This window comes from Larus michahellis, chromosome 2, assembly GCF_964199755.1.
Source record: "Larus michahellis chromosome 2, bLarMic1.1, whole genome shotgun sequence".
Lineage (NCBI taxonomy): Eukaryota > Metazoa > Chordata > Aves > Charadriiformes > Laridae > Larus > Larus michahellis.
This window is the reverse complement of record NC_133897.1, coordinates 74,116,096-74,364,926: the sequence shown is the minus strand read 5'-3', so window position 1 is coordinate 74,364,926 and position 248,831 is coordinate 74,116,096. Positions and strand designations below refer to the sequence as shown.

General features: G+C 44.3%; 2 protein-coding genes across 12 annotated transcripts; both read left to right on the top strand.

Annotated features, from left to right (window-relative positions):
- The first annotated feature begins 63,830 nt into the window (after positions 1 to 63,830).
- On the top strand, positions 63,831 to 198,290 carry HIVEP1 (HIVEP zinc finger 1). Of its 10 annotated transcripts, XR_012585601.1 has the most exons (11): positions 68,816 to 68,937; positions 86,267 to 86,648; positions 137,145 to 137,198; positions 156,850 to 162,797; positions 170,288 to 170,421; positions 171,792 to 171,967; positions 173,996 to 174,100; positions 183,473 to 183,978; positions 186,826 to 187,902; positions 190,798 to 190,905; positions 195,098 to 198,290. XR_012585601.1 is itself a non-coding variant. In XM_074575941.1 (10 exons), exons 2-10 carry the CDS (start codon positions 86,495 to 86,497, stop codon positions 190,804 to 190,806), a joined length of 8,163 nt encoding a protein of 2,720 aa, XP_074432042.1. In that variant the 5' UTR covers positions 68,816 to 68,937; positions 86,267 to 86,494; the 3' UTR covers positions 190,807 to 191,458. The 10 variants fall into 10 exon arrangements, 9 of the variants coding, with proteins under 9 accessions (XP_074432044.1, XP_074432046.1, XP_074432045.1 ...); XM_074575941.1 differs by lacking the exon at positions 195,098 to 198,290 and having other exon boundaries at positions 190,798 to 191,458; XM_074575942.1 differs by lacking the exons at positions 190,798 to 190,905; positions 195,098 to 198,290 and adding an exon at positions 188,624 to 189,875.
- Positions 198,291 to 225,254: 26,964 nt separating this feature from the next.
- EDN1 (endothelin 1) lies at positions 225,255 to 230,169 on the top strand. Of its 2 annotated transcripts, XM_074575939.1 has the most exons (5): positions 225,255 to 225,623; positions 225,798 to 225,945; positions 226,973 to 227,131; positions 227,400 to 227,507; positions 228,883 to 230,169. In XM_074575939.1, the coding sequence occupies exons 1-5, from the start codon at positions 225,560 to 225,562 to the stop codon at positions 229,019 to 229,021; spliced, it is 618 nt and encodes a 205-aa protein (XP_074432040.1). In that variant the 5' UTR covers positions 225,255 to 225,559; the 3' UTR covers positions 229,022 to 230,169. The 2 variants fall into 2 exon arrangements, with proteins under 2 accessions (XP_074432040.1, XP_074432038.1); XM_074575937.1 differs by having other exon boundaries at positions 225,367 to 225,945.
- The last annotated feature ends 18,662 nt before the right edge of the window (positions 230,170 to 248,831 follow it).

The following is a 248,831-nucleotide window of genomic DNA, read 5'->3' as shown; positions in this document are numbered from 1 at the left end:
GAGACTCTTAAAAATTTATTTGACTTGTATTTCTGCAGTAGAGAAAAAAGCCTTTGGTTCTGTGTAATTGGTCTCACTGAGCGCGCTTTCTCTCTCAGTGAGCCTCAATGGTTAGCTTTGCATTTAGGCCACGGAGAGAACTTTGGCAGGCAAAAAAGATGAAGTCAAGGAATGAAAAATATTCTGAGAACTGCAGGAAGAAATTAGGAGGGCAAGGGGGAAAGTGACATAAAGGTATGGGAAGAGGAAACAGCAAACAATTTCCAGGAAGCTGGAGTATAATTTTCTTCAAACTGTTTTGTGTTTCAAATGTAGACGATCACCTGTGCAAGTATGTGGCTGGGGTAGGAGCTGCAGTTCAGAGTGACCTTGTTACCTTTTGGGTATTCTTTCCTTAAAGAAGGACATACTGCTAAGTCTGTTGCTTTAAAATCAAAAAAGTGGTGCGGTGAAGCAGGGAGGGGGATTCTCTCTTCTGGATTCCCTTTATTAATTTATATATATGCGTGTGTATGTATAAAATGAATGTGACAACATGCTGAATGACCTTACATGGGTTCCTTCATTTCTATCAGAACAGTGCTATGATGGAAGGAGGTGCCTCTCTGGGTTGGACTTCTGTATCAGACCATGGTGTTAACCACTCTTCAGTCAGAAGTCACGTTTAATGTGTAACATTGCTTATTCTGTGATTAAGCCTCTGCCCTAAAGCAGGGTGAATTGGAAGCTGAAGTCATTATATTTCCAGTGTGCTGCTTAGTATCTGTAGCTGTAACTGGTAGCTATTAGACATTAATGAAAATGATGAAGCATATACCTATCAGCCTCATCCCCAAACCCAAGGCGACTTCAGCAACTGGTTTACACTAAGATGAAGGCACACAGAATAAGCAGGGAAGCAATGCCCATGGCCTGGGGTTGCAGCTGCCCCCATCGAGTTTCTGCTGCCCCTGGCAGATTCAAACAGAACCAGCTGAAAGTCCCTGCAGAGGCCATATGGCTCTTCTAGTTGGGAAGATGCATTGACTGAACGTGCTCTTGTACGCACAAAGTTGTGTCCTTCTCCAGGGGCAATACACTAGCCTCATGGAAAATCGGTCTTTGTCACCTGGCCCTCACCTCGTTCTTCCACCACCCCCCCCCGACCTGAGCCGCCATGGGCTCTGCACCCAGCCAAGCGCAGTCATTTCTGTGCATTTTATCCCCTTCCCTGGGGATGCTTTTGGTTGCACCTCAGCTGTGGCCTGGAGAGGACCATCCCCAGAAGATGCTAGGCTGGGGCTGGGCTTGGGCTGAGATCTCCAGTTCACCTCCAGCACCCTCTGACCCGTTGCTGACACCTGTTAGAGGAAACTCCTGGGGCTGCCCCAGGGGGTAGAACAGGTCTGTACAGCCCTGTGGGTTGGCATCGTGGGCGTTGAGATCATGCGGCAGCAGCAGAGCTACTTAAAAAGGAGGTTTCTTGTGTTTTTGTTTTTTGCTTCCCACCCCCTGGCCCCTAAATGACTCTTTTTCTTTTCCCGTTTTTGACGTTTCAGCAGCCAGAGCTCATCTAACCATCTGCATGTGTGGTCAGCAAACACAGTTTTATCCGAAGGGGGTAACTGTTGGGTTTGACAGCTCTTAACAAATGCACTTGCGTTATGCTCGTTAAAGTGGAAGCGATGCGATGCCTTGCCCTTTCTCTGGTGGTTCAGCTTTTCGGCGTTACGCAATTCTTGTGGAAACGGCACGCTTCAAGGAAACCGGTGGAGGGGACTGACTTCACACAGCCTTCCTCCACTGGTGCGCAGCGCGTCCTCGGCAGCTGGCTGTCTGCCCGCTGACGGTGGGGGCTGTTTCGTCAAAAGGTCATGGGAGATCATTAGCTGACCTTCTCCTTCTTCTTGCCTTGTTCATTTTCCACCCTATTAGCTTTTTGGGGTAGGAGGGAAAAGTTTCCAATGCTGGTAGTCTCCTGTGAAGGAACAGAGGTATAGCCCAGCAACTTTAAATTCAAGTAAAACACTGGAGAGAAGGGATCCCGGCTCCTTAGGGATGCCATATGCTGTAAAGGACTGCCATGCAAGCCATTAAATTGTCCTGTCACCTCCCGACCTGTCCCCCAAAATCAGGCAATCCTAGAAGTTGCCTGTGTGGGTGCTTGCTCTGCATTAAGGTGTTAATTCCTTCTCCCTCGCTCATGGTGGTTTTGTCCCAGGCACATCGTGGGAAGCTCTCCTGATGCTATTCCCTGGGACCTGCTGAGGTCTGTGTGCCCTCAACGGCAAAACTGACTCATTTCCCTCCTTCTTGTCGCTCAGCTGTCGAGGTGAAATAGCAGCTAATGGTAATCAAACTCTTCTTCTCTCTTAATAGAAATATTTTTTTTTTCCCCCTCCCCTAATGAAGGAGGCTTTGTTCTCTCCATGTAATCCTATCTCTCTTCCACTTCTGGTGGAATCTTCCACTGGGGACAAACCTGTTTTATTTCTGTAGTGCGGAGGGGTGGGGGGAGGGAGTGAAAAGTAGGCCTGCTTTTTCACATTTGTTTTATTTCTGTTTTGGTAAGCCTTGTTTGAAAGTCACTTGAAGCTCACTGGCCCAACATGTTTATTTTGGGAAGAATATGTTCCCTATTAAGCTGCAGTGGTAATTGTATGTGATATGTATTTTTTGAAGTGGGTAAGTCATCCACAAGTCCCAGATAATGATATGTCTTGCAAAGATGATGCTGGAGTGGACCAAGATTGCCTTACAAAGTGAGAAAGTGTCATCGGAGAGTGAACAAAATGGAAACACTTGCTTGGGGGGAAAAACCAACCACCTGACCTTGCATTCGTGCACCTCTTCTTACTGTCGCTCTGAGCCCTTCTGGAGTGCTCATCGCAGGCTGCCCTCTGAGACTTGAATGCATTTATTTCCTCCACGTTTGTGGTGGGGAGAGCGAGGACAGGTGAAGTGACATGACCTGCATTCAGCAGAGCTGTTGCCTCACCCATGACCTCCGTCTGCCCACGTCCCACCTGTGTCACAGGGTGATGCTGCCCCGTCCTGAGCCTCCCACCCCAGGTACCGCTGAGGTGCCATCCCACCTCTCCGGCCCTTCTGGGATGGTTGAATTTAGGTGGCTCAAAGGATGGTGCCAGATCGAAAAGCGTGGGGAAAGGAGCTGTGTTGGGATATGTTGCTGGGGGATGGGGTCAAGTGCCCGCTGCATGGGGCTGTGCGGCCAGCAAAGGCAATGACTGCTGCTGCCACGTTGGGAAAGTGGTCTTTAAAATGGAGCTGGCTAGGGCAGGGCTTCTCCTGGTTTGTGGCTTGGGTTTGTTGGGTTTTGTTTTTTGTTGGTTGTGGGGTTTTTTATGTTTTTTTTTTTTTTTTTAAATAAAGAATTACAAAGTTTTAAGAGTCTGCATTTGCCTGGAGTCTTTCCAAGCCATCATTTCTTGGGAGTTACCATCTTTATTCTGGGAATGATTGTTGCTGTTTTAATCCTGCTTCTTGTCCCTCCCAGCCTCCTTGATTTTTTGGGCTCCGTTGCATCCTTCCACACTGCTTTCTCTTTACCCCTTTTGGACAAGCTGCGGCACGGCTTTCCTCGGTTAAGAAAAATCGGGCTAGGCAGGGTTGGGCAAGGCTCCCCACTTGTCACATAAAGGGCAGTGAGGAGGAAACACGGCTGCAGCTGAGTCTATTTTGGAGACAGCCCACTGGTGCCCTGCCCTTTGCCCAGGCCTTGCCACGGGCTCCAGCTGTGCCGGGGGACCGGCAGCGTCGAGGGGCTGGTCCCCGCGGAGGAAGGGAGAGCCTGGAAATCCCCAGTGTGAGAGAGCAAAAGCATTATTTTATTTCAACCTGGGAAATGCAAGCTGTGTGCTTTTTCTTTTTTGCTTTTGCTTCTCTATTTTTTTTTTTTATTTAGAGCAGAAGAGAATCTCCAGACCCAATTTAAAAAAAAAAAAAAGGCAAAACAAAATGAAAACATTTGCATTCCTTTCATTTTCACACATATGTCATGATTTGGATATTCCTGCCATTCTAAAATAGCGGTTTTAAATGAGCATGAGCTGAGGAAAGCCAGTAACAACTGGGACGGCTCAGCGGGAGGACTGGGTTTCCCAGAGCTGCGCCCCCCCCTCGGGGCTTTGCTTTTTCCCTTGCCCTCCCTTCCCCTCAGTGCTGTGAAGGGGATGAAGCCTCCGGAGGCGGAAGGTCTTGTGCAACAGCTGCAAATCATCTCGTAAATCCATCCTTGGGACAGCAGACCCTGGGACGGAGAGGAGGGGAGTGCGTGGCTTGGGTGTTTTTTTGTTTTGATTTTCCCCAAGCCTTACGTACGCAGGCTGCGGTCTGCCGGCCGAGGGGACGAGCCCCAGCAGCTTGTGACTCATGGGGCTGGTGATGCTGGCTCCAAGGCAGGAGGAGGGCTGCCCGCCGTCCAGCCCGGCCGGGGAACCACGCTCCTACGTAGGCACCGAGCTCAGGGCTGGGGATGTTCCTCCTCCCGCCGCCATGGAGGAGCCGGGAAGCTCCCTGTCACCACTGACAGTGGTTAGGCATGAGACATACGTATTTATGAGGTCTTTGGGAATACAGCTGAAAAACAAACTGCCTTCCCTTCCTCCCCCCCCCAACTCCTCCAACATTTAGAAGTCCCCTGCTGCTTCGCCCTCCCTCGTAACACTCCCACAGCTCCTCTGCCAGCATCTCCCTTAAAACCACAGCCGAGCAATTACCGCCGTGGCTCCCAGGGAGCTGGGTCCCAGAGGATGGTCCCAGTGAGGGGTCCCGGAGAGACCTTCCCGCTTGCCTGCTGGTTAGGTTTAGCGAGGATGCTATGCCGGGGAAACCCCACGTGGCTCCTCTACAGGGGAAAATCAGCCAGGCGCTCCATCAGCCTTCTCCTGAAAGGCGCTATACGCTCTCTGTGTGTGGGTATATATATATGTGTGCATGTATGGAAAAGATACTATTATTTAGCAGCGTAAGCCCTCATTAACGGCAACGGGATTTGCACGGCCTACAGCCCCCAGGAAGCTATTTGATAGCTTACTCCTAATTTGCAAATCTTTGAAGCCAATCACCGTACCTGGTGATTAAGGGTTTTTTAGCAATAATCCGGTGTGGCGAAAACAGAGGCCTCTCGACCGTTTGCATGAAAGGGCTCCCGAGTGAGTCCTGTGATTCACAGGCCAAAAATAATGTGCTCTGTTTAAACAACGTTAGCTCTGTGATACAAACTGACAAAATCCAGGGAAATTTAAAGGGACCCTGTCAAAGCGGGTCTAAAAATAACTCCAGCCAGCTGTGTTTTGGTGAGTGGGCGCATGTGCTCACGTGGTGCTTCCCTCCGCTCCGATGGTTTTATCTTGGGTTGTTTTTTTTCTGAAACAGACTAGGACAGCACTTGAGCTTTGCCATCTGTTCACTTGGTGTATGAAATGAGCCTGTCCTGGGAGAGAAGGTCCGGTTTTGGCATGGGAGAGAGACCCTTGTCCCCATCCCTGCCACAGCATAGCCGCCTCCCTCCTCTCTGAGGCAGGTGAAAAGACACTGGTTTGGGATTTGTGCATCCCAAGCACAAATACAGGCTGGGTGGAGAATGGATTGAGAGAAGCCCTGAGGAGAAGGACTTGGGGGTGCTGGTGGACGAGAAGCTCAACATGAGCTGACAATGTGCGCTCACAGCCCAGAAAGCCAACCACATCCTGGGCTGCACCAAAAGCAGCGTGGCCAGCAGGTCAAGGGAGGTTGTTCTGCCCCTCTGCTCTGCTCTGGTGAGACCCCAGCTGGAGTACTGCGTCCAGCTCTGGAGTCCTCAGCACAGGAAAGACATGGACCTGTTGGAGCGAGTCCAGAGGAGGGCCACAAAGAAGATGAGAGGGCTGGAGCACCTCTCCTGTGAAGACAGGCTGAGAGAGTTGGGGTTGTTCAGCCTGGAGAAGGGAAAACTCCAGGGACACCTTATAGCAGCCTTCCAGTACTTAAAGGGGGCCTACAGAAAGATGGGGAGAGACTCCTTATCAGGGAGTATAGTCATGGGACAAGGGGTAATGGTATTAAACTGTTTTAGATTTAGATTGGGTATAAGGAAGAAATTCTTTATTCTGAAGGTGGTGGGGCACTGGAACAGGTTGCCCAGAGAACTTGTGGATGCCCCATCCCTGGAAGTGTTCAAGGCCAGGCTGGATGGGGCTTTGAGCAACCTGGTCTAGTGGGAGGTGTCCCTGCCCATGGCAGGGGGGTTGGAACTAGATGATCTTTGAGGTCCCTTCCAACCCAAACCATTCTGTGATTCTGTGATCCTAAAAGGGTGTTGCAGCAGTACTGCTGGGCACCATCCTTTAAAGCAGTGTGACGGTGGCAGTGCAGGGTCCTGCCCATGCTCAGCAGGTTGTCCTTGTCATGCTGGTGTGTTTCTAGCTAAGGGATGGCTCCCACGACTGGAGTGTGTTGGGTGGTTTCTATGAGGCTGGGAGAACACTGGATTTGGGGCTGCTTGGCACGCTGTACCCTGTCACTAGGGACTCCCAGGTGGCCGTCCTCTGTGGTAGACCACAGCCCATGTGCCTGCAAGCATGCTGTGGGAGTGCAGTGGTTTTTAGGAAGCCTCAAGATGGAGCAGACCTCCCCCCCCCTTGTCCTCCCACCTCTCTGGGTTTTGGAGGCATCTCTCTTTCCTGGGGAGTGCTATGACTCCCCTTTCCCTGCAGACATCTGTCAGATGGGCTCCTTGTCATAAGACAGCTCCTGTTTGTAGGATGAGGCTCACTTTGAAACTGGGGTTCCCCCTTGGAGGTGCCAAAAATACCTTACAGCGTAAACAGGGACAGCTCTGCCAACCTGGACCTTGTCTGACCTTGCCTTGCTCTCCTTGGGAAACAAATCTAGGTTTTACATCTCTGTAAATGGAAGGATCCCCTCACCCTGTCCTCCTCCTGGGCACACAAAAAGATGCATAAAAGATGCCTATAAAGCATGTGTGTTGTGTGATGCAGCTGCTTTGAAGAGCAGAAGCAGGCTTCAGTTAGTTTCCTCATCTGAAGCAGAAATGGGAGATGGAGAGTTGGGTATTTCTCTGTGCTGAATTTCCCCAGGTCCTGGGTTGGGTTTTTTTTTTGTCAGAAATGGCAATAAATAGCTGCTGGGGAATTCCCTCCTACAGAAACCTTGGTAGAACTGCTTTGCCCTAGCCCCAGAGGCAGCTGCCCTGTTCACCCTTCCCTCTCCCACGTAGTCACCAACTTTCCTGCTACCCTTTCTGCCCTCTTGAGGTTTCTACCATGGAAGCCCCTGCCCCAAGGTTGCTCTGCTGCAGGCAGTAGGAGGTTAAGCATCTCCTTCCCTCATGGGCAGAAGCTGCAAGAACCAAAGGATCCTTAGATCTTCCCTGCCAGGCAAAGGAAAGAGCTTGAACTTGAGCAGCATCCGAACAACTCTCCCTTTGCTGTCGCACCAGGAGCTGGGTGCAGGGTAGAGGTGCTCTCTCACCATCACTTCTGAAGTTTTTTTCCAAGTGTGGTTTCATACCGATTCAGAATAACAGCCCCAAATTGCACTGTTCTTGACCAAAGTAATTACTAAAATAAAAATGACTGCAAATCCTCCTCCCAGCATGCTTCAGAGTAACCGAAGCATTTCCATCCCACTCTTTTTCTTGAGGGTATAGGTAGGGATTGTACCTATTGACTGATTGTACTTGATTGACTGAAAACTGAAGCAAAGGTGGTTTTGAAATTAAGTTAAACAACCTAATTTTTAGCGTACTGAAACTGTAAACACTGCTATCAGATTGCTTTTTGGTATTGACAACACTTAATTTTTGATGTTATTTCCAAAACAAAATGTCAGTGAAACTTGATGTCTTGGCGTGACTTTGTGCTGCTCTGATTTTGCTGGAAGGCCGTTTTCCAAGGGAACTCGTGCTCTTCCCATGGTGGTTTTCTTTTACTGGATACTTACCGCTTCAGTTGCCTCTCATGGGTAGGTGATTTGTGTATATTGCTGTAACAAGATAATACAGTTGATTACAAACCCTGCTAGTAATAGGATACTTATACTGATGTTTGCATTCTAGTAGTTGATTTCTTTGTTTGTTCTAGAGCGTTCTTCCTTGGCGCTGGGTTTATAAGCACACTAAAGGGCAGCAGTGTCCAGGGATGATGAGAACATCTGCCACAAGAGGAAACGTGGCAGATATTCAGAATATCAGATAGCCTCTGATGTTCTTCCAGGTGTAGGCTGGGGGGGGGGCAGTAAGAAACCCTTCATTTTGACCTCGTTACTGACACTGAAGTGACAATGGAGTTCAAAAGGACTTTTCATCTTAAGAAGGAGAAAGGAAACTTACAAGACGTTCCTCTGAAAATAGTTAAATGGAAGACCCCCAGTCTGCGGTCTTTCACATCCATTGATCTGATCCTAGGCAAGAAAGACAAAGCAGGAGGAAGAAAATCATTCTAAAGCACTTTGACTTGGTGTCAGCAAATTGTCCACTGTTCATCAGCATGAATTCATTATTTGTCTGAAAAATCGGGGGTCAGAGCAAGTGTTGCAGAAAACTTTTGTAAAAATAAATTCCAAATTTCTACAAGAATCTCCTGGAATATACCCACCTTTTCTATTTATTTTCTGCAAATGGGTTTACCAGCAAGAGTGCTGTGGAATTAAAAAAAAATAAAAGAATAAAAGGGTGCATGCAAAAAACCAATCAAATATCAGAGTAGTCCCAAAAAAGCAGATTCTGAGTTCATCATAAAGATGTGGGGTTTTTCCTCCCCCCCAAAAATGGAGTTAATCATTCAAATATAGCAAGGCACTGGCTTATTTGTGTGTTCAATCAAGACTAATCACCACAGCTTGAATTTTGAATACTAAATGCCTGTGGAGTCTGCTCACAAATAATCTACATAATTTTTGTCATGTAGATTAAGTTATTTGATGAATTATGTCAGACAACACATACGTCTAAAAGTTGGGATATGCTGGTGGACAATCTGCAAACAGAGGAAGAGGCGGGTGTGAAGGATATAATTTCCTATGAATAGTTCATTCATTTCCGAGTTTGATTCCAAGATCTACAGGTTTTAATTTTTCAGCAGTATCCATTGATGTACGACTGAGTTTTTACTGGGTAATGTTTATGGGGGAGCCATCTGCCTTGGAAGCTATGGCATCAGAAGCTGATATCTGCTGCAACGTTGCAGAGCTTCTTCCGAGGAGCTGCAAACCGTCGGCCTATTTGGTCTGCTCGTGTCTTGCATCTCCTCCTGGTGTTGCTGCCGACTGCACTCTGGTGAGGCAGGCAGAGCTAGCGCAAATGTCGTCGGCATCCTGAACCTACAGGAAGAGAACAAACAGCCTTAACTCTATAAAACTGGTGGTTAATCAAGTGGAACTAGGAATTAGAAGCCAGCTCACTGAATCAGAGAGAAGCGATGGCCTGATTAAAGAAATCAGAGTGAGTCGGTAGGTGAGAGCCAGTAAAATGCAGGATTTCATCAGCATGCAAAGCCAAATCAATTAAGTAGTGAATGACGGACAGGGCTAGTGTGAACATGGAAGCACTACACAAGTAAGTCCCCAGGAAAAAGAAGCAAACGCTATGGTGCTGCACCCAGGGCATGGGTGGGTTAAAAGGTGGATTTTTTTTAAAGTGTGTCTGAGGTGCTGTCACTGCATTGTGAAGCTGGGGCGAGCCGTGTTTTCGTGGAGTCCGGGTGACTGGTGCCCTTCCCTGGGATGTCCTGGCCTTTCCTTGGAGCGAAGCATTTTAGCACCCCTGAGATTTGCTTGTAGATAGTGTTTGTTCCCAGTAGAGGCAGGCAAAAACTGTGATTTCCTTCTTGTGTACCGCACCCGCATGGCTGTTCTCTTGGTCGCTTGTGCCCCTCGGCTGGGTGGCATCACTCAAGAGGGGTATTTCGTATGCAATACCAAGGTATCACAGCCCAAGCCCATCTAGGGTGTGAGCTAATTTGAAACATGTGAATTTGGACTTTCTAATGCGTTTTATAAGGTTAAGGACAAGAGTAATGCTGTGTTTTGGACTTGCATTGCTTACACAATAGGGTCTACAGTTAATCGAGAATTTAATATTTTGGCACAATTTGTGTTTGTGGAAAAAGCCTGCAAACAAGCTGACAGAGCAATCAAGTGTATATGGTAGGAATGATAACATACATGGTATTTTTGCCAAAATATTCATTTGAAGTGGTTTTCTCAAATTAAATTTCACCCTAATTTCTGTTAAGGACAAATCCTGAAAAACACTAGAAACCTCTTTGCAAGGGGACCCCAGGTCCTCCCATTGCCATCGACTTCCCATGACCTCCAGAACAATGAGAGTCTTCTGACACGATCATCATCTTCATCCATAGGAATGTGTTTGTGATTTGCCACAAATTAGGCAATGATAGGCAAAGAAATGCAGAAAATGTCTCTCATTTTTTAAAAAATTCCAGTGTCAACAGCTGGTTTTCATACAGCACTCTGTCCCCTCCCTGCTTCAGCCTTTGCAATTGAATCCACAAGTGAAACTTAACTGTAAATAAAAATGAAATCAACTTGATTATCCAATCTGAGATTTAAAAAAAAAAAAAAAGTATAAGCTGACAGAAGCACAGAAGCCAAATGGATCATGTGGTGGGGTGTTTTGTTTTTTTTCTTTATTAATAGGATTTTCAACTCTCAACTTGAGCAAGTACATTTATTTTTAGCCCATTTATTTGGGCTGTTAAAGTCACACCATCTTTCTAATGAAGCATTGAGTATGGTAACAATTGGGATAAACAAACCTGTAATACAAGACAAGATTGTTTTAAAAAGTGCAGGCACTGCAGCGCCACAGCACTAGATCTCCCTGCTGCTGGAGGTAAGAGCAGGAGGCTTCAGTCCTGAAAGAGAAACCTGCAGTTTCAGCCTCCTGCTGCCCCAACCACCTTCTGGAATAAGACTCACTCACATCGTGGGGCCACTCGTTGTGGTATGCTTTTACAAAAAGTCTCACACAGCAAATTGGACGAGGGGTAACGGTTTTAAGTTGAAAGAGGGGAAATTTAGATTAGACATCAGGGAGAAATTCCTTACTGTGAGGTGATATTGTGTACGTTATCATTCCTACCATATCCATTTGATTGCTCTGGCAGGTTGTTTTCAGGCTTTTTTCACAAACACAAATTGTGCCAAAATATTAAATTCTCAATTAACTGTACAGTCTTTATTGCGTAAGCAATCCAAGTCCAAACAACCGGAACAGGTTGCCCAGAGAAGTTGTGGATGCCCCTTCCCTGGAGGTGTTCAAGGCCAGGCTGGATGGGGCTTTGAGCAGCCTGGTCTAGCGGGAGGTGTCCCTGCCCATGGCAGGGGCGTTGGAACTAGATGATCTTTGAGGTCGCATCCAAACCAAACCATTCTATGATTCATCCTCAGCCTGTTGAAGCCCAGGGAGATGGCTCCTAATTATTTCAACTGGTGCTGGAGGAGGGATATTACTGCACCTAACAGGAAAATGAGAAATTTCTGAGGAATCCATGCTAGCTTCCAAAAGGTACGTTGTCATGCATATGGTGAAGAAGGTTTCCTACATAAGGGACAATTGTCTGCAAAGCTTGTTACCACAAACCCCACAAACAAAAACCAAACAAAAAAGCCAACAACAAAACAACCACAAACCCCAAAATACCCAAACACCAAAACCCCCACCACCCCCAAAAAGACAACCGCAGAGTAGTTACCCAGGTAAGAATGTGCAGAACTGCACTAGTGTATGTTAGCAAAATTCAGAAATGCCTGCATCAGTAGCTGAAGGAATCCCCAAATATTGGAGATGGGTAAGAGATCAGGTCAGGTAACCCCATATTTAACCACTTCTTGATTTATACATGAGAGTTGTATTTCCCCAGGGGAAGAGCAGCAAGCTAGTTGAACAGAAACTTGCTCAGCTGCTCCTTTGTCCGCAAAGCCACCCATCTGCTCCATGTAAAATTTCCAGGTTTGTTACCCCTACTGCCCCTCGTGATGAGAGAAGATGAGCAGAAAGTTGGCGGTGCAGTTCTTGGTCATCTCGGAAAAAGGATCCTTCAGTCTCAGTAATTGCCTTTGAAGGCCCAAAACAAATTGTGGAGGTGTGAAGGGGCAAAAAGATAAAGGGCAGAGGAAGGAGAAAGTGGGATTTTTTGTTTCTCACATAAGAAGTGAAAGGATTGGTTGGTGTGATGGGACAAATGAATGCCCACCCTGAGCACCCTATACCTGCAGCCTTGCTTGGTCTTCCCTTACGCGGGGACTTATCCATCATCTATGGGATTTATTTCTTGTGGAAGGATGGTTTGGGTAAAATAAGGCACTTCATGCATTTACATGAGGAAAACAAATGCTTTTAAGGGCATAATCTCCATCTTTAGAGATACTCAAAGGTGTTCTGGACGTGGGCAACCACCTCTAGGTGACCCTGCTTGAACAGGGGGGTTTGACCTGATGATCTCCACAGGTCCCTTCCCACTTCAACCGTGCTGATGGGTTTTCACTGAAAGCTTGCAAGGAGTCCATGTCTTCATGAGGAAATGGTGGACGCCAGTTTCCAATGCGAGAAAGAGAAAAATAACAAAGAAAAGAATGGCAGAGTCTTTTCAACGCCGCAGGGTAATGAAAAGTGAACTCCCTTTGTTTTAAACCATGCTGTAGTAATTGTGTGCGCGCTTTCCGTCTTGATGAATGTCTCCCTAGCTCTGTCTGCAGCTTCTCATAACAGGAATATCGGGGAAAAAGATTAAATATGCATCTAGCAGCACAACTAAACTAACAAAAAAACCCACCCTCAATGCAGCCTTTTCCAACCCAAAGCCTGGAACACAAAAGGGGAAAGCATGCCAGAATCCACTCCATTCCTCTAAAAGCTGTCCGTTCTCTACAATTTTACTTGCTCTGGAGGAACTACAGGAAAGATATGACTTTGACATTTTTTTAAAGTTCTTTTTCAATGTTGGGTACTGTCTGCCTAGGTTTTCTTTGAGCCTTGCAATGCACACAGTGTTCGTTAAGTTAGAGAAAGACGTGATCAGTCCCCCTACATCTGACAAGAGCAATGGCTGAAGCAAGTAATTAATGGATACCTGCTGGTATCAACTTTTCCCTCTTTGCTGCTGAACAAATTGCTGAAGGTCCAGGAGACATAAGAGCAGGCTTTGCCAAAGACAATGTAGGGTAGGCACTATATTTTGGAGAGAAGTGGCATGGTAAGCCAAGGACTAGTTGGAAAATATTTGAATCCCGGATGAAAAGTTGAAACCCCACTACAAGCAGAGCATTCTTGGTTCTCGCAGTTTTGCAAAGAAGTTTTTTCGCAGAAGTCTAGAACTGCACCAGCCCAAACTTTTCTGTAACCCTGTATGTGGCCCATTTCCTTCTCCTGCTGGAAAAAGAAAATAAAAAAAAAAAAGAAAAAATTATTTTAATCTGTCACTTAAGGATAGCGGGGAGTTTGGTGGCATCTTTGCTTTCTTGCTGGGGAAGCATGAGATGTGGCAGCAGGGAACAATGTTGTGGAGTGACTAATGGAAAGGGAGGTACTGTGATTTGGCATCTTCCATGGCACACAAGCAGTCCTTTTAGAGATGCTTTTTCCGTAGGGATGAGTGTCAGCATTGCTAGCAGTTTTTTCTTCTCTAGCTGTAATCAGCGCTGTGAACAAGACCCAAAACTGTATTCACAAGTGACTATACATATAAGCATGGCATACAATAGATGTGCAGGCTTGAAAATGAAATTCAAAGAACTGAATCGTCTTTGTGATTGTTCTTGTTATAAAACAATCTTATGATGATTCCAGTATTTTACTGAAGGGATGATGTGTTCTTTCCCAAGGAAAAAAAAAAAAAAAAGCTGCTCTGTCACTGTTTCATTTCCCCGGGAAATGAAATGTAGAGTTTTCCACCTGGCAGATCAATAGCTTTTCAACCTCTTCCTTTTTCTTGCGTTTCCCGAATGCGTGCCTGTTATTTGGAAGCATAACAGAAATAAGACAGAAAATGACTGCAGGAAAATTTGAAGCGAAGTCTTTCATTTAAGCAACGGCACTACAAGAAGCAGCAATGGAATCTGATTTTTTGTTTTGTTTCTTTGTAGTGAAGAATGCTATGTTACGGCACAACATTCTTGGTTTGTGGGTGTTGGGCTGAGCAGGTCCTTTTCTAATGGCAGGCAAATAGCCGGAGTTGGTGTCTTGGCATGCCACGAGTGGCATTTCCAAAACATTTAACAAAGATGTCCCCAGCTTTTGCTAGTTACCTGGTACTGAATGCTCTGGGTAGGTTTTGGTGGTGTTTTTATATGGACAGCTGAGTGGATGCAAAGAAAAAAAAAAATGGTTTTACCCATGGCTGCAGAGAGGTCTCCGGGAAAGTCTGAGTTCTGCTCAGAGGGAGGAGGAGAATCTGGCTGAGTTGTTCAAGCAATAATGCAAGGACATTTGTCATTCTAAAACCTGTCAGTCAACTCGATCCTTTTGGGGGACCAGAGTTGCCTACATGTTTTTCCTTTTCTGGCTTTATACTCATCTGTGGCGCTGCACCTCTAACCTGATACGTTCGTTTGCCTCCTGCAGCCTCCCTGCTCGTGTGCAGCCCTGCTTTGCTGGTGATGCCCATCCACTGGTGTGAGCAGAATAGCCTTGCGCAAAAGTGCGTCTGCCAGGGGTGTTAGAGCGGCATGGTGTTTTCGGGGAGTTAACAAAGCAACGTGGATGTGTGGTATGACCAGCAGCGGTCAGGGAGCACTTAATGGGGCTACACAGAAGTGGAAACTAATTTAAAAGCGTGGCCAAGCCCAGTACTCTTGCCCTACCAGGTCTTTGAGTGGCCATAGTGGGGTGGTTGCTTGGCTGAACAGATGGGTGGGTGGTAGGAGGGTTGTTGGATGCTCTGACAGTAAGATTTGGAGTGAGGGGGTGCCTCACCTGGATGGCTAAGGAGATGCCAGCAAAGAACCTGCAGACCCAATGGCCGCATACGTGCCAGGCCACGCTGCCCTGCTACCCACTGGGCCTTAGGTGGATGAGTGTTTGCAAGGAAGAGGGATCTGGTCACCAAAGTGTACGTGGTGCAAGGGCAGCACCTCAGAACTGCTCATTTCCTGGGGCAAGTAGCTTGTTCTCGTATGGAAGTGGGGACTGGTGTCTAAGACAGGGCTGCAACAAGCTCCCAGCTGCCTGGAAACCCCTGAGATGGTCAGAAAGGCTGGGTCTGACCCTGATGCCACAGCATAGAGACTGGTCATTACATTATTCACTCTCAGTCCTTCTTTTTGGGAGAAGGGAGTTGCTCCCCCATGGTGCCAGGGGCGGCAGATTGCCCAGAAAAGTTGTGGATGCCCCATCCCTGGAGGTGTTCAAGGCCAGGCTGGATGGGGCTTTGAGCAGCCTGGTCTAGTGGGAGGTGTCCCTGCCCATGGCAGGGGGGTTGGAACTACATGATCTTTGAGGTCCCTTCCAACCCAAACCATTCTATGATTTTACGACCCAAAGAGAAGACCTGCACAAGTGACGAAGCAACAGTTGTAGCAGGCAACCACAGCCCATCCTGGACAAATCTGACAGAGCCACCACAGAAAGGTGCTGGTCCTGGAGGGTATCCTTGGTGCAGGAGCAAAAGGAGCCACCCCCCAGGAAGCAGGGCTCCGCAGCCGCAGACAGTTTCCTTAGGGGAAGCGCGTGGGGCTCAGGAATGTCAGGGGTATTTTTATACTGCCTTTCCCCAGCACCTGCTCTCTACTGACCCCACTATCCAGAGGGGGAAGGAAAACAGAAATGCCAAGGGCTGGAGTGGGGAATGCCTGAGGAAGGTGCAGAAATCTGGGAAGGATGAGGAGGAACTTGGGTGAGCACCGTGGAGCACAGATGGGCTGTGGCAGCATCCTCTGGTGGGTGGCGACCTCTTGCAGGGCCAGGTGAGACTGGTCTAAGGGGTGAGCAGGACTGCTTCATGCAGACCCTACCAACCCCTCAGCCTCCTTCCATAAGCTGTTCCCCTTAACCTTCCCACAAGGCCTAGTGGTACCTGCTTGACCCTGAAGCAGAGAAGGGCTCAGATCATCCATCAGTGCACCTGTCCTCAGCTTATGACCACGGTCAGCTAGTATATGTTTGGTATTTGCACCTCCCTCTGATTTCATTTGATTTCATTTTAAAACCTCTGAGCAGCAAAAGGTTTTGCCTGCCTCTGGTGGGTAAGCCACAAAGGAGGGTGAGGAGACTGCTGGAGGGGGAAAAGCAATGAATTTGGGTTTCAAAAACATCTGGTGGGTGGTTTTGAGGACACAAAAGGGAGATGATTTAAGGAGAGATGGTTTTCAGCAGGCTGTGGGCCACTTTGGCTATATAAGGCTTATGAGGCAAGACTTGAAGTCACTAAAGTTTGCATTTCCAATCTTGGCTATGTTTTATACTAGCCATCACCCTGGATGAATGTTGCCTTTTATTCGGGACAAGTTGTCTTTTCAGCAGTGTTTAAATGTATTCTTAATGTGAATTATCATGTTTTATGGTGCAGCCTCTGAAAAAAAGAGAGGGGCTTTAAGAAGGCTTTTTGCTGGCAGTAAATTAGATCCAAGTTTCTGCGATAAGCTGTAATAGTTCTTCAGAGCAGATGTATTTTATCAATTTAAGAACACAGACTGAGAAAACGTGCTACGCTCAGGCTTTTAAAAATGTATTTTCATGTTAGTGTGTACATAGTCAACAATAAATCTATAGAAGCTATTATTGTCTTTCGGTTAAACATGATGCAGCTTGCACTGTGTCCAGTATTTACATATAGAGTGACAGAGGCACTTTTCAAGCCACACGTTGCTGCTTAAGGCAAAGCTGGGTACTGGTGGAAATGATGGGATATTGGCCCAGGTTTGGTCGAGAGAAAATGCACCCTCCAAGGCAGATAACCCACATGCTATTTTTTAGACCGACAGTACATGGGAGACACATCTCATAGAATCATAGAATGTGTTGGGTTGGAAGGGACCTTTCAAGGTCATCTAGTCCAACCCCCCTGCAGTAAGCAGGGACGTCTTTAACTAGACCAGGTTGCTCAGAGCCTCATCAAGCCTGGCCTTAAATGTCTCCAGGGATGGGGCCTCCACCACCTCTCTGGGCAACCTGTGCCAGTGTCTCACCACCCTCACGGTTCTCTGCAATCCAGTTTTCTGGCATGGAAGCAGTCTCAGCTGCTGCGGTTGCTGATACACATGGTGTGAGATGTGCCACTGACACCACCTTCCTCCTCCTACTCTTCCACCTCCACCCAAACATCTGTGCTCCCAGCCCTCAGGAGGGGAGGCTGGCATTAGCTGCCAGTTTGGGTTGTGTGGACCTGAAGCTGCATCCCTCATGCCAGCAACGCGTGTGCATCCCACCTCACTTGGGGACAGCTCTGATGGTGATAAGGCTGTAGGTGGTGTGGGAAATGACAGCTAGGTTGTCCAGCCCTGTACTGCTGGTCCCCTGAAGAGTCGACATAGTCCCAGTCTCCCAGGTGCTTCTCTGGCAGCTCACGTTTGTCTGAGGTTTCTCAGAGGAAGCAGATTCACCTCTTCTGGTGTTATACAGTAGGTGTGGGACATGGCCCTCTCCATTGCCTTGTCATCTTCTTCTCTTTCAGTGTCGGTCTGTAAGCGAAGGTGGTTTTGCTCACCCCAGCTATAAGGGTTGGTGAACACTGCCAACCATCATTTTTCTTGCTTTTAAAATATTTTTTTTCTTGAGAAGAGCGTATTTTCAAGAGAAGGCTGCTCAGTTTTGCAGAAATTTTTATCTGTTTTTCAACCGGGCTGTGAAAATAGTCAACAGAATTTTCATGATGTATTCTCATCAAAAAAAGCAGGCAAATGGGGGAAGGTTTTGCTAAAAGAAGGATTGATTTCAGCATCTCTGTGGAACGCAGAGAACCTGTAAATTGAGACAGAGGCCTTGAATCTCTGGGGTCTTGCCAATACAGCCTGAGTGACTTCTGTGAACTGAACAGTTTTCCAGTTGTAAAGGCAAACTAGTGAGCTAGAATTAGAGAATTAAGAGAACAGAAAAGCAGCTACTTGAATTTTATTATTTTCTAGCATGGTTTTCCTAAGGAAGCATCTCTTATTGAATCATGTTGGCTGCCTGGCTTGGACCTCTCAATGTTTAAATCCTTTGGTCATTTTCAGGCATATTTTTCAGAGGGGAAAAGGTCTGAGACATTAATAAATTCCATCAGTTATATGAAAATTAGAGCCCCTGTAAAATAAAAAGACAAGATGTCCACCCCGGTTCAGGCAGCATCTGCAACATGATCTCATATGGTGTTAACTGCTTGAGCACCCACATGAGAGAGAGACTTTATGAATGTCCCAACCACAGGAAAAGCCTCCCTGGGAGGCTGAAATCAACCACAAGACACAGATCTGCAAGGAGCCAGAGTGACTTCTGTGAACTGAAGTGTTGGATTGGGGTGTATGAGGGAGTAGTTTTCAAATGTCTCCGTTGCCAGTGCTATCCCTGTGTCATTTGATTCACTCTGCCTCCCTGAGAAATTCGCTCGGATCTCGAACATCTAAGAGAGATTTCCCTAAGCAAGATAATAGATGCTGATAGGTGTGCACATTTGGAGCACGCAAGGAATTTTTCAGAAACCCTGCTGAGCTGTGGTCAAGCGGAGTGAGCAGGTATTTTATCTCTTTCTTTGTTCCCTCATTCAGTCTTCTCCATTCTTCCTCCACGGCAGGCAGACCTGGCTTCTAAGGTTTCCAGGCCAGCTCCACTGACGTGACATTACTCTGGCTGTGTCATTTCCTCCCATAATCACATTTGTTTCTGTTTCACTCTGCGGTTGGACAAAGACGGGTTGCCCGGGGTTGGGGCTCTCAGCTTCAGTTCCTCCTTTCAGTGTGGAGGAAACTTGCAACTTCTCCTTATGGCATGACGTGATGTGGATCACGACTATCTCCACGAAAACCCTTTGCTTGTTCTATTCCGCCTTAAGCTTCACGAGAGCGACCAAACCAGATCTGTTCACGCTTCACTATTTGCACAGAGTAGAACAGCTCCAACTAGAAATGCTGAACCTTAAGGCAGAGTAACCAGCAGCCCGGTCGTTCGGGCATCGCTGGGGAAGGCCCATGTTAAAATCCCCTGTCTGGAGCGGTAACTTGAAGTGGGTCTGTCTGCTGGGGAGCCCATCACTGCCGGGGTGAGGGCTGCTGTCCATCGGACAGCCCTTCTTCCTTGAGGATAATAAGCTTTAGACCAGGCTTGGGTCAAGACCACACAAGCCAGTAAACGCCCGTATCGTGCCTAGGAGGAAGAGCCCATGCCAAAGAAAGCCACAGAAAACATAGCTTCACTTCATCCCGCCCCTGCTCCATCCGTGTCTGATCTGGCCACTCAGGCTGCTGGGCTGAGTCATCGTGGGCACGTTTCCTCACCAAACTGGGCTTCTCTTTTCTTCTCTCTACTTAGACTCTGGTGCTCCTCAGGACAAGTGTTGCCTCATATGATGGGTTTCTGTAGGGTCTGTCACTGCAGGCACATTCTAAAATGCAGAATAACAGCCCCCACAGGCTCTGTTAGTTGCCTGTAGAGGCCTGGCGGGTGTCTGAATAGGCTTGGGAGGAGAAAAAACTGCTTGCTTCTTTCTGGGCTGAATAGCCTTCTGGGTGGCCGGGAGCTTTGCTGGCAGTGAAATGTGACATTTGCCTTTTTTTCCTTTACCGCATTTGGCCCCAAGGGGCAGCAGCCGGAGGCTGTGGTTTCTGCAGTTGGTGATTCAGTTTCCTAAATCACTGCTCCTGGCAGACAGGTGTATCTACATATCTACTCTGAAATGTGGTGATGAGGTGCTTCTCCCTCAAGGTGCTCTCTAAGGACTAAAGATTTGCAAAATTCCAGTGCTCGTTTGGCATTAAATTCGGGGCAGGAATTTCATTTTCCTTTAGATGCAACCACCATTTAAAACAAAATCCTGACTTTGGGGTTCCAGAAGGAAAAGAAAAATAAATTAGTCACATAGTCGTAGTTGTACAACACCATTAACTCTATTTTCTGCAACAGCTGAAACTTTCCAAGAGACAGCAGTTGTAGAGCTCAGACAGATAAAGCTTCTTGTTCTCAAGCATTAAGTATCTTCTAGACATGTCAAAGAAAATAGAGTTCAGAGGCATGAATCCTCTGTCATCTGAGAGGGAGAGAGTTAGAAGACTTTCTTACAAGGACTAAACTTCATACATCATAACAAGTCCCCCCCACCAGAGAAGGACGTTTGCTTGTTAAATACCTCCAGCATCGAGGGTGTTACTGCTGCTGCTAAAAGGTTGAGACTTGCGTCAGAGTTTGCATAGGAATCCCTTAACTAGAGCGAGTGAAATGGTAAACTCAAAATGTCCCAAAAAAATTCTTGGCAAAGCTACAGGATATTATTGTGTTTGGGAAAATTCAGGGACACGCAACCTCAGGATGAAGGGAGCCAGAATTCCTCTTAGATTAGGGGCAGACCTCCTCTAAAAGCTCCTGTCACAAATACAAACAGCAGATGACCTAGCATCAGAGAGAGCAGAAATAGTTTTCTGGACATCTTTCTATTCACAGGTTCTCCCAGGATCAATTTTTTTAATTGAAAAAGCCCTTGAAAAACCTGGATTACTTTCTAGTGTTTAGCCTAAAACTGCTCTGCAGGTCTACGTACGACACGTGTGTGTTCTACGTGTCAATCACAGCTTCGCACACACAAGGTCTCTCTCCCACCATTGCTCTGCACAGGAGACGGAGGAGCCCCGGCCGTTGCTGAGTCACCACCGTTGCACAAACAGGTTCTCTGTTCTCACCGGTGGGAAAATATTCGTCCCAGTGGTGTTTGGACTTTCCATAGCTCCAAGGACGCTTGTGGTGTTATAAATAGCAGCGGTGGGGCTACTAAAGAGCGTAGGGCTGTGACTAATGCTCTGTTTGAATAGCGCGCTCTCTGTGGCAGATTTATGTTTTTATTTCCAGTGTACATCCAACATTTATAACCTTCCCTTCCTGGAGTTCATGATGAATTTGGAAGGGAGACTTGACTGCTCATTTCGTGAACTGGAACGATCCTGGTACGTTGGGCCTGTTACAGATCTCTGCCCAAATATAAAGCAGTGTACTTTATCCTCCTCCTTTTTTTTCTTGGTTGCTTTAAAGTGTGCATTTCACCAGACAAGCCTGAGTGCTACTTCTCTGCCGACTGTCTCTGAATCTCACCCTCCCACATGTCATCTCTGACAGCGTATAGAGGAGTCTCCCCCTTCCTGAGGGCTGGGAAAGAGGCATGCTGAAGGGAAGAAAGCCTCTGCCAGAGGCTGTAGTTGAAGCAGGAGGTGTCTGATCTGCAACACATGGCAGGTCACACTCGAGCACGGGAAGGTCTGAACTTGGCGTAGGACGTGGTGAAGCTGCTGGGTGCCTCCACAGCTGGCAGGGTGCAGGCGCAGACGGCATTGCCCATGGCTGGGAGCCCTCCCTGCAGTGGTTTGTGGGGCTGCTGCTGGAGTGGCAGGGGAGGAGAAGGAACTGAAATCCAGGATTTCCCCAGTGCAGCCAGACACGCCAGGGGAGGCTGGGACCCGGCAGCGCGCAACACCAGGACCAGGCTGACATTGAAGAGGTAAAGCACCAGGGACATGCCAGGTCTCTCCCTCTACACACAGCTAGTGCCCAAGGTACCTCTTCTTGTGAGCTCATCTGACAAACAAAATTGGAAAAAACACTACAAAACTCAATGCAGACGAGCTGATGCAGATTAGACTTCAGCATTAGGTAAAATATTCAGCAAGATTCCCTCCTGCTGGGTTAGCTTAAAAAAAAAAAAAAAAAAAAAAAAGAGGAACAAAAATTAAGTGCAAAGGAAGAGTATAGATTTCTAGATACGGATGTGTGGACTTGAAAAGCCTCTTCCTTTAAGTGAGAAGGACTCTAGGGTGATATACAGACTAAAATATAATCTGGAATATTACTCAGAAAGATACGCAGATGTTAAAGTATCTTTCAGGATTGGACTTTCAGTGTTTTTTGTAATTAAGTGGAGCTGAGAAGCCCTACTGGCACAGACCTCATCTAGCAAGAAACAGTCTAATGATTCCTCAAGATTTATGGCTTTTAATGAAGATCTCAAACCTCAGCAACAGGAATGGAAATATCCATCGGAAAACATATTCTTCATCCTCTCAAATGAACATAGAAATCCCCGCTTCTTAGTGGGATCAAGGCTGGCCTTTGAGGGACAACTGCAAGCAAATAGGATTGTTAGAAACACCTTTGAAAAAGCCAACAATGACATCTTCGCCCCAAATTTTCCCATGTGTTTCACATAGGCACCATTTTATTAATGCATACGAGTGTTACCAATTGCACCCTAAGAAAGAATGTCCAGTCAAGCAGAAATCTAGTTTACATACTTTGCTTTCACCTCTCTCTGATTATTTTGCTCTCTATTAAACGGTTAGTTGGATTACTAATTAGAAGGCAAAAAAAGGCTTTCCATTTGCAATCGTTTTGGAGCCTTAATTTCCTCGGGGGTCTAACAGCGTGTACTGTTGACACAGCTCAAACATTCACGTCTTGGTTATCCTGAAAAAGCACTGCAAATACGATAATGAACTTAGCACGTGTATCAACGTGAGAAGTCGGAGAGGTCGACTCCAACCTGTTGCGCTCCTCCAGCAGGAAACGCTGGAGGAACATGCCTGTCACGGGAACATCTGTGAAAACGAACGCCACCACGGCTATCAAGAGACATCCTGCCCCACTTCAGTGCTGCGCTTTGTCACCAGGGGCTGTCACCAGCCTGCATCGTGGCCCACAGCCTTGCGGGATGCTGAGCTCTGGGGACGCGTTGTAGGGTGGCAGCTGTTTTCCCACGGACATGACGGGGTGGGTGAGGAAAGGAAAGCCCTGCAGTTACCCCAGTGAGACCAGCAGAAGATACTGGCAAGGCGTGAGACCATCTGGCGAATGTGGCACAGAGGCTTCCCATTGCATTTCGCAGAATCACAGAATGGTAGGGGTTGGAAGGGACCTCTGGAGATCATCTAGTCCAACCCCCTGCCAGAGCAGGGTCACCTAGAGCAGGTTGCACAGGAACGCGTCCAGGCAGGTTTTGAATGTCTCCAGAGACGGAGACTCCACCACTTCCCTGGGCAGCCTGTTCCAGTGCTCTGCCACCCTCAAAGTAAAGAAGTTCCTCCTCATGTTGAGATGGAATTTCCTGTGTTCTAGCTTACTTGTCTTATTCTGTCTTATTTTAAAGCACGTTAGCAGGTCTGCGTGTGAGCTCATACCTGCTCAGCTCTCTTGTCAGTGAGCAGGCTTTGCCAAAACACACCATTGCTGCTGTGGGACATATTATTTCCTTCTGCAGAGACCATGATCCGGTGGCTGTGACCACTCTTCAGACTGATACGAGTCAAGAGCTTGTAAAGCCTGACAGAACTGAGCTCTCTATGGAGGCGAGAAGTGAAGTTGCAGGGGCAGGAAAGTGGAGCTCCCCAAAGGCAGTTGCTCTCTGGTAAAAAATCAGTGTGCTTAATTGTGCCCTTACTGTAGCTCGGTCCTGGGGGTCTTCTGCCATCACGCAGGAGGCTCCAGGCAAGGTATGCCTGAGCTGGCTGCCCCTGAGCCAGCGGGACACCCCACCGGGGGCGGCTGGGCGGGGAAGAACAGCTGCGATCTGAAGCTCTCGGCTTCTCTGCCAGGTTGCAAGCGCAGGTTGTGGGGAAGTGAGATAGTGACTGGTAACCCTGGTCCCGCAGACTCTGGTGCTGGGGGGTCGCTGACAGGCTCCTGGTGGCCTCTGTACGCCTTGTGTCCCTAAATGTTGTGAAGGGTCCTGAGGGGGATGGCGGGGGGTGTGTGTGTGTCTTTGCCAGTTATTGATCGCAGCCCTCCAGCCTCTTCAGTGCAAGCCATGCGTCTGACCCTGAGGCTGAAGAGCACGGATGTTTGCTCTCGTGATGCAAGACAGGTGAGATCATTGCTCAGGGATTGCCAGACAGTGCTGTAATAGTTTCACATGTTCATCTTCTGCACGTGCTAGTTTTGCTGAAGCTTCAGAAGACAACCTTCTTGTCACCTGCAAGGTGGTTTCTTTCCAGAGAAGCTGATGCAAATGGCAATAAAATTTGCCTTCTGTTCTCTGCTTTCCAGATAAGTGATTCTCAGGTCAGGGTAGCACCCTACGGGCAGCCAAGCACTGCAGCGATTTGTGGCTTGAGGGCTGCCTGACTGCCATTGCCACCAGCTCTGCCCAAGGAGGGCTGTGTAGCTCTTAAATAACACAGCTCTATTCAGAAGACAACCCAAATCCAAGCTGCTCAAGTGCCTTTCACACTGTCCGGCTTGGTAGGAGAAATGGAGGTGGATTATCAGCAGAAAGGGGATGTATTCTGCCTACCAAGCTGCCAGCGCAGTGATCATGGGTCAGGGATCATCATCCCACGCTGCATGGGATAGTTATTCGCTGGCCTAGAGATAACTGTGCAAGTGTATTCACTTTTCCTGGACAAAAACGGGCTTGTAGTCAACATTCCAGTTAATGTCCCAATACCCAGGCTTCAGAGGGGAAGGCAGAAAGACCCCAGTGGTCACGCTGTCACCTCTACGCTGTTGGCTATGGCTTCTGGGTGATGCTCGCTCACGTCCCCAAGGACAGTGTAGATGTCCAAGACGGCGGCCAAATGCTCTAAGCCCCTGTGCAAACGGGGAGGAGCAGTGCTGCCCTGGGCAAGGTTTAAGGCATGAGAAGGAGTAGGAGAGAAGATGGAATCTGCTGAAATGGGATCTGCTGATAGAGAAATGGTCACAAGGGACGACAGTGACAGTGTGGCCAAGCTTAGCTCAGAGTCCAGCCCTGTGGCTGGGCATTACGAGTGACAGGTGCTCATTTGTGAGTCCAGCCTCTACGGTGTGTGTTTTTATAAATGTACGTACTGCCCCCAGGTCACAGTACTGATTTCGGCCAAATTTCTGAGAAAGGAAAAGGTCCTAATCGTGCCCAGTTTACCACACATTGCTCTAGTTCTGTTTATTATTATTATACTGAAGCAATTTCTTTCACTAGGTCACTTCCTCTTTTCCAAAAAAAAAGAGCGTCCTGACCAGATCATACATTATTCAGCAAATATTCTCGGTTTTGTTACATAATTTATTTAGCTTTTTTTTTTTCCTTACTATTCAACTGGCTCCAAAATTTACATTGAGGAAATTAATTTCAAGAGCTGTTTTTCTCCCTACCTTTGAACTATTGAATGCCAATACAGCTGCAGGTTCCTGTTTCATAAAAACGGATTAAAGATAATGTGGAGTGTAACCTCCTTTGTGCCCAAATAGAAGTTAGTGGAATTTCATTGTTTCACTCTCCTATGGTTATAACAGTGCTGCTTTATGTTGAAGTCTGCGAAAGCATAAATAAATCTGTGTATTTATACACATAGCTGGTCACATAACTGGTTCAGAGGAAAGGATCTTCCAAGATTTCTTGTCTGGGTACAGGAAAAAAAATTATGAGTAATGCTCCATGTGATGCAAAGTTAAAGCAGCAGCAAAATAGCAATTCTAAGTACCCTACACTAAAATACCAAATGCATGTAGTAATTGGTATTCGCTCCACTGTCTCGCAGTGGATAATGTTACAATATGCTTTTGTCTCTGTTGGGATACATTTTGCCACGGCACAAGCGTGAGGAAATAGTGCGTTACAGGTAATACCTTACTTTGAATTGTCGATAACCAGCTTTACTTGGACGTATGTGACTTCTGCGGGTCCCCGGTCATGCAAAGGGTAAGCATAAGAATAACAGTGCAGTCCTTCTGTCTGAGCTGATTTACTGCACGAGTAAGTCTATCACTAATAATAGAGCAACTGAAGCCAAGGAGAACTGTAAGGCAAAGTAGGGATTTACAGCAACCAGAAAGCAAGGATTTAAAGCAGCCAGGAAAAGAGATAATTGCAAGTTGTGGCATAATGAAGTCTTAGCGTCAGGTGCAAAGCGTTAAGGAGCTAACCTAATGGCATGTATCCGTGCAGACTCGCACAAAACGCTTGCCTGTTTCTTAAGCGTTTTGTTGGCATCCACCTCAACAATCCCCAAATACAGCCTGAGAAAAGATCTAATCCAGCAAGGCCCCGGACGTCCCCAAGGACATACTTGCAGGTTGAGAGCTCTCGGCATCCTGCAGCGCCAACCTCCCATTTAGGATTGATTTGACTACTCAAACGTTCTGTTAAAATTGCTTTGTTAATAGATCTGTCTGGATAGATGAGCTTTATTTACTAGGCAGACAGTCCTCTTGCCATATGCACTTTCATAGTTGATGCATGTAAGATATCCTACCACTGGAGAAGACCACACTTCATGGCGGATTTTAAAACAGAACAGTTATTAGTAACTTGGAAAAGAAAAAAAAAAGAAGCCATTTCAATAGACATTTGTCTTTCAGGACTCCATTGTCACCACTCCCTGTTACTTAGCATCAGGAAAGGACTCTCTTTGTAATTTTTATTCTGCATTATGAGAGCTGAATGCTGGTTTCTGGTCTCTGGTATGGCACTGCTTGAGGCTGCTGTTTTTTTCTGCTTTGGATGATCTACACTTCAATTTACTGCTGCGCTTGTAGAGAAAGCCTTGGAACATGCCCCTTTTTGTCCACCTATTTTGGGGTTTTCTCTGTTTACTAACTATACACGTATAAAAGCAATGGCTTTTAGCTTAGTTTTCTATTAAGAAACAGAAGTCTTTGAGTTGCTGTTGCTGTACAGGAGCAATCTGGCTACTACAAATTAAGGCAAATTTTACAAATACTCACGGGCAGCCTGCCTTTGAGAAGCGTTCAGACAAAGACTTGGAGAAAAAAAGAATAAAGACGGCAGAATAACAATGCAGGGACTTAAAAGCGCAGGATCTATCTCCTTAAAAATGCTCGCTACTTTTAGCACTAAAAAAATTGTTAAAATAACAGCGCCGCTGCTGTGACATGCCATGCTGTGTTGCACGCTGGCCTCAGAGGATGGTACGGAGGGTGATATATGTCATGGGGAAAGATGGGGCACAGGACCAGGGCTCTCGTCCCCGCTTGAACTCGCCCACTGAACTCGAGTGGGTCAGTCAAGCCTAAATGTACAAACCTGCCTTAGAGTCAAGCCCCCACGGCCACACACGAGAGGCTGACCTCCAGAGGTGCTAGGACTTTGCAGCTCCTCTGGAAATCTGCTTTTTTTTCTGGTGGAAGGCAATCCTGTATTTGCTCAGCGGCGCTGAAGTTACAGATCTTTTTTTTATTTTTATTGCTGCTGTGTGTCAATTCCCTATAAACTATTGAGTAGGACAGAAAAATTTTCTTCTTGGAAAAATGACTCAGTTGCTCATTTAGAGGGATGAGAGCTGTAACCTAATCTCTGATCCAGCATAGTTTTGTTTTCCTAATACCAGGCCTAGTCAGAAAAGCTGCTGAGCTGAAACTCTTTCTTGCTTAGATCTATCAGGCCACGCGTCAGCTGGTGATGCCCTACCCAAAACATATTTAAGCGATTCTCTCCCTGTCTCAGAAATGATTAGTTTTGTCAAATTAACCCCTTGGGCAGTATGCCACGTCAGCGTTTCTGGCCACACAGACTTTATCTAAACACGTTGGCAAACTAGTGCCAACAAATCACTGTTTCTATGCCAAATCTTCACCTGGTTTAAATAGACATGATTTTATCTATTTTAAAGCTATGCTGGTTTACACCAGTCAATATAATAGCTCTTTCTTCCCAGCAAGGCTTCCTGAAAGCTTTATTAGACTGAACTTAACTGAGATGTACCTCCCAGATGATTTTGCAAAATCATCCATGCTATCTTAATCCAGAAAAAAAGGAATTTTACTGTTATTGTATTAAGTTCTTTTGTTTTTATCTTGTCAGGGTAATTATTTCACTTGATTATCATACAAGAATTTCATCTGACATTGAGTTTAGGTGTACCTGAATTCATTATACTGTCTAATTTATATTTGATATAAAATGACAATAGCTTGAAACTGTATTGACAGATCTTTATTGAAGATAATTACTCAACAGGAATCATTTTGAATGAATTAATCAGATTGAAAATTCACTTCAATTTTACAGCACTCCAGCGGTAAGAAATATAACTATACACATTTCCTTTGCTAAATTGTAGCTATAATTTTGTTTAAAACTCTTTGAATTCTTTCAGGTAAATTTGAGCTCCCCAGAGAAGCCTGTAACACCTAAGCTCAACTTCTGAGATTTGATTAATTCACGATTCAAGATGATACTGCTACAGACAGATGTCTCGCTCGTTTCCCTGGGATGGCAGGCTGTCACTTGTTTCAGGGAGATGGTTTAGCAGGAAGGGTGGGAGAAGCGACCACCTTCCCTGCTGTTATCAGGAAGAGGGTTTGTTCCCCGTTTGTGGAGCAGGTGGGAAACCGGCCACCGCCACGTGGGTCTGGCGGTGTCTCTCCCTCCACCCAACCCCAGGGAGGAGCTGGGGGGCCCAGGTTGCACCCCCCAGCCCCTCTCATCTGATGACTTCAGTCACTGACCTCCATGGGACCAGCCATAGGGTCATTTTTAAGCATCTGCATAACTTGCTTCAGGATTTCAGGAGCCTTACGCTCAGCGCTTCCACAGAAATTAGAAATACTGCTTGTAACTTCAGTGGCTGCACACATTGTACCTCAGTAGATTGTAATAGTTCGTTCTCTCTATTTTGATCTATTTCCACTAAAAAGAGTTGCCGTAAGTGAAAACCTAAAAATTATGCCTTCTATTTTCTTAATGTATTAAAATTCATTTGGTAACACAGGTCACATGTGTGATGTAATGGGTGTTCTCCATCTTTTATTCTTTGGCCGGAAACTGGCATGTATGGAACTATATCTCTGATAATTATCTTCTAGAGAAATTTTCTAGAAATGATATTCAGCCAGGATATAAAACAGCATAAAGGAGAAAAAAAATTGAACAGTAAACCATGGTGGGCAGGGAAGAAAGATGAAAATCTGGCAGTGCATCTGAGATACGGCTGTGGTGTGTTCACACAGAGGCGGCATTCAGCGGCCACAATAGCTTATGTATGCTTGACCTAGTAAGTGGTGTAATTGCCACTCAGACACATTGAAATAGTACTTATTTCATGTCATATTTAAAAATGAATTGAGTCACAAAAGTGAGAAATGAAGAATAGTTGAAAACAGGAATATAGAGGTAGAAGACAGACAAAGAGGGAATGATCATGCTGAGAAATCACATTGAGAGTAAGTGTGCTATGGATAAGTTAATTCTTTCATAGGCTATTAATTAAAGGTTTAACTCTTTGTGTTGAAGCCTCATTGTCCTAATGTGCTTAGACAGAGAGGAAGAAAAAGAAAGGATGGGGTGGATGCACCATCAGGAGAAGAAAGCCACTCCGTGTAACGCAGTCCCTCCTTCCACGCATTCTGTCTCTCTCTCCTCTCCCAGTAAAACATTTTTAGATTCTCCTCAGCATCTTGGAAATCATTTATATTACTGTGCTTCAGCTGGTTTATTTGTATTCATTTTCCTCTTAGCCAAATGGGATTGTTTATTGGGAAGCATTACAGCACATCACTGTGTACTTCAGTTATTTTAGTTTGGCTGTGGTTGCTTCCTGCAGGTCTCGAAGGTTGCCAGCTGATTTTTCTAAGGGTCTGAGCCAGCAAATTATCAGTACCCACCTTAACATTGATTGCTGAACTCTATATGGCTCTTCACAGAAATGAGCACGAAAAGCTCCTGTGATTTTTGTGTTGCTATTGCACGTTGTACCAGCCCTGCAAAACCCTTCATGAGGGATCCTACCCGCAAGGCACCATCTTTGTGGGGAAGAGATGAAGGTGATCATTGCCTTAGAGGCTGTGCAAATGCCCTTTCCTTGTTCTTCACCCCCAGAAATGCTCATGGGACAGCTTGTCTGCTCTCCACTCTAGTTTTAGTCTGCTGGCTTAAGTGAAGTTCTCCTGATCTGTACCATTGTGAGCAATGAGAGGAACACTGGTCTTTTAAATACACACTGATACCAGTCCTCCTCTTGCTAACAGCACTTGGACAGCTGTGTAATTCTATTAATTTCAGTTGAATAAGTTGATCGGTGCTGATTTAGGCAAGAAGAGAATCAATCTTGCTACTGCAAAAGTTGCTAACAGATTTGCATTACTTTATATCACATTTACTTTCCTGACTTAATATGGTTTTGCAGAATTTCCAGTAGACCCTGATAAACCAACTGAATATATTGTGTGAATTTGTTCAGTCTTTCCAGGAAAAGAAATAAAAATATTACGTAGGATTATGCAAAGGCATTTTCCATACATTTAGGCTAAGCACAGGTGTAAAACATGGAATCTGATGTGGGAAGCTGGCTCTGTGCTTTCCCTTGCTTTCACAGCCCTAATTACAGACTGGTACAGACGCAGGGGAAGCTAAATTTCTCAACTGCACTGATGAACTCTGCGTCACGTTTTACTGCTAGTCAAGTATTTTCACACATGAGTTATTATATAAAACCTCTAAACCACAGAAGGAGAAAGCAGAAACCTCAATGGAGAAAGGTGCCTGTGTGTTGCCAGCTGTTGTCCCACCAGGAACCAATTTCCTTCCAGTACCAATTTCATTGTAGAAGCTAATTTGGAAGCTGCTAAACTTTTATCCACACAGATATTGGAAATAGAAGGTGAGGACAAATGGCCCACAGTTCATCAGATTAACTTAGTCTGCTCTGTGGAAGACAGGAGCTGGTGGAGAATTCTCAGATGTCTTAAAGAAAAAAAATAGTAGACATAGTCTAGTCAAATATTTGGTATTCCACTGATACAGTGTAAGTCTGGCTTCAGCAGAACTGCTGGTCCGTAAACTGTGTTCTACATCTTTGCACAAGGAAATGTAACCTGGCTTAGCCCAGTAACGCTGTATTTTAGAAGCATGATTTTAAAATGCAAGATAAAAATCAAATAAATTTTAAAATTTTTTAGATCCTACGGAGACACTTCTTACAGGGAGAAAAAAAATCAACCACCACCCCTGAACAGAATCTTAGAGAGCAGGAATATCATTGGGTGAAAAAGGGAGCATGGACTCCAGGATGTCTAGTAGGCGCAAGGGCCAGGAGATTATTTCAATCAAACCATCAGAAAATTAAAATTCTGCTGTATTAAGCCAATAAAAAGAAATTAAACTACAGCAGGAGGTATGGAGGGAGGGAATCAGAAGAGCTAAAACAGAAGGGTCAAGTGTCAGAAATATTTGAGGGGAAGAAGCACAAAACTGAAAAAAGGGTAGCAAGAAATCCTTGAAGTGTATGAGGAGGACAGAGCTTGGAAAAGAGTTGGATTACGGCCAGTTAAAAGGATCGGTTCAGAAACATGGATGTCACTGAGCTTTGAGAAGGCACCTACTCTAGGATGATTTATTTTTCTTTTTTTCTGATGATAGCTAGAGGTACCATTCAAAACTATACAGAAGAAAAGGTGCTGAAAGAAATGGACGAACTAGAAAGCAGAAGACCTCTAGACCTCTTGAGCCTGCTGAAACACAAATATGATGAAAGGGCTGAGTTAATAGTAAAAGCGTTCATCCGTTGTCCAAACAGGCATTATGCTGGGATGCTAGAAGGTGTCAAATGTCCTTGATGTTTGAAAGGCTCTTCTGGGGAGTAACACGACTGCAAAGGACAGTGTCTTATTTGTGAACTTGGCAACTTAAATCACAAAAGATCACAGAACAATTGGAACATATGGTAATCAGATAATTTGACAAGCAAGTAACGAGATGGTATTGTAAGACATGTTCAACAGGAAAATCACAACTGGGAGTAAAAGGTAGACGGAGGAAATGGTGGAGAATAAATGGAGAGAATGAATGTATTTGTTCCTCAAGAAGACCTTGGCAAAACAGTTCTCACTATTAGAATCCAGAAGCTAGGCTTTTCACATTGTCTTTCTTTGTCTCTCTGTGTTTAAACCTTTCCAACCTCAACTGGTCTAGGACAGATAAGTCAAAAAAAAAAAAAAAAAAGAATATGGCACTGTAGTGAGGAGTATTTGCAGAAAGGCTGCAGAAAAGCTGAACAGAGTTAAGCTGGCATTCACAGATGGTGAAATTGCGCTGGTGGCTTCCTTTGGGTTTGGCATTTGGTGAAAAGAAGCTCAAGAGATCCTAGAGTACTTCAAAGGGTGGATGGGAGGGTTTGGGGTTTTTAAACAAATCTGTACTTGGAAGAGAAGACAGTATAGTAGATCCCTGCATTTTCACTTCCGTGTGTCTTGCAGGTTTGTAATAAAGTGTGCTGTATTAAGTGAACAATTTTAAAAATGAAAGTGATTTTAGAACATTGTGAATGATGGATATGCCTTCACCTGGGACATAACATTGAATTTTAGCTAGCCCTTGTTGAAAAAGACAGAGCACGTAGATTTGAGGGAGAGGAGAAGAAAACAGCTGAGTTTTGGCAAGACTATAAATTCTTCTTCCCCAAGATGTGTGGGCACATTTGACTGATGGAGCATTAGAAAGAAATTTTTGTAGGAAGAAGGCATCCCCTAGTTGTCCACCACAGAATTTCTTGTGTCCTGCGACACTACTTGTATCATGGCAATACAACTTCCAGCAAAGGAATTTTGATGGAAACTTTTACGCTGCATGTTCCCACTGAATGGTAGTTTAAGCTGCAAAGCACCATGTGACAAAAAGTAGAGATTCAGATTGTGCCCTTTATTTTTATTACTCAGTCTGTTCTACAGCACTGCCCAAGTCAAATTTGCAAGATTAGGCTCTGAGTTACTCACGCTTTATGATAAATCTGAGACTAGCACTGAGGTTTAAGGTTTTCATCCCTTTGCTAACATTCTTATCTTTCAAGGTCTGTGATAAAGAGTTGGACCTACCCAGGGTCCCCTGCATCGCTATCTGTGTTTGAGGCAAGTCATTCTTGGGAGTGTGGATATAATTCTACTTGATTTCGGTATGAGTTTGCCTCTTGTTTTTATTGGAAAGAGCATTGGAATCAGCTTATGTTCTAAAACATTTTATCTTGTGGTTGAAAACTGGACTTTTGAATTGTATATATGTTTTTGCTTAAACTCGTATCACACCATATGTGGACTTTCTGAACTATTTCTGTGGAGATTTGGTAATTTACTACTCAAAACAACTAACAAGTTAAATCCATGAGATCCAAAATTATTTCAGGTGTTGTCTTACAGATGAGGAATCTCGTACTGAAAGAATTAGAGGTAATTTGTGTGGTTTAACTGGCAACTAAGTCACTGACGTTGATCTTACAATGTGCTGGGCAGGCAGTATTTCTCCAGATTGTTGTGGACATACTTTTTCTTACCTTGACTTGTACAGAGATATTCCAGGAATTGAAGGGCTGAAGGCCAGATGCTGAGATCAGATAACATGAAGGATGTGTAACTACTGCACAATAATGGCTTTAACATAAAATAAATACCTATTAAGAGAGTGAAGAACATCTGTGCTGGAAATGTCCTACGATCTGATCTTGGTTTATGGTAGAGCTTAACTGGTTAACCCCCAGCTCTTTTCAAATGCAATTATGCCAAGCTATCAAACTGAAGTATACTGTTTAGTAGCAGTAGTCAGACAATGCACTAAAGATGTACCAGCACTGAGATGCGCAGTGCGTTTCAGAAAACCAAAAAGCAGAACAGCTTCCCATGGACCATCCCCTCATACTCTTTAAAGAGGTAAAGTCCTTTATTTGCCCTAACTGGAGTAAGGGCAAACTGCCGAAGTAAGAAATATGGGGCTGGGTTATGTATATGTTATCAACCTCCCCCTCACCCTGCCTGAAATGATCCAGCCCAGCTTGCCTGGTAGCAGAAACTTATGAGTCATTTTTGCACTACTTGACCTCAACACCAGCAAATAAATCCCTTGGGCTGGAAGGGACAGTTAGAGTGAGAAGAACGAGAAAACATAGGGCCAGATGAAGAGATGTGTCTGGTGTGTAATCTGAAGAAATAGACCTTCAGATTTTCCCTCTTGCTCTGAAAATGCTACTCTTAATCTTCCTACTGCCACGGAAAAGCTTGGTCACCCTTGGCAGATAAAGCAGTCTACTTATCTCATCAATTCCCACTCACCCATTATTTATTTCACAAGTTAGAAAGCTGTCAGCATTGCGTAAGAACCATCAGCATGAATATTTGATGACCACAACTCCCATAAGCATAACAAATCTGATATACTGCTAGCAGCCATTAAAAATTCTGTTTACTCCATAAATGTACGTTTTTAGAAATCTGTTGAGAGACACTGTCCAAGGAGATTTGAAGCTGGGTATTTATTATGAATCTTAGTTTTGAATATAAATTATACACTTCCCTGGGAGTCTAGTCAACATTTACATCCTCAGTGCATATTTCTACATTTAATGAATGCTTAGAACGCGACATCCCTTTTGCTTCTGGCTATTGTGCGATGAGATGCAATGGCTTTTCAGTTTACGCTCTACTGGGATTCATTGGAAAGCAACATGAATGTACCTGAGTTTTAATAGGCACCGGTATTTTTAAAAGGTGGAATAACTTTAAATTGTATTTTGTGCAATACTTGGTTGTAATTGCATATTTTTGCAATTTTTAATCCTTTTAAAACTTTAGCAGCTTTGCCTTTATGCAAGAAAATCTCTCTGGATTTGTAAGCGGACTTCTTCATGGTTTGCTATCTCTGCTTAATGCAGCAGAGATTTCATTTATCTGCGCTGAAATGTACACCTCCAATGACTGCGTGTGAATAACACCAGCTCTTTTTCTGAAGTTTGGAGTTACTTTTAGATCTAAAAAAATTAAATTTGCAACCTGATTTGGATTATATTTATGATTACATTATTATTATTTATTATGTTATTATTATTTAATATTTTTATTACAGAACTGAAAAATTTGTTAATGGTTCCAACCAGAAAGCCATTCAGGAGCGTTTGTTAGGGACTGGTGCTCAGCTTGTGTTAAGTGATGATGCGAAATGGGGACAACGAGGGGAAGGTTTGTCACTCAGTAATTCCCCCATAGAGAAGCTGTTGAGCTTTTTTGAAAACCCGGCCTTTATTTTAGTAAGGATGTTGGCTACCAAGTATTTCTGAAAATATTTTCATTCTGGCCCAAGAATGAAAATAGTTTGCCCAGGAGCCTGGGAAAACAGGGAATAAAAAAGGACAGTACGTAGCCAGGCAGAGCAGGCAGAGATGGTTTTCCAGGAGGTACCAAAATGAGCACCACACACAAATTGGTGATTTACAATGATGTCCACCATCCCCACGCCCATGGAGAAGGGCAATGGTATTGTCTGAAGCTTTTACATTTTTTTCCCAAAGGCTACAAGACTGAAAGGAAAATCAGTCTGGTGATACTTAGCTTGCAAGTTTTACCATAACCGATGAAAAGTTCTTTCAAACAATATTTTTGTATTGACAGATTCCAAAAATTGCCACATTTTCCAGAAACTTCTGTAAACTTTTTAGCCACACTCACTGCTTTGCATACATCTATAGACTTTTGTGGCAGCATTATGACAGACATTCTGCAGCTAATATCAGATTTTTTTCGTGAATTTTGTGTGAAATCTGGTGTGACTAATGTGCAATTAGGTGTATGCAGTTTAAAAGGCTGGAGCAATGAGCAGAGTTACCTGCACCTTATTCTTAGCACTCATCAAAAGAAAAAAAAATTCTCTGGTTCAACTACATGCGTCAAAAACCAGGGCAACGGTGGCAACCTGGATACATTCCGCCATGTTGCCTCTTAGGAACACAAGCCTTTTCTTCTTTGCAAACAAAGACTATGGAGCTGAATGAGATGGATATTTTAAATCTGCACCTTTTGAAAAAAAAATTGTTGACACCTTTTTAGTAGACAGGGAAAACAATGCAAAACATTCAGAAATGAAAGTGAAGTATCTGTTGTACCTTTTAAAATGTTTTTTTTCTCCTCCTTGCCAGTGTTTCTAGCATCGCTCTAGGAGTCTGAAATTAAACCATTTCCCTGTTGATTTGGGTTGGCTTTTTCCAACTGGAAAGAAAGAAAAGAATATGCTTTCCTCTTTTCTTCTTTTCCTATCATTGCAAAAGCCCCGCAAGGATTCCCTTCAAAGAAATCTGATCAGTGATTTAACACAATATAAAATGTTATGTAAAAGCACTAAGAAATATTCTCATAGAAGCCATTGGGGAACAAAAAGAGACAAAAACAAATGTTTCAGCCACATTTCCAAAGGAAGACCTGTCATTTTTATGATTATTATTTTTAGACTCAATTTTTTTCCTCATTCAAGCACACGAAGAATTGACTTTTCATACGTGTCTCGGGCCAGAACCCAAGCTGGGAACAAGGTGTCTGTCTGGTCTTCAGCATTTGATATGGTGGACCTGAGGATCCTGAGGAGAGGTAACAAGGCTTAGAAGCAAGATTACAACCCTGGACTTCAGGAGAGCAGGCTTGGGCCTCTTCAGGGATCTGCTTGGAAGAATTCTGCAGGAAATGTCCCTGGAAAGATGAAGGGTCCAGGAGAGCTTGTTGATTTTCAAGGATCACTTCCTCCCAGCTCCAGAATGATCCATCCCAATGAGCAGGAAATCAAGCAAAGGTGGCAGGAGGTCTGCATGGATGAACAAGGAGCTCCTGACAAAATTAAAATGTAAAAAGGAAGTGTGAAAGAAGTGGAAGTAGGGCAGATGACCCAGGAGGAATATGGAGACACTGTCTGAGTATGCAAAAATCGGATAAGAAAAATCAAAGCCCACTTGGAGTTGAATCTGGTGAGGGACGTGAAGGGCAACAAGAAGAACTTCTCCAGGCTCATTAGCAGGAAAGGGAAGACGAGGAAAAATATAAGCCTGGTGACAAAGGACATGGTAAAGGTCAAAGTTCCCAATGCGTTCTTCCCCTTGGTTTTTACTGTAAGACTGGCCTTCAGCAATCGTAGTCATATAATTGTTAGGGTTGGAAGGGACCTCAAAGATCATCTCGTTCCAACCCCCCTGCCATGGGCAGGGACACCTCCCACTAGACCAGGCTGCTCAAAGCCCCATCCATCCTGACCTTGAACACTTCCAGGGATGGGGCATTGACAGCTTCCCTGGGCAACCTGTTCCAGTGCCTCACCACCCTTTCAGACCAGAGGGAAAGTCTAAAGCAAAGACTTGCCTTCAGTGGAGAAGGACTGGATGAGGAAGCGCTTACGCAAATTGGAGACACTCAAGTCCATGGGACCTGAAGGGATGCACTCAGGAGCGCTGGGGGAGCTGACTGATAAAATTGCGAAGCCACTCTTGATAACCTTTGAAAAGGCATGGTGTTTGAGACAGGTTCCTTAGGACTGGAAGAAAACAAATGTCACCCCCTGTCTTCAAGAAGGAGGATCTGGGGAACTACAGCCCAGCCAACCTCACTTAGACCCCTGGGAAGATGAGGGAAAAAGTCCTCTTGGAAATAATTTCCAAACATACAAAACGCAAGAAGGTGGCTGGGAGTAGCCAGTATGGACTTAAGAAAGAGAAACTGTGCTCAACCAACCTGATAACCTTCTACAATGAAATAACTGGCTCACTGTGTTAGGTTATGTGATAAAGCTCATCTACACACCCACAAAGGTGCTCAGGGAGACAATGGCAGCGGGGGAGCCTGGATTATATCCTTCTGGGCTACACCCAGAGCCATCAACCCATCAAAGGCCCATCTGCACAAGTCCAGAGGAGCACAGGGGCAAAATGGCAGGTGGGAACCCGGATTGAGGACTCCTGAGGAACCACCATCTTGCCTGGGCCCCTCCCAGGGCTGTCCCAGCAGATTCTCAGCCCCAGTGTCTAGGAGTGAAACCCATCACCATGAGTCATTGGGAGTATCTTTCTTCATGTCTCAGGGGCTCTCTACAGACTCAGGGAGTTGCTATCTATGGGTGGGATATTTTATGAAATACAGGGGAAAAGCAGTTTGTGATCACGCAGGACTTTTTACGGCAAGTTTAGAGGAGGAACTAAAGGCAGGAGAAAGGAGGGTTTTGAATGATTTTGGGAGGAACAAGAGTGGGAAAATAGAGGGGTAAAGGTATAAAAAGAGCTGGTTGCATGTAAACAGTTGACTGGTCGGTACGCTTGTCTGGCCGTGTCCTGCACCTGCAGTCTGTCCTGAGCGTCCTGGGGCTGTTTCATCTATAGAAAAGCAGGCTCTTATTGATCTGTATAAATACCTGAAGGAGAGGTGTAAAGAGACATGCTCTTTTCGGCATTTCCCAGTGACAGGACAAGAGGCAATGAGCACAGATTTAAATAGAGGAAATTCCATTTAAGCCTAAGTAAAAGCTTTTTTTCACTCTGAGGGTGGCTGACTACTGGGACAAGTTCCCAGGGAGGCTGTGGAGTCTCCATCCTTGCAGACATTCAAAACCCAACTGGACATGGCGCTCAGAAACTGGCTGTAGTTGCCCCAGCTTTGAGCAGGGAGATCGAACTGGTTGATCTCCCCAAGTCCCTGCCCACCTCGACAGTTTTACAATTCTGTGACTGTGGGTGTAGCTGGGGTGCAGCACAGCATCAGTTGGGGATGCAAAACATCCCCTCCGGTGCTGTCACCTACCAAAGGAATGGGTGAGGGCGTCGCTTGCCTCTGAAGGAAGGAGCAGAAGAGGTAACAAGGAAGAGCTGCAGCCTGCCCCCCTTCCTGGGGCCACACATGATGGCAGGGATGCTCCGGCTGCGCTCCCGGGGCTGCTGCACACCTCTGCCCCTCACCCTGCCCCAGCCCCGAGGAACAGCTGCCTCTTGGCTTGGGCATGGGCGCAGAGCCTCCTGCTTTTAGATGGGTCAGGGCGTCAAGGAGTGCTGCAACAAAAATAAAATCCAGGCGCGAGCGGCTTCCCGGCTTTGCAGAAGGCGATGCAGCCAGGAGGGTTTCCCAGCCCGGTGGTGTCAGGGCAGCAGCTGCCCTTCCCTGGCCACGCTGCTTGGTCCGGAGGGAGAGGTCAGCCGTGAGGGTCCGGCTGCCCTTCACGCCCCCTTGCCAGCCACAGGCCAGGCTCCTCTCTGGAGACTTCCCGCTTTAGCACAGGGTAAACATTATTTAACCTAGTAAAATTCCCCTAGATAGCTCCAGACTGTTATAAAAATAAAATATATAAAAAAGAAAAAAAAAAGAAAAGAAAAGCTGACAGCTAATTTTGGGCGGTCGTTACTGAGAGAGTTAAAACCATGGGGAATTTTATTGGCCTGCTGTGATACAAGTTAAATATAGGGGCACTAGGAATTTCCCTCTGGGCCAGATAAGTCCCACATAAAATATTTGAACTTTGCAGGCATGCACACCCCATAAGGCAATGCCGAGCATTTCATGTGAGTAATAATATAATGAGGACCTGCTCTCCAGTATTGCAGCAGCCCTGTGTGAGAGGGTGGCAGATTCCTTTTGTCTGCGTTTTATTATGTTGCTATGCATGAGGTCTGTACACCATCCTCCTTACTCCTGCCTGTGCACTCCTCTTCTTTGATCCTTCCCAGCACCCTGGAACCTAATTCACACTTACTCCTTTGTGTGGAATTACTTCAATAATTTCACCTGGGTTACCAGCACACCTGAGAGAGTAATCAGTTTATTTACCTATTCTTTAAAGTTCCAGAGTTCACGCTCTCATTTCTTACAACTCCAGGGGAAGCGTTCATTTTGCTTGGTGTTCAGTGTAAAGTTAAATTATAATAAAACAATAAAAGAGAAAAGATAAGGAATAAAAGAGAATATAAAAGAAGAAAAGAATGGCTAGCTACATTTCCCACTCCTAAATGAAGCAGCTAATTGGTCTGTCCTGGAAGCGTTCCTCTTTGGATAAATCACAGACCTTCACTCCCTGCTCAGATACCTAGAAGTCCCTGGAAAAATGTTACTGTTCCAGTGTAAACTACTACTCATGTGTAAGTACTCACGGACAGCTTACAGCCCGAAGAGGACAGGAACAAAAGATGTCTGGTATGAAAGAGGAGGTCAATGGAATTATTCCTAGAAACTTTTCAGATGTTTTTAAAATGAGCTCACTGTGTTAATTGCTACTGCTTTTTTTTTTTTTTTTTTTTTTTAATGGCTGTGAACTCTGGTAGGGTAGAGGAGGAGTGTGCTACAGCCATGCACTTGGATTTTTTTGTGCCTTACAACCTCGGCCAAAGAGAAATTCCTGACTTTTTTTTTTTATAGGTTATTTAGGGGTTAACTGAGATCTGAGATTCCACTGAAAAGATATGTATTGCTCCAAACAGTACCTGTCTTGGTAGCAAGATACTAAGTGGATTAAACGTATAATGTTTCCCAAAGGAAGGAGTATGTGTGTAACAAATATGACTCTTAAAACCCGATATTTCTGAGGGATAAAGGAAGACAAAACAGTTCCCATTAGCTTTCCTCCCTCCAACATGTACATGTCACTGTGAATGAAAGTTCCCAAGTAATTAGATACCATAAGGATGAGGCGAAGTTCCCAGAGAATATTGATTTTTAAGCAGACAGACTTCCCCTTTTCTGACTGCAGAAAACCTCACTGGAAGCATGTTTTTTTGTTCACCTTGGCCATCTGGATGTGAGCAGGGTGACACAGGAGAGAGGTCTATGCCCAACGCGAGTGCTCGGTTTAAGGGTGGGCTGCAGGGCTGGGGCTCGCACTGTAGAACTGCATCCTGAAAAGGAGCATTTCGGGGGGGCATAGAGAAGAGGGGGGTGCTGTACCGACGAACACCCACAGTTTAACTGATTTTAAACGATTTGGAGCATTTTGTCATTTGGTGTCTCAAGAAGAATCTTAAAAGAATCTAAATCATAGTGGGTTATTTATTTCCTTGACACCTATATGAAATCTGTGCTGCCTGTGCGTGAGTGGCTCGGAGGAACAGATTGTGCCCCAGTTCCCTTAGATGGGGAATTTCTTCAAGGGGGACCCATTTCTGCTCTTCTTTTAGGGGAACGTTGTCCACTTTGTTGTCGCTGCTGGAGCTAAATGGATTAATAAGGGGAACAAATGTGGAAAATCATAGCAAGCTAGCAACGCCTACGACAAAACTGACAATGTCTACATGTAATTAAACTCAGGATTTCTTCCAGAGGTGAATATCTCGAGGAAAAAAAAAAAGAAAACATACAAGCCTGATTCTTTGTTTTGTAAGCTGTATTTTTTCGAAACACATCATTTAAAGTTTATGCTTATTCTCTTTTAATCTTCTTCCAGCAAAATAAAAGGTAAAAATTAAATATTCTTAACCTCTCCTTGTGCCTCCAGCTCTTGGTACTTAAAGGGAAGTGAGTTTAAATTAATCATCTTGTACAGCATGGGAAAAGTTGTATTGTCTCAATCATGTCTGCAGGTTTTCCGTTTCAAAAATATTACTCTGCAGCATTCTCCTGAGCCTGCAGATAGTAATAACACTGTGTCGTTCAGACCGGACTATCAAATGAATTTACCAATCTAACTGCAGAGTAGAATTAATTGAACCTTCCTCAGAGTCGAGTATCTTATCATCCCTACACAGGAGGTAAGCTGGGCAACTGCTGGAAAAACTGAAGCCACGTGCATGTGTTTAACGGTGATAAACGGAAGTAATTAGTGTGCAAAAACACTTGGTGCAACATTCCTTCGTCTACAGAATTCCTCCACCCTTGGTTCACATATTCGCTCTCCGCCTTCAATCAGATACTTTTACCGGTGAAAATAGGATGACCAAAATGAAGGAGCAGACAAGGAACAACCTGCTCGCTGCCGCGCCGCCACCTTGCCCACCTGCTCCCTGATCAAGTGCACGGGGACGCGTTGCAAAACTTCTTGCAGACAACGCACAAAGCAGCCGACTGCTCTGACCTCAGCCGCACCACATACTCACCGAAATTGTGGTAGTATTACTGCCGGTGGCATGAAAACAGTGGCACCGAAAGAACCAGGTTGTAGAGCAGAGGGAAAGAGACTCTCACTGTGGTTTCCTCAGACCAGGTGCCCCAAGAAGCAATGAGCCAGCAATGTGCCCTTGTGGCCAAGAAGGCCAATGGCATCCTGGGGTGCATCAAGAAGAGTGTGGCCAGCAGGTCGAGGGAGGTCATCCTCTCCCTCTACGCTGCCTTGGTGAGGCCGCACCTGGAGTACTGTGTCCAGTTCTGGGCTCCCCGGTTCAAGAGGGACAGGGAACTGCTGGAAAGGGTGCAGCAGAGAGCTACCAAGATGATTAGGGGACTGGAACACCTCTCTTATGAAGAAAGACTGAGGGATTTGGGTCACTTCAGTCTGGAAAAAAGATGGCTGAGGGGGGATCTTATCAACACTTATAAATACTTAAAGAGTGGGTGTCAGGAGGATGGGGTCAGGCTCTTTTCAGTGGTGCCCGGGGACAGGACAAGAGGTAACGGGCACAAACTTGAGCATCGGAAGTTCCACCTAAACATGAGGAGGAACTTCTTTACTTTGAGGGTGGCAGAGCACTGGAACAGGCTGCCCAGGGAGGTGGTGGAGTCTCCGTCTCCAGAGACATTCAAAACCCACCTGGATGCGTTCCTGTGCAACCTGCTCTAGGTGACCCTGCTGTGGCAGGGGGGTTGGACTAGATGATCTCCAGAGGTCCCTTCTAACCCCTACCATTCTGTGAGAAGGGAAGGTGCAGCGTGTGAACCCGACCTCCCCAGAGAACGTGTCAGACCAGCGGCAGCGCCCACCGCAAAACATATGACATTTTGCTGATGCTCTGCCCCATTTCGTTTGCTCGCCGCCTTCCTGCAAAACTGCAGATGTCAGTTTTGCAGTTAATGGTGCTCTTGAAAGTGACAGACCAGGAAATTCTGATTGAAACGCCCGCTTAGGAGGTTCTTCTCAGTTACACGCAGTCTGCATCAATCAGCAAAGCTGTGCCATGAAAAGTCATTTCATTTTGTGGAGGATTTCGATATAGCAAAATCTGGTTTCATTCCAATTTGGAATGAGACCTAAATTTCAACATTTTCCATGAAAGGGAAAACCCTTGGGGTCACTGAATTTCTGGCAGGCTGCTGGAAAAGGGAGGGTGCTGGAAACCCTGGGTCTCCCATCTCGGGGCTTACTATCTGACTGGCAGGACTGGGACCAGTGAGCCTGAAAACGGGGTCTCTCACTTTCCTGGGAAGCTGCAAGGCTGCGAGCAGGTGATTCAGCTCATGGTTCCCCAGCAGTCTGCATGGTGAGCTCTGGAGAGCTTGGTGCTGTAGCCCTAGCTCTTCTCTCCCTCCTCTGTGTGTGAGTTGGTCCAGCCTGATGCATCTGTTTGCTTCATGGCTTTGGATTTCTAGACGCGTTCCCAAAGTGCTGACCCTCTCTGAGCAACCCCTTCTGAGAACTGAGACCTTCATATGCAGCTCCGTAGGGGTTTTGGAGTCGAGTGCCAAGTTCATGTGCAAAAAACATTGCAGCTGATTTGTCTTTGGTGCCAGCTCAAATCTTTGTCAGGGCTGAACTTGACCTCCATGTAATGGGTTCCTGTCACTGATGCAGGGCCTGAGACTAGTGTCAGGTCTCAGAGACTCCCTGATGGCTTAATCAACCCCTTTCCCAGAGCACCAGTTCTGTGGGTTTTCTGGCAGATTGCCTCTTCAGGGACACATGATAGCTGAAGTGTATACTGCAGCCTTTGCATGAGGTTTCCAACCACATCCCAGTCTTCCCCCTTATCGCCCCCTCCACACTATTTATTTTAGGCAGCGCAAGAGAGACACAGATCTAGGCAAAACAATAACATATCTGTGTGCCATATCCATGCCTCAGTTTTCTCATCATACTAGGACATTCTTGAGTGCTTTCAGGGGCCGTGCTCTTGGGAACACAGAGCCTCTTCTCTCTGGACCTGACTCTACAACATGGTCCACAGCAGTTTTCCTCTGCCTTTGGTGAGTTCTAACCCCTTCTTTCTTCCAGCATTAACATCAGTCAGTCAAAATGATGCTACTTGGCACTATTTTCTTTAGCACATCTATCGCACTGTCTAAACCTATTGAAAGTGTCAGTGACCCATCCAGTCCCTTACGTAAGATAGACCTTCACCTCTCTTTCACATTTATACTTCATCCATCCACCCATCTCCTAAACACTAGCCCCAGGAACAACCTCTGAAAGCAAGAGGTCACGTAGCAAACAAGAACTAGACATTTTCTGTAGTAAGAGTCTCTTCAGTGGATTTGGTGTAGGTGAGTCAACGTTCTCCAATGGGCAGAAAATACTTCCTTCAGACAGTTTCTGACCGCAGAGAACTATTAAGTGCTGTACTTGTGATTCACGCTGAGAATGAGCATGCCACGTTGAAGTGACTGGAAGAGGGAAAAAGGTTTCTGAAGATGTGAAACGTTGCCACCATTTTTAATTTTAAATGTCCCTGAGGGCATGAGGTGTCCTGTTAGAATCTCGCGTCAACGTAGACAGACTCTACATCTACCTCAAGAGACAAATCATGCTTTTAAGGGCCCTGTCTGAGCATCTTCAGCTCCACCTGAAGTCAATGAGGGTTGATGCTGCTTAAAATTTCTGAAAAATAGGCCTAACATGCGCTGGGTTGTGTTGGTGTTTAGCCAAGAGCTTAGGAAGCACAGTCGTCTCCCTCCCTCTGCAGCTCTGGGGCAATCTGTTTTCCCGCAACAGTACAGAACAGAAGAGTACTAAGAATTTATATGTTTTTTGAATGGTGGCAGACATTTGATGGAAACCTCCATATGTAGGTCTGGATACAGGTCTGTGTTTTGGTATTGTTTTTTTTTCTTTTCATTTGACCATCTAGAAACTTTCAATGGGAGGACACCAGAAGAGTTTATCTTGTTTACCTTGTCAAAACCCAGGCTGCAAGAGGTTATGGGAGTGGTGTATAAATACTGGGTAAACAGTGGAAAGATCATTGGCGCTAAAGGACGATGTTTGCTAAGAAAAGCTCAAGCTGGAAACTAGGTGTTTCTAAATGGACAGTATCTTTCAAAGGGAAATAATAGAGTTTTCCACCCCCTTCATTTTAAAGACAGAGCTTTATAATTTTTTCAGATTCAGATACAGTATGCCTGGCAGCCACAGCAGGGAACAAAAATCAGACACCCAGAAAATCTTCCCAGCTTTAAGGTCCTCTAAGTATCTTTTCTGCAAAAGCCTGTGCTATTCAACTGATAGAAAGCTGCCAGAAAAGGAACGCTATTTGAGCCTAAGCCTGCTCATGGTGAATTCATTTGAAAATTCAAGCAGATGATTTCAGGGTAATTATTATTATGTTGCTTGCTTAGCTGCAGCTGTGAATTGCTTTTTGCATAGTGTAGACAGAGCTTTACAGAATGTTTCCCAGCACCTTCTGTGGTAATTGACAGCTATATGTAAACCCTGCCTATTGTTTCAGATAGCACAACATGTTCTTAATTGCATGTTTCAGATTAGAAACGGATTGAAAAATGAAACGACAAATAACGCAATAAAATCTTCAGAATTTGTTTCACTCTTTCACTTTTTATATATACTCCTGGGTATACTCTCGTCCTGTCACATGCATGTGAACTCAACTGGTGTTTAACAGAAGCCTTGTGAAAGAGCTGAGAAAAGACCATACTTCCCCAAAATTCAAGCGGTACTTTTATATCGGGTTGTACGTGAGTATATGAGAGAATTTTTCTATCCAAAGGAATACTCTTGGTGTTATTTCCTTTGCCCTATTATCTTTGGAGATTATTGATGTTTAATAAAGTGATGACATCAAAAAAATGCAGAGCTAGATTGTGCCACCTACGCAGAATGGTGTGTAGGAGTCTAATGATGTTTTTTTCTCAAAAGAAGGTCCCACAAGCGTGCAACCTGCCCCTTCGATGACCCTTGCTAGGATGAAGGCTAAAGACACACAAGCCCCCTGCAGAAGGTTTGCCGTAGTTGTTTAAGACATTAATCTGTAGGAGATAACGAAATCATGGCCTCTAGTGAGAGAGAGAGAGACGTGCAAGCATTGGTCAAGGCTCCGTGTCCAAGCTACACCACCTCAGGAGCAACTGCCTAAGCTTACGTCACTGCCATGGCTAATCCCCACCCCAATTAGCTAAAACGGAGACTTTGCTGAAGCATGTTTGAGGAGAACTGTGTAAATGCGTGAAAGTAATGCAGTGAGGAGACATGAGGAGCCGGTGGAGATGACAAAAAGAAAGTTTTGGACGCAGACACCCTCCACCATTAAGAGAATGCTTGCAACACAGGCTTGAATGGAGGAGGGAGGGACTTATTTTTCAAATTGGAAAACAAAAAAAATAAAATTGAAACACCATCACTAACCCAGTAGACCAGCAATAATCAGAAAGCCAGAGAATACTGTATGACACTGGAAAGGATTTTATGCAGATGATGTCATTCTGTCTTTGAATGAATGCTATTAATCTGCATCTGAAGCGTAAAACCATGAGGTAATGGAATACATTAATTGCTGCAAGCTGCCAGTGTCTCTAGGCCTGTAGATACCAACATTTTTGGAGCCAGCCTCTTAGCACTTTTCCTCCCCACCCTCGTCCCCAGCGCATAACTTCCACCTTTGCTCACAGGTTCCCATGTCAGCTTTCCACCAGCCAGAGCCTTTGCTGCTACCTCCTCTCCTGTGTCCTCCCCACGCTCCTGCTGCTTTTTCCTACAGCCAGCTCCAGGGACAAGAGCACAGACCCCCAGCAGAACTTGTCCACTTGGCCCCTGTGCTCTGCTGAGCCGCACCTTCAACATGGGCATTCCCTGCTGCTCAGGAAAGGAAGTCCTAAGTTGCCTGAATCGTCCTTCTAGCTCAACTGCAATGGGGAAAAGGAAGGTGAAAGCAGAGAATCCGAGTGGCATTTTTTTTCCATCGCAAATTGAAGTGTGTGGGAGCTCTTTGGTTCAGGTGGGAGCTCATTATTGCATTTTTTCCAGGTTCTCGGCTTTTGCTCGGGAGGGAACCTCAGGGGATTTTCAAAGCGTTGTGTAAATGACCTTGCAGAGCAAGCTATTAGCATTCACTGAGTATGCCCAATAGTAGTAACTTGCACTAAGGTAATAACACTTCCATTAATGTTTGGATGGTTTGGGGGGTTGGGTTTTTTTTGGGCGGGGGGAATGTCTAATTAGATTGTACATCCTTTGGAGAAGATTCTTCTTTGTCTAATATAAGTACAGGCAGATGACTGATACTCAATACAGGTTTTATAGTAATGTATTAGAAGGACAAAGATAGTCCTGGCTATTTTTACAGTGGTATAGGCGCCAGGTCATACTGACCCCAAGGTCTGGGCTGCCATTCCCTGAGGACCAGAGCTCAGACCAGAGCTCAAACTCTGTATCTCAAGTCGTAAGCAAGCAAGAGAATTTTATTTGTGCAGCTGACATGCTAAGGTACTTAAGGTGTCTGAGACCCAGTTAAGATGTCTGGACACAGCCAGCAGCGGCTCCCACACAGGCCTGGGGTGAAAGGGGCAAAACCAGACTGCTTCTGTAGTTCCTGCTGCAGGCTTTTTTGGACAGAGCTAATTACCAAAATCTTCAGAGCCCCCTTCTCTCCATCCCTGGTAATCCATCTGCATGCTAGCAGCCAAGCAGTCTGGAGAGAGAAGTTGTGGAAGAGGAGGCTGGGATCCAGACTTCAAAGAGTGACCGAGATAGACGAAGCTAAGAGGAAGATAACAAGCTTGATAAGGAGATGGAGCCTAATGAAAACAGAGGAAGAAAATGGGAGCTGGGAGAGGGGAGTCAGAACTGGTTCACCAATGTGAGACTGATTGGAAAATCAGTCTGGCAGTGGGACGGGGTAAGGAGTTAGGATGAGACAAGGTAGAAGCCTGAAGTTGGATGAAGGATCTACAGAGGGATCCTAGTGGGCTGAGAGCTTTGGGGTAGAGCTGGGCAAAGAGGGAGAAGGCAGAGAATCCATCTGGGGCAGGGAGACTGTACAATAAGGGGATGCTGGTGAAGAAGAAGGACTGAAGGGAGGAAGAGACTAAGTGACGGGAAAGCGTAGTTGGGCAAGGAGCCTGGGATGGAGATTTGCAGTCTAAAGGAGGAAGGAAGAGATTCGACTGGTAAGGAGGAACGGATAGGGATGAAGAGTGCATTGACGGAGAAGAATCAAAACAGGAGCATCATAGTGGGGTGGGACAGAGTCAATCAAGCGTGGGAAGGAAAAGCAGAAGAGCATGTGCCTCTTGTAGCGCATCTTTCTTTGGTTCATCCTTTTTGATGTTAGCAAATAGCACTGAAAACCACTGGTGAAGTGTGCATCTGTATGTGTCATACACACACACACACACACACACACGTACGCAGAGAGAGATCCTGTCAGATATATAGGGCAATGGTCAAATTCTGGTGGAAGCTGTCCTTCAGCTCATGTGGCAGATGTCTTCAAGAACATCATTATGCCAGTTCCTGTGTGCTGGATTACTGAGAGACAACAAAAGCATTTTTCTAGGCTTTCAACGTGCCTTTATAAGCCTAGGAAATAATGCTCATGTCATTTTAGTTTTTCTTTTATTAATGTTTAAAAAAAACATGTTCTTAGTCAAGAACTGCTTTGTTTGATATACAAATTGGCAGATGTGTATTGCCTGAGACAAAGGACTGAGGAAGGGGATTGTCAGAGCTGTATCTTGGCCTGGAAAAATAAAAGTCTGTCCTTGGTTCTGCTCTAATTCCTATATGAAGTTAATCAAGTTTTGCCAGTTTGACAGCTTATTTAAGAAAGTGTGTTTCTTACATTCTATATTCCAAACTTCAGGTGCTGATGCTTATGCTTGCAACAAAAGTCAATGTAAGTCATTCCCCGATCAAGTCAAGTGCTGTATAATGCTAAAGCTTCTGAAAAAAATCAAACCGGGCATTTAAAATTAATGAACAAATGGGTATTTGTGATACTACAGTGGTGGGTGTTACAGATATTAGTAATTCTGTCTCCACCACAGGGTTTGAATGGTACCATTACTAAGGCTTTGGTACCATGCCTTGAGCAATATGGTGAAAAAGAAATATTGAACACGAGCTCATTAATGGTGCAATCAGACACAATGTTCTGGCTGCAGTGGATCCTGTCTCATGGGTTGCTGATCCCCCAGATCTGCTGGCAGAATAGCACATCTCGCTGTTCCTCAGCTCTGCAAAAATGATCTGTCTTAGCAGGGGCACTATTATGCCTGCCCTTTAAAAGCATATACACTCTCCCTCCTCTCCTCAAAAACGAGATCATTTGACAGAATTTGAGTTAGGAAATGGCTACAGATGGAGCTGTGCTGGCAGATCGGAAAGTGTGATTATATCCCTGGCAGAGAAGGGGTGATGAGTAGCTGGCAGTAGGGCCAGGGCAGTAGACTCTTACTTGGGATGAGCTGTAATCAAAACACGACTGACCCTGCTCCACTGGAGTCCCACCACCAGTGACAGGCAGGCCTTCACCCAGAGCAAAGGAGCACAACGTTGGTCTCCAGTACTAGTTCTGCATGAGTAACCTTTCTTGTAGTGTTTCCTAACTACTGAGCGGTGAACTTTACAGTTCGAATAGTGTTTTCTGAGCATGCTTTTGTGCGTAAGTACACACAGAGATATGTGATACATAAAATATGTGTACTATGCATTTGTATGACTTTCCACAGAAAACCATATCTTTTGCTACCTTTTCTTTGCCATGCATTAGGAAATACTCGAGGGGCAGATGAATCAGTCCTACGGCACGGCCAAAATCACGATGAGTCTATCAAGTGGACCTCACAGGGAACATTTAAATCCCATAGGTATTTTAGAGACACTTAGTAACTTCTGGTGCTCCTTAAATATTAACAGCTGATCTGGACTGTTGGATGAATGGTAGTTTGGAAAGCTTTATGTGCAGATCCATGACATAACTGTCTCAGCTGAAGAGGAATGCTTCCTTTAATCAAATCATTGTGTAACACGTCTGATTCACCATGGAGTTGCTAAGTACTGTGTCCCAAGTGTCTGCAGCAGATACAAGGCATAATTTGGGGGTGGAAGTGGAAAAGGGAAACGTGGTTTTTTAAGCCATGCTCACACTCTGAATCTTAGGCCGGTGAACAAAAACAGTTTCCTGACTTAAACTGGGGTCTGAAGGCTTCTTTGATTTGTCCCAATTGCTCGTGGCCCCCAAGAATAGTTTGAAAGGAGAAGTAAACACGCTGAGTGCAGCAACCAAGCATTGACTGGCAGGGGGGATGTCCTAGTCTAAATCCTAATGCCATCCTCAGAGAAGGTATGAGGATACATACGGTGCTCTGCTAACTTTGTGATAGCGAGTTAGGGAACTCCCCCAGAGCAAAGCCGGATGTCTTTCAGAACATTTTGAGTTGTCTCTGTTATTTCAAAAGGCTGCAATGCAGATATGTGGGCTAAGCTGGGAAACCTGCCCCTCTGCTGTGGTGTTCCTTGAGTGATATTCGTGTATAAAATGCTTCTGTTTTGATTGAGAAGGCTTTACCAACTGAAAGGAGGTTTAACATTGGCAGAACTATAATCTCCACCAACTGGTATGGCTTTTCTGCACTGAAAGAAGGATTAAAAGGTAGTTACACCTCAAGATCCATTTTATGGAAGTTTAAAGTCATATGAGGAGAGGCTGAGGGAGCTGGGCATGTTTAGCTTGGAGAAGAGGAGGCTGAGGGGAGACCTCATTGCCCTCTACAACTACCTGAAAGGAGGTTGGAGAGAGGTGGGTGTTGGCCTCTTCTCCCAAGTGAATAATGACAGGACCAGAGGAAATGGTCTGAAGCTGCGGCAGGGGAGGTTTAGATTAGATATTAGAAAGAATTACCAAAAGAGTGGTCAGGCACTGGAACAGCCTGCCCAGGGCGGTGGTTGGGTCACCATCCCTAGAGGTGTTTAAGAAACGTCTAGATGTGGCACTTCAGGGCATGCTTTAGTGGCAGAGATTGTAGGGGGTTCTTTTGTGTGCGTGTATGGTTGGACTCGATGATCTCAAAGGTCCCTTCCAGCCATGAAGATTCTATGATTCTATGATTCAAAAAGGCAGCAAGAGCTGTAACTCTAGGCACAGGTGTTGTGTGCAGGTCTTGAAATGGCTTACAAGACCAAGAGGGCTTGGGACACATTACCAGCACTTACACCTCCCCTACACCTAATTTTGCCTGTTGGGAGAAAAATAATCTATTCTCCTTTGAAAGATAAAACTGAGTTTAAAAATGGAAATGGGCTCCTGATAAACAGTACCATAAAGCTGGAGAAAGCTTCCTGGGGCACGCTGGATGTGATAACCTGGAATAAATGTCGGTTGGTTGAAGTGTCTATCCACATGGTAACCATTCAAGCCGTGTACAAGTGGTGCGATTGATTTTTGTAATCCCAGACAAAAGAAGACTCTTCTGAAGCGTTGTCAGCCTGTGAAAAGCTTCCAAAGACCAAAGCCAGTGCTGAAAAGCCAACGGGGTGGCCAGCTTCCAGCTTGGCATCTACTGCTAATGTTCCATCTACCTAAAATTGCGATTATAACATAGTTAGAAAAGGCGTTTTTCATTTCCTGCTCCGCACTGATGTGTAGAGTTACTGTGTGCTGTTAGCAGCTAAGTGCTGGTTTTCACTTCAGAAACAGATGCCTTTATTGAAGGCTGGATCCTGGCAGCCCCTCCATGACTACGGAGATGGAAAAGGGTGCATGTAGCTGCCTGGACACAAATGTGCATGTACGGTTCTCTTTCCATCAAGCTTGGTTTTCTTTTTCCACTCTCCTCAGCTTTAGTTTCTCTGATGTGAGGTCTCTACCCTGGCATGACCACACTCACGCAGTGTGAAGAGGAGCTCTCACTGGATCTCTCTGGCATGTAAAGAGCGCTCCAGGATGCGCTTAGCTGCAGTCCCTGCCCAGACCTTCTTCCTACGTGAAATGGTTGGTGTAAGCGCCGTTGGCTGCTCTGTCATTTCTAAAATATTTCAGACCTCCTCCATTAAGACGTGCTATGCAGCAGCCAGTCTCTACAGGTCAGAGCAGGATGGACACTCGCGGTGGCCGGAGTTCAGTCTGAACCCAATTCGTTTTCTCTGAAGCTGTTTCAGAAGATGAAACTGCCCTTCTCCTCTCCCTGGATAATCCCCTTCTGCCAGTGGTCATGAATCACCCTTGAATAATTCTTCCGTATAGATGGTTTTGAAGTTCTGTCGAGTCATTTGTGCAAGCTGGGAGGGTTTGCTGTACACTGGCTCTACACCTGTGTTTTCCAGAACAACCCAGAGGAAACTGCCCTGCGTGGCTGCTCGTGGTGTCCCACAACACTCCCATGCAGCACCGTGCATCATTCTTCTTTGTCACCCCCACCTCTCTTTTCAAAGCTTAACACAGCTTTTGCAGCAATCTTGCGTTCCAGGTTTTAGTTGAGTTAGGTCATAAGCACGTGTTTACTTCCCGACTATCTCTGCCGGTTGAAGATGTTGCTGCCCCAAGGTTCCCATTCCCACTGATCTGCCATCTGGTGAAAATGTGTTTCCACACACCGTTTGCTTCTCTACAGAATTAACTGGGTTAACTTAAACCACGAAAGAAGGCAGTCTGAGCTAGCCCACATGCAATGGAGCAGCAAGCTCTTCTGCTGGCACAGCAGGAGCTGTGAACTCCACGCGGGATTTAATGCACTCAATCCCAATCCCTAAAAAGTAGAGCTAGTAGAAGACATTTTTCCCTAGCCTTGAAATCCGGCTGCCTTCAACTTGGACCACTGGTGGAGGTGCTGCTAGGGTATGGATGGGATTTTAAATATTAAATAATTCCAACATAAACTAAATTAAAATCTAATTACACAAATTTGCAATGAAGAGGGAAGAATAAATGTAATATCTGAACTCTATTAAAGGATTTGCTTTTGTATAGGAACATTTGCAAAATTAAATGTTTTAAAAATTGTTTCAGATTATTTGACCAGGAATAATTATGACATAAAACCAGACTGTGAATACCGAGAAAACCAAATTAAGCTGGGACATGAGGTAAAGGAAGTTACTTATAACTGTTTTATATTCCATATACCTTTTTTTCAGCAGCCCTGAGATGTCTTACTGCAGGATAATTAGAATATAACCTTGTCCCAGGAAACCAAACAGTTGCGAGCATGGTCCTCTGTGTGTGTGCGCGCATGTCTGCCTGTACACTGCTTGTAACAACCCAACCGATGGCAAGGGTGACTCCTGGGAATGGAAATTTTTCTCAAAATTCAGGCTATTTCAGGATTCACTGTGGAGTCCAACCTGGTCTCCTAGTGAGAGGAGAGAAAAGGCAAACGGCACGTGAATTAATTTTTCAGTTGATTTTTAACTTAGGAAGGACTACTGGTGCCACTGAAGACCACAAATAATAGAGAACAGCTTAGAAAGGTTACACTTGTGGAATGGAAAGATCAAAGGGAGAATCAACTTAGGGAAAATAGTCTAAAAAATGAACATAACAGGTAGTAGTGGGAGTAGAAAGCAGTAATGCAAATAAAAAGCAAGGATGTAGGAAGGATGTAGGAAGTGCAGAAGTATTCTTTCCAGATTTATAATTATTTGTAGCCAGAAAAAGTCCTTGAAGAAATTTTAAAGTAGCCTGGATGTAAATTTGAATGCAGGCCGTATTATCTGCAGCTTGGAGTTTTTGTCTAAAAGTACTTGTGGTCCCTTTATTGCAGCTGCGGCTTTCTTTAACTTCTGAATCTTCTTCTTGCTGTGTGGCATCAGATACATTTTTAGAATTAAGGTCTATTCCAAGCCTTAGAGGATCTAAAATCATAAGCCAGATGCTTGGAAATGAAGAGAGTACACTTAAGAAACAGAATGTTAACATGGTGACATGTATATGCTATATGTACATACATGCATGTGTTATATAAACACAAGTATGTTTTGCAATTTCTTTTGCTCATTCTCTCCCTCCAATCCTTGAAACCACTGAGAGTCCTTAATGGCCCTGACCAGCCTCACCTGGGACCTCCACCCACCCACCTTAAAAGGGCCCAGAAATTCTTTTAAGTTCAGCTGGGGACCATTAGCCACTGCCTGAGCTATTTGGAGAAATGCTGGTCTACAGCTTTGGCTGGTTATGGTAGTTCTTTTCTCTGGAGCTTGACACATAGATTGGTTTCCCAGCCTGAACCCGGCTCTATCTTGTTACCATGGCCCTACCTGAAGATCACTGGACCTGACTTGTGAACTGGCTTCTTGGCTTAAACTTGGGACTGCCCTATCACCGTGCTTTTGCCTCACGGTCTGGACTTTTGGTTGGACCTGGCCACAATCTCTGGGCCTGTCCTGCTTTGCTCACCTGGGGCTATGGGGCAGGCTATGGGATCACCTCAGCTCCTGGCTTGCCGTCCTGTGGGGAACAGACCCGCTTTCTGACATGGTCCTCAAATATGTATGTGAGCGTGTAAGGATGAGCTAGTGTGGCCATCACTACCAAAATGACAGAAGATGGTGACTGTTGTCCCCTCTGCAGAAGTGCTGTAACAAAAGTCACCTTTTTGCCTAATGAAGGAGTTGTCTCTCACTGTCTCCTCTTCCTCTGGAGGCAGGAAAGTGACAAAAGAAGGTAAAAGAACGGAAGTCTCTGGCGGCATTGCTGTAATAACTGCAGCGCAGGAGAAAATCTAGATAAGGCTTTTATTTTCAGATGTGAAGATCTGTGGTTCAGATTTGGCTAGAGGAATTTGCCCACAAATACAGATAATCCTGTTTTCAATGTTTCACATCATTGGCTTGAGCCTGTGAAGCTTGTCTAGGTAAGAAATGTGCACGGATGTGGTTCATGTGAGTGTTTCCAGAGCTTGGCGTTAGGGTTGTACTTGCTGTTTCTTATCAGTCAGACCAGCGCACTTGCGTTTTACAGGTCAAGAGGACTGGGACTCCATAGCTGATGGTATTTCTGCAGTGGAGTTCCAGAATCAGCTTTTGATTACTCCTTGTCACTTCATCCAGCCAACTCCACAATATGAAGGAATGGTTTTGGTCTCAGCAGTAACAGGACTGGGCAGTGGGTCCCAGATTTTAAAACAAGGAAGAGTCATTTTGCACCTCCGTGTCCTTTCTGTGCTCCTGTTGAGAGCTCCTTAAGAGGTATGCGCCAAACGGTCAGCCAAGGGGAAGGATGATAGAGAAGTGAGTGAAGGAAGCTTCTGTCTTTCCTAACCTGCAGCTTCTCAAAAAGACGCATCCAGATTGGGGGAAAATAAGGTGGAACACCTATCTCCCCGTGTAACCTGGATAGGGAAAAGGTGCTGTGGAGTTGGGAGAGAAGTAGTGTGGGGAAGAACTAGATAAAGAGACAAAACACACAACAGCAAGATGGGCCCTGGGAATGGCAGGAGGGAATTAAAGCATAATTTTTAAAAGTGTGTAAAAGGAAAGGGTATTAAAAAAAAAAAAGAAGAAGAAGAAGAAAAAAAACCCAAAACACACAAAAAACCCTTTTGTTTTTATAGGCAGCTTGTTTTATAGGCAGCTTGTAGGGAAAAGGAGAGATGCAAAGGTGGGTACCATGAGCTTGGCCTCCTTAAACCAGGCTGAAATTATCATGCTTACTTCATTCGACAGCCCATAGCAGTGGAGTGAAGTGTTTCTGCATCTCTTGGTTTGTGTGATTAAAATGTTCTTGGCATCAGCTTTGGTTTTAATGTGATTGGTTTTTAAACATAATTAGAAGGGTTTTTACAGCTTTGTGTATTCCTATTTAAGAGACAACAAAAGTAATGCACAGTTGTGTTTTTTTAGCAGAGAAGGATCTCTAAAGCACTACACCAGCACGGCACTGCAGCCTTGATAATGAGATCATGCGTGGAGAAGCATTGCAGAACAGGCCCTGAATGTTTGCAGACAATGCCTCTGACTCAACGAAAAGCGCAACCTGTGGTTTGCTAGCCCCATTGATCTCGGTGCCTCGTTGTGCAAGCTGTTCACAGGATCAGATACACAAAATGGAGCCTTAGATGGGGGGGAGGAGGGGTTCGGTTACGTTTCAGTTCCCTGTGAACCTTGTTTGATTTAGTAACATTCACTTTCTTTTTCCGTTTGAAGTTTACTGCTGAGGCTATGGCAAGATCATCAGGGGCTCGAGGCACGAGGGGTCCCACTAAGCCAAGGGGATAACTCGCGTGCTTAAACAGTGCCTGTAAAACTTGATATGAGAAACCCTCAAGCATATGCTGTGGCTTTCTGCGGGCGCGCTCGCTGGCATTAGCGGGACTTAACAGACACGCAAATTCTTTCCTGAAGATAGACACAGGAAAAATTACTCCATGAGGGAAATACCTCCCTAGAGAGGGATCCACAGCTGTGCTGCATACTCTTCCCCGTCTCCGCACACTGGTGCCTGAAGCCTTTAGGGAGATGAGCTGTTCTTTGCCAGTTCCTCTCCTACCTCCACCCCCAGCGTCTCCCTCCCATGGCTGGGTCTCTATCTCAGCAGGTCTGGCCTCCGAGCTGGATTTCTTCTGGTCCACTATTGACCTGGGCTCCTGTCACCCGTGCCAAACTTGGTATTTTTCAGAGGTGAGCACGTGCCGTGTTTGTGGTTTTATGGGCTGGCCAGCCGCTCCTTCTGTAGGATTTCTATGGCAATGATATAATGTACATATCTTCGAGAAACTAGGCCAATTTAAGCCAGTGGAGGATCTGATGTCTTAACTTTTGCTTTTCCCTGCGTTGCCATGAGCTTACCTGCAAGCTTCATTGTGCATCGGTGTCAGATTCTCCTCCCACAAATGTATGCACATTTGATCCTCCAGTATGGCTGTTCCACAGTTTGACTGAAATAAGATATATGTAATATTTCTGTGATGTAGAAAAGGCCTTAACACTTGCTGTAAAGACAAGGCTGGAGAATGATTCACCTTTGAAGTAAACAAAGTGTACTTTTTCTGTTGTACCATTTCTTAAGCCAACAGACAAACAGCTTTGAGGCCGGCTGTTACACCCTAGACCACACTTTGGTGTTGCCTTTCAAGACATTACAGTGTTTAAACAGAAGACATAGTCAGTTGTGAAATGTCTTATCCCTTGTTGGTGAAAAGGGGCTTCAGCTGGGATGCGATGAGCCCACGGCACAACTTTCTGGAAGAGGTCTGCAACGGGCAACTGGACCTGAAGCCCAAGAGGAGACTTCCAAGCCAGCCTGGAGCAAGAGCCCAGCCAGGTGGGAAAGAGGGCTGGATGTCGGCTCCCTGGGCTACCTAGCAGCCTTCGGCTGATCCATGAAAAAACAAACCCAAAATATTTCTCTCCTTTCTGCAGCGAGAAGCCAGCCTTGAAACAGGTCTCTTTTATTTATATCATCATTGCTCTCCTACGCCTCGTTTTCCTCTGTCTTGTACGCTACGTGGGTAATTGTTTATTGATGTGTGAAAATGGGTATAGGATGCAGTCATGCTGCTGTGATAGGATTTTGGAAAATGAGATCCATGGCTTCTACAGTGGCAGCCTTGTGAAATTTTGGGACAGCTGCAAGACTGCAAGTGCCGTGTTTTCGACTTGCATTCATTCGCTAAAGTGTGTTTTGAAAATTTTCTACAGTCCTCGGCATTGGAGCCTGACACTTGTTAGCCTTAGTTTAAAAAGAATTAACAGAATCGCTGGCCACAGCTAGAGGAAACGATTTTTCAGGGGACTCCACAAAGAGAGGAAATTACATAGCAGGATTATTAAGAGAAAGGCACTGAAATAATTCAAAACAAAACCATACATCTAGTTATTGTTGTAGACATTTGGATTTAAGGAGGACTGAACATCTTTAAATGACAGAAATAGCACAGCTTACAAAAGAGGTGCTATCTGTCTGGCTTTTGAAGCACCACTGCAAATACTCCGTATATGACTTTGTTGCGTGAAAAGGGGCCAAGTGGTTTTGGCAGAAGATAAACCCCCTTGCGTTCTAACACTCCTCACCCAGGCGGGAGGCTAGGTGTGGCTAGGTTTAAATTCTGAGTGATGCCCAATTCAGCACGATCAGTCCAATCGCGTTTAATATGTATTAAACTATTACGATTTGGATACACTAGTAGTGGACTGCACCTTCAGTCTAGTCATGCTCCTGAACTAGCAGCACGGCCTCTCTCGAGTTTTGGTCGCGTTCAGTGAGAAAGCGAAATGACTAGCTACTCAAACAGTGCAGTTTATTTAAGCAACAGATATACAGGTTCTTTAGGATTGCCGGTGATAAATACACTGTCTGCAAAGCACATGCAAATAAAGATATTGTTAAGTATACAAACGCGTGACAAATTATAAACGATACAGCCTGGCTATAAATGTAGGGTAGAGATTCTCTAGAGAAATTTCTAGGTCCCCGAGAAAGCGCTCGGTGTAATCGAAGTCTTACCCAAAGGCGTCCGTATGGGGGGGAAGAAAGGCTCAGCCCGTCGACTGATCCCGGAAATCAGCGACGGAATTCTTCGCGATGGTGTCTTCCCCGGCATCCCCTCTCTCTCGGGCTATTTTATACTATTTTTTATCTTCAAAGTGGAGTTTGAGTGACTTTAGTCATACGTACTTTTATTATGATTAATGTATTCAAGGAGGAGTGTTCACACTTCGGGGGCGGATAGCGTCCGGGATGGAGGTGTGTTTTGGTACATTGTAGTGAGCAAAGTTCACACAAAGGACAGCATTTCATCAACATTTGACGAAATGTTGGCTTGGGTAGTGTGTAGGCCGCTTATCTGTTCCGTAGTACCATCTCGTCCCCATATCTGCTATTCGTCACAAGGGAAGGCCACGGAACAAGCGCGTTCTGTTCCATCCCTCGTGTAGTTTCGCAAACAACCTTGTACAGGGAATCACAGATGTGGCATTCTTCGCGTGCTAGCTGCGGCTGTATTCTACCTCAGAAGCCTCTTGATTTTATGACTTTCCTTAATGTGTGAACGATGCTGTATTTTTGTATTCTTGGCCAATTTAGTAATTATTCCACAGACTTGTATGACACTGCACAGTCAGGGGAACAAGACTAAAGGAACTTGAAGCTTTGTTGTTGATCTGTGCCTAATGATCTGCAATATGCCTAGCAAAGTAAACATACCAGTAATCAAAGAAATTTTAACTTGTGTGAGATTTTTCAATAGAATGGGAAACAGAATAGAATCGAATCCTCTCTGTGGATTTCTGATATTCATGTCTGTACTGGGAGGGAGGCAAGGGAAAGCATTTCCAGAGAAAATAATGATGTTTTGCTTATTTCCTTTTAACCCTGCAACCTTTGAGCTGCTAAGCTAACTTAATGTGCTCAGAAGGTGATATTTAGAAGATCTCTCCCATGCATGTCTGTGGCAAACACCAAACGAGAGTGCCACAGAATGGCAAAAATACTTGTGGAAGAAGGCACGGGATGAAATGCTTTTTAATCATTCAGATATGTTAAAGTGTTTATGGTTGAATCTAAAGAAAAAGCATACCACTGAAAGCATCTTGGCAAGATGCACTTGCGTTAAATGCATGTGTCTTCTGTTTCTTTAACAGATAAAATAAAAGGCTTAGCAAAAAAAAAAAATGCTGGCAAACCACACCGTATTTAAATGAACGGTTCAGAACCTAGAGCTACTGAGAAAGAAAGATCAGAGTGATCTGGCGAGCTGAGGTGAAGGGGAGATGCAGTGGAAAATATGAGCAACTTCATGAAAAAGTTCAGAGATGGCAAGAGGCCTGTCTACCTCAGTTAGGAGTAAAAATAATGGGTGCAAGGGAGTAAAAGGGCTGTAAAAGCACAGAGCCTGCAGAGAAACTGTTCTTTCTGAAAAGACAGAAGCAATTTTCAGTGGAAAGCCAAAAGGTCTGGGACTCGCTTTTCGTGGCTACATCTACGCTAACTTCAGAGCACCGGCCCAAGCTCAAACTTGCCTTGTGTTTGGACACAAGACTGTGCTCAGGGCCTTGGGTGAGCTCCATCTTGGGGAGGAGGAAGGGAGTCTGAGCTGGGCTCAGCCCTTTAATATAACCCCAATGGGATCGTATCCTGCGCTGCTGGTGAGCCTTTGCCTTCTCCCGAATCCTCCACCTCTCACAATTCTGCGTGGCAATCACCTCCCTCCCAGAAGTGCTTGATGTCATGTCCCACAAAGCCCTGCCAGGCGTGTGGTGTGCTGAGTATGAGACATTCATCACATGGCGCCTGCTCCTCATGCTCCTCAGCGCAGGGCAGCAGCAGCGGCATGGGCACAGCATATGCCAGCCACTGGGGCTGCCTCTTGGAGAAAAAGGCAGCACTGGTTTAACCAGTTTGGGTTTAATTTCTTCCCTTTTTTTTTTTCTCCTTAGACTTTGGCATGCCATCATGGGAGGTTTGGACGGGCAGGGAGGGCGGCCAGCCGGCAAAGTGTGCTGAGGATGAGTCTCTTGCTCTTGGCCTCGTCCAGTGTCTCTGCAGGGAGGATGCTGCAGGTGGTGTGGGCACGGCGTTAGTCTCGCCAGAGCTTGTAGAACCAAAGGAGACCTCGAAGGAACTCTGCTAGAAGGCATTCTCCTCAGCAGCTGCTTCGCTCTGCGACTGGTCTCTTGTCTGATCTCTTGTCCTGTGACCAGAGACGTGAGGTCTCGTGTGCTGGGAGGAAAGAAGGCTGAGGTCAGGCTGTGGTGGTGGTTTAGGTAGGGTGAGGATTGCTTCCCCTGCCTGGAGGAGCTGTTGTGGAGAGAGCTCCTCCATCATTACCCCTGGGGGAGCACCACAGCAGTTGGGGCTCTTCCAAGGAGGGAGGAGGACAAATAGTCACCAAAAGAGTTTTTAGCACAGCATCTTAGACACAGGGATTCTTGTCTGAGACACTCTGATATCATTAAGATGAACATGGTGTAAATAACTAGATATGGCATCGGTGATCATGAAGTTCATTGAAATGTCTGGTTGATAATGCCTGGGAAAAAGATGACACTCTGTCAGTAAATTGTGCCCTAGATCACTTGCTTAACCTAAAGCTGGACAGATGTGCACCTTCCCTTGGCCGCTGGGGTCCACGCCAGTGACCACCACACAGAGCTGCGGTGTATATGTGTAAGTAAAACGTAAGGCTGGGCCAAAATTCTTTGGAATAGAACATGTCTCCATTATATAATGCCAGTTTCTCCAAATCCAAAGGAAGAGATTTGATTTAGGGGACTAAGGGATGTCTCCCTTTAGGACATCCTGCCAGGCGAGGAGATACAGGACGCTGCCATACAAAATGTCCCAGCCAGGACCATCTCCTTGCTGGGAGCAGCAGGCTGCGGGGAGCAGGGCACGGCCAGGTCCCTGCTGTCATCTTTGCCTGCCTCCAGGGAAGCGTCTGGCCGCTGCTGACAAGGGAGAGTTGCGAGTATCTGGGGTGACAGCTACGGCTGGAGAAAAGAGGGGAAAAAATGACCTCCCCCGGCAGCAGCGGTTGCTGCCCTATCTCTCCGGCCCTGCTGCAGGGGCGACAAGCTCTGGAAACGCTCTGAGCATCGGCTCCTTATGCCAGGTAAGCCAAGATCCTCTGGCTTTCATCTGAATAGCGCCGAGTGAGGAGCCTCAGAGCACAAGCTAATAGATAGCGTTTCTTTTAGCGAAACCTTTATGTTAATTCAATACAGACTACTTATGGAATTTCCCTTCTCTGAGAAAGTCTCAACATCTATAGAGAAATAGTGCTCAGTCTTGGGTTTTGGGTTTGTTTTTTTTTTTTTCTTTTCAGAACTTCAGAAGTTCCCTCAAAAATTCCCTGAAGCCTTAATAACAAAGATTCTTTGTTGCGTGTCAGGATGTAATGTACAATTTAAAATTTTCACATTTGATGCTCAGCATAGTTGAATTTGCCACAGTGCTTCACATTCAATATATACCAAGAGTTCTAGCAAAATCACATGCTGTTCAACTAGAGATTTATCATGGGGTGCTTAACAATGAATTATTTAAAAGTACCTAATGTATCATGGTTTCTTGAGAGCCTAATGTGTGTATGTGTATATACTTATACATAAAATACCTGTGAGCCATTACAGAATACTAGTTTCTGAGCGTAGGGGTTTTGAGCGTAAATCTAGAGGATGTTTAAAAATAGGTGTCCTCCTGAAAATGCAGTGGAGTTTTAGAAAGAAAAAAAAAGCCTTAATAATCTTCCCCGTTCAGATATAGACACAGTCATTTAAAGGGCTCCTTTTAGGTGAAATTTTAAAAGTATCTAAATTCTGCCACAAAGGATTTTTTTTTTCCAGTGTGCATATTGATGTGGCATTTTAGGTCTTGCTGCGAACTTTTAAAGAATTCCACTCGTTTGCAGGTTTGAGAAGATTACGATGTGCCTCCTACTAGCAATCATCCGCAGTACTTTGGGAAAAGTACTTCCCTGAGTGGGTATGCGCTTCCTTTTTGCTGATGGAAAAACACAGAAAAAGACGAAGCGGTCTGCTCTGCCTGGGATGAACAGCCTGGTATTGCCATCTCTTCCAAGCTTTCCCAAGGCTGCCCTCGGGACTGTATTTTCTACTTGCTGGGGCAGGTAGGGGAGCTGCTGGAGCAACCCGGAGCTGGGCTGGAGGTGGCTCTTCAGCCCTTAGCTCTGCTGGCTGGAGGTGCGCAGGCTGAGCGTCGCCAGCTCACAGCTGCCTCCTCGTCCACTTCTTCCGACGGCCGTGGGAATAACCTCACGGGGCCAGACTTTCAGTTCTGCGTTTTTGTCCTCTGACCCAAACTGACTTTGAGATGGCTGGGTTTAAGTTCAAGGGTGGATCAGCTGGCACCATCTGACGTGCCCCAAGCCTCCCTGGGGACCTGTCTCCTCTGACATCTCATTGAGTCATTCTTGTAACTTGTGCTCGTTTGTGGAGTGAGGGCACCTATTATATTCCTGTGCATATCCACGTGGTGAGAGCAACACGTTTTCACGCTGCTGGGCGGGATGCAGCTTGACTACTTTTAGTAGAAGAACAGTTTCCCGCTGGCTCCAGGGGGTTTGCTGTCGTCCTTCATTTCAACCTGCATGTTGGAGCTCCTACTCCGAACTTATTCAGGTCCGTGGCAAAGAGCTGGGTGACCTAGGACTTCCTTCAGCAGCAGCTGCGGCAAATCCTCTTTTCTGAGGCATCTCGTGAGGAAGGGCCAGCATCTAATGCTTCCTCCCTGATGACAACAACCTGAAGCTTTCAGACAATGAGTAGGAGAAGAAAGAGCCAGATGCCATGTATTGCAAAGGCCAGTGGGACAGGCTCGCTGGGGCAGCTGGCCAGAACAAGTCGAGGTCTAGACATCGTTTCAGAGGTCACTCGACCTCAGGTTTGTGACTGGTCAGCCTTGGTACGCCAATTTAAGCTTAATCACATTCATATCGATGCGTTCAAGCTAACGGCAACTCTGTTCTTCAGCACGTCAGAGCCCTAAGTCTGACAACCAGAAGGGGAGACAAGCACAGTTGCTAACAAAAAAAAAAAAGCCATCGCTTTCTTCTCTAACTGGGGTAGTAGTACAACATTTCTCCTGGAAGATACTCTTTGAGGGTCTGGTTTTTCATAAATCTCTAATTCTGTGATGAATACCGTCTCTGTCCCTAACCGCCAAGTTGCAGAGCAGCCAGGCAGGGTGAAGGCAGGTTGTCCACTGCCTTTTTGCCCTCTGTGTAGTGAATACTTCTGTTGCCTCCAGGCAGGAGGCAGGACAGGTTACCCACAGCAGAGAACCTGCCACCACTGTAAGCCATAAATGTTTTCAAACGGTAATTTAAGTGAAGTCAAGAGGAAAAATAGCCCAGAGACACAGTGCCTGTGGCCAGAAGCGGTCTCGTGTCTGTGTACAGCTCTGCACTGAGCTACTCTGCATCCTCCTGCCTTGGTTTCTCCCATGTGAAATGGGGGTGAAAGTACTTGCCTGTCTTAAGAAAACCTGCCGTGATTAAATGGGGCTTGAAAGAAGGCCCTCGGAAAAACTCAAAGTCTCTGGAAACAGTGGTCACGTTCTCTTAAGGCAGGCGCTGGTCAGGGTCTGGCGTGGACACCAAACTCACAAGGGAAGGCGGTAGGGTGGTCACAGCTGAGGACAACAAGGGCTGCCAGGGGCACGCAGACACGGGAGGCGGAAGGACAGCAATATTTAATTGGGTTTATTTGCTAAACCCATCACGTGCTGCCTCTGAACGCCAAAAAAAAAAAAAAAAAAAAGATGGAAAACCCGAGTGGTCACGAAAAGCTGCCAGCACTTCTTTGTCACGGACTTTGGATTTTTTTTTTAAACAATTAGAATACAAAAGGCCCCCCCCCACTTCCTCCTCAGTGCTAAAAAGCCCAGGCCCCCCCCTTCCCTTTTTTTTTTTTTTTTTGGGGGGGGGGATGTTGGCGCGGACGGACAGAGGGACACAGACCACACACACCCCACGCACAGCTGATGCAGGAGCCCGGCGCCCAGGCCAGGCCACGCCACGGCCGGGCCCCCACCGCCTAAACCCCCGCCGTCCGGGCCAAAAAAGGGGCGCCGCGGCGGAGAGGACGAGGCGCCTCCTCCTCGTATTTCCTCCCCCGCCCACTTCCAGCGGCGGCGGCGGCGGCCGAGGGGCTCTGGCTGCTGCTGCTGCTGCTGCTGCTGCCGCTGCCGCCCGGCATGAAAAGTTACCGCCGCGGCGGGCAGGATGCGCGGCGCCACGGTGAGTGTCCCCGACGGGGCGCGGCGGGGCCGTGCGGCGGGGGCGTGTTGTGGGGGGGAAGCCCGGCCGGGCAGGCGGGGAGGAACCTCCGGGATCTCCGCGTCAGCCCCGGCTCCCTGCGTGTGTGCGTGTCCGGCCGTGCCGGTGCCCCCGGGGGCGGGGGGGTGGTGGTGTGTGGGGGGAACCGGGCGGCGGCAGGGGGGAGCGCGACGCGCACCGGCGCGGCGCTCGCAGCGCCCAGCCGCAACTTTTGCCCGCGGGGGCGGCGGTACCGGGACCCCCGCAAAGAGACACACATACCCACCCCCCCCACCCCCCGGGGCCGCGGCGACGAGGGGCGGCGAGGATCCCCCCCCACCGTCCCGGGGCACCGCACAGCCCCAGTGCTGGTGTTTGTGTGTGTGTGTGTGTGTGACCCGGGATGCCAACCGGGGAAGCGGGGGGGGTGGCGGCGGGGAAGCCTCTGTTGTGCCTCGCGTGGCGCCGCCCGTCCCTCCCCTCCCCCCACCGGGCCGCGAGGAAACCCCCTCGGTGACCCCTCCCCCCGACCCCTCCCCCCACCCCCCCGCCCCGGGGCCGGGGAAGGGTGGGGGCGGGGCCGGGAGACCCGGTGACGTCACTGCTCCCCGGCCCCTGCTTCCTGCAATAGAAAGTGAGAAAAGGGTAAAACACCCTCCCCCCCCTCATCCCCCCCCCCCCCCCCGCCTCCACCTCACCCCGCCCCCGCGGCCCGCGCGCCGCCGCCTCCCGCCCCTCCCCCCACCAGTGACCGGGGCGCCCGGGGATAGGGGGGGGAGGGGCGGGGCGGGGGGGGGAGGGGCAGCGCGTCTCTCCCCGAGGGGAGCCCGGCGGATGCGGCGGGCCCGCCCCGCCCCTCGGGGGAGGCTCCGTGTGTCCCGTGTCCTGTCCGTCTCCCCCCTCCCTCCATCATGTCGTGTGTCCGTCCCCCCCTACCGCCCCGCGGGACGGTGAAGGCGGGGGGGGGTTGCGGGGTCGGTCCGCTCCCGCGCGGGACATGGCGGGGGGGGGGAGGGGTCTGCCCGGGGGCGGGGGGGGCCGTGCCGGGGGGCGGTGCCTTGGCCGGCCCCCGGTGGGGGGGACGGGGACGGTGCATGGAGGAGGGGTGGGTGTCGGTGCCGGGCTCGGTGCGTGCGCGGCGGCGGCGCTGGGTCATGTTTGTGTTTGAGGTTGTCAAGTGAAGGAGGCTCCTGGCCCCCCCCACCCCCCCCCGCTCCGCTCCCCTCCCCTCCTCCCTTCCCAGTCACACCCCCCCCCCCGTTTCTCCCGCCGCCGCCGCCGCGCAGGGGTCGCCGCGCTCCCCGCCGCCGCCATCAACCGCCGCGCCGGCCCCTCCGCCAGGTTTGCAGCGGGCCCCGCCGGGAGCCAGGGGAGGGGGGGTGGTGGGGGGTCGGGGGGGTGCGGTGGGGAGGGGACGACGCGGGGGGTGCGGGGCGGGACGGGCGCTCCCCGCCGCGGCCGGAGCTTCTCTTCCAACCCCCCCCCCCCCCCCCCCCCCATCCCTGCGCGGAGCTGCGGCAGCCACAACACAATGTGTCCTCCGCCGGTGGCGGCGGCGGCGGAGGGGGGCGGGTGGGGATGGGGAGGACCGCAGGCCCCACTTCCCCCCTTTTACACCCCCCCACCCCCCTCCCCAGTCCCTTCCGCCGGGACGCGCGGGGACTCCGCTCTTCCCCCCCGGGGGTGCCCAGGCGGGCAGCGCTCGGGGGGTGGTGTGTGTGTCGAGGGGGGGGGTTATCTGTGTGCCCCCCCTCCAGGATTTGGGGGGAGGCGGGTACCGCGGACCCCCGGCCCCTCTCCTCCCGCCCTCCCCGGCCCTGGCCCCGCTGGGTGCCGGGCTGCGGCCCCCCCCCTCCGCCCCCCCCGGGCTTCTCCCCCCCCCCCGCCGGCATGTGTGCAGCGCTTTGTTCGGTGCGGCGTTGCAGAGGGGTTTTCCCAGGCTCCTCCCTCTTTATTCATTCATGTTTTTTTTTTTTTTTTTCCTCCTTCCCTCTCTCCCTTTCCTTTTGCAGCCGCACATACCGACGGCTCTCGGGGCCCCGGGGGCTGCCTGCCTCCCCTAATCTTCTTTTTTTTTAATTATTTTTTTTTTTTTTGCGGGGCGGGGGTGGGGGGGATGTGACCGCTGCGTTTGCAAAGGCCGGTTTCACCTTCTCCCCCCCCCCTTTTTTTTTTTTTTTTTTTTTTTTTTGTTCAAATTAAGGAGGGAATGACTTCTTCCCTGCGCGGTGTTTCAGCCGTGGCTTTCGCACGGCCATCTCTTTCCCCCCCCCGCCGCGAAAGGATGAGTCCTGCTGATGAACCGGCCGGGGGGGGGTGGTGGGGGTGGAGGAAATTGGGTGGTTTTGGAGCGTAATTAAGATGTCATTTGTGCTGCAGGGGAGCATCGGGAGGTGCTTGTGATTTAGGGGGTACCCGGGGGATTTCAAACTCCTGCTCCAGACAGCTTGCATAAAGAAGCGACGGTGTTTATGATAATCTTTAAAAAAAAAACAAAAAAAAACAAAAACCAAAACCAAACCTCAGCCCGGCAGCACCCAGGGGAAGGGGGGGACTTGGGGTTCAGGGGGTGCTTGTTGCTTCAAGCCTTCCAGCCACTGCTCTGCCTTTCCAGTTGGCGTCCGCGCCCGGGAAAACGGACCTGTTAGCATAAGGTTTTATTTAATTTCTAAATCTTTCTGTTATCCTTGCAGATAAAGTGGTACGAGCGAGTAACTTGACAAGCTGTGTGCTCTGTTTTGGATTTTTCCCTGTTTTTCCTTTACCGTGCAGTAATACCCTTAGTGAAGAACCATTAGTCAGAATAACATTTTCCAGCCTTCCTTTGTGTCAGTTGCAGTCAGTTTCTTCTCCTGTTTGGGTCCTTTTATGCAGCAACAGACAAAAGAAACATTAAAAATTAATGATTGTATTCCTCAACAGTCTGTAGACTGAAGGGGTGGTTGCAAGTAGTCTATTTTAAGTCGGTTTGAATTCCATTTTTACAAAAACTGCTCGTCTTAAAAAAAAAATGTGGAAAAAAAACCCCAAAAAACAAACACCCACCCCCAATTAATACTTACTAAAAATCCTACATACTTCTTCCTTCAAGTAGCTATCCTTAATCAGCTTGTCCATATTAGGGGCCACTCTGAAGTTTATATGTATTTTTAAAATTTCTTCCTAGTGTTTATTAAAAAAAAATAATTAATCTCTTAACATGAGGTGGTATTAGTATTTAAAAAGAAAAAGTGGAAAGTGTTAAATTTTTTATTTTGTTTAGCTAGGAGAGTGGAATTACGCCAGTCATTTTCTTTTTTAAGTTCTTGTGCGTAAGTAGTTTGCCATAGTTCCGTGGGAGATATCGCATCCCATAGGATTTCAGAAACTAAACAAAATGCTCCTTAAACCAGAGGCAAATCCTAAGAGTATTTGAGAAGTGGGGAAGTTTTGTTAATCTTGAAAGAGATGCAGGTTTGGGGATGCAAATGTAGGTTTGTGCCGATTTAGCAGGAAACCTGAGTGTGAGGCTACTAAAGAAGTCCCTGGTCCGTGGGGTTTATCTGTAGCGGGGCTTTCCTGGCTGCGGCCTCCTGTAAATGCAGGAGGCAGGACCACGCCAAGGGCAGAAACTTGCTGCGCAACAGCTTGCAGGTGGGTCAAGAGCCGGTGGGATTCTCTGCTGTAAACTGATTTTTCGGCAGAAATATCCCATGGGGGGGAGGTCTTCTGGACTTCCACGCTCCACGTAAGGCACCCAGAGGCAGCTGATGTTACGAGGAGGGCGGATTATTGCCTTTGCCCTTCGCTCTGCTCTCCCCCCGCTCCGAGATGAAGATCCGTATCTTGAAGCCTGATGTCAAAATTTTGTTTAGTTTTCTGGATTTATTTGCATGGGACGCGAGTTGTTGGAAGACGTTTTCTGGCTAGAAAACAGCTGACAAATGTGGAAAAGTGTCTTGGTTTTCTCATGCTTCCTGAGTAATCCCAAAAGGAGTTTCACCCTCATGTAGTTTTCTTAAGATATTGGAACATTTCACTCTGTAAAAGGATAGGTACAGAAATACTTCTTGCTCATCGCTAATTTCTGTGGCCGTTTGAGGATGGAAGGGAGCAGATAGGTATCTTTGTTTTCCTTATTAATGCATGAGTCTCATAACTTTTCTTTCTCTCTTCTTTTTTAGCATACGGATTAACTGACCCCTTTGACAAGTTTATGGAGCTGCCATCTCTCTGCTTGCTGTACTTTCCATTTCTGAGAGGAGAAAGTGGTGTATGAGATTAGAGGAAAATGCCTCGGACAAAGCAGATACATCCCAGAAATCTGAGAGGTATGTAGCTCTCAGCTGAGAAAGAAAAGCTCTTGGGAAACTCGGTTGCAGTTTCAATTACAAGGTTAAGGGAATACGTATTTAAGAAGTCTGTTTTGATCCAAAAATAGTTTGCAAGCAAGTTTTGGGAGTCGGCCGCGAGACAGCTCTAATTTTGAGAGAAATAAGCGGAATCTGTTCTTATTCTCGCAGTCTGTGTGCTTGACAGCGTTCTTGATATCCTCCAGCTTACAGCAATAACCAGCATGAACGTTGAGAATGCGAAGGAAGACGTAGTTTTCTTACCAGAGAATTTATGGTTGAAATAATAAGGGGAGGTGGGAAACGCATGTAGTGTAGAAGCAGCACGAGCACTGATGGCCGGCAGTTGTTTTTGTTAATAGCAATCAGTTTGGCTTGCTTTTGAGGGCATCAGACTCTCCTCCCGTGCATGCCTCCCCGCTATTTATCATCTGCCACCCACACTAGGTTTGACCTTGGTCTTCTGGGTCTCCTCACTGTCCTTTGCCTTCGCCGTAGCTTGTTGGCTATGGAAAGCAGCAAGCGGGCAAGTGACCCGCTCCACAAACTGGCAAGCTTATGTGTCCGGGCGTTTCCTTGAACAAAAATCCCAGTGCGCTTAACCCGGCGCGGGACTGGCAGATGAATGTGAGGAGTCTGATGCTCCGGTTATTTGTTACTGTCTTGGTAGAAGTGGCCCCGGAGGGTTTAAATGAGGGGGGAAAAAAGACAGGTCATTTGTTGAGCAGATGCGTGTGTCGAGGGAGGACACGCTGCCATCCCCACCCCGGTACGCAGCTTTTGGGAGAACATGCTTCCACCTGCGCCCTCACGTGTAGCTGTCATCAGCTTTTTTTTTTTTTTTTAATGTGCATTTTACAGTTGCAGTATGGAAGCGTCCCTTCGGAGAATAAAAGCAATTACAAAACCACAAACGTCAACATAAAGTTTTAGGGGCAGGAACAGCATTTGATTCCGGTTTCAACTTTTTTTTTTTTTTTAATGCCAAAACCCAACAAACATCCGTGTGTGTTTCAGTCGGTTTATAGTTGAGAGGCTCTCAAGTGCCGGTGCATGCAGCTGTATCCGAGGCCTCGTGGTTGCGGACTGTTATCACTGCTACCACTAACAGCCTCTGCTGGAGAAGACATTTTTGCAGTGTTTTTATTCAGGAAGTGCCTTGTTTCGTGTGATGGATAAGCCTCCATCACAGATCGGGAATTTCACATTTAGGTGATGCCGTTTCCCCTTCTCACTGAACGCGAAGCGATGAATTAGAGCCCAGTTTTTAATATTGCTGCTTACTAAGCTGCTGACATAGCTGAGCTTATGTTTTCTGATCAAATATGAGAGTGATCTAGTTCTAGTACTCTGTCTGATATCTACTCTTGTATTGCTTGAAACTTAATAGGAGTTAAGTCTATTGTAAAGCTTTCTAGTCACTTAAATAAATGCATTTAAAATAAATAATGTAATTAAACTCTTAATTGTGTAAGAAATTAATTGGTTTTTTTTTCTTTGCATAATTTCCCCAGTCATTTAGCTTTTATCGCCCCCTGTAATAGCAGTTTTCATCAGTTCCTATTTTTCCACAACTCACGGAGTTCTTGAATGAATTAAGATGGGTTAAATGTTGAGAAGGGAAACAGAGGTATACAGTGAGACCAAGGTTTGAAATGATGTCCGAATGGTTACGTGATTGTTAAAACTACACAGGTGCTGCAAACTTCATCACGTTGTGAGCATGTATTGCTACTATCAGGGGTTATTAGAGGTGAAGTGATTTGAAAAATCAGTTTATTTCCAATTAGTTATGCCCTATTTCCATTTTTAGTCTAGATAATGAGGAAAACTGGATTTCAGTTTCTTTAGTCATTTTATCAGTCTGAGAATATTGCAGAAAACATTTGCTTAAACCCTCAGTTTTTGCTGGAACTTGAGGAGGCTGAAACATTTCGCAGGTCTGCTTTCTGACAGCTTATGTTTATGTATGCGAAGTTAGACCCATCTTAAGTTGACACTCTTAACCATTAAAACTTTAAAAACTGTGGGGTTTTTTAAATGCTGTGGTTTAATCCACGGCAATTAACATCGATGATAACTGAATCTGCAAAAAGAATAAATGTCTGTGGTCGAAGGTGAAACTCGTCAAACTCTTATGTTTTATAGCTTTTGGAAGACTTAAGATGTACGATTAAGTAACCTGTACTTATTGGTTAAAAGGTGTTTTTTAAGTTGTCTTAACCTGATTGTTACCTTTTGTACTACGTACAAAGAATGCTCCGTGGCCCCACCTGGCTTCTGCCTCCCTTGTCCCAACTCCTCTGGTTGCCCCATGGCCATCAAGTCGCTTTAACAGGACTTGTCCGGAGCCCGTCGATGTTTAACTTCTTTGAGAGATCGCTGTTGACCAGCCCTTGACGCTCTCTATCCTGCTGTGTGTTGGCTGAGTTGCTTGGGTTGCGCTCGCAGTCCGAGTCTGCCTGAGAAAACATCCAAGTCCAAGAAACTGAAGTATTTTCACCTAAAAAAAAACCCCACCCCAACTCAATCCCTCTCTCCTTCCCCCTGCACCTCACCCCCCCCCCCCCCCCCCCCCCCCCCCCCAAAAAAAACCAAACCACACGGAAAAACCCCTACCATAAACATCCCCCATGCAAAAAAAAAAAAAAAAAAAAAAAAAAAAAAAACCAAACAAAACAAAAACACAACACAATTTGAGGTTTGCTGCAGCATAGGAATAAGTTGTGAAGGTTTTAATATTGCCTGTGTTTACCGTAAGCAACCTTATTGTCTGGGGAAAATGAAGTAGCGTTGTTTAATACAGAGAGCTAAATTTAAGATTTTGGCAGGAAACCTTAAGGCTCTTCTTTTTGTGACATGGCTTGATTTTACTCATTTTGTATGCTTCTGAGAGAGCTGACAGCCTTTGGCAGATTAGCAGGTGCCCCTGAAGTATCAGGATCAGTGAAGATCAAATTTATTTCTTATGGGTTTTTTTTTGTATGTGCTGAGGTCCTCTCCCCCTTCTTGGCTTTCACTGTCTTTTTATAGATGAGTCAATATAGTGCTATACTAACTTCATTTTCCTGCTGTAAAAAAAACCCCACACTGTATCAAGAGGGCAGGATATGGGAAGCATTATTTTGCAAATAATAAAAAAATTAAATTAGTTGGCCATTTGTTTTCGTGACTGTGTGCTAATGACATGGTTTTAATGCCTGACGCTGGCAGAATCAGCGTGTTGGGTCTGAAGGGTACCGAAAAGGCATCTGCTGTGCTGCGCTCGTTTCGTGGTGGTTTTGTGTCGCATCAGCCTTCCCTGCTTCTGTGTCCTTGCGTGAAAAGCCTTACCCTCGTCACCAAGTGGTCTGCTTTGGTAAGAGGAGCTGTGCACTGTGTCCGACTCGGTCTCCTGGCCAACTTAATAGTCATGGGCAGCCCTAGCAGAAGGGCTAAAATTGGAGAGAAATTCCAGTTTCGCATGTCTCAGCAGGAGAGAGTTTGGATGCACGCAAGTTCCAAAAAATGCTTAATAGTTGCGAAGGCCAAAGGCACACCTTGGAAGAGCCTGGCGTGGGTTACCTGTCAGCTCTGTGGCTGCGACTGAGTTTCCAAGCAGGTCTTCCTGATGTTGTCTTAGCCTCTTAAATATCAAATAACATGTATCGCGTTGCTAATCAAAAGCGTCATCACTCCAGAAAATCAAGTGTGCTGCAAAAGAGGAAAATATCCGTCTTACTCTGACACCCGGAGGTCGTCTTTTCTTGACGTGTTTTATTTGTTGTATGAAGTTTTATCTCGCTGAGACTAACGAAAAGACTACTTTGCGTGCGGCTGCGCCCTGTGTTTACATGGCCAATTGATACACTGGTGTACCAAAACATTTCATAGGAGCTGTAATGTATTCCCAGAAGTACAGTTACATTAGAGAATCATGCTTTTAGCAGGGCTGAGTGGGCTTGGTTTGCTGTCGGGTGGTTGTGAGGATATAGAAGCAAAAACAGCTCATGTTTTTGTTTACGTAGAGGTACCCAGTTGCAGAGTTTAAAATGAAACCTCATTTGTCATGGTGTATGGTGTTTAGCACAGTGCTCTGATTCACCAATACAAAACTGTAACAGAAATATTTTGAACTTTGTCTCTTCCTAGATAAGCTTTCTGTTATTTTTAAGGAAACAAGTCCTTGCTGTTTCTGTTTTTCCTTCTCAGTCAAACACTCCTATTTGAAACAAATGGCGGATGGGCCCATAAAGTTCAACAGCCGTCTCCAAATCTTTTAACGCTTTGCATTTAATAAGGAAATGCAAGTATACTATGAAGAACTGTGCTCAGTAGCTTGATAGCTTTGCGGTAATCTGAAAAGCGTGCTTAAGTTTGCTGGAAAACTGGATAAGTTCTGGGTCTTACGAAGTCCAGAAGAGCCAGGCACCTGCTATGCCTTAAGTGTGATTTAGCTCTTTGAGTTGGTTTAAAATTCTGCTGTGCTTCCAGTACTGAAACAGGCCTGTCTACACTGAAAGCTGACAGGTTGGTATTTCTTATTACTGTTTGGCCGCGTAGTCTATAAAACTTGGGAATTGATTGGTGTGTTCTGCTTTAGTTCATGATTTATATCAAAAGACTTTAAAAAGCCTCTGAAATTTCTTAAGGCTCACTTCTGTAACTCGTGCTTGCTTGGTTCAAAAGAAACGTGCAAGCACAATGTCTGACTTCTGAGTGTTGGTGGTGTTTCTGACACAAAAATAACGCTCTGCTCCAGGGTATTTCTGAGGGGCAGTTGGTGCACTATAGGTGCATCAGAAGTGCTAGTAGTGTGCGCTCTGTGACATACCTGTGGACATCTGTAAAGGTGTTGCGTATGCGTCTTGCTTAAATTTCCGGAGCATGAGTGAGACACAGGTGGGACAAGAAGTCAGAGTTTTGACTCGGTGACTTTGTTGTAGAAGCATCCCTTCATTTGGCAGCAGTTCTTGTTTCTGTGTATCAAATTGTTTTCTCCTATAATTTCTTCTACAAACCAAATTTGAGCCCGAAGCCTCTCTCATGAAGGTCAAGAGAATGAATGGCTCTGTTGGTGTACCGTCAGCTGGAATACCAGCAGATCCACCTGTAATGCAATGAATAGACCAGATCTCTTGTAGACCGTAGAAGTACTCTCTTGGTGCCTTGTATTTCTCATCTGGGATGTGGAATGATAATGTTTCTCTTCTTCCGTTTGTTTGTTTTTGTTTTACTAGCTTAGAGTGTAAGATCTTTAGGCTGTTTCTTACGGTATGTATGGCCCAACATCTGGCACATTAGAGATCATCTTGACTGCAGCCATTAAATTCTGTTGTAATATGAATAATGTCTATATTTACATGTGAAAAGCTGCCTAAAATATTCTGCAGTGTAAGAAAGGCTGGATTTCAAGTTGTAACTTGCCCCCCTTTCCCATCGCCTGTCCTGTCCCTGTCTCCCTGTTACCTGTCCCTAAACTTGTTGATGTGTTTTCAAAAGGCTCTGGTCCCGCTCACTGCACGGGGCGGTTGGAGCTTAAGTCAGTGGCCACAGGTGATGGACAAAAGCCTGCCGAGAGTGGACTGCAAGAGGGAAAAGAATAGTAGGGTGGGTAACACTGTTCAGTGTTGCCTCGAGACAGCTGCGTTGAATTCCTGCCTCCACCGCTGAGTTTCTTGTGTGAGACGGAGCAATTGTGTTACACCGAAACTTTGCAGCCAGCCACTAATTGTGTATTCTGCGTTTTGCCCAAATTGAGATGCCCAGGCAAAAATTCTGAGTTTTTTTGCAACTGCACAGTCGGTCCGCTATGGATACGATTTGGATGGAAAACACCGCAAAAGGGCTAAGTACCTTTAAAAAAAAAATCAAAAAAAAATAAAATCAAGGTCTAGGTGACTGAAGTTGTAGATCCAAGATTAGCCAACACTTTTGGCAAATCTTTTAGTCTCTCTAGGCCTCTGTTTGCTGCCTGCAAATTGGAGATGCCAGTACCACATCAGCTCCTAAGGGCTCAGAAGATAAAGTTGTTAGTGTTGTGAAGGAGCCGCTCGGTGGATAAATAATGGAAAAGATGATGAAGTAACTGGTAGTCAACAGAGCCAAGCGGTGAGCACAGCCCATTTTGTGCACTGGTTTAGTTTTCGTAAACACCCTTACTTTTGGCATTCTTCAGCTTCTTACTGCTTTGCCTCACAATCTTAACATTTAGAGGGTGTTCTTAAAGGTTACTGCCTAGCTTTTAAAATAGCAGAACTAAAAAACCAAGAAATTCCACCGTATCGAACCACAACGCTTCTCCTGTGAGTCATCGGCGTGTTGGGACCTCAAACTGCAAGGCGGGCTGCTGCCGCCAGAGCCGAGCAGCGTGCTGATGGACCTCGCCTGCACCCAGCGCCGGAGAGGGGAGAAGGAAATCGGTCCCACGGGCGAGCGTTCATCATCGCGTGGCAGAGTTTGGGGCTGGTGCTGAGAAAGCCCCAGCAGCCAGGAGGGAATGCTCGCTGCGGGAGAAGTCTCTAGAGAGGAACGTCGTTAATGTCATCGTTTCCCAGCTGGTTTCGAGCCGGGTTGAAGCCATTGCCCCTGGAGGAGGAGGAGGAATTGAAGAGGTCCTACCTTCCCCCACCCCGACACTCGTTCCCTGCGTCGTGTTGCCCTCCTCGCTCGTGTATTTGCAGTGGAAGAAGCAGCGGTACCCAGAGTGAGTTACGCTGGCATCACGGGCCGGGGGTGATTTTTGCTCTGGGTCGGTGGGTGCCCTGGTGCTGTACACCCACCCCGCTGCTGGTGGCAGCCTGGGACGGGAGGGACGGCACAGAAGCAGGGTTGTCCCGAGCCTCTTGCTTGAACTCATTGTGAAACTATGTTGGAAATCTCTTCATTTGCCATGTGTGAGCAGCAGGCTTTCTGAGCTTCTTTAATTGCCCAGAGACAGGTATAGATTTTCCTATGGATAACAAAAGGTGTGTTCCTCATTTCTGGTTTCTTTGTTTTTCCCTCCAGACCCCTCCCTTCTCCCCTTCTGTTGACAAATTTCAAAACTGGAAAGCGGTGGAGGTTCTTAATGGATGATTTTAAGAATTTTAGCGTACTGGTAAAGCATCAGGAAACTGAACTGGTTATGGTTGACACCTTCATTAAAAATAAAATAAAACACTCCCTCTAAAACCTGGCATTGAACTTTCATTCAGAATGAACAAAATTTGGCTAAGATTTAAGCAATTAAAAAGAGGTCCGGAAAACCGAAATTGATTATAGCTGGCACAGTCAGCTTTGAATATGTATTTATAGATTTCTGCATATGCATGCTAAATAGTAGGAAAAGATAATGGGGCTAGTGCAAAGAGAGTTTGCTGGATACGGTCAGTGGCAAAAATAGGTGCTTTCAGAGGGAGTTAAAATAATGTGAAGGAGAGGGGTAAAAGAATGGTATTCCAGCTAACAGGATTGCAAAGAAATACCTGCAAGAATGAGTGCTGATGAAAGAAAAAGAATGGAGGAAGCAGTTTAGTTCTGTTCTCTTGATAGTAGAAAACAACAAATTCTATTTCTTAGGGAATATAAAATCATTGTAATTGCAGTTAGAATCAGGCTCGAGCTGAAAGAAATTGGTGAAGGGTAAGGTTTAAAAAAAAAAATAGGGAATTCATACAGAAATGAAAAAGCAGCAATCGAACTGGGCTGGAAAGCTATGTATAAGCCAGTTAGATTTCTTTCAGAATACAGTGAAGTGGAAACCGTGCGGATCTGTAATTCCGCCTCACCTTTACATCCTGTATCTTCTTTATTGCTAATTGAGCGTGGAGTAAGAAATGCTACAGAATTTGGCATTTGCTGAAGCATGAACTTCAGTGTGTTAGGAAGGTCATGAAGAAAACCACAGCTGTGAAAAGAGAAACAGTAAGATTTCAGCAGTTGCTCTTTCAAACATTTCTATTAAAGCAGGCAGCTGGCTCTGGGATGAAACTGGGTCCAGTCTTTTGAGCCCAGGAGAAATTGCATTTTGTAAGAGTCCGACTTTCTTATGAGCGTTTAGAAGAATATGACTTTTTGGTTTTCTAAATCTTTGCATCTCAGAACAGATTTTTGGTTTGCTGTGAGTGTATATGCCAGGTAGGTAAGGTACCTGTTTTAATGTGGGAGATGTATGTGTCTGTGTGTGTGAACAAACAAAAAACAAACGAGCGAAATCCCAGCAGCCATTTCTAATATGTAACCATTAGAAATTAAAGCGTAAATAGAAAAATCCTGGATAGGCTGGAGAAGCTTGCTTAAGAGAGCCTCCTTGCAGGTTTGTGGTCATCTTACATGGCTGTTATGAGAAAAGCAAAGGCTTATGATCTCATGTTTTTCTTAATTGACTTTTTCCGGCTTGAAAACTATGCAAGTTTCTCTGTTGGCGCTCCGATCAGCCTTTTCAGACTTTGAAGGCATCAGTCGACTAGGCTTTGCAGTTGTGGGCTGTGTTACTGCGACAGGTCTTATGTGTAGCCCAACAGACTTTCCCAGAGCTTTGTTATCATTCAAAAATCCCTTGTTACAATGAATTCTCTGTAATAAAAAAAGGGACCAAAGGAATTTGCAGCACAGTACTGTTTCTTTCAGACCGTTCACTGTGCCTGTGCTGGGATGCTCAGAAGGGTTTGTGCCGTGAGTGCTTACCTGCTGCTCCAGGCGAGGGTTCCTGGGCTGCGGGAAGAATTCCCGGTCCTTCGCAGGGCAGACAGGCGCAGGGACCTTGCACAGGGCGCTGGGTAACAGCACACAGTTGCCTGCCTGTTAGGGGGTAGTGTGTGTTTCACCTAACGCTTTGCGAAATTGCTGAAGAGGTGAAAGCTATGTTTTTTCCCTAACCACGGTCAGTCATTATCACCAAAACAGTCACCCTGTCGCCCACCTTGGTGTACTTGGGAAGCTTGGGGGGGGGGGGGAAGGCTGTAGTTTGGGGGTAAAGGTATTTTGGTTTGGTTTTTAATCCTGAAATTATTCCCTTTCATGGCATGTATTTTGAGGGTTTTTTCTTAAGATCGGGCAATTTGGTTTCAAATTGAGAACTGCTGTAAATATTTATGCTGGAAAATGTAAAGGAGACTTCCTAGAGCTACGCGTTTTCAAAGAGCTAGTTATACCAGTATGTGTTTACTAGACTTGTTCATTCTTTGGTATGCTGGACTCCTGTAGTAAGCTTTTTAGTTCGATAATGGCTTATGAGATTACGGAGAGAGAAACTCAGGCTCTTACTCAGTTGGAAAAGTAAGATTTTCCTTGCTATGTTAAAACAGACGAATAAACTGGACTTTACGTTTCCAAATTAGATGAGTTGGGCAAAGTGCAGTCTTTCCCTCCGCTTGCTTAAATGTAGCATAACTCAGAGTATTTACAAGAAGAAGAAAGGGGGGAAATCCCCTAGGGCAGGTGTTTGGAGCCTTGGGTGAGGCATTTGTGGGGGAAGTGGGGAAGCTCTGGGTCAGTAGGCGAGGCAGTGCTGTTTGGTTTTTATACAAAAACTTCTTAAATGCCCTTTAAAGCGTCTCTCAGAAAGAGGCTGTTGGGAGAATATGCTGACTTAGCGATTCCCGCGTGGCCTGTGGTGGCAGACTGAAGAAGCAGCGTCTTTGTAACGATCCACGGGTCGTGAAAGGCGGAAGGGGGATTTTGGCGAAGGCAAAGCTGAAAAAGTCCGTGTACTTGAAAACTTCGTCTTTAGATTTTGTTGATACTCATATAATTGAATCCGATTAACGGCCGTACGCTGGTTTTAGCATCTTTGGTTGCCAGCAGGAGCAGCGAGTAGGGCGCGCGTGTTCATCTGTTAAATACCTTGTGAACTTCCCACCCCTCCCTCACCCCCTTGAATTCCCCTGGGTTTAGAAGGTAAGTTCCCACCAAGTCCTCTTGGTAAATCCCGGGGCAGACCTCCCGGGCTGAAATGGCGAAAGGCTTGGGAGGAGCCGCGGGGAGGAAAAGCAGCGGTTCAGCAGGAGCCTGTGGTGCAGCGTCGCTACAAAACAACCCCCTGTGTGTCCCTAGTTACCTATGAAATATGTGGCTTACGCCCTGCCAGCGGTGGTAGTCATGGAATATCCAGAGCACACCGCATGATTTCCTCTCGTTTTTGGCCTAATTTCGGGGGGTGGGAAGTAGGGTAAGTTAATGTTGAACCGTATTGTTTTTAACCACTGAGCTCTGCCGAGTCAGATGGGAGATTGGACGCTTGTTCTTTCCCTAAAGGTTGCAATGCAGACACAATACGGAGCCAGGAAAAGAAAGAAAGTGTTTAGAAATGGCAGTTAAACTGTAATTTCTGTGGTGGTTTTGCTATGCCGTTACCTATAAGGAATCTCTAGCCGCTGTGCTTTTTGAAGAGGAATGCATGTCTCTTGCACAGTAGATGTATGGATTTTACCTTTCTCCCTACTTCAGGATTTCTTACAGAAGGAAGTGTTTCTGTCCCAGATCTGTGGAGGGAACACAAGGGTGTATGTATTAATTTGGTCTGAAATATTTTACTCTAATTTTTATTAGCAAAATACAGAACATTCAAAAATGTTCCTGGAATTCTCAGTTGTCAAGAGGGAGAGCTAAGTATGTATACTGTAATAGTTTAATGCCTCGAATCTTAAAAGAGAATTGCCTTCTTCAGTGCAAGGGCAATGCTTTTGTGGCCAAGAGGCAGTTTAGCAACTATGAAAATAGTAAACTTTACTCCAGGGAAGGTTTAATAATTTTCAAACAAATCTTTATGTAGTGTACACAGAGGGCTTGCAGTATTTGTCTTAAGTATTGCATGCATTTGTTAGGGGCTGGGATTATACCCTTTTTTGTGATGACAATTTATGGTACATTTCATTATGTTTTTCCCTGGTGTTTTTTTTTTTCTTTTAAAAAAAATATATATATTCTTGTGCCAATGAAATCTTACATTTATTTTAGAACGCTGTGTATGTATGTCTAAGTGTATGTGTCTATCAACATGTTTCAAAGTAGCGTTTTCTTTATGTGCTTTTTCCTGTTTTTCTTTGAATTCTAGAACATAACCTGAAATAGCAATGTAACTTCTGGAGGTACCAAAGGAATTTGCTGTTCTGGTACAAGGATGATTTTACTTCTGACCCGTGAAACGCAGTTTGTCTTAAGTACCTCTTCAAGACGGTTTGGTCCACGGGTTGCTGTAGAATCTGGCTGCTCACAATCAAGTCACCCATTGCTGCAGTGGCAGAAAGAAAGAGCCAGTTTTTGTTGTCTGGCTGCTAACCCTGTTGAAATGGTCAGTCTTCTCTCTTTTAGGCTTGTTAATTAGGCTAGTTGTTAGGCTTGCTCAGAAGCCCTGCAGCCTTAACAGTTTATGGTTTTCTGAAGCTTTCAGCTGTCTTGGTGTATTATCTGCGTGTACAAGAGTAGTGTCAAGGCAAACTCTGAAATTCCCTGATGGAGCAGGTTGGGATCTCCTGCTTGGAGCCTTTGCCGGAGGGATCCCAGATCCCAGAGTGAGCGGGCACCGTAAGCAGATCGGGGCACGTCCCAGAGCTCGTGGGAATTCTCACAGACATCTAGGGAGGGGTATGGCCTTGGCACAAAACAGGTTTTAATTATTAATGTTTTTCCAGTATCTTATGGCTGGCTTCTGTCATGCCTTTTCAAAAATAAATGAACGGCACACTCCTCTTAAAGACTACAATTTTAACTTTTTTTGTTCATAACTTTTCTTTTTACCCCCCAGTGGTGTGTCTGTGATCTTTTTTCCCCTCCTCTGTGCTTTTTTTCTTCTCTCGTTCTGTTTCTCCAGAGTGACTTCCAGTTCTCGCTGTCTATGGCCATTGCTTCTCTACCGTTCTGCCTGCTGATGGATGTATAACCAACAGTCTAGTGGGCATCTGGGAAACAGGCAAATTCATAGTGTCGTCTTACTTCTCCCTGGTTTTTCCTCCTGTTCTTAAGCCTCACAAACCTTTGATATTGCTAACACCTTAGATGCTCCGGTTTGCTCCCTGAAGAAAGTTGTAGGTATAAAGACATTTCTGCTGAAGTGACCTTGAGTTTACATGATGAGGCCTTGAAAATACGGTTAACAAAGTGTGTTCCTCTGGAATAACATCTTTACAGTGCTTTGAGAAAACAGAACAAGAAATTTGCTAAAGAGAAGCATGTTGTATTAAGAATACAGGTTCAGAGGGTTGAAGAATGTAGTATCTGTCTGTAAAGTGCTCAGGGAGCACTGCCAAGTAATGGATTTTCAATATATCTGAAAACCCAATTATTTTAGGCAGTATTTCTACAAACAGTGTCTCCAAGATGAAAAAGCAAGTGTGCAAATGGTTGCATTTCTCATAGGTCTGTATAAACACATTTATGACCATTTGGAAGTGTAAAAAATGAGCTAATATTGAAATGTTTTTCCCAACTTTTACAGTTATTTTTGTGCTTTTTTCTTCCTTTTTTTTTTTTTTCTTCTTTTTTTCTGTTTGGTAGACATTCTTGATTTGCCCATCCTGTAGGAGTTTCTCATCCTAGCAGCTTTTCTTTTGAAAGCTCAACCTCCATGCTTTAGTAAAACGCCGTCGAGGTTTGCACAGTAGATCTCTCCTGTTTACCGTCTTGGGACCGTCAAAAGGAACTTTGGCAGGGAAAGAGGGGGGTGTGATGAGGAGGATGGCGTGCCCCACACGCCTCGCAGCATCCTTTCCCCTGCCTCTTTGCAGCATCGAGGGTAAAAGACAGATAGAACCTGTCGAGATCTTTCCTCGTGGACCTTAGTACGTCATCTGCAGTCAGGCATTAAGAGCTTACAAATGGAGCTTGTGAATTTCTTCTGATTTTCCATTTGGCTGGGAAATCACAATTTGCACAGCGTGGCCAGTGACAGTCTTAGCTCACTGAGGTTGGCCTTCTGTAGTTGGGTGTATTAATTATAAAAAGCTCTTTAAAAATACTTAGAAGCAGGGAGGAATCTGAACGTTAATGCCTTATTGTTGGGAAATAATGGCCTGAAAAGGATGTGGTGGTCAGTGTTTTCCAGAGCTGAAAGTTTCTGGTTAACCACGTATTTCTGCAAGGGCGTACAGAAATTTGAAATGCCTAAAAATCTACCTATGGGAGAAAAAGGGGCAGAGGAGACACAGCCCATTTTTAAGCTAACAGAAAGGTTGAACGTAGATGGACAATTATTTACTGGTTACCTGCAAGTTAATTTCAGTCCTGCATTTCTAGTAAACGCTGATGTAAAACATGTCTCTTGAGCCAATGCTATAACTAATCAGCTTTTTCTCTGAGAGGCTTTAAAAACACAGTTTTGGCAACAGTAACTAAGACGATATTTTACAGAAGAACCCCCAGTAAATGGAGAGAAAGCTGGTAATCAGTTTTGATTAACGGATCTGCATTCTGTTATTTGAATGTTTACATCCTGATTAGCATATATGCCGCATTTAAATATGCGATTTTACTTTAGCAAAATTTGAGGCATGGAGAATGGAGATAATCTTTCAGATGCTAAAGGCTGGGGACGTGAGGTAAAAAACACACAGGAGATTGCGCCCACCTCCCTCAGCCTTGCAAAGTGATGCCGATGTGACTGGTATTTTTCACTTAGTTGTGGGATTATGGAGTTTCTTAATCAGATAGGAGTAAAGGAAAAAGTGTGTGGTTGGTTTTATTTTGTTTTGGGGTTTTTGCAAATTCTGCTTAGTCTACAACAGACTTAAATTTTATTAAGGCTTTTGTTCATGGTCTGTCTCCTGCCCCTCGTTTTGTTGAAGACAAGGCGAGTTGGGCGTGTACAAAAATTTGTGAGATTTTTCTGGATTATTTTAAGAATTGCCAATTCATGATAGCATGTGATCAAACGGGTGGCATTTCCATTGTGATATTTGCTTCATATATGTGTGCAGAATAGTTGCTATTTCTTACCTTGTTCATAATGTGTTTTTTTTTTTTTTTTCCCCGTGTAAAAGCGCTGTTTCTGGTAACAGTTGTTCGGTACCAGAATATAGTGGTTTGCTTTGCCGACTCACTTCTGCTGCAAAGTTGAGACTTTTGGCCAAAAGAACATGTACGTCCTTCTGGGTTGCAGATCCTGGCTTTGTGAAAAACTGACTGATTCAACAGAAAGGTTGGCCTGCCACGTAAGCACGCCATAAAAAACGAGCATCTGACAGCTCTGTGGCTTCAAGTAGTGGATCTGACACAGGCATATGGAAAATTCATGCAACGGGGATACTGTATCAAAACAATTGCTGCAGGGAGGCAAAACCGAATCCTTTCCCTCCCTCCTTTGCTTTCCCATGACTCACTGTTTTTACGTTGTTCGCTTCTCACCTTTTGCCGTTTAAATGATTTCTCTTTAAAAATCAGCATCTTACACAAGGATTGAACAGTTCCTCAAAGAATTTTTAGGTAGAAGGAACAAACGAAGTTTGGAGGGGAATATACATATGGAGATAGCATCAGGAAGGTGAGATGCTTTTTAAAAGCCCTGGTTCCTCTTCCACTTAATGTGACTGTCCGAAAGGAGAGATGATGTACTACGCTCATCTATCGGAAAGAGGATTCCTGCATAGAATAATTTGACTTTTGTTTTTCCAAAGGAAACTCTTATTTTCTTTCGGTGCCCTCTGATGACACAGACCTTTTCCCCCCTCCACCCGGTATATTTTTGTTGTATTAGTTTTGCTATCCTCTGCAAGGTTTTCTTTTAGTGTCTTCTACCTGGGCTTGTAGAGCAAAGACTTTGGTGTGCACAGAAGGGCTTCTCTTGTTGTTGTTGGACTGGCAGAGGTTTTGAGAACTGTGGAGGGATGGAAAGTAAACACAGGCAAGCAACAAATAAAACAATCGCCTTTGTCTCATAGCAAGCTAGTCTGTAACTGATCTCGTGGATTTACTTTGGGTGCTCTGTGTTTTTGTTATTGCGTTGGTGTTGGAGTACAGTTCGTGCAGCCTGCTGTCTTCTCTCTCTGACAGAGAAAAATGAAGAGAATAGCTGGAGCTGACTTAGGTGTTCATCCTGTCATTTTTCTCTGTCCTCCTTGACGTGGTCCAAAATCAAAACAATTCAATAGTAAGATTTTTCACCAACTGTCATTGGGGCTTCCGTATTTTTTGTTGCGCTTCTTTCAACGGACCTTTCAAAATAAGGCATTTGTGTTGCAACTATTGCAAAGTCAAGAAGCAGAAGCGCAGGAGGATTAAGAGACCAGCTTAACCGAGGTGTGTAGGCACCTCCTCTCCACCAACGCCTGGGGAGTTCTTGCACCCAAAGCCCTTGCTGGATCAGGCCCTGGAACGGTTGTTGAGGGTCATCCTGTGGGATGAAGCCAAGTCTCTCCTGGCTGCCCTGGGTAGCAGTGGTCTCCGCCGACTTGGGGTTTTCGAACAGAACCCTTCCCTAAGATTTTTTGAGCTGTGTGGCTGTCTTCGCAAGACTCCCCACCCTGGCATGTATTTGTGCCAGCAGGACATGACTCTGAAGAGCATCACCAGTTCCAGGAGCTGCCCGGCCTGCTCTTCCCTCTTAGGAGTTTCATTTGAGGGAAACTCTCTGTGGTGAATGAATTATTGAAACGAAGTGCCTGAAGATACAGTTAGACTTTTGTTCATCCTGAGAAGTAATTAACAGCTGGATGTCTCACCGCTGAGAATTAATTCCCTTTGGTAGTGGCCAAGCCCTCCTCTGTGTCCCTGCCACTGCGCTGGTGTGTCTTCGGTTCAGCTGGGCTGTTGGGGTGGATATGGCAGATCCGTGTCTGTGGCAAGGCCGTGCAGTGGACTAGGGCTCATACTCTTAATTTCTGAAGCCTAGCAGGTTCAGGGGAGCCTGGCTCCAGTTACGTACAGGCTGTGGATTTCTGATCTGGCTGCAGCCTCACAGAAGCAGCCGACTTCATGCCCAGGGAACCGCACGAGCCTGGGAACCACCAAACACGAATCACGGGATTAGAGCCTCATGGCAAGATAAAGGGAACAGACTTCTGGCTGTCCAAAGGTTGGAAAAGTTATTCTCCGTCACTGTTGTTGCCATCTCTATGCCCGGGAGCGCCGAGGAACTTGGCGTGACGCTGTGTGGTGGAAGTTGACGTGGGTTTATCCTTTATATGTTGCCCGCGTGAGAAAAGTGCGTTCAGTAAACAAAGTTTAAGACGCTTGGTTTGCTCCTTCTGCTTCGTATGTAAATCCCAACGTGGGAACTGCATATATGCTTACTTGGCATTTTAGAGCTGTAGAAGGCTAACGATGCTGCAGCATGGGTGCGTGGAGCCAGGCTGTGGCTTTTTGCGTCGTATCAGTGACCAGGGTGTGCAAACCATCCAGGAGTCTGTGGACGCCAGGAGGAAGGGGCTGTACCTCTCCCGGCGCGTTACTCCTTTGCTCCCCTGGTGAAACTCTGCCTGATACACACACTGCTTTGCTTATTTCGGTGCTCTTACAAGCTATACTAAATAAGCATTTTAATAACAACATAGACTTTTTGACTGAAAAAAAAAAAAAAAAAGTCCACTGGAAAAAAAGCTGAATTTTTTCCGGAGACAGAACCAGTCACCCCACCCATTTTCTCACTTCAGAAACTGGAGCTGAGGAATTGCTACAGAGATGCTTTTCGAAGTCACGGTGGTTGCTCCATCCCCTTCCTAATAACTGTGCTCCAGTGGTGGTGAGGAAGTACAGCAATGCTCCCAAGCTGGGTGTATACAAAATCCTCCATACAGTCACAAAAAAAGTTTTAATTTGCAGTTAAGTGGGTAAATTCATTCCCCAAGGAAAACTTTGTCCACACCTGTCTGTAACTGATTAGCACTAATGTCGGAGCATGCAGCTGAGAGGAAGAGGGAGGTAAATATTCTGTCCAAGTCATTTTTCCTTCTTCCTGATTTTCCCTTTCCACTCATGCTTAATGCCCATGGAAATATTTTTTCTTACAGGTTATTTTATTTGCTTTTCTGTTATTTTTCCCCTCAGAAAAATCATATACAGATTATATAAATTGTATACAGAGCGCCTTACCTTAAAAACTAGATTAAAAGAACGTATTTGTGCAACTAAGACAAGAAGTGGGAATTAGAAGAGCAGATTTTTGGCTTTTCATTCAATGTTGATTCATTTTATGTCTATTCCTGTCCTGCATTGAGCTGAGGCCTTTGCTCTGCAGAAAGAGAGAAGCATGTACTCATGTCAAGAGCATAATTCCCAGTTATTTTCAGCAGGTGCTTAAACACATTTGTAAAATTCCAGCTTATAGCTGAGCAATTCACCCTCTACCCCCTGTATGTAAATTCGCAGCGGAGGACACAATGAGGGGTTTGAGTGTATAAATTATAACCTTTTTTTTCAGCCTGGAATTCCCATCGAGAGGCCGGGCCTAAAAATACCAAATGTTTCCACAAACAACCGCCATGCGCTGTGTGTTGAATAATCCAGCTACAACCAAGGAGAGTGCTTCTGCTGACCGTTTCCCAAATGAATGCAGGACTCCAAGCTGAGCTAGTTTATATATAGTTTTTATTATTGGTCATACGCTCTTACCAGAAATCCAGATGTGCTTGAATCATGCAGCAGATTAATGACACAAAATGACTGTGGCTGCAGGAGGAACGTTTCTTTTGTGTACCATAGCGGATACGGTAACTTCCAGTTAATGACTTCCAAAATATTTTACAGAATGCAAATGAGCAAGTTAAGGCACGTAAACAAAAGTTGTCAGACTGCTTTTCAAGGTAAGCGTGTGAATTACGTCCTATTGTAATGTGTGACTTGATTTAAAGAAATAATTTTGTATCAGCGCTGTCCTTCACTGAGGAGTATTTCAATAAATAAATAAAAAATTAAAAAACCCTCCCAACCTCAGAACATTCTCAGTAAATAAAAGGGAAATTCAAAAAGTAGAAGGCAAAAGGGAGTGGGGGAACTTTACAGGGCAAGCAATGATCCTGCTAAAATAGAAAATCTTGTATAATGGAACCTGGAGTGCTTCATTTTAGGAATGTTTCAACATAACAGAAATTTGAGGGGGTACTAATTTGAAGTTCAACATGAAAGTTAGTAAGCTTATGAGTTCAGATATTTCTGAGTGCTCGCATCCAGTAGCCGTATAGACGTGTTTGTGCACCATCAAAAAGCTTAATTTTTCTTTCTCTTGCTGCTGCTGTGCTATACTTTCCTTGGGAAAAATCCTGGTCTCGTGATTGTGGAGTTTCATGTCAAAGTATGCCCTCTCCAAATTAAATCCCTGCAGCAGCAGGCGAGTGGTGTAGGGAACCTGTTTTGTCATGGCTACATCCACCAGCTACAAGTTTTCTTGTTGCTGAGGGTGGTAGAAGCAGGTCTTTTCGCTCACCTGGACCATTTACTCGTTTGTTTGGCAAAGAAATTGATGCAAGTGATGCTGTCACTGAGCTGGTTTCATCAGTATCTTTATTTCTGTCAGAATGGTTTCAAGTACGATATGCAACTGGAAGCAGCATGGAGGGCACCCAGGTCAGTAACTGTGGCTCAGAGTCCATTCAGGTCTGATGTTTCTGCTCAAACAAATCCAGTTTAAAACCAGCATCAGGCACTACTCACACCAGCAGCTGTTGTAGCTCAACGCGTGCCCATGAGTAGCCGTATTTTCCACTCGGTCTAAGCTGTAAATAATGCTCGAACTCTTTCTAAGCTTATTTCCAGCTAATTTTTTTGTGGTGTATTTAGGTTGTTGTCATAGACTGGGATGGGCTGTGTGTGTTTCTGCTGTGTTGTGAAGCTTTCACGTAGCGACTTGCTGCTCACCTCAACTTCTGTAGAAATCCACTTCCCAGAAAAGGCTGGCGTTTGCACCAAACTATCTGCTTCCTTTGGAAACACAGAAAAAGGAGAATGTTTTTCCTGTTAGTGACTGGTCTAATTTGTATTTCTGCTTGCATGAGAATAAATCCCAAATTTAGAGAGAGGGATTTGTTTCGGGGTCCTGTTAACCTGAGAACTCTTGGGTGGTTTTTTTTTGTTCCTGGCAGTAGAATTATATTGACTGTTACTCCTATTTCAAATCTAATTTCTAAACTTTGTGGGAACTGTAATGTAATCGTGTCCATGAAATGTCAGGTTGCCATTTATAAGAGACACTTTGGCGTTTTTTGGGGTTGTTTGCTTAACCAGTGGCTCATCTAGGCTGGGGATGAGTGGGGCTGTTGAGCTGGAGGCACTGGTGGCAGCGCTGGGGATGCTCAGGTATCCTTTAGCCTTTGATCATTGCGCTAGTTAATGCTGTTCTCTTTAGTACTGATAAAGCTTACTGAAAATGGTCAGGTGTTTGTGCATACGAGCATTATATTCTTATCTAAAGGTAATAAGGGTGCTGATAGGCATTTCTTTGTCCCTAAGGCAAGCACGGTATTGATACAGCAGTGTTTTCTCTTGGGGCATCAGAATGAAGGCTGGTTTATGTTTTTTCTGTACGCGTACCTGTCCTTCCAGGCTTGCAATATTCTCTGGAATTCCCACAGTTTTCTGCAAACAGCTTTATTATTAGATGTGTGCTTTCTGAAGTCTCCACTTCGGTTCGCTTCAGTATCATGACAATATTGAGGTCACAGCTAGCAGCCAGACAGCCCAGGTCACATATATGTGGGGAAAAGGGAGAGGCGGGCAGGGAACAGGGGTAGAACAAGGGGTTGTGGAGGGAATCGTGATTGTATAATTTACTTACCTGGACAGGAAATGTCTACATCTAGTTGTAAATGAAGCTTTCTTAGATCTTTCCCCAAAATTGATTTCCTTTTGTGTTTGCCTGAAATAAAGATAGTGGAGAGAGATATGACATTACTAGAGACTGTGGAGCAGATTCTCCTCGGAGTATAGATTATGCCGTTCCGGAGCAGATTATTTTTTAAATTATTGATGTGCTTGAACAGCAGCTCTGAAAGAGAAGAAAAGGTAAGAATGAGGATAGATGGTTGATGGGAAAAAACACCCCAAAAAATTGGATTCAGATGGAGGAAGTGGGATCTACGTTCTTGAGCTGTGGAAAGGCTTTCCCATGTTTATCCCCATTTCCCATTATTTTCAGCACAGTGTGAGGAACTCTCTGCTACGTTTCTGTGTTGGAACCGAGAGTAAGAAAGCAGTAGTGAGCCCGTTGTCGGCGTGTTGTGCTTTCTTTAAATCACGGCATCATCGCTGTGCTGTGCTGCCACAGGGGACAGAATATGGCCTTTGTCCCTGCTGGACGTTAGCGGAACCAAGCGTGATGCACACAGTTGGCAAAGCCTTGGACAACAGAGTCCCCATTCATTGCTGCAGAGTAGTTTGTTTTAGCTGTGTTACAAAAGCCATTTGTGGTATAACTCGGGACGTCACACGGAATAATATTGGGCATGGATATCCATCTGTTGTACGAGGTAGCGAGAAGGGGAAAAAGATACTGTATTGCAGTCGGTTGCTGGGATAGGCCTTCAAAAGCTAGCTGGGTTGAAGTGTGACGACCCATTCCCTTAGCGACATCCTATGGCAAATGCTAGAAGCAGTAATGAGCAACTGTCCTACTTGCACAGAAATATTCAGTTTTACCCTTTATGAACCTAAAGCCAACTTATATGTCTTTTGTGAGTTATACACGGTCTGGGCTGGTAAGAGAAAGCTTTCTCTGAAAATACTACATGAGTTACCAACCTCATGGCATAATGGTGATCTCTTATTGGGGCCGTAGGATCTATAAAGCAAATAAAGGTTGTTGTCATTGAGCTCTGAAAAGTTACTGCCACTAGGTATCGTGTTGCCTGAAAGTAAATCCACCTGCCTTTTGTAATTAACATTCTGCCCAAGAGTGTGCAAAATATTATAAAGTAGAATGTTTTCACTTGCAGCGGAACAAAGGAAAAAGAGCAGCTGAAATACAACAGAAGTTGGTGATGCCACCCTGACTGCTGTCTGACAAAGAAGTATAAAGCTCTCTTCGGTTAAAGTGATGGGTCTCTGCATTTTGTTTTGGAGGATTTTTAAAAAAAATAAAGAAGTGAAGGCAGGCATTTCCCAGAGTCATGGTTTGCCTTTGCCTTTGTTTTGTCTGCCCTTTGCCAGGGAGGCACGAGATACTGCCTGTTTGGCAAAACATCTTGCTTGTGCTTGGCATTTGATACCACTACTCCTCAGCGTGACCTTGCAAAGTGACTAGAGATGCCGGAGAAACTTCAAGCAAAAGCTTGAAGTTTTATTTCAGCCAGGTGGTGGGTTATGTTCTTGATTACTGAGTTAGCACAAACAAAAACTGTAAAGCATGACAGCAGAGTACAGACTCAGATGCTGTTGCTGTATGCTCTGTTCAACCTGTTTCTCTGGGATTTTGTCCAAGGTGGTGTATAGCTACAGAAATCTGAGGATCCAGCTCTGCTTAGGTGCTCTTTGCCTTTATAGTGCTCCCTTTCTAAAGGGGAGCCTGTGCCTAGAATTAAGGGAAGAAAATTTCAGGTCACGTTTCTGTTGATTTTTTTAGAAGCTCCTGTCTTCTGTTTTGTTGTCTTTAGTTATGTGGCAAGCAAGATGTTAATCATATCATATTCTTTAAGCCTACCTGGGAACCAGTCTTGATGAGGAGCAGCCTTAAAATTCCTGTATTTTACCTCTTAATAATTCAGTTACATCCTGTACTGGAAGAGTTTTATTGGATCGTGTAGCACTTTGTCTTCTAGAGCTATAACACTTTATTGTGATTATGTATGACATTAACATGCACTGTTAGTTTTAGTTAGAGACCAAACCTGACTTATTATATCGATGATGGACTTGGCCTTGGAGGGTGATATTTCTCAGTTGTCCTCAACTACTAGCCTCTTCTATAGTTAGTCACTTTTGGGGGCTCTGGCCGTCACAGTGGTGAATTATTGAAAGCAATTTGAGAGTCTGTTGTAACTACAGATTTTGGTATTAATAAATATATATGGGTAGGAAGTGCTGATAAAAATGCTTGGTCATTTTTCACGGCTTCGGGGGCTTCTTTCAGTTGGCTGTAAAATTGAAAATACCCAGTTGAATCGGTTTAGGAGAAGGCAGCATTCATTCCTTATATACGTATAATCAAGTCTTCTGTAGCATCGTCGTTTGGGCCACACAAAAAAAGAAAATGGGTACTTTTTTTGCATTTGGAAACTAATTTGAATTTAAAGGAGGTATAAGTGTAAAATTCAGGGAACGTTCCAGCTCTGTGGACATACTTATTCTGGCTCCCCCCAAAAAAGCACTCTGTGTCTGTTCAGCTTTACCCATTTTTTGAAATAGAATACTTAAGTGAGAATAGCTATTAGCTGTGCATAGCTAGGCTTTCACTGTACGACATTTCTGTGTGTCTTATTTGAGTTCCTAAGGAGGCGTTACCCAAGTATTATTTAAGTATCCGATTTCAGGCTGAATATTTTCAGTCTGCTTGTTTTGCAAGCACCTAAAATTACTGTAACTGAGAGGAAGGAAAAAAGTGTAGTTTGTGCTTTTGATAACAGTATGTATGTAATCAACACCTCCTGGTTAATGAATTAGTTGGCTGTTTCTTTCATACGGCAATAGGAGGGAAAACTGCTGGGATAATCAGCAAGTGTTGGCAGAAGGATTCAGGAACATATATATCAGTTAATATTTCCTTTAAATAGTTTTCAAGTAGACTAGAACAAAATTTTGAATATGTCCCCCTATGTGTCTAATTATTTTCCAGAAGCTGAGGCAAATTAAATGTTATAAACTGTATTTAATTACTTTCTTAAACCTTGAGGAAGCACACTGAATGGTTTTATTTCCCTTTTACAACGCAATCACAGCCTGCAGAATAAACTCTCAATTTTATTTTAAAAAATTGAACATGTTTGAAGGCTTTTTTTTTCCAAAGAGTTCTGTGATGTCAATATAAGTATATTTTTATTACTAAATGCTGATAAGAATATGTTCTTTCTGCAGGTATCTGTTGCAATTGCAACGTAGTGAGTGCTTTGAGCCCAACCATGTGTGCAGAAGCCCTGTTACAATTTAGAGTTCATTGCTTAGAGGCCGTGCAGAATCCAGGTATTAAGAGGTAGATGCATCAGCAGAGAATAAATTTATCTTTGGTGATGGCTACTAAACCTGTGCCCTCAATTGACTGTGTTACGTTCCAGCACCCAGACTTGTCTTTAAACATTGTCTCTTACCAACTGGACTGAAAAATGAGCCAAAGGGGCCACGGGTCTATTCCCTGAGCAACAAAGAGAGGACAGCACGTGGCTGGCCACCAAGTGATGATGGCCACCAAGTGATGGCCGCCCCTTCCACACGGCAAGAGGTGGAGCAGTTTTGAGAGGAAAAGCAGCATACAAAAAGTTGCAGTTTCGGGGAGGTTGTTCTGCTGCCCTGGGTCCGGTGCTTGGCTCCCCAGCCCCACAGTGTTCTTCAACGTGGGTCTGCTCGTGCGCAATACCATATTTTCGCCCGTGCTCCCCAACGCAGGAGAGGGAAGCGCTGGTGAGGAGTGGAACCAGGCAGCTCCGTGGATGGGCTGGGCTTTAGCATCGGGGGGCAGGCAAAGCAGCTTACAGGGGGTGTTTGGTGGGAGCTTCCTCTTGTTATCCACATTTAAATACACACTCCTGCTGATGGCAGGGGGTTTGGGGGGCTTTTCTGTTTGGTTTGGGCATTTGGATTGGTTTGGTAGGTCTTTCTGTTTTGTTTTGTTTTGTTTTTTTTTATTTTGTAGGGGTTGGTGTTTTGTTTTGTTTTGTTTTTTTTAACGGAACCGACAGCACATTTTTGTTTAAAAAACCCCAGTGCTGTAAAGTTAAGCTGTGATTCTTTCATCTTGGCGGTAACAAAACCAATGAGAAAACCATCAAGCCACTCAGCTACCTTGGAGCAGGTGTGTTTTTCCCAGTTAGGAAGCCTCACCGCTAGCGTGATGTCTTTTTGGAGGGTTTGTTATTTGCCGTACATGAATGTGAGGGACAGGTCCCTGGCTCGGTCGTGGCAGCTGTCACACGAGGACGTGGGCGCTGGGGAGCGGAGGCTCTTTGCCGACAGTCGGGGACTTTTCCTGAGCCGGGCTGTCCCCTCAGGAAGCCTATACCTGCCTGAGCCGGGAGAAAGGCTTCATCAAGCGCAGGAGGCGTTGCCGGCTTTTGTTTTGGGAGGATCTGAAATCTCCGTGCCGCTCTGACCTGTGAAGGTAGTTTAAAACATTTCAGTTTTGCCTCGGGGGGGGGATGTCTCTGCCCTGCTTTCTCTTGGGTGGTAGAGACCAGTTCCTGGTGCGTTCTGGTGAGTTGGTGCGACCACTTTTCCCTCTCTACTTTATTGGAAACCCAATGATAACTCATTTATTATTTTCTGTTTACCAACCGTACTTTCCTTCTGCAAGGGTGTGCTAACAACATAGTGAATTATGTCAGTATTTTTATCAACCGTCCAGTAAAAATCAGTTTCTGGAAGCACTCAGAATTGTGGGGATGTGTTTCGCCAGCATCATTTTCTAGTGCAATAATGCTACAGTAGAGCGAACGATGCTATCTATTTTATATTAAAAGTAAGGATGGTTTAAGCTACAAATAACTGTAGAAGTTGGGGTCACCAATACAGAAAAAATGGCCCATGCAAACGACTTAAAATTTTGAGTCTGATGGCATTTGTACTCTTCTCATGTCTGAAGGCTGCCAAATTCGAGATGCCGTCTTTCCTGGGAACTAACCAATGCACTCTGGCATGATTTTTGCTTCCCCTTATGTCTATATTTGAAAAAGCATATGTGTAGTCCCTAAATGAATATAGCGGTTAACAAGCTATGGATTACAACCCACAAAACATATTTGCTAAAGTAAGTTTCATAATGCCTAATGGAAAACAAATACCAGAGCTACTAAAACAGGGATATTGCTAGACATGTATATATTTCATACATGAGAAAAGCTGAAGGAAAAAATCCCCTTCTGAGTTTTTCTTGAGCACGCTTTTTCCTGGTGGAGTTAAGTTACTGGAACTCTGGGGACAGAGTTTGGTTCTTTGGCACATGTTTATATTTTGCCTGGTAGGGCAGGACACCGCTGTATGGCAGGAATGGCTAGTTACTGTCATTATATGAGCAGTGGTTTCATCCTTCATAGCTATATCCTGAGGAAGTAACGCCAGTAGCGTCCCCCTAAAGCAGGGCTGTTGAGAAGTCATTCTGTAGTCAGCAGCATCTCTGTTGTTCCTAAAATAAAAGAGGCCACGCAAAGTTTTCGAGCCCTCTACAATGTGCGTTGGGCACAAGCGACGGGACATGATTGATGCTTGAGCAGCTCAATGAAGGACTGGAGCCTTTGGAGAACAGCCCTGCCTTACAACCAGGGAATCCGTCTCAGGGACAGGTGGGGACCAGACCCTGGCTGGGAAGGAGTGTGCTGGGGTACAGCAAATTTTTCCCCGGTCTTCAACGTCAGATTGCCATCGGTGCATGCAGCCCTTGCTGCCCAACTTGGGTAGCACTGAACTCGGGAGCTAATTCAGCTAGTAACTGCTAGCTTGAACACAGCACAAAATGAGAGGTTTGATTACAAAACACGAATGCTTAGTAGTGTTCTTAACCTCAGGTGCTCAGTCTTGAGCCAGAGCTCCCTGAAGTTGGCTTAAACTATTAGATTTTTTAAAATTAAAAAGGAACTTGAAATCTGTTTACTTGCCTTCTTATATCTGGTACTTTCACATTCACTTCTTCCACATGATTGCACTGCTGTGAAGGTTAGGAACCTAAGAAGAAAAACTGAGATTTATGTAACCTTTTGATTCCTCTATCAAATCCCTTAACAAAGAATCAAACACTGCCAAGGTTTATGATGTAATTAAAGACTTACTAACACCTTTTATAACTGGCTAATGCTCCAAGTAGAAGAAACTCAGTTGCCACATGTTGTGTGACCAAGCTCACTGGCTCGCATCTTCAAAAACAGAATTTGAAGTATGTTTTTTCAAATTAACTTTTAGATGCCTACATAGATACACTTAGTTCTGCTGATGTCAGTGGAAATCGTTAGGTGGGCAGCGCTTCTTCTGATCTGAACTGCACCTTTGTTTTCTTTTTCTTTTCCCCCCTTTAATTGTGGTCATTAGTTTCTCAATAGTTTATTGATATTGTGCACTTTGCATTTAGGAAACGGGAGGCAATTTCCATATTATCCGCCTGGTTTTGGTAGAGCAGCTATTGCAGAACGTCCACCCTTCTGCCAGCGTGCAGCCCATGATGTTCTCTATTTTGTGTTTAAGGAAATAGCTTTGTACATGTATGCGTATCTAAATATATTAATGGGGTTTTTTATTCCCCTAAGAATGTTTGTTACTTAACTGCTGTGGGAACTTTCTGTGGTTTTTCTGATAACCTTTACGCGGAGCAGGAAGAAATGGCCTTTCTCATTGCCAAATGAGTTGAGGCATGGCTGCCAGGTACTTGCCAAGTGAGCGCAGCATGACATCTCGCGCATCCAGCCCGTACCAACCTCGCTCAGTCCAGCTGTTCTTACCTTGCCCAGTATGTCCCATGAAGCCAGAGGCCATTATCTGCCGTGCACTTGCACAAGGTTTTGGGTGCTCCAGAGAAAATTAGGATTGCTGTGGCTAGTGTAAATACAAGTATGACCACAGCTTACCTTTCTGTTTATTTTCCTTGGAGTTTGGAGCTTAGGTGCCTGTGTGGGATACGCATACATATAGAAACTTTCCATCAAGCAAAGCCCAGTATTACAACGATCCTAATGCACCTGCATGGAACAACAAAAGGAAATAAACTTTTCAGTTCAAGCACCCTTGGTCCTGGCTGTACAACAAAAAACTGGGTGTCAGCCCAGGAATGGTTCTGATAAATGGTTTGTCAAAAGCTGCTGCGGTTAAACTCAGCATTTGCTTTCCATGAGATATGACTCCAAAACAAGTTGCTGAAACTTAGTTATGCGTGTGCTGTGGACAGGGGTTTGCTAAGGGAAGAGTACGTTAGTAACGTAATTACCGAGGTGTTCTGCTCTGCCTGAATTGTTTTCTCGGAGAGTTTTGGTTCTTAAACCACTGCCACTTTCTGTGTTGCCGGTAAAAGGAAAAGCCGAAGGAACATGTATGTGCGGTAGCCGAGATCTTCACCAGAACTGCGGTCCTGTCCATTTTCACAAAAAACTTTAGAACAGTTTTAATAGGATCATCGACATCTCCCTGGCTTGGAGAACCTGCTTCAGCCCAGGACTCCTTGCAAGCCGTGCGGTGGAAGGCAGGAGTGTGTCAGGGGCCTCCAGCCATTAGGATACAACAGTTTGTACGCCATGGTCAGCATAAACCAGGCAGGCTGCAGGCATCCAGGTCACGTCAGGGTCCCTCCAACCCCCACAGCAGCCCGGAGGCAGGAGAACACAAAACTTTTTTGAAGTCTCCTGTGTTGTTCAACAAGTTGATTGGGATAAAAATCGCAGTATTTTTTCACATCCTTGCAACAGGGTGGCTGCGTCTATAACTTTTCCATGGGTGCTTCTGTGTTACCCACAAGACTAGCCCAAATTGTGTACCTCTCTGCATCTTCAGTTAGTCCTTCAGGCTTTCTTCTTTTTTTCCACCCTCTGTATGTGAAATATTTCTTGATTTAGTCAACCTTGATATGAGAGCAAAACCTGATGTTGCCCATGGTGTTTCAGTATTAGTCTGTGCTGCTGTTGCTGATGGATCAGTGAAGCTTGGAGACGTTTGCTTTGAAATGTCTGGAGAAGGAGGACACCAGGAGTGTCCCCATTTTACTGGAACTCAGTGTGCTTGTCCCACTGCTTTTCTTCCTCTGCCTTCCACCCTGTGACGTGGTGTAGAGAAATTAGGAGTGGCAGTGGAGAAGAGCAGCTAGTGGAGAACAGAAAAGGTTGGAAGGAAAAAAGAGAGAGGAGGAGAAGAAGGGGAAAAGGTCAGATAAAAAAAAAAAAAAACCAACACCATGGAAACTTAAAAGAAAGTTGTGGGAGAACCGGGGAAAAAAGGTGACTTCTTTAGATTGAACCCAAACTTGGAGTTGTAGCTAAATCACAGTGAGGTGGGAGACGCAACTTGCTTGTTGGCACAGCTGATGAGTGGTCCATGCTTATAATCAACAGAGAGAGATCCCTGTTTTTCAAGGGAAGGTGTAAGTAAGTAAAATAGTTTTTACCCCAAACTGCTAGTAATCTGTGTAGATAAAATACACATAGGAGAGGGAAAAGCCATGTACTTTATTGAGAAGCAGGGTGCACGGAAGCTGATGTCCTCAAATAATACGCATCATGTGCCGGTCCGGTATATAGAAGCGAAAGGTGGCGTTCCAGCAGATTTTTGCCCTTTCCTATTTGCAGACCTCTTAACATCTAGCTGCGAACCCCTGCTTTTATTTTCTCCGTAGCTGATTGCATGGACTTGGGGGTTTTTTTTGGTGCAGTTCAGGTGACTTGCAGTACTCCACACAGCTACGTCATCGTTTATCGCTCTGCCTTAGACTTGGTGTTCAGGGCAGGCTGTACCTGACCTTTGCCCAGGCTTACCAGGGACAGCAGGACCAAAGCTTCTCTTCTGTCTGTGTTGTAAAACAAAGGGACTGCTCCTCTCATAGGCCTCAGCGGGCACTTGGTGCTGGGAAAAGGGTGAGGTGCTTTGCCTGCATGCAGCGTCACAGGGCTCAACCGGGTCCCCAAGACATGATCTAACCCACTTACCCTAATACAGGGTTGGCAAAGCCTTGGTCATTTCTGACGGCAACTGCCATCTTCATATGTAGATAGATGTTCTCATCCTACTAAAAAGATACTGTATATCTATATGATGTATGTGTATATGTGTGTGTATATATATATCTCATATATATTCTATTCAAGCGCTTTTCTTTCTGTCAGAAAGCTTTTTGCACTGTCTTGGTAAAGTCTTTCTTCTTGTAATTTGAAAATAAGTTCCTTTCCTCTTTGCATCCTCCTCCTGAACAACTGAAGATTGTTACCTTGTCTCCCTTCAGTTTCCTTTTGTTTAGATTAGATACGTAATCCATCCTTTTCCTACTCTTCCCTGAACGTCTTCCGACTTGCCCACATGTTTCATGGAGTGCAGCAGTGAAACTTGACCAAAAGGCTCCTGCTGACGTTCCCGGTAATGGTGAGTACAGCAGAAGGCTTTCCTCATGGACCTCCGCTGCTGTCTGTCTGTTCCAGCACGATGTTTGCTTTTTTGCAAGAGTGCGATACTGTTGTCCAGCTTATTGAACGCTGTGACCTCCAGCTCTCTTCCACAGAACTCCTGCTCAGCTGGGAGAGGGAAAGATGGAAAATTGGTTGTGAGGCTAGCATGGGATAACGAAATAGAAGGAGGGATAACAATCACTTAGAGGAAAACTACTAGACTAAAGAAGCTGTAAAAATATTTCTCTGGAAAAAAAAAAAGACAAAACTTGGAATGTTTTATTCCACAGTTGCTAGATCTGGTGCCAAAAGGATTTTGGTGAGAAATGTGCTGAAGTTTAGTTTGGGTGTCAAGGTTATAACTTGATTGAGGCTAGGAGATAGCCAAATGAATCTGGTTTTCTTGCATATATGAGGGAGTATTATTATTAATACAGACATTTGCTTGCTTGCATTGGTGCATGCTGAAATCTGTCACTTGGCAGCCCAAGTTGCTTTTCTGTGTGACTTTTCGTATTCTTTGTGCAAAGTAAAAATCGGTTTAAGTGGTTTTTCTGTAAAGCGTTAGGTGAATTCAGTTGGTTTCGTTTGTGTGTATTTTCTTTTAACACCAGTAATTTTGTAAGTTTCAAGAAGTGGTACTTTAAACTTTTCCGTAGGTTTTTTTATCCCACATTTCGAATGGCAGGGTTACTTGTGCAGTGTCCAGGGTGGGTGTCTGTGCAGAACAACTCCCATGATGCTTTTGGTTATTTAGGATGTGCCACGCGTGCCCGGCCAGTTTTTCGTGTCTGAAAAGAGGGGAAATCCTCACTCATTGAAACAATTTGTCTTACAGATTGGACAAAAAAACTGTGGGTCTTTGTAGTGGGCTAAAATCCTACAAAATTTCACCACTGTATTTTTTCCAGTGATCCCAAGATTGTTTATTCAGCTGCTTTTATTCAGTGTAGCACTTAATGTGAGTATTTGGGGAAAAAAAAAAAAAAAAGAGAGAGGTGGTTAAAGCGTGGAACTTTTTGGTTTTTAAGTTCTTTGACATATACTTGTTGTTTCAAACTCCTTTCCGTGTCCACATGGCTGATTTTGTGTGCGTGTAAAGGAGTTTGCTGGGTACGTGAGCACTCCCAGGAGGGATGTCAGCAGTTTGTGCTCCTGAGTCATCAGAAGACGCTGGAAAAGGGACAGAAGTGTGGTAACGACTGCGGCGAATGCCACAGTTCGCGTTGTGTTGTCTGATCCTGATTATGGACCTTAAGCCCCTACTGACAGCCGCAATCCCCTTGTTTATGAATCTATTCCTTAAATGCTTGCTTTCGGAGAGTCACATGGCTATGATTGCACCCGGGTTCGTTTCAAGATTTCCTCATGATCTTTAAGGCAGCTCTCTCACAACCTGCTTCCATCGTCGGCGTGACAGGGATGTGGTTTGACAGAGCTGCGTGAGGACCAGGGGCTGGGACGGATTGGGGAGCAGGAGGGATGGGGGCTCCTCCCAGCCATACCCAGCGCAAAAGAAAGGTGGAGGCTGAGTCTGACTTATTCACTAATGGACTCCTGCCTTTATTTACGATGGGGGGGGAAAAAAATGAATTTTCTGTTGGCTGGAAGTACGTGTTGTCAAATACAGGCTGTATTGGTTTGTAATATCTGACCCAGCTGTTACTGAATTGGCCGAGGACTGGGTCGAAATCATACAGGAATCTGGGAGCTTTATTTCTCCTTTGGTCTTTTCACTTCGTGCTATTTCAACCCAAAGCTTCAAAAGATGAATAGAAATATCGTGTGTAATTTAACATTTTTTTTTTTCCGCTCCTGCTGTGGTCTGGGTTAGGGGTTTGTTTGCTTTCGGTTTGTTTGTTTTTTAAAGAAACAACCACCTGAATCCGCAAGGCAGTACACTTAGTAACCCTATGATGCTTCTACCCTTGAGCAAGCATCCACCTACGAAGGGACACTGGGCTGTAGAATTGACCCGTGCTTCGTCTTTCAAGGCCTGCACGTCGGTGACTACGTTATTTGTTGTTTAGCGTGTTCTGTGATCGGTGCTAAAATTTGAGTTGCACGCTGTGCAGAAATGCTGAGTAACTGCTGTTTCCCTTTTATTTTGTTTTAAATAATTCAAAAAGATGCTTATACAAAGCTGTGGGTGCCCTGCTGCATAATTAATGCTACAACAAAACCACAGCAGCATTAAAATAATTAGTCAAAAAAGGAGCTCTGCCTGTCTTGCTACCGACAGAGAAGATTCCGTCCTACCTTTTTATCGTTCTGGAAATGTAGATCCAGGTCTCTCCACAAAGGGTTTAAAATAGATGGCTTTTGCTGAAGTCCCTCTGTTGAAATTTAAGGAGGGGTAAAAAGAGCCAGAAGCAAAGAGCTGACGTGCCCCCGGATTGCTCAAAGGAGATCCTCCGAAAGGACCAGTGGGTGCGAGGGGAAATCAAGTCTTCGCTCTCAGGAAGGCGGGATCTCTATCCATCGGTTTTAGTAAAGGTACAGAAGGCTTTGAGCCGCAGGTGGAGCAGGATGCGATAAGGTGGGTGCTGGGGTCACCCCGGCAAGTTACACGGCCACCATCTTTTCCCAAATTGTTTGCAGAAGAACCCGATGCAAAATCCAGATTGCGGCTGAATTGTTAACTTTTTTTGGAGTCCTACGCTGAATACTTTTGATACAGGAGTTGGAAGTTAACAGTGTTTCCTTTGTGTAGCAGCCCCTTTTGAAGTAGAGCGCCCTGTATCCACAAGAAAACATTATGCAGAGGGATAAATTCTGCTTTTAGGTCTGTATGTTATACATAAGTGTCTTATGAATTTTTTTAGCACAATATATGTTAGCATGAATATTTACATATGAAAAGGGAATAGGACTTTAAAACTATTTACTTGAATACGTAAGTATCCCTGTCCTTGTTGGATTTTTTTTTTTCTTTTTCCCCTCCAGATAATCAGCAGAGGACTTCAAGGCTGTGGCATTTCATTCCCTTCTCACAGTAATTTCAGTCCTTATTGAGTGCTGATGCGTGTTTCTGTCTCAGCTATTTGATACTGAAGTTTCTCAGAAAGCTTTTACATCCATATGCACTGGTCAGAAACTGCTTGGCAGCTTTCTTGAAGTCCCCATTCTCAACTTCTGTCACAACATTTCCTAAACCATTTCACATCCTGTGTTTTTGGCTAGGAAAAAAGCTGTGGCTGGAAACCCTGGTGCCATAGCCAGCAGCCCCATGGTGGAGACACAACCCGGTGAGATGCTCTTCCCCAGGCTGGTCCAAGGACATCAGCAGTGGTGATGGTCACCTCTCCTAAACCCAGTTTAGCACCGAGCACAAGGGAACCACCAGGGCCGTGCAACCACAGCTGCCTCCGGCCCGTGTCGGGCTGCATTGTCTTGTGTCATGCAATGCTGCTGTTGGTTATTAAAGGCATCCTCTCATGTTGGCAGCCTACCGGCCTGGCTTCTTCCAGCTGAGCCTCAAGGCTTATTCCACCAGAGCTGGAGAGAGAGAGACGTGCCTGCCTTAGCTGTGTGCTGCTGCTGTCAGTCAGACAGGGGCGATGTGGAAGAACAGGCCGCTCTTTACCATGTATTATGTACCTGACCTAAGGGCACCAGCAGATCCTCATTCAGGAGAGCAATGTGTATGGCAGCCGCTCAGCAACACGGTTGAAACCTCAGCCCTGGTGGTGGTGAGAAGAGGTACTGTTTGCTGGTTGCCTGCAGTTGGACTGACCCATGACAGGGATATACCAAGAACTTGCAATGAATCCTATGAGTCCGGAGGAGGGCAACAAAGCTGGTGAGGGGCCTGGAGAACAAGTCTTATGGGGAGCGGCTGAGGGAGCTGGGGTTGTTTAGCCTGGAGAAAAGGAGGCTGAGGGGAGACCTTATCACTCTCTACAACTACCCAAAAGGAGGTTGTAGAAAGGTGGGGGTCGGTCTCTTCTCCCAAGTAACAGGCCATAGGACAAGAGGAAACGGCCTCAAGTTGCACCAGAGGAGGTTTAGACTGGTGTTTGGAAAAATTTCTTCACTGAAAGGGTTATTAAGCATTGGAACAGGCTGCCCAGGGAAGTGGTTGAGTCAGCATCCATGGAGGTATTTAAAAGACGGGTAGACATAGTGCTTAGAGATGTGGTTTAGCGACAGTTTTTGTCAGAGTTAGGTTGATGGTTGGACTAGATGATCTGAAAGGTCCCTTCCAACGTAGGCGGTTCTATGATTACTTTTTGGCGTATTGGTTTCCTTTAACTTTGCGCTCGGAGGGAGCCCAAGCACAGCCCCGGAGACTCCTACCTTCTTCACCCTCCATGGAAAACACCTCTGTGTGATCTGGGCAGGCAGGACATGATGACTGGACGAGGGGACCTTGGTTGTGACCACCTAAGGAGCAAGCAGTGTAGAAACCTGTCCTGGAGAACGAGCATTAGCGCAGGGTGAGCAGCTGTTCTCTTGTCATCTTCCACGAAGTAACGGGAAAGCTGTGTCATAAATGCTTGTGGCTCCAAACGTCCCTGCAGAATACGCTGTGTGACAGACAGCCTTGCTTAGGGGTCTGTATCTTAGGGATTGTGTTGAGTCATACAGTTGATTATTTAAATGTAAATAATAATTGACACACATTAAAATTTGAATTTCATTAGGTGGAGGATTTTAGACTTAGGCAAATGACTTTTTTTTATATAACACTGTAACATGCTTACTAGCCTTGACAATGAGTTTTTCCCCCCGATACAGATAGCAGATAATAATAAACAAGCAGACAAGGTTACGCAACAAGGGGGTATTTTAATCATTTTTGTTTTGGAGAAGACGGGCCAGCGTGAGGTACCTACCCCTTAGAATCCATCTACTTCACTGATACCTTGCTTCAAGAGATTGACAGCATCTCGGAAAAGAAAATAAGTGTTTGCTATTCCTGTCGTAGACTTCTTTCAATCACTGCGACAGATGTTCCAAGCATGTTGTTCCTCTGTTAGCTTTCTTTAGTAGTAAAAATACTGCGGTCTAAATATGGTTTAAATTGGTTGAGATACCTTGTTTGAATATGATTCAAAATTGCATTATACCCGGTTTAAATCATAGTGTAGCAGGACAAAACCATTGGAAAGACTATTTAAGATTATTTCAAATCAGGTAGGAATTTTTATTCTATCATATTTAAAGTGGTTCCAAAGAAGTGCTATCTTTTTCTAACATACCTTTCAATCTCATTTAGGATGAAAGCTAGATAGCGTTCTTCTCCCCCTATTCATTATTTAGAATTACCTTTGATAAAAATGGAAAAAATACTTAGTTAAATAGTTTTCTTTTCCTGTATCTGCAGTGTTGTCTCTCCTGTGACAGCTGTATGTTATACATAAGGAATACAGAGATTTTGTTTTCCTTGTTTTTTCAATTGAAATGGAGTTTAGCATTCAGGAACAGCTGAAGTGGCTGAGAGTAGAGAGAGAGCCAACACGCATACGCAATGTACCCGTTTTTCCTTTGGGGAATCTGCCAGGTGAGAAGCCTGTAGCCCTTATGACCCCCCCATTTCTCTCTGCCAGCGAGTTCCAGTTCAGAGCTCTTCTCCCTCATCTCTCCTGCTCACTCACTCCTGGGAGAGCTAACAAGATGATGCAGGCTGAGTTCTTCTGAACGTGTTGATGGTAAATAGCCCCTCTTTTTTATTCTCCTTAATATCTGGGTGGCTGCTTGCTGTTCATGGGACCCGCTTTTGGAGGCCACTGGGTTGGCAGCACAGCCGCCTGCTTGGCATCAGGTCGCGGTGGTGTGACAGTAACTGCGGTGGCGTCCCTTACGATTACAGGTGTGATTCCGGTCAGTGGCATTGATCCGGGGGAACACTCTCACTTGGATGCTGGCTGGCTGGAGGCTTTCTGCTCCCTCTCTTTGACATCTGGCATGGGGACACGTATATGGATGAAGTTGCTAAACTGCGGTGTTTGGGACGAGGTGCTCTTTCCAAAAATGATGAGTAGGGCAATGCTAGGACACAGTTCAAGGTTTATTTCGTCACTTGGACTTTTGCTCCCGTGGAAGAGATTGGGATTGCAACTTTAGAAAATGGAGATCATCAGTTTGTAATCTATTTTTGTTTCATTACTAGTTAATTTTTTAATAGACTGTTAAAATACTCCTCCAAGAAGGAGGTGTAGGGAAATACAGGTGCTGTGATCTTCAGTCACTTATGACTGAAAACAGTTAGCGTCCTTCATTTTGTGCCCCTTTTTGGGACAGGAGAGAGAAGCTCACTCGATAATCGCATGCTGCCAGGTCCTTGCTGTGAATCAGGTGGACGCAGAAAACAGTCTCTTGTAGGTCCCGCTTCTGCGGGGAAAACTCGGTGGTAGTTGACTTGAGCATCCAGCTTTGAGCCTTCACAGGAGAGAGCGGTTCACGTACGCTTTGCCTTGAAGCCGTTTGGGCCCTGCTATGATCTCATGTAAGGAGACATTTTCTTCTAGGTTTGTTTTACAAATTTAAAGTTAGGATTGTTCATACCGATCTGTCTTTTTTTTGGTTTGGTTTTTTTTTTTGCTTTCAAGCTTCTCTGCACAGCGGTGATGATTGCAGTTACTTTCTTACTCATTTCTTCATGTTGCTTGTGTTGCTTTAGTGCCCGTAGGTCTTTAAGTGTGGGAACGGTGGGAAAGACTTTGAACATCTTAATTTCTCCCCCTTTTTGCAGCATTGTTCTTCTGATGAAACAAAAGTCCTATAGCATTCACCCCAGGAGGCACTTCATACAGTTCAGGGGTAATTTCATTTTCCATGGGCAGCTGAATGTACTTCCATTTTTTTGCAGCATGATCATGGCCTTCTCTTAATTGTTTTTATGAATGATTGTTTTGTTTTGGTTAGGTTTGGGTTTTTTTAATGAAAGAAGATAATTAATGTACTACTTAGGTTTGCTTTCCTGTTTCAAGAGCTGAGTGGGGCACATCAGGACAGTTGTGGCATTGGGGTTTCAAACTTCCATCTCTTTTTTCTGGCTCCCATGCCAAGGTATAGGAGCATGGCGAGACCTTTATTTTCTGTCAGGTAAATTGGTCATTTAGGGACAGACATCTGAGGTTCTTCTTGATTTCTTTGTTCTTACCCATTTATAGCAATGAGGTTTCCAGCAACACGATGGTGCCTTTAGCTCAGGATTTAGCAAGGCAAATTACAGCAAGTAAGGCGAAGAGGTGAAGTTTCTTGGACCTTCAGGCTCTTTTGGAAAGCGCCACAACCGCTGACTCACTGGTTTCTTCGTGAGGTTTCTTCCTCCAATAGGGCATACGGGTTCTTGGTAAGAAATGGGTGGCGGAGAACTCTGAGGAGGGGCAGTAGGCTGTGGAACAGAAACCCAAGCAGTTGCAGACATGGTACCTCCCTGTTGAACATTAATGAACTGTAGCATTTACACATAAGGTTTGTGGCTTGTTGTGTATGCTTAGCTTGTCAAAAGTTTCTCAGGGCATTAAGGGGCAGGCCGTGTTATTTGTGCAATAGGCAAAGCCCTCTGCCTGTGTATGGAACAGTGACCTTACTTGAACTGATAAATAGCTGTCTTATCCACGACCTTTAATAGCTGAAATACGTTCGCCATCTACAGCGCTTTAAGGTTTGCCTCGAAAGAGACCAGTGGATAAAGCATATGTATGTATGCATTGCTCCCTGTGATCCTTTCTGGCTTGTAACAGCACATCAAGGGAATTCTAGAGCTCGGGGGTAGCAGAGCAATTGGTTTTCCGTGTGCTCGCTTTCTTCCTCACAAAAGGTGCTCGTTGATAGGGATGCATGGTGTTGCGCAGCCTGTTGCTCTTAAAGAAAATAAAAAAAAAAAAAAAAAGAAGAAGAAAAAAGCCCAAACACGATAGAATGTAAAGTTGGGGTTTATGTAAAATAAGACTTATTTTCTGTTCGCATTCTCTTGTTTGATTTGAAAGAAGACAGAGGGCGGTTCATTTTGTTGGTTCACAGCGGCTCGGATTTAGAAGGGGGCGGGGAGGCGGGGGGGGGAACCCCCCCCAGCCCTTAATCAGCACAGGACTTAAGGGCTCCCGCGTAAGAACGTTACGCTTAACCTTCAGCAAACGCTTATGGGCTGCCCTGAATAGTAAATGGGTTTAAGCACATGCTTAAGTGTTTTCCTGAAGGAAGCCCTCAGCGCCTTGGCCGGCGTTGTATTGAGGGCTTCCGTTTAGCTTCGATGGTGCATGCCGGCGCCGGAGGCACGCTTTTCTGTCACCTCTCGGCGGGCACACCTGGGTGCGTGGGTTTTGCCACCTGGGCTGTGACCTCCCGCCGAGCTCCGCACGGGCGGGAAGGATGGGGAAGGATGGGGGGGGGGGAGGGGGGCCGTCCAACTCCGCACCCCCCCTTTTTTCCCCACCCCCTCCGCCAGCAATTACCCGCCTTCCCGGGGTTGTTCGTCGGGAGAAGCGAAAAGGGGCGACCGAATTCCCGGTGGGAATCTTGCGTGGCGGGGGGGGGGAAGGGGGGGACGGACGTCGGCCTGCCTCGTTGCGTAAGAGGCGGCCCCGTCATCCCGGTGGCTGCCGTTGCCATGGCGAAGGTGGCGGCGGGGGAGGGAGGAAGGGAGGGGGGGAGGGAGGATGCCTGGGATCCATCCGTAAGCCGTTGGGGGGGGGGGGGGGTGGGAAGAGAGAGAGAGAGAAAAAAAAAAAAGAAAAAGAGATATTACGTCTTCACCCGGCACTCCGCTGCGCCCAACGTGATGCGGCGGCGGGGTCCCCGGGGGAGGCGGAGGTGGGGGGAACCCGGCGGTGGCCGGTTACGGGAGGCGACCGGCAGCCCCCGAGCGGTGCGGGCGTCGTTTTAAATAAAATAAAGCTCTGCGGGGCCGGGTGGGAAGGAGGCGGGGGGGTGGGGGAGCTGTCGGGGTAAAGAGGATTAGGTGCGTCTGCATGGGGGCTCGGCTGAGAAAAAATATCGCAGGAGTCGAAAATACCGCAGGAGTTTGAGGGGAGGTTGGTTTTGGGGTGCCACAGACCCATAGGTGGGGTTGGAAGGGACCTTCAAGAGGGAGGCAGACGTGGGTTATGAGTATTCCTAGCGACAGCCAAGAACTGGCTGTCATGTGCTGGGAGGGGGTGCTTTTGGTTTTACATCTGCATATTCTGTTATCGCAGTTAGTTGTCGTTTTAATTGTAAACGGTGCTCTATAGACACAACCTGAACATCTCTAAGCAGTTAGCAAGCAGCAAGTCTAAATCTTAGCTCTATGCTGGTATCTAGCCTAGATCAAGTCATTGACACATGTCTTTAACATGAGCGGAAGGAATGACGGAAGAAGACATCACTGTCTGCGTTGGTAAGTTTTCTCTCCGTTATCTTTAATTATTAGTGTTTTACTCCACCTCTTGCTTAGTGTCAGTTGCCACTGATGGGGTCTTTTCGTGGCTTTGAGCTTTTTCCTACTCTTTGCCTGCTTGAGTTCCTAGAAGCAGGTGAGAATTTATCAAGTCCTGTCACTGTGGTCTCTTTTGTCGCCGCAAGGAAATCATTAGTGCAGGCAAAAACTTTATAAATCCTGATGTTTGGTTTCAAGTTTGGAAAAGATGATGTATGGTCTAGAAGAAAGCATGAGAAATGCCATGCTGCAAAAGACTATCTTGTAAACATGTTTCTTACGAGAACAAACCCTGTCTGGGTTAATAATAATACTCATTGCCAGAAAACAAATGCGTATGGGGGAAAAAAAAAAGCCTAAGTAAATTTAACATTCTTAAACTGTTTTACAGCAGTGGGGTAGGAAATGTGTTAGGATGTAAGAGAGCACGCTACTGGGAAATGAGCTTGCATTACACCCACAGAGCATTTACTGTACATTAGTTATAACCCCGTTGTTTTTGTTGTCTGCAATTAATTGAGTAATTTCTTCCATGCCTGAAACTGCAGGTTAAGCATGTTTGCTTTGAAAGACAGTCTTCGGAATCCAGACGGCTTTTGCACTTACCATATTAACAAGCTCTCGCAAAGCACATTTTGTGCACTATGGTTATAAATTCCTGAAAGGTATCGGTGGGGGTTAATTCACTGTTACATAAACAGCCAATAACAGCATTTCATTGTACTGGAATTGCTCTAAAATAGTTATTAGTTTCTAGGCTATTACCGGGAAAAAGGCTCTGTTTGGTCTACGTGAACAAAAGACACTTTGCTTTTGCAAATATTGTTTGTATGAAAAAGACAGAAATGGGCTACAGGAACTTTAAAGCATTAAAGTAAGGATGCTGTATAAATAGGCAAAGCCTGACCTTGGGCTGTAGTGTAGCTTTAGCATTGGGTTTTGAGCTGTGACAAGATCTTAACCTCCAAGTTGTACTGGAGGAAGGCGGGGGGGAGCCCAACAAAATCACAACCAAACCAGTTTTCCAGAAGCCGAGTATTTATTGTATAAAGACATTTAACAGCATCGTTGTTTTAATTAGCAAAGCTTACCTGCTATCTGCGTGTGTGTGCGCATAGCTATTCTAAAAACGCCGAAGTCAGAGCTGGCAACGCATAAAGCCGAATAGTAGAGCCGTCCCAAAGCCTGCAAGCACCGGGGCAGGACGGGGAGCTGGAAGATGGGATTTATTGCAGAAGGGTTATGCAACAGTTCAGCAAGGAAATACCCAAGAGAAGCACTTTCTGAGCGACTGAGAGCCCTGGCCTGGAAACAGGGGCGCCTGCCGGTCACTGCAGGGTGGCAGAGAAGACATCTGCAGCCCTTTCTGATGCCTTCTGGTTCAGGAATTCACTCGATACTTTTGTTGTTGGGAGTCTTTTATGTAGCAAAGCAGGCCTGGTACCTGTTGAAGGAGCCTGCACAGCTGGTGCCGTCGTCTATCAGGTGCGAGCAACCAGGGTTTGCTCAGAGGACTTGAAGCATTTGGGTACGAGAACTTTGCTGGCGTTCGTCCTTTGTTGAGAGACATCCTCGGTTGCCCCCAGACTAGCTTACAGCTGTTCTTTTGGGGAACTGGAAATATTGCTTCTGCTGCATTTCTGTAAGTAAAGAGTACAGCCAAGGGTTTTTCTTTTTTTGTGTGTGCATAGTTCAGCTGGTTTTTGCATATGTCTGACATTCGTTAATATTGACAAGTGCTTTCCAAGGGATAAAGCAACTTTTATTTTGGTTGTTTCAGCTATAGGGATTTGACTCTTGTTCATTTTAAAATGTAGTATTGTTCTGCATCACCAGCAGTTATTTATTGAGACTCGCAAGGCAAACACAGGACTTGGCATTATTAACCTTTCTTTCCCTCCCATCTCATCTCCCCCAACCCCAAAGTAGTTCAGCCTGAAACTTGATAAGTTAATCGCAGTTACCTGGCAAAATCGGAAACAAATGAAGATGGATGAAGCTTGACCTTAAAATTATTTTGGATAGGCCAGGCCTATGCAGCTGAAAGCATTAATTGCTGCTGTTTTGGCAGCTACCTTTGACAGCGTAGGGTTTCAGTAAATGCTTCCTCCTTGAAGCAAGTGAGACGTGCCCCGTCATCTGCTTCACTTCTGGAGCCTTTCTGAAGCTCTCTGGATTTATAAGAAGTCTTAATTAATGTTGTGTAGCTATGCCTTTTGGATATTTTCACTTCCCTGACATGGAACTAGTGTCAGCTTATCTCTGTATCTTTATTTCGGTACGCGTGTGCTTGTCACAGGGAATTAAGTGTTTGTGCACCCTTTAAAAATGGCAGACCTTTATGACAGTCAATATAATTATAATGGAATTAATGACATTTTAAATTAAGAAGAATTTTTGCTCATTTCTCTGTTATGTACCATGATCTGATTATAAATCCCAGCAGCGCTGATGGCCTCGGATATGATAGATGACAGGACGCAGTACATACTGGAGGATCCGCTATTAATTGGTTCCCCCAGTCCTGGTTTATATTGTGAAAAGACATTGAGAAGGCCCGTGTAACTCAACTGGGGAATTTATTTAGAAAGAGACTCCAGAAGAAAACCCAAATGTTCCCTTTAATGTGTTTGGAAAGCTTTTCGCTGTATTAAAACTGATGGTGTAAGTTTGCGTAGCATATTTTACCAAAAGTGATCCTAAACCTTTGCAAGTTGTCTTTCATCTGGAAAGTGGGTAGCACAGGGAGATTGAGAAGCAGGGAAAAGGCTTTTGGATCTTAGGGAAGGTCATTCTACTAGCTCAGCCAGCGAGGAAATGTCAGGTTGGAGGACGAGCTGGTGTTAAAGTAACTCATGGGTTTCTTTTGGTGTGGTCTAAGAGTTCATGTGAGACACTGTACAGGTGTACCAAACTGTTTCCATCTTTACTGTTTGGGTTTCGTATGTTATAAAGTGTATGGTCACAAACCAGTTCATGCTGAGCACAGTAAGATATTATTCTGGTTGAATATCCGTGCTTTATTATAGGTCTTTATTGTCATTGAAAGATAAATATCAGGTTTTTATTACTTAATAATGTCTTATCTTTAAAGATCATTTTCCAAAAGATTGAAACAGGTTGTTACCTCACCTAAGAGTTATGAGTGTGATTGTCAGGAGCACTTGGAAATTGAATTAGATGAACGCTGTTTTAATTGGCAGGAGTTTTATCATCAGCTTCTGTGGGAAAATTAGTTAAAACCCATCACCAACATCATAGTGCCTTTGAAAATTCTCAACTGTATTATGAAGATTTTTGACTTTGGAATTAATTGCTACAAGTTGGAAGAAGAGGCGGTTTTCGAACTACCGTAATTTTGTGTTGTTTGTACAATAGTTAGTTTACGCTGTATTTAGGAGGTGCACACAGAAGTCAGGCGTGTTTTTGCAGAAGGGTTTTCCGCAGCTAGCTTTGTGTGGGCCCCATCTGAAACAATTTAGTCGGAGGGTCTGATTTTCAGAAAGTCCCTTGCTGAAAATCAGGCTGGTTTAAGAGAACTGGGCACTTTGATTCAAGAAAACTTGATTTAAGATTTCTTGATTTAAGAGAACTGGGCACTGCTTTTGAAGTCATTGGTCTAATTATTTAGTATCACCTGTCAGAATGTGTAAGGAGGAGTTCGTGCCCCTGCTTTCGATGTAGTAGTAATGTGTGATGAAATAGCAACAAATCAAGCTGCCTTTAAATTTTTGTGCGCCATGGGACAAGGCACCAGTAAATGAGCAGATAAGCTCAGGAGGGCATCTAAGGGGTTAATTCAAGAAAATGTTCTATGAAAGTAGTTGGCAATAAACTATCTAAATATCTCTGTAGGAATTCATGTGTGCAGCAACTGTATTCCTTAGAAACATAAATTATCTTTCCAATAAATCCTTGGCACATGGAAACATTGTTTTATGGACTGGAGCTAAGGCACGCAGGAAGGTTGTGGTGGGTGCTGGTACCGAACTCGCATATTCCACGATAAGTTCCTTAACCCTGAGACCCAACTTGGCCCCCGCCCATAAGTGGGTGCCCTGTGGCATTTCACCCTCGCCTCTCCAGCATCATCCCACATATTCTCTTCTGCCCTCCCAGCACTGAGCTGTGTGGTCGAAAACAAGTATCACAGAATGGTAAGGGTTGGAAGGGACCTCTGGAGATCATCTAGTCCAACCCCCCTGCCAGAGCAGGGTCACCTAGAGCAGGTTGGACAGGAACGTGTCCAGGCGGGTTTTGAATGTCTCCAGAGACGGAGACTCCACCACCTCCCTGGGCAGCCTGTTCCAGTGCTCTGCCACCCTTGAAGTAAAGAAGTTTTTCTTCATGTTGAGATGGAATTTCCTATGTTCCAGCTTGTGTCCCCTTGTCCTGTCCCCGGGCACCACTGAAAAGAGCCTGGCCCCATCCTCCTGACACCCCCTCTTTAGATATTTATAAGCATTGGTAAGATCCCCTCTCAGTCTTCTCCAGGCTAAACAGATGCAGGTCTCTTAGCCTTTCTTCATAAGAGAGGTGCTCCAGTCCCTTGATCATCTTTGTAGCCCTCCGCTCGACTCTCTCCAGCAGTTCCCTGTCCTTCTTGAACTGGGGGGCCCAGAACTGGACACAGTACTCCAGATGTGGCCTCACCAGGGTTCCCGCTCGCCACAGAAGAGAAAATTTTGTGCTGCTGGTAGGCGTCTTGCTACCTGTTTGGGTTTGGCTTTTTTTCATATTGCTGTGGATTTTTTTTTATTGGATGCTGTCCAAGGCAGCCAGTCCTCGCTTTCATCTACGCCCTGGGATTCCAGAGGAGCGACGAAGAAGCAAACCTTTGTGTGAGATTTGGCTGGTTTGCAGAGTCGCTTGCCACAGGGGAATGGAAGTCATAACAAGGGAGTTCCCACAGATAGGTGGATGTTGTGGGGTTGTGCCAGGAAGTTTTGGTTTCCTAATAAAACTGTGAGATGAAATTCTGGTTCTCTTAAAATCGCTTGGGAGCCTTCTAGTCAGCCTCAGCATGGTCTGAATTTCAGTGAAGTAGTATGGGGTTTTCTGGGTTAACCGTTTTTATATATATATATATATATATATATTTAGGCTTCCCACTGCTCTGGAGATATTTAAATTCGGAGGTTGGGCTCTTTATCTGACATCCTCTGTTGGTAGTGTCTTGGTGGGGGAATCGGACACTCACCCGAGAGTTTGGAGCATGGGGTTGGGGAAGGGATTTCAGCTTCATCTAATTTATCCCATACAACAGAGGACAGGTGTAGACACGACAAAGAGAAAGACCAGCATTCTGAGATCCTTAACCAAGTTTGCAGCTTTACAATGGGTGTCGTGTTGTTTGTGCAAAACGCAAAATGTATCCCTATTGAAGTCACGTAAAGTAAAATACTTTCAGAATGAATCCTCTGAACATTAGTAAATTCATTCATTGATTTGAGTGAACAATGGATGTTAAATCCACGCTTAATAAGCCTGTGCCAAGTCATTCCTTGTGGGTATGTCAGATGATCTTCAGAGTAGGTTTGTACTCTGTTCAAACATCCATAATTAAAACTCACTGAAATTCATAGGTCATCGTTGATGTTATTTTTAGAAGCCTGTCTTTGTTTTCCTTTGTAACTTGTGTTTAATGTGAAAAAGCAAGAAAAACTGTCAGAAAACTCAGAACGTGTCACATTTCTGTATTTTTTTGAAATGAAAATGTGTTAATCAGTTTCATTGTTACAAATTTTAAATACACTCGAATTTGACTTTTCAAAGTCTGAATGGCTTTTTTTTTTAGTGTAAATTAATCAAAAATTTGAAACAAACCTTTGGATAAAATGTTTTTTTTGGTGTGGGGGGTTTTTTGGTTGGTTTTTTTTGGTTTTTCTTTTTGTTTGTTTGTTTTTTTTTTTTAAGAAAGATGAAACTGACCATTCTAGAAAATATTTCTTCATGTAAAACTTGATGAAACTCATCCTTTCCACAAATATCATAGGTTCCGGTAATGAATTTTCTGCCTGGAAAAGTTTCTTGGCAGATTCCCCCTAGCAGCATCCTCTTGTAGGCACAGGAGCCTACAATTTTCCTGGGGAAGCTAAGCCTCAGCCTAACTTAGGCCATTTTAAGCTGTAGAAAATTAATTAACTGGTGCAGCCTAACGATGCTATCTATGCCCTTTGGTAATATTAGAATGGGAGAAATGGCCAGTAGATCATTAAAGAAAATTTAATTTAGGGTTTCAAAACACCGGAATATCTTAATGAGAGTCCCAGCATTGACTCCGGTGTTAATCAGGCTCTGTGTACCTTAACAGTGCATTTCCCAACCATAACGTCTTTCAATTTATTTTGCTCTGATTTTATAGATGTGTGTTACTTGCTTTGGGGATAATTGTGAGGATAATGTGCCGTATAATGCGTTTTACTCTCCAGTACTAACACGTAATGTCAACTTGATTTCTTAAAACCTGTTTTTTATATAGGGAATTTCAAAGGACAGTAGATGGTTTGATATGCTTCATTCAGTTCTTGTTACACAGGATTTGCAGTGTAATGCTTAAAGCCCCTTTGATAATAACAGCACAGAGATTCTTACTGGCCTGTACAAGGTATTCCCGATTTGTTTACTAGTGCGGTTTACTGCAGCCTCCTGGTTTTCCTTGGCATTGTGCCTTAAGGAAGCTTTACTGTTCCACTGTTTGGTTTCAAGTTTTACTTCTTAAATGTAAATTAGACGTGATATATTCATAAAGCAAAAATTTGTAAAATTAATATGGCCAGCCATCTCAAATCTGAACTACAAATGAAATATTGCGATTAAAGTTTCGTTTGCTTTGCCTAAGTCTTATGGAATTGTATGAGAAGGGAGGTATCATTTCCTTCAGCAGTCAACAGTATATCAAGTCTGATCAGTTATTTACTTTTTGTTTTCTCTCCTATACATCTTATGTCAACAGCATTCAAGAGGATTGTAGCATGGTTATTTTTAATGTATCTTTCTTGGTTGCATAGATCAAAACATAAGCGGTTTTATGGAGGTTGCATTTTTACATCCTGACAGCTTCACATTTGTGCTTGTTCCTATTAAAACGTTTAATTTCCCTCAGACGACTTAACCTTTTTCTTCCACTTGAAATAATGACAACGACAATATTTGTCAACATCCCTGCAACCCGATGGTTTCTTTGCTCCTTCAGTATCTTGGAGGTCTGGAAAAGCGTTTCTGCCCCTTCCTGCAGCCGAGGGGGTGGCCGGAGGTGGGAATGCCCCTGTCTGCCTCCGTCTCTGCAGCAGCTCTGGTGGTGATGTGCAACTGCCAGGGTATCACAGAATCATAGAATAGTTTGGGTTGGAAGGGACCTTAAAGATCATCTAGTTCCAACCCCCTGCCATGGGCAGGGACACCTCCCACTAGACCAGGCTGCTCAAAGCCCCATCCAGCCTGGCCTTGAACACCTCCAGGGATGGGGCATCCACAGCTTCCCTGGGCAACCTGTTCCAGTGCCTCACCACCCTCACAGTGAAGGATTTCTTCCTGATAGCTAATCTAAATCTACCCTCTTTCAGTTTAAAACCATTACCCCTTGTCCTGTCACTACACTCCCTGATAAAAGAGTCCCTCCCTATCTTCCCCGTAGGCCCCCTTTAGCTACTGGAAGACTGCCATAAGGTCTCCCACCAGGTCAGAGGGCCAGCAGGAGAGCTTGCCTCACCCACCTTCACAAAGCCCCGGGTGGGGGGCCGTGGCCAAGAGCAGGCTGCAGATTGGTTACCTGTTGCGTCTTCCTTTCTCCCGACATGACCCTGTGTTGTACCAGACCTGTCAGCTGTAACGGGGTGTAACGTAGCCATGAAGTGAGGAAATTTTACAGTGCCTCCAAACACAGGATGGCTGTGAAGTTACTCTACTTTGCTTTTGGATAAAATGATTAAAAATAGTGGTTTGGGTGAAAGAATGAACGATACCTGAACAGCCGCAATGACTTTGCAAGGATGTTTAGGACCTCGAGCAGAGGTGTGGATTTTGGGAAACTGTAATGCCTGTGAATAGAATCAGTATTTTTTAATAGTATATTTAAGTTAAACTTCTTGGGGGAAGGTGACTAACTCCTCCCCCCCTCCTCCCCTTTTATATGTGTGTAGTGGTGTAGCGCACTGCTCAGTAAATAGGGTCCTGATCCTTCACTAGCAGACGGGCATTTCCCAGTGTTGCCTTCAGACCCGTGTGGTTGTAATCCTACATTGTCAGCGTTGGGGTGACTGGGATTCCGTTGTGCTTTTAACTGCCCAGGTTGCCAGTTAAAAAGGCCCATTTCTACTTAAAAGTGATCAAAGATCTCTGTCACAGTCTGCCTGGCTCAGACCTACTGATGATGGATGTCACTGGTACCTTCACAGCATGTTCGTGCTGTGTCTTGCCCAAAGGGAAGGTTTCCACGGTTTTCCAATGGCTTTCAGCCGAAGACCTGTTCAGGAGGGAGAAGGTATTTTAAGGCAACTGTGGCAGGTACAAATCCTTATAATAAGGCTCTTGTGGCCTGTGTCTGTGCTGCCTGACAGATCTGTATTCGACTTCAGTGATGGCTATTCAAACGCAGAGGTCAATTTTCTAGATCTGACTGCAGTTGATCCTGCCTTGATTGCAGGTGTCTCCCCACACAATGTCCCGTTGCCTTTTCATGGGCAAATACTGGCTTAATTGTCGGTGTCCTGCTCTTTGCCACTGTCTTTCTCTTGTAAAATGAGTTGAAGTGTTGCATTTAGGAAGAATACAGTCAAATATTGGGTGCTGTGAAATGGCAGAAAGGGCACTTGTTTCTGGTGGTGGGGCTTGCTGGCGTGGGTAGCTGTCTTGCACGGCTTTGGGAAGAATGCTCAGCAGGAACTTGAGGACCTGCTGTAGGAGGAGAAAGGTGTGCGGGTGAAAACGGAGGAGGTTCTTGGGAACGTCGAGGTCTCTGGCAAGCCTGGAGCTCAGCCTACGTTCCCGTACATAGAGAGAGAGAGAGATGCGCTGCCAAGAAATTAATGTCTACTTTATGGGGATACTGAGGGTCTTGGTTGACCACATTCAGAGCGCTCCTGTGGCTTTGCTTACAGACCTAAGTTTGAAAAAAAAAAAAAAATAAAAAAAATGTTCCAGCTGGAAAGAAAGTAATTTTTCTTTAATAAAAAAAAAAAAAGCTTTGGAGTGCCTTGGGTGTGTTGGGTAATTGCGTACTCAAGAAATGAAGTTACATAAGTGAAGACACTCCTGTAACCCCAGCCTGCCAGGGAGACGGGCGCTGCAGAAAAACCACTCGTCACAGAACAGCCCCAGTAGATGCAAAAGGGAAGAAGCTTTCTCCTTTGTGCTATATTCACAAAGAGAAGTTGTTTTTGGCATGTCTGTCTGGCACCAGAGGAGTCCCCATTTTTATCCTGTGGAGCTGCTTTTTTCTTCTGGGTGTTGTGGGCAGAAGTTTCCTTTTCCGACGTGGAAGGGGAGAGGTCTGGGCATTTTCCATAGTTCATCGCGAGGCTTCGCCGCCGCTGGTTGAAAGAGGCCAGGTAAGCTCCTTCTGGAGGCAGGGTGGGAGTCAGAAGCCAAATCTTGGGCCAGCGGCTCTGGTGGCTTCCATCCTACTGCCGTCTGGGGAGGGGGAGGAAGGAACTGGAGGGACGCAGAGGTGGCACGTAGCAGGGCATGGTGTGTAGGATGCCGGTCTGGGTTTCCCACTTCAGTGAGGAAGACCCACGCAAATCCTAAACAGCAGACGACGATGTCCGCATCTACCTTTCGTGCTTACTGGTGTCTTTTTAGGGGAGGTTTAAAAGAAGGATGCTTTCTGGGCAAAACTGGGCTATACTGCATTTACTAAGTCTGTACGCTTTCAGTTAACATAGTTTATGCAACATATGGGCAGGCCTTTGTGTCGGCTTACATAGTTTGTTGTACAAATGTCAAAGGTAACTGCGTGTGAAACTATTTCATGTATTTATTTCAAATGCAATTTGATTTTTACGGTGCAAACATTTCACGAGTTAAGTTTGGGATGTGCAGCAGAACGACAAAGATATTTAATACTTTGCTTAATTTAGAAAAATGACCTTTCAGAGGAAAAGCACTGTGCTTGTCAAAAATACACTGATGAATTAATTTCTTGTGATGCCAGCGTGTTAGTTGACTTTTGAGAGCAACCTTATAGATAATGAGTTTTATTTTTATCTTAGATCAGTCTGATTGTAGTGCCTCTCGCAAATCAAGTGACTTTACTGACTTTTATGGTTATAAATACATAGCAAAATCTGCAAGAAAAAAAAAAAATAGAAAGGAAAAAACCAAACCGAAACAACCCAAAGCTGTCTGGTCAGCATGGAAGCATGGATACCTGGACTGTTAAACAATATTGCAGTTGTAAGATCAGTACCCCCGTTCTCCACCCCACCCCGACTCCAGCCCTCCCCTTGCAGGATCTGGAAATACCCTGCTTTTGTTCTGATTTTAAATGGCCCCAATAGAAACTACATTACGTGTGACAGCAATGTTGTCTTGCATTAGAAAATACTTTGTTTCCACCGACTAAGTCAACGACTTTCCATTTGTAAAAGTCTGCAAGGCATTTGAAAGCAACTTTAGTACTTCTTGTAGGTTTCTGACTGCTTAAATTGATTTATGTTTAGAAGCTAATCTTGCTCACTTTGACAAAGCTGGCAACTTCAGTGGGTTTATTTGTGCAGATAGAGTGAGAAAGATTCAGCTTTTGATATAAATACTTTAGCTGTCTGGTTTTGGAGAACTATTTTCTTACAGTTAATTATGCATCCTTAAAAAATGTGTACATTCATACACATATGTGGAGGGAGAGATGGCAGTCTAGTTTGCAAACTATTGAGCTTCGCTTTGCCTATCGATGTTTTTAATTTTAGGTTGAGTCAGAACAATCTCCAAAATGTTAAGACAGACTCAGATCAAGAGAGTTACAAGTCGGGTCACGGATATTGTCCCATGTAGCGTTATATATATACTGTCTATAGGTGGCTATTACCAGAACATCGGCGTATTTCAATATATTGCTTTAAAAGTTATTGCCGGGTTGGTTTGAAATGGTCCTTTGAGTGATGTTCGCTTGGGCAGGGACAAATGTCGGAACAGGAGGTTTGTGTTCTTGGGAGCCATCGGCAGCTGCTGGGACTCGGGGCCGGTAACGGGCAGAGGGATGTGGGAGATAGATCGGCATGGATCGGGCTTAGGAACCGGTTTGTGGGAGCTAAAATATTGCCAAAAAAAAAAAAAAAGGAAAAAAAAGAATTCCTTTCCGTGCTTGACTTCTAATGATTAAGATGGTTTTAGGTGGAGGGGTGCCAGCTTCAAAGCAAACAACTTTTACAGGTTTTGAAGTCTGTGTTCAAAAGAAATACTGAAGGGTCAGTAGTCAGGTAGGCTTGTGACCAGGACCGAAGCGTCTGTATGAGCAAAGTGAGTCTGAGTGCAGCAGCCTAAAAGGTTGCAGTGTGAGTGAAACGCTAAAACATTTCAGTGAACATTTGAGTAATGCTTAAAACACATGATAAACCCACATGGTTTTAGCTTAAATCATGAAATTTTAGTAGTATCTTAGTGTTCGTCTATTAAAAATGTCATCTCAATAATTTGGGTTGAGTATTGCATTTGCTGAAAATACAGTTAGCTGCAAATTGCCGTTGAAAGTAGAAAAGCCCGTATTGCTATTTTGACTGCCATGTTTTTGCTGGAGTGGGTGGGCAGTGAGTTACTGTCCTGTTTTGGTGGTTACCGTCAGGTCACTCCAAACTCGGCTTGGCTGAGCATTTTTGGTAATACTGCAAATATACTCCAACTTTGCAACGGCAAACTTACTGTAAATCTGTGGTGATCTCTTTTTGGGTGGTAGTTTCTCAGAATAGCTTTAGTTATTGTTGGAAGAGTGGCAAGTTTAAAGGGTATTGCATGCCTGTAATGGTATTTCATCTCAACCAAAACAAAGGATGTCAGTTTCTAAAGCAACCAGAATTATTTTTAACTCTTTCCTCATTTCTTTAAAACAAACCCAGAGTGATTCATCAGTATCCTGTCTCAAAGTGGCCCCTGCAAAGTGTTTCAGAGGGAGAATAACAAGGGGTTCAGTAGGCAATTTTGCAAGAACTGGCTGTGGACCGCGGTGTTTTGTTTTGTGGGTTTTTTTAACCTTTCTTGCAGTGCAATTAGTAGCTGGGTGGTGTTCTGGAAATCACATTTGATCTCCATCAAGAACGTTATCTGTTTGTCCTTACACCAGGGTGTGTTCTTCTTAATAAAGTGAGTATTGAGATTCCCCGGTACACAGCTTCGGTATTTCGTGACAAAAGCCCCAAGAGCTAATATCTCATTGAAACACAATGGGTTTCTCTTTAGTGTTTTCAAACAGAATTGATCAATGAATTCATTTGCAGTGGGAAAGCTAAATCGCAAATGCATCCATTTTAAATACCTGCCTGAAAGCAGGGAGGAAACGAGAGCCGAGATAAATTGGTAAGACAAAACCGGTGAGAAGTTCAGCTCCTGCGACCCACATCTTGATAGCAGAAGTAAGAGTTAAGAGGTTTCGGTTTGGTCTTTTTTTCCAGTAGTGCTCAGTTTTACCTTCCTTGTTACATTTATTATTCTATATACCCGTATTATGTCAAATATTTTCCACCTCTCTGTAAATTAAACTGCTATAATCTTTTAGACTCTTATACAGAATCATCCGCAGGCTCCTAAGTATTTGTATTGCTCTTTGAACTTTTTCTATTTCTGAAATACTTGTATTATTATTGTCTATATAATTCCTGAAGCAGCCCAACATTTTACCTGCAAATACCGCCTCCTCCCACAAAGAATTAAAAAAATAAATCAGCAAAGTGCCCAGGAATGAACCTTGTGCACTATGTGGTTTTTTTCAGAGAATCATTGAGACCTGCAGGTCAGTTCCTCAGTGCCGCGCACCCAACAGGTCATAAATTGAATGTATGAGTAGTTTAAACAACTGCAGGGATTCGACCTATTTATTTCTTTCTGCATTTCAGCGTTTTGATCGTGGCTTTTTGCCTTAGCAGGCATGTTGTAACACAGCATTCCAGGTCCAAACACTTTGCCACAGCCTGCAGTTTAGGCTGTTAATGTCCTGGTTGGGTTGCATTGCTCTAGCTGTCCTATGAGGAGGTGGCTCCTAAGGTGTCATTGATAGACTGTAGTTAAACCATGAATTAAACCAGGAGCTTAAACTGTTTGCGTGCTCAGAACTGTATCCTGTTAATAATTTAAAAACGGTGTCTGGTTTTCCATATTTCGATCCCAATTTTACAAGGGTTTCTTAATGAGCACCATTGGGTTTGTCCCTGCTGTTGTGCTAGATTTGGAGTAACAATTTCCAAATCTTCTGTTTGCTGTAGCACGTGAGGTAATGAAATTGCAGCCACCAAAATCTTCAAAATTATCTGCTAGGAGTGTGAAAGTGTAAATTTTATCCAGTTGATAATTGGTAATTAAGGTCAGATTCCTGTTACTGTATCCTGGCTTGAGTTGTTAATGAATACTTGGTGAGTATTCAATTTGACTAAAACTTAATTTCTGGAAGTTCTTAAAAATAAAACTGTCACAGTTTAAATCAGTTGAAAGTAATTATTAAATCGCTTAAAACAAATGAGAACTAAGGTGTTAAAACACCTAAATCATAAACTTGACGTGAACGGGGAGTGATGGTTTGGGCTTTTGTGTGTCGGGTTTGCTTATTTCTTTACTTTTAAAGTATTATATGTTTAAAATCTATTCTAAAACATGAAGCCAAAAGCCAAATACCTGACTACCCATAAGAAATTGGTTAATCTTGCCTCAGGATTAACCTGAGGTTATTTGGTTTGTAATTATGAACTGTAGCTACAGAAAATGAGAAGCTGGACAGAAAGACTGCCAAAGACAGGAAAGTGTCAGGTCATCTCCTGTGACAGTGTGTATTTTAATTAAACTTAGTCACCAATGAAATACTATCTAATTTTTATTTACAAGGGAAAAGAAATGGGAAATCATGTGTTTAGTATTTTCCTACTTGCTGTGATTTCTCCTAAGTAGAGTCCTCAAAGTGTGAACTGATCTATCATCTCAGGAAGAAGAAAGCAAAAGGAGAAGAAAATACTTTAAGTGCATCATTTCTGCAGCGTAGACACTGTTTATTGGCTTTGTGTTGTACTTCATCATTTCCTTAGGTTTTTTTCCCCTGTACTATCTTTCATCCTGCCTTTGTTCTCCTGGCTCCTTTCCTTCTCCCTCACCCATTTCAACGTGGAGCAAACTATTTGCCTGTATTTTTGAGAACCACAAAGAGAGAGAAATGCTTTCTGAGCTCTGTGCACAGCCTGAGGTCTTCTCCAGGTCGGAGGCATCGGAAGCCTTTGACCTACTGTGGTTCACACAGCAAGTGCCAGACGTGTGCATTCGGTGGACGCCCACCTTGTACGTACTACCACTCACAGCCTTGAATATCAGCAGCAGGTGAGTTTGGTGGCAGTAGAGGGGAGCGGAAAGGTCTTGCTGATGTGATTCTTGGCATAGGAGGGGTCAGCAAAAGAGGAAACCTGAGAGAGGTTGAGGAGCATCGAGCCCAGCCTTGCTCCTGGAAAATCTAGTCATTCCAGCAGTTTTGCATGGCGGTTTATAACCATGAACAAAGTGAATCTGGAGAAGATAATAAGCATTAGGGAGAAGAATAAGTATTTGGAGAAGAGTAGGTGTTGGGGAAGCAGCACTTGTTCCTTGGCAGGCAGTCACTAATGGTTTGTCAAGGAAGTCCAAGGAAAGAGCCCCCAAAGTGCAGAGGCAGACGGTGTCCACCACCAGTGAGATCTGCCACCGGCTGCTGTCCCGCTCTCCCCGGTACCTGACCGTGGGCCTGGCTCAGCCGTGTGCGTCTGTGCAAAGTGATGCATCCCTTGTCTTCCATTGCAGGGTGCCATCCGGGGAAAGTGTCAGATTGACAGCTGTGGACTGTTTCTTCCTCTCTTCTTCTCTTTTCTCTTCCCTTGGGTAATGCCCCTTCAGTATAATATTAGGTTTGGTTGAAACGTTCTTGGTGTTTAGTAGGGCTCTCCTAAGCTTCAGCGAGAAGTTGGCAGAGCCTTTTCCTTCAACGCAACTCCAGGTGTCTAGGTCAGGGGGACTCGCTTTAGTAGCCACTGTGAACCTCCTCGGAGAAGAGAAATTAAAGAGCGAGAGAGGTTGTCTGGTCGGCCTCATTCTCTCCTCCTTCCCTTCTTTGTGTGTGCAAAGTTTCCAATGTTATTTTTCTTCCTATTAACCATGCACAATTTTTGTCTCTGTTAGCTTTTCTCTGGCTGGAAATGTGGAAACTTTGAGCAGAAATGTATTTTAGCTGAGTTGTTGAAAAAGAAAATTGAGAAAAATACTTCTGTAAATAGGTAAGACACATTTGAAACTGAAATAAACAGTTTAGGGGTATATATGGGGGAAATGCCTCTTAAAATATTAATAGTTTGGGAAATTTGGGGCTGATTCTTAGGTCATTAATTTTAGTGCTACCAAGAAAACGTCCAAACAGGCATGTTAAAAACAAAACTGAAAAGCAGTTCCAGGGCATTATACTGGGTTTGTATTTTCATTGTTTTAGTCAAGGAGCACATTCTAATAATTTCTTCTCCCACTCACCATATTTTCCAGAAGTCATTGTTCCAGCAAAACACACCAAGCCAAAAAAAAAAAATCTTACTGTAAATGAGTTAATAAAGTTGGATGCAAGTCTTTCAACTCTGTTGTGGCACGGGGTTGACTTGTGTAAAATCTTTTTGTCCAAGGCCAAAAAATAAAATCTGTTTGAGGACTTGAAGTCCCTGAATGCTCACTTTCGGCTCATCGCTTCTGAAGCGAGCGAGCTCCAGGCTTAATTGTTGGGTTCCAAGTGCAGGGTGGGATGGTGTGTGCGGCAGCTTGCCGTGGCTTTCTCCCCCACGTTCCTCACCGCCCCCTCATCTTCCATCAGACGATGCAAAATTGAGCGTGAAAAATTCTAAATAAAAAAGGAAAAAACAGCCGGGCGATGTTCAGATTGCAGAGTGCTATCATTTTGTAGGTGTATAAGAAGCAGCTAGTTAATTATCTTCCTAAGCTTGCAAGTAGAGAAAGAAAATTTCGCCAGTGAACCGAGATAAAGGAGGGAAGAGGGCTAGGCTTAGGTTTTGGTTTAATTTTACTTGTGGTTTGTTTTGGGGTTTTTTTTTAAGAAATCATAGTGGTTTGCTGTTCCACAGCAATAGGAACTGTACTTCTTGTGGGATGAGGTGAATGTGAGTGGATCTATATAATTTTTGCTTCATTTTTCAAAACATTGTTTAGCATATTAGTAATACACGTAACTATCTGTATACTACCATGTTTGTTTCCTATTCTTTTTTTGCTAAACAAAACCTTCTCAGCTTCTTGTAATAACTAGCTTTTTGTATCAAAATTAATTGTCAACATTTGTATAAAAATTAAGTGTCAAGGTTCCAGGTGTGGTTTTGTTGGGTTTTTTTTTCCCAAGAGTTTATTTGTTGTCTAAGGGTCTCTTAGGGATAATCAAAAAAGGGATGCCAGGAAGATACCTCAGCCTACTTTCTTTTATGTCTTGGGGAGAGAAAGAGAGAGAGAGAGAGAGAAACAGCGTATTTCGATTTTTTTTTTCTTCACGTTTGATGCTGATTACAATCCAGAGCACATAGCAAATGTTTTAACAACTCCCAGCCCCACAAAAAAAAAAAAAAAGAAGCAAAATCGATTTCGGTCAGAACTCTGCTTTGGAGGAGTCATTAAAGATTTCACCGATTTATTCCTTTTCTCTGTAAATCCAGCCCCGGAAAAGACCTTCTGGGGCTCTGTTGCAACACATTTTTGGTTGTCAGCAGTGCTTATAAATCATGCTGGCTTCTTCCTCTCTGCTCCCTTTTTACCAGGCTTGTGTGACCTGAACAATTTTGACTTTTTGCAGCAGTTGGGGATGGGGCAGTGCTGGCCCTGGCACAGCTGGGGTGGGCAGGGTGCCTGCGGGTGGCAACAGAAACAGGGTACCAGCATTGTCGGTGTCCCCCTGGGACCAGCCTCTGCTCCCGGGAGCAGCCAGAGCAAGCACGGAGGAGGAGGAGGAGAGAAGGCAGGATGGGAGCAGGCTGCGCCGGAGACAGGTTTTAACAAGTGCCTTGGGACCAGCACAGCTCTGCTCCGAGCGGAAATCTTCATTTTATGGGACTTGGGGAAGAAGAGCTTGAAAACGGCTCGTGCGGCTTGCAGGGGAACCAGGTGGGTGCTTAAAGCTGAACATTGCCATAGCAGGCTGGTGTGTGGCTGTGACCATAAAATAATCCCCTCCTAATAACGTGGGCATTTGTCACTTGGCCTCCTGTGAAGAGAAAGCTTCAAGTCCTCTGTTTTTCCTGAAGAAATGGATACCTGTTTAGATGGGAGGTTACCAGCTGGCAGGACACGGGCTGAATCTGGTCCCCAGGATGTTTTCATAGAATCATGGAATGGTCTGGGTAGGAAGGGACCTTAAAGATCATCTGGTTCCAACCCCCCTGCCATGGGCAGGGAGACCTCCCACTAGACCAGGCTGCTCAAAGATTTTCCTACGCTCCGTTCCCTCTCCCTGAAATAAAAAGCGGTTGTTTCGTATGTCCTCATCTTCAAAGGTTTGTCTGCCATTCAGCCCCCTGAATAAGCAACCCAAGTAGCAGGACACCCAGGTTTTTGTGTTGCAGGAGGGATATAGTGTAGGACCCGTTGCTGTGTGCTGTGGGTCGCCCTGCAAGGTCAGCTCGCAATTTCTACCTCAGTTAATGGTTAGCGACTTAGTAACTCATGTATAACAGCTCTTTAAAAGTAGTAAAATAACAAAGCTGCTGCATTGCTTTTCATTTCAGCTCATCCTCATTTTCTGGGAGTGTGTTGGTGAATTACACAGTCCATTTTAATTTCCTTTCGGTACGGAACATCGCCCTTATGTGCCTGATTTCCTCTCGGCGTGCCTGCCGAATGGCCCCCTCCTTCCCAAAGTAGCACCTTGGGAAGTGCCTGGCGAATCTGCATGATTTAGGGTCATCGACCCACAACTTCCCTGCTTAACCCTGTGTAGGGCATGCACAGTTTCTGGAGAGGTTGTTTGTCCTTGCTTCCACCGCCTTGGGTGGGAATGGCTCACAGACTGAAGAACACCACATGTTCAATGGGGTACTTGATTTTCATCTCAGGTCTTGGGGGAGGATGGGAGCAGGTAGAGGAGAACAGTGAAATAAATCACTGCAGTGAGTTATTGGCTCAATATGTATATTTTCCACCCCTGATTTGTGTTTGCCCTGAGAAGGGAACATGAACTGCCTAGGGCTGTTTTGTTCGTAAGCCTCTTAGAGTGGCTAAGCCTCAGTTCATGGCTGGAGCATACTATTAACAATATCATATTTTTGTGCCTTCCCTCAAGTTTTGTCTTTCAGGTTACACCTAGTCCTACATCAGCTTGTATTGACTAGTTTTTCAAAGGCGTTTTTCTTTTCATCGGTCCAATTTCTGTTGCTGTTTTTCACTTTAAAGCTGCAGCTAGTAACGTTTCATTCAGCATATAAAAAAACGAGGGCAAAAACGGAAGATTAGTATGGAAAGATAAACTTGCAGAGTCCACAGAGCAAGGTTTACCGTAACAAGTTAATTATGGATTTTTTTTATTTTGTTTGGTTTTTAACACTAAGACCCAGTGATGCCATTCCGAGTGTTCATATCTTGGACTGTATTCACAGACTTTGGCTTGTAATACTAATTTCTTGGAAAAACAAGCAAGCAAAAAATGAGATACCTTCGTTAAATTAACTAAAAGCTTCAACTTTGCATTTAACGTTTAGGGATGCTAAGGAAGGATTTTGAATTTGAAGGTGAGCATGATTTTTGCAGCCCTGTTCAAAAGGTGGATTTACCAAATAGCGTAAAATTGCAGCTGACTGTTGACCTGGAAGAAGTCCTAAGCTATGTGTTATAAAGAAGGTACACAGAGATGCTTCCAGTGGCGAGGAGGGATGGGCAGGGTGGCTGGAGGTGATGACCCAGAGGCAGGTTCTTTGAGCTGCATGGTGAAGGGAGGATGGTGTCTGGGGAGGCTGGGTTTTACAGACAACCTGGAAATAAGGACGGGATTTTAAAGAGAAAAGACAGAGCATCGAGTGAACTCCCCCTACACACCCCAGAAGAAAAATCTCTTGTGTGTTAAGTTTATTGAGAGGCTGATATTTACCCATTTTGCAGTCGATACTCATTCCACAGCAGACAAACACTGCCTGCCGCTTTACAGTTAATAAAAATGTGTCTCTGTCGATTCTCATTCTTTTGAGTGATGCGGGCAAGAGCACGACGGTGAAGTGGCAGCGTTGCTGATTTGATGGAGTTATCCACGGTGGTAAAGATGAAGATGCAAATGAAAATGCAAAGGATTGCAAAATGACATTAGGTTGCTGTGCAACCGTATTATGAAATGACAAATGAAATTCAGAGTGGATAAATGCAAAGTGATGTCCACAGGAAAAAATATTCTAACTTTTCATGTAAATCGAGTTGCTTGTTAGCACTCTGGCATGAGATCTGGGGGTCATATATTTGTGTGGAGAAGTCAGCTGTATACTCGCTAGCTGTCAAAAAGCAAGTAAAACATTAGGAATGTTTATGGCATAAGTAGAGAAAAACATACCTGTCACGGTATGTGTCTGTGGTGTGCCTTCATCTGGAATAGTGGGATCGATTCTGGCATCTTCCTCCTAACTGTCTCTCCTTTCCTCACTTCCACCTCCAAAGAGGATAAAATAGTACTTGCAAAAGCTGCAAAGGTTCTAAGTCTATTGAATAGCTTTTGTATAAGGAATGGCTAAGTAGACGAGGCCCTGCACTTTGGAGGAGAGTGATGTGAAAAGCTCACACGGATTCAAAGTACACTTGGAGAAACTAATGTAGGAGTAATCGGTGGGACCCATGAGGTTCAAACACAGCTTCTGAGACATGCTTTAGAGCTGCATGGTTTTAGAGTCTGGGCCTTGCCACGTGTCCTCTTCTGCTTCTCCCTCAACTTCTGCTCTTGGCTGCTGCTGGAGGCAAGGCATTGGGCTGGGCTTTTGACTTGAATTGTAGGCTTCTGCTTTGCTTCATTTTTCATTAGTGTCATCAAAAAAGTATTTTTTTTCATAGCCCTCTTGTCCATCTTAATATCAGGTAATTATAAGAACTTGAGTATCTAAAGTCCTACTAAAGGTCTAATTATTTAAGCCACTTCCATCACGATTTCAGGATCTCCGTAGAGAGGTATTTTTTAAGGTATGCTAAGCTTAAGAGAATGAAGCTGGTTTTGAGCGGCGTTGTTGGTACTTTAGGTTCCTCCGTGCTGAATTTATCTACCTACATGATTTCTGCCTTGTAAACTCCGTAGCATTTGAGGAACTCCAGAAATAGAAGAAGAAATTGCAGAGCAGTTTGACCCCTCGGAGAACTTGAAGAAAGCCTCTGCTCTGTTGTCTCAGGTGATGAAACATCAGCCCTTGATGTTGTTCTACCTGTTGAACCAGTTTTGTGCCTTTCCGCACGCAGTTGGGCAAGCCCTCCCTCAGCAGCCTCGCAGTTGAGGACGAGTGCTTTCGGAGTACCGGAAAGATGGATGGAAAGTTTTTTCCCCTGTTTGGCTGGGGAGTGGCTGGCTCGACTGTTTGCTGCTTTGGTATAGGATCTGCATTTGAGAAAATACAGAAATTAAAGAAATCTTTTGGGCCCCACCTGTTGTTATTTTTGCATATGTTTCTGGTGAGTGGAAAAGTTTTGTTTGGTTTTTTAGGGTTTTTTTGGTTTTGTTTTTTTTTTTTTAATGCTTGCGGGGGTTTCACTGGCGTTTATTCCATTTGTGTCAGGCTTTAAAAAAATGGATACATGAAAAACACAGTTTTTCCAGGTTTTGGGACGTAAGATCAAAGGCCAGTAAACCTATCAGGGGGAGGGAACCTGTCCCAGTGTGGAAGGTGTGAGGGTGCTCCTGGCAGCAGCTTGGAGAAGGTGGTGAGCTGGAGGCGACTGGTGGTGGGCTTTGATATTTTGTTTTAGTTTTTAACCCAGATGCTGGTTTAGGTATAGAAAAAAAAAAAAAAAGAAAAATTAAAAGCCAGAAAGCCAAAATTAAGCCTGGAACAGTGAATACCCTAGAGGCTGTTAAATAATTATTAAGCAGCTTTTAGTGATAGTGATCACCCTGTCCTAGGTACACACAGCTGGAATTTGGCAGTCGGGGCAGAACAATGCTCCGGCATCAGCATAGCAATGGGGTAATTACTGTGCTAGGTGGCTGATTAGGAGCTATGCAAATGGCACTGCAATCAGTACCTGTGTTTGTGCTTTGTTGCGGGGAATGAGACAACGTGTAGATGCGTTCTCTCTGGTGGCGCAGCTCCTGCCGCTGGGAAGAACGCACGGGGTCTGAGGGTGGCCCCGCTTTGTGGGGCAGGTGGCAAAGGGGCCGGCTGTGGGAAGTGCCACCCTTGCACGGTGGCTTGACCGGCTGAAAAGGTGGCCAGCAGGAGATGTTGCCGAAGATGCTTCACCTGCACTTCTGATTTTTTTTTTTTTTTTTTGTGCGTGGCAGCTCCTGTGCCTGTCCCCAGCGGTGCGTCCCTCTTCCCTGTATCCCTTCTGCCACCAGTGCTGCAAGGCCACAGCCATCCAAAAACCCCCACCCCACCCCCCAGGTTCAGTTTTTAGAGAGTTTAAAAGCCTCATAATAAAAAATTCAAATCATGTAAACGAACAAACAAACAAAAAGTTGTGAATCGATGACATGGTGACACAGGGACTGAGTTTGGGTTCGTATGCAAAGTGCTTCTGCAACGTATGTGCATATACCTCGTCAGCCCTTCCGTGCTTAAGCAATATGTGTGATGGCAAAGATAAAGCTATTATATATTTAATTTATATACAACCTCTCCATTGACTGTTTTATTATATGTTCAGTGTAGCTTTTCATTGCTGGTACTAATTTAATCTGCAGATTACGGATCGTATTTTCAAATATGCAAGCCTCTTTTTTTCTTAAAATGAAGAAGAAGAGGAGGATGGTTTTTGTCTTCTATTTTCAACGGGGTTATGTAAAGTATCTGTCATGGGTTTTTCATTTTTAAATGCAAATAATTATATATGGCAGGGAGTATGATGAGCATTCAAAGTTGACATTAAAATGAAAATGCATAAAATTTTCCCGAAAAACTGATCAAACAGGTCATTAGTCAAGTTTATAATGACTAGTAGAACATTTAAAGATGGTTTAAATCTCATTTAAGATGTTTAAAAAAGTAGTTGATGGTTTTTAAAATGACAGCTGCTCCTGTATCGTCCTACTAGTTGCTGAGAGTTTTAAATTCACATCATTTTTCAGAGGTCTTTTTCTCCCCCCACCGTCTCTTACAACTGTACAAGCAACCTTCAAGCGCAGTAGCATCTGACAAACTGAGATTTAATCTGTTTTACCTTGCGTTTATGGTTGGCTGGGGACATCCGTGCTATCAGGCTCAGTGTTTGCCAACCCACTAAGCCGTGGTGCTGTGATTCTCTAAGCCCCAAACTGGAAAGGAGAAACCACAAAACAAACCGTACGCCAAAAGGTGTCGAGTTCCCACACTGTAAAATTAGAGGAGAGGTAGGGACGGTTTCTTCCTCATCTGATCTTTTCCTTTTAATCTTGAGGGCTCCTCAGTAAATTAGAAAAGGGAAATATACGGGGACAGAAGAGTGGTTTCTAATTAAAAGTAGATTTAAATTTGAGTGGGAACAGTGCATCGTCCTATGGGTTTCATCGACTGCCTTTTGCTCCTGTTTGCCAGCTCTGTCGGTGTTCATTTTGTGGCAGCGGTGGGACCTCTGGGCCATCAAATGCTTCCTCAGGTGCCCACCTCTGCCAGCTCCTGCACCTCCTGGCCACCGGGTCCCCTCCTTCTGCACCAAGGATGGCCAGTGCTGCCATCCCTCCTTCCCATTGTGAGCCCGGGGTGCATTGCGACCTGCTCCCCCGGCTCTGCCGCCTGGGTTTCAGGTTTGGAGGCTGCTCCGGGAAAGCCTGCGTGCAGGGGCCTGCCGAGCCTCCACTCTTCCCGAGGGACGGGCAGGAGGCAGCATCCCGCTGACTGCCCCACCAGCTGCGCTGCGCTCTCAATTAACCTAATGGGCTCCTTGTACAGACAAGACTCTTGGTTGGGGTTTTTTTGGTCTAGTTTTTTTTTTAAATTAGCTGGTTGAAGGAAGTCTTGGGATTCATCTCAGTTAACCACAACGCATTAGGACTGTGGCGTTCTCGTTTTAGCAGGTTGTAAAGAACCTTTCCTCCTAGTGAAAGGGAGAAACCGAGCATCGCAGCCTCCTCTCAGTGGGGCAAGGCGGCTTCTCCATCCTCCCCAGCCCCTGGTGGGTACCGCAGACAGGCTGCCTTGGGATTAAACGCTGCCTCTGGTGCTGCCATGGTTCCCGCTGGGATGGAGTTAACTTTCTTGCTAGCAGCTGGCGTTGTGCTGTGTTTTGGATTTGGGATGAGAAATTGTGTTGATAGCACGCTGGTGGGTTTAGTTGTTGCTGAGCAGTCAAGGCCTTTTTCACTCCTCACACTGCTCCACCAGTGGGTAGGCTGGGGGTGCACAAAAAGTTGGGAGGAGACGTGGCCAGGACATCTAACCCCAACTGACCAAAGGGATGTTCCATGCCATGTGACATTGTGCTCAGCCTATAAAGGTGGGTGAAGAAGAAGAAAGGAGGAAGATGTTCAGAGTTATGGCATTTTTCTCTTCCCAAGTAACTGTTATGCCTTATCCCAGGTAACCAAAAGCCCTGCTTTCCTGGAGATGTCTGAACACCTGCCTGCTGATGGGAAGCAGTGAAGGAATTCTTTGTTTTGCTTTGCTTGCGTGCACAGCTTTTGCTTTACTTATTAAACTCGCTTTATTTCAACCCGAGGCTTTTCCCACTTTTACTCTTCCAGTTCTCTTCCCCATCCCAACACAGGGCAGTGAGTGAGCAGCTGCATGGTCCTAGTTGCCGGCTGGGGCTAAACCACGACGGGTGCTGAGGGATCCCGCCACCCGGGGAAGCTCTCCAAGCTTGCATCAGCTTGGCGTGGTGCATCATCTTGGCACGGCTGCCCTCCCCGCCCGCCCTGCCGCCTGGACAAGGGTGCTGGAAGCACAAGGCTTTCCTCTGGGAGAGGTGTGACATGGTTCCAGTGGGATGAGGGGGTGGGCTTGCGTCCTTCTGTGTCAAATCTGAGCTCTTCTTCATGCACCGTGCTGGTCTACACCATCCGCCTAGTGCTTAGGGCATTTTTTTTATTATTATTATTATTATCCATTTATTTATTTATTTATATGTGGTGGTCTTCTGATGCTTTTAGAATCACTTCTCATCCAGTGAAATGCAAAGGACTTTGTTTCTGGTGCGTTAGCCTGGTGGGTTTCGGTAGTCAGGAGGCGGAGATTTCCGCACGAGAGTCTCAGCCTCATTTCACTTGCTCTCTGAATTTAAGTAGCGATGGGAAACGCCGTGTTTTGAACTTTTGTCGGTCGTTTTCTCAAGCGGTGCCTCTCCCCCCAAAAAGAAACCCCACTTATGATCTTGTTTTCAGTAATACTTCCCAATGTGCACAGGGTGATTGCATTAATATACTTCAGCTGAAGAATATTTTGTCCCTGCAGTTCTCTTCTCTGCTAGTGATCCAGATGATCAATGCAGGAAAATGTAATGGAAGTGATATCTTTCTTTGTGTCTATTGAGGAACACGCAGAATGATTTTGAAAATTACTTTTCAGATGTCTTCTGATGAAGTAAGGTAAGAGAGAGTGTGATTTTTGAGAAAGCAACAAGAAAAAAAACTGTTGCCATCTGAAGCTGTTTTGCTGGAGGTATTTTTAGGATGACTCAGGCGTAAGGCCCGAGAGTTGTTGTTGCCTTTAACTGAAGGGAAAAAAAAAGATGCTGACATTTTCCTTCCAGCTGTTTTGGTTAAATATTTGAATATAAAACCCTAGCCTTTCAGGCAAGATATAAACTCATATTTTTTAAAGGTTTGATAAAATAGCCTGTTCTTAGCATCCAATATGGTGTAAATCTGCTAATTTCCCACTTACCCATAGAGTACAGGAGATTAAAAAAATAAAAACAAAGCCCCTTGTATTGTTTTAGAGCAGAAGTTTTGCGTCTTCATCAAGATGCCAAAAAAAAGCCTTTTTACAGTGATACAGATACATGCAAATATGGACAATGAAAAATATTCGTGTTTGGGCGTTTTGCTTGTGTTCAATGAACATTTCCCACCCACCACCCCCATGTAAGCGTTCCTGGTGGCTTAAAAATATTCCTCCTCAGTGACCGCCGCTCCATTCCTCTGTGTGTTGTCACTGCACAGGGTGACTTGTTCAGCAGGACAAAGTCATCTCACTACACTGGCATGGAGTCTCTTTCATAAGCAAAAGAGAGGGGAGTTTTCTTACGTCCTTTAAAAGAAAAACACAAAAAAACAAAACCCACAACGGGAAGATTTAGTTTGCTCCAGCTTAAATTGCCGTCAGGAGTTACTGGTATCATATTTTGCAAACCTTACACTTTTCGTTATTTCTGCTTTCCTTGCTGAAATTCCTAAACCTTTATTTTTCTTCCTTAACTGACCATATAAATAAGGCCTTTATACATTTTCTTGAAAATTCCTAATGCATTTCTAATACATGTAAACATGTTCAAGTTTGTATATGTTGATATGCTGATGTCTTTTAAAAAAAAAAAAAAGATCTTTATAAACTGCGTTTTATTTCTGGTATAATTAAAAACTGTGAGGTTATATCTCTCAGTGAAGATAAAAACTAAAGAATGCAAAGCTGGTGAAAAAATCCGGTTTATTTTTTCATTTCAAAACCTACCACAGCACCACCGTATCTCACTCAGACTGTTGGTATCCATTTAATGATCTATCACAGCAGGAGACGTGTAAAACAAGAAGCACATTTTACTGCGTGCCACTCTCTTCCCTTGCATTCCTAAAAAGCACAGTTACATTATATATTTAAAACCCCAAGGAATTTGATGATATTTCCACGCGGCACATACCTGCTGTGAGAGCTGTATTGGACAATAACGTGAAAAGGTTTAATACTGGAGAAAGAAAAGCCATTGCATCCATGTTGTTTCTTTTTATTTTACACATATATATATGTGTGTGTGTGTGTATATATATGCATATAAAAAACCCTATTATATGATGTTACCTGTACTTTGCTTTTTTTGGGATGCCAAGATGCTGGCACCTTGGGTTGTGACACTGCTATCATATGGAATCTCCTCTCTATGCAGCAGCAGCACATATGAAGATTTCCTCTTTTATTATGGCTCTGCTTTTCCCTCCTCTAATAAGCACTTAGTGAGAGGTGTCCCGTCTTAAGTGAGAGCGCGTCTGTCACCGTCATCATTTGCTTTTAGAGGTGTGCTGCTCCAGAAGGCTGTCTGCCAAAGGTTGGGGACAATAGGATAGGTCTTACAAAAATCCAGTTGTCAAGGCCAGGCTGGATGGGGCTTTGAGCAGCCTGGTCTAGTGGGAGGTGTCCCTGCCCATGGCAGGGGGTTGGAACGAGGTGATCTTTAAGGTCCCTTCCAACTCTAGCCATTCTGTGGTTCTATGATTATTCAGTCATTTTATGGGAAATAAAGAGGGTGCCGTGCCTGCCATGTATTAGAAATTTCCAGTAGTTGAATTACTTTCTCTTATCCTAGTAGAAGTAAATAATACTCCAGTGATAAAGAAATACTTCCTTCGTAAAATTTTCAGGTTGGACAGTATGTTCAGGATCACAGGTTTAAATCTGAAATAATACTAAAGCAAGTGAGTATTATCAGATAATCAGGTAATATTATTTACAATTAATAGTGGACTTTGCAGTTTTCAGTTCCTCCTGAGTTTTGCAGATGTAACGTATTTTTGCTTATAAAGAGTTTTCAAAGGTGTGTACTGTTAGAGAATCTATAATATAATTACGAAAGAACACGGTACGTTGTCTGAAATAATTCGCCTCAAAATGTTTCACGTGAGGCTAATTTAATGACACAATGAGTGGATAATACGAATTTGCCGGTAGTTAGGAAGTTATTGTTAGGAGTTGTGAGAGGAGCCAGGGGGGCCGCGTTTCGGTGCTAGGGTTCAGATCACGTTGTGTTACAGATCATGTAGGATCTGTAGGTGTGAAATGCGGCAGGCTGGCAAGCAGCTGCCACCAGTTTTGGTCAACAGTATTAAACCTGCCTTGGTGCCATAAGAAGTGGGGATAGCTGTGAGATACGGGTGGTTACAAGGATGTAGTCCTCAATGGAACCCACGTTAACACCCGTGTGTCTCATCTACAGTCAAAATCGGTGTTTCGCTTTCCAGAACCTACGTTGAATTTTTTGGGGTGTTCGTGGTGCTTGGAAGCGCTCTGCACACACCTCCCTGGGAAGGAAGACGTATCTGCAACAAATATAATTCGTTGGGGAAACTCATTCAGGAGACGCAGGAAGTGCAGGAGACTTTCTGGCTGTGCACCAAGCATATGTTTACCTAGTTATTATTCCTGTTATCTGTGTTTCTTTGTTTGGGCTTACAGTCTGAGAAAGAAGTGGTTGGGAATTTCTGATAGGAGCTCAATTTTATGTATATATATTTTTTTTAAATAAAAGAGAGAGAATTCAGCTAGGGGAGATCAAAGCATTTAATCTTTCTGGCAATCTAATGTAGCGTGCTTCCAAAATCCTTAAGTGATTTTTCTCTATAAAATAGGATGATCGTGAATTTAAATGCATACGTTCATTGTAGCATTTATATGAAATATGAACATAATTCTTTTAATAATGAAACTGCAGTTGTCTGTGTACTTAGGTATACATTTCGGTGACAAATCTTTTGCATCCTCTCAAAAGATAAACACCAAGTCTTGTACCTTAGGTACGTCTCTAAGCAGAGGGGAAATGGGTTTTCTAGCCGATCTATGTTTCTGATTGCATGTCACTTTTTGTCAAATCTTACAACTCCATTTACAGGGTTAATTTATTGATGTTTATTTTTTTCCTGCGTGTTCATGTATGTCATCAGCTGTCACGCAACTTTGTAAGTTGCTTATTCCACCACCTTTCTGTAAAGCAATAATCTGTGGGAAAACAGTATTAAGATCGTTAGATACGCTTTCCTCTAATAGCATTAGTGGCACATGTATCTAAAAGATGCTTTGTTTATGTTTCCTCTTCTTTTTGTTAGAAATGGTTATTTACAGCCTTTTCTGTACAAAAAAAATGTATAGATACATAACAGTATTTCAGCTGTAGCTGAAATCCAGGAAGATGTTAAATATCAATTCTGCATTGTTTAAAGTCAGCCTGCGTAACTGGGTTGGTAAAGAGCTTGCGAAGGGTTGTTCTCTTTGAGTTGCTTGTGTTTGTCTTCAGCAGCTGGTAAGTCAGTACAAAAGAGCCTGTGTATAAAAACTTCACTTTAAATATATACGTATGTCTTGCTAACCTTAGAGGAACAAGGAAGAAGTTTAGCTTTTAAGATTGCGGTGGTGGTCTTTCTCATTAGCAGCTTCATTTGCTTTGGCTCTGGGCGTCTGCCCAGTCAGCATCCTTGTGAGATGTTTTGGTGCATTCTGTGGGACAACGTACTGGAGAGAAATGATGGAGCTTTAGTGAGGAAGGGAACCTGGTACTAGTTTTCAAAGGCAAAAACGCAGAACTGGAGCGAGCCGAACAAAAGTCGTTCGTAAAACCCGTGAGAAGGGTTTGCTTCTGTTATAATTTTTTGCTCCTACTGAGAAAATAATTGGAAAACAATTTCAGGCTTCAAATGTGAACACATGGTTCCAATGTACTTGAGTGGTTCAGCTCATTAATATTAGGGAAGTCATTTAAACCCACTGATTTAAAAGTCCGTTGAAGAAAGGACCCATTTTCCAGAAACCTTGTGTTGTACAGGAACAGTGACTAAAAGTCAGACCGAGTAACAGCCTCCATCCACGCTTGTGAAGAAAGAGGTGAGGACTTTGCAGAGCTGTCCTCCTTCTACATATGGCAGCCGAGGAGTCTGCTATTTCCAGAGTCGTGCCAGCACAATCGGAAAGGTTTAGGGTGAATCCAGTTATGTTCTAAATTGCACTGCGTGGGAATCTCAGGTAGTTTCACAGAGGAATAAGCAGGGGGCTGCTGCTCACCCTCAGCTACTCCCGTGTGAGAGCATCAGCTCTGTTGCTTCACGTTGCAAATCCTGTTTGCTCTTTGTATCCCTGTGTTTAATGCTGCATTGTCTTGTTCTAACAGCATTTTTTCAAAAACGTATTAAAATACTCCGTAATGCACCATAATATCTATTCCAAAGAGTCCCCTGACTGCATAAATTATTGCAGATGGTACAAAACTACGGCGGGATTAGCTGTTGACTGCAGATCCAATGCCAGTGCTTTCCTTTATGCTGTTCCGTGTAATTTAACATGTCAATAGCCTTGCTGGTAAAACATGACAGAATTTTATATGGCCGTTTTACTCATAACGTGCTGCATATTTACGTGTGAATGGCATCGCTCCTAAATATAAATACATACCTCAAGACAGATTTCAGTAAATGACTTTTTAAAATCGTGGGGGTTTTATATATGTATTTTAATCATGACTTCTCTTTCTTGCAGACAAAATTGAAGAAGCACAAAAACAACTTAATGGAACGGAAGACCAACAGAGAGGTAATAAACAACCCCAAAAAATGAAATGGCGGGGGCGGGGGGGAACCAAACCTCTAGGGGCTGATCCGAAGCTTTCCTGCATGAATGAAAAGACTCCGCTGGGCTGGGTGCTGGATGCGGCCCCGGGCGCGTCCATCTGCAGAGCAGGGGCTGTGATCTGTAACGCCCCAATTTTGCTGAGACACGCAGGCTTTGCTTTAACCACTTGAGTAGCTGCGTTGACCTTGACGAGACGGCTGAAGCTGTAGCGTGAGGCATGTGCACAAGTTACCGACTACAGCCTGCGCTAACCGTTTGTTGGTTCATTATGTGATTTGCCTAATCATTAATCACTGCATTTCGTTTATGGCAAGCAATATGTGATGATTTCTAACAGATGCTGAAGGGGGATCGATCATCACAGGTTATTTTAAGAAACAGACGACCTGTGACAGATTCAATCCGTGTGTTAGAGCCCAGAAAGCTGGTGGAGAGTCATTGCGTTTCGAGGCTGGCTGCCTGCAGCGGTACCTGTTTGCTTGTGTGATAAAGCTCATGTGCACACCCGCGGAGGAGCCCAGAGAGACATCGGTGGAGGGAGCCCAAACAACACCATGACGGTGTTCCCATGAAAGGTCCATATCCACAAGCCCAGAGGAGCACAGGGGCAGGTGGAAACACAAATTAAGGACACAGAAGAAGGGAGACCCTGTCCAGTCCCCTCCCAGGGCTGTCCCAGCAGTGTCCAGGTGTGAAATCCGTCACCATGAGCCGTTGGGGGCAGCTCCCCGGGTTGATTTTTAGACTAAGGGCATTGCTAGCTGGGGATGTGGGATATGTCGGGGGATGCAAGGGAAGAGCTTTTGGGGAATTGCACAGGACTTATTACAGGATGCCTAAAGGAGGAACCAAAGGTGGGAAAAGGGAGGAATTTAAGTGATATAGGGAGGAATAAAAGTGGGAAGTAGAGGGATAACAGAATAAAAGCATCTGTTTGCATGTAGCAGGGGCTGGCCAGGATGCTTGTCTGGCGACGCCTTGCTTCCGACCAGCATCACCTGCCCTGTCTCATTAAACTCCACCTTCAGCTGTGTTCCAGTGAGGGTCTTTTTACTCCCTGTGTGTGTATGGGGTCTGTGGTGCAGCAAACTGAGCGAATGCGGGAGCGTGGGTGTTAGCAAGGATCAAGCTGGACGAGACAGCGAGTAGGCGAAGTGGGCCGGGGGCCGGGATGGGTGTGGAGGTCTCTAAAGGTCAGCTCTGGGTGTCTGTAGGGGTGAGAGCGCAGGGGGACCAGCTTTGCGTGTGTGTCGATGTGTCTGCCTGCCCGCAGCCTCGAGGGCTCGTATGTCCAGGTGGCAGCAACTGGGGAGACCGGGATCCAAGCATGGCTACTGGGCAGACTGAGTGTCTGAGCCCAGCTGCTGGAGGGGTCCACCTTGGACGTATAGATATATTCCCACTAGCGGACTTCCATCCTGTTCAGCTGGAGCGGGAAGCAGGATGATGCTGTGAGTGTTGGTGTGAGTGCTCTGAGTGTCTGTCGGGGATCTGTATGGCTGGCCGTATATATATATGTATGGATGTGATGTGCATGTGTGCTCTGTGTGTGTGCGCCTGTTGGAAAAACTTGTTCAGCCTCACTACTGGTCGGACCTGGGGGTGCGGAGTGGCAGCAGCCTCGACTCTCTCAGGTTGCCGGATTCGGCTTGAGATACTTTCCTCTAAGCCTACCCTGAGTCAGTGCTTTCTCTGGTTCTGGGTAGGCATTCACCTCTTGTGGTAGTGAGCTGTCGTCCTGCCCTGTGACACGTCTGGGAACACCTTTGTAGGCTGTTGATGCTCTGTCCTGGAATAAAAGTTTATTATCCTTTGAAACAGTGAAACTTTTTGAAGATTGGAGAGCATAAAAAATGCCCGAGCGGATCTCAGCAGAGTCCATCTGGCCCAGCATTCTGCCTTCAGTGGAGGCAATAGGACATACTGTTTAAGGACGGCACATAAGCCTGGGCGCTTGCTGCAGTCCGTTCCCCTCATGCTGTCCACAGACATTGGGTTAGGGATGTTGTCCTCGTTCCTTTAGTAGCTAGGCATTTTTGGACCTGTTATCCATGAATCTTTTTGATTAAATGCTGTCTGCTTCCAGCATAGTCTAGCAGCAAACTGCAGAAGTTCACGACCAATCATGTTAAAAAGTACATTATTTCACCTTCTTTCTTCTTGATTCCCAACTAGTTTCAACAGGCGTCCCCTGGTTCAAGGATTGTGCGATTCGTTAAATAGCAGCCCTACATTTGCCTTATCCACTGCCTCCGTGATTTTATGAACCTCATCCATGTCCAACTTGGCTTTCTTTTCTCCAGATTCATGACTGGTTTAGTTTTTCAAGGGAAAGTTTGATACAATCTTTCTTGTACGGGCATCGGGACTGTGATGTTGCTCTAGGTATTTGTAAAAGGTGGAAGAGAAAAAAAAAAAGTGGCTAGGTGCTAATAGCAGTCCTTCAAACACTCTACAAAGACTTTTCAACAAACTAGACCTTCTACTAAATAGTCGGGACGTATTTTTGTTCAGCGGATGGTAGATAAGTGGAACTGTCATCCAAACATAAAAAAAACTTGTGTGAAGTATTGCTGTCTGCTCTTGTTGCTGTTGGTCTTGCAGAAGTAATGTTGGTCTGGGTCACTTTTTGTGATGGACATATTCAAAGTAAAGATGAGCTAACCTCTGCTTCCAGGCGTTTGTTCTCACGTATGTCCCAGTGACACCTTTGCACAAAGGAAGACTCCTTCTCTCATGTAAACTTAACGTACTTGGGAAAGGATGGGGTTGCAAAGATTTATGTGATGGTAACACTCACCTTTCAGCGTCTCAGAAGTCAGAGAGATCATTACTTAATTTTTGACTCCTGATCTAAATTCATATAGCTGACAATTGAAAAATAAATTTTTACATAGAAAATTGATATAGAAATAACTGAGATAATAAGACTACTCTTCAAATTAAAAACGTTCACTGACTTTTTTTTTTGTTTCTTAGAGGTCTGGATAGATTTCTTGGTAATATGCAGTAAAGGGAATTATTTCTTTGAAGCTTTAGAGTCTGAAGGCCACTGCAAAAAGAAAATGCATGTTTTGAGCTAAACAAGTAAACAAAAATGTGTCCATAGTCACATAAGCTATTTTAAATCACAATCCAGTGTGTGCAGATTCACGTGAAGTATGGTTATGTATTTTTGTTCTTTGTTCATTTATTTTGTCTTTTAGTTTGTCTAGATCACTTTAGATTTGTTTATTTCCTATCTGAAATGTATAGCGAATGTAATTCTGTGGAATTTATCATAAGTTAACTACTGCTCTGTCAGGACCGGGGCTGTCAGTGGCACAGCATATTTGCAGGGAGGAATTTTTTGTAAGTTTAATCATGCCGGGTTTCTGCTGACTAGCGTTGTGCACTGATCCGTCATAACTTTATACATGTGTGGGATTTAAGTTAAATTTAATTGACTACTAAAAGATATGTATTTAACACCTCATTTTGCCATTAGCTGTAGTAATCCAATTAAGTGCAAGTTGGAATAGGTCTCTGTTTAAGCACGAAGGAGACAGTAAATGAGCAGACGTAGTTTTCAAGTTTGCAGACTTTGGTTATTTAGTATAAAGTTGCAACTGGAAGGCCTACCCTTTTATTTTTTTGGAGTGATAGTCCACAAATACATTCAGATTATGGATATTCACGTGGCCTGCCGCTTGAGACCAGAAACATGTTCATTAGGGGCCATCCTCACCTTCCTGCTCAGTGAGTATGTAAGGTGGATAATTCTTGTGTTGTTTCATTTTCACTCAATTGCCCAATTGCTGCTATGAATTTTCATTTGGAGAAGATGTGCTTCTCTTTAGCTTTGATGGTATCTCCCGTGGCTGTTTTACACCCTGGGTGTACCCCTGCTTTGGGGTTGAATTTCATCTTCTGACACACGTGCAGGGTTTCATTAGTGTGATGGAGAAGGTCTTGCTCCCCACAAGTGCTCCATGTGGCGCTCTTTAAAACCTGATGGTGAGCTTGAACTACAGAAAATTTCTCCTTAAGAAGGCAGGGAAAGCTTTCTCTGTGTGGGATCCAGTGGGTATCATGGGCTGGAAGGCATCCAGCCGAATGTGGCTGCTTTGTCTTTGCTCTGCCGCTGGCTATCATCCTAAGAAAGCCATCCCAAGAAAGTCTCTCTGTCTCTCCCTTCCAGACTGGTAAAGTCAAGTCCTCTTACATCCTTATGGTTACCACAGAGGCTTCTGATTGGGTCATCCCCAGAACCAGTTCAGCCACTGAAGGCCAATATGAAGCGCTGTAAGCATTTGTTTTCTTCTTTATCTGTTGCAGCAGTTCTCTGCCTACCACAGCAATTGGGGTCCAAGGTATATCAGCTCCAACACCACTGTCATTGCATTCTTTAGGACTAGTGGAACTAACTTGGTTATCTCCATACTTGGCACCAGAGATGCTAAGACTGACACCTAAATCTCTACCTCAGCTTCTGAAACTGTTCAGGGAACTAAAGTTGGTGACAAACTCCAGCAACACCAAGATTTGCCATAAAGGGGATGGTAGATCCCCAAAAGAACCACCTCATGGCTTGATGTATACTCTGCATTGCCCACCAATCCTGGGGTCTCTCTGGCTGTTAGGAGCACTATTCTGGACTCAGCTACATTACTTCAGATAGATGCTTCATGCCACGTTACAGCCGAAAGGATCAATGATAGATCAGATGGAAGGTGGATTTCCTCATTCTACTTCTCAGTCATGGCAATTGGTGTGTCCTCAGAGTATAAGGTGGTTTGGGATGGTCTGGGGACACGCATGTGTTCCTCAGCCTCACCGCAGTTTAGACTTGCAAACTGTCATAGTTGTTTGTCGGGTATGAATTCATCCCTCTGAATAAGCTGCTGTTCTTGATTGAATTTATACTCAAGTTTTTGACTTTCTGCAGCGTCGTGGGTTAACCCCAGCTGGCAACTAAGCCCCACGCAGCCGCTCACTCGCTCTCCCACAGTGGGATGGGGAAGAGAATCGGAAGGCTACAAGTAAGAAAAATTGTGGATTGAGATAAAGACCGTTTAATAGGTAAAGCAAAAGCTATGCACGCAAGCAAAGCAAAATAAGGAACTCCTCCACCACTTCCCACTGGCAGGCAGGCGTTCAGACATCTCCAGGAAAGCAGGGCTTTTGGTTACTTGTGTTAAGGTGTAACGGTTACTTGGGAAGACAAAATGCCATCACTCCAAACGTTCCCCTTTCCTCCTTCTTCTCCCAGCTTTTTATTGCTGAGCATGACGTCATATGGCATGGAATATCCCTTTGGTCATCTGGGGGCAGCTGTCCTGGTCGTGTCTCCTCCCAACTCCTTGTGCACCCCCAGCCTACTCGCTGGTGGGGTGGGGTGAGGAGCAGAATAGGCCTTGGCTGTGTGTTAGCACTGCTCAGCAATATGTAAAGCATCCCTGTGTTATCAACACCGTTTTCAGCACAAATCCAAAACGTGGGCCCATTCTAGCTATTATTAAGAAAATTAACTCTATTTCAGCTAAAACCAGCACATGCAGGACAGGGGGAGATGCCTAGACTGTCTTTACCTATTTCTTCAATAGGTAAAATTTTAAATAGTTTACTGTTTGTCTCTGCAACCTGTATGCAATATAACAAATCCATCCTGAACTCAGACTTCTACCAGTCTCCTCGCCTGATCTCTTCTCAGGACTGGCAGGTCCCTCTCTGTCTAGCTTCAAGAAGCAGCCTGTTTTCAACCTATCTTAGTAGGGACCAGAGGCTTTTTATTACCCTGCTGCCTCAACAATTGCAGCTGACTTTACTCAGGCATAGCATGGGAAGATTTACCTGTTCTACACCACCTTTCCTTCAAGGTCTACACTCCCTAGCATGGAACAGTATCCATGTTCTGGTGTCTCTCTTTCTTACAGCGCTTCTGGTCTCACTCCTAGAAGAGACAGTGTCATAAATCACAGAAAGGAATAAGCTGTCAGTTGAGTTTCAGATCAGTGTGTTATGTTGATCACCTCCAACTCTGATAGAGTGAGTAGTCATTTGGGAGTACCCGCTTGAGCTAAAGGGATCGGGTATGTCCTTAAGCTGTGTTAAGGTCTGTTTAGCACCTGTTTGAGTCTGTCATTTGCCTATCAACTAAGTTGCTATACTGTCTCACTCCATCATTTTCACGTTCCTTAAAGAGCATTTTCAGTTTCTTGCCTGCTGCTGGAGATGATGCATGTTGAATTTGAAGACTATGCTATGTATTCTCCTCCGTCCTCCGTTTCAGATCCTCAGCATAGCTGTTCGCTTCTTGGTCTGTGAAGGTGGATTTCTAGGTTGCTCTCACTTCTTCCAGAAGTCTCGAGCTGTTGTGACAGATAGAGTTCCCTTCCAGAGGTACCGCAAGTTTCTCCCTAAGACAGTATCAGAATTTCACCCAGATCGGTTCTCTGTCCATAGTCTCATGCTTCGCTCGTAGTAGTGTCCTCTTCATTTGCATCCTTAGGTACAGAAACATTGTTGGCAGGTCCAAGAGTTTTGTCTGACTTGATCAATGGTTGTTTAAATGGCAGGGGGCTCTGTCAGTATTTGCTGGGCAACCACCAAGACAGAACCATTCAAAGCCCCAGGCTGGACTCCAGCAAGGTCCAAGCAACTTCTGGGGTGCTGTTCAAAAATACCTTTGTTTCCAGCCTCTGTCATGGGGCTACTTAAAGTCTGCACTTTCAGCGGTTGCTAATCTGTCTCTGAAGCCTTACGGTTGACATGGCATTTGGTGGAGTGGCTCTGAAGTCACTGTTTTTGCATGCAGGACTGAGACTGTCCGTTCACTGGTTTACGTCCACGTATAACTGTGCAGAACCACCCATCATGTCAATATGCGTTTGAGCTATCATGGAAAGAAAGAGGAAAGAAAGGAGAGATTACGTTCCAGCAGCAAATATTCTCCAAGATGCACAATCCACATGCACATATGTTCCCCTCCCACACTTGCAGTCCCTTCAAAGTAGCATGTTGGCATGGAGGAGAGGCAACTGAAATTAAATGCCCTTTACCTTGTTTGCCCATCTGCTGTTTTTTTTAACCGGAATGTTATTTTCCTAGTAAATTGAACGGCACTGAGATTTAGGTGAGGAAGTTTGTCATTATAAATGGAAGCATGAGACATTAGTTCAAAAACGTAGATTCTGCTGCAAGATTCGTGGTAGACGTATTTTGTCTCTTCTGAGTTCTTCCGAACCTTCCCTACCTTATCATCCCTCCTGTTACATGAGTGCATGTTGTAGACAAAATTATAGAGGGAGTTTCAAATCCATTATTATAAATATACCAGCATTCTCCCTAGGTAAACAAAACGTTGCCTATGTCTTACCCTAAAGATTGATGCCCTTTTTATGTTGCCACGTCCCAGCGTACAGCCGACTCTCCTCGGCCCACCATCTGGCCTCAAAGGAGCGGCCAGGTCCCTTCCCTCCTCTCCCCTCCCCGCAGGCACTCCCGATCCCGCTTCCTGCCACCGCACCTCTCCCTGCCAAAAAGCAGGGGGAAGCGCTGCGTGCGGGTGATGTACCCTGCTCCCCGGGTCTCGGCTGTGGGCAATACTCTGTTCTTTCCTTCAAGGGAAATAGGAAATAGGATGAGAAGGGGAGAGATCAAACAAAAAAATCTGGAAACGTGGTACTAAACAATTTAAGCATTTTGATTTACCAGCTTAGAGTGACCTCATCCTCCACAGATGTTTCCCTGAATTTTTCCTGTAGGTTTGCAAGCATGCGAGCTTTCTGGATTGTTTGCTGCTGTGGTACCCACGTACTGTCATTAGTCCAAAACAGTTTTTTTCCATTTTGTTATTTGTAGGAAACTCTGCCTTACTTTTTGGGCAAGACTTGTAACCAAGATCCAAAGTTCCGTTTGATTCTTTTCATCTTTCCGTCCTTATCTTCAGCAACCATATGGGCTAGAAATGCCGTCGCTCTAAATGGAAGTATATAATCTTCAAAAGTAGCAAGTTACAGTAGCGTCCTGTTTGCTACTTAACGCCGGTGAGAGGATTAGCTTGCCTTTTTATATTTCTGTTGACTTACACCAGAGCTACCTACCTTTTACTTTCCAAATGTTCAAAAATACAAGCTAGCAGTGGTATCTCATGCAATTCGGTTGTGCATTTTCTTGATGTCTGGTTTCATAAAGTGTTTGTATCTGCATGAAAATACGTCAATACATGTGTCTGAGCGGTAATTTATTTAAATTGTTCCGTGTACGTCAAACTATAAGGCTTTAAATCAAGACTGAATTATCTTCCTAAAATATTTACAGCAGCTCGGGCAGTCGTGATTGCCTTAATGCAGGAACTGTTGGTGTCTGTAGCTCATGTCACTCAAGATCTCGCATTTTCACGAAGTCCCGTCTCTGGTGTTTTCACACGGAGGAAACATTGCATGCTGCTAATAACAACAATGACGACTTGAAAGGTTCTTTCTGTCTTCAGGCACATTCAGTGCAGGGTTTTGTGCCCACGAAGGACAGTGAGAAAACTCTCCTGACTTCCGTGGGAGCAGGAATAGTCTCTGCTATCGTTTAACCTCATTTTTCATTACTTTTGTCTTCAATAGTTAAGTAGATTTTAATGTCCTCATTTTACCAGTGGGGGCAAACTGATAAGAATGGAGGTGTTTACGTGTTCTTTGCTCTGAGAAACAACGTTAGAATATGGGAAGTTTTCTGGCTCCTGTAAACCTCCTGGGTTGTGAGTCAATGTCTCTATCTGTTATTTCTATATTAATTTTCTTTGGTTAGTACATTTAGTTTAGACTACTAGCAGCTGAAATCTGCTTGGTAAATCCACTGCTGGTGCTAGACACAGCAAGAACTGGTATTGTTTTGACAGGCAGACAAACAGATTTACAGTTTTAAATGGAACATTTCATCGTTTGGAGCTATTATGAGAACTTGGTTAAAGCATTAATGGGATGTTAAAGTAATAGTATTTTGACTTTTTCTGACAAGTATAGCAAGTTTTTTGAGTGTCAGTTCAGCAAAAGAGATTCCAACCTGCAAGTATCATTTTCCAAGGGACATTATTCAAATTACCTTTGTAAAACAATTGTTGAAAAAGCTTCTTCCTGATAGTAAATGGAAAGTGGCTATTCCAAATCACGGTACAGTGCGTTGGGGCTGTTTTCAGACGCAGTAACATTTTGAGCTTGACCGTGCTTGAATAGAAGGATTTCTTGCAAGTTTCTAAAATCTGAGGTCAGAACAAGCTTATTTTTGTGGCGGGAGTGTGCTGAGCTAACGAACTAGCTAACTCACGAGGCATACCTACGCGCCTGTAGTAAATGCAGTAGGTGGCTAATTTTAGCTGACGTGAATTGGGACCAAGCCAGTTGTGGAAATGCAAGATTTTTCACTTGTTCGCTTCCTTGTAGTCTGCCTTGCTTATGAGTAATGAGTGGGGTTTTTTTTAACACTTTCCAGATACTCCTTTAGCTCCTTTGGCCTCCTTCTGAAGGGAAAATATAATATATAAATGAATGGTGAGTTAGGTATGGCGTACCACTCTCTGGTAGTTATATGCTACTGGCTGCCCTGGATGGAGTCTTTCACAGGAATCTCCTGAGAAGGTGCCCGGGTGTGTGTGTGGGAGGGAGAAAAGAGAGACTGTGCGCATCTCTGGAAAAGGACAAGCGGGGCTGGGGAAAGAAAAGAGCTCGGAGTAGCTCAGAGGCCTCGGCATTGAGGACCTCCCACTGATGCCGAAGCAAACCTACCCTGGGGGAGATCACCCTTCCCACCTCTAGCACGCCAGACCGAGTGTCCACAGTTAGGACACTCCTCCTGTCTAGATTTCCATCAAATCAACTTCTCCTGCTTTTGTCACATTCACAGCGCCGTTTAGTCCTCAGAGAAAAGACCTGCTGTGTAAGACTTTTCCCGCTCGCCTTGGCAGAGCTCCTATTCCTTTCTCTGTTTTTGAACAGCATGGTTGTTAGGTCTGAGCTCTTTGCTGCTCTTCGTTCCTCTTCGCTTGCTACAGGCAGTATGGAAATTGCTCCATTTGATCCCTGCTTTTCAAATGGAAGATTATATTAAAGAAATGCAGAGAATCTGACTAAGGAGCTTGTTCTGTTTGAACATTGTTATGTGCAAAGAGAGTTTAGTTAACATCTTGTTCCTTTCATTTCTGTTTTTTCCCCTCAGACTCATGTTTGGGGATTTTATATTCAGTATCTCGTCCGACCAGATAGCAGTTGTTCGTCGCTGATAACCCTTAAACTGGTTGCTGTTTCATGAGCCATTCTGTAATTCTGTTTTAATGGCCATTCTTCATCTGTGTTTAAGGCATAGAAGTTGTTCTAATGATTTATTAGCCGAATCCTAACTTCCCAGTAATGAGTGATAATCCTTCACTTGCAAACAGATAATTTAGTCGTGAAACTGTTCACAACATTGCCTGACATTCTAGGAAGATTTCCAGATGTCCCTGAGCTATTTTAGTTAATTTCTGGCAACATACTTTCTCTACCTGGTTATATTTAAAGGGCTTTATTCTTACATGGATAACTGTGTGGAACTGATTTCTGATTAGGCTGTGACTGGGAGCTCGTTAATTTGCCCTTGGGGAGGCATCCTGGCTTTTTTCATGTCTTTAGAGTGTCCAGCAAGGAAGAACTTTTCAGGCTAGCATTGCTGGTGATGTTAGTTACCGTAACGCTGTCTCTCCACCTGCTCATAGTCAACACGCTTTATCTTAACAGCACTTAAGTGGTGATTACTTTTCTTAGTTTAATATTAAAGCTTCTGTGTAGATTAGGAATATAGTGTTGTTAAATGGCTGTAATGCAAAGCCCAACTTCATAGGGCTACTTAATATAGCAAATATTTTTAATTTTTTTCAGTATGTTTAAAATACTGTAGTACATTCCTGTGCTCAATGTTCATATGTTGACATTTTGTGTGGGTAATTAGGCGTTAACTAGAGGTTGTGTGGTAGGTGTTTGCTGTTCTTGTGTTACCTTTTCTCTGTCTTTCAACGGAGTGCTGTGAAACTTTTCAGTGGTTCACCCTCTGCTGGTTTCTTACATACGTAACTGTGGGAAATCTCAATCGGTATCAAATGTCATGTTTCATTTAACGTGCTTCATGCTGGGCTGGAAATTAACTCTTTTTTTGGGAAAAAAAAAATCCATGTCACCTTGGTCAGAGAATTTCAGATGTGCTGAAATGTTGCATTTGATTCCTGTTCACATGTGGATGTTGGCATTTCTCTGCTGAGGCTCTAGTGTTACCTCAGCAGTCCAATGTTTATTGCTGTTCGATCGTCATGGTCTTCCTCATCAAGCATAGTGGTTTTGTGGCTAAAAATCTGCTGGTTGTTACTTTCTTTACTCAAGCCAAGAAGCTAAATGCACAAAACAAGGCCAAACTCTTATAAAGAACGTCTTTCTGGATCTCATTAGCGTAGGGTAGTCATGTCCTTACACTCCATCAGAAGTCTCGCCATCGAGGTTGTCTCGATGTGAGTAGCCACGACTTGAAAAGAAGCCGTCAGAAAGACAGCCCCAGACTGCAAAGCGTCATTTACTCTTTACCTATCCCAAGGCCAGACGAGAGTTGGCAGGCTCTCACGTCTGGCATGAAACTGTATCGCAGGGGAGCTCCCTGATAACGCCAGGCTGCGTGCCTCGGGGCGAAGGTGTCTCGCTTACCTTATGCTAAAGTGTTATTGCACAATTCATAAAGCTAATCCGCTCTGCCCTCGCTAATGGTGCCGCGGTCTTTCGTGAAGTGCGTGAGGAGTAGCCCACAAATGCGTCTTTCTGGGTGGCTGCACCTTTAAACCTATCATTCGCTTTATTTCACTTACTAGGTTGTATGTATTCTTGGTTCTCCGGGAAGAAACTTTTATGTTTTGAATTAATGAGTCCAATATTTCTGTATCTATTTACCCTAGCTTCCGTCAGTCCAGAAGGTTATCCTGCCCTTTCAGCTTTAGAGTATCTTTGCAACTCAAAGACTGGTGAGAGAGGTGCCGAAATGTGGGGTCTGAGTAGCCTCTTCCAAACTCCCTCCCCAGCTCGTCTCTCTCAGGCTAGTTTGAAATACAGGCAGGCCTGTTATTTCAGGAAAATGTTACTCAAAGGCAAGAAATACTTCTTCCTTTTCCCAATGTTACCTTCAAAGTGACAGTTCACTCCTGGTAGTACAGAATTAGTGGAAACAGTGGATTGTACAGTTTAAAAATTACATTTTGTACTGAGCTTGATGAAACAATTTTTGCCTGTTCTTAATTATTACTTACTTTCGGTAGCCAACAATATGGGTATTCCTTAGAACTTATTTCTTTGAAAACCTATCAATTGCATACGAACAGACTTAGATATAAAGCAATGCTGGCCACATCTGTAATTGCTAAAGCATCAGGTGGAACAAAGTGAACGTTTTTGGATTGCATTGCTTTTGTTGAGGTGCCGTTAGTTTTGCCATCACTGAGATGAAGTGTGCGCAGAATTTGCTGATGTGATTTGTTTGGTAGTGGAAGTTGGGAATGGGAAGAGGAATTAAGCAACAAGAAAACCGGAAAACAGAATTCCTGGGGGATGCTATTCTCCATGTAGACAGAGAGTGTATCATTGGTATGTATTCTGATCCAGATGGCTTATTCAGATGAAGATCTATAGAAGCATGCAAACAGTGTATTGGGTATAAATGTGAGCAAAAGTGCTTTGCAGACCTTCAGCATGATGTATTCCAATCTCATAACAATGGAAATGGATGAAAACTGTGATAAAATGACTATGATAAAATGGCTTCTAATATAAAGTGACTAGATATGGGGACAAGGGGAGAGCAGTGGATGTCATTTTTTATCCTGACTTCAACAAGGCCTTTGACACTGTCTCCCGCTACATTCTTGTATCCGAGTTAGGGTGTTAAGGTCTGGATAGGTGGACAACCAGAGGAGTAGTAAGTCTGGTTTCAACAGGTACAAATGCAAATCCCTGCACCTGGGAAGGAGGAGACCCTGCAGTGAGACCAGCTGGGGACTTACTGACCAGGGAGCAGCTCTGTGGAAAGGCCCATGGTGGTGCGGTGGGCAGCGAGCTGGGCGTGAGCCAGCAGCATGGCTGGCAACAAGGGAGGCAACATCCTGGGCTGTATGGATGAAAGTACGACCAGGAGATCAAGGGAAGGGATTATCTTCCCCTACTCAGCAACCCTTAGATGTCATTTAGATACTGTGTCCAGTTTTGGGCCCTCCAGTGGAGGAGGAACATCAGAAACCTGTAGTGAGTTCAGCGTTGGGACACCACAACCATCAGGGCTGTAGCACTTGGCCTGTGAGGAGAAGTTGAGGGACTGGGACTCATTCAGCCTTGAGAAGAGGTGGTTTTTGGGAGGGTTGTCATGAAGGTGGAGTCAGACTCTTCACAGGGGAGCATGGTGGGAGGATGAGAGGCAATAGGAATAAGCTGAAACAAGAGAGGCACGGACTGGCTTGTTCTCCATGAGGACAGTCAAGCAGTGGAAGATGTTGCTCACAGAGGCTGTGTAGACTCTCTCCTTGGGGGTTTCCAAGACCCAACTGGACAAAGCCCTAAGGACCCTGATCTGATCCCATAGCTGGCCCTGATTTGAGCAGGAGGTTGGACTAGAGATTTGCTGAGGTTTTTTCCCACCTGAATTATCTTGTGATGTACGTTATGAAATACTAATTTTTAAATTTGGGAAACTTATTTAGTGGTAGAGGTACTAGGTATAATTTCTTGGTGTATATATCAATATACATTTTCTCTACAATTACCTTTAATATATGAACGTGAGATACAGTGATTTTATGGGCTTGCCAGGGTGTGATGGTAGAGAGCATTAAAATTTAATTTGACTTTACAAAAATGCATGCTGTCATTGAGGTTAATGGCACTATTCAAATGAGTGCTGGTACCACATATTAACACAGGCGCACCTTTCCCGGAGCTTGTGTTAGTAGGACTTCTGCTATTTTGGTTAATAATGAGAAATTATGCTAATACAGTAGTCTTTCCAGTACAAAAACCTGATGTGAAATGACCCTTAAAAGAGGATTGGGGAACCTCTTTCTTGCTGACAGCCCATACAATGCCTTTGGTGGGTCACATATCAACCCGGAGCTTAGCGTTGTCTGTTAAAAACACCAAGAAAAATAATCATGTGTTTGCAGGCAGTATGAAATCATGAAACCACACTTACCTTATCCATGCCTTATGGAATGGTCCGGTATTTTCTGATACGAACAAAAGGACCAGACACTGACAAAGGTGAACACTTGATCCAATCCCTATCAGACTGCTTTAGCCTTTGAAGGTCAAAACTTCTGACACACCCTTTTTTAATGAATTAATGTCACATTGTGCTTGACGTACAGATCAAGTGGTTTTTAAGGATATGTTTGGACTGGTGTTCTCAGCAATAAAAGCTCTTAAGCATAGGTTAAGCCTACTGACAGAGGTTTTCAAATATCACCGCTGACTTGGAGTGCCATTAAGTTCTTAGACTTGCCTCCTGACCTCTGAAAGAGGGAGTGACCACCATGTGGCCAACTCAAGAAGCCTGAAGTTAGGCACCTGAGATAAGGCCATTAAAATTGTTGGTGACTGACTTTCAAATCAGTCACCAACCATCAATAAGCACTATTTGTGCTTGAAATTAGGCACGGCGCTTGGGTTAATCTTGTTCAAATCTTTCTGTTGACTTGTTGACTGCAAACATTTTCATAGTTGTATGTGTGGTTTATGTAATCAAGGGAGGCTTTTTTTGGGTTTGGTTTTTTTTTATTTACAGCTGTACTTAGCATGTAGGAGGCAGTATGAGCTAAAGAGCTAATTTAATAAAAAATGAAACTTTAGTTATTCCCTGCTGCATTTAATGTAAGTTCTGGTGGCCTTATATTTGCTGGCAAGACTTATTTCTTTATCTCATAATCATGTTCTTTACTTATTTGTGGAAACAGACCCAGTGGAGTGATTCACGAGTGCTTTCAATAGTTTCTGTCAAATCAAAATTAAATAAGTATCAGATGAAAAGAATAAGAATATTTTCAGTATCTAAAGACAGTGGGAAGCTTTGCTTTAATCAGAATTAGATCCTGAGTAATGGTCTCTCTTTTTTGAATAGCCTTCCACCTTTGAATCCCTACCATTGATAAGTGTCAGAGTAACCGTTTAGCTTTGCATTTAAGGTATCAATTAGTATTTTAACACTTTCAGAAGAGGCTTGATCTTACTTGCAGTGCCCTGGGAGCGAAGTACAGATTTAGGAGCTGAAGTTTAGGCACTTGGATTTGAAAACCTGGTCTCTGTATGTAAATCTACAGTGATTTTTTTTTTTTTTTTTTTTAAATTCTGCAACATAAAGTAAGGACATGAGATGAAAATTGTGCCTTTCATTGGACTGTAGTAGCAGGTCGTGGTTGCTTGCTCTGCGTTTCACAGGGTAGCCCTGAGGGAGAAGGGAGCTTGGTGCCTTGCTTCAGTTCTCTCTTATTCTCTTCCTTCTTCTTAAGTACAAGCACGTAGCTCTATTAGAAGGGAGAGAAAGAGAGTGGGTGTTATAATAACACGTAGGCTTTGAGACCGGCAGTTCTGAAAGTTACTTAAACAAAACCATTGAGATCATTTTGTCAAGGTACTGTCTAGTTCACCAGTGAGTGCTACGAAAGCAAAAAATCAGATCGCTTATACCTTTTCTTTATTTGCTGCATGAGTTACTCCGCCAGATTGCCGTCTACACCATCACACTTGTGTTCTTTTGCTCTGTTGCCTGCGCAAAGTGCAGCAGAGAAATTACAGGTGAACAAAGTCATGTTTAGAAACATCAGTTTTTCTTGTCGTGTTTTGAGTGCAGAATTCATACTGAGGCAAAAGAATTAAGCAGAGAGTCCTGATGGCAAAGCAGAACAAAGCCAACCAGGGAAAGCATGAAAGAGATGCAGCGGTGTCCCCGGGATGTGAAAAGTGAGGCGCTGAGCACAATGGCATTGTTTCCTCTCCTCTTGGGCTGGGTAACTTAGTCTGATTTGATGTAATACAGCGTATGAAAAAGCTACTTTTTAGGCGTCTGAGGTGACAGCACTTCTCAACAGCACCACTTCACCGCCTGAGAAAAAGGGGAATTACCGCCCAACGATGAGAAGGGCTTTGTGATTGCAGAGGGAGGTGAGCAGAGCACGTGGAGTGGCAGGGAGGGAAAGGAAAGCGGATCAACTTCATATTTTCTTTTCACACGAGGACGTTTTTACGTTCTCTTTGTTCGGTGTCAGCTTGTTGATGTGGGCACAGGACCCCGGCGAGTTATCACGCTCCTGAAAGTTTGTCACTTTGAAAGGCCAGAGGAGTGTTTAGCGTTCTGGGACTGATGCTTTCCATCAGTTTTGTTGTTGCCTCTGGAAATACTGGTGCAGTTATTCTTTGTGCAAGCGCGTAACTGCAGATTAACGAACGTGGAATGGAATATCTTCAGCATGAACTGGGAATTCAAAAAGAAGACTAAAACAAAAGGAACGAAAAGCTAAAAACAAGTGAAACGAAGTTGTCAGGGATTCCTTTTTTCCCCAAATGTGATAGAAATTTGGTTGTTAGCAAACATAAGGTGAATATTTCCGTTAACGGTAAGGGTTTCTGGATTATCCAGGAGTGAAGCAGAGCACAGGACATAAACTATTGTTAAGCCTTGTAAAGCCGTTGTCAAGGAAGTACATTTTACGACATTTTCAAAAAGTAAAGCAGTAAATAGATTATGGAGAATTCTGATCTTGAATTCATAATGAACTCATATTTTTAATTGCATGATTGGTAGATGAGAGATACATTTTTACTTTCTTTAAAGCTTTCTTAAACCTCATTACATCTTTCAGCTGTGTTGGTTTCCAGTTCACTAGCATGGTGTGGGTTGAGTGTGCTTGTTCCTCTGCACTATATGGTAGAAAGCCAGGAATATTAGTTATTTAATATTCTGAGGCATCAGGGAGCGGCACATTATTTGATCGTTCAATTTCTGCAGTATAAAACACCCTGGCTTTTTTGTGTACCTTTGTTTGCTTGGTTGTCCGCAATCCCTGGCGCTCTTTATCTTCCTAGCTCTGTGTAATCTGCCCAGCTCTTCCCGTAGCGCTCCGGTACAAACACCAGCAGTATGATCGGTGTGGAGGCGTGATTGTGATGGGATAAAAGCTGCAGCGTGTGCATAAAAGGAACCAAATTACTTACGCTCAATTAGCGTGGCTGTGCTTCAGAGAGATCACCAAACCATGGCTAAAAGCACCCTTTTATATAATTACCTTGTTATTTTCTCTTTGATTCATGTAAAATTGTTTTTTGTTGTTATTGAAGAAAAAACAGTTGCAGTAGACTATGGATTGTAAAGAAATCACCATTAATAATGCTGACGAAAGCTTACCTAGTGTAAACCACTCGTTTAATTGTGAAGCAACGGAAAGGACAAAACATCGTGGTGGGAGACTGCTCAGCTTTGAATATGTTAAATCCAGTCTAATATGAATAGGTTTTAGTGACAAAGCAATAAATGCAAAGTTCATTTAAAGGCTAAGTGAATGATTACTGCAGAAATGTCTTTCTGGATGCACAAGAGGAGCACGAAGTCCTCATAACCAGGATTCAGAACCAGTGGGTCTGTCAAGGGTTTCTTGTGTCTCTTTTATGGGACTGCAGAATGTGACAAAACAGTCTTAGTCTTCACAGTTAAATTTGCTCTAGTTGGCCTGTGAGAGCAATGGGTCAGGCTCTGCAGAACTTCCACACTTGCAATACATTAGGTGGGATGTGTAGTCTTTAATCTTTCAGTTTGCAAGGAAATCTCCTGAATATCCATTCACCCTAAGTGAATATGTGTGTACATTAAGTTGGCATCAAGTTGGAAATGGGATTTTGAATTTCCAAGTGTCTGGCATTAGCCACACATCCCAGTGGGGTTACGCTCTGGCATGGAGAATGCATAACATCTTCTCGCCTTTCTTTTCCTACTGGTCGCTTTGCATTCTCTTCTGCTAGACAAGCTTTAGGCATTGCCTGGGTTTCCTTGACATGGAGCAGGAATTTCGCCCTGGATTCATCAGCTCCAGTATCTCTTGTCAGATGTATGCTATGCATTGGCTTTCCTCCTAGCGTGGTACAGAAGCCAGCCGGTGTTTCTGCAAGAGGATGCCACTCAAAGGGGGCCGTAGGGTCGATGGGTTCTGGGAAGTCTGAGCTTTCTCCATGTAGCTCTTTGTGAAGTTGCCCATGAGAATTTTGTCCCTTTATACATTGTCTTAAGGCTGTTCTCGACCTAGAAGTGCACAGAAACCTCTCTTCCTGAGTAGCTGTATGTGCAGGTAAACATACTACATGGAGTTACTCCGTACCGTTCCCAAAATGTGTATGCAGCTGCACCTTTTCAGAGGCATCAGCCCTCTAGTCACATCGGATTCTTCCCTTGCTTTGAATATTGGCAATCGGACGAATATGGGTTTGGCTAACAGCCTAATGAACGAGTTGTAAAATTTAAGAAAATGGATTTATGACCATTTAATATTTGGCTTCCTCTGCACTACTGGTGATGGTAGCTGAGGCAGTGGATGTTAGGAAAGAAGTAAAAAAAAATAAATTTAAAAATCAACTAACAGATTAAATATCACACTGTTGAGGTAAACAAAGTACCTTTGTTTACCTGAGTAAAGTACCTGAGTACCTGAGTAAAATCAGGTATCTATAAAAAAAACCAACCTTGTAAGTATCAATGCTGAAATTCACTCTATATGTACTTTTTTCTTATAGAAATTGGACTCTCTACAAATACAAGTACTTGCTACAAAATTATTCTGCTGAATAATATTGCAGTTCATTTGCTCTTCACTACACTCCTGAAACTCTGCGTGCATACCTGCTTAAAATCAGCAACAAGTGTAGCTAGTAATGAAATAATTCAAATTTAGTTTATTTTGTTTCATGATGCACAAATAGAAAATCACTTAAGTGTGGCTGATTTTATTCATCCACAGCAGTTGCTCATCTGAAATGCTATTGAAGTTCAGTAATTGGAGCTCTGAAATACAGTATTTGACAGATGGTGTGGGTGGTTGTGCCATTTCCATGATAAATCTACTTACAAATATAACCATGAGGAAGTTGTCTTCATTCCTTGACTACTGCAACATATAGATGGAAGAAGTGACAAACACGACTTGAAAACAGATTTCTGTCTTGGTTCTTCATTTGCCTGCTATAATGATTTGAATTTTTAAACAAGTGCAAGAGAGAGATTTCTTTTTACTTTATCTCAAAAGAAGTAGCTATAAATGCTGAAATATTCTTTCAGTAGCTTTTCTTTACTTACATTTCCTTTGAGGCTTTTCCTATAGTGAATTAGTTTTGTAATGTCTTGCAGCATGAGTTACAAAGCATTGCTCTTTTAGATGAAAACTAAATAGATCTTCACTACGATAGAATTACTGTTTAAAAGAGGCTGAAGAAATGGACAGTCCTGTTCCCCAGGGCTTGCTGTTTAATCTTAGAGATGGTAACATGGTATAAATAAAAATATACTGCGTTATCCGGTTTTAACATACTTTTTTATTCTCTTTGTGTTTTAACAGAAATCACTGATGCTGGTACTAGAGGAACCCAAGATGCAATTAAGGGTGTGAAAAGAAAAAAGATTGTGACTGAAAACCATCTAAAAAAAATACCAAAATCGCCTTTGAGAAGCCCCGCCGAAACCAAGGTTAAGCAAAATGTAGACCCTCCGCCGCTAAAAGCTCTTCCGGATGCCTCCGAACACACCACAGCACAGGATCACCTACCCGTGCAAAATGGAAATCAGTGTACCAAACAAAACGGGGGAGCACTTAGTAGCGAGATAAGTGCTGAAACAACCAAATCTGAGACATCAATGCAGACAAAGCTCTCGTTGACGCATCAGTCCTTAGATTTGGGTAAACAGGCAGCGGAGGATACTGATGCAAACCAACTGAACTCACCAGAGAAGAAGTCTCTCTCAAACTCCTCATCAAGTAAAACAAAGACTGACAGTAATGAATGTATTAATTTTGTTGATTGCAGTACGTCATCCCCGTGTACACGTACTGCATTCGATGTCTTATTAAAAGCTATGGAGCCTGAACTGAACACCTTAGCACAAGAGTGCCCCCCTTACGGGATGCAGATAGAGAAACTGAGACCAAATAGAACTGTAAGCACCTCTTCTAGTCTCACGTCCAATACAATGAGCGTCCAAAATCAGTCTGCTTTGCCGCAGCGTGAGTTTGCAACTGGACCTCACTATTACCCGTGTGCGTTAAACAATGTGCATGTAGCAACAACAACCAAAACTGGACAAGCACAAGGCCAATCAGTTTCTCATTCACAAGACCTTATTACTAAAACCAGTCAACAAAATCACCAGGTTGTTATGTGTCCAAGTTTCACTAGGTCGCTGGTGCAACAGCAGAGTCAAGAAAACCCCAAGGTCCAGCAGATATACAGCATAGCAGTAACTTCGTCTGTCGTTCACACCTCATCTTCCACTGTAACTCAGGTTTTTCCGCAAAGCCAGTTAGTAGCTAGTTCGTCTACACCTTTGTCAATTAGCACATCGAGTTCAACGCACTTGTCTATAGGTCCCATGTATAATTCAGCCCAGATAGCATCAGTTGTAAACCATGGTGTAGAACAAATATGTAACCTCTTGAAAGACCAGAAGCCTAAAAAGCTAGGGAAATACGTCTGTGAGTATTGCAATCGGGCCTGTGCCAAGCCCAGTGTTCTCCAAAAGCACATCCGATCCCATACTGGAGAGCGACCGTATCCTTGTGTGACATGTGGGTTTTCATTTAAAACCAAAAGCAATCTGTACAAGCACAAAAAATCTCATGCACATGCTATCAAACTTGGACTTGTCCTACAACCAGATTCGGGTGGCCTCTTCTTATCTCATGACTCGGACAAAGCACTTAGCATTCATTCAGATGTGGAAGAAAGCGGTGAAAGCGAAGATGAAGGCACTGCTGATGAAAGGCAAGATGACCAAGAACTGGAACCTGCGCAAATAGTGAAAGTCATTTCGAGTGCAGAAACGTTGCGGAAAGGAAGCCCCATTCCATTAAGTAACCCAGATTGTATACCAGGTGACTCTTCCTTACATGACACAGAACCTCAAGTAAGGGCAGCTTTACCAAAAGTAGTGGTTCATCCTGTAAATGTTTCTCCGTTAAGGGCCGATAGCCCGAAAGTAACAGAACCAGCACCTGAGCTTGCTGCAGCACAGAGAAAAGGAGATTTTAAAGTGACAGCTCTTCCGTCAACACATACAGCCTCATACAAGGAGAATGACATAAAGCAACATCAGAAAGTAGAAATGGGCCTATTAGAGGAACAGCTGGGATCTGCGGTCGGAGCAGTGCACGCTCAGCTCCAGAGACAGCAGGCAACTGATGGTTCCCAAGACCAGCAAGGAAAATGTCTTTTGAGCCCTAGAAGTTTAGGTAGTACTGATTCTGGTTATTTCTCTCGTTCTGAAAGTGCCGAGCAAACAATGAGCCCACCAGCTCCTTTCGTAAGAGGATTGTTGACCTCTGAGAAAGATCCAAATAAAAACCTGCCCTGTGTGCCGCGCGCAAGTGGCGTGGTAGCATCAGTGGTACAGACTGTTTGTGCTGAAAAAAATCTGATTCTCGCTGGCCAAATGCGACCTCCCATGGCAACAAAAACACTTGAGGAGCGTATCTCAAAGTTAATTTCTGATAATGAAGCCGTTGTGGATGACAAACAGTTAGATAGTGTGAAACCAAGAAGAACATCTCTTTCGAGAAGAGGCAGCATAGATTCACCAAAATCCTACATATTTAAGGACTCTTTCCAGTTTGATTTAAAGCCCATGGGAAGAAGAACTAGCTCAAGCTCTGATATACCAAAGTCTCCTTTCACACCCACTGAGAAATCAAAGCAAGTTTTTCTTCTTTCTGTACCATCCCTTGACTGTTTACCTATAACACGAAGTAATTCCATGCCTACTACCAGTTACTCAGCAGTACCTCCAAATGTAATACCTCCCTCTCATCCCCTTCGAGGAAGTCAGTCATTTGATGATAAAATTGGCTCTTTATACGATGATGTTTTTGTATCAGGACCTGCTACTCCACTGAACCAAGGTGGACATCCTCGGACCCTTGTTAGACAGGCAGCAATAGAAGATTCTTCTACTGGCGAAAGCCAAGTTCTTGGACCGGTGCGATCCGTAGAAGAAAGTTATCTGGGGTGTAATGTATCAAGTGAATCTTTACTGCAAAGGAGCAAGTCCCTGGCACAGGGATCAAATTTAGAAAAAACAAAGAAGTCCCCTCAGGTGCGAGGAACAATGTTTGAGTGTGAAACCTGCAGAAACCGATACAGAAAACTGGAAAATTTTGAAAACCACAAGAAATTCTATTGTTCGGAGTTGCATGGACCTAAAACTAAAGCAGCAATCCGAGAGCCTGAGCATAAAACTGTTCCGAACAGTACACAGCCTCAAATTCTACACTACAGAGTCACTACTTCAACTGGCGTCTGGGAGCAGACACCCCAGATAAGAAAAAGAAGGAAAATGAAGAGTGTTGGTGATGATGATGACCCACAGCAAAATGATACCAGCATACCATCAAAGAACACAGAAAGCCAAAGCAAGCCAGTAAATTCTTCCAGTCTGCCAAAACACAGTGCAACAACAGTGGTAGGATCGCAACAGCCAAGCAACCTTCTACTTCAAAGTTCCCAAATTCAGCTTGTGGCTCGAGGCACAGATCAGACTACGGAGCCAAAGATGGCTCCGCTCATTGAAAAGCAGGCAAGTTCAGCTGTGCAAGAAAAGGTGGAGTTGAAAAGACAAGGGACTGGTATTTCAGTAATACAGCACACCAATTCACTGAGCAGAAACAGCTCATTTGAGAAATCAGAGTCGTTTGAAAGAGTATCACCAGTTTCTTCTCAAGAGCCCAACAAGGTTGCAAAGCCCCGCTCTATGAATACAGTTGTCATCCAAGAGGATAGACATTCTCATCTGAATACTCCCCAGCATCATCAACCCCTGTCATCAGAAGCACCTAGAGGGGAAGTTCAGGGAGGCCAAATAGCTTCCAGTGAGAGAAGCGCACCGCTTCAGCCGTCGAGACTTGTTCGCCAGCATAACATCCAGGTTCCTGAAATACTGGTCACAGAAGAACCAGACAGGGACCAAGAAAACCAATGCAGCGATCAGGAAAAGACAGAGAGGTTTAATTGGCCACAGCGCAGTGAAACACTGTCAAAATTGCCAACAGAAAAGCTTCCGCCAAAGAAGAAAAGAATTCGCTTGGCTGAAATGGAGCACTCGTCTGCCGAATCAAGCATTGACTCCACGCTTTCCAGAAGCCTAAGTCGGGAGAGTAGCTTGTCTCATGCCTCCAGTTTCTCAGCTTCACTCGATAAAGATGAAACTTCGAAGGCTGAGAACCCTTCCAAAGCAGAGCTCGTCAGTAAATCGTCAGAGTTCCTCATGATTCCCGCTGGCTCACATGCACTGGCTGTGCCTGGCCCTCATTACCGGGAAATGAGACGTGCCGCATCGGAGCAAATCAGCTGCACGCAGCCGTCGATGGAGGTTGTGGACTACAGGAGTAAGTCTTTCGACTGTGGAAGCATGTCTCCGTCAAAACCTGCCTCGCTCGTAGAGACAGCCGCTCCAAAAGTGTCATCTGCAAATGGAGTTACTGGACATGTGCCTCTGCTAGAAAGGAGGAGGGGACCATTTGTAAGACAGATATCTTTAAATATTGCTCCAGAAAGTCATCAGCCTCAAGCTAAATCGACTTCTTCATTTCAGACAGCTCATGCTACGGATGTGCCCACAGTGCCATTGCACAGGCTGCAGACCTCCGGCAGTTCTTCGGTGGAGTTTCCATCCAGTACTCAGCCTTCACAGACTCACTCCAGGCCTCACTTGGCAATTCCAAATTGTAATCCCGTTAGCCTGTCTTCGGTTCAGCAGCCTCTAGATCACGTGTTGAATAATCAAGGACAGCCATCCTCGACGCATCAGCCTTCCCAGACATCGACTAAAACATCAGCCCATGGGGCACAACTGAGCACATATGCGCTCTCTTGTCATCCCGATGAAAAAAAGGATTGTTTTGCTCCGAAGTATCAACTTCAAGTTAAAACATTACATATAGGTCAGCCATACTCTTCTAAATTGCTAAAAAATACTTTGTCAGCTCAGGCTACTCAAGGTCAAGTTGGGGTGGACCAGAATGCATCCTCCTTTGAATTGCAGACTAAACTGTCTGACATGTCTAATCCGTACTCTGTGCCTCCTCTGAAGCAAATTGTCCCTAATAACTGCAGCAGTCAAATTCATCCGATTCCTCCTTTCGTGGTTCCCGTCCGCATTCACAGCAGCGTGCCATCCTATGGCTTTGCAACTGTTACGCCCCTCCCTCACATTTTGGTGACCCAGGATCAGGTAAATCAATCTGTTTGCAAAACAAATGTTGCGACGGTGCCAACGCTTGAAGGCAAAACTCAGCTGCCAAAATCTCACAAAGATCATCAGAGGACTTTGCCAAATTCATTTGAATTTGAAAATTCACTACCGGAAAGCGGAACCAGAAATTCACCTTTGTCAAGTTCTTTGAATATTATTCAGAAAGTGCCAGTTAGCGGACTCTTCCCTCAACAAGAAGCTACAGCTTCAAGTAAACGAATGCTTTCCCCAGCTAACAGTTTAGATATTGCCATGGAAAAACAGCAAAAACGTGTGAAAGATGAGAGTGGAGCTGCCTGCATGACAGATGCTAGACCATTGCATTCACTGAACGTTAGATCAAATGACCCTACTAGTAAGCAGAAGAAACCAGTTTTGGTAAGACAGGTTTGCACCACAGAGCCCCTTGAAAATCACCTCTTGGATCCTGATGGTGTTGCCCAGCATGAAAAAAGCAGCAAAGCTAGTACTTCAGACCTGGGGCTGCCTGACCGTCATTCATCTGACACTGGGGTTTCAGAAACCCTAAAGGAGTCACCAGAATCTGAAGACCTGAAGTCTTCAGCATCGCCGGTGTTTGTAGTTAGAAAACCGTCTGAATTGTCTCCCGTGAATAATCAGAGTTCTCTTCTCAAGGCTGTAAGTAGCAGCCAAGAAAGAAGGTCCCCAGGTAGCAGTAATGAGAGCAAGCACATCAGTAGCCAGGGCCAAGCAAAGCCTGTGACTACCTTGGCCGCGATGAATGCGGGAGAAATGCAGAGGTTGTCGTTTCCAAGCCTCAAGACCTCAACGAGTTTTACCTGGTGTTACCTCTTGAAGAGAAAACCATTGCATCTGCTGCAAAACGATCAGAAAATCTCAGCCTATTCTACCTGGACCATTAGCCCCAACAATCCCAATCCACTTGGTTTGTCGACAAAGGTGGCTCTCTCCCTCCTCAATTCAAAACAAAAAGTTGAAAAACCACTGTACACTCAAGCCAGAACTACTCATCCCAGATCCGATGTATTGGTGTATTCAAGCAAGTGGAAGAACAGCTTAACCAAGGTACTTAAGCTATGCTTGATGTATACTGGTCGTTTACAGAGGATTTGCTTTGGAAAATGATGCTTATTCATATTTTCGGGAATGTAAAATGCCTGACATGTATAGTCGTATGTGCTTATTTATTTTAGTTATGCTGGATCAAACTGCTAAAAAGATCTTAAGTAATTCCATTAAGAAACCTGTTCATAAGGATTTATCGCTTTTCATGGAAATCAGTTCCTGGGTTTGAATCTGTTTATGAAGTGTTTATCGTGGCAGGAATGTCTCTGGCTATTTTTTAAATGCAAAGGGTAGGACAAAAATAGTTCTGATATAAATATATTTTTAAACACTTTTAACTTACAACAGGTTAATTTAAGATCATAATTGCATATTTTGCCTTAAAAATCGGCTGGTATTTTCTGTTATAAAAGAGTGCTCAGCCTGAACAGGTGTCCATGGATACGCCATGGAAATTTTTTTCACCATCGCTGATCATCTAACTGTGAGAGGAGCGGTGAGCCGCTTCCCTCTCTCCCACCTAGGTTAATCGGTGGTGTGAAATAATGACAAAAATAGCCAAGTTTAAAACAAAATTACAGCTGCCATAAAAACACTGACAACTTCTTGGATCGATACGACTCCAAAGATGACGTTAAATCTTGCGCAGTGGAATATACTCCGGGCAATGTTTGTGACCCACGCAAAACTCTACGTCGTTCCAGAGTCAGACATGGAAGAGCAAAGCAGTTGCTTGTCATTTCCTTGGCTGTCTCGGGGCTGCACGCATCTGTGGTCAGGATCTCACTCACTGGACAGTTTTGTTGTGTACAGGACCAAAGCTGTGCTGGTTTGCACTGGATTTGGTGTTCCTTAGTAACTGGACTGCCTCTGTGAATGGGTGAATGGGGTGGCTGACACACGGGAAGGCTGTGCTGCCGTACAGAGAGACCTGGACAGGCTGGAGAGCTGGGCAAAGAGGAACCTTATGAAATTCAACAAGGGCAAGTGGAGGGTGCTGCACCTGGGGAGGAATAACCCCATGCACCAGTATAGGTTGGGGGCTGACCTGCTGCAGAGCAGCTCGGTGGGAGTCCTGGTGGACAACAGGATGACCATGAGCCAGCAATGTGCCCTTGTGGCCAAGAAGGCCAATGGCATCCTGGGGTGCATCAAGGAGAGTGTGGCCAGCAGGTCGAGGGAGGTCATCCTCTCCCTCTACTCTGCCTTGGTGAGGCCGCACCTGGAGCACTGTGTCCAGTTCTGGGCTCCCCGGTTCAAGTGGGACAGGGAACTGCTGGAGAGGGTGCAGCAGAGAGCTACCAAGATGATTAGGGGACTGGAACACCTCTCTTATGAAGAAAGTCTGAGGGATTTGGGTCTCTTCAGGCTGGAAAAAAGGCGGCTGAGGGGGGATCTTATCAACACTTATAAATACTTAAAGGGTGGGTGTCAGGAGGATGGGGCCAGGCTCTTTTCAGTGGTGCCCGGGGACAGGACAAGAGGTAATGGGCACAAACTTGAGCATAGGAAGTTCCACCTAAACATGAGGAGGAACTCCTTTACTTTGAGGGTGGCAGAGCACTGGAACAGGCTGCCCAGGGAGGTGGTGGAGTCTCCGTCTCTGGAGACATTCAAACCCCACCTGGACGCGTTCCTGTGCAACCTGCTGTAGGTGACCCTGCTCTGGCAGGGGGTTGGACTAGATGATCTCCAGAGGTCCCTTCCAACCCTACCATTCTATGATTCTATGAAGGTGCCTCTCTGCCCTATAGCATGGCAAGAGGTGGACATGTCTATTTAATGGGTCCGGTACCAGCTTTTATTGTCCCATGTAGTGAAGCCATAAAGCTTTCCAAAGAGAGCCTCAGGGTACCGCACGGTTTCATGCTCTTCTTTCCTCTTTGCTGTGTACACTGTGTGTGTGATGCTGAACTTTGGAGCTGGCGAAAATGGCATTAGCCATGGACCTCCCTTTCTCCAGAGTCCTTCAGGACATAGAAATCTTTTTTGGGAGGGAGGGTGGGGGGGTAAAAGCAATTGTAACTTGTCCTAATCCTGCAGCCTGCCATCAGCGAAACTTTCCAGGCATCAGGCTGGGAATCGTGGTCCGTAGAGCCGGCAGTCACTCTAGAGGAGACATACCACAGCCTTGGGAAAAGAGGTGTATTTCTGTGGATGTTGAGTGACAGAGGCTGTTGCTGTCAGCGGTCACCCTGGGGTCTTTCTGTGTTTGCTAAATGTTTTGCTGAGGTATAGGGTCGTCGGTGGGGAAAAGAGCAATAGGATGAGAAACTGTGTAAAAGGAAGAAATAGTTTCAGAATTACAGGAGGGGTCAGGAAAATAGGCTGAAACCCGTCAGGCCAAAAGAGCATTAGAGTTAAACCTGGTCCTCCTGAAATCAGTGGGAGGCTTTGCTAACATTTATATCAGGGGTCAAAACTTTATCTGTAGTGTTTCATGGCAGAAAGTACGTACAGGCTGCTGGCTTTGGGTTAGCGCTAGAACTGATTTGAGTTGTTGGTTCCACGTTAGCATGCTGCCTTTGTTTAAACCCATATTACCTTTTTCAGCCTGCTCCCTCATACGCTTCATGAGATGTTGTCCTTAAATAGAGCTAAATTTAAAAAACGACAAAAAAACCACCAGGATTCGAAGATTTAGCTTGTTTTATTGTACACAGTTGAACAATTCTTTCTAAGGCAAGTCTCACATCAGTCGTGTCATTGACTCATGTTTGTTTTATTTTTAAAGAACAGTGTTTTAGAAGAAATTCTCTGATAACAAAGCTACTGCGTGCCTCTTGAAGAATAAATTTTGTCTACAAACAAATTCTGTTTAGAATATAAATAATGGATAATAATATTTTGAAAAAATATTTTGACAGCACCCTTTTAAACACTCCAGGAGTACTTAAATGCTGTAATAGGCAGCTGTCAGGTACATTTACAGTGCTTCTGCCACAAAAGAACCACAGTTACTAATCTTTCTTCAGTCTTTCTTGCTGATGTTTTGAATGAAGCACACGAGCACGGGGAAAATGAAGAGTTCTTCAGCTCTGCTTGCGGCTGATTTACAGGTTTTACTCCGAGCCATTATGAAGGAAGAAAGTGCAGCGAGAAAGCACCAATTAAAGTTTAATTGGCGTCTCAGATTGTACGAGCAAGGTATAGGATGGCAGAAATTAAAAATTTCAAAGACCTGATGTGACCTAACACCTCCAGAATTTGTCTGCTTTCCCTTTTGATGACTCAGGCAGCAGGGCTTCAGCCACTTTCCAGGATGATGATGATGATACCGTTACAATATACCTCTGTATTACCAGTCTCCAGTTAGAGCTGGTAATGGAATAACCAGTGCCAACTCAGAAACTTCTTCAGAGAAGCCATGTTTAAAGAAAGCAAAATCTCAAATTCCTCATTCGGTTCATGCCCAGTGATTCTACTGTTTTTTCTGGCTGAGACTGAGGATGGAGAACATTGGAGGTCCTTTTGGAAATTAATATTCCATTGGAAAAAAAAAAAAACAAACCAACAAAAAAGCCAACAAACAGATTAGCAAATAATTCTCAAAAAAATATTTATTGATTTCCTGCTTAAAAGCATGGCAGGGTCCTGAGTTCCCTCGGGTACTACAGTTCAGGCGGCAAGTCTCTGGGGATTGTATTTGCTCAAGTGGTTTGCACATTTTCACTCTGACCTGACGGGGAGCTTTGAGTGCTACTGTCACCCAATTTATAAATAATAACAAAAAAGCAGCACTCTTATGCCTCACCTCCTCTCTCGCAGACGTGGCCCTTTCCAGAGTGATTTGGCTGATTCTGCTCGTGGGGCTATAACTGCCGATCTCCTCACCAAAAAATAAAGCCACTTCCTGAACTGTTCCTGGGTTTGCCCCCAGAGCTGAGTCGTGTTTACAGAGATCTCATGCTGCTGCATAACCGCTACTAATCACCGCCACAAAAAAAAAAAAAAAAAGGCAGTTCTTTCAACAATAGACGCCATGGGAAATGAAGAGACATGTGAACAAAGTGCAAACAACAAGGAACCCCGGGACTTTGTTTGCTCTTCACAACTCGCTGCTCAGAGGCAATAGGTTGAAGTTGCCACGTTCCAGTGATTCAGAGAACAAACCACAAAATGTTATTGTGAAAGAAGCTCCTGGAATGAGTATAACACGTTAAAAAGTAACAGGAGGTTCACCTGTATGGAAGGGGCTTATTTTCACAGAATCGCAGAATGGTAGGGGTTGGAAGAGACCTCTGGAGATCATCTAGTCCAACCCCCTGCCAGAGCAGGGTCACCTAGAGCAGGTTGCACAGGAACGTGTCCAGGCGGGTTTTGAATGTCTCCAGAGACGGAGGCTCCACCACCTCCCTGGGCAGCCTGTTCCAGTGCTCTGCCACCCTCAAAGTAAAGAAGTTCCTCCTCATGTTTAGGTGGAACTTCCTATGTTCAAGTTTGTGCCCGTTACCCCTTGTCCTGTCACTAAGCACCACTCAAAAGAGCCTGGCCCCATCCTCCTGACACCCACCCTTTAAGTATTTTATCTCCTTGCTCTTTACATTTTATTGTTTTATTTTATTTATTATTATTTTTCACCAGTTTTCCTAACCTGAAATTACTGGTGGTGTATCAGGAGCCCTTTCATAAGCCCCCGCATTGATCTTGGCTTCCCTCTCTGAAGCGAATCCATAATGTGTGCAGTGTTCCAGATTTTCAGGCAAGAAAAGGCTGAAGAATGGAAAGTTTGTCCTAACTGGAAAGCATTCCTTTCTTGGATGATATGCCACAACAGTCCAGCTCACCACTGGAAAGTAGTTAAATGCAGAAGATTTTTATGTGTAAACTAGTAAAAGTTTAAAGATATTAAAAACATTTTCCTCGAGTGGCTATGTGCCAATGGGAAAAATGTCTAATGAATATTAAAATCTGAAATTTATAACTTTGATGATTCAGGCTGCGAGCATGTTTTTTTTTTTTTTTCCAAGGGATTTTATAAAGTACCAGAAGTATCTGTTGAACTCTGGTCTCTGGGCAGCCCTAAGAGCAGGGTTTTTTCTAGTTTTATACCAGTAATTGAAGACAGTGGAGTTAAATTGGAGCAAAACGAGTAAAGTAGAAATGAATCATGATCCTTGTCTCTATGGGAGAGAGAAGACTGTTAGAAACGGAAGGCATAAGTAATCATGGAGAGGAACCTTTTACAACACTGCCATTTTTCTACCCTTTCCACCAGTATGTGTGGCTTTTGGGGGACTTTGGGTGAAGTACATTAAAGGATTTCCACACAAGAAACCCGTGGCCCTTAGAGCCTGGCTGGTCTTTAAAATTTTCAGAGGATCCAGGATCAATTTGGAATTTTTCATAAAAACTAAAAAGGCTGCTTTTTTTCATTACCGGTGAGCATTTCTGTAGATTTTTGTGACACAAACTCGGTGTTCCTATTAGAGCATCTCTGTGATAGCGGCGTTTTGCATGTTTAAGACTCTGAAACAACTGCTAAAATAGCATATAACTAGTAAATTAAAGTACATCAGTGGGAGGCAGATAGTAATTTGAACACCTATTTTAGACTATCTTATCTCTATACATAAACGTTTGTGTTAAAAATAAGGGGGGGGGTGTAGAATCCAGAGGTATTTGGTCTTATGTTAGTTTTTGCACTCTATGAGCTTTTGTGAATATACAATATATTATAACGCAGTTTCACCATAGCTTGGATAACAACATGAGCCAAATATTTCTGGGATCTTTTGCCTTTGTCTTTTCATTCTTGAATATTAAATCTGGAAAGAATACTTAGTATTTAAGTTTGAAAGATCAGGCACTTAAAGATTGCATTATTCCAGCTTTGGGAATATTTATGTGGTTTTGGACTTATTGCACATATTCAGTATTTTCCACTCCTCTTTCCCTCGTTAAATTATAAATGTCACCTTGTTACTCTTTGTTTGCAGTGGAAACAAAAGCAATTCATGTGCCAGGTGTAATGTACAGGCACTACAACATGGTTGGGTTGCAATTCACGAGAGTAAGTTCCACATCTGATATTTCTCATCCAGCACATCTTCTCCTTTCACCTTGTGTGAATGCTGTTAAAACATGCAGGGTGAAATTTCTTTCTTCCTACACACAGGCAGAGCTGTCATGTATGCTTTGGTAGAACTGCTCAGTTGATTTGGAAATTCAGCCCGAATCAATCAGAGGGCTGCGTGAAAGCGCAGGGATTGGAGTAGTGCTTGCAGGCTGTGTGGATTCCCAGGGCTTTGAATGGAACAGCAAGATGCTTTTCCTCTGGTCTCGGTTAATTCCTCAGCAGCCACGTGGAGGACTCTGGGCAAGGACAGGGTGCCAGAGTGATGTCACCCTTCAACATATGTAATGACCAGTGTAATTTATCAGTCATTTTAAGTCAGCCCATGAAGTCACTCCTCTTGCCAAGAATTCGCAAGTTTACAACATTAAATTTTATAATGAGTAGAAAACACAAGGCCAGACTTTTTTTCTCTCACCATTTTATTCACTTATCAATATGAGCAAATGTGGTAAGTGTGCCAGCTACGTGGGTAGAACAGTTTATAAATACAGCAGCAATAATTGCTGGCTAATTGGATCATTGCTTCATTGTTGCCCATTTTATAAATATCCTAGACTTGGAAGGAGTCGATTTTAATTGGCAAATGTTGGGGGACCTTGTCCTCCTTTAAAATAAAAAAAAAAGGTTCCTTAATTAATAATCAGGGGAAATGGAGAAACATAGTTTTCTTCTGCTAGACAACCGGTACGCTTGTTCATCTAATTTGGTCTGATGGTGGGAATTAAGTGTGGAGCCCTGCCTCGGAAGGGTTCTGGAGCCCCTGTTAAAAACCTCACCACATTGGGAGCAATCAGTTCCCACACCTGCAGCCGTGGGATGGAGAGCACTCAGGGAAGCGCCCCTGCCCTGCTGTGGTAGACACCGGGCAGCTGGAGCTGGGATGGGCTATTGCAACATCAGGACTCGAGCAGTGGGGAAGGAGCATGAATAACTGAGTGTGCACTGAAGTTTTCCCCTTTTTGTCGAATGCGGAGAGGGCAGCATGTCGCACAGCTGCAGAGCCCCATCTGTATGGTCCACGTGTCGCATGGGCGAAACTGGAGCTGTTCAGGAAGCAATTGGGCTTCATTGTAAGCATCTTTTCTCTGTAGAAGGGCTACCTCTGAGCTAAGACATGTCGCCTTCACCTTCCCCGAAGAAGAAGGAGGCATCTCCTACTGTAGAGTCAGAGCACTCCTGGTTTCCTACAGTGCCATAATCTCCATCTCAATTTGCCAGTCCACAAATATTCAATGCGTAGTAGAGAAGTTGTTTAGCAAAAGATATTTAATTTCATGTATCTCAACATTTTTTTTAAATTAGTTATTACAATTGTGACTTTTATGCTGCTTTTATTCATCGTAACTTGCAGGTTTGAATGGTATATGAAAGATACTAACTTTAATGATGTGCGTATCTCATTTTCTTTCAGCGAGCATTAAATAGAAAAAAATTGACTGCAACTGAATTCAGCAATAAGGAAAACTCTGAATCAAGCACTGAGCATGATAAAGAAAACTCCTTTGTCAAAACTGAACCAAGGAGAATTAAAATATTTGATGGAGGGCAAGTATTGTACTTTGTATACTAGATATCGCTCCGAAGATATTTTTTCCTTGATTCTAGACTTTGCAGAGATGTTGCTTCCTGCTTGATTTATTTTAAACAAAAGTTCCCATACTGTGGTCTGTGGATGTTGGTTTATGTTTCCAAGAAAAATGGAAAGTTATCAGAAGCATGGAGCCATGAGGGTTACCCGGGGGGGCAGTGAAATAAAGAACAGTAGGCAGTGCAATTCATTTTTTTTTTTTTTTCCAAAGGACGAACATTAATCAGCAGTAAAGGCAGATAGATACAGACATAGATGTAAATTCTTTTCCTATATTTCTCTTAAGTGATAAATAATACCTATTCTGCAATAAGGTTGTATAATTGTAGCCAGAGAGGATATAGTCCAGGGGCTAAGCAGCAGACTGCGGTACAGTCTCTGGCAGTTCGCTGTGGCATACACAGATTGGAGAACTCCTGATGTGAAAAACGCCATGGAAATATTTACTGAGAGTCCTCGTCCCTGCACTGTAATTCATTAAATCGATTGCCTGATATGAATAACAGTTGCTTTAGCCACAGTGTTGTGCCATGTACAACGTCTTATAAAACAGATTTTTTTTTTTAGTAGAAAAGTGCCAGTGACACTTCTAAAAATTTTGAGCACAAATGGTGCATATTTTATTATTCCTGTAATTGATGGCTGGCTCTAGGGCTTTCCATTTATTGTTTCCCAGTTCGAATCCAGTCTAGGCCAGCAGTTAAGCCATTACCAGCTGCCCAGGTAAAACACTGCTACGTGTCTCTGCTCAGATCCAAACGTTGCAGGGGCCAGGTGACAAAAGCTAAAGCACAACCTTTGGCATCCTCTAGCAGAGATTTGAAGGGTGTAGTTGAATCTGAATGACTTTTTCTATCTAGAGGCAATCCCAGTAGGCTGAGAGTCCAGAGCACATTGATAGGGAATTTTAAAGACTTTCCCATTGTCGTAACGGATGTTGCTCCTTTTCTGCATCCAACGCAGAGCCTCAAAGATGCTCTTTTAAAGCCTCCTCACAGTGCCCAGACCCGCTTCCAAGAACTGATGCTTTTAAAAAGTATGTTCCTGTGTTGTGAAGAGGAAATTTGAAATATGTTTAGTGTCAAATGGTACCTTTATTAAAAAAGATGTACCGTTTTTCTTAAACAGGTCTATGATTACCTACTGAAAAATCTAGATGTGAGATGAACAAATAAATTGCATAAGTTGAGCAGAAAAAGAGCATGATTGGTTTTGTCAGCCATTCGTTTTTAAATATAATTTTAAAAATTCTGGCAGATTATGGTTTCTAACGAGAATCATTTTCCCTTTACAACTAATTGCCTTACTCTTACGGTACTGTTACTAGGTACAAATCAAATGAAGACTATGTGTATGTTCGGGGGAGAGGGAGAGGGAAGTACATCTGTGAAGAATGTGGAATACGTTGCAAGAAGCCCAGCATGCTGAAGAAGCATATTCGCACACACACCGATGTCCGTCCTTACCATTGCAATTACTGCAACTTTTCCTTCAAAACTAAAGGTAGAAGCACATTTCAGTGTGCCTTTTCCCCATTTTTTTCTTTCTACTTTGAAGTATAATTCTTTTCTTTTCACGCTTGGCTGTTCATAAGCTAAAGAAGTTGCCTCTCTGTGGAGTTTTATTGTCTCATGTTTCAAATATTTGTAGTTTCTGATTTCCTTCTTTTTCCTCTGTCTTCTATATGTTTATTCAGATAATCACATCTTTATATGAATGTGGCAACTATGTGGCATGCCACAGTGGGTGAGAAATTGGAGCGGAAGAGGGAAATCATATGGGAGTATGATTAAAGTTAGGTGAGGTGAGCTGGTTAGCTGCTCATCCTAGGTTGGGATGGGAACACAGAATTTTAAGTCCCCAGCAGTGATCTTTTTGAGGTATGACATTGACGTATATATTAATACTCCTATTAGCACTCAACAAATTGCTCTGGGAAAAAAAAATAGGCCTGTATTAAATTACCTTATTAAAATATTTTTTATACCCTTGAAGGACAAGGTTCACTCTCCACTTGACCTTCTGACACCCAAAGATGGACCCCTACTTTTCAAAACCTGTTACACCAGATACTGAAATGCATCCTAGTTTAAGCAGCCAGTATATTAAACAGTGGTAGGTCCAGGATTCAAAATAAGTGAAACAGACAGGAAAAGTTCACAGCCAAAATACTTTCAGCAAGAAAATTATATGCAGTAAAATTTTTCTTGGCTTTGAACATAATTTAGCAATAATCCCCCCAGCTGTAACCTCAGAAACATTTGTATTTTTAGTGGGTTTGAGACTGCTCGACACCAGAAATAACCCAGTGCTGCAGAAAGTGGGATGGGGAGTCTTTAGATGTGTCATAACCTATCGCTGCATCCTGGCACGCCGGGTCGTCATGTTGCCTTTAAGATGAAAGGCCGGAGTGTGAACCCAGTAAATCCCGATTGTGGTTTTTGCAGAGTAGGCGTGCTGGCCAAGTCCAAGGAATTAAGTGCTGCCCGTTTGAAATTCTCCTCGGTTTCAGTTGTGGCAGATGCTTGTATTTGCTTCCTCTTCTGCAGTTGCTATGCCCGACCGCTGCCATTACTGCTGGCAGAGTCAGTCACACAGTTGGGTGCTTGACGTTTGGTAAACCACCCTTCATGAGAGGACAGTGTGGTTTCATGTAGTATGTACAGCTGGGGAATTTGCTATTTGTGAGTCAGTATAGTCATGTAGCTTCATAACAATTATTTCAAAATTTGGGGTGAACTCCTGGCTTTATTTCGAAGCAGGAATGAAGTACTCCATAACTATAGAAAAGTCACCATTTCACCCATTGTAATTTCTTCCATTTGAATGCCTCAAAGAAACAGGTTTTTGAGAGACAATAGGAAATTTAAGTAAGCGAGCAGTTACTTGTAATAATATACATTTCACAAATACCGTCATTCACAGATGTCTGATCTACTCTTAACCTTTTCTTGATTATATTCGTCATAATTTTTTTTCTCAAAGGAGAAGGGGAGAGCAGCCTGTGGGGCCTCTCAGCAGTTATGCATTCGCTTTTGAGATTCAGATAGAATATGTTCTTGCTCTGATTTTGAATAAAATTAATCTGTTTGTTTAGGTTGGCATTGAAAATGATTACACTAAAAATAGAATCCGTTAAATACTAGAAGAGCTGCAAGATAGAAACTTTAGTTTCACGCAGTAGTTTTCTTTCAACCTGACTTTGAAGACTGGATCAGCCTTTTTTATACTTTGCCATAAACAAATAAGGGATCTTTTACGCCAATGCAAAATAGATCATCACCTAGGGTTTCCACCCTATTCTATTTTATCTCAATAAAGAAGTTCATGAAACGTAGCCAGAGAGCTAGTGGCGTTCAGGATGGTGAATCTGCCGCAGCCCTTGACAGCTTGCATTGAGGGGCAAGGTTCTATCAAGCACGAAATCAAATTGTACAGTTGGTTATAAATGTAGCTGAATAAGATATAGACGTGTTGAGTGTGTGTTCATATAGTCACAGAGCAGGTAATTTTTTTTCATTTTTTCTTAAGGAAATTTAACAAAACATATGAAGTCAAAGGCACATAGCAAGAAATGCATGGATTTGGGAGTCTCGGTAGGCTTAATAGATGACCAGGATGGAGAAGAAGAATTCGGTAAGAAATAAAAATCTTCTTTTCTTTACTGCATTTTTGTATTTATTTTGTCATCCCAGTTTCTTACCTTTTCTTTTCCAAAGCTTTTAAATTCTTGTACGGGGAATAGATACAGAGGTAAAAATCTTAGAAGCTAGTCCAAGGGCGTAAGAAATACTGGGAAAACCTTCACCAAAAGAAATGGCAAGCATATGCTAAAGATAAATTGCTGCTGAATTCTTCACAAAGTGTTATGCAGTTTAACTTTATCATTTTCACAGATAAATATAAGAAGACTGAAAATACCAGAAAAACAGCTGTTCGCCTAGGAAAAAATATAGTCAAATGTAGTGTTTCTTTCAAAATAGTTGTGCATGAAATTGTCAAAGTTTTGAGATGCGCATTTCATAAAAATTATATCATTAACATGCCACCCAAATCACAAATACATTGCTGAGTGCTTTGTGAGGAGGCTAATCATCTTCCAGTGTAGAGTTCTGTCCTCCTTCACAAATAATTGGGCATAAATCAGCAGATAGAGCTCATTTAGAAATTATGAACATTTTTCAGCTTGACCTGTTCTCCTTCTCCGTTAGTGATGAGAGTGTTATCAAAATGAATGTATTTGCTAATAATTGGAATTTGGCACTTCCCGCATCCCAAGGTGGCTCCGCTGAAGAGGAGGTGAGATGGAGGACAGTCAAAGAGGGACAAACCGGGTTCACGCGGGTTTGGCTCAGCTTGATAAGAAACATGTAGCTGCCCCAGGCCCAGTGAGATGGAGGACAGGGTTGCGCATTTGGACTCTCTTTCAGATCTCGGCATGTCTCCGAGCAGTGGCGGCATTTTCTCCGTCCTCCCGTTTCTCAGCAGGGAGAAGAGTCCTGTTGCCTTGCCTTGTTGTATTTTTCTTCCTTCAGTGGAATAGTTTATTAGATTGCGGATGAGGTTTTGAGAAAAGAAAGCAGTGGGATCTTTATTTAAACAGTAAAGGGCAAGAAAGATGAATGCACTTGCTCCCATATGACATCCGCTAGCAGAATAAGCGAATCAGCTTGAACCTAATTCTAAATAATGCTGGGAATATGACTCAGCTGGTATGATTCAGTAGTGCGCTAGGTACAAAGAAAACCTGCATTTTCCTTTTTTTTGGCATTCTTCGACAGATTCCTTTTTGGTAAGCTAAAAAACATGTTCCCCTTCGCAATTTGAGGTAGCAAATAAATAACACAGAAGATAAGCGGCAGTACAAATTACTGTCCTATTCTCACAGAGGAACAGTTTTCATTAACATTTTCAGCCTTCACATGACAGAAAAATCGTTGCAACTTTTTAAAGCAACGTTCTATAGCTTTCGGCATTTCATTTCATTTTATAAACTACAGCTGAACAGGTACTTCCCTTTACTAGGAACTGAAAACATTTTATTGATTGATAAATCGATATTCCTGATTGCATACATTAAAATCAGCCTCTGTGGTTATATGTAATGGGAAATGTTTCAGATGTTAACAGAATTATCAGTAACACCCAGTAGAAGTAAACAATTTCAAAAGTTTGTTGAAAGATAGCTTTTTCTTTGGCTTTAAGACTACTTAATTGAGAGAGAGAGACAGACACTGTCTTTTTTACATAACGTGTATGGGTGTGTGTAACCATAGTACAAATATATTATATATTCCCTGAAATAAGTTCTTTGTTTCAGCACAGTAATTACTTAAGAAAATAAATACCCTATTTTGGAAAGAAAGCAAGACAAACATTCAACAGGATCTGCCACATAATCCATGAAACATTTCCAGAAATTTAATTTTAAGACTGCAATGGGTTTTTTTGGGTGGGTCATTTTGGTGGTTTGTTGTTGTTTTTTTTTCAAAATAGAGCAGGTAACACTTCTTTCTTTAACTAAGAACCCCAAAACAAAAAGCAACTTGGTGATAAAATCCGTATCTCCTCTAAATGATCTGGCTCAGGTACCCATAGCAAAACCAGCTGTGAGCACAAAGCTCAGCCCAAAAGTCCCATCCAAGAAGCAGGATAATTAGGCCCATGATAAACACATGCTTGCTGCAGCCAAACCAGTCCAGCCTCTCCCGTTGCTGCCTAACAGAGTGCATTTACAATTATCTATGTAAATTCAATGAGTAACTGTACGCTTTAAAAACGCAATTTCATCTCTCAGCTCACCTAGTTACACTTGGAAGTATTTCTCATCATAATTCAGAAACTTGCTTGTTGGCCCATTTTTAAGGCAAAGAGTCAGGAGGGGGGGAAAAAAAGTGTGAAGTATTTGCATACTTGGTTTTTCAAACGTAGGTGGTTCTGCTGCCCTCTCTGAAATCCTGTACATGCTAATTTTTTGGCTACATTTGAATGTGATTGAATATATTATTTTTTTTTGAGGTGTCTAGGCAGTCTCAGTTACCAAAGTGGCGTCGACCACCTCTTTAGCTGCCCTTTCCCCAGGGCAGCGCAGTGGAGCTCACATTTGGGGCAGCACCTCTAGGGACAGCCCTGCCAGCAGTATGTCACCCACGAAGGAAAACGTGATGGGCTTTGGGTATTGAGCTGCACATCTTCGGCCCTTTCGCCCCTCCTCCCTCTGGCGAGTTTGTGGCGGGTTTCCTTTTGGTGCTTTAAAAAACGACATCTTTAAAACATATGCATTTTTCACTCCAGGACTTGCGTGGTGGTTAAAAATGACCTCTTTCTTAGAGAGTGGTCTGCCCAGTCCCATCTCTTTCCTCAGCTGGAAGGCAATGTGAGATGATGTAGAGGAAGGTGCAGAAAATCTGATAAGAAATAATTACGACCTCAGAAAGAAATTTTCTTCTTCCCGTAGGCCGTGTGAGATTGGCCTGTTTCCTGATCCAGAGAATGTCTGTCTGTCAGTCTGTAACTAATTTGTTATCCAAACGCTTGGAATACTGATCACTCTTACGGCAATAAAAACATCTACACTTTTGCTTAAAGTAACTAAGCTGTTTGTCTTCCACCAGCCTTCGAATTGGAGAATTAGCCAGAAAGTTAACAGCCACCAATCTTTCATTTACTAAGGAATTTGCTGGTTCTGTTTTTATGTATTTTTTTTAAAGCATAGGCAAACACAATTATTTGGATGTATAATTTTTTAGATTCATATGAGAAGTCAGCGTTGACCTGAGAGCAGTACAGACTAATAGTACACAAGGATTGAATAAGGACTGTAAAATTGTGGACAGTCCTGAATGCAGGCCCATGCACACGCAGAGCGTGGTTTTTCAGTAATCTGAGAAGCTGAAATTCTGTTGTGCTGTAGCTCCTAGGAAAAAAAGAAAGAGATGCTCTCTAGCTTGAGACTACATGTGATCAGAGCTTTTAACATAGTATTCTTTGTATTTGGACTTGTCATCATTTGGGTATTAGTAAATACTTTCTGGCATGGCTTTTTGTATTCAAAACCATTGCCTCATCCATTTATCTTTCATCTTCTGCTCTGTGGAATGTTCTTGTCACCAAAATACAGGGTTACAATGTAAGGAATGTTAATATCTGAATTAAATTGTCAGATGAGGTGAACTGTTTAGTGTGACAGACTGCAACTGGGGATATCCTCCTCGGCCATGTTGACCCAACATTTTGCTATGCAGTCTTAAAAACAACAATAATTTGTCTTCAAAGTACAACAGTTATGAACTTTAAACCAGTAATATTTCATATGTAAGCTAATATATGAATGGTATGGTACGCCTGAGTAAACTTGCACAAGATAGTTATTTAATAATGAAATCAGTAGATGGGCAGGACTTATTTAAATGGTCTCTGCAGAGAAATTTTATCTGAAAATATTCATTACTTTACCAGTGAAAAGACCTAATTGTAAGTTTCAGATATGTATTTATATATATATATGCACACACACACATATATATTTAAAAAAAAAAAAAACACACTCTCATTTTCTCCGGTATTAAATAAACCCTTCTGAAGATACAATGGTTCAAAGTTAATTAGCTGTATATTAACTTATAGTAGATCTTAAGTGAGTTTCCATGGCTCTTCATTAGCTTAATCATGACTCAGTCTGTGTGTGTTTTCACTGCACCTACATTTTTGGAGTGAAAATAAATGAAAATCCTTGCAATAATATCCTCCATTTGCAAATAGAATGGAAGACTGCTTCGGTATAACTTATGCAAAATATTTTTTAATTCTTTTCTTTTTTTTTTTTACTGCCAGTGTCTGATCTTCAACTAGATGTACATTAAGCATGCTGGAGCCCTGCACCTACAGCCTGGGAATAAAGTTGCTAATGCTAGTTGCTAATGCTTGATTTACAATGTACAGGTTGTCCAGGAAGGCTTAGGTGTAAAAAAAAAAAAATCTCTTCAAAGAAGCGGCGGTTACTCTTGCTTTTGTTGTTAGTTTTGTTTTGCTACTTACCATACTCTCAGGAATGAAAGTCGAAATCCCACAGTTGTTTTTTCTCGTTTCTGAGGAGCACTGGCTATTACCAGTCTGAATTTAACCCAGTAGAGGTCACTGTGAGTCCTGTTTGATGGTGATGAGCAGTGGACAGTAGCTGAAGCGTGACTGAAATCAGTCAAGTAAAGCCTATGAGCAGACTTAGAAAGACAAGGAGAGGGCACGTTTGGGTATAGATGCTAGTGTTGTTTCACAGTACTATGTTTATCCTTACTTTTTAAAATTTGTTTAAATGGTTGTGGAACGGTCTGTTGTAAGACTAATACAACAGGTAAAAAAGGCAAGTCTAAGTTTGTAATTGTTGAGAAAAATAGTGCATTGATGACTTGATTACTTTCAAGTTTATGCTAACATGATGACAGACTAAAAAATATATTTCTGCCTTTGTTGCTCTGTATGGTTGAGTTTTTTTCTTGAGTTTGATGGAGAATAAATAATATAGAACAGACACTTTAGTATTAAATGCTTTTATGTAGATAGTAATCCATAACTGAAGATGCTTCCGCAGTTTGAGGTCATAAACGCTGCTTTCAATTACTCAGGTGCTAAAACCCAATAAATTTAGTAAATAAAAATTTAAATGGGGATAGTGAACAGACCAACAGATACTTAGTAAGCTATGTCTTTAATCTGTATAAGAGCTAATAGTGATACCCATAGTTATCTGTGTAACTGTCCATTTGCTTAGGAACGTGTAAAACTTCAGCAGTCTGGACTTACATTTTCAGTTCTTTCTTATCTTCCTGCCAATGAAAGAATGAAAATTAACATTTTGCTCTTTATGTGAAAATCTACCTACATATGATTCAGTTATAAACAAATATGATTAAGTTTTAAGCCGTTGAACTTGATCCCTGGATGTGGTGCAGAAATTGCTAAGTCTGTAGCGGGGTCTGATAAGTCAGGTCATGTGATGGACTAAGTGGTGATAATATCACAGTTAAAAGTCGTAAGTTGAGATTCTGAAGAACCTTGCTAATGCTAGTGTTGATTTACAATGTACAGGTTACCCAGGAAAGCTTAGGTGTAAATAATTGCTTCAAAGAAGCAGAGGTTACTCTTACTTTCTTGGTTAGTTTTATTTTATTATTTTCCATATCCTTAGGAATGAAAGTCAAAAGCCGACAGTGCTTTGCAGTATGACGATAATTAGATAACCGTTGTTAAAATCATGTACAGTAAGGATTCCTGTAGGAAAAAAGCTTTTAAAATAAAGTACGTAGAGAGACCTATTTCAGTTACCGAGTTCATAGCATCACAACTGGAAAAAGCAGTTTGTGGACTTACAAGCCCCAGGCGCTTCACTCACTAATGGACATATTAGGATGCTGATAAGTCCAGCTAATGCTATTGTGCTAAAGAACTTGAAGCTTTTTCTTTCCCCCGCTTTGAGGTAAAATGTCAGTATAGCAGGGCCTTAGCCAACAAGCTCACCAACACCACAGACACAATACAGAGCTGGTGAACTAACTGAGGACTGGCAACAAAATAAATGACGGACTAAGATGAGTTTTGCCCATGATTTGTATAACACTTACTTCGATACCTAGGATTAAAAACTCAATTTTATTAAATATGATTATAGCTGGCATGTCGTGTCCGCATTTCTATTATACCTTTATTTCCAGCTGTTCCTAATTTTTGCAGAGCTCATGTCTGTAGCCAAAAGTTTCCCTTTCTCCTGTGAAGTCCAGGAAGAAGAAAGAAGGGGTTTAAAAGAACAGATTGCAACAGTTGACAGAGGATGAGAGACATTCCCTACTCTTCCAAAAACACTCTTTATCAAAGAATGAGGCGGTCTTGTAAAATGGTGAAAGTTACAAATTTGAAAGAGAAGTAGCTTTCATAAAGCAGAACAGTCTTCACTTAATAATGTGAAACTGTTTTCCTGTTTCCTTTTTTTTAAAAAAACAACTGTGAACTTTCATGCCAAAAGCCATTTCCCCATATGCCAGCGGCCTTTAAATTTATGACACATCCTTCATTCAAAAATATCCCACACTGCTTTACAACCTCACACAAAGTTAAACACAGAAGTCATTTTGTTCCCCTTGGAAATTGAGTCAGTTGTAGTTATATATATATATGAGCTACATAAGCATATGGTTATAATTGTGCATAGTTTAAGATAGGAAGCGAAGAATTAATTTTTCCCCAATTAAAACTGCAAGGGAACTTTAGTAGGCAGTGTACCATTACTAAAGTGGATGGGGGCCAATACTACTTGGTTAACGAGACAGTGCTTGAAAAAGAGTCTTTCAGCAGAAGGAGTGGCCACAGCCTCAGCTCGATGCCTCATTCGGAGAAGACCCGTAACCTGCCCGGGTCTTCCACCGCTTAAAACTCCAGCATCGGGCCCTCTCGCAACGCCACTGATTTACAGCAGTGCTTAAGCGGAACACTAATTACAAAAGTTTCTGCACCTGTTGTTTCAGCAAACACGCACACAGGTAAAAAAGCCAGAGCAGAGCGTTCCTTCATGCATTGCCAGAGCAAGTGAGTTAGGAATGGGTTTTTTTTTTTAAATCTGATGTTTCGAAGCGGTGTGGGAGTAAGGGAACCACATTCATCGCTGTCACCTCGCCTACGCTGCAGGCTCTGGCTCCAGGTAACCACACTTAAATAGAAGCTGGCAAGTACACAAAGGGTGGAGGTAAACAGGGAAACAATAGAGGGAAATGATATCCCACGGAGTCCTGCATGTAAGGAATCTGTGTCCCGCACACGGTTCCCCTTTCCCTTTCCATGGTTTTATTCTAGAAAGCCGAGATGTATGCAGATTTCTACATAAGCAGCATTTGCTAGTAAATCCTGTAGAGTTTTTAAATGTTCATCTGGAAAAAGATAGTTTCTTATTTTAAACCAGGGCATTGTTTAAGCGTATGTTTTCCTTGCTTTACAAACGTGACGAGTCAGTCTAATCACTTCAGGTAGTTCTCTTGCCAGTGGAGACAGTCATTGGTGATTGGCATCAACTTTCACAGAAAACGTGATTCATGTGGAGAGAGGGAATAAAAAGAAAAGAAACAGTAGGATTTGCCAGAGAATAGTTGTGTGACGTTGGTAAAGACACCAAAGTTAAGAGGAAGTCCGGACCAAAATCCAAGATTTTGCAGTGCCCCCATACATTATTTAGAGAGTTGCAGGAAATGTATGGGTCACCCTTTAGATGTAACGCATAGAGAAGTCTTTGAGATCTGTTAAAGAGGCATTGAGGGAAATTATTTCCATTCAGAAATCAAACATATGTAGAGGTTCTAACATTTTAGATGTGTTTGCTTTGCAAATTAATAATGAAGAAACACCATGTGAAGAAGAGAAATGACTGAAGTATAGAGAAAAAAAATGTTTCATAACTCCATGTGGCTTTGTTAATAATATTTTCAACAATCCTACTTGCCATATTTTTGGAATGGACCATAACAAATTAATTTTTCCACTAAAATGTATTTTCTTTTTTGAACAGCTTTGTCTGTAGATGAGAATTATAAATGAAGACTATTTAAAATTCAAAAAAATATTTTTGTTAGCATCGTTCCAATGACCTGGAGGATCTGGGGTACTTTTAATAACATTTCAGTTTCAGGCCTGCTGTAGTAAATGTAGAAAACGTACAGTTTCCATATTTAGTTAATGTACAAATTACTGTGCAGGCAAAGAGGGGCAAAATCATTATAGAGGGATTTTTTCAAAGAAGCTATTAGTCTTGTTCCTAATTGCATTGCTCATTTGAAACCATAAAGGCTTATAATGGTAAGTTACTTATTGAGAGGTAGCTCAATTAAACCCATTTACTTTACCTGGAGTTCAAGATGTGTATTTTGGTTTTGGTAACGTAGCAGCCTAAGGTATTGATAATACACTCAAATTCTTTTAAGGGTCTGATTTTTTTTCAGAATCGTTCAGTTTGATGGTAAGTTGCTGTGTAGATTTCCCTAGAATAGGATCTCTGAGATTTTAACTAAGCAACCATTATTGCTTTTGCAGAGCCAAATGATTTTTATGGTGATATTTTTTTTGGACAGCTCAGCAGACAGACCTTTAATCGAATATAAAATATTAGTGCATTCAAAGCGTTTTGTCTTTTATAAAATACGATCCCAGACAGTCTGGCTTGGAATCAGATACAGCAGATGGGATTTTCTGTCTCTTTACTAAAGAGGATTCTTTCTTTCCAAGTTATGATATAAAAGAAGGTGAAAAGCTACAGTAGAGCTGTGTTTTGTAGAGAAATTTACCACTAGACAGCAGTTTGGCTTTAAGACTTGAAATCAGGAGGGCTTCGTCATGCGAGCAAAGTTTCACGCATAGGTAAGTTTTGATAGGATTAGGGCTTTCTTGCCTCCTAGGACACCTTTCAAAACAGGAGCAAAGTGAAGAAATCTGCTAAGGTCTAATTTTGGTCTCTTTTGCCTGTTAACGAGACAGATTCCTGACTAACAGCCTCCAGTCTTTCTGTTTGCATCCTTCAAAAACCTTTGCAGCAGTGATTCATATTAGGTACAAGGACACCCACTTATGAGTCAGAACCAGCTAGAGAATATCCCACCGCTCAGGTTGGCAGGCCAGCTTCGTATGTCGTCACTGGGAACTTAATGAACCAGGAATCTGCTCACTTCTCCCCAGGCAAAAGAGTGAAGGGTGACTTTGAGCAAACGGTTATAAATGGATTTAAAGAAAACAGCCAAATCCAGAAGGTTAAAAACAACACGGAAGCAGAAAGTGAACGATTGTGTAGCTGTATAATTAAGTATGTACCCTAGAAAATACAACAAAAAATTAATATCTTCCCTGTTCCTTTAATGCAATCGAATGTGACTGAAAAATGCACATGACGTGGTTTTGGTGTTTCTAATTCCTGCCTCCCACCTCCTCTCCCAATTAGTCCAGGACCTCCATCGGCTTACCTTCTCATTCCCACTTTTGCAGGTGAGAAGCAAAGATTTGGCTATGACCGGTCAGGATATGATGTGGAGGAGTCTGATGGTGCGGATGAAGATGAAAATGACAATGAAGACGATGATGAAGACAGTCAGGCTGAGTCAGTCCTATCCACAACTCCCTCGGTGACGGCCAGCCCCCAGCATCACCCCTCTCGACATGGCCTGCAGGACACCCCTGGTGCTGATGAAGACATCAGGCTTCCAGACTGTTTTTCTGGGGTTCACACGGACTCTATGGATGGTCTGCCAAAAGCGCTGCTGACGAAGATGACCGTCCTTAGCGCAGTCCAGTCGGTTAGCAGGACCTCCAGGTCACCAGCAGAATTCACCCATCAGGAAGCACATGAGGATAAAGCCCAGGAGAGAGGAGCGGGTCCCCACAGTGCTGGGGATGTTGCTCCTACATCTCCAGGTCGCCAGATGTCTGTGGACTACCCCGATCCAGAAGTAGCCTTGGGCCACTCCTTACTATCAACTGCAGCTCTTGCAAAGGTAGGAGTGTCTGACTCCGGGGGAGAGAGCGGGATTTTAAATCCTCCTTCTAAAGATCTTTTTGGAGATTTTTCAAAGATCAAAATGTTTGCCCTTCCCTTCATTCTTAGAGTTGTTGTCTGATCAGTCGTTAAGAGAGTTGACAGTAAACGAAGCACAGATGTGTAGGACTCTAGAAACAACGATGATGTAGGAACACTGTCAAACTCTTAGTTTTGATTGTAGTCTCCCTGAAAGGATTAATTGTAGTATGGTCATTTCAGCTGAAGTTTGGAGCTGGTAGATTGTATTTCAAATAAGAAGGGATATAACAGATATGCTGAATGAACATATGGTGGTGGTTATGAAGTTTTCAGAGGAAAGTGATAGGATTGAGAAGCCATTTTACTCTGAAATATGACGATAGAATCGTTGGTAATTCCCAAGGGAAATTAATCTAGTCCCAAAGGTTTTTGCTTTATCACTATAACAAAATTGTGCAATTGCTTATCTCTCCTCCAAATATGCTTGGTAGTAGAATTAGAAAGAGCACCAGATGTTCAAGGAAACTAGGAGATTGCCCTTGCACAGTAACAAAAGGAGAGACAAGCGCAGAACTGAGACCTGAGTTCTCAGTGCTCTCTTTTTTTTCTCCAACCTGAAAGAACATTTTCATCAGAAAAGGATCAGTTTTGCCCATGTCTGTTCTAGACACATGGCTCTCCAGAGCATGCAGAAAGATGAGGTCAATCTGCATGGAAGGCAGCAGGAGCGTTCAGTAATTTTGACGACTATTGTCTTTAAAACTCCGCTGAGGAAATCACAGAGGGGAACTGGCAGGTGTTAAGCCTTTTACAATTCAGCAATATTTTAATGGACTGTAATGGACATGATACAAGTCACATACATGATTGACCCTAAGGATTTCTCTTAGAAGTTTTGAATTCTTACTGCAGACCGTAAAGGCATTAGAACTTTCCAGAATAATGCTCAGAAAAATGTGATACAAAACGTAGTTTAAATAAAGGAGTAATTACTGCCTTCTCTGTGATGAATGCAATATTTACAAAACTTATATGCATACAGTTATAGAAAAATAAGCAGCAGGAAATTTTCAAAAGCATAAACAGCAAGTAAAGAATTCATTCTAGTTTAAGTACTTAGTGGCTTGTTTTTTCATTGAAAATCTGTACTACAATCTGTATTTTTTACAAAATTTAAGATAGTGAACTATTGATGAGGAAAAACAGTAAAAATTATTGCTGCTTTTCATTGTTTGACACAGGTTAATAATTCCTGCTTTTAAGAAATGGAGTCTGTATGACAAATGTAAATTGGTGCGATTTTGTGGTATGACAGATAATAAAATGTAGTGGTCTCTGATCACTGTATATACCTGCCACAAAAGGGGTAGGATCTTAATATTTGGATTTGGGGTTTCAGTTGTTGCCAATAGATAGCAGAAAGTCAGTTGACTGAGTTTATTCCTTCATTGAACAGAGCCACTGAAGCCTGAAGAAAATATTCACACGATTAAAAATGTTGAAAGGTCTTCATTAATATAGCTCTAATAATTGTCTACATTGATATATTTTCAAAAAAGGCATGTAAGTAATACAAGGCAGTAATTCCTTTCCAGACTGCCTCCTTTCCCAGACCAAAAGAAGTGGCAACCGTGTGCCTGATGGTTAATCTACATTCTTTTCCTATTGTGAGTGGCTGTGGATCCCACTTCTTGCAATCGAGACAAGGGGTCAAGACAGCTCAGGAATGCTGTATGTTCCTTTGAAAGCATTCATACCCGTTATCATTCATACCCGTTATCAGGATTTCTTGTGAGGTGTCAGGCAGGACTTAATTCTGAGAAAGATGTTGTCTTCATTCTCACACCCATCTTCCCATTTAGACTGGTCAGCACTGCAGTGTCAGTAAGTCATATTCTGTTTTAAGCAATACGTTTCCTACCAGCAGTTTTCCAAAGCATTTCTGTTTGGGTTTCGGTTTTGTGCCTGCTCTAGAGATTTCTTGAGAGTTTGGCCAAAACCACAGAATTACCATTTAGGACTATATAAACTAAATAAGGCTCTACCACTCTATGTGTTATGAATATGCCTGAAACTAAAAGATACGACGAGAATGAAATTGCAGTTTAAGACTTCTCCTTTTAGGAGTTTTTAGGAAAGGAGTTGCCAGCCTTGGACAGTAACACAGGCTATATGAGAAGAAAAGGGAGCATATAAATATGATTGTCGGGCCAGGTTTGAGCACTAAATCACAGCGAGCTGAGGCGGCAGCAGAATGTGGGTCCCACATCTCACTCCAGTATCCGCCCATCACCTCTGCTTCTGTGGGCGCCGTAGTTGTCATCCATCTCTTCTAATTGCTTATTGCCCATCTTCCATATAAGAAGCACCTACAGGAAAACATGCTGTGATGCTGCCTCTGTCTGCCGGAGGCTGTAATGGCTCCAGGAGAGGAACCCAGTGCATCAAAAATGCCATCTTATGCTTATTTAACCTTCTTGCCTGAGGTGATTTCCACAGAAAACAGTTCTCCAAAGCCTTCTCGCTCTTTAGAAAACACATACAAAGGATATTCAGCAATGTTTTCGAGTACTAGTGCTCAAGACAAATTAGCCAAGGATAATTAGGAGAGGAAAATTCAATTAGTGGGCGAGGAAAGAGTTGGAAAAAGAAAGGAAGGAAATTAGTTCATTGTTCGAGCTGGGCAGTATATACTGTGAACCAGTTTGATGTTGTTTTTTCTTAAAAGGCGCTGTGGGAAGCACTCCCAGCTACCTTGCGTTTTCATTTCACCCGAGGATAGCGGCGGCCGTCGCACTAACACGCCTGTGTTGTTCTTTCCCAGAGCACGCCCTCCGTCAGCTCCCCCTCCTCGCCGGTGGACCGCAGCATGCCGACGACAGCACCATCCTCCTACACCGAAATCCCAGAGGAGAGGCTGGCCGGCTGCCCGCAGCAGGCCACCGAGCTGAGGGCTCCCCAGACTCACCTCTTCAGCCACCTCCCCCTCCATTCCCAGCGGCAAGCCAAGGCACCCTATGGCACGCCGGCACCGCTCGGGGGGATTCAGGTGGTCCCCGCCGGCCTGGCCACCTACTCCACCTTCGTTCCCATCCAGGCGGGGCCGGTGCAGCTCACTATCCCTGCTGTGAGCGTGATCCACAGAACTACCAGCGCCCTCGGCGAGACGGGCGGCCCGGCCGCCGGCACTGCCGCCGCCCCCAATCCCATGGGAATCGCCGAGGTGAACAGCGTCGTGCCCTGCATTCCCATCGGCCAGGTGAGCGTGCCGGGCATCCAGGGCCTCGGGGCGCCCAGCCTGCATCCTCTGCCGCCGCTGGGCATGGAGACGGTAAACATCTTGGGCCTGGCGAACGCAAACATCGCCCCACAGATGCGGCCTCCGGGAATTACCCTCAACGCCGTGGGCCTCCAGGTTTTGGCGGCTGGCGCAGCCCCGCAGGGCAGCCCCAGCCCACAGGCCCACATTCCCAGCTTGCAGATACTGAACATCGCCCTGCCCACCCTCATCCCCTCCGTCAGCCCCCTGGGCGCCGAGGGGCAAGGAGCCTCCGAGGTGCCCGCCTCAGGCAGCGAGGCCCAGCTGGAGCCGGCACCCGTTGGCTTCCCCACTGCCGAGGTCGGCCAGGCCGGCAGGGCCGCTTCTCCGTCTCCTCCTCCTCCTCCTCCTCCTCAGCGGTACGGTGGGAAGAGCCATCCCGAGCCCGCCCCACCGCTGACCGACAGCCCGGGGAAAGCGGATCCTGAAAAGACTGACCTGGCGAACCCGGCCAAGCCAAAGCGCGATGTCCCTTCCCTCCCGGTGAAGAGGGCCGCCCCGGCAGAGCCCCGCTCCAAGGCGAATCCCGAGGCGTTAACCAAGTCCTCCCCGGTCCACCGAACTGTTTCCCCGGACAGACAGGTACACAGGCCAGCCGCCTTGCCCCGGCGGCAAAACACGGTGCAGTTTAGCGATGGCAGCAGTGACGATGAGGATAGACTTGTAATAGCAACCTAGTTTTTGTTTTTCATTGTGTTTTTATTTTTTGGGTTGTTTTTTTTTGTTTCGTTTTGTTTTGGTTTTTTTATAACACTTACAGGTTTCTTTGCAAACCTCCCTTTCCTTAAAGCACATTTTTCTGACACAAACCCATTACTAATCTTCGTGCAATCATGAACTCTTGACCAATAATTGTTGTTTCTTGTCAGCTCCAGCCATTTTTGTACATGTTGTATAGACGATTGTGCCTTTTTGGAGTTTTATGTTTAGAAACCTGTACAGATTGTTGAATATATATATATAAAATATATATATATAAAATATGTATATTAAAACCAGGTAGTTGCTTGTGTTTAGTAAGTAAACATCCTATGTCAGATAAATAAAGGATTAAATTATATGTTGCACTGTTAAATGTAAATTTTTATGGCTGTGGGACAAAGTTTCTGTGTACAGATCTAGTATGTAAAACTCCATATTTATTGTATCCATATTAGTCTTGGAAAAGGGTCTGTCCATCTTTCTTGTGTAAGACGGTAGCTTTACACTTAAAAGAGAAATACAGTATCTGTGTTATGAAATATTACAGTAAAATTTTGTTTACTGACTTTACCATTGCTTATGTTGTGCCTTCTTGATGCAGCCCCGGTAGTCGGAGAGGCGCTTGACTCCTTCCTTTTAGTACCCTTCCAGCTGCGTTCAGCTTGAAAGGATCCGGTGGTGGTGTATGCCCACGTGGTTTCACCTGCCACGAGAGAAAGCAGATGCTCTTCAGGCTCTCTTGGAGCAAAACCTTCCGTTTCAAAACATCCGGCGATGGCAAAGTGGGGAGGGAGTCCTTCAGCTTTTTGTAGAGCGAGCATCCATCCACCTCGTGTTTCTAACACTTCCTAACTAACATTTGAAGACTTCCCTGAGGGAAAATAGCAAAAGGGTCAAGATGAAATATTTTTTTATTTGTAATCTTGAACTATAAAACCACTTTTTATTGACATTAAAATGTTGTTACGCAAGAAAGGAATAATTCTTTGTGTGTTCTTAATTACAAAATCCGCCATACAGTTGGTGAAAATGGTACTGCTGTAATGAGGATTTGGCATTACCAATTACCATCAACTTCTTATGAGACTGCATTTCACGTGATCTTCATTTACAGGTAGACAAAGCCAATTTCTCCCTAAATACGGCCTTGTCTTATTCATGCAGGGCAAAAAAAGGGACTATAAGTCTTACACATAGAATTAATGTGCCCTTATATCAACAAACTCGTCATTATGGGATACAAGACGTGTATGGATCCCAGAATAATGAAATTTAATAAAATTCTGTTTGCACATAGTGAAAACAATTTAAAGTTACCAATAAATTTTTAAGGTGTTCAACTACTGCAGGAGATAAGTCTTACACATCACAGGGCTACACGTTTCTGAAAGTTTCAAATTGGCCTGGGATTCGTGCTGTAATTTTTAAATAGAGTTGGTTTGCTGCTGTGTCTTTACATCACATTCTTACAGAAGTTTATAAAACCATTTTAACAACCACATTCCAGTAGAAAACTGGAAGATGTAAATTTAAGTCATGATCACCTTTATGGAAATAACAAGGTTGAGACACATATAAAACAACTGGAAGAAACGGGTAGGAAGCGAATCTTGGAGAAAAAAAATCAAGAGTGAACGTGAATGTGAGCTGGGCTGCGTTGTTCACAGATTAACTCCTGTACCCAGCTCAAAGAAGTAATTCATACCTTGTACTGCTCGTATTCAAGAACAGCACTATCCTAGATCCATTTTTAACTTTACTTCGGCTTTTGTACTATACTCACATTGTACTCATTACATTATTCCATTACGGTGTGTTGTAAAACTGTAGGCGATGTCGAGTGAGCTTTATTAACTTTCAGAATGAGCACTTCAGTACTAGAAAATCATTTATATTACTGTGATTATCAGCCAATTGTACTAATCCAGCAATTAGGAACGCACGTACTAGAAAGGAGAAATCACTCTCGGCTCAGACGTGAATGTTGGTATAATTCCTTACTGTGCAGAGCCTCGCTGAGGGCCCGAGCACCTGAACCACGAAGCACTCTCAACTCGCACTGAATTTAATGAGAGTTGAGAGTACTCGGCACCCCACAGCGACGGACTTCAAATTTGTGAGTGTCTTACGTGCAACCGCTGTGTAAAATGTCAGCTGTGCATTTGTATGTTCTTTTTATAAACATGTAGTGATGTCAACGTGTCTTACATCGTTATCATTTATACCAAATGTGAAATTACCTGAACCAGCCAAAGCTAAAAAAACCCAAATCATTGCTGCATTACATACACTTTGAGAGCCCAAAATTTTTGGTAGTATAATCAGGTGAAGGCTTGTAGTTAATGAACTCAAGAAATTTTGCATCAGTTTTAGCATCTTTAAAATGGACGCTTACCAGTAAATTAGAACTATGCTAATTAATTTGAGCATGTTTGTCTACAGCATGACAAAAACCACGACGACTGGATCAAATAGGTTTACAGCAAAGTAAAACTATCTCCAAAATTTTGAATGCCATCACAAGTATTACCATTTCTCTGAGTTTTATAAGGAAGCAGGGAGTAAGAAATTGCTGTTTCACGTGCCCCGAAGTCCTGATTTTAATAACCGTTTAGAAACTCCAGAGATTTACTCTATATACATCTTAAATATTTACTTGACTAGCAATTGGTGGTGTGCTCATATTCTAAGAATTAATTCGAGGAAGTCATTAATTTAACAGAAAATTCAACCTGGTGAATCAGCCAAACTACCTGTGTCTCTTTTCTGTTCTAGGTGTTTTGAAGACATCAGGGTGAAGAGGTGGAAGCAGTATCTTGGAGAATAAGAATGACAAGACAACAGATATGTCATAAAGAGGAATGTTAAGACATGTGTCATTTGGTAAGTTAATAGCAGGGCAATAGAGAGAAAGGACCAAGAGAATGAGTACTGATTGATAGTGAGCAATCTTCACACTGCCAGGCAAAGCACAAGCCGTACTTGAAGGAGGATCTCCACTACCAATGAAAACATTAGCGGGTAGTTGCAGATATATCTAACCTTGCTCAAATGGAATTGGGAGGAAATCACACTTTTCTGGAAGATAGATGTTTGTGGTCCTGAACATTATATTGTTTCCCGTCCCTCTAGCATGTTTCCAAATGGATATTACTTGAGGTGCCTCTACAACTTGTGCAACTGGGAAAAAAAAAAAAAAACCCACAACAAACTAGGAGTGTGACCAGACCTGAGAGAAGGTTAAACTCCATACCTCTCCTCCATTAGGGTCTAGCACTTTCATTTTAATCATGCATGTAACCAACATCTGTACTATGTGTCAGTGTACATGGGTGTCCTGCATCGGCGCAAGCCTGTGACCACTGTGTTAGTGATTTTGCTTTCATTCTGAATTAATTCCTTTTGTTTTAAATTGCGTGGTATCTTTACTGTCTTGTCCTGAGTCATTAGTGGTGGGGAAATTGCGCTCCCCTTGCCAAAGAATCCTTCTGTTTAAGTCAACAGCAAACACCTCAGAGATTTTGCCAGTGCAGGATTAGGCGGCTCTTCAGATGGTGTAAATTATCACAGCTGAATTGGAGTAAATAGCACCGGGCCTGTTTACTCAGGGATCAATTTTTGACAACTCCGTCAGACACCCTCTGGCAAATCCAGCACAGCTGTTTAAACATTAAAAGGCCGGGGCAAGTGTTGCTCCTCAGTGCACCCAGGCAGAGTCTGGCATCTTCCCACAACCTATACTCGTGAAGAGGGTGCAAGCAGGTGCTAGCTAAAGGCTGAGTACAAATACAGCTACAGTAAGGACATGGCATGGTCAGCTTCTGGGAGACCCACGCAGATGCTTCCCTGTTATCTGCCAAAAGCCCTCACTAGAAAAAGAATCAACAAGTAGCCTGTAGCTCTTCTCTTTCAACTCAGATCTCGATTGATTTCTCATTGCAATACGTGCTGTTCGCTGGTGATGTGGGTATCTGATTTTGAAGGCGGCGTGTTCCCCTGCTCTCCATATAACAATATCGGTTTTGGAATGTGGACTCTATTAAATGTGTCTACATTCCCCGTGTGGGCTTTAATAAACTACAGCATGACCTACCTGTCACTTCTTAGGACAAGACCTAAACCAGAGACAGCCACTTTTACTGCACCTGCTCTCAGATTTCTTGATCTGTAGCATTACAACCCCAGACGCGACTCAACTTCTGGGCCATAGCTGAAATAAAACAAACTTACTAGGTTCGGGTATGCCCTGCCCTGCATTGATTACTGCTGCTGTTCACACTTTTGCTCCATAAATTATGCCCTGAGGCTAGAGTAGCCCACAATTGGTCCATATCTGCCAGTCCCCTGCCCAAAAGTCTGACAGCAGTGTTTTGCATACAAGCAAAGTCAAATGCACATCACATGTGTTTCATTTCAGACAACGTACGTACTTAGGCTGAACGCATTCTGGCCCACCCCAAAAAACAAAGAAATACCATAAAACAAAGACATACCATGCTTTACACTTAGCTAAACATTCTGTATGGGTTCTTAATAAACAGATTTATCAGGCCTCGAGTTTACTGACATGTATATTAAACAGAATATAAAATGAATTTGTCACTATACAGCTTATTCCAGAAGTCCTCATTTTTTGCAAGATAATCCTCACTAACAGTTTATAAACACTTTAGTTTAAACCTGTAAACTGCTTTTCAAACATATGTTTAACATGGGGATGGTTTCATCAAATCTGAATAAAAAATGCTGAGTTTTAGCACAAGTGACTTGCCAAAAGCCAGGGAAACCAAACAATGTACAAGTAAAAGTGCTTGCTCAAGGTAGCCTTCCGCTGATTTATCTGACAGGCCACTGCTGCTGTTGCTTTTGAAAGATCCTCTGAGACCAGTTACATCTCATAGCAGGGAGTCCTTACCTTGCTTTCACGGTTTATAATACGAACGATAGGTGTTCATCCATTTTAGGTGATGGTCAGTCTTGTGGTCAGTCTCTAGTTAGGAATGTTAAATTATGAATGTCTTAAAAAAATGTGTCTAGAATTGTCTTTCCATGTCTTAAGGAATTTTGTAAGGAGCACCTTACAAGCAGTCTCGGCACCTACGGATGGCCATTTTTAATGATACATAAAATACCTGAGACTTAAACCACACAGAAACCATTTATGGCTTACATCTTTGAGGATGAGACTGCTGTCTTAGGTCTAGACACTGGATTGCTAACTCTATTACTGGCTTAGGATAAAAACAAGCTACTTTAAAATACTTCAAATTTATTATTAGGTAATTTTATGTGGAATGTCCGTGGGTGGATGAGCAAACAGCAACAAGAATGTAATAGCATATAATTAATTGATTTTGTGTTCGTGTTTCATCCCAGAAATGCTGAATCAAAAAACAACCCCTTATGGCAAAGATGTTGCTGGTGTTATGTTTGTCCCTCCGCATCTGCTCTCTGTACTGGCCAGAGTACTCAAAATGTTGAAAATGTTAGGAGGTGGATGGTGATTTTCAGATATTCCGTGTGAGATCTGAGGAAACCATGCTGGCTGAATGATGGCAAGGCTTTACATTCCTACAGTTCAGTCATGGACACAAGACTTGTCCTAAGATGAGTCAATTAGCTCGGCATGCTTAGTTTTCTCTGGTAATAGTAGGCTTGTTTTCCCCAATAAGGTCAAATGTTAAGGCCTGTTTGGTTTTGTGGCTGTACTCTTTAGTGTATTTGAAATCCATTACCATGCGTGAGGCATTTGTGCTAAAAACAGGCCAACTGCAGGCTGTTTGTAGTCAAATACCCCTAGCATTTCCTCTTTTTGTTGTTATGTGGTTACAACATCCCTCTGGGGCTTTAGAAGTTCCATGGAAACCAGTTGCAGGTCATTCACGTCTAAGGTGCTTTGGTGTTGGTACCTAAATAGGATTCCTCCTTCTGCGAAACAAAACATTATTTGACATAGGTGATACAGGTGCATCTCATATACAGCAGCTCTCTAATAAAATGGTTGGCCGCTAAGAGTCCTTCCCCACCCCATCAGCTCACTGCTCCGTATGCAGCCATGGAAGTGAGTTCTCAGCCCTCTCGTTAGCACAGGGCTTGTGCTTGTGAAAGCACCACTTTCATGATTGGCGTTCCCCCGGATGCCCGTGCGAGGCAGGAGTGATGGCTGGACCTGCACACGCAGTGAGGGACCAGCGCAGAGGCAGCACCACCGCAAACCTCCACCCACACCCAAGGAGCACAGGGCCATGGTGTGCCAGCAGGGATTGTGCTCAGCGCTGGGCCTCGCGCAGGGGCAGATTTCGAAAAAGGAGTTAGGCACCATCAACAGGCCCTACCCAGAACTTAGGTGGTCAAATGGAAAGCCACCGTCTTGAGACTTCCCCCGCTTCCCATCCCTTATGACCAAGGCACATTAAGTTTTGACTTTTCTGTCAAAAGGGAGGATTAAAAGGCACCTTCTGACAGAAATTTTTGACAGATCAATTTTGAATAGAAAATCCCTACAGCTCTCTTCCTGGTAACACTGAAAAACTCCCTGGCCTGAGCTGCTGCCCTTCTGGCAGCCGGCTGTCCACCACAGGACCTAGCAACACTGCAGCTTGGTTCTGCATGGCTCTCCATGCCTCGGGCAGACTTTGCGTGCAGGGAGATCATGTCCTTCATACAAAGCAACCACAAGGGCTTTTCTCTGAAAATGTGAGTGTAAGGAAAAAGAGAGAAACTGGGCTGCAAGGCAGAGCAAGCCAGGGAGAGCACTGCACTGTAACCAGGCTCTTGGGTTTGTCCGGGCGCAGGAAGGCAGCGTCCTGTATTCCAGCCCTGTTACCCAGCATTAGGTGTGTCCCTGGTTTGCAAAAACAACCTAGGAGCCAGAACAGAAGCAAATGTTGAAACAGTGCCTCTTTGCAAAACAGAAGTCATGTTTTCATCTGGACACCGGAGAGTTTTGCTCCACCAACAAGTCAAGTGGGTGATTCAGAAACCGTTTTTGACACTGAGGGGTTTAAATTGTGTTTCTCTCTTTCTTTGTTTATTCCCATACCTATAATCATCTGTGACTCTTTCTTATTTACAGTGTTACAGAGCAAGAGCTCACACACCTAATGCTGATTAATTCTGCTGGACTGGGTAACTGGCTCCCCTGTGGATATCCTGTTTTCCTGTGAATCATCGTTCTTCCTTGAGACATCCTCCAACTCAGATCAAAGATCCAGAATGTATTAGATATGAAGACATCAGACAGCTCAAACATATTAGAAAAGACACACACAAAGAAAAGCATCCCAGTTTCTCCCTCCTGTCCTGCTGAAAATTGGCATGGTGAACACAATCCTAAGCAATAAAAGAAACAGCAGGCAGGAAAAAAAAAGGAGAAAAAAAAAAAAGAGAGGCTTTGGAAATCATTTAGTTTACACAGAATCTCCTACAAATTACCCTTTCGAAGTATTTGCACTTTTGTACTTACTTAGTTCTCCCTTGCAGTTGGAAGCTCTTCAGGCTAGATCCTCATCTGATGGAAGATGACATCCGTAAGCTTCAGCAGAGCTGCACCGACTGCGCAGCGGAGGACTTGGTACTATCCATTTAAGTATTGAGCCTTGCCTACAAACACGCAAATTAAAGGAACATGAAAACACATGATCTGGTTTTTTCACATTTATGCAGTCTGTTGTGTTCTTGATGGTTTTATTCGATTTTCCATTTATCTATACGAACAACTGAAAAGATTCTATACCAGTGAAATGCCAAAACCTAAGGTCGTGAGGTCAAACTAGATTATCTGAGAGTAGTCTCTTCTCCCCTTACAATCTTTGAACGCAGGTTTTATCTGATAAAGCAGTTAAAGCTGAAACCATGACAAGTCTTCATTTCAGCAGCATTTGATCTTGAAGATTGCACAAATAATTAGTCTTTTAAGATTCTGAACTTTTTTTAAAAATAGATTTTTAAACTCTCCTTTTAATGGGTGTTTTTTAATCCTTATGTTTAAGTGTAAGAGCCGTGTTTGATCCAAGACAACGGACAATGTGTTTAAATAGTTGGAGAGACCATTTTTATGGAAGTGTTTGAACAATATATTGTGTTTTTCAAGAAGTTGTTCCTCCAGTCAGTGGAAATAGCTCAATGAAGGACTAAAGGACTGTCCTTTTTCTGTCATTAAGCTCATATAAAAGGAAGATAAAATGTGCTGCTCTTACATCTTAGAGTGGATTGTATTGGGCTTTTAGTCCTACACTTTTCTTGTATTAGCCTCTGTGCTTGGAGGGGAAAAGAAACACTTTTAACCTTATGCACTGTGAACACTCACTGGAAGGCAATGGAGGGAAGAATACCCAGCAGGAATACGCTCTGCAAATACTCAGCAAAATCATTAGATCCGCATATTCTTAATCAATGAGAATTAAGGGTGTTGTTTTTAATCCAGACTATAGTTTGTCCGAGTCCTTAGGTGGGGTTCAGCTGTTGATGTTTTCTTCAAGGAAAAATGTCAGCAAGGTCTGATGCCGAGTTGTTCTCTGCCCCCCAAAAAAACCCCGGTGTAGGAGTATCAGCATGCTGCACGGTTGCGAGAGGCACGTGAACTCAGACCAGAGTTTGCCCCTTGCTGCAATGTCCCTGGTTGGGGCAGCTGTCAGGGCCACTGCAACCATCCGAGGATGGCGGGTCTGGGTTTGAAGGAAGAAGGGCCAAATAACATGAAAAAGATTCTCCTTCTGCATAGAGACAGAAACCTCATTGTCCAGTCCTGAGAAGAAATGGATAATCTTTTCATTTTTCATAATCTATGGTATTTCTGTTGTTTTCGTGACCTTCTGCCTTTAGTTGGACCATGTAATTAGCAATGCATCACAAATGACTGGTAACATCGTTTTCCAACATTCGAGAGAAAGAGGAGCGGGCAGTTGCTGGTCTGTCCAATCTGGAAAGCAGGTTTTAGGTGGCAGGTAAGCATGCCAGAACGAGTGGTTGAAACTCTGCTGGGCATGTAGGATATTATACCTGATCCTCTGCCTCACCTGATGCTGTCACTTCATCCAGGGCAGTGGTGAGGCAGCAGAGGACTCATGGCTTTTTAACCAGGTGCCAGCTAGTGCCTTGAAAGAGTTCAAACTCCTACTTCATCCTATTAGGGACCATTTATTGAGCACATTTTATGTTTTGTGTGTGTACGATAATGCAATTTTTGTCAGCCCCATGTTGGAGTGCTGACCAGACTATAAGCTGTCCGCATAATGATGGTGCCAAACTGGGGGGAAATAGAGCTCAATCTAGGTTTGTGCACGTCTCTCTAGGAATTATCTTGTGACTTTCTGGCACTGGCATAAAAAAGGGAGCCGTCTGGGAAGCGGTTGGACTTTGGTGCTTTGGAGGCTGAGGGAGAATACTTTTAAAATAATTGTTTGGGCCAGAAAATTAAGACAAAGCCTGGCCTCAGTGTTGTCAGGAGCAACCTCCTACTGCCTTCAGGAGGGCCAGGATTTGACTCATGGATTTTTAAGGCATGGGTTTTCCTGGCATGATGGGGCTTGCTGTTAATGACACCGGTAAGTGGTTTTTTGTGGTTTTTTTTTTTTAACCTGGCATTGCTCCTTCAAGCAAATTAAAGTCGATACATTTGCATTTCTACATGTCATTAACCCAGACACCTACTGCAGGGCCTAAAGCTCGTGTCTGCTGGCACGACTAAATCCTACTAATGCGCTTTTCCTAATGCACTGAGGGAATCTGGAGTCTCTCCTTTTGAAGCTGACTTGCTATTTTGACTAATTGCTTCTAGTAACAGTTAATAGCATTTTGCAAAGGCACTTCATCTGCTGACAGCAGATTGATGTAAGGAAGGGACACAGTTCACGTTTCCAAAGGGAGCATCGGGAAACCCATTACCAGCTTCATTAATCTGTTAATAATAAAATTAAAGTACAAATAAAATGTGACAAATTGGGTTCTGTTGTGAAAGTCACTTTAACAGGAGGCTCTGAATAAAGGTCAAAACAGACTCTGATTTCTGCTGTGTTTTAATAGTAGAATAAGAGGAGAGCATTGTAGAAACACTGTAATTAATCTGGCGATACTATAATTGTCCCCAAACGATACAGAAAGAGTTTGACAAGTGATTTTTTTTTTTTTCTTGAGAACATCTACAAAACCTGGAACATAAAGCTTTGTCACACAACATTTAACTGCTAATCCAATTTCACAGGAAGCTTTCGACAATGTAGGAACAGTAGGCAGGCTCACTTGCCCTGCCTGCGTACTTGCGGCTGCCACCCCAGTCAAAACTCAAGTTTACCCAGCACAGGGGCAAATGAGAGGAGAAAAGCCCTGCAGGTGTGGATCTTGTAGCAGCAGTCACTGAAATGACCCTGACGCTGAAAACAGGTTTTATCGCAGAGTTAATAAAGCAGATCAGACATCCCTTTTCTGGCAAGGACAGCATTGGCTTGCCAGGAGCCCTTATTGAAAATGAAAACTGTATAAAATTAGCTTACCGTCCATCCCTTCTTTTAGGGCTATGCCCCGAAACTCTTGGTGCTCCCTGCATCTTTAACATCAGCCTTCCTAGCTACATCCTAGGTTAGCGGGATATCTTAGCCTGGCCTCTACACTTAAGTAATCCTCCTGCTGGGATCTTCAGCTAATACTGCAGAAACAAAACTGCTAAGAATGAGACCGATGCCAGCCTCTCTGAGGCACGGTGTTAAGGGGTTCTGTAGGAAAACATCCGATTTATGCTAAGTTCCTGCTTATTACAGTTGAGCAATTGCCCCAGAAGCAATGAGTCGCAGAACATAATTTGGGGACGCAGCTGCAATGAATGGAGAGCTTCCTGCAGGCTGGCAGAGCAGCGGTCTGCTGGGAGCACCTGAACCAAAGGCACACTTGGTAAAGAACCCAGCCAGGCAAACAAATATATAAACATGTTAATGTGAAGTCTTTGAAGAGAATGGCTCATTAAGTCAGGCAGGATGACTATATGGAAAACTGATAGCTCTATTTTAAAAATCAGCAGGAGGAAAAGGAGAAGGATGTCCTTTCGATTTATACAAGCCTAGAGGAGTCTGTACAGCCTTCCTCTCCTCCAGTCATTTTAGAGATAATCTCAGGCTCCAAAGACACCAGATTTGCAGTTTGAGAAGCACCACATGGAGTTAGTTATGTCAGGAAAGAAGTGAGGGGAGGGGGAGGATAAAGAGGAGGGGAAGGAGGACACGCTTGACACCTGGTCTGCGAGAGAAGTCTGCAGTCACTCGTAGGAGGTGTGAACAGTGTGCTGAGGAATTGCCCCAATGTTGATGGGCTGGGGGCCTGGGAACGGTGAGAAGCCTAGAGCAGATGCCCATCAGCGGGAAAAAGCTGATTGGCTGGAAATCGGATATAAACTGGGCTTAAAGGCCAGGAACTGTGTGGGTTGCGAGATGAGCCGTTAAGCAGAGAGGCAGAGTATGGGAGGGAGAGAGGGGAGCAAGAAGGCAGCCTGCTCTGGATGGAGTAACCTTTCATGAGTGCAGCGCTCTCTCAGAGGAAGGGGTAGGACAGAGGCTCACACAGAGGAGCAGATTTTTTGCCACAACACGTAGCAAGAGTCTTTCTTGTGCTCAGCCTGACTTTAGCTGCTTGCTTTATGCTTAGTTTCATGTTTAAGATCTATTGGCTATTAACGTCAAGTCAGATCTGAAATTCTTGTTCTAGTGATTTGAGCTCTACAAAGGCAGCTATCAATCCAGTTCAGTTTGGGTTCACGGAGAGCTAAGTTGTCCGTGCCTGGGGGAAGATTTTGGGCAAAGCGATGACAGGCAGGTCTAGGATTGCAGATGCCTTGGGAGCTGGCGGTTGCTTGATTTGAATTTAGTTAGTTGAGGACTCTCTGCTGCCTGTCATCTGCTCAGCCAGAGCTCACGGAGCACTGCTGCTGCTAACAGAGTGCTATTTCCTACTCCTTGTTCCCATTTCCTATCGCTATCCCCGTTCCTGTCCTTCTGAAATGGGCCTCTCTCTCGTGCAGTGTTTGTACAAGGAAGGCTGAATAAGAGAGGCAGTCTCCACTTGGTTTCTCTTTTTCCTCCTGCAAGTATCTCTTCTGTCTAGCAGAAATTTGTGCATACTTGGCCCAGTGTGAGCCTGAGGAAGGTGGTCAGAACAATTGTAAAAGATTGTCGCCAGCATCGTTTGATACCTACCAGGTTGCTGAGTCTTCCTTGAAGTCTTTGCTAGCCACATCTGCTGCATCACAAGGAGGGGAGCTGCATACTGCTGTTGCCTATGCGTAGGATCCTGCAGCTGCCTGTTGTAAAGGCAATCGTGCCCCAGGCTTTTCTTCTGTTCCTTTCTATATAGTATATGCCTCGTTCATAATTGCTTCCTCTTTCTCAAAGAGTTCTGCCTTGTAAAATATTAGAGAGAATAATCCTGTGCAGAGAATTAACATCAAATAGGGATGACCACAGGCCTGAATGCCCAAACACGGCTCCTTTAGTCCAGTCAATAGAGTATAACTGCAGGATCAGCACTTGCTTTAAGTAATTCCAGCTCTATATTTTTCTTCTTCAAAGGCAGCAAACTGCAAAAGCAAAATCCTGGCCTTGATTTCTGGGGTGCCTCTAGTCTTTTGAACGTATCTGTCAGAATGTTAAGAACGGACAGGATAAACTATAACCAGCCCAAGAGAAATCTGGCATCTGTTGCTTTAACAGTTTTATTGCCACCTTCTTTTTGTTCCTCTTTGGACTGTAAATGTTGACTAAAAGGCATTTTTAATCAAGGTTTATGTATTCTGTAACCCTCTAAAATACATTTATCCATAAAGGTAAAAGAAGACGCTAGGGAAAAACTCTGCCTTTGTGTTCAAATACTCGTTGCTCGTGGGCAACAGCACTGAACTTCATTTTTTGTTGTCTCTTCAGACAGTGAATAACAGGGCACATGTACCATTCTGCATGGAGGATTGGGATTAGAATAAACAAAGCAAAGAAACATTTATTGCATGTTGAAAAATTAAGGATCAGAATGTTTATTTAGAGAGCTAATTGCTTTTTTGTTTTTCCTTTGTTTTTTAGCAGTGGCAGTGTCTCAGCACGGTGCCCACAATGCACTTACAGTTTTCCTCTGTTCCTCCACACATATGCTCTACATAAACCCAGATGCCTCCTGCTCTACAGACGTTTCTTTCAACTGTGCTGTGGAACACCAACTGACAGCAAAGTGAGCATGGCACCAGGGCCCGTGGGGTTGGGGTTTCATGAATGAGCAAGAGGTGCAGTCCCACAGCCCCGAGCAGGGAGGCAGCCCAGAGTCCAGATCTCTGGGCAAGTCCACTGCAGCCAGACAGGTCCAAGTTGAAACCAAGACATCAGCCCGTGGGTTGGGGTCAGGGTTGAAATGGTCCTTGTCCAGGCAGGAGCGCAGATGAAACCAGTGCAGGTGGGACCAAGGACCAGAGCCTCAGTTGAAGTTCAGTGTTCAAGCTCAGCATCTACATGCATATCTGTTGTGCCAGGTTTATCTATAGGACCAATGTATACCACAAAACTTCCCATACAGTCTAACCGTCTGCTGTCTCTCCTTCGAGATGCTCTTTTTTAGCTTGCCGGGGCTTCTCACAGTAAAACAAAACAGTAGGAAATAGAAAATAAATAAGCTTTTTGCAACAAAATAGTAGCCCGCCCAAGGGAGAGTAGAGAGTAATTTGGAAAACGAAGCTATTATAGGGAGATATGAATTATCCCTCATATTCCAAATGAGGGATTTGGGGGGGCAGGGAGAAAAGGGCTTATTCAATCTGGCAAAGAACAAAGAAGAAGCAAAAAACAAAATCTGGAAGCTTAAGTGAGACATGCATTGTTACAAAGATAGAAGGCAAATGAGGATACATAGCCAATATGAGAACAGTTTAATATGGGCTGTTCCCCATTCCTTTCAGTCTTATGTCAATATTTGGATAACTTTCTCCAGGGCTGAATCAGAACTTCTGCGCTAGATGCAGAATTTGTTGAATGAGACTTTTTGGCCTGTATTAAACAAAAGATAGAGCAGAGAGTCCTAATGCTCCCCGTGGCTGTAAAATTTATGAGCATATGAATTTATGGGACTGAAGTTTACTTTTAAGATCTAAGTCTCTGGCTGGTTGCCTGGCTGGGATGGGGAAAGGACATATCACCTGGAGGCATACGTGTTGGACACCGCGCCGTTACTGCTCTCAAGGCACTCAATCTGTCACCAGTATCCTCAGCTGAGAGCTGGACCCAACTGAGTATTTTCAACCCATTTTCTAAGGGAGAGTTTCTATTTTAAAGTCCAAGCCTGAAACCTTCCATAATTTATGTGTTTGCCGCACTACAAGTAGTGCCACTGAGAGAACTGAGGAACGGTCACCAAGTCAATCGCAAACTGTAACATCAGATGTGTATCAAGTCAAAGGGACAACTCATTGCTGCTAAGACCAAAATTCAGCAAGATGAGTGAGTCTTTGAAGCGTCATTGAAGGATCAGAACAAGTATAGACGAGAAAATGCCATTGAGCCCTGTTTTCCAGACATGGGCACTGCGGTCTCTTAACCAGTTTAAAAACATAGATTACACCTTGATGCTGGAGGCGTAAGGGAAGATCCATTGTGAGAAAAGATACTAATAAATGCTGGATGGGGTTTCCTCTTCACCAGTGGAAGGTAGCATCTCCCAGGCTTGGCAGGATCTCTGGTTGAATTCCCCCAGGCAGCAACACAAGGCTATCAGCTGGGACATGGGGACAGGCCTGCAAGGAGAGGATCACCGGTGGCAGGCCCAGGCCTGAAATGCTGGTGTCCTTGTGCCTAGAAGAAGGAAGGTGTCATCAGAGCCAGGAGTGCGGCCAGAGGATGGGAAGAAAGGAAGGACCGCTAGGGTAAAGAGCTTGGGGGTCAGCAAGCCTGAACATTTCAGAGCAAAGGCGTGGTTCAGGGAAGCAGGACTTTATAACCTGTCTCTTGCTCTGTAAGTAAAGTCACACCAGAGACATATGTGTATTTATATGTACAGGTCTCTGCCTCAGTTGGCTCCCTCTAAGGAGGAAGAAAGGCAGTCAAGCCCCAGATTAGCAAGTGCTTTGGCAGCCCAACATCTGTGAGAAACATACGGCTGGGATCCAACTATTAAGTCTTCATCAGGACCGTGAGACCATCCCTAATGGGATTCTCTTCCCCTTTCCCTCCCCTCTCCTCTTACACTTGCCAGTCTTAATTTCATTTTAGCTGTAAGAGTCTCTTTGCTTCTGACATTTCCTCATGTCTTCCCTAAGTAAACCTATGTTTATGACATTAAATACATTCACCATGTATTGGTATCAAGCAATTGCTTTTAAAAGATAATCTTCCCCTTTCTGTTATTACCCCTTTATTTCCTCTGCTATTTTTCTTGGTGAGTTATATGGGGAAGAAATTACTGCTATTTTGTCTCGAGGTTTCCCTGAGGAACCTTGTCAAAATGAACAGTCCTTTTACTAAGCTTTCCTGTACAGATTGAGCAGAAATAAAACAAAATAATTAAATGGCTCCTGAAAGAATTCAGTGCCTCAAACCCTGGGGGAAAATAATGGTTTCATCTATGCCATTGTGAAAGCCTTTATTGCAGCGCAGCGTTTATGTTCTGCATAGGGTCTTACAGTGTCATCAGCATCACCATCAGATCTGAGTGCTTTCCGGGCGTGCAGCTAAGTGACGCGACTAATAAGTGTCGTCTGTTTGTTCTCACAGCCTCTCCCCACTGGGAGAAACCTGTGTGGTTGAGAGCCTTGTTTTGGAAGTATATTGCTTTTGTTTGAGGCTTATTTTTGTTCTGGGGTTTAGTATACTTGTTATCATCTGTTTCTGTTAAAGAAGTTTAGTGGCACGCAGGGAACGAGCGTGCCTCCTAGCTGCCTGTTCTCCTGAGTGCTTTGTTCTTCAATAGGAGATTGAGAAAAAAATGAGTATTTTGAAAGTTTTTCTCAAGTTAGAAGTTAGAGGCTGAATTTCACACTAGTGATACACATAATCTGTGCCTACAAACTGGCACAATGAATAATGTCTTGGCTTGCTCTGCTGTGCAAAAATATCCTGCATCCTTGCAAAGTTATGGTTACCATAGCCCCAAGCAGAGTTGCAGTATGGAAACCCTGAACTCGCTTTGTCTTTTTTTTTTTTCTTACAAAGCGCACGAGGGTTCCTCGACTTTGGAATTTGCCCTTCTCATTGGATCAAACAGTCCGAAGCTGTTTAGTTTTCTGGTTCATCTGTTCCCCCCCCTGCTTCTCAGAGAAAAAGAATTAATGGGCTCAGTCCTGCAAAGCACTGATCTTTCTGGCACAGGTTCAGCAAACCACTTATACAAGTGTTTAAATTTTAACCACGCATAGGAGCTGAGTCACTGAGGTCAATGGGACTGCAGCAGGGACTGCGGTGGGATCATCTTCCCTGACCCCATGGCCTGACCTGCCGACATCCCTCTGACTCCCACGCTGCCATAACTTGGGGGTGACCTCAGCACACGTTTGTTTATCCTGGAGTTAAAATGAGTATACGGGGACTTTGCTGGATCTGCCTTAGACTGCCCGGCCCTAAAGTTCAGATCTCCATAGAGCAGTCACCATGGAAAAGCAGATGGGTGGAATCGGCCCTATGATTTTGTCCGATGGCAGCCAACTACCTTGGCCATGAACCCCTTCGGGGACTTATGACATGGGCAGCCTCCTGGGACAGTGGGTCTTTCTCACTGACCCCACTACATTTTCTGAAGGGTTTTTTGCCTTCCCAAGGGGTTGTGTGGTGCAGGGAGGTGAGGCTGGCACCGTGGTTTGGGTACTTGCGCTTATGGGGATCTGGACCTCAGTGGTTTCCTCCAGTGCCATGTCGTAATGGCAAAGGGAGAAGCCGCTACCCCGAGCAACGACTGCAGCACAAACAGGAGCTCTCACAAATTCTTTGTTCTGTATAGAAACAACAACAAAATTCATCTTAGGCATGATCACTCACAAAAGTTATAAACCTTCTGAGGCAGCCAAAATTGACCCATCCTTTTTCTTGAGGGGGGTGGGTGAAACAAGCTCCAGTGGTCCCAATTACTCTGTTCGCTAGAAAAAAATATTTTTGTGTAATGACCTCAGTAGGGAGTGAGTGGCTCCTTTTGTGTATTAAATTAAAATCTCTGGGGGAACATTAGGCCCTGTAATTTGTATTTCTCAGATGCAATTTAAGTCTTTCATAAAAAAAAACTCATAATAACTGAGCTTTGTGATACCCAGTAGATTCATTTTCATGTGAAGGATGAAAATAGCCAGCAACATCTTAACAAATTCCACAGGGAGACCAATTGTAATGATAAAAATAATCTGACGTGGGCATGAATTTGCAAATACAGTGCTTTATGGATCACTGGAAAGGAAAAGGCTGTCTTAAACATTTTCCTTATATTAAGATAGAGGTAGGGAAAAACTCCCTAGCCTCCTCATTAAGAATGGAGTACATGGGCAATTTCCAAAGAACAGAGGCCCAAAATGATGCATCTCTATATCTTATTTAGAAAAAATCCCATGTACCAGGAAGACTGCTTGTATAAGTTGTCATCACTTCTACTGTATCAAACTGACTGAGAAAAGGAGATGTCTGCACGAGTAACAACTTTCACGTACTTGTAACTGCAGAGAACATAGTTTCCTGCGCAAGTAACTGATACTGGATCAAACCTCATGTTTTGAGGAGCACATGTATAATTTCCAAGGTTTTGGGGCTTTTCCAAGAGTTGCCTGTGAGTGTAGGAGAGCCCAAGCCTCAAGATGCTTCCTCTGCCTGCGTCCTGGGAGAGTGCTGGTATGTCAGAAAATGTCAGGAGAAATGGACCTTAGCCCCTGGGGTGGGTAGGCATTTTCTGGTGGGAAAAGCAGCATTCCTCCCCCTCCAGCTGGAAACCTTATCTAACACTGTTGCTTACTAAAGCACATTGATGGATGCACGCCTCTGCAGCGGTTCACCTCCTAAGGAGAAGCAGAGCCTTTGGTAGGGCTCTCAGCAGCACCACTCAGAGCAGGGGCTGTTTCTGTGCAACCACGGCCTGAATGTAAAGCTCCCAGACAATAGCCCAGGCCAAGGAGAGGGAGGATACGGCTGGCCGTAAAGAGGGAGATGGGAGAATGGAAGAAAATATAACGAATTATTTATCAAAGTGACAGATACAGTCTGCGCGCTATGTTGCAGATCAAGTGACAGCAAAACATCTGGCAGTCTCAAAGAAGGATAGTGTCTTTGCCAGTATATTAGCAGCTTTGCCTAAAATAATTTTAATTATGATTTTAAGCATAAAAAACTGTTTTAGCAGGATTCATCATCTGCTGTTGAAACATTTTCCACTGGAACCCTTGGTTTTTGCAATCCCTAGATATTTACTGCTATTAAAGTAACTCATGAAAAGATGCTCATTAGTCCCATCCAAAACATATTTTGTTGCATACAAATGCTTTAGTCTATTTTTGTAGTTAATCATCTATAAATAAGCAAACTAAGACCCAGTCCCATAGTATATAGGCAAGCCATGCGTACTTCAGGTACTAATTTTCAGCACACACTTGATTTGTCAAAAAATTGAGCAGGATAAGCTTCCTAAGCCCTGGTTATTAGAAAATTGGACTGAGGTAGAGTACGGTTATAGTGGCCTATGAAAAGTAGAACAGGAGATCAAGCCTGTGTTATATATTTTTCCTCCTGGAGCTATGAAGAAACAAATTTTGCAAGGAGATATGGCTGGTGAATGATGCAGCTACACTAGAAAAATTACCTGGAGCAGACAAAGCTGGAAAGCATGGACCTACAGCTACAGGTTATTCTGCTGCGGTAAGTTATACTGGCAAAAAAAAAAATAATTGTGCCTCTGCTAAAAGTCTTTTCCAGAGATAGTACAGACTGAGAAAGCCTAACACAAACAGATGTGGCCCAAGTTATGCAGTTAACCCTTTAAAGAGCAATCATGACTCACCATCGTTCGCTCCTAAACTTCTTATCTTTCACAAGATTGTGAGTGAAATTATTTGTTTTACCAAATCCTGTCAAATCACTTTATCCCCAGAAAGCTGTCTGGAAAACCGCGGAGGAAGTGTAACAGGCATGCGTGCCCACAGGCAGGGGAGAAGCCAGCTCCCGTTTTCCCAGGCAGAGCCAGCTGAAGCCGCCTGAGAAAGAAGGGGCAGATTGCCGTAGTTTTCCCATAACAAGTTCTTATTTTCATCATTGCAAGGGATATTAGCCATTTCCTTCTGCTTTCTTCTTCTCTCTAACTGTGGATACCTTAATGTTGACTTTATACAACTCGGTTTATGCAGAGCTGATCAACAGGCTGTTCCTGCTGTAATTCCCTCCACCAGCTTGCACTGGGAGAGCACCAAAAAAACAAGCCCAAAGACCCAGGAGGAGGTGAACTGGCAGAGAAAAAGGCCGGTGTGTTATATAGGAGTTTCTTTGTAAGCAAGAATATTAAAAGGACGAAAATCAATTCATAATGAATTCAGGAGGCTCTCTCTACATATTTTAACTGCTTGGTGTTATCTCATTGAGAAGGCACTCCAGGCTCACTAATGTACATTGTTACACAAGCAAAGCACTCCAGCATTGATTTTTCTCATGCAAAGGATTATGAATCAACATGATTTAAGTAACTCTATGGCTGAGTGTAATGACCAGCCCCTGAAAGTTTAGCCAAGTACAGTAACTGGACAGAAGCAGTTTTGCATCAGTACTTTTAATTACGTTTGAAGACATAGGTTGCCCATTAATATTTGACCTCTAATTATGTTTTTAAGAGGTGGCTCTATTGAAAAACAGTTATATCATGAAGATGTGTGCAGAAGCTTAAACCAAAGCAATTTGTTTTTTTTTTTTCCTCTGCAGCCCTTCCGGGAACCTTTGCTTGAATGAGCAGATCTGCTTTTACAGAAGCAGAGGCCAGAGGAGCTAAAACGCATGCACCACCACTCAGGTCCCAGGGGCTTGTGAACCTCATGGGGATGTCGTAGGTATATATGCTACAAGGGTCTAAGCTAAAAAGCAAGTAGCTTTGCTTGCATCTGGAGGCACTGAATGGTAGCTGCGAAGTGCAACAGCCGCAGCAGGCTCCACTCCGCCTGCATGCTGCATCCCATGGATTTCCTATCAGCAGGACAGAGCAGAGGTTGGTCCAAGGCGTCCAGCGCCTGCCTGTTGTGCAATACTTCTTACTTAGGCAAGAGGGGGAACAAACCCTCCCTCCACAGATCCCCGAGAGCATAAATACAAACCGTAGCCATGGAGTAAGCATTTAGTGCTGGAATCACGAACGAATTTGCTTGGCCTTGCGCTTCCCACTGCGGCAATCAGCTGCTATTTGCTGTCCGTGATGGCTGCCAGATTCAGTGACCTTTTGGACAGCAGAGAGCCAGGCAGGGCCCTCCCGGTTCTCTCTCCAGGATCCCACTACCTGCCCTAAGCTGAGAAAACCCCGAGTTTGCCCTTCTGTTTGTCTCCTCTTTCCTCAAAACTCCCCAGTCTCCAAGCTGTCCAGATGTGTTGATATCATCCAGCGGACCTTGCATAACTTCCCTCTTGAAAAAAAAAAAAAAAAGAAAAAAGAAAAGTGCTGCAGTAGCAGTTCCTATGGAAATTTATTATTTTAATAAGATCCTCTGAAGCACTCAAAGCCAAACTAACAGCTGTTCGGAGACCGGTTGTTTCCCCTGAATTCATTGAATTTCTGGGTGAGTATGGACATTTGGGATGTAAATTTGAACACTTCTAAAACTGAAGCTCAAAAAAGCATTCAAACCAGAAACAATATCTTGATGAAGCTGAAAAATGGATTTAGCACTCATGTCCCCATTTTCTTTTCCCTCTGGACAGGGGAGGAAAGATCATTGGTTTATTGCTGTGTTACAAATGTCACCAAACAGATTTAGGTGTAACATAAGGAAATCTCTTGTGTCAGATTCAGGGCCAAATTGCAGGTGTAAGCCAGAGCTTGCATTAAGAAACTGCACAGCCATATTCTCTTCTGTGCTTCCTGTACAGCCTCTGGAGACTACACCATGTTCCTTCTGACTTAGACCAGCACAGAACAAAGGGAAACCAGTCCCAGTATGGCAGGGATGACTGCAGGGCTGCGACAGCAGTCTACAAACCTCCGTGTGTCAGGAAGGAGGTATGTAATGGTCCTCCATGACAGGAACTAAGGATCATAAAGCAATGACCAGGCAGCAGGTTTGAAATGAACTAAAGGATGTACTTTCTTCACACCAAATACAAGTGAGCCATAGAAATTTGCCATAAGATGTTGTGAACACTAAAGCTCATCTCTTTTTCAGAAAACTAGGTAAATCAGTGGAATAGGCATCCATGGAAGGCCATTATATTCAAAAGCATCACCTCTGGCTCAGGAAGCCTTCAAGTCACAGACTCATGGGGATGTCTCAAGCTATTACTTTCCCTGTTCTTATACTGTTTCCTGGGAATCTGCCTTGGGCTGATGCTGGAGGCTTTTGGTCTGATCCAGCAGAGCTGTCCCTGTGTGTGGAAAGGGAGTGTGGCAGCATGACACCCTTCCCTTAACAAAAATTCCAGGCCAGAACAGGATGCACAAGGGATTTTAATGGATGCACAAGGGATTTGAAGGGGATGCAGTGTAGCACCTGGACCCTGGGAAAGGGTGAGCAAGGTGAGATAACCCTCTGGGGGAGGACTCAGCCCAAAATCTCATGTGCCTTTTTTGTTTCCCATCTTCTGGTTGTCACAAACCCTCCAGGATCCCACTGAGGACCCCCATGGCAGCTCAGCCCTTCTTGGATTTTGACTTCAAGGTACAAGCTTCAGAATCACAGAATCACAGAACGGTTTGGGTTGGAAGGGACCTTAAAGATCATCTAGTTCCAACCCCCCTGCCATGGGCAGGGACACCTCCCACTAGACCAGGCTGCTCAAAGCCCCATCCAGCCTGGCCTTGAACACCTCCAGGGATGGGGCATCCACAGCTTCCCTGGGCAACCTGTTCCAGTGTCTCACCACTCTTACAGTAAAGAATTTCTTCCTGATCTCCAATCTAAATCTCCCCTCTTTCAGTTTGAAACCATTGCCCCTCGTCCTGTCACTCCCCTCCCTGATAAAGAGTCTCTCCCCATCCTTCCTGTAGGCCCCCTTTAGGTACTGGAAGGCTGCTATAAGGTCTCCCTGGAGTTTTCCCTTCTCCAGGCTGAACAATCCCAACTCTCTCAGCCTGTCCTCACAGGAGAGGTGCTCCAGCCCTCTGATCATCTTCGTGGCCCTCTGCCGGACCCACTCCAACAGGTCCATGTCCTTCTTGTGCTGAGGACTCCAGAGCTGGATGCAGTACTGCAGGTGGGGTCTCACCAGAGCAGAGTAGAGGGGCAGAAGCTTCAAAGACTTGCCAAAATTTCAGGGTTCTTTTTTCAAATATTAACAATGCTGAGGATGATATTTACCATACTTAATTTAACTGCATTTGGTGCAGAGACTGTAGGAGTTTTTTTCATACCCAGATATCCTTAAGAATTAATCAGGCTATTTCCCCTACTGCCTGGAAAAAGCAAAAAGCATCCTGTCTTAGGATGCTGTCTTTTTGTGAAGATTTTTCCATGTTCTACTTTGTTTTGTTTTTCAATTAGACAAGTCACTGGACAGCATGACAGATGTGAAAAAGCTGTTTCCTTTATATTGTACATTCAGATGGAATTTATTTCCCCATGCATCATGTGTGATTAAGCCCAAAACCTTGGTCTTACAGCAGGTCTGTATAAATGCCATAGATCTGTGACATCTTCCTTCACAGGTATGCAAAGGAGTGTGAGAACTGGCTACTGCCTTCGCTCACACAGAAAGTGACTGCGTGAGAGTGTAATCTGTTCAGAAGCTGTGACCCTGGCAGAGTTTTATTTGTAGAAGGAAATTAGACGAACTTTCTGAGATGTGTAGAAAAATATCCATGCCTTTTCAAGTTTGGCAGTGGTGTCCTTCTGCAGGGGTGTGGGATGAGCTACTGAGATAACTCTGCTCCTCTCTGTCCCCTTAGGTGTCCCTGTTTTGGGTTGGATTGGGCATTGCCTTCCTCCTCCTCCATGTTCAGTTCTTGCACCATCACACAATGAATGTGTGCAGCTGCTGTCCTCGGCATTCCGATGTCCTTTCTGTGTATTCCCTCTCTGACAAACTTTCCCTAGAGGAGAATGGGAGAAAGCTGACAGTCCCCAAAATGGTGCTGGAGAGCTAACCTTTTCTTACCTAGAGCCAAGGAAACACCTCAGCATATTTTGCCATCTAAAGGTCAGCCTACCGTGCAGTCACTCGTTTTCGTATACCGCAATTGTGAGAGATGGGGAAAAAGGATTTTTCCAATTCAAATACGCTTAAACCATCTTTCTTGAGAGAAAAACTTGAGTATATACTTAACTTTAAAGGCAACGTTAATTCACAAGGAACTCAGCTAACTATAAGAATTTAAGCAAGGCACCACACAATGCTCTGCGCAGTCCCTGCATTTCCTCCACACAGGAGTTTGAAGATGAACTGCAGAAGGAAGCATATCGATCTGTCTGCATAAAGACCTAAGCCCAGAAGAATATGTATGGACTAATTATTCCTCTACTGCACCAGTGTGAAATGCTTTCAAAGAGCTACTTACGATCCTCTTATTTCAGCCACCGACGGCAGAGGAAGCCAAGGAGACAGCGGGTTACCCATCTTTGGGAAAAAAACACAGCATGTGCTCACCCTCTGGCTGCAGCTGACTGAACCTCCCTATGGATATGCCATTAGTTCGGTTGCTGCCTACAGGACCTCAAAATTATGTGAGCTGAATCAAGGCCTACAAAAGACATCCTCACGCAGCTTTTGGTGACCATACTTGCAGTGATTTTAGGAGGTTCTGCGTCTCCTCCATACTCCAGGCCCTTAAGATATTTCATAGAATCATAGAATCATTTAGGTTGGAAAAGACCCTTGGGATCATCGAGTCCAACCATTAACTCCACTCTACAAAGTTCTCCCTTACACCATATCCCTTAACACCACATCTAAGTTATGTGATCACCTCCACAGCCATCTCTTCCCCAGGGCCCTCTCCAGCTTTCTCCTTTTCCTCCCTGTCCCATCCACACCACAGCTGTATCTGGCCACAGTTACCAGCTGTAATTTTCTTTTTTTCAGGTTTCTTTTCTTCCTCTTTCAGAACTGCACAACCCTTTGGGTTTGCCAGCTGTGGTGAAGGACGAAGAACCTAAATTAAGGGAAAAGAAGTCAGACGTATTTCTTATTATTTATCATAAAAGCCTAAGTTTGGATTTAGCCCCAAAAATAATTCAAATTGCAAGACTAACACCCTCATGAAGTAGCACCCTGAAATAAGCACAGTCCCAGGTACAGCCCAGTGGAAGGAAGGAGCCAGACCTGACAGCTAATTACCCAGCCCACCAGAAAAGCTGCTGCAGGCTCTTAAAACATGTCCAAGGAGATAAACAACAAAAGGCGATCTGGTGGGACTGGGAGTTTGCAGGGGGGTGGGGTGGTGGAGGGAGTAATAGGTTATTTCAGAAGGATTAAAAGGTCAAAGGACTCGATGTGGAGAAGTCAGCCTAAATCTACCCAAAGCTGTTAGCATGGGATCATCTGAAAAACAAATCCAAGGGCTAATCCTTTAGCCTGTTCAGGAGAGCAGTGCATGTCAGAGATGTTCCCTCTCCTCCCGCTGGCCATGTCCTGCTTCAGGGATGTACTCTCGTGATGACCCTCCTCGGATGTCCCTCCAGCTGTGACACCACCTCCTCCTTTGTCCCAGGCTTGCTCCCTCCTTAAACGTAAGTACATGGAAACCTGTAGGGGCAAGGAGGAAGCCCAAGGGCAAATTCTTCCTCCCTTACCAAATACAGGGCATTGTCATTCCTCTGAAGAGGAGGGTATAGTGGGAAAGAAAATAGCAAGCCTCCCAAGACAGCTCCTGTCTTCCCAAGGAGCCAGGGAGCTGTTATTCCAGTGTGAGGAGGACATATATGAATACAGTGTGAGTAGGTGGGAGTTTGGCAGTCTCAGCCGTGTCAGGGATGATTTGGACTTTGCATGGCTACATGTACCAAACAGTTTGCTTCAAAACAGAGGGTGTGTTCTGCTTCCTAGTTGTGTAGCAGAAAAGGAGAAGACATGATGAAGACCATGTGCTGTGATCATCCCAAGGCTGTGAACCTCCCTGGTGGATGCCCCTCACCTCAAAGATGTAAAGAGAAACGCGAAGAACTGCTTTCTCCACACATAATAAACTCAGTGTACCTTTCCAATTCCAATCCCTAATATTGCCCTTCCTCCTAATGGAGGATAGGGAATAGCTCTATACCAGCTACAGGCATCCTTTGCTCCACAGGTGTTTCCAACAGTTGTTCCTGCTTCACACACAGACTTTTCACACAGCCCAGGTTAGTGAAATAGGCTGCAGAGCATGGAAGAAATAGGCACCCACTCCCACTGATGACCCACGAGTCTGCCCGTTTCATTTATCTCTTCTAACGCTTCAGTTTGAAGGGTACAGACTTGGTTACATCTCCTTACAGACACACCAGTTCTCTAGATGACAGGGCTTTTCAGCAGACTCAAAGCAAAGCAACAGGTGGTTTTCTTCGGGATTAGGGGCCTGAACCGCACTGCCTTTAAATGAAGGTGTCTCGGTCAGCTCTGGATGAAGTCTGTATGTGGGGTTCGGATGAGCTGCAGACATGCCCGTTGCTGGGGGGATCCCTCTAGTTCTAGCTGTGGCTCCTTTGCCTAAAGCAAATCTACTTTTCTAGCAGTATTTCGGTGAAAAGGGCTCAGCAGGACTGCCCGCTTTGCTCCCTCCGCCACCCACGGGAAGGTCACGGTGGCTGATGTGGCTGCTGGCACCACTTGCTGGCCAAAAACCCAGCCAGAGGCTGCTGCTCCCCCAGCTCCTGGCACTAAACTTTAGAGGGAGGCACCACCTAGAGGCCGGCGGGCTGCTGCAAGGCTGGAAGGAGATAAGCACGGCCGGGCTCCAGCTCTTTTCGGCGACAACAATGTCGCTCGGCGCCTATCAGAAACTAAAAGCCTCAGCGTTCCCCTTTTCCTGTTCCGCATTTTATCAAACCAGGTTGATTAGTTTGAACAATAAATGCAAACCTGGAAGCCCGCCGAGAGAGCAAGCCGCGGTCGGAGGGACTGGGAGGGGAAATTCAGCCCAACAGCAAAAAGAGGCCTGTGGGACTCTTTAATTGGGGTATCTCCATAATCCAGGCAAGACGTGCTCAGTTTACTAGTTACTTGTTTTAAGGTTTGGTTGTTTTGTTTGTTTGTTTGTTTTTGCGAAAGTCCCAACCTCAATTTTTAGCTATTAAGCAAACGCAGATTTTTGCAATTGCATATTGTCATCATCCACAACATCACAGCTTTTTAGTCTTGAGTAGCTGAGCAGCCTCTCCCGGCCAGAACAGACCAGGACTATAGCACTACTGAGGAAAAGAGCTATTTCTGTCTTCTCCTCACGCAAGTAATTTCCTTTGGGACTTTGATGGTGAGCCGAGGTATCGATTCCCTGCTCTGAACCCTCTGAGCTCCTCTCCTTGCATTCAGATCCACGCTCCAGAACCTAGTGAACAAGTTCCTTCAGAAAACAGATCCATATGCTTTAACTTTTCTACCTCCTTCTCATTTTCTTCTTTTCAGGTTAGCCTTTTCCTTTCTGCAACCTCTTTTTCCACTATAAACCTGTTGCTGGGCTCTCCCAAATGAGAACTTAAAAAATAATCGCTGGGTCTATGAAGGCAGAGTTGGCTGCGTTTGTTTTGTGCCATAGGGTATGTGTCATGAAGTTTATTGCATCACTGAAGTCTGCTATTATGATGAAGTTGCTCTCCATAATAGTAACTGTAGCACAACTGGAGACGAGCCCTGGATCTATCTGTGCCTCCCAGTTGGTATTTTCCTACATTGTGTCTTCCTCTGCTGGGACAAACTTTCAAAGAAACGCCAAAGACCACTTTTAAGATCCAGAATAGCAGCCTGTGTAATATTTCTAATATCCCCAGACATGTGCAGGACATCACTAAATCCTTGTGGTGAATGAACCACACCTCTGTCAGAGCTGAACGGGGAAAAAAGTAATATTCCCTGAAGCCCCTTAGGCGAAGATTAAACCTCCTAAAAAAAGGATAAATGCCCCCTGCTGAATGAAGCTTCTCAGCTTTGGATTTTATATGCCAGGGGCACACTCCACAACAGGCAGGTGACCACAGCAGGGTGACCATATGCACCCGTGAGCCCAGAAACATGAATTTCCTTTCGTAGTATTCACAAGGATGCAATACTTTTAGAGATGTTTGAAATACTTCTGTCACCTGCACTCTGCCATGTACCGGCACCCCATGAAAGGAGGCACATCCGACCCTCATTCTGCAAGTGCTTGAGCATGTGCTTAAAGATATTCTTGAAGTCAGTGAACTGGTCACGCAGTTAACACCACTGAGCACAGGTTACATGTTCAAATGAGCCCAGCAGCAGGGACCTCGCAATTTTGGCAGCTGAATGGATCTTCTGTTGGAAATGTCCCTTTTGAATGGCCCCCCAAAACGCATATTTCTTCTTTGTGCCCTGTTTTAAGCTTGACCCCCTGGGATTTTCAATTTTTATGCCTCTTTCATAGTTCATGCTGCTCTGGGACTAAGTTAAATGTCCATGTTACATTGTGTAGAGGATACAGCACCTTGTAGTTCCTTCATTGCTTAGCTGTATTTCTCGTGCAGCGGGCCAACACGACTGCTTCAGGACTCTGGGCTCCCAAATAACCTCTGAGAAAACCATGCCCTTGGTGATAAGACCAAAAAGGGGGGAAAAAAAAAAAAAAAAGGCTTTTTATTTTAAGGAACAGCAGTTTAGATTGCAGGCAACTAATCAGCACCTTCCTTTGCTACAGTGTACTTTGCTACAAGGAGAGGGACGGCAGGTTCCCGATCTCGGAGCTGCAGTTTACCGTAACTGTTCTGCAGGAGGAGGACGGGAGAGGGAGCGCTGGCTCCCAGGGTCCCCCTCACCGCTCTGCACCGCTGTCCTCTTTTGGGGAGGCCTCGCAGCGCGGCCCTTCGTGGTAAGGGTGTTCTCTTCCTTCCCAGCAGCAGCTTTGGAGATGGGCAATGCTGGCCCTGGTTGCGTATTTCCCAGAATTTCTCATCGCACGGTGTTATTTGCAAGGTCCGAGAAGCCGGCTGATTTACTCCAGATGAGTTTCCACTGGTTTTATTTTCCATACAGCACACGTGCCTACAGTGGCACACGCACAGCAAATGAGCTCTGAGTTGAGGATGATTGTTTCCAGTAAAAACATCTCTTTCCTACCAGTGTTGGAAATCCCACCTTCTCATTGTACAGAATACCCTACACAAGCCCAAACAAACTTCAAGGAAAACAGGATGCTATTGTCATTCGAGCATCATCACTGATATATATGGGGAGAGAAGAGACAGAACGGAAAACCTGTGAATAGTAACTGCAGCAAAAGGTAGGTGCCCTTTGGTGCCCTGCCTCCTCCTTTTCTTATAACAAGGGCAGTGGAAGAAAATGAAATAGGCATCTTCTAATTAACATCGTGTAATTTCTCTAGAAAAAGGAAGTGGGGATTTCTGGTTTGCCTAATCCTGAACCAGTTTCCTGTGAAGATAAGTGGGCTTTGAGAGGGTCACTTTGCCTTGTTGCTTTTGACTTCCACTTTGCCAGGGAAGCAAGCAAGCTGCAAATAAACAGACAAAGCCTTAAGCTGTGTCATAAGGTCCCATTCAAAGAGCAAGTATCAGCAAAGGAAGCAAGGCGTTTTACTTCTTTTTTCCATTATGCAAAATGAGACATTTTCATATTTAGTGCCAGCTCTTCTTCTGGGAAAAGTTACAGTTCTGGTCACCAGTGGCTGGAGAAAGGTTAAAAAATTTGGTGTCCAGGAGAAAAGCCCCTTGAAAAATCCGGTCTTTGAATCATGTTTCTTGTGTTTGGCTTAGACTTTCTCTCAATTAAGTTTCATTGTTCTCGAGAAAAGTGTGATTTTTGAAGCCATTTTAAAAACTAGGAACAAAACTGTACGGATAACTCACTGCTGAAATGTTCTGAAAACAAAGTGCTAAACTTTGTTTCAGTCAGGTTTGAACCCTCCTTACTATTCTGCCCTCCTAAACTGTTTCTGCTTGGTTTCAGCTGGTGTGGAACTAGCTTAGCTTTTCAGGAAGAGTCTTTTCACTGAAAAAAAAGAAATATATTTGCAAGAATTTGAGAAAAGCTGGTCTGCTCTGTCAGCTGATGGCTAGAACTCTACTGTGTGATATATACAGTTCCTATTTTCACAAGACTCATCCTAAACCCGGTGTAAGAAACAGCTCTTCCTAGCTGTGTCAGTTGAAATTGAAACCAATACTACAGTTTTACAGCATAATCCTGTTAGGAAAGGTGGAATATGTTTGTCTTTAAATAAGAAGAAGATGTCATTAAAAACTGTGAAGCGATGATAAATGTTGGGGGAAATGACACTAGGGAACAATTCTTAAGGCAATAGCTGCTCACTTAAAAGTTACACCAATAGTAACAGGATAGCTACAACTCAGAGTCAGCCAATCTGAACAGGTTTAGTAAAAGGATGAGTGGTTTTCTGCATGTACAGTACTGGTAGTAAAGGTGGAAAAATTCTCTATCACCCATAAACAGGTTTAGTCAAAGCACAGCCCTGCGTTTGCTCTGTACCGCGCCATACCAGCCCATCAGAGCAAAGGTCCCCTGTGATACCTTCCCTACTGAGGCTTCTACCACTTCAGCTGAACACCTGCAACTATAATGCTGAACACATACAGGAAACTGAGGAATTTGCGTTGCCTTTTTTTGCAAGCAAATCTGCTTGGAAGATTTTTGCAAGTACATCTGCTTGGAATAACAAGAACAGAAAGGTCTGGCTGCAGGCAACAAGCCTGCAGAGGGGCTCCCAGTGGTACCAACTTGGGTTCTGCCGAGTAGCCAAAATGGAAACGGCTGGTGAAAAATTCCTTATAGAGACATGCCTCAAGGATGCTTACTGAAAGCAGCCAGAAAAGCTGGCCTCATTCCTACATGCTATATGTCATGTGTGGCAAATGTCGACATACAGCCCTGTTAGGCATCTTGGTTTTCCAGCTGCTCACAGGAACCTGGAGTCATATATAGACCTTTCCCTTTCAGAGGCTTCTCACCCCCTCGTATTTCCCAGGCTTGTTCTTGCAACTGAAGGACATACGGTGATCTTAGCTCAGTGCTGGGGCGTTGGCGATTCTGAAGCTGCTGTTCCTCTTTTTCCTGGTAATGAAATCTCCTTCTTGTAGGTGTCACCAGAGAGTAACTGCCATAACAACCCCTGAATCTGTGTGGTCCACATTTTACCTCAGACACAGAGCAGATATTTTAATGCGTATATGTCGCTTGAAAAATAAGAGGGTGTCCCTCTTATTGTTCCTTTAAAAATAAGGAGAGCTTCTGAATGTTATTTCATTTTTGTTTATTGTAGTTTATCTAAAGCTTCTCTCCTCTGACAGCTTTTGGTGTAACTTGTTCAAGCTGAGACTGGGTGCAAGAAACAGCTGGAGCGTGTTTAATGCAATGTTTCCTCACAAAGCTGCCTTCTCCTGGGAAAAACAAGGGCAGATAAAGACTAGGAACTGCAGCTGGAGAAAGTCCGTCAGCATTTCTTTTACAGGCAAAGTATGCCCCGGTCAAAAAAAAAAATAATAGACAGACACAAGCATGTGCCCAAATGGACAATGAGCAGATCTTCAATGCTACGAGCACTGGTTCATATGAAGCTACATTCCTATCCACCTTCCAGGCAATGATGCACGGAAGCATAGTGGATTTGGGAGCAAAGCAAGTATCTGGAACAAGTAACTAAAGAAAAACAAACCCACCCCTATGGCTCAGGCCGCATCTAAACCCATGGTGTTTGCTAGCACATGCTTGTTTCTCTCACAGAGAAAACAGTGGAACCAGCAAGCCCACTCATCCAACCACAGGCTCAAAATGGAGGTGGCAAAGCAGTCATGGGGGGGCTACATGTGCTAGTGAAAGGGCTGTGCTGTAAGGAAAGTTCAACACCATTCTTGGAACAATGCCTTTGCTAATTACCTTCATTTCAGCATGGCTTTTATGCGCTCAGGAAAGGGTAGAGCCAGTTAGCTCTCAGAAATCTACTAACTTGAGTCTTTGGAGACGGGCTCATTCAAAGGTGGAGCAAGCCACACGATAGGTGGAAAAAACAGGCATGAAAAGTCAATTAAATTCATTAATTCGAAGAAGCGCCTCTGAGCGAGCTGCATGAAATGAAGATCTCTCAAGTACCTTTTCTGAGAAAAGCAAGATCATATCCCAGAGATGGACAAATCAAAACAGCTAAAAAGTCAGTTTTGATAAGCAAACCTCTGTGCACTGGAGAGGGCTGATAGTGTTGCGGGCAGGATGCAGGACACAGGTTTGAGGAACTCAGCTCACTTCTCCACTCCCCCTGTAATTTCTCATGGCACCCTGGGCAGGCCACCGACTTGGATTCACCCCCAGCTAACTCTAGACATTAAGAGGAGGATGTGCCTAAATTTAGGACTGTCAGCATCTTAGGCCCCTTTCCATAGTCTAGAGAGCAATTTGGACACCAGGTGAGCTAAGATGTTCATCTAATTTAGAAACCGTAGCAGAGTATCTACTGTTAGATAGGACGAGTCCTGGCCTCCTTGCTTCAATTCACAACTCTGAGCATGGGGATGGCATCACCGATTCTTTGCCAAGACTATAGGAAGGTGCCATTTATTAAAGAACACAAAACTCCGAAATGCACTGTCAATAGGAGCAAGACGATCAGTCAGAGAGCTGTGCGCTGCTCTTAGTGATTTGCTTCGGAAGATTTTCTAATTGGATGCTTTGGGTTTGACTTCCTTGCAAGCCAGACTTGCCAAGAAATAAGTAAACAAACCTGATAAAGCACATTTTCCACTAACTGTTATTTGCAAATAAGTATTCTGTCATATGCTGCCGTATTCATAGAAGAGATTGTATACGGAACCAGATCTGGTTTTCTACAAGTGACAGTTTCTGTTCTGTATTTTTCTTTTCTTCGCTAAACACTTCTGTTGCAGTCTTTGCACTAATCTCTTGTATTTATTGATGATAATCCTTCTTATGCTTAAACCCTTGCTTGTGTAACCCATTCTTAAGAGGCTGATTATTGACACGTGTAACCTTTTACCATCTTTTCACACTTCTAAAAGAATTCATACCACTTGTATTTTGAACTTGACTGATGGAATGGAGCTGAAGACCATGCAGAAATTTTTTTTTCAAAACTAACTTAGAGTTCAAGCATAGCTATGAGAATACATCACAGTCCCATGGGATCACACTATCCAGCCCAGCATTTTGTGTCTGACACAGCCGATGGTGGATGTGTCTGCAAAAGCACAGGGATAAGACATGGGGCTCCTTCCCCAGAATACTTCCCCAGACTTCAGCAATTTGAGATTTTCTGGGCCAGAATTGAGGTCTTTGCCTTATAACTTCTACTAGTACTGTCAGTGACATGAGAAAAATCTCAGGTCAATTAAAAAATTAAACCCAAGTTGAGCGCCACAGTGGAAACTGTTTATAACGCCAAAGAGCTAGGGATTGAAATCCTTCAGGGTCTCCGCATGCAGGATCCTGAGCTACCACAGCAGAAACAACCACCCGCCTGAGCCTGCGGGTCAGGGTGCCACCTTGGCACTGCACAGGGCACATCCTCAGCAGTACGGGTCACCCCTGTCACCCATGCAAGGCCTGGGAGAAAGGGCTCTGGTCGCCTGCCCCGTGTTACATCCACAGAGCTTAACCTTTTGCCTTGCTCCTGATACTCTGCTCGCTGGTCCTGCACAAAAGCAAGCACAGAGTAAAAGATGGAAACAGGAGGAGCTGCTACAGCCTGCTGAGACGGGGGATGGCCAAGTGCCTCCAGCACCCCTGTGGCTCGCTTCAATGAGAAGTGGACACCCTTTCTCCCATGACATCCAGAGACGGGTGGTAAAACTAGGGGGAAAGTTCCTGTTAACTCTCACCTAAAAGTTACATGGATTCTTTATCCCCGGATTATTTAAACCTTTTCCCTTTTCCCACCTGATGTTTCCCCTCATCTAAAAATTGGCTTGGCTTCCAGCGAAACATTTCCCTGACGCTTCCAGTTTCTTTGTTGTAGAAAGTAAAAGCATGAGGAAGGTTTCACAACAGTACCTCTGAAACCGGAATCTTTGCAAATTGTCCTTCTTGTGTTCCTGGTATCAATATTAGCCCTAGGAGAAACTGTGACCTTTGCTCAGTAAAGTTGATTTTTCTCCTCTGAGCTCTAGGCTGCTTTTGATTTCTGTATTTTAAATGGCATCTAATCATCGCCACCTGGTGCCAGGCCACACATGGTATGGAAGAGCTTTCTTTTCTCATCTGATGACGGCTCTTGTGTGCTAAGCGCCATATAGCTGCCACCTTCCTCCCCAGTTAAAATAGGATTTTGTATGTGGAGTGAATTCTGGAAGGAAAATAACCATCGATGGGACTGAGGTGGGGAGAGGATCCATCCACGTGCTACAAACAGGTGGGACAGAGGTTGCTGGATTAGTGGCTGACCCTCCTCTTCCCCTCAGCACTTTAAGAGGTCACAAGTGTAGCGTGAGAGAGGCACCTACGTCCTTTCATAAACCTCATCGGCTGGAGATGGGGAGAAATGAAGAAAGTTTGTTTTCCAGAAATTATGCTTCTGCCCAAGGACCATGACATCTGTCAAGGGAACTAGATACACTGTGGGCTGGGTAGTGAGAGATGAGAATAAGGTCGCTTCCGAGAAGCCTAAATTAGTTAGTTCTTTAACTTGTGTGTTACGTAAGTGAGGAGGTGGAACCTCCTCTTGTGTAAGGAGGGGCACAGGGCGACCCTGAGAGGAAAGTGAGGTGCAAGAGGGGCAGCAAGTGAGGTAAAGGGACAAGTTATACAACTTTCACTTAATTGAGAATTGTGTTTCAAATCTGCAGAAAACAGCGTGTTGCTCCCCTTGTTCCCTGGACAGAAAGGCACAGTTTTACAATCTCCTTTTATTGTTTTGCTGATAAGCAGGCATTTCACATTACTGACACTATACAAAATGTCCTTTAGAAAACTCAGTTGGTGCCACGGCCTTTTCCAGCTGGAACATTAAAACCAGAGCCTGGCTGGCTGGCTAAGATTTCACCCCACAACACAGTGTCTCAGCTGTGGCTGGCCAAGGTACCCCAGCTACAAGAAAGGGGAAAAGCCTGCTGGAGGAGCAGCCAGCTTCAACTCCTGCTGCCACCCTCGCCCAAACGGGCAGCAGTGCAAACACAAGGCAAACTCCCCAGCCCTTGGGGCAAGCTGGCTTGGTGCGCACCGGGACGACTTGTTGAGTACATGACTTTGTACGATCGCGCATGACTTTGTATTTCCATTCTGCAAACACTGACTGCTAGCCAAAGCTCAGTCCTCTTCTGCTTATTTTATAAGACCCCTACTGTGACCCACACTGTTACAGACTCCTACTATAAACAGCTATAGAGTGAGCAACTCTTCCTTCTTTGGCAAAACTCCCAAAGGGTATTTCTGCGTGGCACAGACCTGCCCAGTGCCTCCCAGTGTCCAAGGAAGGATCAGGGGGTTACACCTTCCTGGGGAAACCCACCTCCTGGCCCAGCAACCCCTGCATCCTGAAATGACCCGCCCCGGCCACTGGCAACTCAACATAAATTTGTTTTTGCATTACTTGAACAGCAACAGGAATAGCTTGATTCTGGTTAGTCTCGAGATCTGAAAGCAGAGCTATCAGAAATCGCTGAATCAGAGGATATGGATCTCCGACAACAATAATATTTATGAATCCTTACCAAAAACTGCTGAAGATGTTTTTGTTTTTTTTTTTTTAAAAAAAAAAAAGAACAGCACCTTCAGACGACCCTGCGATATGTTTGTGCTTTGTTACTCAAAGGAAACATGCATGCCATTTTTGCCAGCTAACGAAACACTTTTTTCTAACAAGGCATTTTGACAAAGCTGAAAATATCTTACACCAATGTGAATCATTTTGGCTTCAAGTGCACATCTTAGAAAAAGGAATCTCTGAAAAAAATCTTTTTTAAGTAAGTGCTGGCATGAAAAACGGTCTTTAAGTGACAGGCCTGGAAAGGCTATGCATATTTGTGTTCTATACAGAAACGATAGCTATCTTTCAACCCACACAACTGCTTTGTGTTTTTTCTTTCTTTTTTTTTTCTTAAATACCAAGAAGCCAAAAAAAAAAAATCACCTTATTTCTTTCCCAACTTTTGGATACAGATGAAGTTCATCATTTCATTGGGCTACGATTACTTTTTATATGTAGCTAGGTGACCTCTGCTGGTAGATTCTTATCATAACGGCAATAATTCATACACACAGGTAGAGAGATACATTGGTATTCTGTTAAGAGCTGCCCTACATACACAAGAAGACATAATACACAAGAAGATACAATCCCTGCTCTGAAAAATAAACTCCCACGCTGGAAAGGTGTAAAAAGAAGTTTTCATATAACCCAGCTTTCTCCACTTACAGATCTTTTATAGGCCAGTTTTTAGAGAACCTTTGATAACAAGGTATGACCGTCTTAGGATGAGGCCAGTGGTGTTTATTCAGCATAATGGTCTAAATGCTCGCTATTGCTTGGAAAGCCCCTAAACTTCATCCTGCTGTAAGCAGGGAGATTATACCGAGGAAAGGATTATTCTCTAGTCGCATTCCTTTCTTCTATTCTTTCTCATACCATCTACTAACAGCCATTGTAGGAGAAACGATACCAGCTAAATGGACCTTTATTCTGACTCAGCATGGTTGTAGACAGCCTGTCCGCTATGATACAGCTGCACAGTATAATTTGATACTTTAAAAAAATGGCCATTCACCTGAGAAATCACAATGCGACTTGCAGCTAACAGCCTTGGTCTTTGTGATATCCAAGGTCACTTCTATTATTACAGCACAGTGCACGGAAATACCACAAATACCAAGAGAGTCTTATCTATTTATCATAGGTGAAATTGGCACGCTTTGCAGTCCAACGGCTCCACGTCGGATCACAGGCATTCAAGTTCATTTGAGTTTATATTCAGAGGCTGCCTTTCTTAGTTAGGAGCTCAGTGGGTTTCACGCATGTCTACATTTACAATGTCATATCGCCGTGGCCATTTCTCAAGTGTCCAGCTTCCACGCTGACAGCTACTGCCTCGCAGCACAAGGCAGCAAATATAAACATGCCGAAAAAAAACCTCACCCTGGCCTTGACAGAGGTAGTCGCAGGAGCCAAAGGCAAAGGCCTTCGGTCTTAGAAGACACAGGTCTTCGGTCTTGGAAGACACAGGTCTTCCCTTCTCCTGACCACACATCCCTGGCTTTACACGCCCGCTGCTCCTTGCGCGGCCTGGACCCAAAAAACACGCTCTGTGGCACGGCGCCCTGCGTGAAATGGAGGAGAAGAGGGGTTATACCCACACGCCTCACCACTGCGGCCAAACACAAGCCCCTGAGACCCCTCCAGAGCCCACCCCGTCGGGCCTGCGGACAGCGGGTGGAGATCGGGCCCACTGGGCCGCGCTCACCCCTGCCGCCCCCGGCCACCCCCTCGGGCGCTGCCCGTGCGGCCCCGGCCCTCCGGCCGCCGCCGGCTGGGGAAGGCCCAGAGGGGACGCTCGCCGGGTTCTTCCCCCGGGACAGCGGCGGGAGCAATGGGCCGAGCCAGAACAACACCCCCTCAACGGCCGCCGCCATGCCCGAGGGGCGGCCGTGACACCTCCACCGCGGGCGGCACCGCGCCTGCCGCCGCCCGTCCCGTCCTGCCCCGCTCTTAATAATAACAGCAACACCGACGCTGACAATAATCGCCATAATTGCTCCTGTTATGGCGAGGCCGGTGCTGCCCCGCCGGCGGAGGCAGGGCGGCCGCCTGGCCCCCTCAGGTGCGAGGCACAGGGCGGTAGGGCGCCCCCTGGCGGCCCGCCCTCGGCGGCGGCGGCGGCGGCGCCCCCCGCCCGGCCCGGCCCCTCCCGGTCACCCCCCCCCCCCGACCCGCCGCCCGCCGCCGCCGCCGCTCTGAAGTTCGCAGGCGATTTCCTTTCCAGCCCGGCCTTATCTCGGCCCGCACGTTGCCGCGCCGGTGACTAATAGCAGAATAACATTGTCTCGGGATAAAATAGCGCCGGGGCTGTTTACCCGCTCCATGGGGGTTCGCTATAAAAGGCCGCCGGGGACCGCCGCGCCAGCCAGACGCGCTGGGGCGCACCGAGCGGCCGCTTACCCCCGCAGGGCACTGGACACGGCTCTCCGTCCCGACGCTGGGAGAAACTTTCCCCCCTTTTTTCTCTTTTATTAATTTTCCCCCCTTTTTTTTCTTCTTTTTTTTCCTCCGTTCCCCTTTTTTTTTATTTTTATTTTTTTTTCCCGTCCGCTCTCCGCTGCCTGCTATGGATTATTCCCAGATGATCGTCTCGCTGCTCTTCGTCCTCTGCCCGGGGCTGCTGCCGGCAGGTAGGTGCCGGTACCCAGCCGCTCGCCGCCGCCTGGGTCCGGGGGGAGCCGCCGGTCGGGCTCCGCGCCGCCGGGCAGCCCCGGCGGGGAGGGCGTCCCGGAGGGATGCGTCGGGAGATGCGCGGGGTGCGTGTTTTCCGCGGGTGCTGAGCTCTGCCCGCTCCCTTCCCGCAGCCCCCGGAGCCGAGGTGGGCGCCGCGCCCTCACCCCCAGCAGCCGCCGCCGGGCACCGTCGCGCCCGGCGCTGCTCCTGCTCCTCGCTGCTGGACGAGGAGTGCGTCTACTTCTGCCACCTCGACATCATCTGGATCAACACCCCCGAGTGAGTGAGGGGACCGGGACGTGGCGGGGAGTGGGGGGGGGCGACGACGACACGAGATTTCGGCAGTCGCCGAGCGCTGGGTTCGGTTTTGGTTGGAAAAAAGCGGGGGGAGGAGGGAAAAAAAAAATGAAGAACCACTAACCCACCTGCAGAAATGTGAAGGAGAGGAAGGAATAGTTATTTGCACAGTGTCTCCTATTGCTTTCCCCCCTCTCCTGCTTTTCTGCCGAGTTTAGGAGCGAGACTGCTCAGTGGGAGAGAAAGCAAGTAGGATTTGGCCACCGAGATTGAGCAGATAGCTGCTAACAGCCCCAGCACACCTGCGTTCCTAAAATCTGGGCAGAAGTATTTCCTTTGGGCGCTGCTCAGCAAAAGGCTGCGGGATGCTTTTCACTATGAATCAGAACCAGACAAAATGCCAAAAATATGATTTTGCCGGCCTGAATTTGTCTGACCATTTTTTTCTTTGTGACAAGTTAGGAGGCTAGAAGGTTTACTTTCACACGGGGTGGCTCCTTGCTGCCTCTTGCTGCTCTTTACTGCAAATTAATGCATCCCACATGTTAAAAGAGTTATGTGTAGGGTCCATTTCTACGCTGTCCTCACCAAAAAGTAGTGAGCCAGAGCCTCACCTAGCGCTGCAAACACTGATTCTGGTGATTTGTTTGGCTGCTGGTGTTCCTCTGAGCGCAGAGGTTCTGTTCCTCGCTTTTATTGCTTCTTTCGGTCTTGGCAGTTACCAAAGTTCAAAGAGATGAGGTTTTATTGCTTTCTATCGCAGAGGGAGGCACAGCAGCTTTATGAAATCACAATTAAAAGGTCATTAGCCTTCTCAGTAGCCATGCTAATGAATATGTTGGAGGATCATCAGAAGCATTTGCATGGAAACTATGACCAACAAGGCATTCCCAATCCCACAGCCTTTACTCATGCAATCAATCCCATTGATAAGATTGCCCAAAATACCCCACTGTTTTGATGCCACGGAATTATTTGAATGACTTTCATGTTGTCTCTTTGATCATAGGAAGACTGTTCCCTACGGTCTTGGAGGCCCCTCTCGATCCAGAAGATCGCTGAAGGACATGGTGCCAGAGATGCTCACTGAACCTGGCAGCAGATGCCGATGTGCCAACCAGAAGGACAAGAAATGTCTGAACTTCTGCCAGACAGGAAAAGATCTCTGGTGCGTCTATTGTTGCTACTCTTTAAAAGGCAGTGCATGTAAAAGGGATGGATTGTGGTAGACTTACTCATTTTGGCACTTGCTGAGCAAATCATCTCCCCAAAGCCTTGCCTCCTACCTGAGTGCTCACACTGCTATGATACATACTATGGTTTGGCCCAGAAAGATCACTTGTTACATGCCTTGAGAAGTGGTTGATGAGATGCCTCACCTTGTGGACTGCAGACTTGGGGTTTTTTTAACAGCAGCACCTTTTCACTTTTAACAGGGCTCAGTCCACAGTGGAGAAAACCTCGCATCACCGCAACAAAGCTGGCAATTGCATCGGACCCAAATGCATGAACCGACAGCTTGTTGACAGCAAGAAAATGAAGCGGTGAGTTTCTTCTCTCTGTTGTAGTTCCCCGGAGCAGCAATAGAGAGCACAGTTCACCTGCCGTCGGGTCAGCCTGGGCTTAGCTGGTGATTTCAGCTTGAGAGTTTCAGAGGAATCCGTGAGGATATCTGGAGGGCTTTTCTTGATGCCATGGGTTTTTAGCACACGAGTGCTGAGCTCTGCCTGGCATCCTCCGTCCATTCCTTAGAGGAAGCAGGCTTAGTTGTAGGCCTGAAGATACACCAAACTTCAGAAGAGTATGAAATCATGAAATACTGACAGAAATAAATAGACCCTATCATTTCAGTGTGTTCGTGCACTCTCTTAACTACTTAAAAATATTATGTCCCAACTATTCCAATACGAAATTGACTCAGAATGCCTTTCTTTAGATACTTTACTCCATTTTACTGGAGGGGAAACAAAAAAAAAAAGATTGTCCATCTATCCAGATTTTGAATATATTGTTTCTTCTGGCTGGCGTCGCTGGCTTTTTAGAATGCAGGAGGCAGATTTCTACCTGCCTTGTCTCATACGTTGCCCGCTAAATCTGTGTAAAATGAGTACAGGATGTTAGTGATGGAAATGCCTGCAAAAAGGTTGAGGAAAGGGAAAATGAAGACTAAATCAGTATTTGAGCCCAGTTTAGTATTTGAGATTAGGAGTAAATTTCAGGACTGCCTTTTGAGGTCCGTGCATAGTAAGTTGAGTGGCAGTAGGCAGCAGTAGCACTCCACAGAGTGGCAGTTCAGAGAGGCATGCGTTGGAATTGGTGCAGCAGTGAACCCTGCAGAGGGGAAGTCAGCTTTGAAGCTGAGTGTTGTTAGAGCTACATCAGCTCCAGCGTTTGGTGTTCGGCCATGTAAAAGTATGGCATACAGAAGTTTGCCCATACAAAAGACGACTCTTTAGTGCTACTTTCAAAAGCAGATCAGGGTTTATGGGAGCAGGCAGTCTGATGATTTTGAGTGAGACTTAGGCCCTGGAAGTCTTAAATAATTTTTTGATTACTTACTTGGAAAAAGCACCCATTCATTGGAACCAGGATCATATTAACCTAAAAGAAACAAAACAGCCGAAAAGAGTAACACTGAAGACCTCTTGATTGGATGCGTGCTGTTTAAGGAAGTCTAGGGCATCTATATTTGAATCCATATTTTAACTTATTTTAATGTTTGCATTTAAAATCTGAATCCAATATTTCAAGTGGCTTAAGTTAGCGTAATTCTGACAGAGGTATAGCAATCAGCAGTTACTGAGGATGCCATGGCAGAAATCTAGAGTGAGGCTTATTTAATCAAAAACTGAATGTCTGCACACTGGAGATGCATCTTCATTATTGTAACAATTAATGTATATTTCTTATTTTTTGCAGGCTGGAAGCCATTGGTAACAGTATCAAAGCTTCCTTCAGTATTGCGAAGCTGAAGGCTGAGCTCCAGAAAGGGCAGAAGCTGAAACATAATAGGGCGAACAAACGGCAAAGCATCTGGGAAAGCCTGAAAGCATCCTAGTGGGAAGATCACCTGACTCTTTCTCCATCACACTTGCTGACAAAGCATCACCAAAACTCTTTCTTGACTTCTGACATTCCACGACGGTGAAGGACCTCTCTGTCCACGTGTTTGCACAGCAGAGCAAAACACTAAGGAAGTCCCATATTTGGAAGTATAAAAGCAAAGGATTTCACTATTTTGGAATTCAGATGGATGGGTAGAGGGGCTGAAGGGGAGTCGGCAGTAACACACATAGAAAGCCATCTTTCTGAAGAAATATTTGAATATCGCTTCTGGAATGTTACCCATCAATTGAGCAGCTTTCAGGGTCTACATCAAAAGCATCTTGCAAGGAAGACCTCACAGATTTGTTTAGAAAGGACAGAAAGCAAGATCTGAGTGGACAGACTTCAAAGCGAAAAACTCTACCGTATTAAAATGCAAAAATGAAAGCCACAGTGCTACTTTAGTCAGGACTTACTGCATATATACATGTCTACCTCGCATACTGTTTGTTGCACTCCTGCTAGAGTATTTTTACACCTTTTTATTGCCTTTACTAATCAGCTGCAACCCTTTGCCTTTTTTCAGAAGTCTAGTTTACTTGTACAACCAGAGTTATCTGAACGTGGGTTAAACACTGTGGTTGTTTGCATAGTCAATGTCCTTTGGTTTTGGATGCCAAAGGACTCTTCAACATAAAATAAAAGTTAGAGGACGCTACTAGGTTTCCCATAACAAGGATATTTGGCTAACTGAAGTTCTAATAATAGAGGTTGTTGTGTCTTACATGCCACCAAAAATGCACTGAAGTGGGGATGTACCAGAGCCTGTTGTGAGATTTATTCAGCGCCTTGTTTGGTGGAAATGCGTTGAGACAAAGGGTTGTTTTGAATTATGTCAAAAGGCTAATATTGGGTGAATGTTTATAGCAGTGAATTTGTTCACATTGTTGAATTTGCTGACAGGTTGAATCTTATGTGCTTATTTTTTGTGGTTTGTATTTATATTCACACAAGTTCTTCATTATATTTACCATGTTGAATACACATTGAAGTAGGCCATATTGGTCTATGCATGTTTTATGTATTTCTGTATGAAATTGGGAAATGCTTTATGCCTATCAAGGTAAATACCTTCAGAAATAAATATTTTTAATTACTGTATTGGCCTGTTTTTCAACTAGCCTGCTTTTCCGTAGACTGTGGCTCCGTGATCACGGAGGTAGATTGCCCCACATACAAAGCTGACCTAGATGAAGTGTGTGCGCCTGATTGCCTTTCTGTCAGATTAGCCAGATCACGACACAGAAAGGTTACGCCAAACGTGAGACAACAGATAATACTTGTTCTAGCTTCAAGCTTCCTCATCAAAACTTCACAGCAAAATTTGAATTGGCCAAATGAATTTGTCTTGGAGCAGCACTCTCACATGTCTTCTTCATCCAGTAGTACAAATTCTAATGTTGGATTTACTGTACCATTAAAATATGGCCAATAAGGGGTTGGATATTGATGAACTAGAGGACAACATGCACACAGTGGATGCTATATTGGACTACGCTGTGTTATGTTACTTATTACCACACTATCCCAAAGATTCTCAGCCCAGGACAGTTAAAGATGGAAACCTCAGTGGAGCCTGGCCCAAGCCCAGGAAAGAGCCAGAGTGGTAGTCAAGCTTCACGTGTCTCCAAACATTGGCCTAAAGTGGTTATAGCTGGAAAGATGCTTAAAGCAAATAAATAGATTTAATCATCTCTGATCCTATAGGAAAAACAGCACAAGAGTTAGTCCATGGATAAAACTGAATGTTTTGGATTTTTTTTAAAAAAACCAAACTTTTACAAACAAATGCAATACAAGATATATGTCACTTGCAAACACTGACAGCATTCACCATTAAAAATTTCTGAAATTGTTTGGAATTTCTTGGCAATATTTATTAATTTGCAGCATTTTTCACACCCAAACACCAGAAGGCTAAATAAAGCCCATATCATGTTTCCTTGACGCTGCTCTGCGGCGTTTTGAGGCAGCAATTCAGTGGAGAGGTGGCAGTGCTGGTGACTGGGGTCTGACAGGAGAGCCTGTCCCAGGCAGCAGGAAGCAATGGGGAGCCCCCTCGCTTCTGCAGGGCAGGATGCAGTCTCCGGAGACACTCTTTGATCCCCACATTGCCCGCACTAACTGCTTGGGATGCGCACGGACCAGTGACCTCTCTCAGGTGTGAGGAGACGTCGCTAACGCTCCCTGGCTTTCCATTTCTTCCCCTGTTGGTGCTTGCCTTTGGCATGGAAAATAAACAAGCAAGTAGTTGAGGCACTGCCTCTCACCCAGCCAATGTGGCAGGCAAGGGGGTGGTGTGGGGTGCCCCTGCTAGGGAAGGGGCCGTGCATTGGCATCCCCATCCCAGTTGCTCCTGTTTTCTCTCCTGGGAGAGTGCGGCAGGAGAGGAGTGATTCTGGGAGTGGAGCAGTGCTGCAGCAGTGCCTGTGCTGTTATTAAGGCTGGCTATCTGGACTTTGTAGGTGGCTGGGCTAAATGGTGCTGTGGGTGGGCTGTAGTAGCCCAAATTCCTGGCCAGCTGCTTAAGGAATTCTTGAGAGAACCATCCTAAAAATAAACCTGTTCCTTCTAGGGTTTACTCTGCTCATGCCTGGACTTGAAAGCTGGCTTTCATCCTCCTTTCCTTCCCCCTAAACTGGCCCTGCTGCTTGCTCATGCTGCAGCTTTGCATTTTGGGGAAGGCACGGTCCCCGGAGCCCTGCAAGGTAAAGTAAGAGCCCTGCACAGCACCAAGCCTGAGCGGCAGTGCAAAGAGGACAAGGAAGGTTAGGGTTAGATGCCCTGATGCCAGGGGCTTGCAGGCTTTGGGAAGAGTGTCCGAAGCCATTCCATGTTGCCCCTGCCCCTCACCCCGTGCTATTTACCTTCTGGCATAGGAGCATAAACTGCCGCTTACCCTGGCTTGCATTAATGAGCTGGACTGAAAACCAGAATTTAACAGTCTGTTTGTCTCACTGAATAAGCAAAAGGGAACATGAAGCATTTTATCTTAAGGCTGGCTCTCATACAAGTACTAGGGTCTGTCCCAGAGGTTTGCTCCTTCTCAAAGCGAGCTCCGTTGCAGAAAGAGATTCAATAACTCAGGCCAGAACCCCCGGTGAAAAAAGAGAGGCATGGTATGTGCTGGGATTTATGGCACTGAGCACAGAGCAGTGTAAAAGTACATTCTTACTTATAACAAACGACAACGAGCGAAAAAATATTCTACCTGAAGCCAATGGAAACATTGTGCTAACTGCAGAGGCAAGGCTGCAGAGTCAGGGCTCTCATTCTTCTACCTAGAACTAATCTCACTTCTCTTAAAAAGTAAACCTTTCATGGCTATGATCTATCTCCTTTTTAAGTGAGAGGTTCTTTTAATCCAGGATGAAGGACGAAGGGAAGCACATGGAGAAGAGGGCCACCACTTTCCAGCGTGGCCATACTCTAATGGTGCCAATATACACCTGACATAGGGCTGAAATTCCAGCTGGGATAAAAAGCAAGGAAAGGCCCCATTCCTGAGCTGTTACCTAATTGTATCTCCCTCCTCTGTTTTTTCCTGGGTTCTGCATGGCCATTTCTGAACTTGCAAAAAGTTTCACAGGAAAAGACAACTATTTATCTTAATTTTTTAGCTTGCTGTACTTATTTTTATTCAACGTGGTGTGTAATTCTTTTTTGCTTAGCTGCTTTATTTTTATTTTCTCTGGATAAAGGCTGCTTTGACTGTATATCAAAACAAGGTATACAATAAAACAAAGCTTCGACAAGTGAGTCAGGCTTCAAGTCAGGAAAGTACTACAATGCTACTGAAATTCTTTCCATCTTATCTACATATTTCTGACCTAATTTTTCCAGAAATGGCAACTCTAATCTGTACCATGTTATCGTGAACTGCCCCAAAATAATTCACGCGGAACGTCCTAATGCTGCCTATAGAAGTTACCAAATACCAGCCTCTTTGTTCATGTTTCCTTACATTAGGATAAATTTAGCCACCACAACACACTTCTATATTTACAAACACAGAATGAGCTGGATAAACCGCTGCTTGAAGGCTATCTGACGTTTACTTTTCTTCACACTCAACTGTTTGCCTCTGTGTATATGAAACCATATCAATTTTGACTTGGTCTGCATCATGACGCTATTATTAGGTTCCTTGTGTAGAAATCCAGCTTCCATTCACAGCCGATATCTTAATTTGATTTACTGTTCTTCCTTCGTGACCTAGGAAACAAAAGGAAGGAGGTTTTGATTAATTAGATGAGAATGCTTGGAAGCTGCGATGGTGAGTGTAAATATGCGAAGAGACCGAGCGCCACAGATAAAGTACAAAGATAGAGGCAGGATCGCTTTTCCTGAGGTAAACATCGTGCGAATGACATTTCGGAAACTTAGCCAGAATGGGCGTTCGTGTCTTACTTTATTTTATATCTCCGATCAAATCTGAGCTAGGTGAAAAATGATAGGGAAGCCTGTTTTGCCATTTCTCAATATGGTTAAACAATCAGCTGGTATGTCTTAGCGGTGTGCCTGGGACAAGTTCCTCTGCTCAGATCAGGTCAAGGAGACCTGAATTCTGCCTGAAATCCACCGGTCAGTCGGTCAGCCAACAATTCCCTCAGCTTTAGAGGCATCGTTTATGCCAGTGAAAACGAGAGCTGAATTTGACACAGAAAGGCTTTATTCTTTCTGATATTGCCACGACAGGGGCAAATGGACACCGATTTGCTGATGCTAGCACAGGGCTCCAGTGACTCTTGCTCCTTTTGGTCTGGGTTCAGGGTTGGGTTTTTGGTTTTTTTCCCCCCACAAGCATTTTCTAGTAACAAATTAGATAAATATCACTTTGGTAAACAATGGGGCAGTTTGCCTCTGGCTCAAGAAAGCTGCATTCAGAAATGGATGAGCCCCGTGGAGTTTGTGGTTTCATTGACCTCTCCAACTATTTTGGGGTCTGCAGAAATGATTCGTTCACCAACTGTAATTCAAGCCCACACTGTTGTTGTTGTGTTTTTCCCCCCAAGGAAATAAAAAAAGCCAACAACCCTAAACCTAACTTTTTTCTAGCTAAAGGAAAAATGCATGTTACATGCCAGTCACTAGAAACAAATCCAGCCTCTAGTCTGGTAAGAAGAAAGCAGCACTGTATTTTGGTCATATATATTGGATTTACATTTTCCTCTGCTTTCTCCCTCTCTTTTCACAGACACAATTCAGCCAAGCACTTAGTGAAGCGTCCATCATGAAAAATTAGCCAGTGCCCTAAGGACTTCTTGTGCAAAGGTAGCCACATGCATTGAATGTTTTGACGGGTCAGAGCTTCTCCTCTTGTCGTCTTTTTCGTCTTCATGTCAGTCCTGTTGTTGCAAGAAATCTGTTTTGCTTCTTATTTTCACCTTCTCTTATCTCTAACAGGAGTATAAAGCAGTGATATTCACAAACTAGATAGGAAGCTAAAGTGGACTGAAAAATTGTGCAAATGTTGCCTGTCGCATTCTCATCAGAAACGTGGAGGCCTTTAAGTTGTATATTTGCCTGTGGAAGGATTTCCAAATAGATGAGACCTCTTACAAGTGATTTAACCAACAATGTTCAGCCCTGCGAAGAGTTAAACTCTGTGGCCATCAGCTCCTCATGAAAATGTGGTCAAGTAAATGTATTTTTAGCTTTTTAGAAGCTCCCTTCCTGGGAGCTTCTAAGGATCTGAGGTGCTGGGTACTTGGCAGAACCAAACTCCCTCCTTGATGAAGTAAGGACTTCTCCTCTATGTTCTCATATCCCGAACTTGCTCACCCACTTCGGTGAGCATCCCTCGAGTAGCATAAGCAAGCACAAAACACGAACCATGACATTATCTGCAGGAGAGGTGTCTTGAGAGTGCCCTGTGGGTTCTTCCCTCATGACTGTACGACTCATCTGACCTCAAGGGAGACATCTCTTTCCTCACACATGGGCTGCCCAGCACATCTGTCAGGCAGCTGACTTCATTATGTGGCAAGGCAAGCGGGGATCAAAGAACCCATGCTGCTGAAAAGAGTGATCATCGCTAGGCTGTGCAGAGCTTACCCTGCGTGATGCTGGTGCCGGCATGCTCCGAGGGGGACGGGAGAGAGGGTGGCTGCAAGTTGCAAATCACACCAGCATCCCTGCTCTGTCCCCTGGCAATGCAAACCACCCTTCCCAGCCGGCTGCGGGTTTGCCCTGGGTAACGCCACACAGGCTGCTTTGCGATGGCGGCAGCTCCCCTTTGACACGTATGGTCTCAAAATGACCCCACAGGTTTTATCAGTGTCTTCTAGCAGATTTTTCTGAGAAAGCATTTCAGTCGGAAGAGCTGTCCACTCATCCCAGTTTCCCTCCGGATGGACTAAACTGGTGTCACTCGGGTGAGTTTGGAGGAACACCACTAATTTCAGCATCCCAGAGGTTTTTCAGGTTATCAGTCATGCAGATCCAGCCTACGACTGTGAAGTCCACAGATCCCTCTACAGAGGCTCCCTTGTCCTTGCTTCTTCTATGTATTCATAAGAATAAAATTTTCATAATTTTTCCAATGATTTTACTCCTCTATTTTTCTAAAAATCTCGTGGCTTTTGCTGAGGACTTGGCCCGCTGTTTTTCCTCCTGGGTCTCTGCTAACCATTACATCATTCTCGATATGCATCCAGCAGGACACTTTGCAGCAATGTCCTTTCCAGTGGCTTCCAAACAATCTGCATTAAGGTTGCTAATTTAATTCTACTTCACCTCGAGTCTGCTTCGCCATAAGCACAAGGATGCCCTTCACCTGGCTGAAAAGTGAAGTGCCTGTGAGTGCCATCCTTTGACCTGAGTTGGCAATGGATTATGGATTACTGGTTCTGGTGTGGACTCTTTAGGCAAGGCAGAAAGTTGGCTGGATATTACTATAAAGCAAAATTTTATTCTTTGAACTAACCACTTTCTGATGAGTAATTATTTTTCTCCGCAAATATTTCTAAAAATGCCTATACATGCACAGGGCTCAACTTTCTAAGCAAACTACAGCCTTTCCTTCCCCATCCTTTATTTTTCTTCTCTGAAGCCTTCCTGTGTCGTTCCTGTGGCCAAACACAGCTTTTGTGAGCTACTTCTGTATGAAGCTGTGATCATAACTGTTTTTTCAGCCTGTGATCTGTGAACATCTGAAGAGCCATGAAATGTGATTAAGGGATGCAAGTTCATATGTGTTTTACAACAACCTGCATATGTGAAATTCCTGGAACAGTCTGCACTTCCACTGGAAATTTTTTGGTGGTCCACATTACAAATTGATTAAACCCGTGTCTCATACATGGAAAGTATTGGAAAAAAGTTCTAAAATGAAGTTGTCAGCATAGGAAAGTGCAGAATTGAGTCCAGCCGCAAAGCAAATAAGAAAAATACTGTTCTGATAAAAAGGTATGTGTTTGTATAACTACATTATAGGGTTTTGCAAAGTGTGTGTGCACCAGGGTACGTCAGAGAAAAATTCAAACATTTACCTATTCTGCACATGTACTTGTTAGCGCGGAAGTGTGCACATATATAATGTAACGTAACGTAACGTAACAAAGGTAATTTTGAATGCAATTCCCATTGTCAGAAAACTGCAGACTCGGGGGCTCTCTGTGTTGATGTCCATCTTTTTTATCCCTGTTTAATCTAGCAAAGCTCTGGCCAGGATAGGCAAATTCTGTAGGTGCCCTTGCAAAAGATGCTTTGCAAAGGGCGCTGATATTCACTGTTATGCAGAATGGTTGCTTTTGCCTGCAATGCTAGTCTGTTCAACTAAGCTCAGTTGTTTACGTGGATTTTTTTACTATGAGGTCTACAAGGAGAGAGAGTATATTTGCCCCCAGTTTTCCCTCTCTGGACAGCACAGTTGGAGAGCTCTGAATGGTTTATAGGCTAATTAAAAACAGACCACAGGTTTTGGTTGAGGTTGTCTTTTTTTTTTTCTTCTTCTTCTTGCTGCATTCCAGTTTGTTTAGCTGCTCCGCAGGGATTTGACAGGGGCATTGTTAAGAAGACAAAGGACCTCTGGCTTGGGTGACATTAGTGTGCTAAGAGATGCCTCCTTTTCACCTGACAGCCTAACCAAATTGGATCAGGTATCGGAAAGACTGAGAAAACATCGGAGGACATGAAATATTCAGCAAATGACTGACCTGCACATCCTACCTGGCTCTGGCTACAGTAGCAGCTTTGCAGGGGAGCTGATGCAGAACTGCCCTTCTCTCTCCACCTGACAAACTCAAACAGCTGATAAATTACCAGAACTAATTGTTGCCCTGACAGGCCTTTGATCCCTGGAAGAGTCAATTTATAAATGATGAGCTCCTTTTACATGCCACTGCTGATGGAGCTGTTGAAATTGTTATAAAATCAATAATCCCTGCAGTCTGGGGATCCTTTAGTTTTCTCCCATTTACTCAGGAGACAGTTCAAAGTGTCTGCAAATGCTCATTTCCGCCTCTCCCCAGCAACCTGCCCAGAAAAAGTCAGGTGTTGCCACAGGAGTGAGGCTTGGTAAGAGAGAGAGCGAGCATCTGAAAAGCAGGCTAGTCCAGATAAACACTGATCAGGAAGCAGGATGGTGTCCAGGTTTTACTCTCAGCCACTTGGGATGGTCTTCCCAGGAAGAGAAAATTGTCAGAAATAAGGGCAGAAAGGCAAGGGGGGAAAATCTTGGTTGATAAGCAGCATCATGGGGAATGGCAGCATCTTCAGGGTGGCAGTGGAACAGAAATATCACGTATAGCTCCTAGAGTCCAGCCTCTACAGGGAGCCAGCTGGTCTGATCCCCTGGGGCATGCTGCCTCTCCCAGAGGCAGAGCTCCTGGTGGCCTGCCGGCACGTGTCTCCTTCACCTGCGGCCACCTGGTTACAGTACAGCAGAGCTGGGATAAAAAATTCTGCTACAGGCTTGTCTTCATGTGGCTTTAAGTGGCCAGAGTCCACCCTACCCAACAATGATTGTACTTTCTGGTCTTGTTGAGTGCAAACCAACTTGAAGGAACAAGCCAATATTTAGCCAAATAGAGTCCCCGTGGGTGGGATCTCATGTGCAGAATTTGGTCTTAGAGCTGTATTGCAAGAGCACATCATGGCCACCACATGATACAGAACCCAATGAAATCTCGCTTTTGGGCTGTTTGAGTGGGTTGCTAGCTCTTTGCAACAGACCCCTTTACAGAGTGGTTACAATATTCCAGAAGTCGTGTTTCTCACACAGTTATTTGACGGCTTCCTTTATCTCATCTTTTTTTTTGTGGAAAATGTATACCTAAGTATAGAAGGATACTTAAGAGGAGATCTAGAAGAGCTGTCTTCAGCTCTCACAAGTCAGCATAGCAACAACGATCGGAGCTTGATGGACCTCTAGCAAGAGGCATCAGCAGAGCAGAAATGGTCCTCCCATTCTACAGGCCTTCCCTAGGCCAGAGGCTCCTCTGAGGCCTGCAGGTGTGAGAGGAACAATGGCTGTCACCAACGGTGGCCATGCAGAGGGAGGGACAATGTTTCCTTTCAACTGGAAGGAAAATTTAGCCGAATTCCAGTGAGCACCTTCACAGCCACACCTGTCATGTTTAAACAGGAGACAGAAAGGGCAATGCTCACTGCTCGGCACCCAGCATGAGGAGCACTTGGCACCCAGCAGCCCAGCTCGTGGGGAGTGTGAGCACCACCACTGGGGTCATCTGGGACTCCATTTTCCTTGGGCCACTAGGATTAAAGGACAACTTAGAAGAACAGTGCAATAATAGCACTTGGATTTGAAGAAAAGGCCTTGGCCTGCTCTTGCTTTGCTCATTTTCCAGTTGTGGTAACACAATGGGGCCACACTAACAGGCCCTGGCTTATGCCTGGGAACAAAGTTTGCAGGCCTGGACCCGGCGTTGTTACCACTCACCAATTTTTGAAAACACGGCCAAGAAACCATCAGTCTGCCTCATATCTGGAAACTTTATTTGCACACAATCCTGTCTTTCAGTACAATTGCTTTTCCTGTGCCTGATTATTCTGATGAGAGAGTACTCATTAGAAAAATGGAACCCCACAACCCAAGTGCATTCATGAGGCTGGAACAATAGGAGGTGCTGACTGATGCTTCACTTTCCGTTCTCCCCTGAAAGCTTGTACACAAATGTGAGGTTTTGCAATGTGGTTCAATGTGGTTACTCCAAAGCTGTCTGGGGCCTGGCCACCAAGGCTTGTCCTCACCACAGGCAGAAGAGGTGCTCCCTAAGAGTGAAATTCCCCTCTGGCATCCTCCAGACTGAGGACACTTGAACTGAATCACAACATCTGTTACAAAAAGAAATAACTGAGATGTAAATAACTGCAACTAGCTGTTACTAACTGAGTGAAGGAAATGGCACGTGCACATGGCTTATACAGTGAAACCCTGCTCTTTTCCAGCCTAGTTCCTCACTGTCTTACCAACCTTGAACGTTCTTCAGACCTTCAACCTGGGTAAGAGTGCAAGTGATCCATAGGGAGATTTTTCTTCAGGCCACAAGAAGGCCTTAGGGCTGGGAAATAAACATGAAAAAGTTCCTTAATTAAAGTTGAATGGAGTTAGATGCAGTGTGCAGTGTTCCACTGGAGGGAGAACTGAAGCTTTTTGTAATGTGAAAAAGGGTTTGAGGATGGCTTTGCATCACCACCTTGTGTAGTAAACTGACACGAAGCTTCTGTAAATTGACAGCCCTAGGGGAAAAGAGGAATCTACCTCAAAAATATGGTTTCTGAAACTAGGTCCGGAGGACAGCCTTAATCACTGTGCACTCTAGGGAACTACATCTTGAAAAGGCAACAAGACAGAGGTAGGAGCAACACAAGAGCAAAATGAGACTGAAGACACTCAGGCTATACAACCTCTTGTTGTAAGTTACTTTCTGACCCTAAAGGTCCCATGAAACTCCCAACAAGGAAGCACCTTCCAAAACAGGGAGGGCAACAAGAATGCATCGAGATGAGCAGAGCAGGGCGATCAGCTCAAAGTCCTCATCCTGGAATTAATTTAGCGGCAATTCGATACTGAGAAATTTATTCTCAGGGTGTTATTCACCCTGAAGTACCAGTATACTTCCCAGCTGAGTAAAGGGTTTAGAAGCAGACACAATTTCAGATTAGTTAGCGTCCATTAAGCAAGCAATGAGGGTGGAGCAAAAGAAAGGCACAGCTAGCTTAATTTTAGGAGAAATTATTAAGTGCAAAGAGTCTAGGAGATCTTCTCCAAGGAAATGAGATTGCTCCCAAGACATTATGCCATGTGTGTATGATAAAAGAGGTGGGTATGGACCAGGAGGACAGGTTGATATGGAGAGGCCTGAAATAGGACAGCAGGGTAAATGTGCAGGAAGGATCTACTGGCAATATGGAGACACAGTGGGAAAAAAATGCCTAGTTTAATCCTACCTAATTTACGTAGATGAGTAATACATCTGAACTGAGAGGAGTTTTCCTCTGGAGGTGCCGGGCTTTCTTCCTTCACCTCGTGAAGGAGCCTACAGAGGGCTGGCAGTCACAGAGGTGAAGTTATGACCACATCCACCTTATCTTCATGAAGTAGCATTTGAGGGATGCAACCATATTAAACAGATGAAAATGATTTTGGGTCCACTGTATTCAGTATCTTATTTTCTTATGGGAAATATGAATTTTCCACAGAATAGCAGGGCAGCTATTTATCAATTGTTTTCCCATAGAAAAAGAGTAATCTTCCAATGTGTTCCAAGAGGTAAGCAAGAGCGAGATGCACTGTACAACAGCTATGCAATAAACTGAAGGTGTGGTGAAGAAAATAGCATAAAGGAAGCTCTTCTTGTTTCTAGGACAGGCGTAATTAACGTGAATTACCTCCAGGAGATTACATCCTGAGGAGGCAACAGCACAGAAGCAAGAAAGAAGCAAGAGAGAAACTAAGCTGAAGACAATTTGATTCCCATGAAATATTGATTGAGGATAGCTCCTGCAGCCTGGCCTACCACCCTCACACAGGGTGACTCAGGAGGAAGAGATGACTAGTTTTGATTATCATATTGAGGAAAAAAATTAATTTCTTCACACTTTTTTCTGACTTAGTCAGCTGTTTGGAGAGCCTGTCACACCCAGGAGATGTTATTTATATCATACATTTCCAGGACAATATTTCATTGGGAAATCTTCTGCCCTGAAAAAGGGGAAGTGTAAAATAATTAAAGGATGCAGTTCAAAAATAAGATTACTGGAAAATTGTAATTTCAATGTGGTTAGAAAGGATGTAGGAACAGCGCTGAAGCTATTGCTCTCAATACATGCCTGGAGTACATGCCAGGATCTCACTGAAGATCAGTTCTTACAGCACTCACTAGTAGTTTGAAGAAACCTTGTGAATGCATGCCACGTGTGACTACTATCGGAAAGTCAGATCATTTAGACAGCATTGGCATTCTTTGACAGAACTAGTTTAAGCCCTGTTTCTCAATGAGAATTTGGCTGGTGAGAAAGTCAAAGTCTGGATGGGTCAGCTGAAGTTTCCAGAATAGTATCAAACATGAGAATCAAGCAGGTCCAGGCCCACCACACTCTGACCTGAAATATCTAGGTGACATCAGTGAATAGTTATGACAGCTTTGAGCCAGGTGAGTACTCAGTGAAACCCGATGAAGTGACTTTCTGTGTGGAAGATAGAGAACAAAGCTGTGAGATGGGGCCAGCTTGATTTGAATCAATTTCTCGTTAATGTTTGACAACAGAGAGTGCTGCCAGCTGCTGCAAAAAAACTATTGTAATGGCAAAAAAGTTTTCTCCTCAGGTGTCTAATATTCACAGCCAATCACATGTGAGATACGTGTCTGTTATTACTTTGGATAAACCAAAATGTTTTTTTTTTTCCTCTTCACTGGATGAGATGATCAAGATACAGATAACTTCTAAATTGATCTTGACCTTTCACTGCAGATGAAAACAAGGGAAAGGACAATAGTCTATCTCTTGTGCTCTTATGAACAAGCTCACATAAACTTTTGTTGACTTGTATCCTAATCCAGAGACCTGTATGCAGCTGCAAAGATGGAGCAAGCTTAGCTTATCTCCTGTTTGTTTGATAAGCAGTTTACCCAGTAGAGATGCTGCCCTCAAGTTCACAGGCACCCGTGTTTGTGTTTCGCAGCAATGACACAAAGAGCTCTGTTGAGGTACAGGGAACTGTGTTACTCATTGTTGGTGACTGTTGTTGAAAATGTTGACGCAATGCTTGTAGACTTGAATAACAGTAAGGATGGTACTTGCTAGAAGTGAGTTCTCCTGTCAGGCATCATCCTTCAGCACCTCCCAAGACAGTGGTGACACCATCACTAAAAGCAATAGAAGGTGGTTAGAGGGATAAAAAACATAGTCAGTATTCATGTCCAACCAACCCAATTTCCAAAATGTTTGTGACTATACGAAAGAGCAGAAGGTAGACAGGGAGGGCATGGGAGTTACACACTAAGATGCCAGAGGTGTTATGAGAAGTCCAAGATACTAGCGATATATGCTGGCTGCAAGGAATAGGACTAAAGCATCACATTTCACAGAAAATATATCAGTCTGGAAATCCTGCAAGAAGCAGATTTCTTTTGAGGTTCTGGGTAATGCCTGGTCCTAATCCACTGGCAGATAATAAAATATTAGTTGAAAGCTGGAGTTGCAAAGTCTGCAGTGACTTCAGCGAGCCCCACACTTCTTGTACTCTTCAAGTCACATTGATTCCAGTGAGACTTCAGCCTGTGCCAAAAAGTATCAGAGATGACTTTTTATAGGTGCTTCAAGAATTCATCGAACTGGGGTGCAAAGTCATGGGGGAGAGCTAGACAGACCCAGCCCCACTGTTTATAGCTCCCAGTGAAGTGCACAATTGCTAAGAATTTACATCACTCTTTTCCAGCTGCTGATACCAACCCTTCCATACTTGTCTGAGTAATGCCACCATTTCTTCAATGTTGATACTTCTCTGTTTCCCAGTTTACCTATTTATCTTTCAAGAATTTAATTTTACTAACACATTCATAACAGTTTGTCGTTCAGTACCAGATTTTCACTAGTGATAGGGATAGTCAGTTAAATTGAAACGGAGACTTGAGTCTTCAGCCTTGGCCTTAAATGCTTGCAGTGACACCTTAGATATATATAACCATTTTTCTGGTAATATTTGAGTCAAAAAGTCTGCTTTGGGCTGATTTGTTTGGGAAATTTGGTTTCAAGCTCACATTCTTCCTCAAGGGTTTCAGTGGGTTGCGTCACAAAAGATACATTTCGTTATGTAATTTTGCATTCAGACATAGATGAAAACTGATGTGCAAAGCTGAGTGAACTGAAATGCTTCCGTGTTGCATCTCCAACACGTGACGCTGTTCTGGGAAAGAGAGAACTGGTGAGAAAGCAACGCTATCGTAAAAGAAAGTTTTTGGTACCACAGCTCTTAATTCGGAATAAAGTAATGCTAACATGAGGCACAAAAATATTTTCCATTGTGAATCAGGTGCTTTGGCCAAGTCTGGAAAGATCTGAATTCTTGTTCTCTTTATATTTGAAAATGAAAAAATATACTTTTATCAGGACTTGTCATAAAAATAGACGCATTGTATTTAATGTGTCAGCACTTGCTTATTTTACAGCTCTGCAGTATCCTGAATATGTTTTTTCTGACTTGTTAACTAAGTTTCCAGTGCAAACGAGTTACAACTCAAGAACTTGACATTCAAGGTTGCTAAAATTTTGCAATTTTGTGGTATATGAATGCACCATCTGTTCTTCCTAATAAGTAGCTCTTTTAAAATTATATTTTATATGGTTTCTCTTTGAGGAAGAGCCTAGGAAACAGCTTAGTAAACTGTGACACACCAGACAGAAATAACTTTAAAAGAATTTTTATGAATGTTTCCCTCCAAATACAGGAGCATTCCGTCACACTGAGTTACTCATAATGTATGTTGTCTAGCAGATACTCACGTATTTGCAAGGTACAGAACCTATTTTCAGCAGTTTATTTAACAGAGCTAGTGCATGATTTTCAAACAAAATACTTTTTATTACGTACTGGATTCTTTGGGAAATAAAAAAGATGCCCCAAAATTTGGTTTTCAAAATATTTCTGGATTTTTTTGATGAAATGGAAGTAACTTTTTCTTTCAGGAACTTTGCCTACATTATTTATTTCCTCTGTATTATTTTGCTAGTATTTTCCTGCTTTTTCGTTAATGAAATGGTTAAATGTGGGGAGAGGGAAAGGAAAGAGGAATAACAGTTGAGAACAGAGAAGGGAGTAAAAGTTTCAATCCTGGTTTGTTGTTAAAAATAGGCCAGTCTGTTACAATGATCCTCTCCCTTGTTGCAATTACTGGTGTAGCAGCAGCAAGCTTTTAGAGAACTGATAGGAAAAAGTCACTTTATTGCTGCTGTGCCTCAAGGACTCTCCTCCTATTTTAGGTCACCTTGATAATTTTGTTTAGGTAGACCAGAAAGACCTGGGAAGTTTTATTTGGAATAGCTGTGCAAAATTCAGCTTCCTGAAGATCTCAGATTTCTGAGAAAATGAGACAAACTAAGGGTTCAGTCTTGCCCTCCTCCGTTTTCTCAGCTGGCTGCATCTCTCTCTTGTACTTCTTGGGAGGGTACCATCTCTCCCCTACTGAAGGCCATTCAAGGCCAGGCTTGATGAGGCTCTGAGCAACCTGATCTAGTTAAAGATGTCTCTGCTTACTGCAGGGGGGTTGGACTAGATGACCTTTAAAGGTCCCTTCCAACCCAACACATTCTATGATTCTATGACGCTGTCTTCACCCTGCGCCTTGCTCATCTGTTTGGGATAGAGGCAGCAAAGGCGTGAAAGCTGGATTCCACCTTGAGAAATGTTCTTGACCATGGGCCCTCAGGGATGCCCACAACTGGCAGGAGCTGTAGGCAGACTACCACACCAACAATGGGACCTGCCGAGGTCACTCTTCAGGGACACCAGAGGAGTGGGAGGTGTTCAGAGGAATACATCAACAGAGGTCAGAGAACTGGAGAAATGAGATAGAGATGTGATGTACCCATCTGCAGATTGAGCTGTAGTCCCAATGGGAACTGGAGACAAGGCTTTTAGGAAAATTAGAGCACAGAGCATCTATCACTCTTTCTCCAGCTTGCCTGGAATATGTCATTTCCTAATCAGCCTCCCATTTCACAGCTGTGACTTTTTCATCATGTTCTTTTCAAAAGAAAGCAGATCTGGCCCCTAAAGAAGACTTACCGCAGTCCAGCGCCGAGTGCCCCCCTCTAGCTGGTCTCTCTCTCTTCCAGCTGTCCATCTCTTGGTTTTAATGAACTGAAGCCATAACAAAGTCCGGACAACACAAGGGCAATTCAGTACTGGATTTCTTTCAACAGTGCTAATTCCTCTGGCCTTTACAGGGGCATTGAACCAGAAACACACCTCAAATGGGTAGAGGGTAAAACAACCCAAACAAACAAGTAGGGGAAACAAACTGGAAGGTTAAAGAAAAGATAACCTGTGCCTGTTCTTGGGAAAGTAGTGTTTTCTTCCAGCTCAATTCACCCCATGGCCAGGCAGGTCAGGACTGCTGGTACTGGGTAGCTCACCTATGAAAACAAATATTCCCTTGTTGGATAAAGTGCCGTACTGTTGATATTCAATGCCTTTTCAGGTTTTAAGGCTCTCCAGACCAAGTAAAAATTAGCCAGGCTAATTAGTGTGTGCGAGTCTTTTGTCCTGATTGTGTTTTGTGTACCAACGTACATGTAAGAAAGCAGGACCTCCAGGAAGGTGCAAGAGCACGCAAGAGAGAGAGAGAGGAGGAGATGACTGCATGTGAATGCACAACTGACAAACAAGTGTGTGTATGTGAAAGACAAAGGGAGACCAAGGAGCCTTTTCTTATCATCAAAGATACATTAGAAAATCTCTTCTTTTTAAAGAATGACCACAATGACACACGATAAATAAATACAGATAACGGGGCGTTTCACTCATATAACTCACTCCAGTGAGCTATATAAATCATATTGCCTGTGCATGACTTATTCTGGAAATGATGAAGAGAGATAACAGATAAGAGCACAAGTCAGTACCTTCTGCAAAGTGATACACAGGGCTGTAGATTTCCTTCCCAGCTGGAAGTCAGGCATGCCAAGTATCTGTGCAGCAGAAGCTGCTGTCTTACCTGGAGGCAAAATGCCACCACACACAGGACAGGTTGAGATTTAGCAGCAGCAGTGCGCTGTCTGTGTGTGCAACAGCTCCTGCCTCCCACCAAACCCAAAACTGAGCAGATGTGGGGAGGCAGAAGCTGCCATCTCTCAAAGACACCACTTGCGAAATACAGTGACTCGCAGCTGCTTGCTGGCCCTACTGTGCATTGTTCAAAATCTGGGCACCCTTTGGCACTCCTTTGGCAGGTTGCGTGCCCATAATTTTTGGACAAAAAGTGACTCAATGTTAAAAGATGCCTCTAAAGTGTGTAAGAAACAAAGCGTGCATTATCGTCCTTGCCTGAGATCATCAACCCGGTCTACATAGTCTGACAAAGAGTTATTGGGTTAACAGTTTAATTCTTTCTCAGTTCAGCTTGCGCCTGACGTGGTATCATGTAAGGGAATTATTTCTAATGCCACTTTTGGGTTTCCATTGTATTCTTGCCTGCCAAAAGAGGACTCTCCTGGATATACAGGCACAGTTTATTGTATGTAGATCAGCGTTATTTTGGAAAACACCAGAACTCTTTCCTGGCGATAAAAATCTATGAGCTCGCCTGCAGACTTTTTAGGTGAGTCACTAAATCTAGGGAGATTGAGAGCCAGTCTGCACGCAAAACTGGAGAAATACAACATCACTAAAATCAGTGTATTATAGTGCAAGTCTACAGCTGAACATGGACTCAAGGTTCACAGGCAGGAAGATTCACTCACACTACTTACTGCAGTTCTGAAAGGCATGCATAACTAAGAAAAATAAAAAACCTCTAAAAACAGGAAGGAAGCTCTTATTCCAGAATGAAATACAGTATTTTGATGCACCTGAAAATGATACCAAAAAAGTCAAACTGAGTGTGGAGAATGGCTGAGGCAAAACAGCATCCATGTAGTTACTCAGCAAAACAAATCGAGTCGTTGGTTAAAATGGCTTTGTTTCTAGCAGTGAGTGTTTTTACATTGATTAAAAACCTTAAGAAGATGTGTATGCTGGAACTGCGTCCCCTGTGACATTCCAGCTTTACACATTGCGTGCTGACATACTCCTGCTTGAGCAGAGTGAAAAATGAAGCTTGGCATATCCATCCCCAGGTTTCTACACAGCTGGCTGAGATGTCTCATACCACAAAATTGTAAGAGCCATAACAAGGGAGACTCAGCCCTGTTTCTCTTCACTGTTTCCCGCAAGATATGTTTGATGGGCATGTTCCAGATGAGTCTGGGCTGAAACACCAGGGTTGGTTGAAGGCTCAGCTGTTTCCTTGCCTCTTGCTGTCTGAAGTGAGGCTGACGAAATTCCTTGACCGTGCCAATCAGTTGAGCGGTGAGGAGGCTGCTTACCGGAAGGACGGCCAAACACAGATAGGAGATGAGCCTGGAAGACAACTCCTGACAACTTCCTCCTGTCAGAAGCCTCAAACCAGAAAATCTGCTTGCTAGCAGGGGAAGTGAGGAGGGGTAACTTTTGGTTTTATTTCCCTTCTGATGCAACAGAGACCTGATACTCCATAACAAAATACTTCGTTGAAATGCTGCCCTTAATGTGCAGAACATGTACCCAACCACAAACACATGCATAAATATATTTGTATGTATTTATACATACTTATGTTCATGCATATATATATGTGCATGTGTGTAAAAACTGTTTGCATTGGACCTGACCATCAATTAATTGAAGAAAAAAGTTCTTTGTCTCAGAATGTTACTTGCAGCTATTCTTTAGACTACACCTGGATTGGGATTCAGGCCCTTTCCCAGCTGTCACATGAACTTGGGGTCTGCTTTTTGCCAAGCATTCAACCGTCTCACTGGCTTGCACAGAGGAACAATGGCGATTCACGCACGGACACTGAAATAAACTGACTTCAGACTCGTTTAGCTTCTGCAACCAAGCAATATCACAGCCACAGGTCTTTATCAGGAAAGAATGTAGTTGCTCCCCCTCTTGAAGGCCCTTTTCCGCAGTCTGTGTGGATTCAGTCTTTGGCAGAAGTCATGGTAAAATCAATGGATGCTTTCCTGCAACAAGACATGTAGTAATGAAAGAAAGGGCCCTATGCTTAGTTATCCAGTTATTTCTGCTCTGTGGAAAACCTGGCATAATTTGAGCATCAGCTAAGCACATCCCTGGCCCACGCTGTCAGAGGTCGCTTGTGCCCTGCACCACAAACACAGTAAGAATGCGTATACCTTCCTGTATCCAAACTGGGTTTCTCCTAGCAGAAAAAAAAAGTACACGAAAAAAGAGGTAGAGAAGAAATAGAAAAGAATTGAAACAAGGCACTAACTGGGAAAACAGAGATTTGCATAATTTACATAATCTGAGGCCTTCTGGTTGCTTTCTTGTTACTTTTTTACCCTGAATTGTTGCTATTTCAGCATGAAAGCTCAGTCTGGGCCCTATCAACAGCACTGAGCAATTTTGGCTCTGCTGAAACTTCAAATTCTTCATCAGAGGAATTCTGTTCCTTTGCAGAAATGACAAAATATCATTCCTGATCAAGGATACAAGTTTCAACAAATGTTGGCGGGAGTGTTACCCTGTGCGA

What these genes read in the sequence shown, in the direction of transcription:
- EDN1 (XM_074575937.1), top strand. Translation starts at nt 225,560, where the DNA reads ATGGATTATTCCCAGATGATCGTCTCGCTGCTCTTCGTCCTCTGCCCG. An exon ending in ATCTGGATCAACACCCCCGA is followed by an intron (nt 225,946 to 226,972) that starts GTGAGTGAGGGG and finishes CTTTGATCATAG; the next exon opens with GAAGACTGTTCCCTACGGTC. An exon ending in CAGACAGGAAAAGATCTCTG is followed by an intron (nt 227,132 to 227,399) that starts GTGCGTCTATTG and finishes CACTTTTAACAG; the next exon opens with GGCTCAGTCCACAGTGGAGA.
- HIVEP1 (XM_074575940.1), top strand. Translation starts at nt 86,495, where the DNA reads ATGACACAAAATGACTGTGGCTGCAGGAGGAACGTTTCTTTTGTGTAC. An exon ending in TTGTCAGACTGCTTTTCAAG is followed by an intron (nt 86,649 to 137,144) that starts GTAAGCGTGTGA and finishes TCTTTCTTGCAG; the next exon opens with ACAAAATTGAAGAAGCACAA. An exon ending in AACGGAAGACCAACAGAGAG is followed by an intron (nt 137,199 to 156,849) that starts GTAATAAACAAC and finishes GTGTTTTAACAG; the next exon opens with AAATCACTGATGCTGGTACT.